Below are 288,358 nucleotides of genomic sequence, written 5' to 3'. Positions count from 1 at the left end.
GGACACGATGCTCACTCACTCCTTGTTTCCCTTTCACCATATGAAAGCACAGTTTGAAACAGAGACTGAGCCCTGACACTGAGCCACTGGAAATTTGATTTTAACTTCTAAGCTTCTAGAAGTATGAAAAGAATTTTTTATTACATATAAATTACCCAGTTTATGGTATTTTGTGATAGCAGTGGGGACAGTCATTTTGTGTTTCATATTACATCTTACCAGTCACACAATATGTGATTCCAGCATTTTATTAACAGTAACTAGCACTGACTACAGGTTCATGTTGCAACAGCACAATACTTCCATTGTCAAAATTTCCACCAATTTTGTTACTTCTTTGAATATCCATGGAAGGTTAGTTCCTTAATCACTTACTTCATTTGGAGTTGCATAATGGTGATTTTTTTTCATTAATTATTATTTGGTTATTTATTAGCCAAAATATTTTTTAAATAATAAATTTCTTTCCTCCAATTAAGTCAGGCTGTTTGGATGATGCAAAGTATAAATCATGCAGAAATTACAGAATAAATGCATATTCATGTTAGACACTCATTTTTAAGAGGAACAAGTTACTTCCAGTATTGTTCCAAGAGTGTCTTTACCACCTCACAATTTTCTCCCTTCATCCCTCTCTTCTTTCTCCATGTTATTAACTCACAGTACTGTTTTAGTGAGTTTCATGCAATTATCATTAATTGTCATTTCTTCAAGTTGCCCTTCCCTATTTGAAAAACATGAACTCTCTAATGTTGCTCTCTGTGTCCTTTTACACAAAAGAGAAAGGCTTGGTAGATATGGAATTGTTGACCGACTAGAATTCTCAGGACTCTAAAAATTTTCTGCCACATGGCTGAAATTTGTATTGCTTTTAATGGGAACAGTAAGGACTAGAACAGGGATGAGTACTGTCAATTATGTTGGTATTGTTATTATTTCTAGGAATTTGCATTGGACACAGCTAGGAAACAATAATTATTATTATACAATTATATGTTATAAATATTATCTAGGTGATTTTTTAAAATTTAATATTCCTTTAATTGACATAATATTTACATATAGTTAAGGGACACTTAATAAATACACAAAATTCTGCTTCTGGTGATTTGGCTGTCTATACCCCCAGGCTCATCTACTATAAAATATTTTTTTAAAAATTTTAGCCATCTCCATGAGCTGTTATGAATGTAAGGACTGAGGTCAAAAATAAATAAATGTTAAATTTGGCTTTATTCTGCAGAATTTTTTTTTAACCCAGTGAATTTTAGCATTAATTTTGCAAATGTACAGGGCTTGGAACAAGAATTAAATTTCAAAGCCTGGGTTAAAAGGCATAATTGAAGACTATGGTAAAGCTGATATACACCAAATATTGCACTTTATTTTCAGAGAATGAACAAGAAATATACTTCCCCAAACTAGATTAGTGCTATGGAACTGACCATAATGAAACTTTTCATAATGGATATTTAAAAAGGTACTCCTGAGAATTTAAATTTCAAATTTAAATTGATCATTAGAGATTTACAGCCTATAACACAGTTTGACAGCATGAATACATATTAATAGGTGCCCCAAAAAACCTTGGAGTGAAGAATCTGTAAAATATTGTAAATTCAGTGTTCCCAGATGGCAGAACTGCAAATTCTACTGGAAGAACTCTGTATCATCCTAGGCTCAACTATTTCCATAGGACATGTCCAAGTGGCATGAATGAGCAAAGTATATGCAAAAGTCACAATATGTATAAAAAGGTAATAAATCACTCGCAAGAACAAGTAAAAAAATATATACAACTGAGACATACCACTGTGCATGCATGCTTGTTGTGTACAATTTAAAATAGGTTATACAAATGTAAATTGCTTAGATTTAAACCTAACAAAATATATGCACAGTATCTTTGGAAATAAATATATGCTCAATATCTGTGGAAACGCTGTACAATGCTTTAGCAAAATATTTGAGACACCTAAATAAATGGAGAAAAATATTTTCACTGAAAAAAAATCAGATATTATAAAGATATCATTTTGCCCAGTTTAATCTGTAGATTCAATACTATTCCAATCAAAACCTAAATACATTTGGGAAGAATTTAGGAGTAAATTCTAAAACACATATGAAAATTCAAAATTCAAAAACTTAAGAAAAGTCAAGACAGTTTTCTAATTGAAGAAAAACATGACTGGACTTGACTTACTAAATACTGACACTCAATTTAAACTATAATAATGATATATATTATAAATTTATTTAAATATATTATATATTTGTAATTATATATTATAAATTTTAATAACAATTAAAAGTGTGATGCACTGTGAAATAAATATATAATACAACTGGACATAAATATAAACTTGATTTTTGACAGAGTTGACTCTGTAGGCCATTTCAAATAGAACTTTTCACTGAATGAAGTGTGATAATTGAATATCCATATTTTAGAAAAATATTTAACAGTATTTTTTAAGAAATATGTTATTTTTGATTGCATAGTCAAACGACCTGAAATATGCCTGGTAGATGAGAACAATTTTAACCTAAGAGATACATAGTTCATCCCATTTCCAGAGAGTAGGATGAACTTGGAAATAAATGTTAAATTTTATCCATTTGAGAAAAATAGAACTCATAGTTTCTTACTCTAAATGAAAGGAAAAAGTATAATCAAATAATTTGCATTGAGCCAGGGCAGTCATAGTGGCTTGTAATCTGAGTGGCTAGAGAGGCTGAGGCAGGAGGATCTAGAGTTCAAAGTCAGCCTCAGAAATTTAGTGAGACCCTGTCTCTAAATAAAATATTTTTAAAAAGGTTTATGGATGTGACTCAGTGGTTAAGCGTGCCTGGGTTCAATCTCTGGTATGATGATGATGATGATGATGATGATGATTAATAATAATAATAATAATAATTTAGATTGAAAATAAGAGAAACATCATAATCTCTTAATTCTTTATTTTTATTTATTTATTTATTTTTTGCTTTGAGACAGGGTCTTATTAAATTGCTTTGGGCCTCACTAAGTTGCGATCCTCCTACCTCAGCCTTCTGCGCCCCTGAGATCATAGGTGTGTGCCATCACGACCAGCTAATTTCTTCATTCTTAAAAAGAATAAGTCAGGAACCAGAAAAAGACTACAGTAGGACAATACATTTTGATTGGGGGTTTTCTGAATGTCAGGAAGATCCTGTCTACCTCAATGAAATATCCATAAGCTATTAAATCTCAGCTGTCAGAGAGAAATAACAGCTTGGTACATTAGAGATTTAAATAAATGGTGTAAAAACAAATGTGTAGAAGTTGATTTAAAAAAGTAAATTTAATATCATGGAAGATAGAAGGAATAGTGTTCATAATTTAGGTAAAATATTTCTTGTACTAAGTAATACCTATCTCAACCATGAGTGAATAAGAAATGGAATAGTTGAGTCAAAATTTTACTCAAATTTTAAATGTATAAGTCACTAATGAGTCAGCCGTCTCCACTCCTGAAAATGTACAGCCATAATAGTGAATAATTTGTTATGTCTAGAAATTTAATCCTCTCTCCCTGTTTCTCCCAATGCTTGCTATTTATAGATTTTTAATGCTTTTAATTGAAATTTACTTAGTAATTCTGAAATGCTACTTAAGCTTTCAATGTCTGTAAAGTCTATAAGAACATGTAATTAATATTCAATTATTAGAGCTAGAATAGATGTATTTTTTATAATAAAAATATGGTAATATTAAATATTATAGGCCAGGAATTTTGAGTTTTAAAAGTTTTAAAGTTTCAAAATAATAATATATATTTATAATTAATATAATATCCTACATAATGATTTTAAATTATTATAATAAACAACATAATATAAAATAATAAATAATATATAATAATAAGTACTTCATCCTTATGAAACCATTTTTTAAAGTTGGATATATTATTTTTAAGACACTATAGCTCAATGCATAAAATAAAAGCATAGATAAGTTTTCTCCTACCTTCTAATGCACTTGAACATTAATTAATCTCTAAATAAAAGTCAGTGCTTTAGTTTATATTTTACTTTGATTATTAGATCTCATCTTGAAAAATTAATATGCAAAAGAGAGAATACAACTTTAATATATTTTAATTCACATCTAAAATATAATCTCAGCTGAAAGTGATTTTCAGGATTTTAAAATCATTTTAATAACTCCTTTTTCATGAACCTAACCTTGGCAACAGCTGTTTATTAATGTCCCTTGGCAGAATAAAAATGAAACAGTCTGTCCAATAGTAACAATTCCTGAGCCCCATGGATCTGTAACATCTCAACTTCTGGAAAGCTCTCCTTGCCATTGAAGTTTTCATTATTCATCTAACTGTAGCACAAACCTATTTCTTACTTCTAGTTGGAGAACTAGTGAGCAAAAATATTTCAGGTCTCCCATGGATTACAAAGGAAATGCCTGTGCACTGTGCTCAGTATATTCTTTCCATTGTGAATACTAAGTTTCTATATGCCTGTATGTGCTTTTGGCCATTCTATATTTTAATATGATCTGTTTTCAGATTCAGAAAATCTGGAATTTCTTTCCACATCAATTATTCTTCTTTCAGAAATGAGGAGAGCCATTCCATTGGCATAGTGCCTGTGGGATGCCTATTTAAAGAATTTCACACATATTATAGCAAGCATATTTTTCCCCTTTTTATGGCTATTATTAAAGCTTATGCAATACTTGTTAAATCACTTAGCTCCTGACCCTCAAAACAACATGAAACCCTTGAATCATCAAGATCAAGTAGTCAGGAGTTTCTGAGATGGCTACACTAACTTAACCATAGCTGACTAAACCTCTTACTGAGAACAAGTAGAAAAGACACAAAGTTACAAAGACGGGGATTTGTTTGACATCACTGAAAGTTGCTGATAAATCAAAGAAGGTGATATATTGTGAAAAGCTTTATGGATGAGACATTTGCTGGAAAGAGACTGAGAAACCAGGTAGAAGGCCATAGTTCACACACACACACACACACACACACACACATACACACACACACATCCTACACACAGACCCCACACACACCACACAAACACCACACAAACACTTTGGTAAGCACTTAAGGTATTTAGGGAAAAGATGGTGGAATTGAGAGAGAAAAATTGGACTAAGATATCCTAAACTTAAAAGGCAAAGTCCAGGGAGACAAATAAAATTGGGTTTATGATTAATGACATTTCTCCTTCATGTATTTGTTCAAGTTTATGTCCAGAGAGAGTCTAAAATGTAGGAAGAAAGTAGAAACCATTTAACCACTGAGGTGTTTTTTAGTATCAAGTAAATAAAAAGTGACATTAGAAAGTGATCATAAAGAAGGATCCTCATAAATACCCTAGACTTTCAATTAGTACCTCCACAGAATAACACCCTAGGAACAGTGGAAAAACTGACCCATACAAAAATTGCAAGTCAGCATAATTATTTGTTTTTAGATCTTCTCCCTAATTCAGGTTCCTCACCAAAGGACAGAGTGAACCTTTTTGGAAATAATGCCACCATCTAGGTCTTTTACAATGTTTTCCTTAAAGATCACCCATTTTCAATGAGAAATAGACCTACAGGTCACTCAAGCTGATGGCCAAAGGTTTGATTAATACATGAATGTAATGTTAATAAAGTGAAAAGTCTAGATTTAAAAACCTCAATACTTATATATACTTAAAACAAGTAAATCTGTAATAATTTAAGTGCTACAATTAATTTTAACATTTGAGAAAGTAAAAGAGGGAATTAGTCAATGGAAATATAGATCTGTAGAAAATATTCAAGCTAAGGCACAGAGATAAAAGGAAGGAGAACAAGAAAGAAGGAAAGGAGAAGACCATAGGAGAACTATGAGACATTATAAAAGGAAAAAAAATAAACATCTATATAAATGACTAGAGCAGAACTTTCTTAACCCAATAGCAAATATCACATGTGTTATGAAATTTCAAAAGCTTTCTCTTGAGATCAGAAATAAGTGCTCATTATCATGATCATATTTATTCTATTCTTATACAGGAAGTCCTGGATACTTTAATAAAACAAGACAAAAGAATAAAAGGCATAAGTAGAGAAAAAAAGACTACAATAGTCATTATTAAAGATAATGAAATGTAGAAAATCCTAAATAATACATAGATAAAAAATTGAAACTAATATATTTAACAGAGTATATTCATATAGTCAATATACAAAAATCACTATGTATGTATTTATAGGGGTTAGAGAATAAAAAAACCGCCATTTATGATAAAAATTTTAAAAATGTAATATCTTAGGATAAATTTAATACTATACTATCTATATAAAAATCCACACAGAAACTACAAAATACTAAAAAACAGAGAAGACTTAAACAAGCTGGGATTATGCCATGCATTCAAAGATTTTATATTACAAAAAAATTTCTCCCAAAATTTATCAATAGAAAAACTTCCATTTCAATCAAAATGCCAGAAGATAATTTTTGCATGTTTACATATATAGATATTAACAAATTGACTGTAAAATTTATATGACAACTCAGAGTCAAAAAGAGCTAACCTTTTCCTGAAGTAGAATAAGGCTCAATGATACATATTACCAGCTATCTAGACCTATTTTAAACATAGTACACTCCTGCTGCAAGCAAGACAAATGGACCAGAATAGAGTTTAGAAACAAACAGATCTGCATTAAAGTCAGATGTTTTATACAAGAGTGCCAGGGCAATACAAAGGAGAGACAGGCAGCCTTTTCAATACCTGGCATTGATGCACTCCGCTATCCATATGGAAATTAAACAGACCTATCTCCAGTTTACACTACACACAAAAATCTACTTCTAATGGATTGCAAACCTAAAAGTAAAAAAGATACTAAATTTTTGTAATGTGTTAAAATTAAACAGTTTTTGACTGAAACAAACATTCTTTTACGGAACAAAAATACACTAACAAAAAAAATTTAATAAATTCAACCTTACTCAAATATTTCTAGTTGTTGAAAGATGTCATTAAAATACTCTAAAAACTAAGCCTCAGTGGAGAAGATATTGACAAATTGTCTACTTGACAAATGTTTGTGTTCAGAGTGAATGTAAAAACACTTCTAAAAAGCAACAAGGAAAAGGCAGACTCCCCTGCAATAGACTGAATGAAAAAAGATGACTGACATGAAGAAGATGATTTACATGAAAAAAAGATGATTGACATGAAAAAAGATGATTGACATGAAAAAAATGATATCCAAATATTCATTGAAAATATTTAAAAATTGCCTTTAATATCATTACTACAATGAGTCAGCACTAAGCACATATGAAAATGATTAGAATTTACAAGGATCATACCAACTGTTGGTACAAATTCAAACTACAGAGCTTTTTATACATTGTTGATGGATATACAGAGGGACAAAATCAGGCCAGAAATCTATTTGGCAATATTTATTAATACTAGACATATGAGTACCCTACAATTCTATTCTTAAGACATACACCAAACAAAACTACACAGGCACCACAAAACATATTCAAGGATGTTCCTAGAAGCATTATTTTAAAAAAGCCTCAAATTGGTTTAAAAATCTCAAATATGCATCAATATTTGGATTATTACATAATTTATAGTAAATTATTAAATAAATTATAGTCTATCTATGAATGGAATACTATACTATAGTAAAAAAGGACACGTTCATGTTATACTAATAAGAAGGGCAGAATCTAGAATGTTGATAAGTAAAATAAAATGTACAAAGTGTACATATAATCTGATTTATTGTACATAACGTATAAGAATGGGCAAAACCATTTTACAGTGACAGAAGTCAGAAGTATTAGTTTTGGTGGGGTCAACAATTATTGGGAAGTGATAGTAGTAAATCTGTAATAATTTAAGTGCTACAATTAATTTTAACATTTGAGAAAGTTACCACTTTGTAGTAATTTATCAGGCTGCATAATTATGATCTCTGCACTTTTCTGAATCTGTTACATTTCAGAAGAAGTTTACTGGATCCTATGTAATAAATCCATTTTGATGTCAATTTCTAGGAGAAAAGTAAGCAACTTAAAAAGAGCTTTACTTGACTATTACATTTTCTTAGAAGAAATAAGGACACCAATATAGTAAAAGTAGCATATATAATAAATATCTTAATAAAACTTAAAGGTCTATGTATTTTTAAAAACACATAATTAAAATGTGGCTAATTATTTAAACTTAATTTTGCTTTTCATTCTTATAATGATTTCAATTAGGTTTTGGGAAGAAAGATAATGATTAAACTACATTGAAAATTTAAAATAAAGAGTATTGGGTTTTGGTTAGTATTACGGCTTACATATAAGGTGTCCTCCCCCGCACCCCCCCAAAAAGTTCCTGGTAATACAGGAATATTCAGAAGTGAAATTATTAGATATGAGAAATGTAACCTAATCAGTCCATCTTAGTTTGAATGACTGGGTGGTAACTGTAGGCAGGAGGGGCATCCAGAGGAGGAGGGTCACTGAGGCATGCCCGGGAAGGTTACATCTTCCCTGTGGCCCCTTCCCCTCCACTTCTCTGCTTTCTGACTGCTGTGAGTTGAGCAGATTTCCTTTGCCATGTACGCTCCTCCCCCATGATGTGTGACCTCACTTAAGCCCCAGAACAATGAATTGGTCATCCACATTCTGAGACCTCAGAAACTGTGAATAAACTTTCCCACCTCTAAGTTGTTCTTTTCATGTATTTCGGTCATTGCAATGCAAAACGTGACTGAATCAGTGAGGCACACCAATGTAATGCAAACTATAATTTAAAAAGCAGAACACTTGTATTAAGCACCTGAATTTAAGGAAGGGTAGAGGACAACTTAACTTCTCAGGGTAAATCCAAAGAACACTACTGTATTTTCTCTATGTAAATTACAGTAGCCAGTATGTTAGTTGTATCTTTTGACAAGAACCCAATAAATTAATTTTACCAAAAATACCGGTCACCATATGGTCTTACCTACATATATAATATTAATTGTCAGACTTTCAGTCATCTTAGTCAAGGGTGACATTTCATTAATTCTTTCTAAAATCTTTGTTAATCACGTTCTATGTACCATGTCCTTTATTAGCCTCTGGGTAGATGAAGACTATAGACATCCCTACTTTGTGCTGCTTAGGGTCTGGAGGATGAAAGATAGGTAATGTCATGATCCTACAATAAACATATAATTTAAACTGAGATTTAAAGGATCTATAATTGTAATGAGCAAACTATTGAAAGAGACAGAGAGATTCAACTTAAGTTGGAGGACAGTCAAGGATGTTCTTGCTGAGGAATGAAATTAAGACAGAGAGCCAAAAGACGGAAAGGTCAATATTATTGTTTGTATTTGAAATTTCCCAGAGTCTCATGTGTTGAAGACTTGGTCTCCATGGTCGCCATGTTCAGAGGGGGAGTATTTGGAAATGATTGGATCCTGAGTGATGAGGGCTCTGTCCACTGGCTCAATCCATTGGTAACTGAATGGACTATGGGGAGATGGGAGAAAACTCTAGGCAGTGGGGTATGGATGGAGGAGCAGATCACTGAAGCTGGAAGGCCTTATCTTTTTTCCAAAATCCTTCCTCTTCTCTATTTTCCCTCCCTGCCCTCCCCTCTCTCTCCTTCTTCTTCTGTTGGCTGCCATGAGCTGAGCAGCTTTCCTCCTGTATACCCTCCCACCATGGTGTCCCATCCCACTACAGTCCCAAAGCAAAGGAGCCAGCCAACCATGGATTGAAGCCTCCGAAACGGTGAGCCCAAATGATTTTTTCATCCTCTGAGGTGTTTTTCTCAGGCATTTGTCACAGTGACACAAAGCTCACTAACAGAAGAAGGGGGTTCAGGCTGTTCTAGCAGAGTGCTGACAATGAAGGAGCCCTTGCCATAGGAAACCGAAGGACGAGCCATGTGGCAAGGGCACCGTGGCCCGGGGTCAGATGGTTCTTGATGAGAATGCTTATGAGTTTTTCTTCTAAGTGCCTTGGGAGGTCATTGAACGTTTCTAAGATGAAACATCTGTTAAAATTAAACTTTTAACTTTAAATAATTGACTAGCTGCTAAATGATGCGCAAGTTTGGTTGGAGAAACAAACAGCGGGCTTGGGGCTCCCAGTTAGGATCAGCGAGTAGCTCAGGCAAGCTGTGAAGGTGCCCTGCATGAACCTGAAGGAAGTGGTCAGATGTCAGCTGTACTTGGGGAAGTTGGATTCCTTGAGGTTCACTTTCATCCCTGGTGAATGAGAACAATAGCATATCTTTAAGATGCAGAAGGAGATAATTATAATTGTCATTTTAAATAAGGCACAAATTCTGCTTAACTGGGAAACGTTTGTATGCCATCTAAACTATCCAGGAGGCCGACTGCTTTCTTCTTCAGGAGTGAATAAAGGTGCACCTGGTTCCCCAAGATTCAAGGCCGTCACAGTGCTCCACATCACAAGTTGGTCGGCAACTCTGTCCCCAACAAGAGTTTCCTTTAACCTCGGGTCTCTGTGAAACAGAATGGCAGCTTATGTATCTATTTATTAAAATTCACGAGGATAAACGTATTCACCAGGAAGTACTGAGCCTCTACTGCGTGCCAGATGCTAGGCAAGGTTCTTTGTATATATTAAATATTATTATTCCTCTGTTTGTGATAAGCTGAGATTTAAGCACATTAACTAACATACTGAAAGCCACAGATGGTATTAAATTCTGTGTCTGTGTAATTCCAATGTCCATACTCTTTTTACAGTTTCTACCTATTTCCATGTTTAGGTATTTCCCTTTTTAGCCATTCATGCTCTGGCTGAGATTCATGTGACCTAGGGTAACCTGCTTCTTGCCTTGTAATCTTACCTAATGGCTAAATTACAGTCTTGCCTTCCAGTCTAATAGTCTCCTGGTACCATTTACCTGTCTGCTTCTAATTGCCTCTTACAACCCCTCCAAAAATAAAACATTTCTCAGTTTTATATATTTTAGATACCACAAACAAAATTTTGGCAGTATCTATACTATATTTTGAGCCTCATTTTGTTCTAGATTTATATTTTATATTCTTATTTCTCTGCATCTCTCACCAGAACAATGAATCGCTGGCTGTTTCTCCATGTCTCCATGGTCCTTATTGCATCTGATGGGGGAGGGGTACCCTGAAGTTATCTCACTTCTTTTACCCAACTAGGACACTTTCTCTAACAGTTGGACTATTGCTGTGTACATAAATCATTAGCCTAGTTTCTCTCTTTTAAAAGCATAAAACAAAAAATCTGTTGTACTACAATTTCTTAAGTGTTTACTGAGCATCCATTATGCAATAGAGATACTAGTACAAAGAATTTGGGTGCACAGTGGCCTAGGTGCATCATCCCAGCTACTTAGGAGGTTAAGGTAGGAAGATCACAAGTTCAAGACCAGCTTGGTCAATTTAATGAAACTTTGTCACAAATAAATAAAAAAATTAAAAGCAGTTTTAAAAGAAAGGGTTGGAGATTGTGCTCAGTGGTAGAACACTTGCTCAGCATATGCAAGGCCCTGGGTTCACTCTCCACTATTGCAAATAAAATTAAGACATCACAGTTCCTTTTCTCTGGTGCCTGAATCTATGTATTTTTTCAAAATAGAAGCTCTATATTTATTGAAAAAAATTGAGTTGAAATTATGCCATAGGGAAGGAATTTTATCCAAGTACCAATTAAAAAAATATTTAAAAGAGAAAAAATAACTTTAATTTGAAAATAGTTTTCAATTAAATTAGTCAAAATATTAAAACAATCTGTTTTAAAAAATAGCCCCAATTAATATTGATGTATTTTAGGAACCAGTGAGTGGCACTTGAAGTAGCCTATCTGTACTTCAGTGTGTTTTGCTGATGTTTTCAAGCTTCATCCCAAATCTTGGATTTGATTAGAAACATCAGGCTACCGTAAGTTAGAAGAGCAAACACATTCTTTGCTGGAAACTTAAGGGAGTGTCTCCAGCCCCAGTTAGGTCAGCCAAGAGCTAAAGGGAGGAGAAGGAACGGAGCAAGAATCAGATTTATTAAACCATATTGTATGCATTTAAAAAGCATATTTTATGTTATTTCTTCTAGGTAGAAAGAAGAAAAACCTGGTAACAATTTACACTGATGTTTAGACCCACCCCCTGGGGTGTTTATCAATTTGAGGTAATAATGAAAGTATCAAGGTTTTAGTTATTTTACAAAGTTTTGTGAGTATAATTTTTTTTTAATTTAGGACTATAACATGGTTCTTAGATTCTTTATTTCTATACAACCTGGGTTCCAGCTTCATGTCCAGCCACTATAAATTCAGGGTATTGACCTGAGTGCCCAAATATCCCTGCTCCAAGATCCCTTTGTTTACCTGCAAGAATAATTGTGAGCATGAGTCAATTTGAATTATAATTTTCTCCTGGGGCACAGGAGAGCTGGGACTTGATGGCCAAAGCTAAATCTGGCAGATGGACATATACCGTATTTCTCAGAGGTCATCTCCAGAAAGGTGCTGACATTGGTAAATACTAGACAACAACATCTACCACCTTTCTACCCTTACAAAACAAATAAGGGGCTCATTGTTTTCCACGTTCCGCCCATTTACAGTGTTTAATAAACAATTCCTTAAGAGGAAAACTATTACAGGAATTATTGAAACTGTTCTTTAATGTCTGCTTGGGTCACTGAGCCAGAATTGTACAGCCCATCCAGTTTCCCAAAGTCCTATACTCTTGGTTCCCAGTACATTTTCTTTCTTTCTTTCTTTTTTTTTTTAAGAGAGGTGGGGGGGGAGAGAGAGAGAGAGAGAGAGAGAGAGAGAGAGAGAGAGAGAGAGAGAGAGAGAATTTTTTAATATTTATTTTTCAGTTTTTCGGTGGACACAACATCTTTATTTTATTTTTTTAAATTTTTATGTGGTGTTGAGGATCGAATCTAGCAGCCCGCGCATGCCAGGCGAGCGCGTTACCGCTTGAGCCACATCCCCAGCTCTCCCAGTACATTTTCAAGGCCTTTGCTGTCAAGTATCAACCGGTAGAGTTGGAAATATGCCTCTCCTGAGTAGGTTTAGAGGAGTACCTTTGGATCTTGAAATGGAAAAGTGGCATTTCTTCTCTAATGAAATGAGAAAGCAGCACTCCCAGGGAACACTCAGACTGGTAAATAGGAAGGATGCTAAATGAAAGTTGCTTTGGATTCAAAAGGTTATAACCCTGAGCAGATCTCTTAAATTATGGACAAAGCCCCTATCTCCTAACATTGAAATATGATGCCAAGGCAGCTGGGTTAGAATTGGAATTTTTCATGAACCTACACTTGGACCTCCTTTAGTCTGCCAGCTGTCCCTGTCCCTGCACCTGGTCCACCATACTGATCCTTTCCTTTGAGTTTTCTCTTAGAAGTCCTTTTCTTGCTCCAGGCAATTGGACTCCACAGAAATAAAAACCAGTCCATGAAAATATTAGAATATGTTTGTGCTACAGCAGCTATAATAGTTCAAATCATTTATGCAGGAGGACTGCATAAATTAATGGATATAGATAACTCAAAGCAGGGTGGCGTATGACCTAGTTCCATTTACTAGAGGACAATAGTGTAGATGTCATGGTCAGAGTTGAAAAGGTTTGGTTGCAGCAATAGATACAAGCCATGTTCTAAGCTGAATAATAAGGAAGGTGATCTGCTCAGATGTGTGGCTGCCAAGATATGATACCTTGATAAGGCAGCCAAAAAATAAAATATTTTGGTAAGCAATCCCCTAGAGACATAGGATAAGATGTCACAATGTCAGGTGAAAATTTTGAAGTGTGGTTATTATAGAAAGTATAAATGTAAGACTGCTTTGATCTACCTGACCAAGATGTCCAGGAATCCAACAAAAACTTTCAGATTCCTTGACCCACGACTTAATAGATACTGGTTTTAAAAAGTGCCTCTTTAGGTTTTTTTGTTTTTTTTTTTTTTATCTTTTTATACATTTATGTTTCCCTTCTTTTTTTAGCAAAAGGTCACTCTACTTTTTTGATAAAGACAATCATTTCCATGAAGTAATCAGAGACAGATGTAAAAGAACCTCCCATAGAATACTGAACAGAAAAAAAAAATAAATATATGTCTCCAGGGTTTTAGGATCCACTAGGAAGAAGCAGGCTGTCTGACTACCTTCATACTCAGTGGCCTCACTGGGTGTTTTCTCAATCAGAGGAAATAATGTGGGTAAAACACTGAGATGTGGGATACCGTCAAAAGCTCAGTGTTGGTGCTATGGGGAGCAGGGTGTTCCACAAGGGACCATATGTCACATGCTTGGTCATCACTGTGGCAATGTTAGGAACCTTTAAGAGGTAGAACCTAATGCGAGATAATTAGGTCATTGAGGGTGCTGTTCTCTGAAGGACTTATATCTCACCAGATTAGATTCTAATTAGTTTTTGCAAGACGATTCATTAAAACAAGAACAACAAAAATGACTTGCCCCTCTCAGCACTCTGTCTTCCTGTCTCACCATTAGATCTTTTCCTCTTATATACTCTTCAGCTCTGATGTCATCCACCATTGATAACCCAGCCTATGAGACCCCATCAGAGGCCCATAAACAGGTTTGCCCAATCTTGAACTTTCAGCCTCTAAAAATGTGAGCTAAATAAACCCTCTTTGCTTTATAAAGAATTTAACCTTGGGCATTTTGTTATAGCAATGGAAAATGATTAATATAATTGTCAGTATTATTTGTATCTTAAGATTGTCATCAAAAATTTGAACTAATGAACATTCAATACCGTGGCAGCTACTGTCGTTGTTTACTAATACACCTTACTAAAGAAACAAATCTAGTCAATACTCAATTCTTTATGCTAAACTGATCATGGCTAATAAGTAGATTGGAAAAATCTCCACAAGTTGTCACCTTTCTGTGCTGCCTTTCCCTGTAATTTGGAGTGATTATTCACTCTCTTGCAGGGTTTGGCCATGTAATTTGTTTTAAGCAATGGGACGGTGGCGAACAAGCAAATGTTTACACTTTAACTGAGGCTTGTCCTTTCTTACTGCTTATGGAACTCTGCAACAACCATGTGAGTAAGCCTGGCCTAGCCTGCTGGATGAAGAGGAAACAATGACCTTGTCATCACTGTTGCTTCAGCCCTGTACCAGCAATTCATAGGACTGCAAGTGGAACCATTCCAGATGAGCCAGTCCCTGTCAATCCCCAGGTGACTGCTGATGCATGATGTTCACCAGCTGAGACTTTTGGAAGAGCCATTCACTAAATCCAGCCTGTATTATAGCCTGATGTTCTGTGAGCTAAATAAGTACTTCTTGATGTTTCAAACCACTAAATTTGGGATGGTGTACCAATCCCCAAAGTTAACAGATGCAAATGAAAATGAAATCCTAATTGAAACTGTAGTATAACTGGGGTAGAAAGTAGAAATTTGGCAATTATTTTATTCATAAGATGTCATAAACATGGTGATGAATTCAGATCTATATTCTGATCAGCATTATCTACTTTGGTGTTGCACAAGACTGTGTCATATGCAATTATTAATACACAGGTGATTGCTCATTCCTGGAGTTATTTAAGGTCATCTGGCTTTGTATTCTGTCTTATTTTTGAAGCAGGCAGAAGCAGGGCTTACTGTAAATTAAGAACTGAAAACTATTAGCTTCCAAGTCCCAACAAGATTTTATCTGGCAAAATGGTCAGCCCTATTCTTAAAGCGACTAGAAAAAAAAATTGTCATAGGAAATCCTGCCAGTCTGGGGGAATAGATGCTTTTCAGTATGACAGTCTCAATCCTGGGCATAGGGTGGGTCATCTTCCTTTGTATATATCCACATTTTAAAAGAATTGTTATAGACTCTAAAATGTTGGCTTCCACATGATAGTAACATTGAAATTGATAAGTTGTTTTTTATTGAATAAGCCAACACTGCCGGCTTTTCTAATCTCTTACATATTTGAAGAGAGTCAATCATCATATCTTTCTAGGCAAGTGGGGGATGCTTTTTCTATGTTGAAATAAAGAATTCTGTCCATAATACCTATTTTTGTTTTTTAAAATGAAACAGAGTAGCACCTATTTCAACTAATTCATATCAATCTGGTAAAAGTTTGAATCATATAATTTTATTCTAAAACGTCAATTACACACAATAAAAGCCTAATACAAAAATTAACTCTTAAGCATTTCTAATTATTACCTAATGAAAATAACTACAAAATCATGTACCTTTGCAGAACATTTTTAAATGACTTTCTGTTTTAGTTTCCATTGTGGGAAAATATTTCTTCAGAAGACCAAAGACACTACCTGAAGTAGTCTGTAGTACTAAACATATTCTAAAATCATACAACACAATATGGATGATAAAACAGGTATTTCACTGTCCTAAAATTTTTAATAATTCTTTGTATTTTCACTATACCTATAAGAATACCTTCTTGTGGCTCAAAACATTTGTTTATTAAATATAGTTACATGTATTTGTTAAGCATAGAAATAGAACAGATTCTATCTGACCTGGGAGCTGCATGACTTAGGAACTGCTTGGCTGCGGGAATTGCAATTGTCAGTTGGTCAGAATATATTTACCATCTGTTATCTTCTGTGTTTCTGCTTGGCACTGCCCCTTGGAACATTCATAATGTAGCATTAAAATTCTCTTCCAGTTGTGATCTGCCCAAGTCAGTGTTTTTCCAACTATTGCAATACATATCTGTTAAGCCCGTCCTTCATACTTAACACAGCTTTGTCTGACTGGGGATGAAACCCTTGGTCAGGGTGGTTTGTACATAGTAGAAAACATGCCTATGGCAGATGGACAGGTGGGACCATTGTTACTATTAAATTTAAATTAGAAAAAAAATGATAGAAAAATTTTTAAACAATGTTGAAAAAGAACAGTTTGGGGACCAGTTTTCCATTTGCTGAGTTATGAAGTATGAATGTGTACTAATAATAGCAGCCAAAGTCTTAATCAATAAAACTAATGTAAGTGTTCCATGAATTCAGTGGACTCTTTCTATTTACTTATCACCATGGATATTTTCATTAATAGTCATGTTGATATTTCAATAACATTGCCTAAGGGAAGAATTCCAAGAAGTGTCCAGAACAACTGACAGAAGTTTCCCTTTGTAACTCAGTATGAACCATCTTCTGTGGACTCCACCATATGCTGATTCTATTTTTGATATTCTTTTTTAGGGTTTCCTCTAATACCACTTTCATTCATAGTTCAAAAATATTTCCTTAAGTCATATTTAGAACCCAAACATAATATAAATAGACATACAAAGCCTTGAAGCCATATTTCCTATTGTTTCTTCTTTTACCCAGAGAGTACTACAAGAAGATTGAACTAACACTAAAGTCATAGTTGATAAAAATTCATAATTTTTATTCACTCAAAGTAAAATTAACCCAGTTATTTGGGTGCCATAGTTGATATTGAAATCATAGCTAACTTTATGATTCTGTGTTGTGAAATTATGTCAACTGTGAGAACAGTAAAAATCATTGCACTGATTATACTCTTCTTTACCTATTTCTGAGACATACTTTCAACTGCAAAATACACAATAAAGTAGAACATGAAAAGTTAATGTTTTTCAATGATACCAAGTGGGAAAAGAGTAATTATTTGAAGGATGTTGTGTGTGTGTGTGTGTGTGTGTGTATTCAAATGATATTAAAATTGGAAATATTTCAGAGACTATGTGTGTTTCTCTGTTTAATCACATATCTATAACTAGAGTCCCTGGAGTCAAATCCAAGTACTGGCATTTGCTGGTTGTGTGACTTTGGGAAAGTATCTTCATTTTTCTGAAATAAAGATCCTCATAGGTCAGATGAGAGTTACCGCTGACTTACCTCCTTGGCTTTTCTAGATGGTTCAGTGTGAAGTGGACAGAAAGTGCATGCAGCTTCAGCTTTCAAAATCTGTAAATATCCAGGGGATGGAAGCCCTGAGATGACTCAGGCATTGTGCTGCATTCCACTTTCACATGCATTATGGTTTGGATGTAAGGTGTCCTCCAAGAGCTCACATGTGAGACAATGCAGGGAAGGTTCAGAGCAGAAATGATTGGGTTGTGAGAGTCTTAACCCAACAGTGAATTAATCCCCTTATTAAGATTAACTGAGTGGTAACTGAAGAGGTAGGATGTGGCTGGAGGAAGTGGGTCTTTGGAGGCATAGCTTTGGTGTATATATTTGTATCTGGCCAGTGGCGTCTCTCTCTCTGCTTCTTAATTACCATGATGTGAACTGCTTTCCTCAGCTGCACTCTTCTGCCACGATGTTCAGCCTCATCTCAATCTTGAGGAATGGAGCCAGCCTTCAATGGACTAAGACCTCTGAAAACATGAGCCCTCAAATAAACTTTGCTCCTCTACAGTGGTTCTGGTCAGATCTATTAGTCACAGCACCGAAAAGGTTGACTAAAACAACATGTTTCTCGTCCATTTTCTCTGCTTCCACAAATCACCTAAAGGATACTTTATTCACTAGTATTACCTGGTTTTTCTTGGTATACTGTTTCCTTTCCTGCAATGTTTTTCCAGTATCTTTATATGCTCACTCAACAGGGTTAAAAGAGGTCAGTCCTTAATCATATTGTATGAAATGACCAAATTCACATATTGTGTTCTATTCTGTAGCTCATGTACTGCAGTTTTCTAAAACACTTAGCTAAATATTAATCTTATTATCATTTATTAACTCATTTATTGTCTGTTTCCTTCATTTTACTCACCCTGAGTTTCCTGCATTTTAAATAAAACCTATAGAAGTGATGCTCTATGAATATTTGTAGAATAACTGAATGAATATATGTTACATCCCCTTTTTGATTCCTTAGCCCCAGATCATATATTTTCTATATTTTACACCTTTACCACATCTCCATCTTGTATGGACATTTAGACTGGGCTAATGGAAAATTTCATTATCAGTGTCCTTAACATGAAAGGAATTATATTATATTGCAATATATTATATTTTTGAAAGTGAATAGAATACAGAGATTTGTTTAAACTTCTTCAATAAATTATAACAGAGATGTTGACATGCAAAACAGAATTCATTCAAAATTACTTAAACACCTACCCTATTTTATTAGTGTTGGATATTGGGACCTCAGCTAAATTCAGAGAATCCCATGTTCCCAGTGCCTACCAGACTTGTAAAACATGGTAGTACTACCTGGGAAAATTGTGATAAATCAGAAATGCAAAGTTTTTATCATCACACATAAAGAGTTTAGAGGGGGAAGATAGAGAAATTGTAAATGTAAATAAAATCCCAAAGTGCCATGAAGAAGTAGGAGAACTGTGAGAACATAAAGGTGGTAATCCTAAGATCCTAAACCATGAGAAGATGCTTCCCTGCGGAAGCAAAGCTTATCCCTATTCCTGAAGGATAAGTAGGAGGAGCCAGGTTGTTCTTCACCTGTGCCCATGGTCAGATCTGACACACCAAGACTAGTGGCAGCTGTTTTCAGCAGGGGCCCTGAGCACTAATTGGGCTGATTTGGAGCACAAATGACTGAGAACATGGAGTGGGTGGGGGAGAAAAGACTTCATTCCCATATGGTAACTCTGGTGCCTAGCAATGTCCTTGTAAAAAAATCCTGGAAAATTGCCAGTGACCAGGTGCCTCCCCTTAGGACATCGCCTGGCAGTGTCATTAGCAAGAAGGCTGGAGTAAAAGAAACTGGGAAACATATATGGACTTCCAGAAATAACTGGCTGACATTTCCAGACACTGCACATTAGGAGGGAGAGTGCTGTCTTGCCATTACTAGGGAGCCTGTGGAACTTGGACATTAATATTAATGAGTCCCCATCTGAACCCACAGGCTGATAATCCTGACAGATATTGTCGGTAACTTGCTATAACAAAGAGGATATGAATTTTGTCACTATTTAACTTGGAACGCCCCTTCATACAGAAAGACAAGGAACACACCTGATCTTAGGGATGCTTTTGAACATCTGGTTGCTTTACGACTTCTCAGCCCTTTTCCCTCTGGAGAGCACCCATCTCAGACCAGTTTCATTTTACCTGTGGAGCAGCACCACAATACAGGTCCCTCTGGATGGTTTTCAATTCAGGGGTTCAGGTAGCATTTTCACAGCTCCTAAGTTACAAGGATTATGAACCCCCTTTTCAAACCAATTCTGGGCTGCTGCTTTTCTTCCCGGCTCTCACCTCCGGCCAAGCAATAAAAACACCTGAAACACTCCTATCCTATCACATACAGTTTGGTTTTGCTGAAGTATTGTATTTCCAGATGAATTGCTAATCAAAATTACCCCTAGAATATGATTTTAATCATATGTTAATGCACTACAATCTATGAAACATGTATGCTTTTGCCTTTCACGTAGGTTTGGTAGCCCATTCTGTCTTTATAAAGACAGATCGAAGTTTCCCTGTCACGATAACACGAGGATAATGTACAAAACAAAGACTGGTTGTCATAATTGGCAGCAAGGACTGTGCTCTTCAATGGGTTCAGTCATTTAATTAATATTTATCGAGAGCCCAGACGGAGCTTGGCAGCCTAGGAAGTGCCAGCCACTCCCACCCTCTCAGCCTTTCTGCCATCTGCTGTGCATGTGGATAGCAGGCAACCAGCCACCTTGGGAAATGTGTACAAGGGTCCTCTCCACTGCTTCCATTTCCCTGATTGCCTCTGGTTTCTCACACAGCTTCAGCATTTCTCATGAATGATACTCAAAGAATATGACTCCAGAGTTCTAAATGTGCTTCAGCCACAGGGTAGTTGGGTGTTGAGGTTTCCCTTCCCTTGGTAGTCTAATGAATCCTTCATATAATAGAAATGGTTTGCATGCTTCTAATGATTTTTTAAATCAACCAGGAAATAGTTTTCGCACAGAATCTTGGCCATCAGGGCATACATAGAAAAAAATATTCAGTATGAAGACATAGTTCTTAACCTGGCATATATATATATGAAATATAAAAACCTATACATTTCGTCTTTTCAAGTTTTATGAGAAGTCAGAGAGTCCTGCTCTAAATCAAGTCTCTGGCATGGCTCCCGTCCTGATTGTTCTCTTGCTGATCACACATTCCCCCGTACAGGAACAGGAGTCTTGCGGTGTACAGTCCACAGTACTGTGAGTCCTGCAATGCCCACCTCCTCTAATGAGCAGCACACCAGTGAATTGCCAGAGATTTCCACTGCCTAAGTAATGGTACTCTGACTCCTTGATTTTCTCTCACCTGTCAGGAAATGAAGTGTTGAATAAGGTTTTTAACCCTGGTGGGTTCAAACTCTGGAACCCTGAGTTAGAGCCAGTCTGCTACACTGAAGGCTTTCTGCATCACACTGAGATTGTGCCCACAGTTCTGACACAGCCTTGGGATTGTCTGCTGGTGGAGACCTGCGGTTCTCCCCTCCCCACGGTAGGCACACTTTGCCTTCTTGCTTGATGGAGTAGTCTTCAAGAGTGTGCCACAGTGGCCATGCCAAAGTCCTCCTTAGTGTTAGTATGATGAATCATGCTTAATGGTAAATTTCTGTTATGTTTTAGATGTGAGGTGTTCCCCAAAATCTCACATGTGTGACAATGTGAGAGGGTTCAGAGGGGAAATGATCAGGCTGTGAGTCTTAACCCAATCAGTGAGTCAATCACCTGATGGGATTAACTGGTGGTGGCTCAGGACAGGTGGGATGTGGCTGGAGGAGGTGGGGCACAGGGGGCATCACTTTGGGGTATATATTTGTATCTGGCAAATGGAGATCTCTCTCTCTCTCTCTCTCTCTCTCTCTCTCTCTCTCTCTCTCTCTCTCTCTCTCCCCCCTTTCTGATGATCATGTGAGCTGCTTCATTCCGCCATACTCTTCCTCCGTGATATTCAGCCTTACCTTGAGCTCTGAGGAATGGAGCCTGCTGTCTATGGGCTAAGATCTCTGAAACTGTGTCTTCCAATAAGTTTTTCCTCCTCTACAGTTGTTCTGGTTGGGTCCATTAGTTGCAGCAGTGAAAAAGCTGACTAAAACAATTTGCTTGTGGACTTCATGGTAATTTTTCACATAGGAGAGGATATGAACGGATTACCTATTGGAGCCAACTGGATGCAATATATCTGACTCTAAGCTCCAAAGAGGGAGGAGCTTCTGAAATGTAATGAACAAAATATTGAGTGCAATGCAATTTCTATTTTCACTCTTAGGGTTTCACCTTCAACCTCTTTCAAGACTGCCGTGAGTTAGATGCTGTGGCACACACCCATAATCCCAGCAACTTGAGAGGCTGAGACACAAGGATTGCAAGTTTGAGGCTGGTCTCAACAATTTAGCAAGCCCTATCTCAAAATAAAAACTAAAAATAACTGGGGATGTAACTCAGTGACAGAGCACCCCTGGGTTTGATCCCCAGCCCCAAACAAACAAACAAACAAACAAACAAAAACTGCTGTGAACTAAATCATGACACTGATGAGGTAGGTAACGAACAGTGGGTAGACTTCTTTCATGAGAAAGGAAACCCCAGAAAATTCTATCTATATATTTTCTGCCACTACTAGTGAATGCTATTTTAGGCTGCTCAATCATTTGAATCACCCTATATTCTGTAGAAAGAAAGTTTTCCTAACCCAAATCAGTCTTGCCTGGATTTCTAGGAACCCACGTAATTGGTTTTTATTTTATTCCATTTCCTTCCATAGCATCTTTCTTGGGAATTATACCCTACAGGAACAAGTAAAAGAAGTTTTCACTAGAACTTCAAATTTTCATTAATCAACTAAATGGTAACATTTATTTTACTACTGTCAATTCCTGTGAATAATTGCTCAGAAGCATTACTCTCTGTGTGTGTATGTGTGTTGTGGGAGGATAATGGCTTAAACAGTTTCTTAAAACAGAAAAAGTACTTAACAGTAAAAACTAAAGTTCTCTCAAACATTGTAAATATTTTGAGAGAAACAATTATTTAAGAAAGTTATCCTAGTAATATCAAATAATCACTTTGATGACTAATTTAAATGTATAAATTATTGTAAGATGTTTATAGAGGTCTTAATCCCCAAATCTCAAAATTAACTCATACATTTTGAAATTAGTATAAAATATCTGTATTTCTATAAATTTTATCAAGAATCATTGCAAATATGCAAACTATTAGAAGCTGTACTAAAAATGGTAAATTAAATAAACTGCTTCCCACCAGCTCTTCTCTTTAGCTTGACTATGTCTTATAAAATGAAATTTTTATACATAGGAAAAATTAATTCTGTATAATCAGTTTGGATAACTTAAGGGCATCCTATAGCTGACTGGACTAGATCCCTATTTCCCAGCATAGGTGTTTTACCCGCCAAGGAATATTTAGGAACTTCAGAAGGTATTTTTAGTCACACTGGAGACATGCTTCTGGCTTCAGTGACCAGTTTTCAGGACTACACCTAAACATCCTAAAATTCATGGGACCAAGGTTGTAGACCCCTGGAATAAATAAACTTTAAGGTAAAGTCTGAATTTGATGGTATTTTTATGCTGATAAGTTTGTCTACATCATATGTCATCTAAAAGAAAGATAGCTTTATATACATGATATACAGAATGTGTTTAACATTTAGACACAAAGTGGTTTCAAAGATGAATTTTTAAGTTTATTAAGCAAATATCCTAGGATTCCTTAGTCCTTATGCAGGGTTTTTATTCCATACTCAATTTGAGAAATTATGAATTCCACATCACTTTGCACACTCTGGTTTTGTCCCTTACCAATACAACTTTGTTCCTAGCACTGCACACACTTCTTCATGAATTGGAAACATCTGAACAATTCAGGAACTCTCTTTTTAGAATATAAATTATTTTACCAAGCTTTCAAATTGTATTAAATAAATTGAAAATATGTATATACAAAAGCACATAAACAAAGAGAGAGGAAGAAATGACCTTGAGACATGTGGCCTGGATTACTGGAACTAAGTGATCTAGAACATAATATTCATAAATAATATTATTTTGCAAAAGAACCTAAAGCAAATGTGATCTTTGAATGAGAGAAGAATGTCCTTTGTTTGAAGGTAGATTACACAACAACTTTGAAGAGGAACTTTCCACTGATACTTTAAAATGTCCAAAGATTCACAACAGTATTATCTCGTGATTACTGTTAAGATTATGATCTAATAGAAGTTTTCATTGATGCCAAAAAAATAATAATTATTAACTAGCTGTACTGAGTTATTTCTTACTTTGGCTCTTTTGAATCATTTTACTTCTTTCCCTGTTGAAAAAACTCAGTTAATTCATAAAATATACTGCAAGAATTTGGAAAAATTTAGTCATGGAAGAAGAGTGCTGAACAATGTGACACATACACACACACAAAGTTTTAAATTTCGTTTTGATAATTATTCTTTCAGTATTCCCAAGAAGTTTGGGAAATATATGGTTAAACACACATAAATACAAATGTGCGTACGTTCATGTATATTTGACTGGCACAGGCACATGTTTGTTTTCCTGAATATTTCTTCCTTAAACTTTTAATATTGGTGTCAGATACTAACTTGTAAAATTAAAAATATCAATTCAAAGATTATATTTGCTGAATACAAATTCAATTGTGACTTTTTAAAAGGACTAAAACAAAGAACTACGTGCAACTTAAGTTAGATGTCCAAATGAATCAAGGATCAAGAAATGAAAAAGTACTGTCCAATATTGTCCAATGTTTTTCACATCTTGACTTTTTGTTAAATGCATACACACACACACACACACACACACACACACACCCATTGTAGTAGCTCTATATGTAAATATATAAATTGGCTTGGAGTTCATGTATGTGTGTGTATTTGTGTGTGTGTGTGTATATATATATATATATATATATATATATATATATATATATATATATATATATATGAAATTACTTCCCAAATTCCCTGTTCTGGGTTCTAGGTTGACCTTAGATTCCCATTTTTGATGAACCCTTTCCCTGTAGACTGATCAATAGAGCTACTTAAAGAAGAAATGGTGGCAGGAGAGTCCAAGGTTACAGAACCTAAAAATATAAAAGTATTTAAGTTGCCTAGGCTTGCTCAATATATGTAAAACAAAAATATTTCATTATCTCAGGTACCTGAGACACAGAAAATTATGATCTGCATTACATTAAGAATTTGCAGCTAGTTAAAGTTACATTAATTGTGATATATTATCAAAGAATAATAAAGGTGTCCAGTTTTATAAATAACATGTTTTTAACTTCATAAATTTTATTCTTAATGGAATTTATCAGTGTATGCAAATTGTGAAATCATAACATTGATTAGAATTTCAGTTTATATTTTAGAAATAGTTGTTATATCTTCTGATGAATATATATAATAATTTATAAAACTAGCCAGTAATTGATGAGATCAGCACGTTTTTAGGAGTTAACTTATCTCTGTAGAGGCAGTCTATTTTCAAAATTTGTATAATTTTGAAATTCCATACATTTTAAAATATTTCAAAAGCTTGTCAGTAATAATAGTAATTTTGGTTGAGAATATTCACATGCATTTATTTAAGAAAATAGTTTTCACTTATTTCTTAAACCAATTAGGAATCTAAGAAATTAGGTTGTTGAGAGAGAAAATAAACACAGGATATTTCTTTTACTATGTTTATTTACTACTGTTAATATAACCATTATTAGTAATTTAAAACAGATGTTTTCCCAGATTTTATTGATTATTTAGCATTTTTTTTACTTTTCCTTTCACAGCACAATTTTATTTCTTGGGTTTTACATTTGTATGGTATCATAAACCACTGAAGAATCAGTTTGTGAAGCAAAGCAGAGCCACAATCTACACCCCGCCCAATAAAGGAATTTTTAATATTATGGCTTTAAAGAGCTTAATGCTTGACTTTGTCATCACTTTGCATTGTTGATATATAATATTTGAAATGTTATTCTTTTGAAGAGCTTTAAGGAGCCATCAAGAATAATGTATACACATCAGTATCCAGCATCCTCTAGAAAACGTGGCTGCTGTCTCAATTCCTTTTTTCCCTTCATCTTCAAAAACACACGAGGGAAAAACTTAGAAATTCGTAAACTATCCGGTGTTGTAACTTGAAATGGGCAAGCAATGGTGGTAATTGAACCATATTAGAAAGAAAATAGAACCCAAATAAGTAACTGTAAGCAATAAAGTCCCAAATTGTTTTGGCTTCCTTATTCATAGACAATTCAAAAATAAATAAATAAATAAATTATCCCTTAATGGGGCAAAGAACAGTGAGAATTCAGGAAATATTGGAAGCATTCCATTTCCAAAATATTTCAGTTGTAAGACAAATGGATTCATTGTTCTCTAATAGTTGCTTGGGATAAGAGTAAAACTCGTAATGGGCAACCAAAGCTAACTGGTGAGAAGGGAAGCCTGTGTTCATATGTTTGTTTGTTTCAGGTTTGGTTTGTTTGTTTCAACTAACCTGGTCTGAAAGTTAATGTCCCTTAAGAAGAAGGAGGGAGCCTGTGGAGGATGTGCCCTTGATTCCAGAGAAACTCCATTGCCATCGCCTTTATAGATCCTAATGGAAGGATCCAAAACAATCATTCGGAAAAGAAATTACAGATTTTTCAAAAAGTGGTCAACACAAATCCAAAAAAAGTTTTCCAATCCCACTGTCAGGGATTTCACTGTGGAGATGTCAAGAATATGAGAACTGTTTCCACATGACTGGATGGCAAATAGACCTACACAGAAACAAAGAAAACCTCAGTGGTGAGTGGAAAAGAAACTGTTGCTTGTCTGCCTTAAACTGGATTTCATTAATGTGCAGATCAAATCCACATGCAGTCGTATGACTTTCAAGTATCTCATTTTGTTAACACAAGATCTTCCATTGTACTTCAGTGAGAGATCCAATGGCTTTAGGACAAATATTATAGACCTTAGAGTTCTATAACTTTAAGACTCCCTCAAAAGAATTCACAGAATGTTAGATAAAATAACAGTGGGGTTCTACAACATCTCATATCTCCTTGTGTATCTCTGCATTTCTTTGAGCAATTTTCTACATATTTTATGCACATTTAATCATACTGTGTATCTACTTGTTATTTCTTGCTAAATAATTTTTTATATCCTTCATATCCATGAGGAAAATACTTTTTACTAGTTTTTAAATGATGGCTTGTGATTAAGGTTGTAATATTAAGATTAAAGAAACACCTGTTCTTCCAAAGCTTACCTACCCACTTTTGTCCCATGCTTGTGTTCATCTTACTCAAAAAAAATTTTTTTTCTGCAAATATTTTTTCTTTGTCCTATTTAATAAATTTATATATCATGATTAGATGATTCCTAGTATATAGATAGGCCTTAAAACCAGGCCCTTAAAAATAAACTTTGGTCTTGAACAAAAATTCCCAGTAACTCCTCCCAGGGCAGTCTAGTTTCACTTTGCTGATTCACTTTATAACCTTCCATTTTCTTCTCAATTAAATCTGAACTTGCTTTTGTTCTATCACCTCTCTGTGATGACTCAGATAAAGGTCATTAAAATTTTCCATATTGAGGAAAATTGCAATTTCTTTCTTCTTCAAACTCTCAGCAGAATTAAAGACAAAACAAAAATAAAAAAGCAAAACAAAACAGAAACAAAAAATCGTGCTAATGATTTAAAATCCATTCTCTCTTGCCAATTAGCTTTCTCCATGCCCCTTTCCTCCACAGAGCAATTACAGTGATCTTTAAAAGCATCAATGAGATTATTGATCACTTCCTTTTAAAAAGACTATTCAATGGCTTGACTTAGAAATTAACATAAAATCTGCTGGGGCTGTGGCTCAGGGGTAGCACACTTGCCTGGCATGTGTGAGGCACTGGGTTAAATTCTCAGCACTGCATATAAATAAATAAAATAAAGGTGTATCAACAACTAAAAAATTTTTTTAAAGACAATAAATTAAAATAAAATCCTAAACCTTTGGCACAGTCCATTCTCTGAAGCACCATCCCCTAATCCTGGTTGACTCAGCCTCCCTGTCGCTAAAAGCTGGATTTCCTGGTGCCCCCCCCACACACACACATTGTGGCAACTTGTGGTTGAGCCCCTTGTCACTACAATGTCCAGTGATCACCCTATCACACACACAAAGTCTCTGGTACCTCCAGCAGCTGCCTAAAAAGGAACAAGAAAGGGAGAGGGAAATAAAATGTGACAAATGCCAATGAGAGAATGTGGAAGTTGCTGAGAGATACATTTTGCCTTCTATTGACCATATGGCCCCAGCAAGACCTACTTCCTGTCTGAGCAGTAGCTTAGCAAAGCGTTGCTTGAATTTGCTTTTACTCCTTTCCTATCTGGTTTCCCATTTTCTCTCACATTTCAGTACCCTGAAATTACACTCTCCCTAATATGTTATTAGTATGTAAGCTCATCTCAGGATCTGTTTTCTAGGCAAACCATTTTCTGAAAGTAGGCAAGATCTACATGATCAACTGCAGCCTACCTATTCTCTCTCTCATTTCCCACCAATTTTCTCTGAGTCCCTTACACACTAGGTATATTGGCTAAATCCAGTTATGAAGCTCTCCTCTTCCTCTGTATCTCTATTCCTACATCTTCATATAGCATGACTAGTATGTATGTATGTATCACCATGTATGTCTCAGTTCAAATATGAGTTCTTCAAAGAGTCATTCCCACCTGCTGCACCTAAAGAAGCCCCTTTTGTATTCAGCTCTCTGTATCCCATTTTACTTTTCCATCACTTTATCATCGTCTTGCATGATATTCTTTACTTGATAATTTTTTATTATCTTATTTTTCCATGAAAATAACACCTTCTAAGAGCAAAGACCATTGTGAGTCTTGAGAGCCTCTTTCTACCTGCCACATAATAGGCACTCTGTTTTTATTAGCTAGTAAACAAAAAAAATTTGTTCTTAATAAATATGCATGATTTTGACTACATATTTAACTACAAATACATATGATTATGTATACATAAGCAAAATAGCCAACTAGAACAGATAAATGCATGCTTTAAATAATTTAGTCAGTTATATATACTTCTTATCCATCTATAATGAGTTTTTAAATTTGTTTTTAAAAAATGATAAAATAGTAAGTAAAATCTATGAGAAATATTCTTCTTGCACCCCCCCCCCCACCCCAGCTTTAGGTATCTTTGGTGATAAACTATGACTTTATATATTGGCTATGATCACTGTGGTGTTAAGGTAATAGATCTCTATAAAAAAGTGTTTAGGTCCACAATGAAATATTTCAGCACAAAATCTGAGGCTTTCATATAAATAGATTGAATTTGCTATTGCTATTTTGAAGTAGCCATAATATCTTTCTAGCAGGAAGATCTCAGATTTTGTAAAAAAAAAAACTCATTAATTGTTGGCATATGGGAAATCATCAAAAATAATAGAAGTATCTTAATGAGTAGATTGCAGTAGATGTAAATGTAATATAAGGAAATTACCTATCATGGCAATTGTTTTGTAAATAAATTATACAGAGATATCTATCAACATGCAGCATCTTAGAATACTCTGGCCTTTGTGTTTCTGTATTTTTTCTGCTTTTCCCTGAAGTACAGGCATACTACTGTCATAAAAGAGATTTAAACACAGATCTGCAAGTTTAAAACTCACCAGCTGAATACTTCAAAGAAATTCCGTATTTTTTTTTCTTTGCAACCAGTAACCAGAAATCCCAAGGTAAATTATATGAGTCATCTTGAGATAGGAATTGTTCCTTTTGTAAAGTGCCTTATAGTTTGCTAAATTCATTTAATATGTAATTTAGTATCCACAGAGTCCTAAAAAAGGATGCATGATTTATTGGGCTTGGAAACCAAATAAAGATATAAAAGTTACATAAGGACCATATTTAGGAATATTTTCTTAATATAAATATTGGAAGATTCACTACATATATAAATATTTTGAAAAAAAAGGGATAGAACATTTTATCAAGTGAGGGTTTCAAATTGATTGGCAGCAGTAAGAGTGGATGAAGAATACTCTTAGAAATGTGATGTCCTGGAATACTCAGGAGAAGAGCAAAAAAACTTTTTCTAGTTCTTCATAAATGAAATTGATAATGTGCCTTCCCTGTGGGAGCTGGCATTGACATCTGTTTCTAAGTACTTCTTTATGCATCTAAGATGTAAGTAAACCTATGAAAAAATTTTTGTTTTGTCTCTGGTGATTATTTAACAATAATTGTATGACTTTTAAAAGCTTATTTTTAAAACGAAAATGTGCTTATAGTAAAGTAATTTGATAGAACTTAAAACAAATGACAATGTTTACCCAGGAAGTGATATGAACTAATACAAAACTTGGTAGAATTGATGTTTAATGAATGTTCAAATAAATGTTTCTCTTGTCAAAGGGAAAACATGTACTTCATCTGAGATTCCCCATTAGCAAATATAAAAATGTCTTTAATTATTATTGGGCTTGGGGAAAGAGTGTAGATGAAATTCTGAAGTCTGATTTGTTAAGATCATGTAAAAGATAGGGCAGTAAAATGAATCACTCTATTTAGTTTAGCTAAATGATCTTTCCTATGCTTGGACTCTGTCATCTTCATTGGTTCAGTTTTAAGCCTATTTTGTATTTATGAGTTTAATATTTGTTAACAATACATGTGGATATCAGAACGATGACATTCTGACAGAATTTCAGATATTTAATAAACATAGCCAAATGTAAAAGGTTGGAAGTTTCCAACCTTTTAAGGCTGGTTAACACCATCATTTAATTTTAAATAGAAGGAATCAAAATTCTCCTCCACCAATAGTGGGATATATTATACCTGATCCCACCTAAGGTTCTTATGATTCTTCTAATCATAGTTTATGCTCCTTCCTTACTTTGCCTGAAATAGTCTTGGCAGCCTGTACTTTTTTAATGTGATGTAGGTCCTGTCATAGAGTATTGTCTCATATTTCTCAAGTCACATTTGCACAAGAATTATTTGTGTGTATGGTAAGAGCATAACAAGAGATCTAGCCTTTTAGCAACCTCTGTGTGTACAGTGTGCTACTGTTGACTCCTCAACCCCTCCAGGCACTTCAGGTCCTCAAGTAATGCCATTCTGTTTTATGAACAGCCTTAAGAAAGTTCCCAATTCATCCTATCATTATTATGAAGAGAGAGTAGCTTGTTAGATCAATCTTAACATAGTTCTGCCTTGTGACTAAACATGGCTCATAGAAACTGTGCTCAAGAAAAGACGGCTTCCCTCCCTGAAGAACTATCATCCACCATTTTTTTAACCACTACACTCACAAACATCTCCATATCATTGGTGTTTGTGAGATAAATTTTAGTTCAAATAAAAGATGAACCAAGAATGCCCCTGTAGAATAAACACTATGTTCTAAAAGAGAAGACTATTTGTTTATAAAATTCAGAGTCAATATGTTTTCTCAGGTCACATCACCACTAAAGTTAAACTATCTAGAAAAGTGAATGTTTACAAGCAATCCAAAGATCCATTTATTCCGTCCTCTACCGCTGCCTCCGTTCCTCCAAATAGTGGTTAGACATAGAAGAGCTTTTCAGTGCTTTTTGGTCTGAAACTGTGTTGGCAGTTTTTGTTCCTTGCCTTGTTTCAAAATTCAGCTCACTTGTTTATTTTTTTCTTATTTATCATGCCCATATGTTTAAAAAGTTCCAGACCTGGGATCTGGCAGAAATTTCTAAAACAACATTCAGGAGTAATATTACTAGGAGATGCTCTTAGATTTAGAGTCTATGGGATGTGTGGTTTGTCTTTTAATCTCAGTGTGTTCTCTGAGTAATCTGGCACCATTATGAATCCCTTAGGGAAAGCAGTGATAGAATTTAAAGATGAAAAACATATCATGTGTAGATATATACTTATATAAGTATATGTGAATATGCATCCTTTGGTCTTGTTAACATATTACTGCATGAGCATAATTCTTATTTTAAAAATTTTGAATATGGACTAACAAAATGAAGGCAGAAAAAAAATATTCTTTTGAGGACAAGAAAATTTAAAGACAAACTGGAAATATCCATACATATCTTTAATATATTTTTTTCTATTTTATAAATCCCAATTAATGTATTACATTTCAAGCTATTTACTATTCTCAATCATTAAGCTCATTACATTCAATGAAACTGAAGTATTTATTTCAGTTTGTCATATTGACAATTGCAATGTGTTCTCCATAAAACCAAATTTGCAGTCTGTATTTGTGTAAGTTAAAACTTTTTGTAAAATAGCATTCTTGTACATAGGGTCAAGGTCAAAAATCACATAATTGTCTCAATAGATGCAGAAAAAGCATTTCCATTTATGTTTAAAACACTAGAAAAAATAGGGTTAGAAGGAACTTATCTCAACATTGTAAAGGCTATATATGACAAACACAAGACCAACATTATACTGAATGGAGAAAAAAAATGAATGCATTTCCTCTAAAATAGGAAGAGACAAGGATGCTCACTTTCACCACTCCTATTCAACACAGTTCTTGAAACCTTAGCCAGAGTAATTATGTAAGAAAAGGAAATTAAAATGATACAAATAAGAAAAGAAGAACTCAAATTATCTCAGATGATTCATGATTCTATATGTAGAAGACTCCAAAAAATTCCACCAGAAGATTTCTAGAGTTCATAAATTAATTCAACAAATTAGCGGGAAATAAGATGAACACTCAAATCAATTGTGTTCCTATATTCCAAGAATGCATCTGCTGAAAAAGAAATTAGGAAAACTATTCTGTTTACAATAGCGTCAATAAATAAACAAAATACTTAGGAATCAAGCTAACAAAAAATATGAAGGATCTCTACAATGATCACCTACAACACTAAAGACAGAAATGAAAGAAGATGCTTGAAGATGGAAAGACCTCCCACATTCTTGGATAGACAGAATTAATATTGACAAATGGCCATAATACTGAAAGCACTCTATAGATAAAATGCAAATAAAATTCCAATGATATTTTTCACAGAAATAGAAAGAGCAGTTATAAAAATTACTAGAAAAAAATATGAGGTCCAGAATAGCCAAAGGAATTCTTAGTGAAAAAAAAGTGAAGCAGGAGGCATCAAAATACCAGACATCAAATTATATTACAGAGATATAATAACAGAAAGAGTGTGACACTGGCACCAAAGCACCGATGAGAAACAACTGACTAGAATAGAAGACACAGAGACAAGCCCACAAAATATAGTTACCTGATACCAGGTGAAGATGAAAAAAACACATTGAAGAAAAGTGTTTTTTTAACAAATAATTCTGGGAAAATGGAATTTAACCCCTATCTCTCACAGGGCACAAAAGTCAATTCAAAGTGCATTAAAGACTTAGAAATTAGACCAGAAACCCTGCAACTTCTAGGAGAAAATGTAGGCCCATTCTACAACACATTGGCATAACAAGAGTCCTAAAGTGCAAGAAATAAAATCTAAAAATGGACAAGTGAGATGGCATCAAATTAAAAAGCTTCTACATAGCAAAGGAAACAAAAGCATGAAGAGAGAGCCTACAGAATGGAAGATCTTTGCCACCCACTCCTCAGATAGGGCTTTAATATTTAGAAAATACAAAAAACCTTATCTCACACACACACACACACACACACACACATCAATAAATTGGCAAAAGAAATAAACAGACACTTTACAAAAGAAGATATACAAAAGATCAAGAAATATATTTTTAAATGTTTAGTGATTAGGGAAATGCAAATCAAAACTACATTGAGATTTCATCTCACTCCAATCAAAATGGCAATTATCAAGAATACAACTAATAATAAATGTTAGTGAGGATATGGGAGAAAAGGTACAGTCATACATTATTGGTAGAACTGAAAATTAGTGGAACCACTCTGAAAAGCACTATGGAGATTTCTCAAAAAAACTAGGAATGGGACCACAATATGACCCAGGTATACCACTCCTGGGTATATATATCCACAAGATTTAAAATCTGCATATTACAGTGATATAGCCACATCAATGTTTATGGCAACAAAATTCACAATATCCAAGCAATGGACTCAACCTCGGTGCCCTTCAACAAATGAGTAAATGAATAAAAAAAATGTGGCATATACACACAATGAAATAATATCAGCCATAAAGAAGAATGGCATTGTGGCATTTGCCAAAAAATGGGTGAAACTAGAGACTATCAGGCTAAGTGAAATAACCTAGGCCTCAAAAGTCAAAGGTCAAATATTTTCTCTGATATATGTATTTCTCTGAAGCTAATCCAAAGTAAGGGGTAAAAAATTAATACATAAATAAATAAAGGGATAAAAGAAGAAGAAATTTCATCAACATAGAAGAAAGCTTAGTAGAGTACACAAAAGGGATTGGGGAGGAGAAAGATGGGACAGGAAAAGAGAACAGTGAAATGAATCTGATACAATTGCATGCATAGATGTGGCAAAGTGGGCCCAGCATTGGGTGTATCCACAGGCACTAATAAAAAGTAAAAAGTAAAATAAAATTTAAAAAGGCAAACTGTAAATAGATTGAAGAGGGACTGGTGGAATGCAGGAAGGGGAGCGGGGAATGAAGGGAGTGCTGGGAACTGAATTAGAGGGGATTGTGTGCCATCATTTTGTGGTAATGTCAGGGTGACTCCTAAGATTATATATAAATTAAAAAAAGAATACATTTAACAAATTTCAGAAGTAACATTCTTAAAGAAAATCCAGTTGGTATATTTATTTTGTGGTGGAGCGAAGCGCAGTGAGTGCAGGTGGAGTCAGGTGGCTTGGTTCTGGTCCTGATCTTGGTTCTCACTGGGTCTAACCATTCCAACTTGGACAAAAGTGATAAAATATTTCCCATCTCAATTTCAATTACTATAAATTAAAAGAAAACAAATGATATGTTTCATTGTGATTACAAGGGCTAGGTTTAAGGTGACAACTGGCTGACTTCTGTTTCCCAATCCCTGCCCCCCTTTTCAGTGTCTTTTTCCTTCTCTCTCTTCACTTGTTTTCCCTTAACTTTCCTCTCACATTAGGCATATCATACCCTCTTCTGAGCCTGTATTTAACAAAATCATTAGCTTCACAATATTTCTCTCAGAAATATTTTACCCAGACTTGTTTCTCTAATTCATCTTTTTTTCACATTATTTATATTAAAAGAAGTGATTAACTGACTCATAAAAGTATATAAACAATTATGTGCTGCCCTTTGGTATGTTTTTTTTGAAAACTGAAAAATTAAAATTTCATTTTGGAAGTAAACTTAATTGATAAAAATATTGTTTCAGTAAAAAAAAATGTATTGGAATGCTCTGCTTCAAAAGCAAGTAAGAACATTATGCTGAATGGTCAATCTTTTTGGAAAGCAGCAATAGTTAAGTAGTTAGAAACACGTATAGGTGACACTCTTTAAAATTATATAATAAAATTTTCTATGTAATACCTACAGCTATCTATGTAACTGTGAATACGTGGACTTAATAACAAAATATTTCTTGGCTTTGTTCTGTAGTCATATCAGTATCATGGAAGTATAAATAAGAAAGCATGGACATATACAAAATAAATTTTAGTTATCAAGAATTTTACCAAAATCCCTAACACTAGTCAGGATCTGACATTAAAATCCAAACTCTGGTGTAGCACATGTTATGATATTATTCAAAAATCTGTTGACTAAATGGTCTACTGCAATGATTTTCCAAATTATTGTTAGCAGATTTTATTTCCTAAATACAATATTATAAGGAGAAACACTGAAGAACAAAATAAAACACAAAAAGGTCATCTCTTTCTAAAGTAGCAGTAGGGAGGAAGACGGATTCTCCATCATTCTTTGCATCTGTCTGTAGGCCATACATGGGGCCCACCAGGGTTTTAGGAATCCAGTTCCCAAATCACTTGTCAGTTTCAGGAATGTCATAGTGGCTTGAAAGTAACAATTTCAATTATACTTGGAAAAAATATATTAGACTCAAAAAATTAGTTAGCTGTTAAAAATATTGGAAAATGACACAAATCAGGCAGAAATTTGAGGTAAATTCACCTGATGTAATCTATGTGCATATTAATTTTATCCTGAGCTTTCCCTAGTGTACAAAGCGTTGGACAAAATCTACAGATTGAGTAGAAAACTGCAGTGTGGGATTGAGGTGGGATGTCAGAGGATAGACCTTGGGGTTACCAGATGGCTGGAAATTGAGAAGATAAATTCAAGAAAGGAGAGGGCCATAGACATGGAAGCCTATAAATTTGCACACAAATTTTCCTCATATGCTTGCTGGGTCCTTTAACTGTGCATAAACAGAGTGATTCCAAGAAACCTAGCAGAAAGCAAAAGCTGGAGGACAGAAATGTTGATGGGACCTTAATTAACTTATCACTGTAATAGAGTTAGAATTTGGAATGTAAAATCTGTCTTCTGTTTCCCAATCAGTAAGAGAGATTTCCGTTGACACCAAAGGCTCATGTCCTCACTAAATTCTGTGTTAGAACTAGCTACTCATCTTAAGACAAATTAGTCAATATAAGCCTCCTTGCTCTTCCTTGCCTAGTCCTTCCTGTGGGAAACAAAATGGGTTGATGGCCACATTTCCTCCTCATGCCCTCTTCTTCTGACTGACCCTCGTGCTTCTTTACTCCTGGCAGGGCATGCCCCTCCTCTTAAGGTGTGTAACATACTGCCTCTTCAACTGCAATCGTCTTCTGATGTGTCGGCTTCAACACTCCTGAATAGCAATGCACCTTACATTTGAAGAAGCAGCTTCTCCAGCATCTGGCTTCTACAATGCCAGCCACTTCTCCTGTAGCTGTTTTTTTTTTTTTTTTTTTTTTTTTGCAGAATACTGTGAACAGCAGCGTTCAGTGTCTAGTGGCTTCTCCAAAGACAGCCCATGCTAGTTTCATAGTGGAGTGATTACCCCAACTACTGAGAAGGTGATTTCTGGCAAGGTCTGAAGGACAGATTTCTTACAGGCTCCATTGGCAAAGCACAGCAACTTCTCTGTCCTTCAATGAGCCAAGGTTATTTCTTCTCCCAGAAGTCAGGGTCTCAGGCATATGGGCAGAGGTGATACTTTACATACACTTATTGCAGCCCTGGGGCTTTGACTGTCCCACATGTATTCCATTCCTGTATGCAATAGCTAGTCTTTCATGCTCACTAGCCAACCTTTTTTTTTTTTTTTAATCCTAATCCCCTATTATATTTAATAGTCCTTTATATTAAACTTTTCCTATGCAGATTACTCTGTGGTTTTATCTCCTAATTGGACTCAGACTCACACAATATTGAAAGACATTATTATAAAGGGACAAATGAATTTCCCATTTCCATATCCAGTAGGAATTTTACTTTTTATGAACATTGTTACTGGTTTTAAGTGCTCAGCAAATGCTTAGAAAGCACAGTTTTTCCCCTCATACTTAACATATGGCTTCACCTCTTAGTAATTATCTACCAATTGTCACAAGAGTAATAAAAATCAATCATCATTCAGCTTTTACTTATACAACTCTTGCTATTTCTTTTTATTAAAAATTATTGTGCACCCAATATCAAACTATATGTACATGTAGAAAAATAAACTCAAGACAAAAAAAAAAAAACACAAAATCCACATGAGTGACATGAGGGAGTTAGATATCTGAAGGAAAGTCACAATACTTCCATTAATGCAACTGCATCAAAGACTGCGGATAGACAAGCAAAAGGTTTTACTAAAGATTCTCATCACAAGGAAATATTTAATATTTTTCATGTTAACTTTGAGGTACTCTTTAGTTACTGCTAGACTGTGATGACCTGCTATCCACTGTTAACTGCAAGTTTGGCCTTCCAACATTTCATTCTAAAAACAGATAAGGAGGTCAATTCATTTATCAACCACCCTGGGGAGGATACATTTTGTTAGAGTCATTCTGATAAAGTCTAAATTAAAATTCAAATATCATGGACTTTCTCTATTATGACATGGAAATAAAACCATATAACTTTTTCTATTAATGTTTTTCCAACAATTGAGCACTGAGGATGCCCAGCATCTGTGAGTAATTGCTGTAAGGAAAAATATTTATTTTTAAAAATTTTATTTATTTTTGGCTTTATTTAGGTATACTTAACCAATAAGAACTGAATATATTCAAGATGTATTTTTCCCCCCAGGAAGAGACCAAAAGAACCAATGTTTTATTCAGTTTTTTCACTGCTGCCCGGACCAGCACAATTGTAGAGGAGAAAAGGTTTATTTGGGGGCTCCTTGTTTCAGAGATGTCACTCTAAGAACAGATGGCTCCACTCCTCAGGTCTCAAGGTGAGGCAGGACATCATGGAGGAAGAGTGTGGCAGAGGGAAGCAGCCCACATAATGATCAGAAAGCAGAGAGAAAGAGACTCTACTCTCCAGATACAAAATATATACCCACAGCCATGCCCCCAGTGAACCACTTCCTCCAGTCACAACCCGCCTTCCTCCAGTTACCATTCAGTTAATCCCATTGGGGATTAATTCACTGATACAATCCAATCATTTCTCCTCTGAACCTTCTTGCACTGCCTTACATGTGAGATTTGGGGACACCACATCTAAAACATAATATCCAACAGGCACAATTGGAAGAAGAAAAGTTTATTTTGGGGCTCAGGCTCATGGTTTCAGAGGTCTCAGCCCATAGATGACCAATTTTGTTACTCTGAATTCGAGGTGAAGTAGAACATCATAGTGGGAATGTGTGGTGGAAGAAAGTGGCTGAACAGGACACCAGGAAGCAGGGAGAGAGAGAGACTTCCCTCACCACAGACAAAATATACAAAGGCACACCCCTTCTCCAGCTGCACCCTACCACACAGCTAAGACATACCAGGGGATTAATGCACTAATTAAGTTAAGGGTCTCATAACTTAATTATTCTACTTCTAAACTTTCTTGCATTTTCTCTCACATGAGCTTTTGGAGGACACCTAGTATCTAAACCATAACAATGTACAACATGAAGTTTTGATATATGTATAAGTTGTGAGATAACTATCACAATCATGCTCATTAACACATCCATCATCTCACATATTTACCTTTTTTATGGTGAATATATAAAACATCTACTCTCTCAGCAAGTTTTATGTATGTTTTATATATATTATATATACACACATATACATATATGTGCATATTTAACTAGAGTTACCATACTGTAGATTAGTTTTAGAGCTAATTCCTTTTATAACTAAATGTTTACCCATTGACTTTCTTCTAATTTTTCTCCACCATTGATTCTGGGACCTAGAGCTATCATTCTTCTACTCCCTGCTCCTATGAATTCAACTTTTCAAGTAAATAAATAAATGAATATTTTTAATTTAAAAATTTAAAATAGAATTATTATATGATTCAGCGATCCTTCTGATGAACACAGATCCCAAAGATAAGTTAAAGAACTAATGTTCTTTAACATCCTCTTTCCTTTGGGAGATTTGTAATTACTTTCTGTTTAGAATTAGTGTTAACATTCTATAAATAAATTTTAAGATAAATATCAGGGATTAAACTTTATGAGTTTTATAATCTTCTTACATTATTTTTGTTTCTGTCTATTGTCCCGCTGATTTTGCCAGTAAAATCCTTTACATTAAAATACAAATAAAGGAGTTTATGTAAGCCCGATATATCAGAATCTGGAAAAACAGGTGTTGGATGACTCCAGGATTATTTCTCCATGTGTGAAACACTAAACCATTCAAATGCTTTGTTCATCAACCCAAGATGTCCCCCTCCTTACCACTGCCCCCATAACTATAAGATTTCTTTGTCATAGCTCAGAGCGTTCTGTTTTGGATCTCATGTGTGATAAAACCAACCAAAAAAAAAAAATTACTATAAAGGAAAGAGTTTGACAGATGGTAGTGGTGAAATAAATAGGCTTTGAAAATTTTGATTTCTACATTCCAATTCTAGATTTTCTTCTCACTAGGCTACAGAAGATCAGTTTCCCACATTGTGAAAGAAGAAATCTTACAAGGTCATATTATGAGAACCTATCGTTACTAATAGCAATGCCTTTTGAGAATTCTGAACATGTAATAACCACTTTCAACAGTATCTACCAAATACAATCTTTTACGATCTGATTGTTGAAAATGCAAATTTGTTGTAGTCCTATACATTCTACTCAGCCTTAAAAATACAACTAATGGAATATTCCAGCTCACAGATTTCCATTTTCTTAGCCAATCTTTAATATATTTTCTTTGTTTTCCATTTATGATGACTTTCTTGGCCAATATTTGATCATAATATCAAATAGTTATTAGTTCTTTGTTATTTTATGTGGATATCTCACAGTAACTAAGATCACACCCTTTCAGTACATTTTATCTCTGTGTATAAAGACCACCCACTGAGGTAATTAGGCAATTCTATTTTCCATCTCATTCTTTCTTCATGACTTCACCAAGCAACTCAGTTTACTGTCTGGATCCTGAGAATACAGAGCAAGGACAAGAATTTAAGATGATTACTAAGGAAGAAAAGAGGAGTGTAATTGGGAGAATAAAAGCAAAATATTTAGAGAATTTATGAGAGAAGCAGATAATTCATATCATTTGATTCATTCTCAGTGGGACTGGGCAGAACCCTTGAAAAAGAATAGGAAGTAGACTTGTGGTGGTTTCAAAGAAAGAGGAAGGGGGACCTAAGTGGTCTTTTCCATTTCTTACTGATGTGATTAAACAACTTGATCTTTGGCCTTCTTACCAACTTTGCTGAAGAAGAAACCAATTAGTGGCAATTAGGACGTTGGCTTTACCACATGGGACACCTGCTCTAGAAGCTAAACAGAGAATTGATTAACATCAAATATGTCAGCAGCTGTCAGGTGGTAACAATTTCCAGTCATTTCTAACCCAAGCTAGAAGCAAATCAGGGGCATAAGGGTAAAGTTACTCAAGAATCCATAGAGACATCACATTACCATTTCATAAACAGTTGGGTCACTTCTTTAGTTCCAGCATTTTAATTTAAAAACATTTGGTCATTTCTAGATTTTAGTTTATGGACTATTTATAAAAGAACTTTGTATTGCCCTTTATCAGGCATATCATGCAGTCTCCAAATATGAGTGGAAACAAGATACTTTTGAATTGTTATTTAAAATGCTTTACATAAACCAAATTGCATGACATCAAATGTGCCTTTGAACTGTTCCCAAGTGTTTATTGTGAATGCTTAACAACTGACAAATCATATATTCATAGTGGCCAATTAGCATTTTTTTTCTCTTCATAAAGCATTCCCCCTGCTTACAGCCTCTGTTTGGTTACCCTGTGCCCTGAAGATGATGAGAAGCCAGGGATTAGCCACAGGGCAGTTGTCCCCTCCATCTCTCTCTCCAGCCTCATCTCCTCCTACATTCCTTTTACTTTCTCTTTCCCACCAGGCTTCTCTTCTTTCAGTCTCTGAACCAGTCATGCTCTCTTTCACTGCAAGATCTTTAACCAGGTGTTCACTCTGCTAGAACACTTAGCCTGCCCTTCTAACACCTGCTCCTGTGTTAAACAATTAGCACCTGGTCCAGAATTGGGTGCAAGAGCACTCTCTAAGGAAGAGTTTGCCAAGGTTGGTGTCCAGGTCAATGTCCTCTTGCAGGGCCTCTTTTACCCCAAAGGATTCAATTGAGCCATTATGGATCATTGACTTTCTGCCCCACTGGAATCTAAGATCTGGCAAAGCAGGTGACAGGGTCTCTTTCATTCACCATTTTATATTTGTCACCAAAAACAGTGCATAACCACATATTTTGTTGGGAAAAAAAGAGAACAGGTTAATTACAAGGAAGTCAGTTATAGAACATTATTACAGAAATCAGGTACTCTATGTGAGTAAATTGCACTGGGGTCTGACATTTACAAAGCCATCATTTTAGATACATTTAGACCAATCTGACCAATTTCAATTTCTCTTACATTGTTTGGCTAATGTCTTTTCACTGTTATATTCTAGCAACTGTATTTCCTGTACTGTGAAATAAAAGTACAGTATGTTTGCAAAGTGCATCTCACAGGGAAGCAAAATCAATAAAACAATAATTACTTCTAAGATGAAATAACCATACACTCAAAAAAGAAAAAAAAAAGTCAGAGTAAATAAGCAGAATGCAAGAGGATATTATAATAAAACTCAAATCCCTCATTACTATTAAGAGTAACCAAAATTTTATTGAAATGGAGAAGAATCATATTTCCTAAAGCTTAAGGAAAACTGAACACTATGAGGAGAAGAAATGTGGACTAGATAGAATAAAGACTAGCACACATTGAAGAGTTTAGGAAATAGCATATCTGTGTGTGCGTGTTGTGTGAATTTCCTGCTGAGGTGTCCAGAGTTCATCAGGAAAGGAATGTGGAATCCTTGCATGGTTTTTGTTAAAGGGGTTGACATTATCAAATCATTTTTATAATCTAATCTAGAGAGAAGAGACAGAATTATTGGAGACATGGAGATCATATTTTATAATAATACCGGCAGAGATCCAGAACTATATGGCTTAGGATGGGAATGAACTTTAAGAGGGCAGATGCACAAGATATTTTAAAGAAAAAATTGTCAGAAATTGGTAATCTACATATAGTTAAAAGAGAACAAAAAGAGTCAAAGTAGTACATGTTCAAAGGCTTATTGAAAGGATAACATTTTTATAAAAACATCCAAAAGGAAAACGCTATTTGTCTTGGCCAACTTACTTATTTTCGTACTGTCTTCATGCTTTTAATTTTTGACTGTGCAAAACCTCACTGATATTCTTAGTACTGACACACAGGAATACAAGCATTTTTAAGGACAAAAATTGGTATTTTTATACTGGCATGATCTCCTTGAACACAGAATGATCTTCCTACAAACTAGTCTTACAAACCCAAATTGTTTCAAATTTTTGCTAGACAAGAATTCAACAACACGACATTTTCCAAGCTTGAATATTATCTTTATTTTTCCATGTGTTCCATTTATGAGGAGAAAAAAATTATAGAAAACAAGGAAAGTACATCTGTTAAAATATCTGCCAATTCACCAGCAAATTAAGTACTCTGTAATCATTTTTGCTTTTTTTATAACCCCACGTCAGCCATAAAAGTGGTGTACAATGTTTTTTAGTTGAATGGTGCTATAGTTTGAATGTTGAGCGAACCCCAAAATCCATTTGTTAAAGCTTTGGTCCCCAGTGTGAACTTGTTCTTAGATCACAGGGGCCATGCCCTCAAAAGGGATTGTGGGACCCACTCTCTTCCTTTATGTCTCTCTTTGCCTGGTGGCCCATTGTATTAGCAGCTTGCTCCTACTGTCATCCAGCACCCTCGTGAGAGACCCAAACCTATAGGGCTGCCCATCTTGGACTGAAACCTCCAGAACTGTGAATTAAATAAATATTTTATCTTTATTAGTAAATTTGCCTCAAGTATTTCATCATAGTCATATTAAGATGACTAATGGGAATGGCTTCAAAAATGTGAACTGAAGTCTTGGGGTATTAGGAAGGCTCCACAATCTATAATCAATCAATTAGAATTTAGTATTTTAAATATGTATTTTAACTATTTAAAAGATATAATAATGAAAAACACCCACAACAGATATGTTTTGTGTTAAACTGTGATCCTGTGGAATCAAACACACATTAACTTAATTGTTCAGAATTAACAGATCTTTTGCAGATCTACCATCTCTCTACATATACTTGAACTTCATGTTGATATGTCATCAATGCAGAAGATACAGTTCAGTAGTGTCACAATTTATTTCAAGTAAATGCATGCCTGGACATTTCTGTTCATGTAAAACTGGATAGGTGAGTGCTTGTATCAAGTTCAGTTGGCAAGACCCAGGTGTGTTCACTTAGCAGTTGTACACAGCAGATGTGTAAATGGAAAGATAAAAAGTGAGTGACGTGGATATTATCCCTAGTAAATTGGGGAGGGGGGCTTTTTTCTGATTTTATATTTTTGATAAGAATCATAAGCAGTACTTCACACTTTCTATCACTATCTAATTCTCCAAACTTTAACAGATTATTTTCTGATTACAATGTAAGCTGGAAAGAAGTCTTTCAACTACTCACCTGTGCCAAGTTGTGCCATACACAGTGTAGAAAAACACAAATGTAGAAATAATGCATATCATTTATGACTGTTTCCTAGCCCTTTGTTTCTGCTTTGAAAATCATCTCAAGACAACCAAAATTTTCTCATTGACATACATTAAAATAATAAAAATAATACATATGAATTGAGGTTCACCTATGATTTATTTTTAAAAGAGGATTTTGATGAAAAATAAAAAGAAAAACTGAAAGAGACTAATATTTGTGCAAGTTTCTGAGTAAATTCTTGAATTTAGAGTTTTATCTTAGAGTATAGACATGCTCAAAATTGGATATTTTTGATAAAGGGTCTGCAGTTCAATATTTACAGAGAGTTGAAGAACATGCACAGCCAAAGCAGAGGCTGTTTTACTCCTCATTGTTCACAATGAGTTGAAGTATCAGAACAGTTTAATACCTCTAGTGGATATTAATTCATTTTAGAATGTTCTAGAGTGTGTGAAATTAAGACTATGGAGCCACATTGCAGTTCCAGCACATTATAGTCAAGTGGTCTTAGGAAAGTAAATTAAGCACCCTGTGCCTTGGTTTTCTATCTGTGAGGCAGGATGATGGAAAGTTAAAAGTTATTTACAGAATGCTTAGAGGTTATAGGCAATTGGTAAATAAAAATCATCTTTCAGAGCTGGTTTTTAAAGGGATAAAACTATGTCATTAGATAAAAATTTGATTACAGATTTGTAGAACTACTGACATACTTTGTAGATACCATGTTTCCTTTTTCAAACTTTGAATAGAACCTACTTCTTCAAAATTATATTTGGACAACTTCAGAGAAATATCATATGATTTTCAAAGAGTTAAAATGATTTTATATGCCCCCTCAAACCCCACTCACAAAAGACCAGGTTTCACTGCTGGGCTTGTTTATGATAGACAGGTAAATTAATCAACATTCTGACATATTATTAAAATTTAATGTCCCATTGTGATGTCACATGAAATGAGCCTTTAGTTGCATATAGACAACAACCAGTAGAAGTAAACTACTGATCTAATATGTTTTTTCTATATTATAGAAAAGGCAAAGATACTAAAAAAAATGCAACAGCTTTTCTAAGGTCACAGAGATTGTGAGGAAAACACATGCACAAATCCAATTCCTAATCCTTGCTTTTGCCATTATTTGATGTTAACTTTTTAGCTCAACTCATGTCTTAATGCGACCATAAAGTTGTAGAATTCTGGAGCGTTATTTATGAAAGTTACATGATTTTAGAAAATTTCACAAATTCTCCATGTTTTTCCATTGGTGGGGAACCTGTTCCTAATTATGTGTCATACATTAATTTTTCCAGTATTTAATCTATATAAAAAAATCATATGAGGAAGGTAAAAGAACAATGAGTTGCTTTAGTTTTTATTTTTTATTTTTTGTAGATAATGACATCAAGGTGACAATGGAGCAGGCAACTTCTAGCTGCATTCCCAAGGAGTGCTGTTTCAGAGCACATGCACCACAAACATCCTAATAGTTTCATCCAAAGTTTGATTCTAGAGCTTCATTTGCATTTCCTTAGCTCTTGTAAAATGTCTCCTATATTCTGAAATGTTATGTCAACAGCCCTTTCTATTGTGTGAATAACATTGGTGGCCAACCACATGGTTATGAAGATACCAGTTCAAATTGGTCAATTAACTTTCTAATCTACAAGTTCCACTTAGGCATTATATTTCTCTCAGGGGCAATCAACACTACAAGATTTCATTAAGCAGTTCAGACACATGTTGACTTATTAAATTTTAAAACAGTAAGATATTTATTCTTTGGTTTCATAATGGAAACCCCTGAGTTATTTCCCAAAACTGTTAACAATGTGATTTCAAGCCATATGTTACATTTTGCTACCATTCGTGATTAAAAAAGAATGTCTTAATTCTTTAACATTTCCTACCTCGGATTTGTAGTAAACAACTTTTTCCACACAAGCTTGCATAGCATTTTAATTTGTTTTTATTATTGTCTTCTTTGGAATTTTTAGTTATGACTCAAGTCACATTCTGACCAGTTGTTTCCTGGAAGTCATCTGCATATGGTTTAAGGCAAAATAATTGGATTCATAAATATTCCTGTTATACCAAACTTGTCATTCATGTGTAACCATTTAAAAGAAAATTGATTTTTTTTTCTTACGATCACACTTTGAGAGTTTGAGGTAGGTACATAGGTCAATTATTTAAACAGAATTTCTTCTTTATAGACTTAAATTTTAATCTATTTTCAAAATTCCATTCATTTGTAAACTGATCACTTTTTTACTTATAGAAATATTTTATAACCATATTTACTATTAACCCAGATAATTTTAAGATATTAGATTTTTTACTCTGTTGATGAAATTCTAATTAATAATATTTTTAAAAATATGATTAGAAGCAAGAATACCCAAATTCTTCAAAGGTACAATCAGGTTATTTGCATAAAGTACACAATAGGGTAAACATCATTTTACCAGTCATATATATATACAAAATATATATATATGTTATGTATATATATAATGCATTTACTGTGTTTATACTATAACACAGAACTACAGGAAATAAAAATGGCCCAACCTTTGAAATGTACATGATCTAACAGAACAGATCAATTATTTATTAAATAAGTAAACAATAAATATCGAATATTTTATAATAAGTCTTTTAATTAAAGCTATATAAAACACTAAATAATAAGTAGAAGGTAAGAAAGTATTCAGAATGAGCTTAATTTGTAGAGCCAAAATATACCACATGGGTGGCTTGTTAGAGAGAATTTGAGTAGAAAGGAAGAGAAAAACTATGCTTATAGAGTAAGACATGAAGCCAATCAATGAAGAACTGAAAACAAGACCATTTAGGAAGTGATACTACAAGGCGACCAGCAGTGCAGAATTCTGGCAGTAGTCCTGAAGTACTATGGACTGCTTCTCCTCTGATGTGGATTTGCATATTCTCTTCATTCATATTCTCTCCTTTTCTGACTTGTTTTTCTCTCTGTAATTCCTTGGCAAGCCTTCCTGCCTCCAAATGCAAGTCAAGAAGGACCTTTTCCATGAAAGCCTCTCTGTCCCATCCTGAAGACATTGGGATCTGTGCCCCTTAAATGCTAAATGATTCTAATTAGAAACGTGGCCCTAAACTTCTAGATCTGGGCTACACACTGGAATCACCTGGGGAATTTTAAAAATATTGATGCCTAGACCCCACCCCATCAGAAGCTCAGCAAGGATACAGTGTGGGTATTCAGGAAGACGGACAAAGAGATGAGGAGGGCAGGGTGGAGGACAAACCAAAAAGTATAATACCAAATGATTTTAAAGTAAGCAAAGTTTAATAACCACTGGTATGTTTTCATAGAAGTGATATAGATAGATAGATAGATAGATAGATAGATAGATAGATAGATAGATAGATAGATAGATAGAGATTTATACAACAGAAACCCTTTTTCCTCAAGGTTGGTTGGAAACCTGAATTGTGTGGTAGAAGCAGAGGCTTTGCTATGAGACAAACAGCTGGAACTGTAACTCAACTCCCTGAATTACTAAACGTGTGCATTTTGGCAAATAATTTAATCTCCATAAGCTTCAGCTTTCTCACAAATTTATTGAAATGAGTAAATGAGATGCAATATACATAAACCTTAACAAGGAATTCAAGAGAGGCTTCATAGAGAAAGTGAAACTTGAGCTGTATTCCTAAGTTGCTGTCAATATTGTACATGGCAATTAGGGGACACACACAAAACCCCCTTTATTTGAACTAAGTAATTAGAGTTACACATAAGTTGATGTGCATCATTTCTTGGAAATTCATAAAAAGTAATAATCAAATAAGAATGAATGCAGTTGTGTTTGGGATTGTTAAATATACTGGGTATCTATTATTAAAGAACATGGGATATGATTTTATGCTGAAGTGTATATTTTCATTTTGAAAATAAATATGCGGAAGGTTGACTGGTCCTAAGGGGAGTGTTCTCTTTCATCTGGGATATTATTTTCCTTGAATCACAGGTGGGGAATTATTCACCATTATTCAAACAATTACAGATTACTTCCCTCTGAAATCAGGACAAAGGCAAGTATGTCTAGTCTTAGGATGTTAATATACATCAGAAGCAGAAAATATAATAGGATAAAAAATAATGTAAACCAAACAAAATTAGTAAGAGGTTTAAATACAGAGAATTTATATTTTCATTATTTGTAGATTATCTAGAAAAAACAAAGGAATCAACTTTAAATCTTTAAGATGAAAAAGAAAATTTGGTAAATTGGACAAAAGTAAATATATTACATAAATAGCCAGCACTAAAGTGTTAGGAAGATCATTAGGAAAAGTCTCATTTTGCATTAGAATCTAAATATATGTACAATGTTTTAGAGTAACTTTAACAAGAAACGTACAGAATAGATAGACACATGTAATCAGAAAAAGATATACCAAGTCACTGAACGGAAAGATTGATTTTGTAAAGCTGTTCATTTTCTTGATGAGTACATAGATTGAATGTGTTTCCAGTCACTACCTCAATCGACAATATTTTAGTCATTTGAGCAAATATTTTTAAGTTATTTAAGTTAAAAGCAAAAATAAATGAAAAATAAGGATTCGTTTAGCTATGAAAAAAACTTATAAAATTACAATAATTAAATCACCAAGGGATTAGGGGGAAAACAACATATAGATAAATAGATCATATATAATTAGTCCTAAAATAGACCTTAAAATATACAGGAAAAATACATAATAAAAGATGTCTCACAGGTCAATAATCAGAGCACTTATTCTTCAACAGTTAATAAAGAAAAAAATAAAAATTACATGTATTAAAATAATTACATTTAAAATGAAATCACAAAATAATGAGGAAAAATACAGCTAAATATTTAACTGATACTAGTAAAAACATTTTTCTTTTGACAATTCTGTTTTAGGCTCAGATCCATTTGAAAATTAGAGAGTAGTTATATGGTCTGTCTCTGGAGGAGAAAGGGAAACATGCACATGCATAGAAAATCCTGGATATAATTACAGAGGATTCATAAAAATGGGAAGAGTGTTAAGATAGAAGTATTAAGTCTCATACCATTGTTATTAGTCCATCTTCAGAAAAAAATTATTTTAATCATCCCATTGGATCCTTAAACTGAATCCTGCTAAGATTTGAAGAAAATAGAAGCAGCAAAAGTTGGTGGGGGGTAGGCATCAGAAATAGTTTCAGTGAAGTAATTAAATTACTGTCTTCAACCATGTTCTCTAAAATGATTCAAAAATTGGTAAGAGGACAACTGTATGAGATCTGGAGAGAAAGAGATGTCTGTCTATAGGCTTGCAATGCTGCTTCACTTCTTGAGTAAGTAACTTCTTTGATTCCTTCTGATTTGTGTGGAAACAGCATTTTCTTTGGAAGACATCCCCTGACTTCCCCTAATTTTATGCAATGACTCTAATATGAACATGTTCCCCAAAAGTTCATGTGCTGAAAGCGTGGTCCCTCACATGACTATATTGAGAGGTGGAGAAATCATTGAGACAGGGTCTAGTGGAAGATAATTAGGTTATTGGGGGTTTCCCCCTTAGAAAGAGATTATTGTAGCTCTGCTGGGACATCTGTTAGTTCCCATGAGAGTGGGTTGTTTTATAAAGAGAAAGCTTGGCCCTAAATCTCTCCAGTTTCTGGTCTTACCACATGACCTCTATTGCACATGCCCCAGCTATTGTGATGCTCACCTCCATGATGCAGAATGGAAGCCAAGCAGATGCCTAACCTTGAACTTTTAGCCTCCAAAACTATGAACTAAATAAACTTCTTTTCTCTATACTGTACTATCATGACCTTCATAATGATAATTCAGTTTTCCTGAACTAGGGCAGTGAGTCAGATTAGAAATATCAAAGGCATGAGAAATTTAAGAAATGAAGAGAAGACACAGAAATAAGTGAAAATCAGGTCACAGTGGGATGATCCAGCTCTGATGGAGAGTGGATCTAACAAAAAAAAAAAAAATGGAACCCAAGCACTTTATTTAAATGTGTGGGAACACCAGTGGGATTCAGCGTGAAGAACTTCTTGGAAAGAACCAGGTGAAGACGACAAAACCAACTTGGCTTGGGTTTAGCAAGATAAGGCTCACCTCCTCTTTCAGGTTGCTGCATTTGAACCTAGAGCTGTCTGAGCCAAGCTGATTATGCAGGGCGTGCGCATAATCTGAGCAGTCTTGAATTGGTGGAATTTCTAACTTCTCAGGAAAGCAATCCCCGCCTTGAGATGGCTCAAAGAAACCCATAATTCTTTCACCCCAACACTGTAACAAGCATCATTCATTTTGTTATAGCAAAAGAAACTGAACTAGTATACTATGTTAATCCCTATATTATTTATTCCTGCTTTATATTTATAAAATAAATATTATTGTTTATTTTATAATTCTTGTAATTATAAAATAAACTTACATTTATTTTCTAATGCCTCTCTTTTTCATAATAATGAATAGAGTTTTAAGGATAAGAAATATATTTTTTCTCTTAAATCCTTCTCTAGAGTCTATTCCATACCCAGTACATTCCAAAAATAGGCATTGAATAAATAGGAAGGCATAGAAAATGAATTGACATTTTCATAATTTTCTGTAGTTTTATTTTAGCAATCCAAATTAGCTCAACTGCTAAACTATACATTGATTCTTGATAATTAAATAGAAATCAATTTCATAATGGAAAAAATTCTAAGATCATATTAAATGCCTACAATGTAGATATTACATCTTTTTTGTCATTGAAATAATACGTTTAATAAATTTTTATACATTATTATATGTAGCCTTGCTCCCTTTTATGATTCTTTATGCTATGTTGTATGAACTGAGTGCCAAGCCATAGGATCTCCTGGTTCTATCCTGAGCTTAATCACCTGGGCAGGACTGGATTAACAGATCTACAAAGTCAAAAAAAGTTCTGTGATAGGTGCTGTGGAATTTGAGGATAAGGTTACAAATGCCTTAGGCATGCTCTGGAAATTCTTGATAATAATGCACCATAATCAAAACAGGAAAGGTAGAACCAGTTAAAGGAGACTTTGAAATATAATAGTGTCAAAATTCTAATAATCTACTATATTATCAAACTGTTTCTTCAATTGTTTCTCTTCTTCATTATATGTGTTCCAAGAAATAATCTCCACAAAGTCCTCTAAAACTATTCCTATAAAAATACTGTTTGATAAATATAATTTTATTACTGTTTTCCCCCTAGGTAGGTAAAACTAGATTTAACAATATTTCTATAGCATTTTCAGTGGTATGAATGAAGTAATTATCAAATGAGAATGTTAGTTTCCATATCTAGTCTAGCTATGAGTGAATGAAAAACTTAGATCTCCAAAAATTAACATAATAATTAGCTAACTGTTCAAGCCAAACACTTATAACCAAGTGAAAATATCTAACAATCAATTTATGAGCATTTGGTTGTATGTCATCATTTTCTACATATTATACATATTAAAATATAACTATTTTTTTATTTTGACTTTCATAAAATGTAGCTTTAGTAGTAATGTCTAGAAAGTCAAGTGAAAGCATTTCATTTTACCTTCTTACTCCTACTTAAAAATAATAATAATAGTAATAATAATAATAATAATAATTGTTGACCAGTTGACCAGAACTGTTAGCAAAACAAGTTTCTAGCATGTATAAGAAGGGACAGAATTTCAATGAAATAAATGCTGCAAGAATTTAGAGAATAGCATTTTAGAAAGTAAAATATATAAAGTTGTTTTATATATACTATATTAATTGTCAATGTGTGATTTATTTCTTTTGGGTTCAGATTTGTTGTATTTTCTGAATGTATATTAGATCACTCAAACACTGCTTAAGAGTGTGCAAGGGTTGAATAAGAACAATCTTAAAAAATTACTGAGTGCAATGATAAATGGAGTAATATTCTATTTAAACTCTGGTCATAAACAAGGATTCTTTTGATGGGTGTTGATAAGCTACCTGTTAAAAACAAAACAAAAACTTACAAATTCACTATGTAAATCAATATGGAGTTTCTGCAAAAAACTAGGAATGGAACCAATATATGACCCAGCTATACCAATCCTCATTATTGATACAAAGGAACTAATGTCCACATAGTATAGCCATATATGCCTACTCATGTTCTGGCAGTGTAATTCATGATGATAAAACTGTGGAACCAGCCTAGGTGTCTGTCAACAGATGAATAGACAAAAAAAAAAAAATGGTATTTATATACAATGGAGTTTTACTTAGCTATGAAAAAGAATGAAATGATGCTATTTGCAGAAAAAAAAAAGATGGAAATGGAAACATCATTTTTTTCAATAAGGAAGACTTAGAAATTCAAGGGTCAAGGTTCATATGTTTTCTTTCATATGTGAAAGCTAGAGAGAACAAAGAGAGGAAATGATCTTATGAAAATAGAGGGAAAATTAGTAGTATAGAGGAAGGGAATTAGGAAAAGAAGAAGTTAAGGAAAAGGGGAGTGAAATTGACTAAATTATGCTATGTGAATGTACAAATATATCATAATAAATTCTGTTATCATGTATAATTATTATGCATCAATAAATAATTTAAACAAACAAAATACTCGAATTGTACTACAGTCTTACATCATGGACAACTTTACCTGCTGGTAAACCAACAAAGAGTTTACCCAAATTTCTGAATATTAGCATCCAGTAACACAGAACATGAACCATCCTTACCCTAAACTCACTGGTTTGTCTTTTTTTAAAAAAAGACACACACACACCCACCCACACACACACACACACACACCACAAATGCACCATTTACCATTACCATTACTTTGATAAAAAAATGCATTCAGGGAAATCCAGATGGACAAGAGCCCTTGTCCACAATGATTGCTTAAAATCACTTCTGCTGTGGTCTAATATATTCGATTTCAATAACTCAAAATGTGTGCTGTTGCATGTTTAAGAACCAGGGAGGAGAGAGCCATGTTTTGTAGCATATCCTCCCACCATGGCTGACTTAAAGCTGTCAATGTGCTATCAAAAAGGAGAGCTGGAAAAATATGCTCAATAATAGCTAGTATTTTCGTATAGAAAGGCAATAAATTTTGATAGTCTCAAAAGCATAAACTAAGGTGATATGTAGCAAAATCATTAAGAAGTAATAAGTTTGGGACATTTATCATCTTTATTTTTAACATAATTAATTTAGTTGTAAATTTGTATAATTTAATTTCGAATAATTTCTCTGTTCAAAGAACCAGCTTTCAAAACTAAAAATTAAACCATCATTTCTATAAGATCAGTACAAACCTGCTCCACATGCCAGTAACTCTCACTGCCCACACACCTCACTGCCAATTATATGACAGTAATGAAGAACTGGGAATCAGAAAGTAAAATGAGACCTCACACACACACAGACTTCAGAGTGTCACTGCATGAATCTGCCAAAGTTGTACCCAAGGTCACCATCAGGATGTCTCATGACAGTTTCTTATCCCTGTCTGTAAACAATAGCAGCACCAAACCTGTGATCATCTATCATATTAGGCCCAGCCATGTCATCAAGTTAAATCCTGAAGTAATGATACTGGATTTAGGAATAGGGATGCAGGCCAGGACCCAGCACATCAGACACATTCTGCTCTCTCTTTTCTCTCACTTTCCTGAAAATACCTCCTGTGAACACAGCCTGAAATTCAGAATGCTAAATGCTCCCATAATTGGCCACAGCTAATTGGGAACAATTGACAGTTTCTCAAGTAAGATTTTGCTCTGATCCAAGTACTATGATAAGCTTATAAAATAGATATTCTAATTTAATCTCATAACTTTTTTAAATGAAAATCTCAAATCTCTATTTTTAATAAAAAGAAAGCAGCTTAGAGACATCATTCAACTAGTCAGGATTCACAGGTAGTAAAAGGCAGAGTGAGTTGAATGGTAATTGGGTACTAAGCACTCTTTTAGTTGCTTTATATGTGTTAATTTAATTCTTATGATTTCTAGATACTAATTAGCATGTTTCCTCAATTCTATTACCTGTTTCATAAAACCCTTGATTTGAGAATAGCACTTAAGGAAAAATATGTAATATGTGTCATATTGATTATACTCTGCATAACAAATTAAAGAACATTTAAAATTAAAAACTTATATCTCAGGACCAAGGAAACATGATGTACTGAACCTTTTTGTTAAGGAGGAAATCAAAGGAAGAAAAATCCAAATGAGGAAGTACAAGATGTAAAGGACAATGTAGAACTAAAATTCTAAATAATTTGAAAGACTGCATAGTTTCTCAAAGTTCCTGAGTACAATCCTGGAAGGTTTTGATACTGCCACTAAATGGGGGATTTTACATATGGCTTGGGTAGCAGAATGTTTTTACTGGGAATTAGAGATAAAGAGAAACTGAACCATTTATTATTAGGCGGATAAGGCTAAGTTTCAGGTTATTGAAGAAACTTCCTTATCCTAGATTTGTAAACCTAGGGTCAAAAGAACAAAGATGCGTTCCTTGTGGTGTCACTTAAAAGAGGTCCTCTAGACTTAGAAGAGGTTTATCTTCTTAAGTAACATGTCTCTCACATTTCACTGTACCTGTTGCACATGGAGGGAGGGGAAGGATAGAGCCTGTATGTGGGGCCATTCAGAGAAATTATTCTGAAAGTCAGCCTGCTGCTTCAGATTCTGCAAGCACACACAGATTTGTTCCCAAGTGGACAATCGGGCCAGGTGTTCTACACGTTGCTCTAAAATTAAGGAAAAGAAGGCAGTCTTGACTTTATTGTCTTTGTCCCTCCCCCTGGTCTGTTTCCATCTGTCTTGTCTCTTTATGTGGACACACCCAGGGGAATGGAGTGGGAAAAGGCAGTCAAAAAAAACAGGACATAATATGCTAATGACAAGGCAACCCAGGAAGCCAGAAGAGCTCCTATCAGTCCTCCAACTTCTCAAACATTTAAGATCCTTGAAGCTAGGTGAGTTGAAAGAAATTTTCTCAAGGATCATCTTGTAAATAACTTTTATGATTTAATCTATTAATTTACAAAAGACAAATAATATCACCATTAGCAATAGTATGGAGTGGCAGAAAAGCAATTGCACAAGATCTATTGCATGCCCTTTAAACATAAGAAACCATCTTCTATACTAGTCTATTTTTAAATCACATGTCACAAGTTATATAGATATATGAAAGTCTGTAAATTGAATTAATCTGTTTTGGAAAATTAATACAGTTAAGTTGATGGATGAAAAATTGAAACAGTGTGAATAATAATATTATTTAATGGTAATAGAGAATAATGATATTAATTCAAAATTAAAATTTAAAAACAAATTTAATTGTAGAATTGAAATTAATCAGAAAAAATAATGAAAGTGACTGTTTTTAGACTAAGTGGAAATCCTCCACAGAATCAATCCTTCCTTCTTTCTTCTCTTTCTCTTTTTTAATGGAATAAATTTACACTGTGTTATTGTGTATAAGTATACCAGTAGACCATTTGTATTAGGTCTTTTTTTCATCATATTTATTTTTCCATATTTTTTGGCACATTATCATTATATGATTTGTTGTTACTTATTAACACATGCACACAATATAACAATATAATTTTGCCAATATAACTCCCCAGTGTGTTAGGTCTTAAAACTGGCTATTCCTTATAAAAATAAATACAGTCATTAAATATTGAAATGAACCCATCAATAAAAATTTTCATTTTACTATGCTCTATACATTCAAAATAATTTTATTACATGTAACTGCAACTGATCAATAGACTCAAAATTATTGCTTTTTCAATCCAGAATTCATAATAATTATCCTGAATATAAATTACAACATATTCCTCTTTTCACCAAAACCTTAATGTTATGGCCTTAATTGTTTGAACCTGACCTTAATTGTTTGAATCTGGCATGGCTTTAAGTTAGCACTCCTGTTATGAGAGTTGGAAATTCATCTATACTAAAACAAAAGGAATTTTTTTTGATAGTATAATTTCATGAGTTTTCTATTGCCACTGTTACAAATTCTCAGTTAGTGAAGTAAAATAATTCTGCAGTTCAGAATATCAAAGCATGTTCGATTGGGAAATATGGACTGAAATGCATTCCTCCCCAAATTCGTAAGTGGAAGACCAACTCGCAATGTGACTATATTTGGTGATGGGGTCTAAAAGGAGACATTAAGTGTTAAATTTAGTTAATGAAGGTAAAGTCTTGATATGATAGAACTGGTGCCCTTACATAAAGAGGAGGAGGCACTAGAGCTCCCCTCTCTACCCCTTTCATGCACACAGAAGAAAGGCCACATGAGGAGGTAGCAAAAACGTGGCCATCTGTAAGCCAGGAAGCAAGGCTTCCCCAGACATTAACCTAATGTACCCCAATCTTGGACTTGGAGCCTCCAGAACGATGGGAACTTCTTTCATCATCTACAAAGTCAGCAAATGTGTGTTAAGTCCTCTTAACGTGTCATTAGTTCAACCTACTCTTCTGCCTCCCTCTCCCACACTGAGGTAATGATCCTGGAATTTTACCTGAATTAAATGGGGAATCCAGGATGACCTCCCTATTTTGAGGTCAGCAGATTGGCAACCCCAATTGTATCTTCATCATCGTTGCCATGTATCTTAACATATTCACAGGTTCTATGAAGTAGGATGTGGTTATCTTGAGGGCAAGAAGGGGTTTATTCTGCCCAATACAATGACCAAACTACAAAAAAAAAAAAAAAAAGTCAAGGAGGTAGCTGCCCTTCACTTCAACTTAAAAAAAAAAAAAATGCTAGGGAGGAATTTTTATTAGCCTGGCAAGGACCACATGCCCATTCTGTGGTAAGGTTGGAATTGAGAGCCAGGCAATGTATCATAATTCAGCCCCAAAGAAAGCTACATATTTGGAATGGGATGTGGAACTGGTCTTTGAAAGAAGAGACGGCTTTTCTCAGAAGGAGGGAAGGCACCAGAAGAGCCAAACACTGGTTGTCCGGTGCTTTTCTATCTACCCTGTGACTTTCTTTGTGGCACTCGGTACTATAGACACACCCTAATACTAGTTGCTCCTCTTTTCATACAACCCTTCATGTCTTTCTTTTCTCAGAAAGCCTATAGAAATTTACATTCTTCAAAATACACTCAAATGCTAATTCTTCTAGGAGAGAAGTGAATTTCTGGAACAACCCAGCTTTCCAAAATTCAAGTTACTTACTGCTTTATGAAAGTTTAACAGTTATGTCCTGATGTTGAGAGTAAATGCCTTCCTTTTCCATTGCTTGTGTGTTTCAGACACTCTCTTAACTCCTGACTTGGGAAAACTCATTTGGCTCTGCCCTATTCTTGTGCTATCCTGTTTGAAGAATTACACCAAATGCTTTCCAAAAGTCCAGTGCATTTGACTTCATTGTGGAGAGATTTATGAATGCCAAGTTTACTTTCCAGTTCAAATCTCTTTCCTTGTGCCACTAATAGACAATAATGACAGTGCCAACCTCCAGGCAGCTGACTTCTTTCTGCAAAGGAAAATTCAATCTTCAAAGGGCATTCTTTTATTAGAAAGGAACTGGTTGAGTGGAAAATTAGATTTTTACTAAGAATGATTTTTCTAAAATAAATAATTAAATTCCAACATAAAAATCCAAAAGAGAATAACCTGAGATATGTTTCATTACATTACTTTTGTGTAAAATTCAATTCTTCTTAGATGTGCATATCAATATCAGTCCACTACTCTAGCAGGGAATTCTAAAATCAACACATTATATGATCTCAGGAAAAAGTGTCATTTCACTGTAAGAAGGCAAATGAAAAAGCTAACTCACATTTCTAGGCAAATAAGATTATTTATGAAGCAGATATATGCCAAAACAAAATCAATTAAAATTATGTGAAGACAATAGGGAACATCAAAATGGTGACATTTAGCTCAGAAGGTTTATTTTCAGCTCAGGGATGAATTGCCTTTATCTACTATCCAGGCTCCACTTTTTAACCTTTTTAATTCTTTTAATAATCATAGGTCCTCATGATTACATTACCGGTATGGAAAAGCTCCCGTCAATGCAGTAATATTCAGAAGTGAAATGATTGGATTGCGAGAGTTGTAACCTAATCAGCTCATCCTAGTTTGAATGCACTGGCTGGGTGGTGTAAGTGTAGGCAGGTGAGGCATGGCTGGAGGAGGTAGGTCACTGGGTACATCTTCCCTGTGGGCCCCATCCTTCCCCACTCCGCGTCCCCACTTCCTAACCTCAACATTAGCAGAAGAGTTTTCTGCCACTGGGCCTTTCCCCCATCATGTGCTTCCTCATTTGGGCTCAGAGCAATGGAGTCGGCTGCCTATAAACTGTGACCTCTGAAACCATGAACCCCAAATAAACTTTCCCTCCTCTAAGCTGTTCTTGTCAGATACTTTGGTCACAATAATGCAAAAGCTAACAAAAATAATTATATTTCTTATAACACAATGCTGGGTTAGGAATAATTTACCAGAACATGTTTTTGCTTTCACAGGAAAAAAAAAAATGTACTAAAGTACCACACATCCATTTTAGATTTTATAGTATTTGGACCAATATTAGTTTTACATTTATTAGATCTCTATGAACAACTTGTTTTTTACTTCACTTAAATTTCATGAGTGAGATAAAAGACTTTTGTTGGACCTTGGCAATATTTGTTTTGCCAAGATATTTTCTGTCTTTTGCAAAATTTTTCGTAAACGTACTTTCTCTTCTTAAAGTGCTACATGCTAACTAATGCAGCTGCTTAACTTCTTCACACTCACCTTTAGTGTGATTGAGGGATACTCCCTCCTCTATTATCCTTTTCAATGCTGAAGTTCCTCAGGGTTCTCCCCTACACTATCTTTCTATATTATCCCATGTTTTTTCCTAGGCTTTACTATCTTCTCCAGTAGTTTACTTTCACCTATGTGTGGAGGACTCTGAAAAAGAAATTTCAGTCCTATAAATGTCATCTGAGCTCCACAATGTGACCATTTGGCTGCTGGAGAGCTCCACCTCATATACTGTAGCTGTCTTCAGAAATGAAAATAGGCTCTCCTCATAGGCCCTTCCTGCACCCCATTGGCAGGGGGTGGCTTCAGCATCTACTGAGTTACTTACACCAGAGAGTGGGTGATGGTCCTTGATACTTCACTCCTCCTTAAATATTACATACTGTTTATATCAATATAACTGAAATATTTTCATGTCTCACATGCTAACTGGACTTCACACATCAACATCACCAAGTTGTGATATTTCAGCCAGAAAAATCTGATGAAATCAATGATCTTTTAAAAAACATTTCCTCTTAAAATGAAAAAAAAAGTGACTACTTTTGCTCTTAGAATAAAACTTAAAATCTCAAAAACAACCTACAAAAATCTAACTTCTTCCTGAATGTCTCCCCTCATCTTCATATGTCTTTTTTTCCAAATTTCAGCTTTCCAACCACTCTTCACAGGCCTGAATTTATTCTGATCACACAATCACAGAACAGTAGCACAGGCTATTCCCTAAGCCTAGAATTCTCTGTCATTCCCTTCTCACTTGAGTAACTCCTATCATCATCATAACATGACTTATCTATCTGTCCTAGTAGAAAATTTGCTAGGGGCCAATATCTAGATGATATGATTTTATTCTACGTTCTCTTCACCCCAAGTCTCAGAGTACATTTGAATGATTCACCAATTTTTTGTACTTCATGTTTTTGCATTGTATTATTTTTTGTTTTGTTTTGTTTTGTTTTCCCTTGCCTTCAGAAAGGATTGCATCTATCTATGGTGTCACCTTTACCTGCCACAATATTTTACACAAAAGAGATCATGAATAAACATTTTTAATGGAAAGTGGCTTGAGAGGGACAATGGGTACCTCCAGAAAATCCCTCCAGAAAGTGCTGTTGATCCATTATTGATGACTGCAGAAGTGAGGACAGGGACCCGGCCATGAGTACAAGGACAACAACACACTGCCTAGAGGGTGAGAGGCTCTGAGGGGGCGGTTTCTACAGCACTGGAAATCTGCAATGGGAGAGCTATTGGAGCACTTAACTAAGAAGGTATTTTAGAAGTCAACGGCAGTGTGGTATCTTGAAAAAGATAATTAGGAAACAGTGATATGGATCACTTTTCTCATCTGAAGGAAAAATTGTCCATTCTTAGACTTTGATTTTGGTACAGAAGGGACTATTAATAAAATAGGAACTAAAAGAAGATTTTTTCTGTATTGTCTGTATTTGAAATTCTCCAAAACCACTTTTGTGTTTTATTAATTTGCTCCTTTTTTTTTTTCTTTTTCTGATGATTGTTTTTCTCAATAGGCAGCAGCAATTTTTCTTGAAAGTTTTCCTGGGACAAACAGAGAATATTAGTTGGAAAGAAAGAATATAGTATTTGTAGAACCTAACAAGTACATTTCATATATAAATCATTGTTATTTATGAAGCCAGCAAATGTTTGTTTAGCAATTCTTTGGAATCATTTTCTTTAACTATTAAAAGTCAGCAAACATTTGTTCACTGACTGTCTATCACCAGGTGATATGTACTCTGGAGTTGGGCCATAGTTCCTCCTCTTAAAAAGGATAATTGTTTTCCATATTTTTTCCCAATATTAATAAGTACTTAGAAACTATCCCTCTCTGATAGCCCCCTGAGCCAGTCCATTAACCACTATTTGCTCGTAGGAAGGAAGTGGTTCTATCTAAGGCTAAGTGCCAAGAATTTTGCATTCCATTCCATTCATTGCTTCTGTTACTGATTTATTGAGTAATATTAAGTAGCAATTCTGCAAACTTCCCCTTTGTCCTTCAGAGCATGGCAATGTAATGTGGAAATTCCAGTAATGTGGGCATAGCCTGGGGCATGACTAAAAAATAGGTGGAGATCAGAAACATATCTCTAGTATGTCTCTGGAATGTCCCTAGAGATGGCTCATTATTGAGTAGCTGAGCAGGGACATGACTCAGCCAGTTTCTGCAACTGGCTGTCTGGGTCAGCTAGGAGAATGCTGGTAAGAGTAGCAGATCAGCCAGTTGTTTGCTAACTGTAGAAAAGTGAGCCTGTTAGAATTGGAACTTTTAAACAATTGTATTAAAAAAAAACTGATTTGATTTTTTGTCAGTACTACAATATTAAGAAAAGTTACAGTCTTTCATCTGCTTGCAATAACTTTCTTAAACATGGTCAATGCATTTGAAGTATATCGAGAACAGTTATTTAATCAGTGGACATTAGAATTCCTCTTCAGATGGATTCTTTAGAAAAACATCTTGATATTAGAAGTTTATAAACTAAGGAAGCTTCTGTTGACTAAGAGTTGTATGAATTGTTTTTAAAGAAATTAACACTAAACTGGAGATAGTGGGAAGGAGAAGAAAAAGAGAGAACAGAAAAGTACCTAAGCAACAGAGTGAGGGAAGGAGGCTGGAAGTCTATTAAACAGGGACATCTAAGAAATAACACATACCGGTAGTGTAAATTTTCCTTGCAAAATGATAACTGCATGCAGATAGATATGTCATGTGTATTGGGGTTTTAGTAGTTTGATATTTGCTTTTGGATGATATTCACAGTCTGTGATATGAAGAAATTTGAAAATTTTTCTGCCCATTACACATCATTGTGTTATTCATGCCTCCTTTTATGATAGAAACTGGGCAATTAAAGCCAACTACAATCACCCTATTTAACTTTATTGGGCAATAGTTGCATGATACCCAGTTGTGGGAATTTGTGTCAAGACTCATGGGACAATTGCTTTATGGCCCTAAAATAAGACTGTGATTGTCTTTGGTCTGTCCTTACTGCCAGCTCCTCATATACTCCTTATTACAATGAATTCATATTTATGAATGTGAACATACTTAAGTTTCTAACGGCAAAGTTAAATTTAAACTTCTATGAAGGTACCAGCTGTCCCTAAGTGAGATAATTGTCATTTCCCTCAGGCCAAAAATTCCAGTTCAACTTAAGACAGGACTTGAAACATACATACCCTAGAAGCCAATTTTGACTCACAGAGCTCTCTTCAGAGTGTCAATTTCCACACACATGAGTGCTCGTTTTTTTTTTCTTTTGATATAAGTCCCCAATGAGACTGTCCAGAACTCTGGTTCCCAGGGCCATGGTTCATATTCAGCTTAAGTGTCCCTGGTCTGTCAGCGAGAACCTATACAACTGGCTACAACAGTGAAAGCAGAGCAAATGGCAGATTTCATAGTGGAGGTAACTCGTTACCTGAGATGCCTATAATGGACCCTACAGGAGCACTTCATAGATTTGTTTTTAAGCATTTCTGTGGGTGAGCAGTATTTAAGGTTTCTGTGAGTATTCTATATTCTACCCCTTAACACTGACAGAAGACTGTGAACATCAACTCCCTTTCTTCTGATTGGGTTAATTATAAGGCAGAACATATAGTTCAGAGCTCCTTCTGGAATCAGGCTGTTACCTTCTGCCTGAGACTGTACCAACACCATTGTTTGTCTTCCTCCTTTTCACTCTTCTCCCTCCTCCAGCTTCCTAAGCAGTGTCCCCTAAAGACACTTCCTTAATAAACCTGTGTCTTTGGTAGAGAGTCAACTAAGGCTGAGTCTAACCAAAACAAAGGGAGTGGTGAGTAAAAGAGGAGAGACAATTTGGAAAGAAAGGCATGTTCTGTAAGCAGAAGAGAGAGTCAAGAAACAAAATACTGTATAGTCAAGGACCACAGTACATGGAGCTTTCATTATGGGTGCTGAAACATAGTGCTTAAAACAAATGCTTGAACTCATTCTCACTGAGAATAAAATTCCAGTTTTGCTTCTTTATAGCTATGTAACCTTGGCAAACTCTTTTATTCTGTAAACCTCTACATTTCCATCTATAGATTGAATCTAAGATGCTAACCTTCAGGAATACTTACAAATATGGAAAGAAGCTTTATATCTAAAGATATTTATTGCAATATGATTTAGATATACAACTTTGGGTGATTTTGTCCCTAAAAGATTTTTGTCCATATTGGAAAATGGTTTTGTTTTAACATCTCAGAGATGGCAAAGTTACTGGGTACCATTTCATAAAAGCTAAAGATAATGCTACACATCTTACAATGCCAAGGACAGCTTCCTATCACCCCCAATCTGCTCCAAAATGTCAGTAGTATACAGTTGAGAAACTTGAAGAGCACCAAAAAGTTGAAAACAAATATTTCAAAAAAATAGAAAAAGAGAATGATTAAATAAATTATAATTCATCTTCTAAAAATATAATAGGCTATAACTGAAAATAAATTATTTTGTTAAATTTTTATTAACAGCTATGGTGAGATTATAGTGCTGAGGGTCTGTAAATTTTGTGTGAAAACATTTATCGATGCAAGTCATATTTTTTGTTACTCCATGTGAGGTATTGGACTTAGAATATTAGAGCAGTGAAGGAGATAAATGTACTGCTCTCATGAAATGTACATTCCAATGGGAAGAAAGGAAAATAGAAGATAGATGATATAAATAGATAAACAGAAACTACTCTCTGAAGACCTGATATCTCATCTGAGATCTATTACTGGAAGGTGTGAACTATGTTAGGATGGAGGGCAGAACATTCCCAGGCAGAGGAAACTATCAAATAGAGACCTTAGAGTGAGAACAAGCTTGGCATTTTGAAGAGCAGAAATATAAAGAACCAAGGAAAAGTAAGATTAGCAATACAAACTGTAGAGAATGATAGACTTGCATTTGAATGCCTGCTCTGTGAGACACAAAGTAAGATGTGTCTTAGACTGTGTCCTCAAAATTGTTTTGAAGTTTTTAGTTGAAAATAATAAAGTTTCTCAGGATCACAGTGGAAATGAAATTGGGTAATTTATGTAACATGTTAAGTGTTATGCCTTTTCATACCAAGTCCTTAACCAGCAGTTTTAATTCAATAATAAAATCGAAATGAAAAATGTGCATGTAGTATATAAGCTGGAATTTAAAAGGATATTTACATACACTTCATATAATATATGAAGCCTGAGTAATATTACACATGGTACAGGAGTTAAAGAAAGGGTTAGATGGTCCTAATGTCCTTTGATCTTATAAATGTTAGGACTCTATGAATTCTTGCACAATGTTAATTGAGAAATATCTGTGCATATATCTATTCATTTGTCAGTTCTTTGTACCAATGAAGAATGAATATATGAATCACTGAATTATGGAGTATAGTGGACACAAAATGATGATGGAAAGAGCCCTAGACAGAGGTTCTCTCTTAGACTCTGCCACAATATAAATTTTATTACTGTAACAATTCACTCTGAGTCTCTGTTTCTATAGATACAATGAATAGATTAGAAATATGATCTCAAAACCCCCTTCTAATTCTAGGATTTTAAATATTGAAAATAATTTAGGAATGAAAGAAAATTTGACCAGATTTTAGCTTGATGAAGTATAAATGTGTTTAGACGTGAATAATGGTTTCTCTTCAGAAGAAAATTAAAGAAATATTCAATATTAAGAGAAATGTCTATTTATAATTTGTATAAATATTAATTATCACCACCAAAATATAATGATTACAAACCATCTGCCTTTATGCATTTGTTTTTAATTTGACTTTTACTTTATATACAGAAATAAAGATGGCCAGGTGTTTATAATAAGTAGTTCAAAGAGACCAGCCAGTCACATAAGGAAACTCTATAAATACCTCCAGTGGAGAAAGACAAGGGACCTCGAACTCACTGAAATGACCATACATTAGGCAGAGGCCATTCCTGACATTGGAAGTGGAATCATATGGAGTGTTTAGTTCAAATGCACTTATGCAAAATTGGCTCACCAATGTTTTTTATGTCATAATTAAAAGTAACTATCCAGTCTCGTCACTAATTCATAACATGAGTTACAGTGATTTACAAATACTGTTTCACTACATAACAAAACAAATGGAAGGTAAGTTAGTACCAGCTTCTTTGTTTCACACAACTTAACTGAATAAAGGACATGGGCCTAATACATACAAGTAAGATAAGGTCAGGGTCAGGATCCACTTAAAATCCATTAAAATGTCATTGAAGTGGCTGGTCCTCTCTACATGAAAAGGTAATTATACTGTCTGGTGATAAAGAAAAATATTCTTAGGAGAGGATGTAGTGACACAGTCTTCAAGACTGGAGAGTGCATGAAAAAATTTACATGAAAATATTTAATACATAAATGTTTACTTGTTAATTATTTATTAATTTATTGAATAAAGGGGCAGAATATATAATGAAGCCCAATCCTGGCATTAAGTAGAAAGAATTATAGAAATAATTATGTGGATAAATCACAGGATATTCTTTCTAGTCATAGACCAAAACCATTTCTGTAAAAGTTATACAGAAAGACTTGAAAATGCTTAAAAATATATTGTTGGCTAATCGTAATATTTAGATTAATTTAAAATTATGAAAAAGAAACTCTAGCTGAGGGATATATGAAATTCAAACTATACTGTTCAGGAAGGGACGTCATTTTCTTTTTATTTAATTCTATAGCTGAGGAACAAGGGCCAGGAATTAGATGAGAGATGATAATTAATCTTTTCAATACCACACACAATGCATCTCATTTTTAGAATTGTCTATCTTCTCATATGGAGTGAACTCTTAGAACAGCCAGAATCCAATAAGCCAGGTCTTTGGGGAGCAGTTATATAAGCATTGTGTTTCTCATAGTGAGTAAATCTTCCCAGGGCCAAAAATTTTTTTTACCAATGTTGAGGTGAGACGGAGGAACAGCAGTTCAAAACAAAAAGTAGTAGGGGTAGAAAGGGGAGGAGAGACTTTACATTAAGTTGTACAAGGAACATTCGGATTTAAATTTTTTCCAACTTGACATTAATGTGGTGTTGAAGGGATTTGCAAAGATTATAAATTTGCAAAAACAAGGTGAGCAGAATGGGACTGGCCACGGGCTTTTAACTTTTCTAGAAGAGAGAAAGCAGATGGTGAAGTGGTCCTATTACAATGGGATAGGAAAATCAGTGACCTAGAGAACTGGCAGCTGGTGAGAGAGTCATTGTGTGCTGCCAAAGTACAGGAAGATCTAGGATTGGAAATCAGTTGCTGTAAAAGGTGGGAGATGAAGTGGTAGGTGGAATGATTGACCTTGCTCCATTTCCCACAACTGAATATGGAACACTTAGAAAACAACTTTTTGACTCTACAATCAAAATTTAATCTTTTATTGATAGCTGCATGTGTGGGTATAATCACCCAAAATAAAAGTATCTGTACTCTGATATTTAGGGAGCCAAATATTTAGCAATCCAGCCCTATGAGCTTATCTTAAAGCAAAGTCTTGCAGTTGCACACCAGAAAAACTCATAGTCATAAACCCACAAAAATGGATGACCCACTTCCACAGAACAGTTGAGGGACATCCCTAACATGAAAAAGCCAAAGTAAAAAATGACCCTGAGAAAGAGAAAACTCATAGAAGAGGAGAAAACATCTGCAAATATAGTAGTCATTAGGTGTTTAAAAAGAATATAAAATAATAGAAGGTTGTGACAAAGAAGTAATTGGACAATAAAAAAATATCTTTTAGAAATTTAGGATTCATCATTTCCAAAGTAGAAGACAAAGTAAAGAAAACATCTTTAAAAAATTATAATGCATGATACAGATAGAAGATCAATCATGGGATTATAGGTCTTAACATAAAACTAATAAAGAGTTCCAGAAAGTGGAAAGAAAGAATTTACAAGGAAAATAATTTAAAAGGAATTAGTAAGCACTAATTTCTGGGAGATATTGGTACTAGTCTACAGATTCAAAGGCCTAAGTGCTCAGCACAGGATGTAAAAAAAAAATACACATTTAGAAAATTATTTACTACTACAAAATTTCAGTACAAACAAAAAAGAATTTCTAAAAGAGTACAGCAAAGGAAATAATCAAGAAGGTGAAGAGAGAGTCTACAAAAGGGCTGAAAATCATTGCCAGCTACACTTCAGATAGGGCAGTAATCTTCAGAATAGAAAAAAGAACTCAAAAAACTTGACAGCAAAAACCAACCAACCAACAAACAAATAACCCAATCAATAAATGGGCAAAGGAACTGAACAGGCATTTCACAGAAGAAGAAATACAGCTGGTCAACAATTATACGAAAAAATGTTCAACATCACTAGCAATTAGAGAAATGCATATTAAAACTACACTGAGATTTCATCTCACTCCAGTCAGAGTGGCAATTATCAAGAATACAAGTAACAATGAGAGTTAGTGAGAATATGGGAAAAAAGGCTACACTCATACATTTTTGGTAGAACTGCAAATTGGTACAACCACTCTGGAAACCAGTATAAAGTTTCTTCTAAAAATTAGGAAAAGAAACATCATTTGACCCAGCTACCCAACTCCTCAGTATATATCCAAAAGATTTAAAATCAGCATACCCTTGTGACAAAGCCACATCAGTGTTTATAGCAGGTCAATTCATAATAGCTAAGCTATGGAGCCAACCTAGATGCCCTTCAACAGATGAATGGAAAATGATATTGTAGTATATATGCACAATGAAGTATTACTCAGCCATAAAGAAGAATGACTTTATGACAATTGCCAGTAAAGGGATGAATCTGAAGACTATCATGCTAAGTGAAATAAGTCAAACCTAAAAACCCAAGGATGTATGTTTTCACTAATATGGGGAAATATCAATATTAACCCACGATAAGTAGGGGAAGGGGAAAATAGAAGTTCAGTAGATAAGACAAAAGGTAATGAAGGAAAAGAAAGGGGGATAGGAAAAGGCAATGGAATAAATCCTATGTACATATACAATTATACCACAGTGAATCCCACAAACATGAAATCCTACAAGAATGGGTTCTGAATTAAAATAAGATATATTCTACACTTATATAATTATATCAAAATGGATTCTACTGTCATGTATAACTAAAAAGAAACAATAAAAAATAAAAGAGAGAGCTGATTGACTACAAAAGACTAATGATCAAACTAAAATCAGAATACTTAACAACAGATTTGGATGATGAAAGAGAATGCTACAGTGTCTTCAAATTTGACCAAACTTCATTCTGGACCATGTAGAAAGAACACTGGACTTGATAGTTGCTGTCATACAATTAATGCATCCTATTATAACTTAACACATAGCCATCCTTAGGAAGTTCCTTAGTATGTGTTAAAAAATCGGGAGGTAAACAAACAACAAAAAGAAGATAGACTCATGGAATACAGAAAAAATAGAGAATTAAATCCTGAAATATCACATAAAAATGTACCTAAGATTTATAATTAACCCAGATTGAAGCAAGAGAATTGAAGTTTAGAAAAGTGAATTATTTCAGAAGGAAAAAAATAAAAGATAATCACTGATTTTAACCCATTGACTTTAGTCTCTTTCAAACACCTTACAAAAACATCTAAAATAATGTTTAGTCAAATATCTTGGCACTGTGGCCCAGTCAAAATTTAACATCATATGTATATAACCTTTTCTGTATCTATCCACACATAGTTATATATTTGACAAATAATTTTATATTGATGTCTAATAAATATGTGTAATTCTACATTTTATTGAGAATTTTAAGAGATACACACCTTAGGAGAGTTTCACTGATAAATATAGAATTGAGAAATTTTAAATAATTTATTCAGAAAAGGTTGAAATTATCAAGGAAGAAAATGAAATAATCATTAACTATCAGTACATATTAGATATTTTGTAATTTTTAAAATTTAACTTAAGATACCCATTTCTGGGAAGAAACATTATCAATAACATTTAACAACTCAGGTGTGTGAAGTTCATAGAGAATACAGAATTCCTCCAATTGTTTCACAGAATGTTAATTTTTAACAGGTAGTATACAGCATTCATTCATATGGCTCCTATAATAAATTGCCATAAACTTGGGGGTCTAAAACAACAGAAATGTATTCTCTCTCAGTTCTTGGGTTAGGAGTTCAAAGTCAAGGTGTTATAAACCTTTAGAGGAGGCTCCTTAATTATTTGTTCTGGCTTCTGGTAGCCAGAGGTGTTCCTTGGTTGTGATGTCAGAACTCCTAACTCTGCCTCTGTCTTCACATGGCCTTCTTTTAAAGACTTCAGTCATGTTGGATTAAAGGTCTATCTATCTAATGACCATGTTTTAACTGAATTTTAGCTGCAAAGACCCTATGTCCAAATAAGGTCACATTCAGAGGTATAAGTGGGTTAGGACCTTCCTATAGTTTATCCAACAATAGAATTCCCCAAATAAAGTTCCACCTCAGAAGAGCTTATGTTCCCAATTTCCAAGTGAAAACAAATGATCACAGCATGAATTTCAGCAAATAAAACACAAGAAAACCAAAACTATAGGAAGGTCTTTCTAGAAGAGATTGGGATTCACTTCTATCAGATACATAAGGCTATTATTAATAGGAATGGTTTGACAATGACATTAATCTCTTGGAGATTTCAAATAAGAAATGCTTATTCAAATATATTGAATAGGTATATAAAGACCTACGCTTTGTGATTCTGCAACCTGTATACTCAGAAAAATGAGAAATTATACCCCATCTGATTCAAATGTTAAAAAAAAGAATGGGATCCTAATTAGAATAAATTATACTCCATGTATATATAATATGTGAGAATACAATCTACTATTATGTATATCTAAAAAGAACAAATAAAATTTTAAAAATATATAAAGACCTACTAAAAAAAAGTGAGTTAGGACTTCAAAATTCAATCCATAATTTCCCAAGTGATTCTGACATCATTCAGAGGGTCATGGATATTGTCAAAAACAGCATGGTCATGGTCTGCATGGGAAAAACAACCTAGAGGATGTAGCAGCACTGTATAATAATGACCAGCACCCCATCACTAGATTCCATATATTTACCTATAAAGGAATGAGAAGGGGTAAAGATTCTAAGCACAGAACTTTTGTCTTTCCTATGTTTCAGTCAGATTTATTTCCTTACCTAGTTTTCCTTTGACTTAAAGTTTTGTTTGAAGTTTGGGAGGATAGATACACTCAAAGTATAAGCTGTAAATTCAAGGAAGCTGTTTCTTGAAAAAATTTCTTAAGACGTGACACAAACATCTAATACAGCTCTCAATTAGAAAGTAACAGAAATAGGAAATAAAATATTTCTCTTCTATCTTTACCTCTCTTTGGCATCAAGAAGAAAAGTCTTGGATCCCTTAAAGGTATCAATATTTCAACATCAGGCTTAAAGAGTTTGTTTCAGAGGTGAGAGTGGGAGCAGAATAGCAGAAGAAAAAGGACAGAGTAGGTACCAGGGTAGCTGAATGTATTTATGTGCAAGAGTTTGTAGGAAGCCCTATTAAACACTGTCACAATAGGGAGAACTTGTTTGGGTTGGACAGGTATATACATAGGCAACTTCAACAAAATATGAAATATTACTGTGACCTGATAAATTGTTGTCATGCTTGAGGAAAGTATTTGTACACTTATGTGTATGTCAAGCTAAGGTTTTGCATCTTAATTTAATATGTATATTAAATATATGTGTAAATTAATATGTATATTCTGTATAAATATCACTTATACTTAAACACAATTCATACCCCAGGTATATAAAGAACATAAATCATGTGGAGAAACAATATATTGTGACCAAAGAGCTTATGCATACTCAAGAGACTTAAATTAAGTGGAAGCAAATAATGAAATGGTTCCCAATGTTGACGACTGTGGCATGTTAGAACTGTTCCAAAGTGGTCCATATGTACATAAATAGATAAAGGACAGCATCAGTGACTGGATATATAAATCTAATGCATACCATGAAAACAATGTCATGCCTTTAGTATACTTATATTGCAATATAATGACAATATATTTTAATAGTGTTTCTTATACTTTTTATCTCAAGGTAAGAATATTCATAAAAATCTTTAAGAGGGCACTTATTTATAGATATGTGTATGGGAATGTGAAGAGTGGGCTTTTAAAGGAAGAAGAATCGTTCATTTTGAAAAGGGATGGTCACTAGAAAAAATATTATCCATATAGTGATTATAAAAAAGACTTTTCTGGGGTCACAGGTACACATTTATACCTTTGAGGAACGAGTTGGAAAAATCCAACAGTAGCACTTGATTCTGTGGCCACAGAATAGTACTTCTTCAGGAAGCCTCCTTTTGTAAACCTTTTGTGTTTTCTATAAATTGGGAGGTCAAACCAATGTTTTCTTTCATAGTTGAAGTGGATTTTCTGTAAATCAATGCATATAACATATATTCTTTTTGTTGTTGTTGTGGCGGGGTACCCCCCACAACATTGAACCCAGTGGTACTTTTGAGACAGGATGTTACCAAGTTGCTCATGGCCTCATTAAGATGCTGAGGCTGGCTTTGAATTTGCAGTCCTCTTGCCTCAATTTCCCAATCTGCTGGGATTATAGGCATGAACCACCACACTGGGCTATAAGATGTTAACAGTAACAAAATGTTTAGTCTACCTATCAATATTCTAAAACTGAAAAACTTCTATTACTAATGATAGTTTTATAACTTGTCCTTCATTTAGACCACAGACTTTTCTTGCAAATTGATAAATCTTTTTTTAACTAAAGTTTGTTAGGGAACTTTTGGATAAATTAAAGAATACTTTTCTAAGAAAGTTTTTAAATTCATGATATTAATGCATTATCTAAGTTCATGTATATATGGGTTATTTCAAATAATATATACTTAAAGAAAAAAATGAGACTAAAATCTATAGAATAAATTAAAGTATAAAAATTACAACTAGTAGATAGAGAATTTAGTTCTCACAAGATTGTGTTCCTGCTACCGTAAATTAGAACTTAGCAGAAGAAAACTAGAATGAAACAAACCTAAAGTGAAACATGAAAAGAATCAAAATTATATTCAACTTGTGAAATAGATAACATGTTCCCTTTCTGTGCCAAGACTTGCTACTAGTTTTTAAATTTTATTTTATTTTTGTTTTTACCATGATAGAATTTTCATGGAATCTTGTTTAAAATTGTAAACAGAGAACTCAAATATAGTTTCTGTTTTTTATCTTAAAATTCTATTTTAAAACTAGAATTTAAAATTAACTCATATAGCTTGTTTCAATAAGGGTTGATTTTCAAGAATCAATGCAGTTAAATGTTCCTGTAGTTTTTACAAACTCAGAACAAAATTCAAATATACTCTGAAGGAGATAATACAAATGTAATTACCTTGGAAATAAAATTATGAATCTTGGAAAGGGATAACTTAAGAAAACTATATGAAATTTCTTATGTTGAGACATCACATCAGCAGTGACAACAAAAATTCTTTATTTAAGATTTTAAGGTCCGAAAAACATAATTGAAAGAAATGTTCAGTTTAATTGAGCAAGCGTCTATCCAGCAGTCATGATAGCCAAACGTTGGCTTTGCTGCCTCCTACAAAACATCTAAGAGGGCTGGGGATGTGGCTCAAGTGGTAGCGCGCTCGCCTGGCATGTGTGCGGCCCGGGTTCGATCCACATACAGACAAAGATGTTGTGTCTGCCAAATACTAAAAAATAAATATTAGAATTCTCTCTCACTCTTTCTTAAAAAAAAAAAAAAACCCCAAAAACATCTAAGATCTCTTTGTCCTGATCTGGAGCAACTGGGAGTCAAAACTGAAAACTTTTCACATAACTGTTACATTAAGTGATATGGTAGAGACACAAACAAACTTCTGTGAATAGATAAAGGAAAGAGATGTTAACACACAGTATAGTATTTAATTAGCCAATAAACCTAAAGATGCTTGTTTTAATTCACATTTTAAAATAAAACTAAAAATCAAACAATATCCAAAACATTTAGGTAGTAAGTTAGCAATTAGAGATTAAAATAAAAATCTACTTGACGCCAAAAATGATGTAGTTATGACTCTATTCAGAACACTCAGGACCTGATTAATTTTGCTTAGCATTATTTTTTAAAAAAGGAATGTTATTATTATTATTATTTAAAAAATTTTTTTTATACCTAAAGGACTTTAAAACAGCCTACTACAGGGACACAACCACATCAATGTTTATAGCAGCACAATTCACAATAGCTAAACTGTGGAGCCAACCTAGATGTCCTTCAGTGGATAAATGGATAAAAGCAAAATGTGGCATTTAAACACAATGGAATTTTACTCAGCATTTAAAAAGAACAAAATCATGGCATTTGCAGGTAAATGATGGCATTGTAGAAGATAATGCTAAGTGAAGTTAGCCAATCCCCCCAAAAAACAATGCCAAATGTTTTCTCTGATATAAGGAGGTTGACTCATAGTGGGGTAGGGAGGGAGAGCATGGGAGGATTAGATTAATTCTAGATAGGGAAGAGGGGTGGGAGGGAAATGGAGGGGGCAGGGGATTAGCAAGGATGGTGGAATGTGATGGGCATCATTATACAAAGTACATGTATGAAGACTTGAATTGGGTGTCAACATATTTTGTGTACAAACAGAGATATGAAAAATTGTGGTATATATGTGTATTAAGAATTGTAATGCAAAAAAAAAAAAAAACAAAGTACATGTATAAAGGCATGGATTGGCACGAACATACTTTATATACAGAGATACGAAAAATTGTGCTCTAAATGTGTAATAAGAATTGTAATGCATTCCACTGCTGTTGTGTATTTATAAAAAAAATAAATAAAATCAATAAAAGATTGAAAAAAAGTCTATTCATTACATCCTTTAAAAAAAGGATGCACTTGAGGGAGTCTTGATGAATAATAAAAAAGAATTTGCAATGGTGTGAGAGGAGGGGAGAGAGGATGTCTGAGGAAGCATGGAATTGTCAAATAATGGAAAAGAAAGACATACAGTGCAGTGTAAGGTGCCAGGAGAGGGAACCTGTGAAAGGGCATGAGCAGTTAACACAGACCCAGTAGTGAAATGAACCATATGAGTTGGGGAAAGCAGAACCTTTATCCTTCAATCAGTGAACAAAAGGCATTTTGAGTAACCTTGCTGACAATTTGCAGAACAAGTAATTTGTGACTTGAAATTTTAAAATCAGACCTGACATTCTCTAATAGTGATGAACTTCTTGTTTTTTAGGCTTGAATCCACTGTGCAAATTTATTTTTGAGTTGTCATTCATTACATTTTCCTAAGTAATAAACTAGAAATTTAAGGAAATAGAATCCACATATATAATGATGACGATAAAATAATTTATATAATTTTGTTTTATAACTGTGGTCTTTTTCCTGCTCAATGTATTATTGATTCTCTATTCCTTTCTACCTACATTGCTTGAATTCCTCCATCTCTAAGCCAAGGCTGTTCACTAATCATCTTAGTTCCAGCTATTGTAAAAGATAGAAAGAGAAATAGACACTGATTTTGTACTCAAGCTGTCTATTATTTTGTAGTTATAACACAATGTCTGCAATTGTATTTCAAATTTCAAAGATAATATGATAAGCATCTAACAAAAACAGAAAACCTTCAAAACCTAAGGAGTCTGAGAGGAAAGTAAAAGCCTCCACTCTCCTTTCCTATTTACTAGACTTTTTGTTAGATCAATACACCAAGGGTGACTGAAAGCCGGAAATACACGGATTTTGGCATAGGCAGACCTGAATTCATTGCTAAGGGCCCCAGGCAGGAAGATACCTTGAATTTCTGAACTGCTTCTCTTGTTTGCTTCATTGGGATACATGTATCTTCTTTTATAGGGCTCTTGGAGATTAAAAAAAACAATCTTTGTAAAATGCCCATTAATATTGTGGGACCTTTACATCTTACTGCCCCTTTTGGGTCAATCAGCCATGGACCTAACCCATTAAGAAAATATTTATTTAAAATGTACCCAAGGGGCTGGGGATGTGGCTCAAGCTGTAGCGCTCGCCTGGCATGCGTGCGGCCCGGGTTCAATCTTCAGCACCACATACAAACAAAGATGTTGTGTCCGCTGAAAACTAAAAAATAAATATTAAAAAATTCTCTCTCTCTCTCTCTTAAAAAAAAATAAAGTGTACCCAAGAGTTTTGTCAAGCTTATTAAGAAAAGGGAAACCGTATGTCCTTCTTTAGAGTTGTCAATTATCACTTAAAAAATGTACAGTATTAAGTATCATGACTAAAAATAAATCAAATAAATTCAATTCATGGTTCCTTCTTTTCTTGTGTCCTCCCCAGCCTCTTTATCTTCTGAAAATCAGAGAAAAGAGCTGAGTTTGTTACATGTTTTATAGTTTTTTTAATATATATTTTTACATGTATCTTCTAGGATCCATGAAATTCCTTATCTACACAATTTAATATTTCACTCTTTAGTTAACTATTTAAAATTCAAGAAGAGAAGAAAAATCATAAAATCTGAAAATCATAAGGAAAAGGCCTTTGACCATGCTAACAACTGTAGATGGGAGTCAATTAGCCATAACTAACAACCCTGCATTCATTACTCTAGCTGGTTATTATTTCTGAGCCTCCTTGCATCCACCTGACAATCTGAGGCATATACACAGCCCTCTCGTGCCTCTCCTGTGAAAATAGATACTAGAAAAGGGTTTTCACTACCAGGTGAAGAGAAAGAGAGTTTTAGATACAACAGATCCATAAAAGCAGTTGGTTTTTCTCAAAAGACTGTGACTGTGGGTGGTGTGCATATGTTCAACTGTGAAGCCTTATTTATTAAATAACTATGGGATACTTTGCAACTGTAGTTGTATATCATTAATCTCAAAGACATATTCTCCACCCTCACTGAGGTTTTCCACGAAATATTCTAATAAAGACAGAACAGATACAGAGTTTACATTTTACCCCTGCAATGATGACAGTGTGAATGATTGCAACACATATTCAATTTTTGTCATGCACATATAAAATTTTTGTTCTAAAGAAGCAAAATCACTAACTGACTTTTTTGAAAAAAAAAGTCTTTACTTTTCTACTTTATAAGTGAAATACTATGATATTTAAAACTGAAGGTAATATGCTCTTATTCTGGTTGAGTCTGAACATATTGCCATTTACTGTATTTAAGATGTTGAAAAGTGTGTAAAGGTATATTGAAGACTTAAAGTTTGAGTTTGGTAATATGCATTCACCTTTTTTTTCTTATTAAAAAGATATAACAAGGCACACAATAAGGAATATTTTTGTTGGTTAGTGCCCTTTTCTGGAGCAAACCACTGTCACTAGTTTATTTTGTTGACTGCCAAGAATCCTACAATTGGAGAAGCATAGAGCCTAGTGCATAGCAACAGAGAAGGAGATCAAAAGTCAGGGAAATAGATTAGCCATGGATTAAAAATTAAAGTAGAGATAACACTCATTCTTTTGAAAAACAAAGAATATTTTGATAGAAGCAATACCACAGCCTATCAGATAGCAATTCCACATATAGATTTCACACCAGACCCGTTTGACTGGCTTCGTCTCAAAGCTGTTAATGTAACCCAAGGAGAAGTAAGGGTGACATAAATAAAGTAAATGACCATTGAAAGCAAACACTTTCTAAAGATGCAGTGCTCTGAAGTATTTTAAGCTGGGTGTTTTCCCTAAAACATAATAATGAGGGCAAACTTTGCAATTAATAGCCTCTAAATTTAGGTGTGCTACTACTCCCGAATAGGCAAACAATAAGAATTCTCTTTCTGCCTAGTGTCCTTCTCCAGAGCAAACCAATGTCACTATTTTGTTGACTGCCAAGAACTTTACAATTAGAAATGCATAGAGCCTCATATGTAGCAACAGAGAAAGAGATACAAAGTCAGAGATATAGATTAGTGTCCACTTTCCCAGCCCAGCTTCCTCAATTAGTTCACATCATTTCCTGTCTAGTAAGACAGAGGTGAAGACCACAATCTAAAAACGGAGTACTGGCTACAATGCTTCTCAAATAAATCTGGTTTTGTCTAGGTGTTTTAGGCTTCTAAGCAATGTAGGACCAAAGAGGCAGAGATAAATCTTATTAGCGACACTAATGGCACTTTTAATATTTCACTCTATGGCTTAAATTTCAGGTAAGTATGAGCACTGATTGTGTCCTTGTGCCTGACTCTTTCTTGGCTAATGCCTATCAGTGTTTTTATGATTCATTTTGAGGTGTGGCCAACTGTAAATGTCTCAGGCCTAAGCAAATACCATTAAATCCCAGAAGCCCATTGAAAGAACGTTTATTCAGGCAAGATAGAGGAAATCTCAGCAAGAGTTTCATAGACTATGATTAAATCTAAACTATTTGTCTTAGACCTCAAAGCTTTGTGAGTATGTGTAAGAGACTGAACTAATTCTCTGGATTTTGGAAAACATGGTTTGGAATTAAACTACCTTGTAAATATACCATTTCACAAGCATTTGTCTTACATATCTTTATCTCAGTTCTTAGAAACTTAAAAATAAAATGTATAAAGAAATTTTGTATGTGGATTTGTAGATTAATTGGTGTCTCATGGCTTCACATTTCTAAATTGATAATTATATAAATTTGTTAATGCTCACACTCATATTTCTAACAATTCTTCATGCTTCTTATTTTTATAAATGCTAGCTCATAGATCAGTAGGAAGATAACAGTGGACAGTGTATAACCTAGATCTTAAATCAGTTGCAGACAGATTTCAGAGAAGACAGAATCGTGCTTATTTATATTTACATCTGGATTTTAATACTGTCAGATGTTTTGTGGGTTCAATCCAGTGTTATGCCAAGGGTCTGCTTACATTTTTATTGCATTTAATCATCCCCCAGATAATTTGTTACTATATAAATTATTTTTGAAAGAACATATTCATTGAATTGGAAATGTCTTTAAAAAACACAGATAACTTTGTCGTTAATATTATACTTGTAATATTATTTTTGAATTCTTAAGTTTACTTTTTTGAATGCTTAAACAGTTGGATTTTTAAAATGTCTTATTATGTATTGTATGATATTTGTATGTATTTACTTGGAACAGTATGGTGCCATGATTTTTAATACACTGTGGATAGGCTAAATTAAGCTAACAGAGCCATTGCTTCAAATACTTAAAAAAAATTTTGTGAGAACATTTAAAATTTACTCAGCCATATTGATATGTTCTGAACTCCATTATTGGCTATATTTACTATTCTGCACAATTGGTCTCATTATGGTCTGGATATGAGGTGTTTCCCCAAAGCTCTTATGTTAATGCAGGAATATTCAGAGGTCAAATGATTGTATTATGAGATCTGTAACCTAATCTGTAACCTAATAAGTCCATTCTAGTTTGGATGCACTAACTAACTGTAGGCAAGTAGGGGTTGGCAGGACCAGGAGGTGGATCCCTGGGAGTGTGCTATAGAAAGGTTCATCTTCTCTTCAGCCTCTTACTCCTTTTCTCTCTGCCTCCTGGTCTCCATGAATTGAGTAGTTTTTCCCCCACCACACCCTTCCATCATGATGTTCTGCCTCACCTCTGGTCCAGAGCAATGGAGCTGACTGTGGACTAAACCTCTGAAACCATGATTGAAAGTAAACTTTTCCTTCTCAAAGTTATTCTTGTCAGGTATTTTGGTCATAGTGACAAAATGTTGACTAACAGATCTAAAACAAACATCAGACCTATTCCTCCTGTTTAGCTGGAATTTTGTGTCTTTGACCTTCCTCTTCCTATATCCATTAATTCCTCTTCCCTCCCACCCTTCTGGTAACTACCATTCTACTACTTTCTTCTTTTATGAGTTCAATTCTTTTAGATTACATGTATAAGTGAGAACTACATATGGTATTTGTATTTTTGTATTAGTTCTATTTTACTTAGCATAATGTTTTCCCATTTCCATCCATGTTGGAACAAATGACAGAATTTTCTTGTCTTTAGAAGTTTGTATAGTAGTCCATTGTGTAGTAGAATACTATATAACACATTGTATAATATAATATTGCATATATACATGTGTGTGTGTCACATTTTCTTTATTCGTTCCTTCATGATTGACACTTAGGCTAATTCATAACTTGGCTATTGGAATAGTGCTGCACTGAACATGGAAATGCAGACATATTTTCAACAAAATGATTTCAAAATTTTCAGGTAAATATCCAGACGTGAGATTGCTAGATCATATGGTAATTCTATTTTTCAAAAAATTTTAAAGGACTACCCTTACTATGTTCCATAATGGTTTTACTAATTTACATTCTCACCAACAAGGCATACCTCCTGGGTATTACAGTTACCTTTTGTATTTGTGATAATAGCCATTCTAACAGGTGCGAGGTAATATTTCACTGTGGTTTTAATTTGAATTTCACTAAAGATTAGTTATGTATCTGTTTTCAAGTATCTGGTAGCCATTCATACATCTCATTTTGAGAAATACCTATTCAGATCCCTTGCCCATTTTTTAATCAGATTAAATGCATAGCTCAGAGACACTATAAGTTTGGTTCCAGATCACACAATAAAGTGAATATTGTAGCAAGGTGTAAACTTAAGTTTAAGGTCTTATTTGACTTGATCCCTTTGTTTCTCAACAGTAAGAGTCAGAAACATATTCCTGTGTACTGGACATAGAAAGGGGGTTTAGACACAAGAAAGATGTTTCTCAATCATCACATCCTCTTACCAAAGATTCCATTCAGCTGTCCCAGTGAGCAATTATGTGTAATCTCAGAGGTGTGTCCTATGATACAGTTTAAAGAACATAACGATTCTATTTCACTTTATAAAGAAAATTGTAAGGTATAAGGTGAATGAACTATATTCCACGTTCCCTCTATACAGCGACATCTACTGGATTAGCTCAAGGTGATTTTAAACAAGTGCTTGCTTATTTAATAGGGACCAAAGCTCTTTTCTGTGGATGCTGGAACATTCAGTTTATTGTGGTGGAGAAAAGTATTTTCACTTAACGTCAAACTCAGACCCAGACTTTAATGAGTATACCTGAAAGGAATGCTGGAAACATATTGCTGATGTCTAAAGACTTAAGCCTCAATCTTTTGGCTTATTTCAGAACAATCTTCCTCCACAAAATTGTGAAATCATTTCTCTTAGTTATGTTTCCGAGGTATCCTGGAGGAGAAGGTACTAGATATGAATCACTGTAGTAAGGTCAACAGAATTACTGCCTTCAGGACATTAAGGAAATGCAATAGGAAACGATGCCTGTTTTATTTATTTATTTAAAGGGGGCGGGGGCGATAGACTTCTTAGACAAGATTGTAGATTTATCTTGACTGGGTTTAGAAATTTTGCTGCAGGATAAGGACAAGACTCGTGCCCTTTTAAAATTACAATTCTTTCCCTTAAAAGGATGTAGTTATCCTTCTCTGGCAAAAAACTGCTTTGCACTTTGATATTTACAGCCAAGTAAAGCCTGTGTGCTTTCCAAGAGCAGCCGGTAACAAAAAACCTGGGAGCGCACTTTGCAAGTTGTTCACCCCACCGCAGTCTGCAAAAGAGAGTTGTTGGGCTGGTCCTCTAGCCTGCTCCAGCGCATTCCTGCATCTCCAGGGCTGCCGGTGCTCCGGGTCAGCCCCGCCCGGCCCGCCTTCGCTGCTCCCTGCCACCCTCTCGCGGGCGCGCTCTGGGTGGGGCCTCTCGGGCAGTGGAGATGCCGCCGAGTGCGCTGGGCCGGTGATGCGAGCCGGCTGGGCGGCGCGCCGGGGCAGCCCCAGCCGTGCGCCGCGTCGCTGTAATCGGACACCCGAGCGCTCGCCCCCTGCGCCCGGCCACTTTTCCATTCACTCGGAGGTGCTTGATTGAGCGACGCGGAGAAGGGCTCCGGGTGCCACGGCACTACAGGGTTGAGGATTCCTGTACAAAGAAACTCAGAGGACCTGGAAAAAAAAAAAAAAAGAATATCACGTTGGGACGCTCTAGAAATTAAGGTCTTCTGAGAAAAGGACTGGAGAGACTGGCGGATCCATTCCGGTTGTAAATTGGTGAGCGTTCCGTGCTGAGCTCTTCCAACCTCGGTAAGCTGGATTCATTATTTTCAGAATTTCAGATTTAGCAAAATCTAACTTTTGGGTCTGTGCATTGGCTTTTCATACATGAGTGTGCTGGAGTCCGAATATTTTGTTAAGAGCACGCGCGGTTTGTCAGAGAAACGTTACCCTCGCTGAGAGCCCGGCTTGAGTTGTTTCTTTAGGCTGTGACACCTGCGGGGAGTTTAAAGTTGAGTATTACAAAGCCTTCTAAGGCAAAACTGGTCGCGAGGACTTGAAAGAATTCTCCGGTTTTATTAGTTTGCAGTCAGTAGAAGTGAAAACACCAAGCAGCACGTCTTGAGTTGAAGGGAAGAAGTTGTAAGATACTTGGGGGAGGGGGCGCGGGGAGCAAGTCTAGGACACTGGGCTTTCACCTCTCATCACTAGGTGGAACTGAACTCACTTGTTCTGTAAAGTAGCTTCATTTGATTTGTCGTTGTTTCATTCTCGGTATTACTCTTTGCAATTTATGACATATGTTCCTTTGAGAGAAACATCCAGATTATATTCTGGTAATAGCAAAATGCAAAAAAAAAAAAAAGTGTAAGTATTATCAGCCTACTGAGGTTGGACATATTAAGAGCTCCCCCCTCCCTTTAAGTATAAAATCAACAGACCAAGGGGCAAATTACTAAAGGAAAGTCACCCATAAAATCAATTTTCTTCTAAGTTAATTTAGGGATGACAGGGTGAAGAGGTTGTGGAAGCAGGAAGAAACTGTTTCTTTTGAAAATTACCAACACAAACATCTCTAGGGTTTCCTCCATCTGTGTGGTAGAAGCATACATTTTATTCCTAACTCGTACAGCATATGCACCACCGTTGAAAGCAACTTATAATTTTTTTGTTTAAGTTTGCACATTTGGTTTAATTGTTTTTTTCTTTTCAATTTTAATAGCATTTCTTTAATGAAGAGAATTAATGACAGAAATTTCATTTTAAAAAGCCACATAATGTTTCAGATCAGCATTGTTGTTACCTGTATAAATGTGTTTCTAGATTAACCTGCCATGTCATTTATTGTATAATTATGATAGGTGTAAAATGATAGGTTTTCTCTTATGGTCCTGAGTATATTTTGCATATTATGGCCACTAGAGTGGTGATAGGTTTGTCCTAAAACATTACCTGATTTTCCCTGGTATTTAGACATTAGCTAAGAGTATGTATCAGTTTTATTGCTATAGTTTCAATCTGTAATACTTGTCTCCTTGATTTATCTTTTGGAATTCTGACAGCCCACTTTCTGGTTGATTTATTCAAAATGTGCCTTGGTGGATACGAGGCTCAATGGATTACTCACTGCTAGGTCATTGGTTTGTATTTGGCACCAGTCCATGGCTATCTCATCTGCATCATTTAACAGCTGCCTGGTCATCTGAATAAATTGGCAGATAATTGATTCAAGTGATTTTAGTAGACAAGGGTTGAGCACACATAAATTTATGTGTAGAAACACCATTTCAGATACAATTACTCCTAAAGAGCTAATGAGTAAGGGAATGAGTGGGTACATATGAATGTGGGATTTCTTTACTACTCTATGTATGGGAGAGGGAGTTTTCATCAGCAATACTTTATGGTATCACTCTCTAGTCACTGTAATAGAATGGAGTTTTAGAGAAGATCAGTTAAAACATTAGGGTTTCCTTTAAGAATCAGTAAGTTTTTCCTTTCTGCTTTGTTCTGCTTTGATGCTGGCATTATTTTGCTGGAAGATGAACCAATTCTCTTCTGGCAAGGACTTCCAGACACAAATAAATCTAAATTTTCCTTTCTGAGGAACAAAGTCACAGCACCTCCTACTGTTTGCATTACTATAGAAGTTCAGTAGCATGTTATTCGAATAGATTTTTCTGTCTGGGCTGCTAGATTTTTTTTCATAATCCTGAAATGTGAAATGAGACATAACAAACTCATTATCTCTCTTTTTAAAGGTATTTTCCCTTGGATATTAACTTGCAAATCTGAAGAAATGGCATTCCAGGCAATTTGCGTGTTGGTTGGAGTATTTATTTGTTCTATCTGTGTAAAAGGATCTTCCCAGCCCCAAGCAAGAGTTTATTTAACATTTGATGGTAAGACATTTGATAAAATTCATGGTTCAAATGTTATTTGAAGTCTTATTTTTCTTTCTTATCTATATTCATAAATTAAGAGACTAAAATATTTCTGAGCATTAATGTTTAATGTATTACTGGAGTGCTTTTTGGACAACCAGGTAATTTTAAATTATTGGCGGATAGACAAAAGTGTTCTGTTGAATTCAAGATAATGTTTACAAAAATACTTGAAGTATAGGAGACTGTATTTTCTTTTCTTTCTCTTAAATTTCTTCTGTGTTTCTTTGTGTGTATTCGGGGAGATGATGGAGAGCCCAAAGCCTAACATCTTTGATCTTACTATTCACCTGGACATGCTGAGAGAAATACTTCTTTTATGCTAATCCTAGAAAGAACTATATAGTTTCAATTATTAAAATATGTACCCAGTAAAATTTGGACAATAGCCTCAGAACTGGCTACTCCTTCTAATGTTCTAATTATGTTTCTTCTATTTCCATAAGGACTTCCTGAGGTTGACATAAAACTCTAGTTAATTGAAAATAACCTAAAATAATAGTGGAAATATGCCATTTGGGAGGGGGATGCCAGGGATTGAAATCAGGGGTAATTGACCACTGAGCCACATCCTCAACCTTTTTTTTGTATTTTATGTAGAGATAGGGTTAGCACCTTGCTTTTGCTGAGGCTGGCTTTGAACTCAAGGTCCTCTTGCCTCAGCCTCTTGAGCCACTGGGATTACAGGTGTATACCACCTTGCCTGGCAGAAATATGCTTTTGATGGCTGTTGTATACAAATGTCTCCAGAAACTTAGGGAAAAAGTGGACATTTCAGATTTTTATGTAGCAAAAAGGTCTAAGGCCCTCTGAGGGAATGGTTTCTCAAATGTGTGTATCATTTTAATGTATACAGTTCAAATGACAATCAGATTGACGATCTCAGTCAATCAAGGAACCTGTATTCACTGAACAGTTGGAATAAAAAAAGATGAGAGATGCCATCATGCTAGTCAGAATAATTTATATTTTATTATGTCTTTTAATTCTCTCTGCATGAACCTTAGTGTCATTGCATATATTTTTACTTTCATTTGATTAATGGTGCAATCTCAGACCTTGTTAAGTATCTCTGAAATTCCATGTTATCTTCAATTTCAAATAGCACTATGACTGACATTTAGTTAAATAGCTTCCCCCCCCCCACCCCTGCACTTTCTTTCTTTTAAGTGACCAAGTGCTTTCCCCAAGGTCATCCTAAGCACGGAAGGAGCCATATTTAGAACTTAGAATGTGTGAGCTTCTAATTGCTTCCTTAGACTACAAGTCAGGCATTCCTCTTAAACCCTAACTGTTCAGTTAAATTGTGAAGAATGGATTTAAAAGGCCCCCTGGAATGTCCTTTCCCCCCCTTAATTACTAAAGCATCTTACAGTCTGCTTACACTTTGTCTTCCAAGTTAAAAATTATAAAATATCTTATAAAATAAAAAAGAAAAGGCATTAATGAGCAATACCATTTCCCTTTATGTTTTATTCCTCTATTTTATAGGGAGACTGAGTGGTCTCATAGTTTAGGTGTCTAAACCTGCTGTTTTCCATCAAAACCAACCCTAATCTCTTAATGCAAACATCAGTAACAAGTTAGTCACTGAGATAATTCAGCAGGTCTGCATTTGATAATAATTAAAATTTATAGTTATAGAAGAAAATTAAGCAGTTAAATCTTTTAGAACCAAACTTCAATAGTATGTAGGACAGTGACTCTGTACTAAACAGTGCCTAGAAGTTAGGATGGACATTTTTTGGTATTGGGGATTGAACTCTGGGATGCTCTACCACCAAGTTATATCCCTGGTAATTTTTATTTTTTTTATTTTGAGACAGGCTTGGAGGCTGTCCTTGAAGTTGTGATCCTCCAGCCTTAGTCTCCCAAGTGGGGGTTGGGGAGATTACAAGCAGGTGCCACCACAGCCTGCTGGCATGTAGTATTTTAAAAGTCCATTCTATGGGGTGTGGTGATACAAACACGTAATCCCAACAACTCTGATAGCTAAGACAGGAGGATTATTGGTTTGAGGCCAGTCTGGGCAAATTAGTGAGAATGTCTCAAAATAAGAAATTAAAAAGAAAAGAAAAGAAGAAAGAAAGAAAGAAAGAAAAAATAAATGGCAGGGGATGTACTTCAGTTGTAAAAAGACCCTAGCTTCAATCTTCAGTACCAAAAGTAAAGTAAATGAAATAAAATAACTAAATGTCAAGTATTTCAAATGCCCTCAAAGTCAAAATAGGTTTTTGCAAAATAAGATTTCCTTTGATTTATAACTTATATAGAAAATGACATGATATGATAAGTTACTGACCTGAAAGTTCTGGTATTTTGTCTTTTCCAAGAGTATCATTAAAATACATAATTACAGAAGTAGAGTATTAGTTAACTTAAATGTTATTTAAAAAGTTATATCAACAGGGGGAATCATTTTAATAAATTCCCACAATGTCTAAATTACTAATTTAAGAAAAAAACCTCCTTAAGTGAACTACTATATATTAGGCAAGGTAGCAGAGGAAAAATACCTTGGGCAAACAGGGTTTTTCAAACATACAAATTTCAACCAACACTTCAAGATCATTTTCTTAAGAGACTTCATAGTAGACCTGCTTAAAGTTTTCATTAAACAAATAATGATTTGTCCTAATATCATACACAGCAAGCTTCTGTCTCCTCCAATATGGTTTATTATTGACATCAAAATACAGAGCTCTTGGCAGGGTTGATAGCTATGTGACTACACATTATTATTAAATATACATGCTATATAACTTTTAAACATTAAGCATTATTATTAAAGTATACATGCATATATAATTTTTAACATTTATATTACAAACTTAAATCACTGTTTTCTCTGCTCAAAACCAGAAATTAAAATATGTTTTTAAAAATTCAAATAATTTCCAGTTGTATCAGTCAATTGCAACACTTGTATCATTTCTGTGCATCTATATATCCTCTCAATTACCTTGCTACTGGGTCTTTTGTCTTTGTATCTTCTCTCTCCCTGTAACTTGGTCCTCTACCTTGATCTTTTTCTGTTTTTTCTGTTCAGTCTTGTCTTACTTGCAGGCCAAGTAAGTTTATAAAGGCATGAGAAATAAGAGGTTTCTTCTCTCATCCACATTCCATCCCTTCTTCTTTGGTGCATTGATGGGGTAATAACATTTGGGAAACAATGATTTACAGATTTGTCTTACCTATTGATCTATTAGGGGAGCAAGCAGATGTCCTCAGTTCTTTGTGAGAATATACTTCAGCTAATATTAATCAGTTACATTTGTGCTAGCTAAATCTTTCATGTCATTGTAACTTTTAATAGATACTTTGTAATTTTTAGAATTATCATTTTATGCCAAATAACTTTTTAAATGAATATAAGCTTCATCTCAATGCTTTTTGAATTGATTTTTTAAAGAAAAACTGCAGTAGATTTGCAGATTCATACTTCACAACATTATTGGCATTGATTTTTTACCAGAAAATTGTTAGAATCAAGAAGGATCATAAGAGAAGGCTCCCCATATTCAATTAGCAAATCTTTTTTTTACTTGATATTATCCTATGAAAAGTATTGTTTAAAAGGTCCCAACTGCATTCAGTAAAGGTTAAAGCATATATTATTTTATAATATCAGCAATAAGTATGATATAACTTGATAAAATATATCAATTTAAGAAAAGTTTCCTGAACTTCAAACAAATAAAGATATGATCTATATTTGAATCAATAAAAAATATGATTACTGAGGTAAGTATGATAGATATTCTTTCTAGTTTAAAATGGATTTAGTCTTCATAAAAATAGTAAGAATATTGTTTCATCTGGTAATTCATATTATCAATATAAGATATTCAATTTGTTGAAATGCTTATCCATAATAACTTCTTTATAGTCCTAGGATCCATAGTAATGTTTCTTTATTTCCTTTCTGATATTCGTAATTTGTATCTACACCCTTTTTGTTTTAATTAGTCTGCTGAGAGGTTTATTTATTTTATTGATATCTTTAATCAGCTTTTGTTTTTCTTCCATTTTCCTCCCAATGTTTTCTGTTTAATATGTTATTGATTTTGATTTATGCTCTAAAATTTATTATTATCTAACTTCTTCTTGCTTTGTGTTTAATATTCTTTTCTTTACAGAACATCTTAGAGTGGAAGCTTAGGTTGATTATTTTACGACTTTCCTCTTATAATCATTTGTGCTATAGATTTGCCTCAAAATACTGACTTAGCAGTCCACCACTAATTTTGGATAAAATGCATTTTTATTTCCACTTAGTTCAATTTTTCTTCTAATTGTTGTATTATTTATTCTTTTGCCTATTTGTTATTCAGAAATATATTGATAATTTACAAACATTTGTGTATATTTTATATATGTTACTAATTTCTGATTTAATTTCTTGCCAAAGAACACATACTTTGTTGCAATTATTTAAAATTTATTTAAACTTATTTCATGACACACAATATAGTCTATATTGAAAAACATATATATTCTGCTGTTACTGCATCAAGTGCTCTATTGGTGCACTAGTCAGTTAATAATGTTTCTGTATTCTTATTGTTTTCTATCTTCTTTCAATTACTGACAGAAGAGGCTGAATTTTACAACTATAATTATGAGTTTGTTTATTTATTTCTCCTTCAAGTTCTATCAACTTTTACATTATGTTTTTAAATTTCTGTTATTATATATTTAAATATTTAGAAGTATTAGGCCTCCTAATAAATTGACTACTTTTCTATTATTGAATATCCCTGACTATTGCTGGTAATGATCCTTAATCTAAATTGTATTTTGTGTGGATGTGATACTTTTCCCTTTAACTATAAAATGAAAAGTACCAGCAAAAATATAGTTATAATTAATTGGGAAAAAATGTCTTGAATTCTAAGATTTCTAAGATATTTTCATTAAAATATTAGGAAATATATTTAAATAGACATATTTTGTTATAAATCAATATATTACTAATAGGATGGGAGTATGGCATAATGAGAATAGCATGTACCTGAAATAAATATATCAGAGTTTCAATCCATGATTGCTTGCTAATTAACTGTGAATCTGTGTTGAGACCTCAAATATCCCTGACCACTTTAAAAAGAAACCTGGATCAAATGATCTCTAAGACCCCCTTCTTCCCCTGAAATTATATTTAAACTTGGTTTGTTTTATAAAGTCTTCTGTATAATATTCTTTAATGCTTTCAAGAATATTTTGGGTGAATGTTCTGGAAAGGAAAGACAAACGCAATTTTAATTGTTAATAAATTTTGGTGTCATATAGACCGATTTAAAATCATGGTTGTCTACTACTTTCTGGGTATGTTACATTGGGGGAGTTACTTAATTTCTCTAATCCAAAGGTTTATCATCTTAAAATAGGAATAGCACATAATTCATAGAACTGTTTTGAAAATTAATAAATTAAGTTTGTAAAGTATGGTCCATAATGTGTATTCTAATATAATATGTGAAGGCTTGCATTAAAGTTTAGTATCTGTAAATACTTCTAATTAGAAATATCATCTTCATTAGAACTATAATTACTCCCCTCCATTTAGCACAGAGACTGGTATTTGTTATTGTTCAATTACTATTTAATTAACATAAATTCTCACTTCCTTTACCACCACATCACCTCAACCAGCAGAAATGCCCCACTCACAACCATCCTGCAGGGAATTTTGATTGCTTTAAAACACCGATATCCATGAGACAGAATGCAAGAGATTCTCATTCTCTGTCATACGACTAGAACATAAATAGAATAAAGACAGAGATCTTTGCCACATTTTATGCAGTTGACTATAGATCCATGCCTTAGTAGATAGCTAGTGGTCAAAATTTTTTTAGTCTACCTAATTCCAAACTTTCCTAGTATAATACATTAAAGATTGCACATAATCTGGGAATTAAGTTCATATATTAATTCTTTTTTGTTAATTCTCAAACCTCCTTCTAATTTTTCTACGTCCTTGTCAATAAACATTTGGCCCCTGTGAATTTTAAAAGTTTTCTGCCAGAGTGTTCTGTGTGTTTTGATCAGAAGTCTTATTTTCTAGTACAAGAGGACAGAGGTCTCATATATGCTGAGACTACCATGGGGACCTGTTTGGTGGCCTGTTATGGATGTTGTCTTAATCCTTAATACTATTAGGCTGTCTTTTCCCTAAATACCTAGCATGTCTAGATATGTCTAAACATGCATTTATTTCCCCATCTGCATCATCTTTCTTGTGATTCTGACATTTTAAATATCTATCTTTTTATGATGAGTTCGAACTTAATGGGAACCCAGATTGTTTGGTTTGCTTCTTATTATTGTCATATGATTGTGCCTGGCCCCAAATTGTAGATACTAATTTGCCACTTTGGGGAGCAGTTAAGAGTAACATGAAACCTTGGAAAGAGGAACCATTTTATCATGATGATATGAATTATATCTGTATAAATATATCTGTAATTTAAAAAGTAAAATATAAATATATGCACATAAATATCAAGTATATGTTATATGCATATACCCAAATAAATGTTTGTAAAATAACTTATTTTTTCATGTCTAAACTGAGTAAACAGGAAATTATTTCAGGAATACTTGCTCCTTGGAATATTTTGTGCATGAAGAAATTAGTAGAATTTAAGTTCAGGATTTTAACTGGGGTCAAACATTTAGTTTAGTGAGCTAATGAATATGTTAATTATTAAGTTACCAAAACAACAAAACTTATTATTTGCTTACTTGTGTTTTAAGATTGGTTGACAACTGAAGTTTGGAAGTTGATTTATCCAAGATTACATAATAGCTCTCTCTTACCAAGGAAACAATTTAATTATGCGGATGTTTTGTCTCCTTACCATAAACATCTGAATTATCACATCTTATTTAAAAATAATGACAATCCTAATAAATCCTGGATTATCAGTTTTATTTGTGTACTTTTATATCTAGAAATGTAATATCAGTGATATCCTGAAATAGGTAGAATACAACTAAGGTGTCTTGATAATCTAATGGAATTTTTACCATTTGATGATCACTTCACTGAACAGGCAGAAATTTAACTCCATGTTTACATTTTATCTTATCTTAAAATTCTTAGTTATCAAAGTGTGTATAAAATGATTTAAATTTCTCATGAAGCTACAAAATCTCAAACACACATTCATTGGTAGTTTAAAAATTCCTGGCAGAAAAGTCAATTATATAAGATTGCTGTTAATTCTTGACCTGTGTTTATGATTACAGTAATGATACCCCATTATTAATATGCCCTGTACCTTCATTTAAGTCAATGATTAAGTTACTAAAACTCAAAATCAAACAGTTTGATGATTAAAAGATTAAAACTCTATGGAGATATTTCTATTATTATTATTTTAAAAATATTTATTTTTTAGTTGTAGTTGGACACAACACTTTTGTTTTATTTATTTATTTTTATGTGGTGCTGAGGATGGAACCCAGGGCCTCGCATGTGCTAGGTGAGCGCTCTACCGCTGAGCCACAACTCCGGCCCCTTTCTATTATTTTGATACAATATTTTTCTTGGTCAGTGTTAGCCATGGTTAAGTCTTACATTTACATGTGCATGACAGTGATTCAAAAACATAAAAGTGAGTATGAGTTTTGAATTGGGAAACAGGTATGTTACAAGTAGGGGCTGAAATAGCACAGGATTGTCAGGACTTTCATTCATTTACTTTCTTTTGTCATATTTTAATTCTGAATTTTCAGCTATACAAGTGTCAAAGTCTCCAGGTTCTCTATAGTATACAAATGAAAGACAATTTCATTTCAAAACAAAGAAGATAAAACATCTTTTATTTTTTAATATCTGCCTCATATGACAAGAAGCTTAGTTAATTAAATAACAAATAAAAGAAGCCCTGTGAACTGGTGAACTAAACTCAAAAGCCAAGGAATTGTTATCAGACAATAAACTCAAAATAATAAATTGCTTCTTTATGAACTTTAGTGGCATTAACATTACAAGGCACATTGGTTGAAAACAGTTTGTCTTGTGGTTGCCCAAGGGATAAAAATAAAGCCAATTGTTCTTGATTTCTCCATTAATCTTGGAGAATGCTCACCCTGGTTTTATTGAATCTCCTGAAATATTTAGTTCTCAGGAAAACTTGTCTTCTTGCAGTTTCTTTTAAGTCTCCATACAATGGTCTCAGTTAAATGTCACTTAAATATCTTGAACATAACCTACATGTTTTAATAAACCCAAATCAACAAGGGGTGCTATGTGAACAAAAAGCACTCTGTACTCTTCCTCTTGTGATTGTGTCAAAGAACTCACTAAGGGATTGATGAATGAAAGTGAGTTGGGCATTACCTAAAACATTCTAGGGGAGGACAATACTAGATTTGTGATGTAAAGTGACAAGTTAAAAAACTATTGTAACATGCAATTGCAACAGAAGGGGAAATAATTGCAAAGAAATGTAGCCTCTTGCCTTGAGACTATAAGAAAAGTACAAGTACATTGCCTTAATTAAGACTCTGGTAAGAAAAATTGAATAACATCTCTCTTTAATAAGCTTGAGTTGGAGGGGAGTAATTTTACTTTTGATATGGCAAAAAATGTCTTTTGAAAATATTAAAAAGAAATAAATTATGATATGCTGTGAATCTTTCATTAGAAAATTTTTAAAAGTTGGAAGCCCGTGTATTTTTCTGTTATTTAAACACAGTAACTCTTATTTAGATGAGTTTTCTCTAGCTGAATTTCCTACATGAGTTTTCTCAGCTTCTATTAACCTTGATTCTATTGCCAAATGATTATGTTATGATCTTCAATGCTTACAATTGGGATCAAAGGAATGTTTCAATGTTCTGAATTCCAAAGAGTGGTCTTATGTGCTATGATTATTCAGTCACCCAAACAAAGTAATTCCATGGAAAATTTTTTCATATTTCATTAAATTAACACAGATAAGTCTAAATACATATTCTAATTAGATCTAATTATTTACCAGATGAAGATGGTTCAAGGTATGATAGTTTTGTTTTAAATTTGTTCCAATATTGATGATATATGTTGATATGTTGTTCACATATATTTACAAAACTATATATCATATAACTTTTACTCATAGTTTTGTTTTGCAAAAATATACTGGAATCAAAATTGTGTATTTTTTCATTCTTTACAGGTATATGCCACTATTTTGTCTTCTGTATTTCTAAAATAACTTTGGTAACTTATTTATATTCATTGTAATTATCCCTGACATTAATGTCACATTTGTGGCAGGTACTACCCTAAATAGTTCACATTGTCTCATTTACTATTTTAACCACCTATTGATTGGGCAGTATTTTTACCCTCAGAATTTAGAGGCAGAAGTTAAATAACTTACTCGAAGCTGCAGAGATGGAAAGGGGCAGGTTTAAAACACAACCTGACTTCAGAGCTAGAACCATTTCTATAAACCCTGCTAGAATTAGTTTTTAAGATCCACAAAAATCACAATTAAAAGAAAATATTTGCTCCCAAAAGCATTCTGTAAACTCACTTTATTGTCTTCAAAGTGTCACAGCAGAGAGTAAAGTAGTGGTCACTAGAAGTTGGGAAGGGGGACAGGAGTTTGGATAAGTCATACACAGCTCCATGGGAGGAAGAAGTTCTGGTGTTCTGCAGTGCAGTGGGTCACTATGGTTCACAGTAAGTTATGAAGAAGTAGAAGTGGGAGAGAGGATTTTGAAGTATCCCAGTGCAAAGAAATGATAGGGGCTGGGGGTATAGCTCAGTAGTAGAGGATATGTGTTTGAGGCCTTGGATCCAAGCCCCAACATGAAAAACCAAAAAACAAAACAAAACAATAACAACAAAAAAAACCAACAATCAAACAGAAATGATAAAATGTTTAAGAATATGAAAATACTAACTTTGATATTTGATCATTACACATTATAAACATATATTCCATTATTATATTATACTCCATAAGTACATGCAATATTTATGTGCCATTTAAACAAAGAAATTAAAAAACATAAAAGAAACCAGAAAATAAAAGGAGAAAAAGTGTCACAGTCATAGTAGAGTTTCACTTTTCTCTTAGAACAATAAGCCTTCCTGAAAAATAAGAAATTAAAACTTGTCCTCAACTTTGTCCTAAATTCATCCTTCAACTTATGATTCATCACAAAGAGAATGAGGAGAATTGCCCTTCTGGAATATGTTTATTTTGTTGTAATAGGTGAGATTTCCTTTTATGGCCATGGGAGTAAATCTGAGCTCAGATGAAGGCTAACTATAGAAAAACGTATTATTCACTTTTCACTTTTCATCATTACACTATGCAAATTTATCATGGTGTATTTCCATACGTTCAACATAGCTTATGTTTTAAGAGGGAAAAAGGTGATTCAAGTGTTCTTTTTCGTGGATTGCATTTCAGCATTACCTAAATATAGCACTAAACATACTCAATTTTTCCATTTCCTAAACATCTTTTATATGAGGAGGTAGGAAAAAAAAACTATCATTTTGGTTTTAGTTCCATTACTGTGGGAAAAAAAAAGTAAAAGTATTAGGGAGGCTGGGGCTGGGGCTTAGGGGCTGGGGCTGTGGCTCAGTGGTAGAGTGCCTGTCTTGCACTTGTGAGGCACTGGGTTCAATCTCAGCATCACATAATGAAATAGAGGTATTGTGTCCATCTACAACTAAAAAAATAAAATAAATTAAAAAAAAAAGTATTGGGAAAACAACCTCCAAGTTTTGGGCAAATTCTAGCATTTCTTTGCCTTCTGCATTTTCAATTATGTCTTACTGAGGACCTCTGTTGTCAAAGAAAACAAAATTAAAAGCAATGAACAGAAAGGTGGAACATTTCTACTACAGAGCACAAGTCGACGAAGGGCACATAAAAAGCAGAGCTGAGTGCTGAGCCATGTGCTATTTTAGGGCAGCACTGGCCAGGAAACAATGTGCTGAGCTGTAAACGGTGGCAAGGTCTACATTTTCAGATCAGAAATCATCATTGCCAGCCTCCCTTCCCAGCCAGTGAGAAGTAACTACCTCTGCATGCTCAAGAGCAATACATTACATCTGAAGAGTGCTTTTTGCATTCTGAAGAATTTCCACATTATCTCATTTATCACAGAATACCTATGCACGGAGGTCTAGAGGGGCTCAAATCTTTGCTCAGGTCCCACAGCTTGATAGTGGCTGTGAAAACACTAGAATATGGAAATAGCTTAAGTGGAGGAAAATTTATTATTAGCAATACTTGTATAGAATCAGGGATACCTGCAAATGCATAGCACAAAACCTTAAGAAGTGCCAGGCCTAACTAATATGAGCATTAACAAACTTATGCTACTTTTCCAGAGTATATTTAACACTGTAGCTTTAACATAGTTTAAACATTTATATAAATTATGCCTTTTAGCAATAATTTAAGGATAATTTTACAGCAGATTTTGTCTACTTTTTTTTTTTTTTTTTTTTTAAATAGTGTAGGAGATTGAACCAGGGCCCTCTTGCATGGTATATAAGTGCTCTACTGGGCTACATCCCCAGCCTTCATATCAGATGTTAAATATGTTTTTCATAGCAAGAAAAATGCCCCTATATTCTCTTCTAAAAGATCAAGGCAGTACATTCATACCAAAAGTTCATATTTTTATTTTTTGTTCATCCATGCAAAATAATTGACATTCTTTTCTTGCTTTTCCAGTTATTGTAATCGAAAGTTAAGTTGATATTCTGCATATGTTAGAATTCCATTTACCCCTTAGTCAATCCCTAGAATATTCTACCCTTTTTATTTATAAGGATAGAATATTTAATTAGAAGGAAAGTAATCATTAGAATAATCTTTCATCTTGGTTTGAAGTGATATCAGCATAAGTTTTAAATATTCTTTCTTAATTTTAACATTGACTTGATAATAAAATTCTACATAGTTAATTCCTAAGTTACTAAATCACTTAAACTATTTTCTTTTAAAAATTATCATATACCAGACTATAAATATAGGATTGCTCTTATATTCTATCCTACATATAAAGTAATGGCCAGTGTGAAGTCTCTAGTCTATATGGAATTAATAGACCAACAAATTTAAAGCAATATAGTTTTGCAGACGCCAGTTTCTTTTCCTCTGAGGAGATGACCAGATGCTGATCTAGCAAACAAACAAACAAACAAACAAAAAAGTGTTAAAGAGTCACCTGCTAAACCAGGCATGGTGGTACAAGCCTGTAATCCCAGGAGCTCTGGAGGCTGAGGCAGGAGGATCACAAGTTCAAAGCCAGCCTCAGCAAAAGCGAGGTACTAAGCAACTCAGTGAGACCCTGAGTCTAAATAAAATACAAAATAGGGCTGGGAATGTGGCTTAGTGGTTGAGTGCCCCTGAGTTCAATGAGTTCAATGCCAGGTACCAAACAACAACCACCACAACAACAAAAGAAAATCACCTGCTAAGTTCTCTCACAAAAAACTTATTTCCTTAGTGTAAGTCATCACTTTCTAGAGAAAGAATGAATCATGGAGAAGGGATTATATCCTACAGGGATTAATATCCAGGTGTCATAAATACCTTGTGTACTTACAAATAATCTGTGAGTGAAAAATCCATTATATTTCAATACCATTTGGGTGTTTCCTGAGTGTATATTCTCTTGTAAATGCACAGGACAAAAGTAGATAATTCAGGAAAAAAAAAGTTGTCGTACTCCTGGTATCATTTTAATGTATTATTTATGTTTTATGGCCTACATTTATGAATGACCACAGATTTATAATAGTAAAATAATTGGAAATCTAGCTCAGCAAGCAGTTTAGCATTTACAATTTAATGTGGATGTGTAACCGATGTGATTCTGCAATCAGTATTTGGGGAAAAAATGGGAGTTCATAACCCACTTGAATCTAATGTATGAAATATGATATGTCAAGAGCGTTGTAATGTTTTGAATAACCAATAAAAAAAAAACAATTTAGCTGGGTAGGAACAGTTTAGTGGAGTGGGCTGAGGGTCAGGATTGGAGACTCCTGTGGCTTCTGTATGTAAGCCCCAACTCCCTTCCTTTGCTAGGGACTAGTGATGCAGAATGACTTGTTGAATACCCTGTAAGAGGGAGGGAACCTGTCCTCAGCACACATAACAGGAACATGGAGGGAGTGAATGAGGCCCATGAAAGGATAGATTGCCTCTCTGTGTTCTCCACACCTGCTTCTGCTTCAGCCAGTGTTAGTGTTAATAGAGTTTGTATCAATTACCAAGAGTGCCAGATTCCATGTCCCAATAATAGCATATGAAATAGAATCATTAATTATGTGCTTTTGTTTTCCAAAATCTTCATTTCACAAAAAATTGGACTAAAGAAGACTTTTTCTCTTTTGTCAGCAGACATTATTTGGTACCAATTGTTGAAAACAAAAGTAGTGTATGTAGCTGTACTACCAAATAATTTTTAAAAAACCAATTAAGCACCAACCTGGTACCTTACTCATTACTGAAATTTGAAAATAAGTACAACAGGTCTGAAGAGTTTAAGACAGCACTAACCAAATTGGAAATTGAGGGTGGAGAAAATCAAACACTCTGATAATCTTGAACTCACTTATTTGCATCAAGTAGAAGCAGTGTTATGGCCCTTATAAATGGCAGAACAATGATTCCAGCAGAACTGTAACTCTTGGCACTGGGACCTCTTGTTTAATGGAATAAGTGAATAGGAAAAAGTAATAATAAAGTTGACTTATATAAAAATACATAATATATGATTTTGAATTTCATTATGATATTGAGTTAAATATTGTGTGTGTGTATATCTACACACACATATACAAGCCATACAATATAATGAATTAAAATCCTTTTTATAAAGAAACTTAAGATGACTACGCATATAGAAGTTCTGATATGGTATGGTGAATGTTTGGGATCTCTTTTTACAAATTTTCCAACCTCTTGGATACATACTAGTTGTTATAATTCAAGCAAAAGCAACATTTCATGACTTAAATTATCTCTTTATTTGAAAAGAAGTAATTGATAATTTAATTTATGTCAATGGCCAGTCAGAACCATAACCACATTCTAAGCAACAGTTCTGTATTAACACCTAAAAGTTATAATAATGGAGTCAATGTGAAGAGATTGGAATCTCATTGCCATTGTATAGGGGATCTGAGTTTTAACAGAATAAGTCTTTATAAAAAATGTCTTTCTGGAATCAAAAGCTTCCAACTCTGTTGATCCATCCAGCCTGACTATTGCTCTATAAATTCAAGCACATAGGCTTTTTTTTTTCTTTTCTATGAATAGTAATACTCAGAACATTCCAAGGGACCAGACCATTAAAATGGAATAAAACAATGAGTTTATTATCATCACCAAAAGAGCATTTTGAATTTTATTAGAAAAAGCCAATTAAGATGTTATTTTCAAGCAAAGGGCTTGGCATGGCTTCAGAAAGTTCTTTTCTAGAGTCGGGCAGGGGTTTGGCTGGCACAGAGAACAGATCTTTAGTTTAGAGTTTTGACAGCTTTAATGCACATGCAACTGGGGATTTTTTTTTAAAGCTGATTCTCTTAAAAGCCAAGCTTCCTGCCACTGTTCAACGTAATTACCTCAATTCCCTTTTCCATTAGTACTTAAAACCTGCTGATAAGACTATAGTTTTAAAACCTTTGTGTGAAAATGTAATTATGCAAATTTTTGCAGGGGGACCTCATAATGCCTATGTTCTATGCAGCTGTATTTTTTTATTTTGTTATATAAAGTGGATAAACAGAATGATTTATGTGAGTATTGTATCCTTTGGCTATTCATTTATTGACAACTATGATGTAAGCAATTTTCTATCAGAGAAGTAAAAGAACATTCAGTAGCTTCATTTTGTTGAAGGAAAAAATAGTGCATGTAGCTATACTACCAAATAATTTAAAAATTCTGATTTCAGGTGAGAGCAAATAATTGTTTCCTTCTTATTAAATTTGTAACATCAATATTTCTTTTATACTGTATTTGTTTTCAACAATTTATCTTCATAGAGTCTTTTATAACCATACATAATTTGTTTACTTCATCTTAACATCTACCTGATAATTTTCTGTTACGGTTTTGAAACTTTTCTGCACATATAATTATTGCTGGATGTTTCAGATACCAAGTTAGAATTTAAAATGTAAAATATACTTACCCAGCACTTGAAATCCTTGCATTATTCTCCCCTTTCTGTGTGTGTGCATGTGTATGTATGTGTAGGTGTGTTTAATTCACATGAGAAAAATATCATCAAGCTTAGCCTGATACTATTCATGAAATTAGAAAAGCTTCAGAGCCCAGGTGCTGATGGAATGTTTAACAGTAATGGATTAGAGGTGACTGAGGGTTAAGATGTGTCATTTTGCGTGCTTTGGAAATTGATATTCTAAGTGTCATAAGCTCTTAGATGAAATTACCTCTAAAACAATCATCTTCGGTTTCTAAATTTTACAATAAATATTTGATATTAAGGCAGAACTTTAAAACCTTTTCTAATATTGCCTTGGGCTAAGAGAAATTAGATTTATAATAATTGAAGATAAATTTGCTGAAGTCTGTTAGCAGCATAGATGTTTTTAAGGTGTATAAATATCAGTATTAAGTTCCAACTATACAAGTTTCACTCATTTTAAAGTGGAACCTGGAAATCTGATTAGAATTGATTGTTGGAGAACTACAGATCAATATGAGAAAGCATTTTTGGCTCTTTTATAAAGAATCTTATGTCCCTATGTTTCATTCTTTTCCTCCCCATCCTCCTAGAGAGATACCATTTTATTCGAAAGACTAAATAATTGTATTCAATTCCATGGCAATTTTAGAATCTGCCTTATGCAGTGTTGCATGCTCCTTCTGTGGGTACCAAGAGGAGTGCAGCATGAATTCTGTTGTCAGTGTCCTTCTTGTGATAGTAAGCAGGATAAGACCAACACAGAGTAATTATCACACCAAGCAAACCCTATGTATGCTTAAAAGAGGTATAGACACATTTCAGAAAAGGACAGTTTTGAAAGAAAATTTATCTTAAATAAGTTTTTAATATTAGCTTTAAACTCATTGTAGGCATTAATCATTTTACTAGCAGGTATTGCAGTTTCATCTTGTTATAAACTAGATTGTGGGTAGATTAAATTGGAACACTAAGGATGAGGTTATTATATTTAACTAAGGGTTTCTAAGACTTTGAAGCAAATCAATTTTTCTGGGTTGTTTGTTTTGTTTTTAATGCAGAACTCTCATGGCTGCCTAACTGATCTATTGATAAGCAGGTTGACTCTTGTGTGGCTAAATTGACTTTAAATGCCCAGGACATTCAAAGTCCTTAACTGTCAATAGTGGTGGTAGGGACTGTTTTTATAGTGATTTCCATTAATCTATTTCCAATTTGCTCTTGCTCACCCCAACACACACACACACACTCTCTCTCACACACACACACACACACACACACACACACACACCCTGAAAGGCATGAAAGAGCCTATGTTAAATATCAGAAGTTCAGTACGACTTCATCATCAGAAATGTCTTTCTTGTCCAAGGACAAATTCCATGCCCAGAATATAAAAGTTTTTGTTTTTAGGGGCTTTCATTCTCATTAGCAGATTTGCACCCCATCGTGTGGTGACAAGCCTAGAAGTTAGAAGAAAATAAGACTTAAATGCAGTAGAGGAAGCATTCTGGAAATGACTGGTAAAGTTATACCTGAGATCTTAGGACAGTGATTCTCAATCTTGACTGCATATTAAAGTTTTGTGGAAGCTTCTAAAATTCCTGATACCAAGGTCTCACTCTGGACCAATTGGAAACATTCCTCAATGCAATTGTGTTGGGAGGTAGTATCAAATGAGAGGCATCTAGGCCATGAGGGCTGAGTAAAAGTATTAAGGTTGATGCTAAGGAGACTTGAGCTGTGAAGTAGTTCTCTTGGGCTCTTGTACATGTGCACTCCCTCTCCCAATCGCTTGCACACATGTGCCCCCCCCCCCCCTTCTGCCTTCCACAGTGGGATGATATAGCAAGAAGGGCTCACCAGATGCTGGCCCCTTAGTCTTTGACTTTCCAGCCTCTAGAACTGTGAGGAATTATATTTCTATTCCTAATATATTAGTCTAAGTATTCTGCTATAGTAGCACAAAATGGACAACAATAGTCAGAAAATACAAAAATAGGAGATCAAACCCTATCCAGGCACTCTGTTACAGGATCATAAGGTGGCCTTTCATAATATACTTTACCCTTCTTCTTAGCAAATTATCTTGGCTTAGGTTTCTGCCTTTGGCCTTACTGGTTTAGGTGTCTACTATGATCCTCCTACTACTATGTAGACAGGAGAGTCATGCATGAATGGCCCAATTCTGCTTTAGCAGACTATATACTATAGAAAGTAAAAGTCCATAGACCTCTAGATGATAGGCCGGGATTCCATTGAGGAATATTAGAAACTTCACTGGGAAATGGAAAGGATAAAAATACACTTTGTTATTATCAAGTATAAATAATTATATATTTATAATATCTTGGTGTGATATTGTACTGTCTTGATTAACACATTTTTTTTTTTTGTTTTAGACAAGTCAAAAAAGTTAAGTTTGAGTATGTAGCCAGTGGATATTTGTAATGTTAATGTGACCAATTTACTATGTGTGGTTTTTTTTAAGAAAAATAATATTTTTTCTACAGTTTGATGAGTTTATCTTTGTTTTAATATGAGCACATTTACATACTTTTATTAGATTATTAAACGTAGCTACATATTTATAACTGGAAAGATTGTAAAAAAAAACTGGGAAAGAGTTATGAAGAAAAAATAAATTAAGCAGTCATATGGGTAGGACAATTGAGTACCTTGGCTCTATGAAAACATCAGTGTTGGCTATAAATGACATGTCATTTTGTACTTTTTAAAATGTCAGTACTTTTAAAAATGTCATGAATTAAAATTTACATGGCCTTTGTCAAGGTCTTATGATGCATATAATGTCTTAAATTATAGAAAAAAAAGATAAAAATCCCTCTTACAATTTTTTTTTGTGTGTGTGTGGAAGGTACACATCTATTGCCTTATAATTAAAATATACCTAATGTGGGAAAAATGAGAAAAAGCATATTCTTAATTGGATGCAGATTAGGCAGGAGAAGAAAATCAAATAGCTACTTGATTAAATGAAAGAGCAGATAATATTTTAGGACTTCATATGTCTTTAGGATTGCAATCAGAGAAACAAAGATATTAATTCCAAGTTTCTACTTATAACTTTACCGATTGTTCTTTAATGGAAAGAGATGTTTCTTGCTTTGACAGAAATGGTTAGATTTATCATGCTACTATTATTTAGCACTTGGTGATAAGGCCTGGAATCTACATAGACAAAGTAAAGGAATTGACAAGTAAGAAATGCTTAAGATAACAGCCAAGAGTGAAATATCTATATCTGGCTTGGTAAGTTATGCAAAGCATTGTGTCTTAAAATGTAAATTTTACAACTGAGATTCTTCCCTGAATGGTACAATGAAATTGCTTTTCCAACTGGAAATTACTTCTGCACAATACTAAAATAGACAAGCTAGTAAACTATATAATCATGTAGTCAAAGATAGTTTTAATTTTTCACAGAACATTTCACTCACTTATTTGTGCTATAATATAGTTGACAGACCTAAATCTTCATCAATTCTGACTTGACAATTAGAAAAATTGCTCAACTTTGTTATAATTTTCATTTTCCTAACATTTTGGGAGTTCACCTACCAAAATTGGGGGCAGTAATTCCTTAGACCACCTTGTAAGCCCAAAAAATGATGACTCATTTCCCCACCCACTTACAACAGACTATTCAGCAAGGTGTACAAAATAAAGTATTCAAAAGCAATATTTTTCAATTTACCTTAAAGCCACACAGGCAATATATACAACAGCTTCTATTCTAGGCAACTCACATGAAAACACAAATTATGCATTTCCCATACTTCATTCTTTTCTCTATTTTATCTCAGCAGTAAAAAAGTGGGGGCAGGGGGAAGATTGTAGAATGAGATGAGCATCGCTACCTTAAGTACATGTGGGAAGACACGAATGGTATGACTCTACTTTGTGTACAACCAGAAATACGAAAAAGTGTGCTCTGTATTTGTAATATGAATTGTAATGCATTCTGCTGTCATATTTAACAAATTAAAATTTTAAAAATAAATAAAATAAACAGATGAAATAAAGGGGGGGAGTCAATGGAATAGTTATAGTGTAGGACAATAAACCAATCATGAAAGGAATGTATTTTGCATATTCATTTGTTACATTTTTAACACTTCTATGTAAAGAATGAATTGTAGAACATAGTGCCTGGCACTCCCACCCCTGTCTTTACTTTATTTAAACCCAAAAAGAAACAACTAATTCTGCTTAGCCCAACCTCTACCAGTTCAGGCAAATGCAGGGAGCCACAGTGAGGTGCAGGGAGGGATTGCATGGGCTTTAAAATCTTCTCTACCACTGACAATTGTCTCAATTCCCCTAAATTCATTTGCTAGACTATAAAATGAGAAAAATATTAGTTGTTCCTTAGTAATATCATTATGAATATTAAATAGGGTGATATATGAAAAGAATCCAGAGATTTCAGTTGATAATCTCTGTTTCTCATTTTTATTGAAAAGTCAGAGAATCTATCCAGGGCAATGGGGGCTGAGTAGGGCTGCCCCTTCTGGCCAGGTTCCCTTTCCTCATTTGTGTTTTGTGTCTGGAATCCTCAAATGTGGAGTTTTCTACTCTAGAGAAAAGCATGATGACAGACAAAGAAAATTAATTTCTACATAAAAAATAGTTCTTCAAGAATACTGATGTCTTGGTAACATTGAGAAAGAGAGAGAAAAAATAGAATAAGTAGGATGATTTTTTTTTTCAAAGAAAATACATTTAAAATCTATCCTAGATTCATGCAGGAATTTTTTTAAAGGAAAGAGATCCATACATAAGTATCCTGATTCTCAATATAATTTGATTATGGAAACCTGATCCCCATGTCATATGAGCTGTAGTACTAGTGTGATTTGGTTCTGCTTCTATTTTGTTAAATATTAATAGGTGGACATTGCTTAGTACAGATATATCTTGAGCATATGATAATTCTCATTCTATCATATTTGCTATGACATGTCTTTATTGCTGTTTCTATTATTATACTTGTAACTCAATGTATTAGATAAAAATTATTTCAAATTAAGTACTTTGTTTTTTTTTGTTTGTTTGTTTTGTTTTTAATTTGGGAACTTATTTAGAAAAAAAATAAATCTTCTGGAAATAGTTGATATAAATGACAGCTAAATTTTCTCTTGTTTCCTTCATAACAAGTGGCAACCATGAAGCATGATTTATATTCCATTTTATTAGAGGGCACAAAGAGTTTACCTTTAAATTGTACATCTGCAAATCTAATTCACTGTGTTTTTAAAAAGGAAAAACTATACTCTTCAAGTTTATAAAGGGCTAGATAGTTTCAGTATATGTTCATTAGAACCTATTTTTATTCTATACAATCTGACTATCCTAACCATTAATAATTATGTTACACAGTAGAGAAAAATTTTTAAAAAAATTACCTTCAAAGTTTATGGCTAAAAAAATGCAGCACAGTTGCTTATTTGTTTAAAGAAAAACTGTGAATGTAACCTTCTTCCTTATCTGAACATCTATTCAGTTCTTTGTTTTCCTATTATCAAATCTTGCAATTCATTAAACATCTTCACAACTGCCTCAGTACTCATTCTGTCTACCCACTTCTTTGTGTGTGAGCTCTCTTTTCTGTCTATGTTCCTGATCGTGTATATCTTTTTTATTGGTTTTTATTGATGCTACCATTGTCTTCTCTGGAGCACCCTGAGGGAGGCCAGAATGGACCAGGCTTGTAAGGGAGTGGGAAGAGTGTGGACTAAAGCTGACTTAATCAGTCCTTTTAAGACTAAACCTCTCCTGTGGTCCCTGTCCCCAACTGGTGACATCACTTAACCTCTAGAGAGCCACTTACTCCATAGGAGCAAGGGAAATGAATGTTGATGTTTTTATGAATTAAAAAAAAGGTTGTTTCTCATTTTTATGTCTAGTTCTAGTACCATTCTAATCTTTATTTTCTAATAGTTACTAAAAGGGAAATTAGAAAAAGAAGAATTGAAAAGAATTAGTACTTCCAGAACATGGGGGCTGGTGTTTTAGTCAAGTTGTGCAAGGTGCCTTGGGCACCCTGCCTGAGGCCCACACCTGATCACACAAGCCCCACCCCCTTGGCATACAGTCTCATCAGATTTCCTTTCTGGGGAGTTGAGACACAAGATAAGTGCATCACTAAAAGGTGAAGAAACTGAGACACACAGGGAGAAGCAGATACTGGAAACTATTAGTAGATTCTAAGAACAAGAAGAAGCCTTGATTCCAGAAGCCTTGACTCCAGAAGTAGTTGGAACACAAGGAAGAGAACTAAGATGCAGGCTCACTAAGTTTCAGGATGGTAAGAACTAGACTAGAGCCCATCTAGTGGCAAGAACTGCTGAAGGACCAAAACTTCTCAGAAGGGAGACTAGAGGTCCCATTTAGCTATTAGAACTTCTAATCTATTCTAGCTGAAGTACCAAGAAACTATTAGGCTGATTTACTAGACTGCAAAGATGACTCTTCTGTTTTCCTTTTGATCTTATTATATCTCTCTATCCTTGTTAAATGATACATATTTTATGGTATTTATATAGATATATAATATATATATATATATATATATATATATATATATATATATATAGAGAGAGAGAGAGAGAGAGAGAGAGAGAGAGAGAGAGTATGTGTGTGTGTGTATAAAACTTTTTTTCCAAAGGTAACCTGAGATATACCTGTTCTTAGTAGTAGGTTTAGTACTGAGGCCTAGTTAAATGGTAGCACATAGGAATAATGAAACAAGCAGGAACTTCTATAGTGCAAAATAACTATTGGCTTGATTTGATACAAATTATAATATTAAAATATTTACCAAGTAATCACTTTATGATCTTGATTTTATTGAGACTCCAAGCATTTTCACGTTCTCTACAGTTGGATCAAGTTACTATAGAATTACTCATTGAATCCCATATTTACAGTTGTAATGCTATTTAAAGGACAATGATTTACTTTTTTAGGAAAAGAAGAAATGAAGGAATTTTTGAAATCATTGTTATATGAATTAAAATACTATGGTTATGTCAAAAGTGTGGAGATATTATGAAGTACAGTTAATATGAAAAATTGCACAAATCTTACATTTACTTTCTTGCACTCTGCATTTTCTCTATTTCATAATATTTTGAAATCTATTATAAAAACATTAGAAAGCCTACAAATTTTATTCATATGCCTGAAGATTAGTCAGGTATTAAGAATGGATTGTGGAAGAAAACTTATGAAATAAGCACATTTAAAATAATTAATTTCTGTAGAACAAACTTTGCTTTACACAGTCCTAAATTGAATCATCACCTTGATTTTTTTTCAGATCACAGAGATGTTTTAAAGATAGAAAATGAGGTCACTGTTTGGAAGTTTAACAAGAGATTTCTTTTAGGCATTTTCTTCTATGTGTGTGTGTGTGTGTGTGTGTGTGTGTGTGTGTGTGTGTGTGTGTTTTAAGTCCATCATTGTTTCTACCTAGATAATTAATAGATTGCATGTATTGCAGAGGCCCTTTCATGTTTAAACTCCATAATCTCTGCAATTTTCTAATCATTCTGTGCTAATTGTGTAGTTTGATGTACATATTAGGAATCTGAATGTGTATTATATACCAGATATTAGAGTTTCTGAAGATTTTTAAGCACCTTTATAAAAGTTTGCCACTTTGTTAAGCCTGGAGTCAAGCAACATACTTTAAACATTAAAAGATCACTGTATCTGAATATTTAATGCAATGATTACAGCCCTGCATTGTCAGTTTATATAGAAGAAACTAACTAACGAGGCTATAAAAATCTGTTTTATTACAGTCTTTTACCAATGAAACAGCTGGAAAAACAGAGGTAGTCAGCTGGCTTCCATTTTGCATTGCTTTCTATCCTTTAAATTCAGATTTCCTCTTATTCATGACCACATGCTCACCACACACATACTCCTTGGCTTGTTACTTTAAACCACATAGAGATTAACCATCTTTAGTGAAGACCAGTTTAGGAAATTTTTTAACTAAAATAAATGACACTTGCAAAGAGAATATGGATGTGTGTGTGTGTGTGTGTGTGTGTGTGTGTGTGTGTGTGTGTGTTTTCATGTGCATAGTGTAGGGAAACTAAATAAATTAGGCGATTGTAGTTGAATGCCACTGGTGATTGGGACATGTTTTATGTTGTAGTCTTATTTATAACAGTTTAAATGTGGTAAAATACTAAGTAATATCCTGGTGGCCAGAAAGAATGTGTATCACTTTCCTATATTTAGAATCAGAATTTTATTGCCAAAATTAAAATTAGATGTCATTTAATCTGGCCCTTTTCTATTATAGCTGAAGGATGCCCAACAAAATTAAAAATCTTGGCCTCTGGGCAGGATAAGTAGCAGTTGGACATATTGGTTACTTGTCTATCCCTAGCATTACTCCATCCCCACTATTTTCTCTACCCAACTGCTGAAGAAGTAAATAGCAGGATTGGGAGCATACGGTGTGAAGATTGGTAAGAGATGAAGAGTAAGTCCAATCAGGATTCAAAAAGACATAAGAATGAAAGGTAAATTGAGATTTGTGAATTGAGGGCTAAAAACAAAGTTATCTGGTCTATTAAAATGCCCAGTGTTTGTAGGTAGAATTAAGACAGAAGGAAGAAAGAAAGCATGCATGATCACCTACTTCCAACACCCCAAGTGCTAATTACCCAGTGTCAGGAAGAATCTAAATACACCTAACTTGGAAGCACCCTCGTTAGAGAAATTTGTGCTTTTTTTTATAAAAAACATCTTTTCATGGAAACATGCATCCCTGAACTCTACATTTCTGAAAAATTGCCATAATCACTATGTGGGAAAAAATCTGAAAAACTATGTCTCGTAAAGTTTAATTCTAATGGGTGTGCATATTATTGAATGGCAATGTAAAGCTACTGTGCAACCATGAAGCACAGTTTATATTCCATTTTATTAGAGGGGCACAAATAATTTACCTTTAAATTGTACATCTGCAAATCTAATTCACTGTGTTTTTAAAAATATTCTGTACCAAAAGCTACCAACACATTTAAATAAGAAAAAATAGTATACTTTAATATACTTTATTATAAATCTGCTCTAATTAAAATTGTTTGATTGCTCTAATTAAAATTAAATCTTCTCTAATTAAAATGTATTCAGTAACTGATCTTCAGTACTTTGTATTTGCTGCCAAAGAGATGAATATTTATAGGTATATTTCTTAGTAAAAGCAAAAATAAGTTTATTTTGGGAGAGCTCGCTCAGCATTCATGTAGAACAAAGATTAAAGCTGAAGTGAGTTATAGAAATAGTATTTGAAATATAGAAATGACCTGAATTACTGTTCAGTCATGACACAGCATGAAAATTCTTGTAACTTTTTAAGATTTGTTTACATTTTTAAAATGCCTTTCTGTTTCATGATGGCTGAAGTGCAATTTAAGTTAATTTTTATCTGACAGGGTGATCTTTCTTTTGTTTTCCAATAATTATTTACATATCTTATAAATGTCCTTTATATGGTCCCTGAATTATTTATGTAATCTCAGCATCAATGAGTACCGAGAATGCCATCTAATGCAAAATATACATTAATACATATCAAAATGACACCTCTCAGCCTTTTAAGATATTTCCTTTAAATAAAATAAATTTAAAATTCTGATTGCACACCTACTGTGTGTAAGCCTTCTCTTCTATATTGAACAGAACATCAATGATCTATTTCTTACTTTCTAAGAACCTACAATCCCATAAGGAGTTGAAGAGAATAATAATACAATTGATGACACTATTAGAAAGTAGTGTTGATCGAGAGATGAGGAAAAACAAGAAGGAATTCAAAATCCGAATTGTTCCTAGACAAAGGCAGTTTAAGAGTACACAGCCAGAAAAGATGACAGAGAGCATCTGATAGAGCAAAGAGGTAGACATCAGGTTCCCCAACTTGTCATGTCTTGGGTCTAAGACATCATATGAGGGACTAGGACAATGTTGATTGTAGAAATTTGAATGCAGTGGGATTGGAGAAACCAGTGTGGCTAGTGTGTTGTCCAACTGATGATGCCTGTTGCCATGGCAATAGAGTTGGTTTGAGTTTAAGCTAAAACATCAGAATAAAAGGAGTGCTGGACAAGGAAACTACGGCAAACTTCCAAGAGGATAATGACTTTTAAAATAAGTAGAAATGCTTGATGTCACGTTTTCTCTCTCTTCCCCTTGAGTAGTCAGCTGATGAAGGAGTTGAGATCACAAGAGACTTCATGTGGCTAAAGCATAACATCAGGCTGCTCAGTCTTTTAACTACCACAATTCCTAGCTTCTGTCTTTTTTTTCCATGTAGACTAGGAAACAATCTTGAGAAACATCAGTGCCCTCTATTCCTTTAGAATGAACTCAACAGAAACAGTCTTTTCTTTTGTTAGAACAGTGAAAAATGGAGGAAACCCATCATACTCCAACCTTTAAGTGGAAAGTCAGTAGGAGTTTAGTTATTGACTTAAGTAGATGGATTGCAAAGTCTTATGCTGAATCTTTAGACATTTTTTTTTAAAAAAATACATATTAGACAATATGTTTTTGAAGAATCTATGTGTGTCTGTGTGTGAACTCAAAACAAATATTGATATGACTTTAATGTCTGCTAGGCACTCTACCTTCATTCTTTTGTTTTCAAAGCTTTTTAGTGTATCATTTTCCTATAATGTCTGACACCTACTTCTGTCTCCTTTATAGGCAATGTGCACACAACTATCATAGTTAGGTCTTGAATCATGAATTGAAAATAGTAGGGAATCATGTGAAAAGTAGAAAATACCATGACTATCTTTTAAATACTGTGTATATACCATTAAGAAAAGATTCTATACAACTGTAGAATGTGGAGGACCTTGGTATTAGGATAAATACAAACATATAGACTCATATTAGCTGTTACAGTAGAGAGTGATCTGTCTGTAAATACATATCAATGATATAGATCTCCCATTAAAGTATTAATGTGCATTCTACTTTTCACTATGAAAGAATACAGACTTTAAGCTAAGGCAAGTGTCAAACATTTTCTTTTTCAGGCTTTCCAGAAAGTCAGTATACTAAACATATTTTAGGTATCTTCTTAAAGAAGCAAAAATTATTTTTTTTTTCTAATTGATTTTTCTTATTAGAAGGACACAACTATTTCAAATGCATTTTGTATTCAAGAGTAAATATCTTAGCAATTTTTTAAATCTAGTTAGCCTGGAAAAACCATCTTCATTTGGGAAAGTCTCAGCTTGGAAAAATAATTTTTATTCAGGGAAGTATTAGCTTGGAAAAATAGTTTCACTAGGGAAATTATGACAACTGTATATAATCTGTGAAATGTATTTTAATTATAACAATGAAATCAGGAGTCTTTATGGTTTTTAACTTCTATTTTGATTATACCTATGAAATTCATCACAAAGACTCAAGAAAATAATTTGCATATTTCGTTTTCTTCTTCAAAGAAATTTGGTACCTTTTGAAAATAGTTTCTTAATTACTTGATCTATCCTTATATTATTTTATTTTACTTACCTTTTGCAGTACTGGGGATTGAACTCAAGACCTCACATAGGCTAAGCAAGCACTCTAACCTCTGAGCTACATGCCCAGCTCTATTTTATTATTTTAAAATTGAAAAGAATAAGTGTACAAAGGAAGGACATTGTATTTTCTTTCTTTTCTAAGCTTTTCTTGTTTTCTTTTTCTATTCCTCATTCTCATCCCTCCTTAAGTATTCCAAGTTATTTTAAGAATTTTGGGATTGATAAAGTTTGTTTGAATTTAAGGGGTTCTGGGGAAGATAAGCTGGTCATCTAAGACTTTTCTACTACTTCCTATCATGGGTAGGGATAGATAAAGTGGGAATGGAGTTGGACTTATGCAACAAATTTTGCACAGTCAACAGGGACACAAATCAGGAGTTTGAGTTCAAAAAAAGGATGCAAAAGGGAAAGTGATGGAAGAGCTTCCAAGTCTGGTGAGATTTTTCCTGTTTCACTCATGGACCATCTGGCAATTAACCAAGCATCACAAAATGCTGAGTGTGTCTGAACTGTCTATGAAAATCAGAAGGGTAGAACATGAAGCTTACCTCACATGGGACAGAAGAAAGTCAACTTCTTTGAACCAAGAAAAGAAAAAGAGAAACACACAGGAAATTAGATCTGTAATTCCTGGGAGAACTTTAATTGTTTTATGCTCTGGACTGTAAATAGTATATGTTAAGTCTAAATAATGCATGGAGTCCTTCAGTAGCATAGAGAATACCTGTATGTTTACTTCCCAAAGAAATGCTCAAAACCAATACTGCAAAGGTCATAAAATACTGACATTTTACCACTGTGATGCACACATTTGAGGTATAGGACATTTGGCCTGTTCTGATTTTTGGAAAAAGTGATAATATGATGCTAATATTAAGTGGCCTAAAACTGTATGTTTTGAAAACCCTTTACCAGAATACAGGCTTGCTCTGAAGAGCTCTTTCCCTGATACCAAGCTTTGGGTTCTTCTTTGGTATTTTTGGAACTTCATGAACTCTGGTTCATCATGTGCCAACCTAGTGGGGGAAAGTTCAGTCACCACTGAACATGTGTATTTCAGCTTTCAGACCAACAGATGTGAAAAGCAGAAAATATATATATATAATAAAATAACTCAGTCAAACCTCAAGTAAAAACCAACTTTCATTTTTGAGTCTTAGATTTGGTTGTTTAGAAGTTGTTTCTAAAGTTTATTTTACCAAGTACCCTTTCAAGATTTTAAGTTTTCTGAAATTATTTTCATTTTTCTATACACAATTTAAACCTTAGTATTAATCTTATTGAGTTTTAGGGGCTACATTGGAAAGGGTCTTGCTTGTAAAGGGAGAAATCTTTGGGAAGCCTTGGAGTCTTGAAAGACCATCATCTTCTTTTCAGAAAATATTTTGCTACAGAAGTCATAAAGAGATCAAAAATAGAAATAAGCATTCTTTCTTGCTTGCTTTTGAATGATAGTATTTTACCAGAAAGTGACATGATAACATTTTACCAGAAAATGACAGCAACAAATATTAAAGATAAATTGTATTGAAAATCTGATGGATTAAATTGGACAAGTGCCAGATTATCAAAGACAATAAACTTTTACCCAGTGTCAGTTATTTCAATATAGTAGACCTCTGAAAACGAATGGTTCTTAATGCACAGTTAATCAGATTCACTTCTGTATATTTCACTTAATCTTTCTAAGCATGACAATAAGAGACAACAAATAAAAAAAAATTCAAAACTGAATAATTTAACCACTATTTTCTCTTAAAAGTGCCAAAGGTACAATTTGAGTGACTGTTTGCCTAACCTAACTCCATCTGATTAACTCAACTGGATTAATTATTTGTGATTCTATTATTGTAAATTATCATAGATGAAAAAATTAAAATTATCTCTTATTAGCATGTTACAAATGAATCATTTTTCTCTTTTTACAGTATCTGATGTATCATCATTTCTATGATCATATTTACCCTTAGAATAACTACATGTCTACTCTTAAAACATAACATTCTATTTGGAAAAATATACAAATACTTTGAATAGTATTTATGTTACCTAAAATAATACATACTTTTACTAATAATCTATAATAAGTTTGTAACTATACCTCTTTGAGAAGAATATGTTTTAAAGATTAAAATAAATTACTATTTCAAACCTACATTATAGGGGTCTTAAAAAGTCTATCACAATAATACAAGAAAGAGGATAACTACACCTCTGTATAGATAGTAAATCATGTATAATAAGTAATTGTTTGCAGATAACATATAAATGTTATTGTGTGTAACAGAAATTATACAAGATTAGAAATATAAAGACTTGGATTCTAGTTTTAATTATACTACCTCTTATGTCCATAATTTTCACAAGCTTTTCTTAACATATCTAAATGAATAGAACTTTTGTCTTTGTAATGTAGAATTAAGAACATTTCAAATTAAAGAGAAATCAAAGTACTTTTTTGCTTTAAACTATAGGACAAAATGCAACATACTGTATGTATCTCCTTAATAGAATTTAATAAATGTTATGGTCATTGTGATCATAATATTTTAAATGTCTGTAATGTCTGTTCATATTCAAAACTAATTCAAAGATCTTTATAGTTTTGAAACTTAAAATAGAAATAGTGATATAGACAAAAATCAGCTACTTAAGAATGATGCCATAAATTTCCTCCTCCTCATCAATTACAATATAAACAGATATCCTGTGTACATCCCCTGCCCTCACGCTGAATCTCCTTGTCACATTAATTTTGTAAACTGAGTTCATTACAGTAATTTCCTATCAACCACAATTTTTTATTTTTAAGTTTCTTGGAGATCCTTTCAGGAATCTTGCCTGACTTTAAGTGGTTCAGGAAGAAAAAATGCCAGAAAATTTTTTTCCTAAAGATTTTATTTATTTTATAATACAAAAATCAATAAATCTTTAAAACATGTAATTAGAGACTTCTTCAGACAAGTAACTTTAATTTACATTTTTGTCCTCCCAACAATATTTTTTTATGTGGAATTCTAAGATAATATGAAGGATATTTTAAAAGCCTCCATATGAGATATGTTAAATATTAGAACAGTGCTTTGCAGAGTTGAATGTATTTAGAGGCTATTTAGATTTTTTTTCAGGACATAGAATTGCTAGTGTGTATTCAATCTCAGTTACATTTTTTACTCAGGGTGAGTAACTCTTTCAATTCGCTTAACAAATCTGTGTTATAATTAACTCTAAGAAACCCCAAACCTGTAACCAGCAACTCAATAACTGGCTCTACAGATTAAGATGATGGTCTTTAACACTCACCTCCAGGTTACTGTATTATTTAATACTATAATTTGTTAGACATACCGCAGTGCTTTGATTCAGGATTCAATTCACCCATTTAATCTTGGCTTAGGAAATTGAATCATCAATCTAATCTTTCTGCTTTATTCTAAATTTAATATATTTCTTGAGGGTAGAACCCCACTGAGAGGCATTTAAAAAACTGTTAATAAAATTTCAATGAGTCACTCTTTTCTCTTTTGGGATTTGTTTTCTCACATTATTGCTGTTAGACCAAATTGACTAATGATACTATTTGAAAGTGGTGAGTTTCATCTGCTTAGATATTTAAAAACCACCCATTTACAGCTTAATGAACTTTTTAAGTAAATATGTAAAAAAAATTCTGATTTACATGGCATAGCATACTGTGCTCTAAGTTTTGGATCTGCTCTGTAAAATAATAATGAGACATTAAAATAGAAATCTTTTCATGGAATATTTAATTTTATCTCCCTGGTAACTATACATTTTAGCCTAGAACTGATAGGCTGAGAATACATGTCATATTTAATTAATAAGCCAGTCAATAATTTTATACATATATGCATACTTTTCAAGATCCCAGTAGTCAATGTTGGAATGAGTGAAAAATTGATTGGTATTTGTTATTCAACAATACCCAAATTACTTTCTTACTGCTTTTATTTTAAGGAAGTGTTGACAGTGAAATTTTTAAATACATGCACAAATTTAATTATGATTTTCTAAGGACTAAAATAAAAACCGGTGACTTTTTATAACACAAGGTTGGTTTAATAAATTTTATATTACCTTTAACTAGTTACCTTTCAGATACCTGAATCCCTGCTCACCAGGCAACTTCTGATATCATTTGCAGTGAAAGAGCTTAAAAGTACAAGTCCCAATTAAGGGTTTAATATTCAATTTTTCATACTCAGACAAGCCTTCTTTTTCCATAAATGCACAGACATATAATTACATACTGCATATAAATATACATTTATTGAACATGTATCATGTGATAAGAACATTATCAGGTAATGGAAATAAACAGCTAAAAGTTTAAAAAGTTAACATGTGCAAGAGTGTAATTAATTTGTTGATTGGTCTTTACTTTTAGAATCTTCAGCATATGCATTCAGGAATGATTAGTGATGTCTTTATTTGAATTAGTTTGAATAATGTGAGCATGTTCTAGATTCAGTAGAATCTTAGGAAAAACACAGCTGCTCTAAAGTCTCAAGGGGTACAACTGAAACTAAAAATCAATATGTCATCAGCAGGTTTGTTGTAATAGATGCTTAGCACAGCAGGTTTGAATAAACTAATGGCACACTATGCAATGGCAAGACAGTTAGATTAAAGGACTGCACAGGCAGACTCACTGGCCCAGGGCAACAGAGAATACAAATAAATAATTGTAGCATGTTTTGAGGGGGCAAAGGGGAAGGTCCAGGATGGAATTTATAGATGCCTATACTGGGATATAGTATTGAAAACAGATTTTAAACATAACAAACTCACATGATTATAACAATCACTTTGAATTGATTCCTGTATTTATAACTCATAATATCAAAGAACTGTTAATTTTTTTACTTTAAACAATTGATTGCATTTTTTTATGAATTCACCAACATATCAGTTTTTTTTAGAATGAGGAAATATGCCTGAGATAATTCACCTAGGGATATCAAAGAGGGAAAAGTGGGGAGAAGAGCTATGTTCCAAAGGTCCAAAGACATAAAAAGACATTGTAATTCTATTTCAGACATCAGGTGATATTCCGCTTCAGAAACAATATATAAGGAAAAGTCCTGATTTGAAAAACTGTTACAACAGCTAATTTAGTCATAATAATGGTCTTCATTGTCTCATTTTAAAGAAAACTCATCATAAAACTGTTACTTATTATAAAAGTTTCCAGGTGAAATGATATTGTAATAAACACTGCTTTGATTTAACAGTGAAATTTTATGCTTTTACTTTGTGAGAATCAAGGTTTCCTTAAAAACCTTTTGTAAGGGTATGCATGCAGTTTGTATTTTTAAATACATAAGCTTGTCTTGATGTTTATTATTCTCCAGTTCTTTACATAGTTTTCCTATATAGTCAACACATTATTACAACCTGCTTTTTTGATGTGTCATCACATTCTTGTGACATCTAAGCAGAAATTTATGGTGTACATCAAAGCAGTAATAAACATATAAAGACATTCTTCCATCAAGAAACATAGACACTCTTTCTGTTGAACCTGTGGTTATAGCTTACATCTGGGTTACCTTGCATTAGTTTAGATTAAAAACAATGCCACCATTTGTGACAGGGTGGACTTATGTTCTCGCTTCAACACTCTCCCTTCAATGTTGGAGTTTTGCTCTGCTTGGCTTTCCTGTTGAGAGGGGTGGAAAATATTTACTGTTTCTTTTCACCATAGAATTGTCCATGCAGAAATCTGTAAAGCAGCTTTCATTCATTTACTCACCATACTACAACATAGTAATCTTTTGTTTTCCAATCAGATATTCTTACAGAATTGATCATGTTTTAAAAACTGGTTATTAGGACCTCAAATTTTGGTGGCAACTAGATTAAGAATAATTTTACAGTTAAAAGTACTCTCTGGTACAGTCAAAACTTTATCTTAATTTTCTTACTAAAGGACTTTATGATTTTTGGACTAATCTCAATCATCTTACCTATAAACTGTAGAAATTCAAATGTATAGTTTTATCTAAAATATTTCATGCTTTTTAAGAGAAACAATTTGATTAAATGTATACATATATATATTCCTACATATGAAATCAGGAATAAATTTCTTATGCTTCTAAGTATTTATGGCTATAAAATAAAAATAGACTTAGTAATAAAATTAAAATTCAAAACTAATGAAATTCAAACAACAAGTATTAAGGTGGCATAACAAATTCTTTTGTGGAAGTGAAATTTCTGCTTATAATGTAGCCATGATACTGACTTAAATCCTGGAAGTTAGAGAATAAACGACCCCTAGGATTCATTTATCACAATTCCTCACACTTAGTATGGACCTTAGAAACACTTCTTATAGAAAATAATGACTACTAAGTGAAAATGAAAGAAGAGTGATGATTCTAGCAGATTGTGGGCTAATTGATGGCATGAATGAATTGTTGACATCTCAGGCCTTTACCTCATGATTTAGAGATGTGCTTTGGTACTAAGAAGGACTACAGAGCCATGAATCCTTCCTTGTAAAGCTCCTATTGATACATGCCTTAGGGAAAACTGTGAGCATCTAGTTGTGCCCAGGGTGGGAGGAATAATAAGAAGCATGGGTGAGTCATAGGACAAGAACACAAAATGTCATTCCAAACAGAGGGTGGTGACCTCTATTATGCCTGAGTGTGCAAAAACTAAATTACGGAAGAAGTCTGTTCTCAGAAGGTCATGCAGTAAGGGCAAGATCCAATATTTTTCTCAGGAGGTTATGCCATTGAGAACACTGTTACATGGATTTGATAATTCAAGTGAGCTGCCTCTGATTCAATTTGAAATTATCCCAGATCAGGCAGAGACCCAGCATAGACCTTTTTAGACTTAGTCCTTTGTGATATAAGTCAGGGGGCATACCAAGATATGTTTCTTCTGTACTCTGACATTTAGAACAAGATATAAATTCCTATGTGTGATGGGATGTGCTTACCCAGAACCAACTTTTTCAAGCCCCTTTCCTTTCATTTGAAAGAGGCTATTGATTTGTTAGGGATAATATATGCTAATTTATGCATTTTGCATTCATTGATAAGTATAAAATGGCCATACAGAGCAACTTGTGGCATCTTTGCAAATATTCAAGAGAAATATATGAAATATTATAGTAAGTCATGAAAGAGCATTCAAGCCAATTTACTTGAAGGCAAAGGGAATTCTGGTTTCCTCAGCAAGTCTGATGTGCGTCATGGAATCCTCATTCTTTTCTCTCAGGTATATTTACCTTTAGTCCTTTTGTTACATAAATGGTTGAGATAAATGCCACTTCCTGGTAGGAGCCTCCTCTTTAGGACCTTTTCTTGAAAAAATAAAATAAAACCATAAGTGTATATCTCTTTTTATGTGGAAACCCTCCAAATTAAACACTTATGTCTAAAAGTTTTTCAGATAACCCTCAAAAAGTTCTATTGGATGCCTTTGCTATATTATAGGACTTAGACAAAAAAAAAAAAAAAGGAAAGAATATATCCAATTAAAACAAGGAAAGAACTCTTGAACTCAGCCATGCATACAAGAAAAATAAATTGTTTGAAGTGAGACATGAGGTAATCGTGACTCCTTAAGGGGGTAAGCCAATATTCATCTGGCCCCTAATGTGCCTGTTGAGCTAAAATGTTTCAGTGACATTAGTGCTTAACAAATCACCAAAGTGTTCAATGACTATGAGTCAATAGCTATAAGTGGCTTTTTGCATTCGATTGTATCTTAACAAACATGTAAATTATATGAAACATAGCTGGAAGTGTAAACTACCATATAAAATGCATGCTCTAAAAATCCCAGAGTGTATTTAGAGGTTTCATTCAATGCTGTATAGAGTAGTCCCACCCTTCTCTGCAGGAAAACTCCAGATGACTGCAGCCACTGATAGTCCTGGACCCCTACACAGGCTGTGTTTTCCCCCGTGTTTCCAGTAGCCTTGAAACTTAATACCAGAGTTAATCTGCCCTATGTTGTATTCTCAGGCGTTTTCTTAGCACCGTACTCTCTTGCTTTGGGGCCATTATGTTAAATCAGAGTTACTTGAACACAAGCACTGAGAAACCATGGCAGTTGATCTGATAGCCCTGGTGGCCACCGTTTTAGTCAGCTTTTCATCTCTGTGACCAAAAATTTCAAGGAAAACTACATGGAGGATCAGAAGTTCATTGTGACTCCCAGTTTCAGAGGTTCACTCCATGATCAACTGACTCTGTAGCTCTGGGCCCACGGTGAGGCAGAACATTATGTTGGAAAGGGATGGTGGAGGACAGCTGCTTAGGACATGGCACCAGAAAGCAGAGACAGCTCTGCTCACCAAAAGCAAAATATAAACCCAAAGCACACCCTGACTGATCTACTTCCTCCAGCCACACCCTACTTGTCCAGTGTTCCTGCTCAGATAATCCCTATTAATAGATTAATCCACTGATTAGGTTACACCTCTCATAACCTACTTATTTCACCTTTGGACATTCTTGCATTGTCTACACATGAGTTTTGAGGGATACCTCATATCTAAACCACAACTTAAACTATTAAGTGAATCATGGCAGGTAGTATATACAGAGCAAATATTTTGGGAAAGGGGTAGTTTATGTCCTGGGAAGGATGAAGTGGCACAATAAGTGATTTTGTGTCAATACTTAGAATAGGATGTGATTTAAAACTTGTGAATTGTTTATTTTTGGAATTTTCCAATTAATATTTTTAGACTGTATTTGACTACAGGTAATTAAAACCTCAGGATTTGAAATTGCATAAGGCGGGGCTATTTTACAGTAATTCAACATCCTTGCTACAGTCTAGCCTCCAAGAAAACAATATTCCTGAAGGTATATTATATTTCAGACCAATAAAGTGCCTCCCAGCAAATAAGGATTATAGACATGATTAACATATCCCATTTCATTAATTGAAATTATTTCAGGTTTGGGGAGGACCATTTTAGTTGTCAGATGCATACAGTATTAAATCAATGGCATTTTGGGAATGAGATGTAGTCATCTGTACTATCAAATACAATGATTGTGGTCTTTTATATATGATTGCAGTACATTTTATATTGCATGCATGAAATTTAAAAGGACATAGCCACTTCTTTTATGCCTAATATGTTTCAGTATACTTCAATATATTTTACTTTCTGGAACATTTTATCTCATTTAGATGTAATTAATTCCAGGACATTTATTATTATATTAGATCCAAAACATTCTATGTGTAATTTACTTCATGATTTTTTCCCAGTAAGTGGCATTTGTGTTCATATGTAGATACAGATCCATGCATGAATAGACATCTTCAGTCTTTATCTGTCTCAGCAAGCTTTCTCTGTCATGGCAAATTTTATATGGCTTGACATCTCCCCCTCATGCTGTCTTCATTTTAATGCACTGGCTGATTAGAGGTTTTTGGCCCTTCTAATTGATTCTCTCCACAAGGAAGAACATGAATCTAATTCTCTAACCTTATTTCAACTCCTGGCTGCTCCTCCTATGAATCCAATTGTAAATGCAGTTAATTGTTCCCATGATTACCAAGATAAACATCACATGTAGGAGAGGTTTAATTTTTTTTTCCACACTACAAAAGATAAGCTCAGGGAAAATGTAGCAATTGTAGCATTCAATTTCCTAATCAATTACACATGCAAAACCACTCTAGTGTTGCCAAAATTTATTCACTATTTCTTGCAAAAATTTTATAAAACTCCAAGTACACTCAGAGGAAGTATCAATTCTGTTTTCTTGGATGCTGGTGCTCTTCTGTTAGTGGTGGAATAAAAAGTGATCTCAACATAAAGCACATTTCAAAATTTTCTCATCTCTTCCAGGTGGCCTTTGAATGTATTTTAATGATGTAAGACTAGCTAGGAATATATAGACACGGAGCAAAACTTGAGATTCATTTTGAAGAATAAGCATGTTATTCTTGTTGCCTTCTTGGGTAAAGTGATTTAAAAACTTGAGTTTCTCTCTCTCTGTGTGTGTATGTGTGTGTGTGTGTGTGTGTGTGTGTGTGTGTGTGTGTACAGACACATGCATTTCCTTCCCTGGATAAGACAGATAACACCCAGGCATGATATTTTTTTGATACATCATTCTTTATGAGAGACATCATTGTATATCCTAGCAACCAAATTAAATTCGGTTGATTGTCAACAATTATACTCTTATAAGAAGGATGACTACTGAATATTTATAATGCAAAAGACTTCCCAAAAGGATCTTATAAGGTGTTCTCTCTGTAGTGTGACTGTTTATAAGTAGAGGAAAGGATAAAATATTAACTGCATGTTCTTCCAAATACACTGAAGGGCACAGATCTTTTGAAAACTTCCCATAAATTATACAACATGTATTTCTAAGGTAAGCAACCACTATGATTTTTTAACTTAGTAAATCAACATAAAATCATTCAAGATGATCCATTCACTTAACAAATGCTTATTATTTAGCATTGACTATGTGACAGATGCATTTATAGGGACTTGAAACATATGATTGAACAAACACTCCTACCATAGTATACCTTATATTTTTGTTGAAGGAGACAGATATATAAAACCCTTAAGTATGACAAATAAGTATGTATTTTTTTCAATATCTCATGCACTTATAAGTATTGTCCAAAAAAAAAAAAAAAAAAAAAAAGCCAGAGAGAAAGATAAAAGTGTTCAGCCTGGATGTGAAGGCAGGCTCCAATATTAAAATGGTAGTCAGGGTAGGCGTCTCTGAGACCATGAAGTTTGAGCAAAGAAGTGAAGGAGATGAGCAACAATTAAGAGGATATCTGTGGGCATCCAAACAATCAGAGGGAAGGCCCAAGGCCTTTCCTTACACAATTTAGGAGGAAAGGCAACATTAAAAGTAAGAGAGATAGTAGTGGAGGTGAAAGTCAGAGAGGTATTCAGTTCAAAGTGAGGGGGGCTGGGAGATGCAGCTCTCATTATGATGATGGGCACTTTGCACAGAAGAGACTTGGAAATTCTGTAGAATTCATGGAGAAGACTTAAAAGCTTTTTGGCTCAGTGTCACCTTGAATGAGGTTTGGCTGTGTATTCAAACTAAGTTTAAATACCACCTAAGCTCTTTGTGGTTTATCGTCTGTTATTCATACTCTATGTTGGTGCTTTACACTATGATTTTAACTCAAAAATACATGTACATGCGGGCACGTAAACCAAGACAGTGAGTAGCTAAATCGCATGAATAATTCAATGCATGGCCTGAAAGAGGTTCACAGGGTTGCATGTTTTGCAATCTGTGCTCCTTTACTTTGCAACCCTCTGTAGCATTTTGAGAAGACATTCAGATGTCTGCAATCTTTCCTATGAAAATAATTATGTGTCCTTTTTCCTAAGCTATTTGCTTCCTTGTGCCCTGGAATCTTGCATCTTTTATCTCTGGTGAAATCTCGTCCCATCTCTTATTGTCCCTCTCCCATATCTCCAAGAAATCTTGCTCAGTGACCATTTCTATTAATGCATGCTCAAATATCTTCCATTGTTTGAAAGTAAAAATTCCCTCCCAGGTCCAGTATTCTAACATGGCCTGTCTTCTCCTGTTTGTGGCCAAGGCCTCTGGACATATTTCCACAGTTGCTGTTAGCTGGTCTTCCCCTCTCCTACTTGTTGGCTTTTACTCCTCTGCAGTTGGTGTTCTTTCCTGTTACCTCACTGAAGGATTACAGGCCTCCTAACTAACCTAAGGATAATTTTCACTCTTTATCTGATTTGGTCTCTTTGTAATATTTAACACTATGGATCACTCCCCTCAAAAATATTCTTTAATGACAGTATTCCCTCACATAATTTCTTACCACTGTGATTTTCTAATCTTTACAATTGTGTCACTTTTGTGCCTTATCCTTATATATCAGCATCCCTAGGCTCACACTCCATGTTCTGGAAAACTCCATCTCCTGCCATGGCTTCTATCGTCATCTTTCTGCTATGATCTTTCCCAGATGTACCTCAGTCCAAGTCTCTCCTGAACCCAATGTTCTTATATACAACAGTCTACTCAGCACCTATATGTTCATTCAAGGCAAGGCAGACCCTCAGACTCAAGATGGGTAACTCTGAATGCCACTACTCCTCTCCAAAAACTCCTTCCTCTTCTTTATTCTGTGTCTAGTGCATGGCAGCTCTACATATTCCAATGTCCAAGTTAGGTATTCTGGTGCCACTTTTTTGTTTCCCTTTCACACTTACCAAATTCCTTTATACCTTATAATGTGGAACTTCCTAAATGACCTCAATGTCCCAATGTCATATTTTTTTTTGTGAAATTACATTCATTTTTATCCTATAGATTTCTGAAATAAAATAAATTCCATCATGAAAACAAATTTCATGTTAATGGAAGGGGCCCAAGTCATAAAAAAGTTAACTAAATTTAAATGAAAAAAATAAATTTTAAACTTGTCATTAAAAAACTCTAACTAAACGTGTGATTCAGGTTGAAAGAAATAATTTCACCTTGTGTGAGAACTCATGACACGGGATCTCTTGAGAGGAATTTTGCCTTTTTCAGCCATGTTGCTTCCAACTACATGGCATCCAATGTCACACATCATAAATTGTCTTTTATGTTTTAAAAGCAAATTTTGCAAAGAAATTTAAAGGTACAAAGTTCTTTGTTACAATTTTCATATTAGTGCAGAACAAAAGACCAGATAAGGAAACTATTTAGCTATATAATCACTGAATCCATGTAAACATGGATTTCAATTTTAAGAACTGAGAAAAAAAAAAAAAACAAGGTGAACTGACTCTTGTTCCATTTGTCAACTAATATGTATATTTAAATAGCATGTGCCTAAAATACTTTGTGAAATATCACTGTTATGAGTAGATACCATGAAAACATGGAGACAAGACCAGATGAGGGAGTAGATGGTAATTAGAATTACACTTCATGTTAATCTTTACAAGGATTAAAAAACAGCCTTTCAGTATACAAAGGAGAGTTTTTCTACCAAAGTGAAAGACCTTTGGGTTACAGGAGTTTGGTAGTTAAAGGACAATAAGGCAGAGCATTGAAAACCTGAAGTATTCAGAGAAAGGCAGGACTAACAAATGCCATATCTTGGCATACAAAGTAAATTAGGACACTTATTCAAATTATATGGGGGCCACTACAGAGAAATGTTGTCGTGTAATTAGGAGTGATTACACATGTTCCTGTGATTTTGTGCTTTATATTTTGTAACTATATATTATCAATATGTGTTCACAATTTTGGTATGATCTGTTTTAGAGATAATTCTAATTGCTTCAGACTTCACAAGGCTGGCTCAGAGGCAAAATATAGAATGTCAGGAAAGTAAACCACACCACTTATAGCTAACTGGTGGCCATCTAACCTGACAGATGGCGCCCTGCCTGTCTTCAGCAGCTCGTGGGACAGAGCTGAATGTCAACACCACTGGGATGTAATTATTGCAATCTCTTGAGTCCAGTTGGCATGGCACTAAAAGCAATTCCTGGGGAACTTCTGGATGCACTGCAATGATGTTAACAGCAAGGAAATTAGGGGTTGTGAGAGCAGTAGCATTTTTATTTTATTGACAACTATTTTCGCACAATGTTTTAAGAATAAGGACTTTGCAAGTGACAAATCACATAGTCAAAAGAAATTGAAAAAATTGTGGGATTTTTGTGTGGCCTAATTTAAATATTATCAAAGGGTTTTATTTATATTGTAGAGGAAGTTGGCAAATATTCTTAACCTTTAGAAAGCAATATCAATTATATTTTTCATAATACAAATAAGGTATCATTAAAATTTATTTAACATATAATACAACCCTGTAAAATTAGATATTAGCTCCAAAATACAAATGAGGCACAGAGTGGTTAGATATCAAGAGGTTATATAGAGGCTACCCCACAAAACAAGTGGTAGATTCAGGACCTAAACCAAGACCGTGTTTCCAGAGTCTGTCCTTCCATTTTCCCCTATGTTATCTTATTATACTTCTTTAAAATACTCAATTCACCTGTAGCATGATAGCACCAATAAAGATTAATGAGCTTCATACATAAAGCCAGATAAGGGGGGAAAAAACCCTAAAATTCTAAAGTTACTAAAGAATAATCACAAGGGAAATTAATATATAAATTGATTAATCATAAAGTTCTGCCCAGAAATGTATCTTTGAACACCACACATGCTGAGAATGTTGAAAACATTTTTAATTACCAAATAGTATTACACAAGAATGTCCATGTGTTCTCTAAGAGTGGCAAAGACTTTGTGAAAATGTCAGTTTCTTTTGGAATTTTGAATAATGGAGACAATTTCATTTGTATAAGGGAGGACAGTCATCTTTTAGCCATGCTTTCCATGATAGTGTTTATCACACACCTTGCAGTTAACAAGAACTGAACACTTGTGTGTATTATCTCATTTAATCATTGTGACATCTCCTGTGGGAGGTGCTATTTATTAAAACACCATTTTACAGCAGATGGAACTGGAGAGTTGTTAACTTGCCATGATCTTTTTAACAACACATAGATAAGGTAGTGATGGCTGTGAAAGAGGTTGCTTCTGATACATATGTAATTCTGGTTATTCTTCTGCCTGTCCTGACCAATCAACAAATATGGGGTAATGATATTCTGGAAAATGTGAGAAAAACTCCTATGGAAGGATCAGCACTGTAGAGAGCACAGCTGATTGCTGAGGTTGCTGTTGTGGGAGTTGTTAAAATGGTCAGTTCTGGAAGATAAGAGCAATAGAGACACCAGGTGCTTAAGGGATTTCCTATTTGATGAGATTACTCTAAATGTGGAAAGCCCTGAAACCATTGATTTTAAAATCTTAGCGTAAACAAGGTGTACAGTCAAAGCTTCAGGCAGGAAACTATGTTGCTTGGAGAGTGGGCATCTTCTGCAGGAGGAAAAGACTTTGAGGTAGATCTTGAGAATGAAATGGAGAAGGGAAGGGAAGGGTGATCGAGAGCAAGAGTATTTGGCATGGATTCTGCAGGAGCCAACCAAGCTCATGATGCATGATAGTGCAAGACAGACTGATGGATTGGTGAGCATATCTCCCCTGACAATCTATTTTCCACAAAACAACTGGAGCTCTTTTAAAAACATAAATGAGTGTACATTGCTCCTTTGCAATCGCAATTCATGGATTTCATATTCAAAACAAAAGCTAATGCTAGAAATACCCCTTCCTTGGGGGTCTCACATACAGCCCTTCTGTGGGGTGAGGAAAGCCACTTTAATGAGAGAGATAATCAAAACAAACAGCAAAGTAGAGCCTTCCTCTCATGCAATAGATGCCTGTTGTAGTTGCTCAATGGAGAAGTCAGCCTGATGTTCTAATCTGTGTAAGAGACTCCACTTACTTTGCAAAATCTCCATTTAAAAGATTGACTCAATCATCATCATCAACAAAATAGTAACTAAAAAAGCAGTACTGTACAAACTCAGTTCAAACTCCAAAGAAATTTGTAAGACAGATGTCCAGACCAGAACCACAGGTCACTAATGTATGACCTCTGTTCTGCACAGCCTGGCTCTGCCTGCTCTGTGGTCACAGTTCGTACAGCCCTTTACCTTGTTCACCACATTCTCACCCCAGTGTCCTCTCAGGTTCTCATATTTCTCAAGCTCTTCCCTACTTTAGGTCCTTTAAACTTCTTCTTTCTTATGCCTACAGTTAACTCCTCATTCTTCAAACCACAGTTCAGCTTTCGCTTTCTCAAGGAGATACTTCCCAATCCCTCATCCTATGTGAATGTACTCCTGTAGTCCCAGCCCCAATCCTTCATTTTCTTTTCTTCTACCTATGCTTCTCAAAGTGTTGTCTGGGGACTTCTGAAGGCCACCAAGGTACTTTCAAAGTATCTATGAGGTCAAAATTAATTTCATGACAAAAGTAAGATGTGGTTTTTTTTGTTGTTGTTGTTTGTTTGTTTGTTTGTTTTCAGTCTCTCTCTCTCCTTCTCTCATGCATAGGCAGTGGAGATTTCCAGAAGTTAAATGACAGGTGACATTGCAACAGATGAATGCAAAAGGAGTATGAGAATTTTACTGTCTTCTTCTAGGGCATAAATTAAGGAGATTTAAGAAAAATATAAAACACTTCCACTCTTCTCATTAATTGTTTTTTTTAAATTAAGTTTTAATAAAATTTTATTTATATTATAAATATTATCATCTTATGGTTATTTTAAATCAACTAAAATATTTGAAGTCTTTCCATTTTAATTTCTACTGTGGTACAAATTTAAAAAAAATCCATAGACCTAAGAAACAATATTATTGAAATACTATTTCTAAGACCACAAAGAGGTCTTGAGAGTAAACTTTTTAAGGACTGTTGTTTTGTAGATGTATATCAAACACTAAAATTGCTTCACTTACTTTCTTCTCTAAATTATAAGCATCATGAAAGCAGGACTTTTATGGTTTAGATATGAGGTATCCCCCCAAAAATAATGTGTGGGATAGTGCAAAAAGATTTAGAGGAGAAGTGACTGGGTTATGAGAGCCATAACTCAATCAGTGAATTAATCCCCTGATGGGATTAACTGAGTGGGAACCGAAGACTGGGAGGTTGTGGCTGCAGGAGGGGGATTATTGGGGAGTGTACCTTGGGGGTATATATTTTGTTTCTTGCAAGTAGAGCCTCTACTTTCTGATTATCATGTAAGCTACTTCTCTCTGCCACACTTTTCCTCCATGATGTTCAGACTCACCTCAAGTCCCAAGAAATGGAGCCAACAGTCTATTGACCAAGACCTCTGAAAGTGTGAGTCCCCAAATAAACTTTTCCTCCTCTAAAATTTCTCATGACAGGTCTTTCAGTTCCAGCAGCAAAATGCTGACTAAAACAAGGTCTTTTGTGGTATCACTACCAAGTAAGCACCCCTAGCACCTAGCAGTGCCTAAAGCATTAGCGGCACCAGTGCAAAGTTAGAAGTTGCTGATCAAGGTAGGAGTATCATGTATGAATGAAAGTTACATTGGGAAGGACACATTGGCACCAGCTCCATGGAACTCTGCATACAGGATGGTGAATGTGAAACTGTGCTCTCAGTGCAGAAAAGTTAAAGGTGCCTCAACAGGGAAGTAACAGGGTTAAAGTGGTGTGTGAGAAATGTTATTTTAAGTGAAAGTTAGATGAAGTCGATTTAAATTTTCCTTCCATCTCCTACCAACTTTTCAGTACACTTCCCTCTTGGCTTTCTGGGGAGGCAAAAATCTTTGAAACTTTTGTGTATTTCTCACAACTATAAATATGTATGTGCTAATGAATGAGGTCACATCAATTTAAATGGAACACTGACAGAAAATACAATTTAGCTCATTAGTCAACCATGACAAATTTATAGCCAGAAACTCATGTTGAATTTTATAGAGGAACATAAATTAAAGGTAGCCAAATCATGTTCAGAATGTGAGTATTGAAGTCTGAATGTACTCAGACAAAAATACATATGTTCCTTCAAGGCAGGCCCTTAAACTAAAGCAAAGAGGTATTGTAGCCATGCAGTGGTTTGAAGGGGAATGGGAGGGGTCTTTTTCTGTTCTGCCCAGGAGCACAAATGTCTAAAATCTACCATTAGAAATTCTTCAAAGTGACTCTTTCTGCTGTGCTCTTTTTTAAAAAATTAATTAATCAATTATTTTTTTGTGCCATGACAAAACAGTAAGAATTTGGGCTTTGGTGTCAAACTCATATGCTTAATTTTGTTTCTATGTTATATTAGCTGCATGATTTCAGGAACTCATTGGATATCTGTATGCTTCAGTACATGGGTTTGTAATATAGGGATATCTGTAGAGTTATAAGAATTAAATAACATACTAAAATTGCCAGGGATGGTGCAAATGTCTATACTCGCAGCCATCAGGGAGGCTGAGGCAGTAGGAGTGATTGAAAATTCAAGGTCAAACTCAGGAATTTAGCAAGGCCCTTGCCACCTTAGAGAGACTCTGCCTCAAAATTAAATAAATAAATAGGGCTGTTGATATAGCTCAGTGGTAAAGCACCTCTGGGTTCAATCCCCAGTATAAAAAAGAAAGGAAGGAAGGAAGGAAGGAAGGAAGGAAGGAAGGAAGGAAGGAAGGAAAGAAAGAAAGAAAATTAGAACTCTTTCTGATAATGGTATGTCTATATTAGGAGAACTACTTTTGCAATTAAATGGCCATGAGTACCTGATTAACTCATTTAGTATATCTGAGCTTTAATTACTTTATAAAAAAAAATAAGAGCACAAAAGAAATGTCTGACTTTAATTCAATTAAAAGGAGAAAATCTATTTAACAAATAGATGACTTTCATGAGTTCACATGGTCCTTGGTTTCAGGCAGTTCACAGTCCAACAGAGAAAGTACTAGTGTAGCATGATATACCACAAACTCTGCAGAGCATTCTAATAGAATCTTCAACATGGTGTTATGGTAGCATGGAGGAACAAATAATGTTTTTGACTTGTGGCATTAGAGAAGGCATGAAGAGAAAGCAGCTTTAGTTGGATTCTGAACCATTAGATGGGCACATTCATGTACTCAGGTGGGGAAAGGTAATTCCATGCATTGGAGAAAAGACACTGGATGAGCCTACTTGCATAGTGAGCGGGAATGAACAGAATGAGTTAGCAGAATGGAAACATAAGACAGGAAAAAAGGTCAGAGGGCACATGGACAGGATTTCTACTCTGCAAGAGAGTGAGAAGATAAAAATTTTTGAGTGTTAGAGTTTTGTTCTTCTGTTTTATAGATTTATAACTCTGTTAACAAGGAGCAGTAAGAGTTAGTAAGAAGAGAAAGCTATGTCTGAGAAAGTAACCAGGAAGAAGTACCTAAAGTTGGATCCTGACACAGGGAGTCCAAAGTTAGCACCCAGAGGATCCCAGGCCCTTTTTGGTTTGAGGGGAAAAAAGGAGTAAAGGTTTAAGGATGAATCCCAGAAATTGGACAGATGCTCTCAGGAAAAGGAGAAGCTGTTTGGGAAAGAAAATAACACACTTAGTAATAAAATTCCATGATTCTAAATACCAACAGGAGGAAAGCATATTAATCACCAGCATACTGGAGGTGCTCATGGCTATTTTGATTCACTTTGCTTTGGCCACAGAGCCAGGCATGGAGAGCATCAATAACTGTGAATCATTTTCCTTTAAGAAAAAGGCCAAGAAGAACATAGCAAATGGAAGTAAGACTACAAGAAAAATATCACCTATTGCATAATTTACTTGTTCTGTGTGAGGTTTTACAAGCCATAAATCTTAAAGGAACACCCACAATTTGTGTTTTTAACATTTAAGGACTGATCTATGAACAGTTAGGTTTAAATATCAAGCAATTTCTGCTTGTCTGGTAATGAGATGCTGATTTTCTTTGCAGCTAACAAATACACTTTCATTAACATTTTGCTAGCTAATTACCGTTAAGTATGAACATCAAATTCATATGTGATTACTTGCAGCACTACCAAATTGGTGTGTGTGGAAGAGGAGGAGGGAGATAGTCTAGTCTAGCTTATTCATCCAAATGACTAAAAATTACAGTACATTGGAATTTCAGGATTTTTATATAAAAATACACTATAGACAAAGTGCCACCATCCTCATCATAATTAAAATTCTAGTTACTCCTAAATTATTCCTTTAAAATTTGCAAGGCATATTAAACTTTTAAGTATACATTTAATTGAGTATTTAGGAATAGTAAATCATATTTTTAATGTCTATTTTGAAATCTACATTTTAATGTTACAATAAAAACTTTCCATTGACAAGAAAAGCTAATTATTAACTTAATGTGCACAATTCCCAATTTACAGATAAATTTGTGCCAGAATACTGTTGATTGTTTGTTGTGGTACCTGGTATATCTACAATAGCAAACTCTGTAACCACATAATCATCAGCTGTGGAGTCTTGCAATCTGCTACTTGTGGAATTTCTCCAGACATTGAACACCTCATCTCCTCCTATCCTAAATAAAAATTTTTGATTTAAATTTTATAAATAGTCTTTGCTTCCTGAGAAATGAAATTATATGTTTGTCAACTGGTTTCAAACATATGATTAATGAACTTATGAATTAAACAGTTCTATTTTAAAAGACAAGGGTGGGTGAGAATTAGGGAGGGAAGAAACATTTTCTGTTTTTTTTTTTTTTTTTTTTTTTTGTGTGTGTGTGTATGTGTTACTTCAGTGCTACCATTGCTGTTTTTCTTCACTGGGAGAAAGATGTGTAGTATTTGTTACACTAGAAGTCACAAATTTCTGCCTAGAGATCCGATTGACCTATAGATGTGCGCAGATTGACCTATATGGTGTTAAAGACAATGAGGCTGTTGTTGACATCTTAAATTGCAAGATTTCATAATGAGAAATAAATTGTCTATCATTAAATTTTGGAAATTATGGTAGTACAGATACTGCAGTAACTAAGAAATGTACGCCCCTTTTAGGTATATACTTTCTGATTATTTCGACAGTCCTCACTATTCTCTACCATTTTCTTGATGGTAAGACTAAAACTCAGTTTCTATTTATCAATTTGCATTATTTCTTGACTTGCATAACTTCTTTCCATTATGGTCTCGAAAGTTGTTTTAGTCAGCTTTTTTGCTGCTGTGATCAAAAGACCTGACAAGCACAACACAGAGGAGAAAACGTGTATTTGGCACTCACTGATTCAGTGGTCACATAGTTTTCAGTCCATAGACAGCGGATTCCAGTGGGTCTAGGCCCAAGGCAAAGTAGAACACCATGGTAGAAGGGTGCAGTGAGGAAAGTAGCTCAGGACATGGCAGTCAGGAAGCAGAGCAGATTATCATACACCAGGGATGAAGTATAAACCCAAAGGCATGACCCCAGTGACCCACCTCCTCCAACCACACCCACTTACCCTCAGTTAATCCATTCAAGTGAATTAAACCTTTGATTGACTAGGTTACCCCTCTCAGAACCTGATCATTTCACCACTAAACCTTCTTGCATTGTCTCACACTGAGCTTTTGGGAGACCCCTCACATCCAAACCATAGCAAAAGACATAGAGTGCTTTCCTTTCATGACTTTTTCCATAGGGAGAAGGTTAACTTGTGTGGGTGTGGGTATATGTGCACATATATACTCAACTCTCTTCTCAGAGTTATAATGCTACTCTGTATCTCATTTTCCTCCTGGCCTTAGCTTGACATACCTGCTGACTCTACTAGCAATTCACAGAATTTCATCAAATTCATGAGACAAGAAGACAGGCAAACATCGAAAGGTCAAGGACCTAACAATGTAGAATTACTCGAGGGCAGGGTTAGCCTCACAACATCATTATTCACTGGTGATTTTTACACTGTAATATTTTGAAATATTGGCACTTGGTTTAGTTTGTGAATCCCAGTAGTATCAAGAAATTTATCTTATGTTTCCAAAATAAGTATATTTTCTGTTTGTCTGAAAAGATGTATTTTTATTATTTTAAAGTGTTTTTCTATAACCATGAGTCATCCCATAATGGCATATTAAATTGGTGGTTTTGTTGCATGTTTCATATATTAAAAAACAAATGCTTTCCAAATAAGGATCCCCCAATGGGTATTCCAAGTTGATCCTTTCCATGCAATTCTGTCTTTACTTTGCTTATCTAAAACCTGCTCAACAGTCTTGGTTCACAAGCTCCATTCTTTTCTACAATTTTAGCCTCACACTGCTCTTTGCTTTTTTTTCTATGTCTATGTAGTCAGCAAATATGTCAGCTTTTAAGCTGTATAGGCTCAAGGACTTACTTCTGTGGGAAGTTTAATTCTTGTTTATTTTTTTCCACCAGAGAAATCTTAGAGCAAAACAGGAGAATGCAAAGGAATGTTCCATGTATTTTAAATGCCTCATATGTTGAGTGATTTTTTTTTAATTACCACTGACTTAAAAGAAGCACCAGGAAGGAGTTCCCTGAACACCAAGTTAATATTTGCTTCTCTGGAATGCCCAGACAGCTTTCAGTCAAAACAAACACCTTCTCCAGCTGCCCTGGCACCTTTCTGGAGCACTGATCTTAATTATGCACAGCCATCATCATGGAAATCACTGATAAACTGTGCTTGAACCAAGTGATATCACTACTTCTTAAGGAAACACAACTGTGGAAAAGAGGTGAAGTACAAACAGTTGTGTTAAAAATTTGATTCTAGTCCTCAGTTAAACCAGGGAACTTCTTAATATATATTTTTTCATTGTGCAAATAAATTTCTTTTAATATGAATTTTGACTCTAATTATGGAAAATATATTGGACTTCTCCAAAGACCATTTTCTCTTTAGTCTCAGGCCTGAATGTTGAAGATTGTTATATAATGACAAATAACTTTCCCTGGAATCAGTTTTCCTATATGCAAATTAAATCTATAGTCTGCATCACAGAGTTTTGTGCCAATTAATTGAGGAAACATATCTGAAAGCACATTGGGATCTTTAACCTTCTCTAATAATGAAAGTTATTTCATCCCAACTGTTACATAAATATTGGTAGAATGCTGCTTATTCAATATTTAAAACCTTGAATTGAACACTACACAGGATTTAAAAAAATGCATGTAGTATGTCCTCTGAATACATTTACAGTTGGTAACCACAATGTAAAGAATAATTCTCCTTACAGATAAGTACGATAAAAGAAGTATGAATTAAGTATTGTGGATGCTGGAAATAGATCAGGAATGCTTTTATTGCATACTGGTGACAGATATGTATCTTTGAAGACAGAAAAATGAATTTTGGGAAAGAATATTCCAGATAAAAGGGAAACAAAAAGCAGAAACATGGATATAGAAGGATTGTATTGTATTTATGCATAATAAATAGTTCAATTGGCCAGAGTGCAAGATAAATTTGGAGGTGTCTAGATGATGTGGCTACAGAGGTTAGTTAAGTATTATTGACTCCACGTGTTTATTTAATATATGTAGAAAGGAGTTTTTAATTTTTTTTTTTTTTTTTTGTGTGTGTGTGTGTGTGTGTTTCTGACACAGAATCATTCATTGCATTTAAAGGATCAGGATAGTTTAGATAGAATTTCATTTTACATATTTATTATTCCAGAGCACTAAGTGACTGTTTAAGACCAAAAAGCTAATTAATAACCAGGAGATTTAAAGAAGCTTTATGTTGGGAAGATTAGTATTGTCCCAAAGAGTGTATAAATGCCACAGATGACTAAAATAGGTTTGGGAGAGAGAGAGAGAGATTATTTGAATAGTCAAGTGATAGAGCTATTTAATATGTGATGTTGGATACAGACAAATCCAACATAGGGATGAGGGGAGAGCTATGAAAAATGCAGAAATGCAAGATATTAACCCGAAGTATCTTCCACCGCATCTGTAATAGAGGGAAGGAGACAAGACAGAGTGGGGTCAACATACACTGAGTTGGAGTTACACTTAGAAAAAGCAGATAGAGACATTTAGTAGGCATTTGGGAAAATGAAAAATTTGTACCTCAGGAAAGAAAAAGAATATAGGGTAATATATTTAGGAATCAACTACCTCTATGTGAATAAATGGAAATAAAACTTTTTTAATGTTACTGTAATATTTTGGAGGTTCTTTCTAAAGTGTTAAAAATTTTTTCCTCCAATAATGCATGCTAAATTTATTGACATATTTTTACTAATCACCGGGTAGTTGCGAATTACTTTAGCAACAACATAAGCACTCTGAAGAAACAGATACATTAGTTTACTCTACATTGTATTCACAGGGCCTAGTATAGTGGGTGGCAAATAATACACATTGAAGAATATTCTTCAAGAGCTTAAACATTGCTGTTTCAATAATAATCACATGCTGTACTTTTGAGATCAGCTTTCTAAAGGCTTTCAGTATTTAAATTTATAGCTATTTAATATGTGTGAACAGAGCTGGCTTTTGTTCTAAGTATAGCTTTTTATATGTCTGACTAAATGTATTGCTTTGTATGAAATATGGAATAGACATAAAATGAAGTAACTTCCAAAATTCGGATATTTTATTGAATATCCAAAGCAAATACCAGACTGTTGAAAATCTTACAATATGTGACATTCTATTAAGTGACAATTCTAACTGGAACTTTCACTATTACAAGTGACTGAATTATATTCTACTGTATATATAGTAAACTTTCAGAACTTTATATATATGATTGTTTTTTCTATCTCCATGTTTTTGCTTTTTAGACATTCTGAAAGTTTAGGGATAATGGATGGATTAAAGTATTTTAAAGAATCAAATATTTTGCTACCCATAGGAAAAGATAATTTTTTTTGTGTGTGTGTCCTATACTCAGAATCTGAACTATGGTGGTGTTGTCCAGAAACAAAATGGCAAAGGAATGTTCTACCTGGTACACTCTCATGTTCTCATGTTTGGTCACCTTGGTAAAGCTCTTTTGTTAAGTAAGGGAAAATCCTTATACAGTTATTTCAATCAGTATACCTTTGATTTAAAGTCACACATAAACCTATGTCAACGTTACAGACACTAAATAAGCCAACATTGATTAAACAAGAAATGTGCAAAGTATGCTTCAAAAGTACCTTCAGAGAGAAAGCACTCACCAAGCAGTAAGTCTCCCCAAATAGAATTTTTCAAGCCCCCAACACCTGTCTTCATGGTATTTTATTCAAAGAACCAAATAAGCAAACAAAGCTTTGTGTGGGTGGCCTGGTCTTCATGGTCCCTCCCACTTGATTGAATGCACTTGTCTGTTCTGTTTCTGCCACTGCAGGAAGAGTAATGGTGGTTGACCCTTGACCTCTGCGGTTTTGCTCAGGGTTTCTGCCAAATAAACTTAGATCTTGCTCTCTGATTGAGATCATTTTAACACTATCAAATGAAAGCAGGATAATGCCTGTGTCACACTCACTGTCAGGGTGGAGATCACACCATGCTGTCAGTTTTCTCTCCCACATTTGAGCAGTATTTCAGGATCACAGTTAGACCTTGTTATAGTTTGGATGTGAGATGTCCCCCAAAGCTCATGTGTGAGAATAGGCAAGAAAATTCAGAGAAGAAATGACTGGGTTGAGAGAGCCTTAACCTAATCAGTGAATTAATGCTCAGATAGGATTAACAGAGTGGTAACTGGAATAGGGGGGGTATTGGGGGCGTGGCTTTGTGGTATATATTTGTATCTGTTGAGTGGAACCTGTCTCTCTGCACCCAAATCACAAGTGAGTTTCTACCCTCTGCAGCATTCTTCCGCCAGGATATTTTACCTTACCTTGAGCCCCCAGGAGTGGAGCTGGCTGTCTGTGGACTAAGACCTCTGAAACCATGAGCCCTCAAATAAACTTTTCCTCTTCTACAATTGTTCTGGGGCATCTTTTAGTTACAGCAGCGGAATAGTTGACTAAAATAGACCCATTATATATCCAGAGTTTTAGTAGCAGAACTATGGTGCTTCCCTCTGAAAAAGTAGCTATAATAAGATGGTGATATATCTTTGGGACAAGAACAGTGTTATGTATTCTCAAAATCTTAATGAAGAAGTCAGAAAGTAGTTAGCCTTCTGGGGGAACTTCATAGTTCTGAGGGAATTCATAATATTTAAAAAATAATGTTATGATTATAAATGTGCATGGTGATAGTTATCATAATTTATCCAATAAAGAAAAGATGGTTAAATTTATCCTAGAAAATAGAAATATTGTTGAGGTGGTAAGTGGGATAAAAACACTAATCTGTATACACTTGCTAATCACAAAAATCGTTTTGGAAGAATTAAGATTTATTGGAATAAAAGCTTAATGGGTAGTTATGCAAAGACCTTTTTATATTTTACACTTACTAATTTAAAAAATTCTTTACCAAATTTAAATAAATTTGTAGCCCAAGAGGATGAGACATTCTTGAAACTCCATTATTTAAAAAACAACTTGTGCCTGGAAGACTTACAAAGGGACTCCTAAACCAAAACAGATGTGAGAGGTGTTACAAATTTCTAAATTTCAGTTCACTTCAGAAACATTTTCTGTGCCAGCCACTGCACTGGAGACTGAGCTATCATCACCAAATAAGGCCTCATGCCTTCTCTGGGAGAGGAGCTAGTACTCCATGGCTCCAAAAGAAGCTCAAGGAAGCTTGTCAGCAGGCTGTGGCAACAGTAGACTGCTAAGCTTGAAAATGTGGGCTCCCAAACAGTTGTTAACCTGGAACACACACACCAAAAAGCAAAGAAGCTCTGCATTAGGTTTCAATCTTCCTTTGATTCCTTATTCTCAACACTTTTAAATTTAATTCTTGTTGAAGAGAGCTACAGAGAGAGACCAAATTGCTGTCCTGACTTAGGCTCTCTGAAGCATTTTGAGCTTACTGAGTCCACTTGGAACTTGAAGCAAATCTTGAAATGAACTTAAAAACAGAACAGATCAGGTGTCCTCTCCGGGGAAATTTTGAGTGATTTTCCCAAACAATCCAAAACTCTAGAGAAGCACACCAAAACCCAGTAATACATTTGTTCTAAACATTGAAGGCAGTGATTTCTAAATCTATAAATAATAATGGGAAAAATACCTGTATGTCTAAACGAATAACTAAGATAAATGATTATTGTGCCTCATTTCTATTGTTAAAATGACTCCTTTTCCTATAAAGAATTTTTTTTCCTTGAGTTTTACTCACTTTTTTTTTTTTTTTTTTTTTTTTTTTTTTGGCTTTACACCTAAAAATTAAAGTATGATGTACTTTGCCTCAAGGGAGTTTTAGACAAAAGTTTCAAATGAAGGAAAAAGATCAAAGAGAAAAAGGAACTGAAAAATAAAAAGTTTTGTAGGTCTGAATGTTGTCATGAGGGAACAAATAATGCAACTCTGAGGAGCCCAAACCTCATCCTCTTTAAGGTTCCTTTCTGGGTTGTAGGGAAGTGGGAAGTTGCCTGTGGTTCATGCTTGCCCTATGTAAAGCTGGAACCAGTCTGGGCTGAAAGCATTTGATCTAATTCATCATAACAGGGCCTTGAGAGGGGACTTGAGAAAGGGTGGTCTCTAAGATATACCCAGTGGCTTCAGGATTTTAAGGGCTCAATCTGATGCAAATCAAGTTTTGGTTTATCTTAGGTTTTGCATTTCCTATGAAATTTTGTGCACCCCCATTTGATCAGGTGGGATTTGTAAACACTGACAGTTGGTGCCCATGATTTACTTTATTTAATGGGTTTTCCTCCTCTGTAAAATTAGGAACTTCCTCCTAAAAATTTCTGTGGTTTTATGAATTTACAACCTTAAACTCCAATCTTAAATAATCTCTAGAACTGCACTCTAGTTTGCTGTCCATTATTCACAGAGTGTTTCCCTGTGGAATCATCTAAACTAATCATCTACATAACTAAAAATCTGCCTCTGAGATTTCGAGTCTGGTCATTAGTCAAAGCAGATAGAAACCCTACAGGCAAACATTTGTTCTCTCATGATATAGATCAGTGGTTCTTAAACTTGCTTGAGCCTCAGTATTTTCTGAAATATTTATTAAAGCATACATTCTTGATCCCCACACAAAGAAATTGTTACTCAGTACTTTATAGGGGATCTGGATAGTTATCTTGTAAAACTTCCCTGGAAACCCCCTCAAAACAGTGACTTTTAGAAGTATGTGCCATTTGGGTAACAGATGACTAACTTCTTTTTGTCAGTATCCTAATGGCAGTAGGTATGGTTGAGTCTTTTAGGTAATCAAAGTATTAAGATAGAATTAAAGCAGTATCTTACAAAATATAGAAAAATTCTTCATATTATGTTTCCATATATAAACATTACAAATCTTTTGAAGAAAATAATTATCAGTCTATTTTTGAGTTTCTTGCTTTGCGAACAGAGAATATCCTTGCTAATATGTTAATTCATATTTAATAAGACATTAATAGATATTTCATGTAAATAAGGTACTGTGTGTCTTTTTAAGCCAAGTTTTGAGCTGGTGAAAGTTTTTGGTTTGTTCAGTTAAAAATAATTCTTTATGCTGTCTCCTACTGCTAATTCATCTCATCAAAATATTTCCCTCAAATGTATTGTTAGGTGATCAAGGGTCTAGAGAAAGGGAAAAACTGACTATACTATCTAAAAATAATTGTTAACAGATTTAAATGCTCCTAAGTATATGTTTATGAATTATTCCTGGATGGGGAGAAACCATGGCAACTAATATAAAAAATTAATCCTGGAAAGTGATGTCCCCAAATTAATACATCTGAAGCAAATATTTTTATTTAATGATAAACAATTCTGAGATAGCTTGGAAGAATTAGCAGTGATATGACTCTAATTTGTGTATAATCAAGGATATGAAAAATTGTGCTCTATATGTGTAATATGAATTGTAATGCATTCTGCTATCATATATAACATTAAAATTAAAAAAAAATTTTAAAGACTATATGGTACATGAAACTATTCTGAAAATTCAAATTACCTTCAGTCTACATTATCTGAAGCCATTATATGCTCTTCTCAGAGTGTTGTTCATGGTAGGAATTTGACTCTAACTTAAGAAATGAATACACTTGCATAACAAGTGAACATGAAGTTCAGGAAGCAGTGCAATGACAGGTGAGGTGGGGTGATGAGGGACTTTTCCCTTAGGATGCGTTGTGGATGGTATGTGTGAGGTTAGGTCTCAGTGCCTCCTCTTCCAATTACCGGTGGCATGTGGCTGTTAGTATGAAATAAGAGGGAGGAAGAGGGGAGGAAAGGGAGGATGGGGATAATATGGATTTTTGCTTCACACTCAATCCCGAGGACTAATTTTCATTCCAAAACATAGGGGAGGCAAATGGAATGGCCGTTTAGAACAACTCCTGGAACTTCAGCCATACTTGGTTGGCATGGAGGTAGGTCTTTCCTACCTCACCACCAAGAGCTCTAGACCCAAATGAAGGATCAGGTCCAGTTTCTTTTAGCCTGTGTCCTTCAGCAGCAGAGTCACATAGGGAAGGAGTTTTTTATCTAGAATCAGAAGTGTCAGTAAGAGAAACAACAATGTTGGTAACTTTTTTTTTTCCCCAGAGAAGAATTTATATTCACAATGCTTCTTTGTTTATTAATCCTTTAAATTCTAAGCCTAAATCTTTGAACATTTTTTTCTAGCATAAATTCCTCTTCTGACCATTTTTCCCCCAACCATTGCAGAATTGTGCGTCCTTTGCAAATCCCTGATACTGTTGTCACTGTTCTTGAGAACGCTGTGCAACAGACAAGAGTTGTGCCAACCTCTCTGCATTTGCTAATCTTCATTACAGCCAGGTTATCATTTTATTAGTTCATGACTGGCTTATATTCATGTTTGTTTTTTGTTCAAGGGTGAGTGCATTATCATACCTCAGAAATGGACATGCCTTATCTGCCCATACGTAGGAGAGAATGGGCAGAGAGCCACGGATGTCCTAAAAGTCAGCCTCCAAGGGGTCATTTCTAAAATTCAGAACTTTCCAGTCCATTGTTCTCCAACATCTTTATAAAATTAAGATGTTGGAGAACAATCTTATGAACAATCTTATGAACAATGTGTATTTATCAGCATATTCATAGTGAGCCTTTAAAGAAATACTGAAAGTAATTTAAAAACTACTCTATAAAATTTATTAACAATGTTTAATGGAAAATTTCCTTTGCCAATTTTTGGAAGACTTTTAAAAGCTGTGTTATCTGCATATACTTAATCTAGATATCCCCCTACGTGTGACCTCTTTCTAAGAAGCAAGAAATAAATAATGAGATAATGAGACTGCTAGATGCATGCCAAGTCTAGTTAAGAAAGAACATGTGTGATTAAAGAAGGTTTTATTCTTTTAAAGGGCTTCATGTTGAAGTAGAACCTAGGCATTAGAAAGATGTTATATTTCCCCAACTCAAATTAATATTACAACTGAATATTTTGAGTAAGTGGTTGAAATTGGAATCCTTTTCACTCACTACCCGTGGCCTTGTGTTTGGCTCATGTTGATTCCGCTTGTCCTCCAGCCATGTGATTAAGTGCAAGGACTGTGGCATCAGTCTTACCACGGAGACAGACCTGATTCTGCTGTGATGTGGCACATTATTGGAACATCAGGGCCCTAGTTTTCTCACCTTATATTAGGATAAAAATAATTATCTTGCATACCACAACCATCTATCAGCATTAGCCAAGGAGAGTTCCTATTTATGCCAATTGCTATGAAGTGATAAGTACTTGCTTCCCCCTTTCACACTTGAAAATGTCCCATTTTGAAGGATAAATTATAGTTTTTTGCTTATATAGTTATTATGAAAATTAAATGAGATGACCCATAATCATAGGAAAGGCTTAGAAAAATATTACTTATAAATATGAAATGCTTTTATTTCTTGTCTCTTATAATTCCAATATATAAAAATAGAAATGACATGGAAAATCCAAAAGAGCTTCCCAAGCCCCCTGCAGCAGACATAATAGACAGGGACATCTGAGAGATTCTCAAATGGCTCCAGAAAATCTGGTTATAACTCCATCTAAATACAGAAACAACTTTGTTCCATCAGTGGGTTCATGTTCCAGAAATTTCAAAACACTACATGTAATAAAATATAACAATAGAAATTAATGTTATTGGTAAAATACTTGTGTGTACATTAATCTTGATCTTTCAAGCACATATTTTAGGTCAAAATTAAGTTATGTATTAGTCATTGATTAAACTGGTTTTAATTGTTGGATTAAATACCTTTTATCCATAATGACATAAAAAAAGCAGAAGGCCACCACCTATTAATACACCTGCTATTCGACTGACATACATCATCAATATTACTCTGTTGATATGAAAATAAATGTGCTCATCTACTTAAGATGAGGTTACACACAAATAGTTCACTATAAATTGGAAATATTATAACTAAAAATGCACTTAATTCACTACTGAAAGTTGTAGCTTATAGCCCAACCTACATGTGCTCAGAAAGTACATGTTAGTCGGTACTTCGGCAAAATCATGTAACTCAGAACTACTTTATCATACTGTCCCCATATAATTTATTGAATACAGTACAGTACTGGTCATCTACCCTCATGATCATGTTCTTGACAAAGGTGTCCATATGCAGTTTTGTCATGTGTCACTATTTAGGAAAATATCAACATTCTAAATTCAAAGTACAGTTTCTGCTGAAGATGCATAGCTTTTGCACCATTGTAGAGTTGAAAAATTCTAAGTTGAACCTTCATAAGCTATGGGCATCTATACTGAAAAACCTCAGATAACTCTTTTAACACACAGGTCACCTTAACCTTATCCTAGACCAGGAGCCAACACCTAACATGTTGGTTCATTTCTGGCCCAGCAATGGGGCTCCAGAACTAAGCTTCTACCTAAGGCTATTACCTTTCCAATGGGCCATACCTATGCTGTTCTTTAGTAGCACCCTATAGTGGACTGCATGGGTAAATTCTAAAGCTTGGTCAGATAAAGGAGTACTGAGTCTCCCCTTTCACACACTTTCATAAGGTCCAATTTTGTACAGGTTACCTGGAGTCTTCTCTGAAGTTACCCTCAGGACAAGGAGGACAGATGGATGGAAATTATTATAATTATTTTTTAGTTGTAGGCTGACACAATACCTTTATTTTTATTTATTTTTTTTTTATGTAGTGCTGAGGATGGAACCCAGTGCCTCACCTGTGCTAAGTGAGTGCTCTACCACTGAGCCATAATCCCAGCCCCAAGATGGAAATTCTTGAATACTTTTTTTTGGGGGGGGGTCATTTTCCTTTCAGAGCATTTTGTTGGTGTACATATACATGTACATATATTTTTCAGGATAATTTTGATGTTTCACTTAAAACCATAAATTATAAATAAGAGCAAAATAATTTTTAAACTGTACAATGACCTAAGTTTTCATTATGAAGAGTATGACCATATCTGTTTCATTTTCGATGAAAGGATGCCAGAAATAAATCTCCTTGTATTTTGAAGAGGAGTTTGTGAATAACAAGTGACACCAGCTATGGTACTGAGGGGATAGATGGGCAAGCATTTCAAACCAGTAACATGAATAAGGTCAGGGACTAATCTGTCCTGTGTAACAATGCTGAGAAAAGCAGATACCCTTGTGTCTTGACTCTCCACAGGGACTTCTCTTAGGCACCCAGTAGGGGGCTATAACAAAAGTGTCCATCTGCATCTAACAAAACATGTCTTGAGTCTCCTAGTGCCAGAGTGATGATTGGACACTCCATTCTGGCAACGCTGCCCATTGTGTGGGCATTAGCTGCCTGAGTGGCTCTGCATGAGAGTAATAAACACAGGCATTTTAGAGAAGGCAAAGGGTTTCACAGGGGTGGGAAAACAACCCCCCAAAAAAATAAATCATTAATTATCTTCACTTCCTTCATATTTTGATGAAATTAAGACTAATAGTTTCACAGTTCTAAATTCAGATGTGTAAATATAACTGAAACGAACAGTATCTTCTTCAAGAAAATGTACCACATTTTAGGCATGTGTATTTCAGTTTGCATATCTAATAGGAGATTATATCAGACTATTTTTTTTTTATCATTTGGCATCTTTTGTGGCCATTTTGTCCATCACAGCCTGTCCTCCCTACAGTATAGATTCCAAATCTATACAAAGGCATCTTTCTTCTCCTCTGTGAGGTCTTCTTCACAGTAGCTGGTGCTCAGTTATTTCTCTGTCCTCAGAACTCATACAGATTCCTGTCAGCAGCTCTCTGTACTATGTTGAAGAAAGATATCCCCATTTTAACTCGTGGAACCTGTGAAATTCCTGGAATATAGCAAAATTGACTTTAGACATGCAAATACATTTTAGCTCTTAAGATGGAGAAATAACCCTGGATTACCAGGTGAGCCCTAAATACATTCACAAATGCCCTTATAAGAGTCTGAGGGCTGACCCAGAAAGGGAGGAAAATACAATGTGACCACACAGGAAAAGAATGGAGTAGGGTAGTCTAAGCCAAGAAATCAACAGAAGCTGGAAGGGCTAAGAAACAAATTCTCCCCTACAGCCTCCAGAGAGAATGCAGACCTCTCCTCTCAGTTTCAGCCCAGTGACACTGACTTGTACTTCTGGCTTCTAAAAGTGTGATAGAATAAGTCTCTGTGGTTTTAAGTCACCAAACTTGTGGTAATTTGTTACAGCAACCAAAGAAAACACATACGCATTGGCTCAGAAACTAAATCATCTACAGATTGAAATACTCCTTTTTTATAAAATATGATTTTCAACTAATCAAACATAGATACAGAAAATACAAAAATCTTCAGTATGTATGAGTTATCACATAAGTTAGCACAGAGACCATATTTGTGTAACTACTACTCAGGTTTAAAAATATATCCAGACCCCTATAAAATGACTATCCCTTCTCTTCTCTCTAAATGTCATCACTGTCATGATTTCTAAAACCATTGTTTGAGTCAACTTTTCATAAATGAGAAGACCAACATGGAAGAGAAGTTTATTTTGACTTATAGTTACAGAGGTCCAGTCCACGGTTGGCCGACTCCATAGCTCTAGACCTGAGGTGAGGCAGAACATCCTGGTGGAAGGGCTTGTCAGAGGAATGAGGCTCAGAACATGACCCTCAGGAAGCAGAGGGAGCTCCATTCACCAGGGACAGAATATAAACCCAAAGGCAGATCTCAGTGATATACCCTCTCTAGCTACACCCTATCTTCCTGCAGTTACCACTCAGTTAATCCATTTAAGTGGATTAATCCATGGAATATAGTTCTCATAATCTAATCATTTCACTTCTGAATCTTCTTGCATTGTCTCATGCATGAGTTTTTGGGGGACATCTCATATCTAAACCATATCAATGACAGAATAATTTTTCATGTTTCTGAAATTTATCTAAATGGAATTATATAGGATTTTTTTCATTTTGCTTAATATTTTTTTGAGATACTCATTGAAATTATTTTGTGAAGATGTAAGTTTATTCTGTTTTGTTACTAAGTAGTGATGTATAAAAACTACAATAATTTGTTTATCCAGTCTCCTGTCAATGGACATTCATGTAATTTCCAGTTTAGAGCTTTGATGAGTAAAACTGCTGTGAGCATTCTTGTACATATCCTTTTGGAATGTACTTATGAATTGGATTGTTGGGTCACATAGTATGCAAAGGTTTAAACTGATCAGGTAAAGCCAAACCTTTTCCTAAAGTGGGTATAGAATTTTTTGTTCCTTCCTGCAATATAAGAAATTTCATTTGTTTGATGCACTTAAAAAATGTTGAAACTCCACAACTTTTTATTGTTACTTAAAAACAGAAGTCTTAAGCTAGTCTGGTAGCTATTTGGTGGCATCTCATTGAAGTTTTAATTTATAATCTCTAATTACTAATGCATTTGAACACTTTTCCCAATGTTTGTTGGTCATTTAAATATCTGAAAAATATTCATTTCAAGTCATTGCACACTATATTTTAGTTTATCTTTTTCTTATTGATTTCTAAGTGTTTGTTATACTGTCTGCATCTGAGCCCTTTATAAGTTATATGTGTTTACAATTTTTTTTCCCATAGCTTAGATTGCTTTTCAAATAGCGGTGTTATTGCCCACATGGAAATTCCAAATTTTAATGTATTTCAACTCATTGGTGTTTTTTTTTCTTTTATGGTTTATAACTTTTTGTTCTATACACAAACTCTTCACCTATGCCAGGACCTTGAAGATGGTCTTCTATACACCTATTTTGTTGTACACATTTTCACATTTCAAACTATAACAGACTTGCTTTCCAAAAACGATGTACCCATTTATATTTGCAACAGCAGAGTACATCTTTTACTCTGTATCCTTACATATAGGGCTTATTTCATTTCTCTTTGAATATTTCCTATGAAAGAGTATATTATTTCTACTAAATTCATTGGAACCCACCTTTAAGAAAATGTATTTATAAATGTGGTTTTATTATGCACAACATAGAGATCACCATAAAATATCCTATATTCTATTCATTTAAAAATAGATGATCAAGGGCTTTAAAATCAGGAAAAATATTTAGTTAGTTCTGTTAATTTTTCTTTTTATATATTTACTTAGCAAAACATCATAGTTTATTCATTGCCACCACTATTAAAACAGCATTGTGACTTCTGTGATTTGAAATTCTAGGTGGAAAATTTTATTATAAATGACATAAAATGAAGGTTAAGTAGTCTTGTATTCTTTTTTTATTGTAGAATAGTAAATAAGATTACTGTAGAAGATTAGGTAATTATCTGCTGATTGTAGAATTAGGTAGACATACCAACAGCTAAATTTGGAAACTTAGCTGCAAAATGATGTTGTATATGACCTTCAAAATCTGAATTAAAAGGCAGTAAAATCTCTTGCATTAAGAAGCATGTGTTGCTGTGAGACACGTTGACAGAGTGTTGAAGTGGGTTTAGGAGCCATCTTATCATCTCCCACGTAAAGACTGTGCTCAGTCTCAAGAGAGGTCTTCCAGATTTAGAAAAAGAAGGAATTCCTTGATCTAGATTCCTCAAACAGTTACTTTAATAGACTCATCCTAAATTGAAAAAATGAAATGAAAATATGGGATGAAAAATGATTGTTTACTATAAAATGCACAGGCTGCATAAATCACACGTAAGAAAGAAACACTAAATGACAATGAGACAAAGGAAAGGATGGAGAGAAAGAATGCTTGGCATAAAGAAAAATTTGGACTCATAGCATTTTGCCTGTATTTTCTAAATATACTTAATAAGAGGAATGAAGAGTAGAAGTTCTTTGAAGAATATATTAAAAAACAATAAGAAGAATGGAACTAAAAAGTTCTTTTAGCACACCCCTGCCCCCCCCCAAGTTATGTTAAGAGAAGAACTATTTAGCAGGTTAGAACATGGCACCTCATCACCCGAGTGACCTTGAGTGCTACTCAATGTCTGTCTAGGTGCTGGAGGCATGCAGGTGTTACAGTTCATCATTTAATAATTTTTAAACCACTTGATTTTGTGCACAGTTATATAGTAGATAGAGAAAGGAATTGTTTACCTTTGCACTGTTTTTACAGAGATTTTAATCAAAAGAGTACAGGAGTTACCTTCATTTAAATGTTAGCTTAGGGTCTGGGGCTGTTGCTCAGTGGTATAGCGCTTGCCTCTCACATGTGAGGCACTGGTTTCCATCATCAGCACCACATAAAAATAAGGAAACAAAATAAAGGTATTGCTTCCATCTACAACTAAAAAGAAAAAAGAAAGTTAGCTTAATTGTGAGTCTAAAGAGGGAGAACATAGTCCTAGTCAATTCCAGAGAGAAATATTTCTTGAAATACATTTTATTTTGTTGTTCTTTACTTTAGTTACTTGTGCTAAATTTTATTTTGAATATCAAATTATAGAAAACTAGAAATGTGCAAATTTAGTTTTTTTTAAAGAGAGAGAGAAAGAGAGAAAGAGAGAGAGAGAGAGAATTTTAATATTTATTTTTTTAGTTTTCAGAGGACACAACATCTTTGTTTGTATGTGGTGCTGAGGATCGAACCGAGCGCGATACCGCTTGAGCCACATAGCCCCAGCAAATTTAGTTTTAATTGTATTTACTTGCTTAACTATTATTCAAAAGTCATGTAATTTCTTCTTAAACATCATGATTGATTGCATGAGTAGCAAAAGTGTATTGTGAATAAAATTTGAAAGAACTTGAAGTTTACTTTGGGGGAGAGTTTAAGAGTGGTTTAATAAATTCTTAAAATCAGAAAAAAATATAATACTAAAAGGATTTTATTGAACATTTAGGAAGGCCCCTTCATTCACAAATGCGGCTGAGATGATCCATTCACCAGTAAAAACCTGGTTATGAGAAAAGATTATTGTTGCCCTCTGCTGCACATTTCCTGTCTAGTATGGGCTTCCCACAATGCCATCTCACTTGCTTGTAGCCCCTTGACTCTCAAGCCTGCTGGCTCAGTAAGCCCTGCATAGACTTCTCAGCTCAGGAAGACTTATTGACACATCACAGGATGAACCCATTGTCTGTCCTTAGTGCGTAACAAGCAAAATGAGGATGCCTGATGAGTTTTGATTGATTACATTTAGAAAAAGAAAAATAAAGCTATTCTCTACCAATGCTATTCAGGTATGGTGATCCACATTGCTGGCAGAGAGGGCCATAGCTGTTCTCAGCCCACAGCACAGGTTACAGGATTTCTTCCCTGGTGAATGACAAATACTTGAAGTCAGGCAACCCTGACAAATGACCCTGTTTCTTCTGTTCTCTCCCCCTTTCCCAAATTGAATACAAAATTGAAGGCCTTTTCCAGGTCAATTTAAACAGTTTTCATTGAACCGGTGCAATCTTTCAATCCCTCTAGAATGTTCCATAGTTTTCTAAAATAAATAATACTTTAAAAAATAAAATTTTTAAGGAGTGCTCAGACTTGTGTGATGAATGAATCTGGTTGTGCCTAATGAGCTTTAGAAACGATGTGTACTGGGTGAATAGCAGGAGTTAAGGAGGGATATGTTATTATGGTAGAAGGACACAAAGAGATGCCGTTCACTGATGGTGAATAGAGCTCTAAGGATTTGCACAGGCAGTGTCGAAAGGTGCAATAGTGTGCTGGAAAAGGCAGTGGTTCTGTAGCCAAAAAGGCATCATTTCAATTTTCTTTTGTTAGCCACCTTTTATTGGACAACCTTGAGAAAGATGTCTGACCTCTCTGTGGAAGATAACTGTTATTTTTTTTCAAAGTGAGAATGACGATAACAGTATAACTGGAAGTGCTCTAATTTAATGTACTAATTTGTTTTATTCAAATAACCTAGTCACAAGAACAATATTATCACTAACCGTATTTTATAGGTACATACACTGAGACTCGGAAGACTTAAGTAACTTCTATATAACACAAGAAGGTGTTAAAGAGGGTTGTTTGAGTTGACACTATCATCCAAGGGTCCACATTCCGAACTATTCTATACCTTCTAGGACTGTACTGAAGATGAATGATAATTCGGAAAATAATATCATACAAATATTAGGTTCAATAGCATGATCAGTAGTATATGCATGATAATCAGGATTTTGCAGAAAAAAGTGTGGATCTTAGGAGAACTTAAATACTTTTTTAAAAGTAAAAAATAGTTGTAAAAGTCTAGTAATTGGCTAGTTCATGAACATTTAAAACACATTTGTATATAAATCCGAGTTCCTATAAACCAAATTAAGGAGAAAGCGTGTCTGTACATGTGTTGCAAATGTATTTGGGGCTTCAGTCCCTCTCTCCTGTTTCCATCGCAACATTTTGAGACTCTTCTCAGCTTGTTTTGTGGAAACAGGAAAATTTAGAATAGTGTAAATTATCACTAACCTTTGCAAAGCTTTGAGAAGAAAGATAATAATATCAGCAATCATCACAAAATTAACAAAATACCAAGGATTGGAGATGTAACTCAGTGTAAAGTACTCCTGAATTCATTTCCCAATACCAAAAAAAAAAAGAAAGAAAGAAAGAAAGAAAGAAAGAAAGAAAGAAAGAAAACCCTAGCTTTGCTCAGAGAAAAGTGAAGGAAGCCAGGTTCATTAGCTGAGTATATGCTCATCCTCCAGGAGAAATTGAAGAGCATGAACACTTGCCCTTACATTCAAAATTTGGAAAAGATTACCAAGAGTCATCTCCAGTTTTTTTTTAACCTATTTAGTGGAAAAAAATAATAAGACCTAGCAAATAGAATTATTTCCATGAACTGCTCTTAGAAAATATGTAGGTATTTCATATATTCCTGGTAGGAATTAGTGTAAGTGGAAAATAAAATAGTCTGGATGATGTTATGCAAAGTTGTTCTTACTGTTTTCATTCTCTTTTGTGTTAGAATTAAAACAATTATTTTTGTTAAAATTTTGAGATGCTATTTTTAATTGTAACACTGATTGTACTTTCATATTAATTAAACATTAATTCAGTAGATTTTAGTAAAAATTAAATCAGAGGTCTGGGGTTGTGACTCAGTGGTAGGGTACTTGGCTCCACGTGTGAGGCACTGAGTTTAATCCTCAGCACCACATAAAAATAAATAATTAAAATAAAGGTATTATCTACAACTAAAAAAAAAAATTCTCAGAAAACAACTATAAAGTTATGCCTTAGAGCTAGGGCATTGCACAAATAATACTGTTTAAGACTTAATTCTCATCTTGGCATGAAGACTACGAATTATGAATGATAGCTACAAACCTATAAGTGCTTCACGATTATTTTCTCATTCAATGAGCACAGTAGTCGGAAACAGGTATTATTATTTCCATCATTCAGGTGAGGACACTTAGGCACCAATAATGTAAGTAATTTTTGTAAAACCACATGAGTAGTCAGATACAGTGCCAAGATTTGACAATAGATCTGTCTTCAAAAGCCAGACATTGTTCTAGGAAAATGCATTAGGTTTAAGAGACAGAGAGAAAGAGAGAGAAATCCATTTTAATTATCTGTATGTTCTTGGTTAAATTGACTTTTGGATTTGAATCATACAGACTTAATTTTCCATTTGAATGTTAAAAGATAATCTTTGTTATTTTTTAATTCACTATAAGTAACAATGCTTGCAAAGGTTTAAAGGTAGGGAAGTACAACCTTTTTATGTCTCTTTGATGAAAGAAACCAAAGGTAAATACCTAACCATAAACCTGCTTATCCAGTCTTCTGGGTATATGGCATAATGTGGTTTGACTTAATCCCACTGAGTCATTTAAAATGCTTAATATGAAGTTCATCAAATAATACTACCTCAATAGGCACCCCTGTCATTTTGCCCAATAAAATATATTTTGCTTTTTGATATTCATGATTCAAAAGTGGCCCTAAGTGCATGAAAATAAATTTACTTCCATGTTAAAAATAGACCAAGAATCATTAATACTCAGATAAAAATTTTTGGTTTCTATGGTTTGCCACTTCCTCTCTTAAGTGTGCCTTATATTCACCAAAAGATCTTACTTGTACACTGAGACTTAGACAGTCATGGCTAATGATTATCTCATGAAGGCGGCCACATTTGGTAAAATAAATAAACTTTGAGTCCCATTTTCTGCTATTCTCCTTGAAGTACATGCAATAATGATAAATATTATGTTTCCAGAGCAAAAACAAAACAAAACAAAAATGTGCAACACTATTTTCTCTTCAAAGATTGAGTGATGCCACTACAGAATACCATCACATGAAATCTGAAAACGAATGGCCTCACGGTCTAGCAGGAAGAAAAGAGAAATGTCTTGCATATACATTGAAGAGCCATTGTGTTTATGATGAGCCTAGGGCTTTCAAAGCTGCAGGAAACATGGTTGGATTCTTTATGCTTCTCTTGAAAAGAATCAAAGGATTGCTCCATTACTATGTAGGAGCACACTCCCAAGGACTGTTTAAATCTCCTCTCTAGCAGCTGAATGCTGCAGAGTCACTGACCTTGTATTTTAGACTGTGTCAGGGGACAGAGATACAAGAAAAAAGGAGACAGGGGGATTTCTGCATTGAATGTCTGACGGATGTGTTTGAAGTGAAAGGAACATGCCTCTACTGTCATCTAGAGTTCTCCAACCTTGTTTCTTGTTTTCAAGCCAAATGCAATAACTTGTCTAAACAATGAGTCATACTGGGCTAAATAATATTTAGACAAAACATCTCTCTCTCTCTTTAGGAAAACATCTGTATATCTTGAGGTTCATAAAGTCTGGCTCCTTAAAAATTGAGATTTTATAGTGTACAGTTTATTATATTTTCTCTGTGCTCAAATGAAAATGGAGTTAAGAATGCATCAATTGAAAACATAGTTCAAGAATTTGGCTTGTGGGGGGAGCTGGACTGCTAAATTCCAAATTGTCTTGCTAAAAGTTGTGGGTGGCCTTTCATCATTCCAAGGGAATCTAGAGATAGAGAATTTTTGGCAATATGTGATTGTTTCCAGTTAGTAATTTGTATTTCCTCTTGCCTGTTTCAACATTTTGTTAGTTGCAATGCAACCCGACTCCTGTTTGAGAAAATATGTAAATCACAATGGTCCATAAAGAAAGTTTGCCCTGCTTGTTTCTTGATCAAAGAGTAATTATAATTCTTTAAACGGTAAGGACACCAAAATAATTCCTTAACGTTATCAGACTCTTACTTCTATTTGAATACAGCATGGAGAAGAATATTAATAAGTCAAATTTTTTTCTAGGACTTCTTTCTGTGTATGTGTGCATTTATTCAGACATTTAATACTTTAGGTATATAATTTTTTTATTCTACAATTCTTAATATTTTATCAAAGGAACTCTTTATTAGCTGAATGATCTTTAAAAAAAAACTTGCATGTGATTATGTCCTACACTTTCTCAAATTTCTTCATTGGCATCTCAAGTGACTTGGGAAAAATCCAAACATTTTGGTTTGACATTCAAGGAGTTTGCATCTTTTCATGTTGCTGTGACATTCAAGAAGTTTGTACGTAGTTTTGCATGTTGTTTGGCTCCTCACTTCTGCTCAGAAATCCCCACACAAATCTGCTTCTTTATCAGTTCCAAAAACTTCTGATCATCCTTTGAATCCTCTGCCTCAGGTTGCCAAACAAGCTCCTTCCACTCTATGTAAAATGCTTATGTCTTTATTAGCTCATTATTTACCCTTTAGGTCACAATTTACATCACACTTCCTCACAGCAGTTTTTTCTGACCCCTGATATAAGGCAGCTGCCCTGGTTGTCAAAATTTATCCTGTCTTCTAGTATAGTTTGTGCATTTATTACTGTGATTTTTAGTTTAATATTAACAGTGGCTCAACTAATATTTGTGGAATGAGGAGACAAATTCAAGCACTTCCCTCTAAGATTTCCTGGTTATGTCCAGTAAGTCTTCATCTTCCTTTTCCAGTGCTCCCCCGACTTCTGAAGGTATCTTCTTCTGCAGTGGTTTACGTATCTCCAATTTAGGCTGTCCTCTTGGAGTGAGAGACCAAAACTTTTCATCTTTTTACCAAGGCCCTGTCTCATATACCATATATGGAACGAGTGTGTAAATATAGGCCTCAGTAAGCATTCTTATTTTGTGTAGAGCCTGCTGCATTATATAAACACAAGCTTGATGTCATGGGGACCCATGTCATAAAGGATCAGAAAACTTTATGTGGGTAAGATGAACAAGAGATCTCACTCAGCACATGGGATCTCCTATTCTTCTTGCTGTAATTCTGAGTAGGAGTTCCATTGGAAGGCTTAGAGGTATAGAAGCAAGTCTTATTGAAGGCGTAGAAACTCTCTATATAAGATATATTTTGTGACAGAAAAGTGTTGAATTTTATTGTCAGAATCTTGCTTCTGTGGTTCCACTGTGGTCAGTTTGGGAGCTGGGAGTGGAGAATTGGGTCTAGTGTGTTTCTTCTTCCCTGAGGTTTTTCTGGCATGAAGCACCATGCTGCTTCTCCATCCCTGCCCACCACATCCATTGGTCTAAAGTATTGCCTGTCTAAATTTTTGTCTCACTACTTATGGACTTTGATATTTATGTTTCACAATATTTGACTACCAGTTTTATTTTATGAGAATGAACTTTTCATAATGGTTTTCATATTGAATATAGATTGCTTTTAAAATTAACAGCATAAGAAAATGTTTTTCATATCTGAAAGTTCCTACATAAACAATTGTAATAACAGCATAATATTATATTAAGTAGAGGTACACTCATTGACAGCAATTTCAACTGTGATTATATACTCCCACTCTCTTAACTGTTTTTAAAATTTTGCCTTTCTCTTATGTTTCCATGTTTTATTCACCACCTGAGACCCACTGTTCTGAGCATTTTGCCCCACAGCTGCTCCCCCAGAGGTGTCAAGAACTCTAGAAAGGAGGTGTCAAATGAAGTGCTTTATCCTCCACAAGTTTATCTCCCTTGTTTACATCTCAAGTGGACACTCAGAAACTGAGGCCTTCCTGACCTAGGAACACACTGAGGCTGACATCTCAGTGTATCCGTGATTTTTCCCCATGGTTTAGCAATAAATTCAGATCAGTTCTGCTTTCCAGAGGTACTTCCTGTCCTTTCAGTCTGTCACCTGAACTGTTCCCTAATCAAATATTCTTCCTACTCTGAGATAGAATGTGGCCCTTGCTTTCCAAGCAAGGAGTCATGAATGGCACCTAAAGTAGTTGAAATCTGCTTTTATTTTTTCCAAGTGAGCTTAAAAGAAGAAAAATTATAATTTAAGATTTTCTATCTTATTGAACCACACAACAGAAATGGAATCTGTCTTAGGTCGGATAATAAAAAATGAGGGTTTTTTGTTTTATCTTCATTTATCCAGAAAATGCACAGCAGCATTAATGTGGCTATATTTCTAAGATAAGTTTTTAAACACCACATTTTATTATAAAATGAAATATTCATTGCATTAACTAAATGGATATTCTATAGCAAGATATGTGGATGATGCTTGTAGCAGATAATATTTGCAAATAGTGAAAAAGCAATACTTTTTTTAGATAGTTTTATTGCTACAGGGAAAATTAGATATTGTTCTGGTTACTAAAGTCTTATTCTTTTTAAATTGAAGGTGAAGGACTTAAGGTACAGGAGTGGTGTAGATGGGGATATTGGGGAAAGTCCTGTACTGGCAAAAGATGAAAGTAGAATTTGAACCCCTGTAAACTAATCCCAAAGTGCCTCCCAACACCAAGACTTATACCCTACATTTTAAAAATTTGTTCTAATTAGTTATATATGACAGTGAAATGCATTTTGACCCATCATCCATAAGTGAAGTATAACTTCTTATTTGTCAGGTTATAAATGACGTAGAGTTACACAGATTATTTAATGATATATGCATTTAGGGTAATAATGTCCTTGTCATTCTACTATCATTCCTACCCAGTGCCCCATCCTTCCCTTTACTCCCCTCTGACTAGTCCAAATTACCTATATTCTTCACACTGACCTTATTGTGAATTAGCATATCAGAGAAAACATTCAACCTTTGATTCTTTGGGATTGGCTTATTTTGCTTAGCACACATAATTTTCTCTAGTTTCATTCATTTACCAGCAAATGCCATTGTTTCATTCTTCTTTAAGGCTGAGTAATATTTCATTGTCACACCCCACTTTTTATTAAAGATGTGTTTTTTTTAAATATCTTTATTTTTATTTATTTATTTCTTTTTATGTCATGCTAAGGATCAAACCCAGGGCCTCACGAGTACAAGGCAAGAGCTCTATCACTGAACTATAGCCCCAGCCCTCACACCCCACTTTTTAATCATGATAAATTCTTTCACAAAAGCACCTATGTTCTAAAATTTGATGTTTATTTTTTATCATTTTTTGATTAATGCTCGTATCTTTAATTCACCAAGATTAAAAGATCTTACAACTCAATATAGCAGGAAAAAAAGGTAGAATGTTATTGAAGAAAAAGCTTGGTCCCTTATTCAGAATCAGTTGTAACCTGAAAAGACAAAATGGATCTTAGCAAGTCATAGAGTGTCATCCCCATCCCCAGCTCATGGCATTTTGAACCAGTTTCAAATGGTCTACCAGGCAGTCATCCAGAGAAGAGAAAACCACAAAACAAACAAAAAAAAAATACATAAATATCAGCAGGTCTGAGAATTCACATAAAGGGTCAGGGATATTTTAATGAAGCAGCCCTATTTAAATTACAGTGAAACTGTTATTCTAGTTATGAGTAGGAGTTAGAAGAGAGGAAAAACCTTGTAAGAGGAATAACATATCGCAAGGCTCCGAGGAAGAAAGGGGCACAGCAAGTTATGAGATATGAAAAGAAGGGCAAGAATACAAAGAAAATACGCCAGCAGTGATGATTGACATTTCTAGTGAGGTCATCTTAAACCAGATCAGGCCAGGTCTTGAAGGATGTGTTAAAAGTTTGGATTTGATCCTAAAAGTAATAGAAAGTCATTCAAGACAGTTGAGAAGAGGCGACTTAAGAGTACAGTGACTATATAACTTAACATCCAAACCATGCATCTTTTGAGAATGAAAAGGGGCACTGTTGATTATTATGCCAGGAAAACAAGCATGAACTGGGGCCGTCTGGGGCAAACCAGAGCAAGACTTTGTCTTTATAAAGGCTCCTGTATGTTGGCTAATCTTCCCTCTGATGCAATGCCTGGGAAATACACCCGTGTTCGCCATGGCCTTTCTCTGGCTAGGTTCCCTGAATTGTGTCTCTCATTCCTTCTTTCATGTGTCTGACATTTTGCTTGCACTCAGCTAATCATGCCCATCTCTCAAGAAACATAGAAAAGCGGAACCTTTTATCTTCTGCGTGAACTAAGCCTGACCCACTTTTGTGCAGCCTCCTGGACCTTCTGGGATGGTGTGGTGAGCACAGTAGAGTGGCGCCCTGCTCAGCAAACCATCCTAGGATTTGATGGTTCTCAAGTTGTTTGCAGTGTGGTTTCCATCTCTCCCCAATGGGCAGTCTAGATTAGGGAGGCTGAGGAATTTCTTGGACTTTATTGGATATTGGACAAACTCATGTTCAGGGCAAGAACACAATAGAAACTCTACAAATAAGGAATGAGGTTGTCCATCTGATTAAAAAAGCAAGAATGTATCTGATGGAGTTCAGAGACTAAGAACTGACATTGCTTTGAATGGTGGATCTTACTGTGTGACTTTGTAAAGTTGCTTAAATACACTGAATTTTTGTTTCTTTGTATATGGAACTAGAAAAATATTAGGACTTAATGCAGATGCTTTGAATGACAATTAAATGAAATAAGTATATAAAGCACCCAGGACAGTAACTCCTGCTGGTGAGCCCATGGATATTGTTACTTGGGTTTATTAATTTTGAGCAAATGTGGTTTTAACAACATGCCTTCTGGACTCTGTTTACTTTAGAAATTAGGAGCTGTAGTTTCAGTCAGGTAAAGTTTCACTGCTCTTGTCTTTATCTGAAATTTTCCTAGATGGACAGGTGAAGTTCAGTTTCAAACCCAGTTGCAAAACCTTAAGCCTCAGGGAGAGGATGGTCATCTGAGCCCACTCTACTTAACATTCTTCTGAGATAAGACTTTCAGGAGAGGAAATTATCCTGTCAGTAGCACTATCTCTTAAGTAAAAGGTATCCCAAGGATTTACTTTGAAATCTGTAGTGTGCATTCTGCCTGAGGCAGAGTTAAGTTTATAATGGAGGGATGCTACACTGGGGTAGCCAAACAAAATAACAGAACATAAGTAGGACTTAAAATTGTCACAAGGTCATATCTTCATAGCTGTTTCCTCTATTTGAGCAAAATATCCAGCCTTTTGTGATAAGAACTCAATAAATATGTGTTGAATAAAAATCAATAGTGCATTATGAGCTTTAAGTATAATTAATAATTCATTATTGCATATATTTCTAAATGAGAGACTTTGGGGAAGTGGTTTTCAATCAAATGATTTTTTGCCTATTTTGGAATTTTATGAAAGACCAATAATAATGTATTCTGAGTTTATGAGCTCCCTTTCTATGTAGTCTAACAAATGTATATTATTCATAATAAAAGGGAACACTATAAATATGCCTCAATAAGATTACATTCCAAGGCACATGAATAAGATTCTTAAGGACTTAGTCACCTCAGGAATATTAAAATCTCTGGCTTAACAGAAACCAAAGGTTAGTTCTTTTGTGACTGGAAAGAAGTGTTATTTACAGATAAAAAAAATATTACTGTATATTGATTGTTTTGATTTTTAATGGCTATAGCAATACACTGACTATACTTAAGTAGACTCAGAAGTTTACAATGCTAGTGTTTATATTTTGGGGAATGCATTGTTCTAGTTTGGGTTAAATTCTCAAGTCTCACAGTGGCTTCCATTACAAAACAAAATCTATGTGGACACATGAACTTTAGGTGAGCATATTGTGCTGTAAAATTTCCCTCAGAAAACATTGGCATAGAAGGGATTGCAGTAATTTTCCATCATGGAGCTCTACAATAATGCAGAGTCCAGGACAGAAACATTCTCTTTTTTTTTTAATACTGTTTCCCAGGAGATTTTCCCAGGAACTTGGAGACCTATGTTGCCCTTTATGGGGCTGCATTTTCTAATCCGACTTCCTCTCAGCCAAGTCTCTTCTCAATCAGTTGAGCATGTCCTGAGAAACAACACAACCAGCTGTACCTCTGATGCTGTAAAAAAGGTTGACATCATTAAGATTAAAAGAAATGTAAGACAGTTCCATTCTTGGACTTGTTTAGATGAGGAACTAATAATTGTGATTTCTTTCTCTCCCTGGGGCCACACCATTATATCAGTCATTTAGTACAATGGTGGACAAGTAATTGAAACACTCATTTACAGAAGATGGATCTACATTGAATCAAAATGATAGATTCTTGGGTCATTCTTTTTATAGATAAAACTCTCATTGCTTTGAACTCATCTCTTTATTCTAAAAAAAAGAATAAAATGTAATTTCCTCAAGTCCCAAAATTTAATCATTGCTACTAACAGCAATTTAAATAGCATTTTAACAAAATAGCCTAGGCTCCTATCATGACAAGGGCACTTCTGAAGTAAATCTTCCTTGGTTAACAGCTGTCACACAGTAAATGAGATACAGATAATTAAATCTGAAAATGCTTTATGGCTCAGGAACATGAATTAAAAATCCTTGGACCAGAAATGTCTTTAAGTTGATGTGATTATTGCTCCCTCTGGTATTTGAATTAATGCAGAATATTGATTATTTTCTAATGAAACAGGTAAAGAAGAGAACTGCCATTGTTTGTTACTTGCAAACAAAAATCAATTGAGGCTATTTTCCTAGCTAATAACTCACTCTTGGCCCTACTTCAGTATGAATTAGGAAAAGAAAGAGAAAAGAAACCGAATATTTTGAAAAAAATAAATCTAAACTAAACGTTGAGATAAATTGTGCCTTTCTTTTATCTCCCCCCAATCTCGTATAAAATCATTTCATATCCTTCATTCTAAGTGTTTGTTGCAGCAACTCTTCCTTTCCTGTTTCTACTATATCTGGAGTTTATCAGCATCATGTCTTGACAATGAAAAGTCTCTTAGTCTATCAGTTCTCACACTAAAAAGTGATTCTGTATACTCAACTTATTCCCCTTAAGAATGTCTTATTTTATTATTGTACTCTCCTCAAGTAATTCAAGTAGATTCTCTCTTTTTCCTCTCTCATGTGAAGACTTGTTCTTACTTTGTTGGTTGAGTACGGATGCCTCGCCCCAAATCTCAAAGAGGTAACCTGTAGCATCACTATAACTAAGGTTCACTTAATGTGCACTACCAATTTAAACCTCCCTGCAACCCAGTGAGGCATGTTTATTATTATCCTTACTTTACAGATGAGGATGCTGGGATTCAGAGAGACATATAAGTACATATCAAAATAAAATAATAAAGCCAGGATTTAGACCCTTTCCAGTGGTGGGTCCCAGAGGCAAGAACTCAGTCATTTTATTGCTTTATTCTATTTATTTCACTGGAGAATTATTTATACAAAAGATACTAATTTGAATCTCTTCTGCTGCCCAAGCTATAACCTACTCAAAATGTTTGCACAATTGTGAATTACATTCCTTCAGTGAAAAGCAAGCTTGGTAAAACACTGGGAATTTAGACAGAATGAAGGCAATCTGGCCTTTGAGGGACACTTGCTTTGATCCGGAGTTCTGTACCATGTACTTGGCTCTTGGAAAGTTTTCCTATTAGCCTTAACCTCTGCTCTACCATGATCCCACCATTTTCCTGCATAATATCTATCCCTACCAACCATCTTTTTTGCTCTCCTCATAAAGAAACTGTCCCAGTTTCCTGGCCAGTGGCAACACCTGTTAGCTGTGTCACCATTCTGTCCATGATGTCTAATGAGTCTCAGAAACTGGAAGGTCAGCACACTCTCCTGTGCCCAGCAGCCCCAGTCTCATTTGCAAAGATCTATATCAATACCTGACTGTGTTTTGTTCTTGTCTCTCGTTGTGATTGTGCTTTTCAAGAGTCTTCTGAAAAAGTTTTTCTCAGTTATTTTCCCACATTAAAAATCACATCTTTTACTATTATATGAACTGTTTATCTGAGAATTAGGCTTTAATATTATGTGTTAATAATTTCATGGATGTGACTTCCTTAAATTAAAAAAAAAGCTAAATTGAAAACATATATTTATTTTACCTAAATATATTCTTTTTTTATATAAATGATGCAAACTTAACATGAATACTAATAACAGTAATATGAATTGTAATTTATTGAACACTTTTTCTTACTCATTAAAAATATTTACATGTATTATTTTAATTGATTTTCATGGGAATTCTAAGTTCCCAAGACACTGTTATTGTTACTTTTTACAAATAAGAAAATTGGTTACCTAACAGAGAAGTTAGGTAACTTGCTTAATATCAAAGGAAGTTGAGCACCACAGCCATTGATATCATTGGCTGAAACTACCTGGAGGAGATTATGGTAGACAGTCTGAACTGGTTTTCCAAGGAAACAGGTCAAATTTGTTACTTCTCTATCTTCTCATGTAAAATATATCTCACAGAATGTAGTTCTTGATGTATATAAGCATTAGTGTCATTTATTTTCACTTTGGTTTGTCAAACTATAGCCATATCAAAGTTTCTAGAAATCTGATTTGATTCTATACCTAAAAATTTAGAATCCGTTCATCATGGGAACAGTAATATCAAAAAGCAGTCTTGTTCTTAGACTTTCTCATTCTCTTAAGATCATAGTCAAAAGAATAACAACAACAAAAATTCTAAATCACTTGATAGAAAAGTCTTAAATTGTTCAAAGGAACATTTTGCCTGCAGACAAAATTGGGTCTGCTACAGTGGTTATTGACTGCTTTTATTGTCATAATACCTTCATTGTTCTTAAAGAACAGCTACTCAGGCACATATTTAATGTAAAAGACGTTACAAGAACATGAGTCACAGATCATTGAGATGCTTAAAATTATAAAGATTCAGATATTTAAAAAATGCATATTTTCCCTTGATACATTCATAGGTGTTATGTCATTTAAAATCATTGCCTCTTGAATAAGATATAATGAAAAAATAGATATATTTTCAAATTATTTATAGAAAAATATACTACTGACTAAAATTATGTTGAGGAAGTAAGCAAATTATTTAGAGTAGGACATGATTCTAAAATGCTGAATGTGTTACATATTAGAATAAAACATTTATAGAAAATAAGATATTCTCACTGACGTTGGTTTTGTTTTTTGTTCTACTACTGTACATTTCTCTGATTCATCTATTTTAACTATGTGGGAAGTTTTAAACAATAACATCCACTCAAAAAACAAACTTGAGATTATTGCAAACATGCATAATTTGAATCACATAGTATCACCGTAAACTTTAACACTGAATTGTTGATTTCTTTGTTTTTACTTCAGCATAAAGGCCATAATTTAAAATGTCATTGAAAGAGTCAAATTATGGAGCCAAGACATTCTAGTTTTACATGAGCTTTTTACTATTGCAGAACTCCGGGACACCAAGACCTCTGAGTACTTCAGCTTGTCCCACCACCCTTTAGACTACAGGATACTTCTAATGGATGAAGATCAGGACCGGATCTATGTGGGCAGCAAAGACCACATTCTCTCCTTGAATATTAACAATATAAGTCAAGAACCCTTGAGTGTAAGTTTGTCATTTTCATGAGGGCCATTTTGACCTTCTGGGTGCCTTTTTTTTTTTTCCTTTAAGAATTTCAAATATAATGAAAAATAATATGTATTTCTTTAGAATAATAGAAAACACTGGACACATGTTATATATATATATATATATATATATATATATATATATATATATATATATATATATAAAAGCAGTTTTTATATCATGCTCTGAAAATGTATGAGTTCAGTTCTCTCTGTCTAGATTCATAGTTTTTATTAAACAAAAATCTGGAGCTACATGAGAAAAATGCTCCCTGTGTTCACATATGTACACAGAGAAAAAGAGCCACATGGGGCATAGCATGAAAGAAATGGTCATTTTCAAGGAAGACCCACCTCATCAGATATATGTCATCCACACAGGATTTGAAAGGAACACCAGTATCCAGTACATAGTTATTTGAATAAGTGTGGCCTTTAGTCTCACAACAAAATAACTGAACTTCATTGGAGTAAAGAAATAAGGAAGATTAATTAAAGGAAAGAAAATTTTGCATTTATCATGTTAAATGAGCAACAAGCTAACAAATGAAAAAAAAAAAAAAAAAAAAAAAAAACCAAAACAAAACAGCAGTCATTACTGTTAGTCCTGACCCCAGACAAGACAATAGTATCTTAGAACACTAGTGCAGCATTTCAGAGACTCTCCTGCATTTTACCTGAGCTCTTTTAGCTGTTAAAGGAGGAAGGGGCCCTTTTAAGCAAATCTACTAGTTAGCTCTGTGGCTTACTAAAGATAATACTAAACTTAAGATAGTATATTGTGAATGCACAGTGATATAAGTAGTTGGAAAAGTATGCGATGAATGAAAATGAGCAAAATGTGTGTTGATTGTGTACCTCTATGTTAATAATGGCCTAATTTTAATATACAGTTAGTAAATGTGTATCATTATTAGGTGGCTTTTGTTAAAGATAAAAATTGATGAAAGAAACAGAAAGATAGTTGTTATAATTACATAATAATGAGTTCATAGGATGAAAGACAAAGGAATCTTAAAGCAAAAATATGAAAATACCTTAAGGAAATCAGTTAGCAAAAAGTCAATGAACTGCATTGAGCTGTCATATATCCAAGTAAGATTATGCAACCTATTTTCCTTTCTGAGCAGGTTTTCTGGCCAGCATCTGCAATCAAAGTTGAAGAGTGCAAAATGGCTGGCAAAGATCCTACAGTGAGTATTTTTTTTAAAAAGCAGCACATTACCTTAAATATTTGGTCTTGAGGTCCATGCACTTTAAGAGCAGACAAAAATGAGACAAAGAGTGTTGGAGTTTTAAATCCTTGGCTAGACACATGTTGAAAATGTAGATGTAAAGAGATTTGAATTCTTACACCATATGTAGTTTTGGAATTCCTGACTGGGTAAAACTTTCCTGCCTTGCTTTTATTATTTCATGTAGACACTTTTGATGATGGATTTCTATAATAACCCCTGTTCCAAGTGGATCCAGACTACAGAATTCTCAGCAGGCTGCTGAAGTAATGATAATGCAAGTGTCTGGAGCTGCTCCCAGATACCATGTGCACTTTTCCAAAGATTCTTGGTGATGAACCAGTGGTGAGCTGGCACATTCCAGAGATGTAAATCACCAGCGATGAATGGTACCTTTGTTGATTCAAAATAACTAGAAAAATCTTCTGGATAGTAGTATTGATAAATATTCTTCATGTTTCTTGTGCAAATTGTATTTCTTTAAGTGTTGTTCAATATAGAGTCAAGTAAGACATCTGTGTTGATTTCTATCAATGACTTATTATTAACACATTAAGTTATTCTTGAAAATTATAGAAGAAATGCATGAAGCCAATCTTTAATGTACAGAAGCCATGTAATGTTTATCAAGCACATATGTAATTTTATATTTTGGTCTCAAACATGAAAAATAACATGAGAGAACAAAGTATCCAAATTTCCCACTCCTGCAAATAAATTGGTGAAGAGATTCCTTCCTTCCTTTCTTCAATTATTTATTCAATAAATGCTGATTGAGCACCTGTTTTGTGTCTGGCATAGTGCCAGTTGGTGGAGACATAATTTGTGCAAAACCCAACACAATTCTGGCTTGAATTAGCTTTATTATCTTGTTGCAGAAGTCAACCTTAATCAAATGAGCATGAAAATACATAAGAAGTAGGGAATGAAATGGAAATATGGTGATTGGGTAAAACTAGACACATATCCAGGTCTGAGGTCATATCAAATGATAGCCCAAGTTAGTATCAAAAAGTCTTGAATAAGCACTTATTTTGCAGTTCAGGGAAGACATACAGATAGGAGTGACATCCATGCTCTGAGGTGGAGGAAGGAGTGTTCTGGAGCTTTATCAGGCTTGGCCAGTTGTTGAGAAAAGCCACTCAACTTCCATTGACTCTTAAGACAGTCACAGGTATAAAGATCCAAAAATGTCTGGTTCAATGGGGAGCTGTGGAAGACTCTGGAATGAAATCACCAAGTACACAAGGAATTTTATCAAGAGAGATTTACCAGGATTGAGTCAATTCTGGGTCAAAATTTTTCAATTCTATAATTAATCCAAAGAGAAGAATTTAAAAGAGGACAGAAGATATTTGCTGGGAAACATTTTCTATCCAAGGAATCTCCTGAACCATAAACTAGAGGAAAAAATGAAAAGATGTTTCCCATGCATGTGTATCTGATCATGTCTTGCCTTTTACCAAAGTACTATCCTGGACAATATAACTAAATTTGATTGTCCTTTCTGCAAGACAATTTATATTTTCCATTGATAAAAACTGCCAAAGGCTAAATATATAGACTATAGACATGTGGTATATTCTGTTTCCCAAAATTGCTGTTGACCTTCCATAGAATCTTAGCCAAATCGTTTGATTTCTTACTTCCTTTGGCAGAACAGATACCCTCTATTGTTTGCCTTAGTATAATTAAAAGTTATCAGATATAATTTTCAATACATATTTGCATTCTTCCATAGGTTTTTTTTTTTTTTTGCTATAGTATCATTAATGGATATCTTTAAATTCTTTCATATCACTAGTTACCGTACTAGTAAGAGCACTTTTTAAAGTCTCAGCTGGAAAGGTTTTGTTTGTAAACATAATATTGTTGAAGTATTCTAAAATATAGTTAAACAAATTCATTAAAATACATGTTCTGTGTAAAAGAGGAAGTCTAACAAATCCATCTCATTTTAGATGTGAAAGACCTACAAAGTCACCTTTAAATGAGTCACCAAAAAAAAAAAAAAGTAGTGGTAGAAAAATAATGAGAAATAAATCTTTGGACATTGTATAGAACAATCTATTTTTAGTACACTTTTCCATGAAGCCAAATATTTAAGGATGACATCACTATTGGAATACGTATCATTCAATAAACTAGTATTTCATTTTTTTAAAACACCGGAATTACAAAAGGACCATGTCAAGTAAAAGGTTCCACTCTAATCAAAATTTTGAAGTAGTAGAATAATAATGTATTAGTCTTTCTAATATACTAGAGGTGATGAGACATAATGCAAAGGTTACCAAATAATAGTACCTAATATTTAATAGGACAGGTCAGGCACTCTTAAGTGTTTTATTTTAATCCTCTTACCAATTTTACAGACTATATGTTATTGTCATCACCCACATTTTTAAGATACAGAAAGTAGACAACTAATAGAGTGAGGAACCTACCTAAAACTGCATCATGAGCAAGTGGGACACAGTGGGCATTGTGTTCTGACCTGACTATTCAACTCTAGGTATTGTACCCTTCACCACTAAAACACATCTCCCTTGCACCTCCCCCCTACCCTGGAGAAAGGGGTAAATGATAAGGTTACTCACACATGACAAAGAAAAATACAGTGCAACAGGGTTATTTTGGAAAGCTTTGATAGATTTGAGGGCAATCATGTTAGATCTTTGTAAACTTTTCCCCACCTTCAGTACATGCATGCATGAATCACCTGTCCTTCAAATATCTTCCTATCTTTTCAGCCTGGTACATATCTACTCATCCTTTCAAAACATAGTGTGCATGTCTCTTCTCTGGAGAGCCTTCTCTTACCACCAGAACTGGGCAAGAGGCCCAGCTCATGTGCCCATGGAACACTCTAGAACTAATTCTACTACATTTATAATTCTAAGTCTCCCCTCAATGATTGGAAATACTGTAGGGCCAATGTCATCATTCCTGGTGCTCAGATCTGTATCTAAGCACTTCTCCAAAGTTAAACAAGCTCTGAATAAACAGAGATGAAGCAGTTAAGCATGGAAATCTCTTTAAAGTGGTTTTCAGGGACTAGAGATAAGACATACTGAATAATGAGTTAATGAATGCTTTTAAATTAATAATATTTGTACCAGGGGCGGGGGTTGTGTCCCAGTGGTAGAATGCTTGCCTTGCATGTGTGAGGCACTGGGTCCAATCCTCAGCAACACAAAATTAAATAAATAAAATAAAGACATCGTGTCCATCTACAACTAAAAATTTTATTTAAAAAATAAATAATGTTTGTACCAAATTCATTAAGCACATATTTTAGGAATAAGTTTTTTTATAAAGTAATTTTTCTACTTTTAGATATATTAATTATCTACTAAGTAAGCAAAACTTTTAGATATATTAATCATCCACTAAGTGACCATAAAAGCCATATTATTGTAACAATTTAAAGAAAAAATAAAACAGAACCAAGCATCCCTTAATCCTTCAGACTTTTTAGATTGTATCCAATTTTAATTGAAGTTATGAAAAAATAATACTTTATTATGAGAAGAAAATATAATTAATTTGAAATTTGAAATCAGGTAATAAATATTATAATTCTATACTAACTAATGTTTAAAAAGAAAATTAATTACCACAGTGGAAATATAGCAAATTTTTGCCTCAGCTAAAAATAGTATAAACTACGTTCCATGTATTTCTCTTCACATGTATATTAGCTTTTCATCACTATAATTAAATACCTGACAGACGTTAACTTTATGAGGGAGAGATTTATTTAGCTTGTAGTTTTTGAGGCTTAAGGGCACAATGCTAGACTTGTCTTAGTTCTGATGATGGCCTTCTTGGTGGCAGAATTTGGAAGTGGCATGTGGCAGTACATGGCAAGAAACAAGGAGCACACAGATGTAGTATGCATGTGTGGTCTCTGTCCCACTTCTTATAAAGCTACCAGGTTTTAATCATGTTGTCTCCAGCCTAATGACCTTCTCTGAACTGTATCACTTTCCAAAAACCCCATTATAGTCAGATTAAGTTTTCATCTCTTAATACCATTAACATCTGACTTTGAGCATTAAAAACATAAATTTGGGGGTGGGTGCTGGGAACAAACTGTATTCAATCCATAGCTTCCAAAGGAGTCACATTCTCCATACTCTATTTATTTCTAAATGTTAACATTTTACTCATACTTTAAAGAACTTGAGCTTAAACAATAGCACATCTGTCAAACATATTCACTGTCCTAGGGTTTAATGAACGAACTAAGTAAATACTGTAGGAGATCACTGAAAAATTAAGCAGAATTATATACATTTATGTATATGTACATTATGTGCATACAGTGTCAAACTTTATTTATTAATTTTATGATACTATTTTCTTATGCCTATGAGCAGACAATACTAAATTGATGGGAAGCACATTTTCTTTGGGAATAACATTGTCAAAATTCATTGATTTATTCCCCAGACCCAAAAGGTGTAAACTTGGACGAAAAATATATAAGATCTTTTTTTTTAATTACATAGTATGAACCATGAAGAATCAATATTTTGCTTTTTAAAACATCTACTTTTTATATTAGTAAGCTAATATGTGTTCAATATAGAAATCTTTGAAAGCCTAGAAAAATACATAGAAAATAACATAAAATAGACCATCTCTTGTTTATTTTTTAACCTTGCAGAATTAACCTCTCTGTGTCTTGGTTTCCTTATCTGTAAAATGTGCTAACTTCATAGTGACTATCTTATTTGCTTAAGATGATTAATGAGCTAATATTTATACAGAGCTTAGAACAGAACGTAGCACACAGGAAATACTATATCACTGTGAAGTTAAATTACACTAATGAAACATAGTTATTCCTGACAATATAGGGAATATTCTCCCAGAATTTTCTTATATCCATGTATATAAGAAAATATACATGTGTATATAAAATAAAGTTGATAAAATAAATGGCCTGATATTTTTATAATGTTAGCTGCCTTACTTTTCATTAGCTTTACACCAAGAAAGATGATAAACAATGAAAAGAAAGCAGTATTTATGGTGTTTATTTCCTTTTTTGTTTGTTTGTCTGTTTCTGAGGTGCTTGGAATTAAATCCAAGGCCTTGAGTGTGCTAGGCAAGTGCTTTACCACCACCTTACATTTTCAGGCTTCTGCTAAACTCTCTAAGGCTTTATTCATTTCCCAAATCTGTCCCACTTTTCCACTATGGCCTGAACCTGTATTACCTCTGTGCAGGACAAATGTCTCATCCACTTCCCATAGTTTATATAGACAAGTAAAAAAAATGCAAATGAAACAAACCAATACTTGACAATTATGTATAATTATATGCCAGACATTAGTTCAACTGCTTTGTTAATACATTGCTCACAGAAAAAGATTAAGCTTGCCACTTTTATTAGCCTTCAGAAAGGCTAATCAACTGCTTTAAGTTCTAAAAGCAAGTAAAAGATGAAGCCAGGATTTGATCCCAGTCAGATGGTTCTGAGATCCACATACTTAAATTGACTCTTTCCTCTTAGCCCTTCTAGGTAAATCCAACATTTCATGCTTTTTTTTTTTTCTGTTCATGCTCTATTGTCTGTTATAATATTCTTTCTTTATATTTTTTCCCATCAAAATCTCTAGCTTATTCTGCCCAAATGACATCTGTACTCAAATCTTTATACCCAGTTCAGCAAAACCTATTTGGTTCTTCTGAAGTTTATTTTAAAAATTGTAACCCTATTATAGCATCAATAACAGCCTGATGTATTATCGCCTGCTTTATTTGAAAGCAGGAAATGGGTGTTTCATTCCACTGTTGCTAGCCCCATATTCAGTGTCTTGCATAGAATGAATTGAGTAAATATTTCTTGTATGGAATTGATACAGTGTTCTAGGTCGGAAATAATGTAGACAGAAGCAAAGGCAGCACAGTGGAAATGCAAAGTACCTATATAATGATTTCCGATCATTAACTCAACCAATTTGTTTTTCCTTTTTTGTTCTTGTGTGGGAAGGGTTGGGAAGCATAGTGAGTATCAGTGTAGGATTCTGTTCATGGGTAGAGTAAAACTGGATGGTTAAGAGTGGCCTTGGTTCAAGTCCCAGCTCAGTTACTTATTAAGCCAGAACACTTCATCTGTCTGTGACTCAATTAAATAGTTGCTAAAATGGAGTACTAAGATTCAGATCATATTTGTGAGAGTTAAAGTAGCCTACATCTAAGGATTAAATCTTGTGTAAATATAAATAGCACTTATAAAAGCCATAAAAATTCAGATAAATACTAATAACTATTATAATAGCAGCTATGTATTCTCACCCAAATACGAATTATAAATTGGCTAAGAATATAGGTTTCAATATTTGATATACATGTGTTTGAAGAACAATTTTATAGTTTCTACTTGTATGATCTCAGGCCAAATTAATTAAAAATCATTGGGGCTGGGGCTGTATGTAGCTCAGTGGCAGAGCACCAGCCTAGCATGTGTGAGGCACTGGGTTCAATTCTTAGCAGCATATAAAAATAAACAAGTAAAGGCATTCTGTCCATCTACAATCACAAAAAGAAATTGAAATTAAAATAAAATTTTAATTTAAAAAAGTCTTCCAAGTTTTATTATCCTAAAAGGGACTAAATTGGTATAAAAAATTTGAATGGATTCATGTAAAATGACTACATAACATTTAGTAAGTGTCCAATAAATATCAGTCATAAATATCAAACCTCCTGGGACATAAAAATGATAACATATATAAGATGATTATTTCTATGTCTATCACATAGTAAACTTTCAAAAATATTAGCTTTAATAAGTAGATGAAAAACTAGTCATAAAACAAGTATATTCTTTCATTTGAAATATACAAAGGCATTACTATTTCTTTTTTATAATACCAATGATTCATGAAAATAGATTATATATAAAACCCAAGATGAGACAGATATAGTTTGTTTTTAATAGGATTGAACTGAATTCATGTCTTACGGGAAAGTATTATATACAGAATCCCAAAGTGACTAAACTTGACTTGAATATTAAACATACATATGTTTGAAAATCGCATTAGAAGCACAAGACTCATTTTTCACAGATTTCCTTAATATAGACATATTATATACATTCCATACTTCATCTATACTTCATTCTCCAGGGAAACTTGCTATTATCTGTACTTATGTAATCAATTCCAAGGTACCTCTATAAACAGGTGTCAAGATACAGTAACACTGTATAGTTAACAAAAATTCTTAATGTCTTAACCTAAAAATAAATGTATGGTCTGATCTGTAAGGATTTATTTTCTTTGATGGTAGAGTTAATGATTGATTATTTAATATTAAAAATCTATAATAGAAACATCTGTATAAAATTACTACATATGAAAGACATATATATTTGCTGACAAGTAATAATGAATATAAGAGAAAAATGATGAAAAACTATGAAATAATATTGACTTTAAATTCAACTTCATAGTAAAATTTTGTTTTTCTTTTAGATATAAATAATAGGTTTGTGTTGTAAAAAATCAGGACCATACTTAAAAGAGAAAAACAGTAAGTTTGTTGTCTGACTACTCAGGGAAAACTACTGTTAACTTTTTTTGTATTTATTTATAAGTCTTTTATTTTAAAAAATCTGTCTATAATGATAAGATTATTTTCAATAATTTTTTTTGAGAGTAAAATGACTTTGTGAAGGGAACAGCATTCAATCCCAGGCTTTATTCATTTGTAATCAGCAAAGGATAGTGAGTCTAGAAAGTGTGGCATATGCAAAGCTTCATTTGGCCACAGAGAATCTATGGAATCCTGCAAGGTCACTGTCAATTTAAAATTAAAATAATTGTGTTATATTTCATTGAATGAATAAATGAAAGCCTTGCATTAGTTGAACTGGAAGCAAGTGAGAAAGGACTTTTTGGGGAGCGGAATGGAATATTTTAGGTGCCACAGTCTGGCTGGGCACAATTCAGGAGCCACTTGTCAAAAGAAACAAACTTTACTTTTAGAACCACACAAGCCAAACAAAACAGCTCCTCAGGAAAAAACCCTCAGAGCCCAACTGCCACAACTGGCTTCCCACAAGCCTCTCTCATCACCACAAGCCTCTCCACCTCCCACAATCCTCCTGCTCTTGAGGCCGATTGGCTGGGTCGCGTGGGCGGAGCCAAAAAAGTCCCCCAATGAGCAGCTCCGTGGCCTGAAAGGACAGGGAAACCGCCCAGTGAGCATCACCGCAGAGGAGCCAATCAGCTAGATGTTGCTGGGGCCGCTGTGAGCCAATCATCAGCTGGTAGTCTGAAAGTTTGCTGGGGCCCCTTCGGCTGTGGCTCTCAACATTAGGGGACCAAGGGTAGAGAGAATGATTATATTATCATTCATAGAAAGCAAAATGATTCCACCTTCTTATAGATTAGTGTAATCTGCCAATTGCAAAGGACAATAGTGTTTGTCATTTTGTTCTCACAATAATATGAAACCTGAATAAGAACAATTTCAATCAAAATGGGTTCATAGTGTGTGTTTAATGTTTTAAGGAAAAAAACTTTGCACATCCCTATTTCTTAACTTTCTCAGGTAAAAAGTAAGTTTATAATGTTTTGAAACATCAAAACATATGGTAAATCAGTATCAGAGGTAAAGTAGCACTTTAATGAGATAAATCAACAGACTAAACCTTGTTGTTATTTTATTATTTCCTCAAACATTTCCTGACATTAACAACAAAAAAAGTTTAAAAAGGTATACCAAAGCTTGTCTAAATTATACTTACTTTGCTCTGACATTTACAGATTTGACAGCATTTTTATATAAATTGCTAAAATTAGTAGAGATTTAAATAAAAATAGCAAAAACAGGTCATGTATGGCAACTTTGTTCATTCGAGTTCTACAAGTGTAGCGATCTTTGCCTGTGTTGTTCACTGAAAATGCCCCAAATTTTAGACTATAACTTGGCTCACAGTTGGTACTCAGCAAATATTAGGCAAGATATTGTTTTTGTAATATTTCTGTGATGGAAAAAATACTAACAAGATTGGTATATTAGCAATATACTAATACTATTTTACTAAAATAATTGAATGATGATGGGCTATATACTAACCAAAAAGTTAGACTATAACTTGATTTACTGTTGTTACTCAGTCAATATTAGTTGAGGTCCCATTTATGTAACATTTCTGTCCCTATTCCTAAGTCACTGCTTAATTTTTTTTGCAGGCACCAAATCTCAATATTTAATTTTGTATTTACACAATTTAAATGAGTATTTTTAAATTACCTTTATGTGTACACATAGTTTCTCAAAGATAAGGAACAATATATAGAAATTTGATGTCACCTTGTTACCTATCTTACTCCAGTCAGAATGGCAGGTTTTAAGAATACAAAAAAACAATAAGTGTTGTTGAAGATATGGGGAAAAAGGCACACTCATACATTGCTGAGGGGGGTGGCGGCGGTAACTGCAAAATGGTGCAGCCAATACAGAAAGCAGTATAGAGACTCCTTGGAAAACTGGGGATGGAACCACTTTTTGAACCAGCTATTTCACTCCTTGGTCTATACTAAAAGGACTTAAAAACAGCGTACTACAGGGACACAGCCACATCAATATTTATAACAGCACAATTCACAGTAGCTAAACTGTGGAACCAACCTAGATGCCCTTCAGTAGATGAATGGATAAAGAAAATGTGGTGTATATACACAGTGGAATATTACTCAGCAATAAAAGAGAATAAAACCATGGCATTTGCAGGTGAATGAATGAAGTCAGAGAATATAATGCTAAGTTAAGTTAGCCAATCCCAAAAAACCAAATGCCGAATGGTTTCTCTGATATAAGGAGCCTGATTCATAATTGGGCAGGGAGGTGGAACATGAGAGGATTAGATGAAATTTAGATAGGGCAAAGGGGTGGGGAGGGAAAGGGAGGGCACATGGTGGTAGAAAAGACGGTGGGAATGAGATGGGCATCATTTCCTAAGAACATGCATGAAGACCTGAATGGTGTGAATACACTTTGTATACAACTAGAGATACGAAAAATTGTGCTCTCTATGTGTTATATGAATTGTAATGCATTCTGCTGTCATATCTAACAAGTTTGAAGAGAAAAAGAAAGTGAATGCAGCTGGTAGACTTAACAGAAGTCACTGATTACTAAGTACATGTTTACCACTTCTTCCAGCATGGCTGTGGGAACTTTGTCCGTGTAATTCAGACGTTCAACCGCACTCATCTGTACGTCTGTGGCAGTGGCGCTTTCAGCCCAGTTTGCACTTACCTGAACAGAGGGAGGAGGTCAGAGGTAAGCTAGCATTAATGACGTTAGTGTGGCCCTCACAATATTTCTTAGTTTTGATGCTATTGTCAAAGATGTTTAAAGTGGTAATTTAGAGTAAAAGTTCAGAAATATTCATGTCCTTAAAGTAGTCTTATGCTTTTTAAAACACAAAGTATATTAAATTTTGTTTTTGTCTGCCAAGTTAGTTTAGGTATATAGTCTTTGGGCTACAACTTCAAAAAAAGAAAAATATATATGTATGTATATACATGTTTATATTTATTTCTAAATGTAAAAGCTATAGAAGACAAAAGGAAAAGGCAGAATTTCATGATTTCTTAAATGTAAAGCACTGAAAATACTTGCTCCAAGTTACAGAACATTATATTATAAACTTACTTTCTTAGATATATTTTAAATAATTTCTATTTATCATTCAAGTTCAGTAAATCTTTATGTGATATATATCTGTAAGATATGTATAAAGAAAGACGCCATATGTTTTTGAAGAAAAGAACTTATACATTAATAAATCATCCTGTAATTTAAGGCTAAAAGTGCTTTACACTAGACTGTGCTTGCCCTGTTCTTTCATTAGTTAAAATGACATGGGGCATTATGATATGGTGTTTGCTATACACTAGTCAAATACATTCCCACCATATAGTCAAATATCAAGCTGGTTGAACTTCAACATTGATATTTAAGACTGTGTTTATTATCTTAGTCAACAACTGTTGACTAAGAAGGCTATGGATTACACCAAAAGAATTTTTCTTTATTCTTTTACTCAAACACATTGCTTTATTTAATATTATTATTAAAAATGAATTCTTTCAAACTATCTTTATTTAGTTTAATTATGGAGCTTAAATTTTTTTAAAAATTCAGTTATTAAATAATGACTTAATTCAATTTTAGAGAGTACAATTATGAAAAAATTAGATATTCCTACTCATATACTTCATAAAGTATATTTTCTTTTAATAAGAATTAATCTACTTTAATACTAATAAAATTGAACAACAATCCTTCAGTATTCCCTTATTATTAAATTACCTTTTCAGATATGTGATTCACACATACATCTTTTTTTAAAAAGTCATTTAAAAACAACTGAATAATTGTAATTTAATCCCCAATAGAGACTTTTCCAAATATCATTCAAGATGCTATGAAATATTAAAATTCTTAAAGCAAAAATAAAGTTATGCATTATTGGAAGAATACGGTTGGCTGCATTGAGCTGGACATGAGGACCACATGCCTGTGATCAATTGATTAAATAAACTACTGCTCACACATCTGCAATCTGTCAGACACGCCTCGAAGTCCATGCAGTCACTGTACAAACCAATAACCCTGTAACAGTTTCAGAGCACAGATTTCAAATAAAATCATTTTCCATATACAAATTGTCTACTATACACTTCAAGTCTTAATTGGAAAGTCTGTTTAAAAAAATGGTCTACTCTGGAAAACCAGCATGAAATAAATTTTAATCACTTTGCTAAATATGAACTACCTTAGCTTTACTTCAAGACAGGCTTCCATGGGGGAAGCTTTTCCATGAATTAATTCAGTCTCTCAAGTAATATGTGAACACTTTGAGAGACTATTTAGGTATATAAAGAGTTAGGATTTTTAAGCTTTATATCTTTACCTTAACAATCACCTTTGCCTTATAATAATAGTCAAAAGGCTTACCATAGCATTGTTGGTATATAAGTACCATTGTTGGTATATAAGAACCAACAAAATGAGTAAAGTACTGCAAAACTTTATCAAACATTGGATGTATTTTTTTTCTCTGAGATGAAGGATCCCCTATCATAAAATTATCACATGATGAACAACATTGTATTTTGAGAAAATTCTCCTTCTCCTTCTTCATAGTTTGTTTTGTATTTTGTAATGACTGGGAGTAGAAACTATTGCTAATGCCCTGTGTTAATATTAAGATAGCACAATTTTCATGTATTCAGAACCAACTTGAAAAAGTTAGGTCTGCAGTTGTTAATCGTTCAGTTTTGCTTCAGAGCCATCAATCACCTTCCATTTCAGCTGCCCATCTTCACAGAAATTCATTGGTTCTAAGAGCATATTTTATGAGCCTACCTCAGTTTTGGATCCTTCCACAATTTCATTATAACTTCTCACTCTCCTATTATTTTCAGTCTGATTCAGAGCTCTCCTAGAATATTTCAACAGTGTTCATCCAAAGAGCCTAGAATCCTTGCTACATGGAGACCTAGCCATGGTTCTTCTCTTCTATCAGTTGTCCTTAATCCTATCTTCTGTTCCTGAAAAAAAGATAAAAAAGATAAAGCAACACAAGTAAGCCATGGTGTCTAACTAAGGAGTAAAACATGAAGAAAAAAAACAGCTATTAGTTAATTTGGCTGAAAATTTTTGAAATATTAACACATTTCATCTCTGGTTGATTTCATCAGATATTTCTATAACATCTCTTTCAATAATTTAATACCACTAAAGCTCATGCAGATACCTTTGACTGATCAACAGTTTCACAGGTGTCTAATATCACAGGCATCCTATTCCTGTGCTTGTTGAAACAGAACAATCGCCAAACTAGTTCATTCAGGCATCTTTCTATAGCTTTTCTCCTGTTTCAGAAGAAAAGTTGTGCACTTTCTTCATCAATAAAAGTTCTTTGATCAGTATTCTTCATTCACTGTTTCATATTTTCATTCCCTTTCCCCTTAATTTACTTTTTTTTGCAGTTTAAAAATAGGATTATGTTCCTTTTCCTTAAAATCATCAATTTTATTCAACACTGCCCTTTTCTCCCTTTTCTTCATTACAAAGCTTCTCAGACTTCTGGGCTGTATTTCCAGTTTTATGTTCCTGTTCTCCATATCTTTATTAAATATTTGCTAATATAACTTTCATTTCAAGTACACACATTAACAAAAAGTCTTTGATTAATGACCAAGATTCCTCAATGGCCAAATTGACTCTGTCAGTATGCCTTCTCCTGGACTAATCTATAATAAACTATTGGGAAAAAATAAATATATTATTCAACATATTTGTCAGTGTCTATGAGCATGGGATACTTTGTTATGCTTTCCTATTTTTCACTACCTATTTACATTCTGGCCCCATTTCTCTTATTGATTCAAAACACAAATGCTATTTAGTTAAAGAAAATGAATAAAAATAATGTCAGAATTTATAGGCTAACTTGAAGACATTGATTGGTCTTTCTCTTGTATCAAAGAAGTAACTGCACGAAATGGCATGAACTGGCAAAAAATAGCAGAAATGGCACGAACAGAATTCTGTTGTCATGTTACAAATTATTTAGGGTGTGAAGGGTGAGGTTGGAAGAAGTCTGGGGAGATTAGTTGATATAGAGAGTTGATGTAGCATGCCAAGAAAGAGATTATTCTATTCAGATGGTGGCAATGGAGACCAAGAGGCACAAATTACAGAGTAGTATAGGTGATGTGGGTAGAATTTGAATATGGAAAAGAAAATATATGATGATGGCAACTTTTTGTTGTTGTTGTTTTCAGCAGCTTTAATTGTTAGTTCCTATGAACTGAGGTAACAAACAGTGAAGAGACCAGATTGGGAGTAAAGATTATGGTCTGAGTTTGGTCTGTTGAGTCTGAGATGCCTCAGAAAGACCAATTAGAACTATGAAGTGTATAGGAGAATGTGAGGTTGATATAAAGATGTGTGAAAAAATGCTTTTTATAAGAGTAACTAGATACAATAAAAGCGTTAGTTTAATCAAGCAGAGAAGGTGTAGCATGAGAATGGCTGCATTGGAGACTTGAGGATCTACTAACTTTAATGGCCACATGGAGGAATATGGACTTGAAAACAAAACTTTAAAGAAGCCGGCAGACAAGAAGGGGAAGAAACAAGAATGTGTTGGTATAGGAAGAAAAATAAGTTATTTTAAAAAGATAGAAGTGGTCACCAATTTTGGAAACTATTGAGAACCCAAGTCAGATGAAGTTTGAAAAGTTTTGTTTCTTAATCCAAGTACTTGGGAGATGGGAGACCACTGAGCCCTCCAGACTAGTTCAGGCAATTGTATACTATGATTGTCATTGAAGATCACATCAAAAGTTGTTCCATAGAACAACTGAGGTTGGAACACAATGTAGGTAAATCGAGAAGAAGGTGAAAAATCAGAAACGTTGATGAGTATGTGTGTAATTCTTTGAAAAATAGGGTCCACATTTGTGATCCAGAGGAACCAAAGGGATAGTTTAGATAATAATATAAAGGATTCAGTTAATAAAACAAAAGTATATATTTCAAGGGGAAAAAAAAACAACAGAAAGAACATAAGAAAAATACAAGGTGACTCTGAAAATAAGATATAATTCAAAGCAAGGTTTGGTCTCAAAGTAAAACAAATAGTTCTTCTCATGTCTTAGTGGATATATTAGTGTAAATGGTACCTGAAAAATCTAATCAATTCCTCAGTGCCAACTCTTACTTATTACTGAAACCTGTCTCTGACTCTAAAACAAAATTAGCCTTTCTAAATTTTATTGTTTTTCCTTATATTTATAATTATTTCATTTGGAAAGCAGATGTAACTAGGAGACTGAAGTTGAATTCTGCCCCTGTAACTAATATGGCTGGGAAAGCAATCTTGTCATCATGTCTAGCATGAATCCATTAAAGAGAATCATGTTTTTAAGCTTAGAGTACTATGATTTCTTCTAAGCTTTATAATTTCCTGTTGCCTCCCGGATGTCCTACAGTATATCAAACTCACTTTAACAAAAATCAACTAGTTTTATTTTATTTAAGGAATCAAAACTTCAGGCTGTTTTTTATATTTTTTTAATCTTCTTGAATGATATCCAATTTCTAATTGATTGCCACACTCTGTTGATTATACAAATTCTTTACATCTCTACTGCTTTTACCATGACCATTGACACGTCAGATTATAGTCTAATTCTCAGACCTTTGCAAACTAAAATATTTTTCTTAATTCATTGTATATTCTATTTCCATTCTTCATACTGTTCAAGATGCTATCAAACCTTCTTGGATCAGAGTTTTGATCCTTTGTTTATCATATGCAAAAAGTAATAATAATGGGTCTCTCTTTCTTCAGAATAATTTTCAAAAACCTTAACTTAATAACTAAGGTCATTCATCATGCAGCCTACAAAAGTGAACTTTTTATTCCTTTGAATTCTAGTAGCTGCTTGTGCTAAATTTATATAAAAGAAAGATAAATTTTTGTACCTACCAGATGTCCCCCCTAAGCAAGGCTTCGCTGACATCCATATTTCATATTAAACCTATTGTCCCTTATTTCTTGTCTTTCCAACTTCCTTTATCAGCTTAATTTTCTTTTTGGGCACTGAATACCACCTCAAATACTCTATATTTTTCTTATATATATTTTTCTCTCTAATTTCTCTTTTCCTTATTCAGGATACTCTTGTCAGAATCTTTGATGGCAAAGTTTTGTGTATTTTGGTTATTGTATCTCCAATACAAGCATCTGGCAGAAGGGAGATGCTCAATACATTTTTGTTAAAAAAATGAATGTCTCCATGACCTATTTTAATTTTGTTATTAGTTAATTTGAATCTTATAAAGTGTTCTATAAAACAAAATTAAATGGCAATATAAAATTTTATTTTTTCTAAAAATTGTCTTGATAATTTTAGAAATACTTCAGTCCTTACCTACATTGTTCTTCTGTGGATAATTTTCTTCTTCTGGCTATAGTTCAACACATCTAGTCAAATTTATAATGATCCTTGATTTTCAAGTGATTTTTGGTGATGTTGATTTGAGGAGAATTCCTGCTTGGATCAGCTCTATGGGAAATGTAATAGGTTGCAAGCCAGACCTGCTGAGGTTAGCTTGTAATTTACAGATGGATTCTTTTTATAGGACAAGTAGGTCTTACTGTAGTAAATTGGGAAGGCATAAGCAACTGAGTAAAAAGCATATTGTTTTTAATGAGGCTTTGTTTTTCTAAAGAACAACTGTTTTGACTAAATAACTTGTTCTTATTATATCTCATTATTTTTATAATGTTATTATCATATTCTGTTTTATTTGCAACAAAGGACCAAGTTTTCATGATTGACTCCAAGTGTGAATCTGGAAAAGGACGATGCTCTTTCAACCCCAATGTGAACACTGTATCTGTTATGATCAGTAAGTAAAAAATAAAAGAAAGAGGGAAATAAAATAATAAAGAAGGCTAACATGATATTAACATTAACTCAAAATAGTTTTAATTTTTTCTTTACTTGTTTTTCTAGTTTAAGTATATCCTCTTTTTTGCATGTATTGGTAGTCCTTTTATAATAATTAAATATGGTATTTCTTTCAAATTAAAGGAGAACAAAGTACATTTGTTAGCCAAAGACATCTCTGTGAATTGGCTTAAAGATTACTAAGAGGAGTTGGTGGTTCTTTTTCCATTTTCTTACTTTTAAGAAAATGTCAGTTAAGAGTCGGTCCAATATTTGCCAATATATACAATGTCAACAGATTGTTTCTGAACATCCATCATTGGATGGCTTTCCGTGACCCACTTAAAAGACATTCTCTTCTGGTTAATTAAAACATTTTTATAATCTAAGATATGACAAATCTTAGATTTCAGTATGTGAATTGTATAAAAGATGACATTTCCTCTTTGTTTTCTTTATGTATTACCAGTAGTATTATTCCATCCTTTGATACTGCAACAGGTGAAAAAATAATTACTATGTTCAGATTTTGCTTGATTCATGTATTTAGGAAGCCCAGGTACACCCAGCACTGAGTGAAATGTAAGCTTGAAAGTAACCAGTAAATTAATTCCATATGGTCATTCAAACTGGGCAAGGAGAAGCCAAAAGTATATCAATGGGACAAAAGTTCAAAAGCTTTGAAACTATAACTCCCCGATTATGTCTGATGCAGAATATTTTCAGTTAAGTTTTCAAATATTATTTGATAATAGCAGTGTTTTGAAAAGTATTTTCTCCATTAGTATTGAAATTTTATTTACCTTTATCATACAAGATAAAAAATTATATGATGTGTATGATAGTAGTTTTATATATATATGTGTGTGTGTGTGTATGTGTGTGTGTGTTTGTGTGTGTTTGTGTGTGTAAATACATAGTTTTCATTTATTTTAAATTAAAGTCTATGAAAATATATTTCAAAGATCCATTAACATAGTAATAATTGGGTTTCATCTTATTGAATATTGTTTAGAATAAAAATGCTTAGAACATTGCATTATAACTTTTCTTGACAAAATATCATAAACCCTTTAATAGTTTTGCCCTAGGGAATTGGAATTGTTTACAAATGAGAGTTAGATTTTGGTCTTTTTGAATTTTCAAAGACATAGATTCTTCTACATTATCTTTGAAAATTTTTAACATTACAGTTTGTATTATCAAGAAAAGACATTAAATAACTTGCTTAACTAAAAATTGAAAATAAAAAATAAAATATAATTTTTATAATCTTGTATTTATCATTTTATTTGTCCATTTATTTGTTCCTCTAAAAATTTCCTCAATATTTCATTTTTATCATATTAAAGAGTTTTATTGTTTCCATTGAACTGCAGTGCACTAAATAATACAGACTGGCTAAAACACTTATTCATATTAAATGCCAAAAAACATCAAGAATTAGAATGAAAAGTGTCACAATTTAGGACATCACACTAGTAGTGAGTTCAATATTCTTTTGCAATTTTTATTTCTTGATATAGGACATCAGAGATGTCAGTTGTTATCTTTTATAGAACCTATGATTAAAAACCCATGAAGGAAAAAAACAAAAATCCATAAAGATTTTTAAATCAGAGATAAAATTAGAAGGCATAATGTATTTGGATAAAATCTAAAAGATACAAGTTTATCTTTACATAGAACCCTAAAAAGAAAATCTGAGAAAATAAAACAAAACAAAACAAAAACATAAAACCTTCCTCTTGGACAAAACTCCTTCCTAAGTGACATTAACTAAATATTTCTTAGTAATAAAATGATTAAAATTTTGCTAACCTATTATAATAACTGCAAATTTAAAACAAAAAGTATTGCCAACCAGACACATGAACTTATTTAGAGTTAGAGATATAACTATTAAAATGGTATATAATAGGATTAGATAAGCCTTACACCAACATTTGAGGGTCTTTTTCTTTTTTATCTTGAAGTATATATGGTAATCAGTAGCTGTGCTAATCAGTCTGTTGAACAGCAGGAATTTATAATCCAAGGTTTATGATTAATTGCTTATAACAAAAATGGGAAAGATATCTCAATTTAACAGTCAATCTATGTGTATATATGCATACAAATGTTCCTAGAATTTTAAATTGTTGAACTGCTCAAAAAGGCCTTCATGCACATTTTTGTTATCTCTATGTAATCTGTTTCCATGGATTCTGGGCTCCTACTAGGAAGGAGACCTGGGGAGTAAAAGCCCTGCCACACCAGCTTGCTCACTGGTAGGGGTCCATTTCATAACCTGGTGATCACATATTCCACACGTTCCACCCTCCATTCTATCTTTGTCCTATTAGTCTTGCTTATTACTGAACAGTGAGCTTAGAGTGCTTTAAATGTTCCAGTCCTGCTAAAATGATCACAATCTGAAGGTAGCCAAGAGAGTAATCCTAGAACATCAGTCAAAGAGCATCAGTCAAAGAACTGCTGCATGGCAGTTCAGTGGGATAGACTTCATAAAGGAGATTCTTTTAAAAATAGATTCTTAGCTACTGTTTTATACTCAAGGATTGCTTTGCTTCTTATTTCTTACCAGTGCAAGGTTGACTTCTCTTATTAGGATAAAAAGTAATATGGGTCTTCAAAACTAAGTTAAATGTGGTAGATTATACAAATTAGACATCTAAATAGACTATTAATAATAGTAAATAATTTTAATTTTTGAATGTATTTTCTTTCTTCTCACTATATTCTATTTTTTAATGACTGAATTATAATTGAAAAAAATGCTGTTTTTACTAGGAAACTTCCAGTCCTATAAGTCAAAATATACATTTTCAATGAATAAATCTTTTAATCATTAATATTATTTTGAAAATTTTAACATAGACCCATGCCATCAAGTAATAATAATAACAATTGTATTCAATGCATTTGGTAAAATCATATAATTTTTTAATATTCAAGGCAATTTTAAGATCATAATCCAGTTTTCATAATTTATAGATGAGAAGATTGAGAGTCAAGGTGTTAAATGATTCATCCCTCATTCCTAGTGTGTTAGTGGTTGCCAAAATTAGAAACCAAGTTTTCTGCTTTATTTTTACTTCTAGAAAAAAGTGGCTGGGCATGGTGGTGCATACCTGTCATCCCAATAACTCAGGAGGCCAAGGCAGGAAGATCAAAGGTTTAAAGTCAGCCTCAGCAACTTAGTGGAGCCCTAAGAACTTAGTGAAATCCTCTCTCTAAATAAAATATAAAAAGGGCTGGGGATGTGGCTCAGTGCTTAAGCACCCCTGGGTTCAATCCCTGGTACCAAAAAAAAAAAAAAAAAAGGAAAGCAATTAATTAAGCTATTTTTAAATAAATCTACTATTTCTGATACACATTATATAAATTTGTAATTAGTAAGATTAAGTAAAGACAGAAATTTTTATTTCATATAGGAAAAATTTATTTTAGATTTCAGTTTTTAAAAATGTATGTATACATACATTAATCATAAAGGCAATAATAAGAACAGATTAAAATTTACCATTTTTTTAATTCAAAAGACAATGGAAATCAATTAACCATCACAAACATTCTGTAATATTTTGAGATGCTCTACTGACAAACTCTCCTTGAATTTTAAGAAAGCTTCAAAAAATTTAGGTTTCTGTTGACACTGTTTTACCTTTTCATAGATGAGGAGCTTTTCTCAGGAATGTATATAGATTTCATGGGGACAGATGCTGCTATTTTTCGAAGTTTAACTAAGAGGAATGCAGTCAGAACCGATCAACACAATTCCAAATGGCTGAGTGGTAAGAAAACACCTTAAGCATTTTTTCCTCTGGTATCCTGCTTTAAACTAAGATTAATTCTGTGGACCTAGAAGAATAGTTATAAACTGAAATGTTAGGCCATGTCATGAGTAATCATAATTCTGTACTCTATGATTCAAAATATTTAGTATAAATATCCAGTTCCTTATCTTATTAACCATCATATAATTGTCACAGGAATATGAATAATTAAAAGCAACAGTGACACTCATCATACATGCCAATACCCAAGCATGTTCTCCAGCTATTGAATGGTAACTTATTACAATTAAATATGCTTTTTTGTTTCATCTGAATGCTTATTCATTTTAATAAATCCTAAAGTAAAAATCATCATAAATTAATGATATAATGGATAAGTTATATTCAGGAATTCTTCCTATTTGTTTTATGTTTAGAATCAAAAATTATAAAATTCATATTTTTTTCCAAATTTTACTAATATTTTATAGAAATCATAGATATGATAACAGTGATTCTCATTGTTCAGCTGTTTCCAATTCTTGAAGTCATATGGAGTTCACATAAAAAAATGTGCATTTGATTCTGTTATATGATTCCAATCAGTTGCTGTTGTTTAAAGGAGGAAGAAACCACTAAGACCTTTGTCATTTCCCCCTGAGGAAAATTTCTAGCTGACTCTAAATTTGTCTCTTCATTTAGCATTGCTCAGTGAAGCATGAATCACCACAGTTAAGCATCTTATTTCACTGATAGCACAAGAAAGCATTGATTGTTCACTTAATTCTTCAAATTATTCTTCCAGTACATCTGGAAATAGAGTATTCTAAAAGTTGTTTTGTTCTTGAAAAAAGAAACCCTGTATGTCTTCAAATGAATGTATTTTTTCCTTCAGAAGTTTCTCCTTCATTTCATTTGCTGTATTTTAAGAAAAATGTGTTTTTCAGAATTTGGAGACCCAAATCCTCATTCTACTTCAATGAGTTTGTGTTTATGTGCACTAGATTGAAAACTGCACTTTAAAAACAAACTTTTTTTTTTCAATAAAAGAACCCATCAGATTCCATCAGAAATAAATAGTAGAAAAGTTTTTCAATTTTCTAAACTTATTGGTGCACAAAGAAGTTGTGCATTTGCTGCATTTCTAAAGTGTATTGCAGACAGAAAAAAAATACTTTGAGCTATCATAGCTCTACTTTGTGGTACTTGACATTCCTGATGTGGTATGTAGAGTGAATATAAATACTGGTTTTTGAAATTTTGTCTGTGAACATTGAATTATTCTTCTGTACCAAAGATGGGTAAGGCATGTGCCTGTGGTCTCCTTGGAAGGAAAGTAGATGGGTTTTCATCATGAGTATATATAGTCTTTATATTTGTTTCCAGAACCCATGTTTGTGGATGCACATGTCATTCCTGATGGAACTGATCCAAATGATGCTAAGGTGTACTTCTTCTTCAAAGAAAAGCTGACTGACAATAACAGGAGCACAAAACAGATTCATTCCATGATTGCTAGAATTTGTCCTGTAAGTATTATTGTTTTAATTTGAAGAAAGTCTCCAAAATACGTAAATATTTTCCCAAAAGTTTATTTTCAAGTTTTAAAATCTACTTTTACAAATAAAATACTGAGAAAAGACATTTAATACTCTAAGTTTATTTGTGTGAGCCACAAGAGTTAAATATGCCCAGTTTCAGTAAACATCATCAGAGAAATATTTGGATTGTGGATTTATAGAAATGAACAGTTTTGACTAATTTTTGCATACCCATTCACTATATTAATATTCAAATAAATAGCTTAATAATCTATTTTAAAAGAAACAAAACAATTCTTATGAATAAAATTCAATTGAATCTCAACAAAAGTTATTATGGAACTGTCTATAATACTGAAAATCAAGAAATGCTTGAGCAAATGCAGTTCTAATTATGGAGTAAACAAAATGTTCTGTGCATCAACAGTATACATAGCACTCAAAAAAATCCATAATGTCCTCTCATTGAAATTTTATAGTATTACACTCATTTTTAGTAGTATCTTTTTGTGAAAAAAGTATTTCTCTAGTGTTAATTTATCTCCATATATTCTACTGATCAGGGCTCAGCTGTTTCTCAATCATTTGGAACAAGAGAGGAAAGCCAGAAGAAAAAGCAAAAGTCATTTAGATGCAGGAAAAAATGTCAGTAGTAGAAACTATTTGTGAATGGTCCAAATGTCGTTCCTGCTGCCTCAGTCAGAGAAATGTGTGTAGTCAAGCATCTGATAAAAACACTAAGTGATCATGCAGAAAAATGAAGGAGGGAAGACAGAATTATCTGGGACCATTTGAAATAAAGATACATCCGCTGTCTTAACTATAACAGAATTTCCAACCCTCAATGTGTACAATAAAGTTTGTTTATATCAAAGACAATAAGTTATCAAGAAAAGCCAAATTAAAATCATTCACTCTACATATATTTTATGAATATATAATTGTTAAAGTCAGGACATAAGTTTATTATTCTAATTTATTAATTTCTAGAAGATTCCATATTATAAGAGAATATAGACAAACTATAGCTATTCTATAAGGATATTCTAGATCTTAAATATTTTCCTTTATTAATGGACAAATATGGTTAACTTTACCATTGTTCAAATTATAATAAATCCTAAAGTAATCAGAGTTCATGTGGAATGTATAATGCACTTCATTATTTTCTGAAGAAATCTGAATTATGTTTCAAAATGATTTTAGAATGACACTGGTGGGCTTCGTAGCCTTGTCAACAAGTGGACCACCTTCTTAAAAGCGCGGTTGGTATGTTCAGTCACAGATGAAGATGGCCCAGAAACACACTTCGATGAATTAGGTAATTAGGTGTGAGATTGAACAATGTTTCTGACAGAGAACTTGTAAGGTTCATATATTTTAATAGCCTTTCAGGAAAGGGTGAATCTTCCATGGATCTTTTCAGCATAAATAAATGTGCCAATTTAAACCAATGATGTGGATAACATTCATAAATTTCTTTAAGTATTTTCTTAAGTATTTTCTTAATCTGGTTTACTCAAGGGCACTGCTGAAACATTTAGTTTTACAATATGTGAATGCATGTGTGTATATGTATAAATGTGGGGATGTACCTATATGATTTCTGTATAGGTAGTGATATGTTTTGGGTTTTGCAAATCAATATGTATTTCATGTATTAGAGAATCTGGTATTCTGATTTAAGATCAGTTTGATAGGAATACAGATACACATTTTTACAGTTGTAGCTCAATGGACAGAAAGAATTTGAATGAAAAGTGTAGAAAAGAAAAGAGTAGAAAATAGATTTGTGCTCACATCTTAGCTGGGCTGTTGACCTTGAGACCAAGTATCCCCAGCATGAGGAGGAGTATACTTTAAGGTCAAATAAAATCAACACTCTGATTCCTTTCTACCAAGGAACAGTTCTCTTTAAAAGAAGTAACTTGGTATGCATCTTAATGTTATTTTTAATAAGAGCCATTTTTAAATGACCTTTCTTTTGTCTTCACTAAAATGTAAACTCTGATTATTCTCATATTATGAGGCAGGTGATAAGATAAATAACAAACTCTATTACAATATAGAAAAATTCAGTGGTTCTAGTAGTTTTAAAACTGAAATAGTTGGGGCTGGGGATGTGGCTTAAGTGATAGCACGCTTGCCTGGCATGTGTGCGGCCCAGGTTCGATCCTCAGAACCACATACAAACAAAGATGTTGTGTCTGCCAAAAACTAAAAATAAATAAATAAATATTTTTTTAAAAAAAAAAAACACCTCAAAACTCATTTAGTTGATCATGCCAACAATATTTTCTGAATCAACTTTTCTATAAAAATATTCTAAGTATCATTTTGTGACGTAGTCTGGTCACTCATTATTTTCCCCCAAGTTATTTGCAAGTGTTCATGCTTCAGTGTTGTTCTTTTGACCAGAGCTAGACATTGTCAGCATTTATTCACATATAGAAAGGTTAGTGCTTATTAATTTATTTCTTGGAAAATTCTAAATTTATTATTAATTTAAAATAAATACATCTGTTTTTATATTCATCAGCAAGTATCATATTTGTAAAATTGTCACTAAATCCAAGCTTCATTGCAATTGATTATTAATTGGGATTTTCTATCAGAAATTTAATTTCATGTTATTACTGACTACTGTACTTTGATATGCATACCTTTCTCATATCTTTAATATATTTTAAATGTCTTATGGAGAAATATTTTGTTAAATAAAAATATCACAGTCAATTTTGACCATAAAATTTTATATTAAAAAGTCACTATGAGTGTTTTCATATTCTAATCTCTTACCCTGGGTTAAAAACAAATTAAGATTTGTAATATTTTTTAATTTAAATAACTAATATTTACACGTGGAAAAATAAGAATTCATACCCCATTTGAATCAAATGTATGATATGTCAAGATCATTGTATTGTCTTGAGCAACTAATAAAAAAAACTAATATTTAATCATTAAAGATGTTTAGAAAATTACAGAAGCTAAGAATCAACAAGAAGATTTCCTTAGCTTTTGCTACTTCAGGAACATTCATTGTTGATCTTTTCTTCTATTTTGGTATATAGTTTATGGCTTACATGGTTATAATCTATATTATATACCACTGTGTCTTTTTCCAGTTAATATTATTTTGTTAGCATGGTTTTCAGAGAGAGACTCAGTCTTCAGAAATCCCTTTAGTGTCTGTGTAACATTTAATTTACCACGTGTTTACCATTTAGTTATTTCCAAATTATAAAAAATGATCCAGGAATATCTTTCTTCATAGTACTTTTGATAGATGAAATTTTCTGTTTTTTTAAAAAATAATTGAAATGAAAACAATTAATATTTGGGAAATTTAAAAGAATGACATTTTCCTTTTTATAGAGGATGTGTTTCTGCTGGAAACTGATAATCCAAGGACAACACTAGTGTATGGCATTTTTACAACATCAAGGTAATTATTAAAAATTATATTTTGTGAGTTTAACACTAAATTTTATTGAACAGTATTGTTATTATGAAAGCATTCTTCTCTTCACCTTTTATGTTTCCATAGTATTTTGGATGCAGTCCTCCCATTTTATTTACTTTTTCCAGATTACCAAAACATGTTTGATCTAAACAAATATTTTCAAAATATTCTGTACAGAGTACTTGTAATGATCACAAGCTATCTTCTCAAAGAAATGAAAATATGAACAACATCGTAGAAATGAAGTATATAACATTACTTTATTTTTGAGAAAATAATCTCAACACTCATGATTCCAGTAAGAATTCTGGCATTGTTGTTGTAGGCAATGGATATATTTCTTACCTGGATGGTGGCCATAGTAACACAGGTGTTGATATAGGCCCAGAATCACCAAATTACATACATTAATTATGTGCAGTTTTTTTTTTTTTGTATCCAATTATACTTTAGTAAATCTGGGGAAAATTTGTCATTTCTATCAAAATAATTTTCTGCAACAATAGGGTGACAAATATTTAGAAAGTAACAAAAATGGAAACTGTTTTTATGTTAATATGACAGTTTTATATATTTCCAAATAGACTTAATGTTTCCTAGCTTCTTTGGGATGCCCATACCAGTTATTAAATATTTCAAGAGTTTCTCATATTCTCACTCTTTCCTGCACATATTTCTGTTTATTAACTTTAAACTAGAGATGTTACTTTGAATTCATCCTTATACTCCAGCTGCGACTACTTAACCAACGCAGGATGTGTGCGGTCCTTTTTATCAGAAGTCAAGTACAAAACAAAGATCTAATGGTTTTAACATTCTTTTTTTAAGAGGGTTAAATCATGGTATAAATTTTAAACTTCCATGAACTATTCAAAGGAAAAGAAAATTGCAAAAATATTGATTTTAAATCATTTATGTTTGCCTCCTAAGATGTCCAAAAACTATGTCCTTCAAGATATGCTTAAACTCTTTGTCAAGCAAAGAAGTAGTTTAACTCACTAAGAACTGAACAAAGAAAAGGATAACCAAATTCTTAAGAAATTTTAATTAGAGGAAGAACATTTCCCTAGGTATTTTTTTCCCTAATACTCAATAGCTCTAATATTGAATAACTCAAATTATCATTTTAGACTATTACTGCTACTGAATAATGATGTATCTTGTTTGTTTTCATGGGAACACAATACCTTTTCCACTGAGCATCTAATTTCAAATAAATATGTGAGTCAGAGAAGTGTTGGTTTCAGTCAATCTGCCATAGTAAGGATTCAAATAAATTTTAGGATATTTTTATTGACTAAAGAAAATTTAATAAATCTTTCTTAGATCCCCTTTTTTTGTGTGTGTGAATAGCAGGGAGAGTATAAATAATGACCAGTTAGGCTTTTTCAACTACTATTCAGGATAGCATGTGAGAACACTCTCACATTTAAATAATAATTCACATTAATATTTTTAAACAAAATTATTAGTACATTTTTTGGTGGTATTTAAAATAAACTAGTTAGAAGCTTATTTATCCTATTTTTCAGAAACAATGAGAACTTTTCATTAACTTATTAATATCCATTACTTCCATGGATAAATTAAATATTGTAATGCTTTATGTAACAATGCCTTATTTCAAAACAGTAGTTTTTCATCTTCACACATGTGCACCATAGTATTCAAATTTTCCATGAGGAATTATATCAACCTTTTATCACAAACTTTACCATTGTTTTCAAATTATAATACATTTTAAAAATAACGTGGACTCTTTCTGTTTTATTTTCAGCTCAGTTTTTAAAGGTTCAGCCGTATGTGTGTATCATTTATCTGATATACAGACTGTGTTTAATGGGCCTTTTGCCCACAAAGAAGGGCCCAATCATCAGCTGATTTCCTATCAGGGGAGAATTCCATACCCTCGCCCTGGAACTGTAAGTATCCAGGAAAGTTTCTTTGTCATCACGCATTAAAAAAATGAACAAGATCTGAATATCATGTTGACATTTACTAAATATAAGTATAGACTTAGGTATGCTCATTATAATTTTTCAGCTCAAGGATTCTCTGATTTGGGATTTAACTAATATGTCATATATGTTACAGAATGCTCTGTATATTTTTTGTAAGTGCTATTGCTAACAAGATCTCATTAAGATTTCAGAATAACTATGCAAGGCATACAGGAAAGAATTTTCATAATTATAATGGCATAGTAAATGTAACTTTGAAAGTGGTAACGTTTCAGTGGAAACCTAAGAATTTGAATGGTAATTGATTTTCACAACAGTTTCCTGTATTAAAAAAATCTCATCTGTTTCAATGAGGACTAACCATATGAGAATTAATTTAGAGATAACAGGGAGATATTTCAAATTTTAGGCAAGTATTTAATTAAAAATTATGTCTTATATTTTCCTTAGACAAAATGTTTGGTATGTATAAGCAGATAATTACAATACAGGTGAAACTATAATTCAAATAAAATGGTTATATAGTATAAAACAACATGCAAATTAGAACTTTTAACCATATTCAACTTTCTAATAAGAAATAACCTGTTTTTGAAGCATGTGGATGTTTCTGTATCATGCATTATTAATAATAGTAAGGGATACATTTAAGACAAATTTCTCCAATGGAGTTATAAACAGTGCATTTGCAGACCAGTATTGAACTTTTTTTCTGGGACTTGGTTAAAAAATTTCTACTGTTTGTTTTTCACCAGTGCTATAATTATGCTGCTTTCTAGAATATCAATTAGTGTCTCTATCTGTAACATGTCATATAGAACGTCATTTGAGAGATGTTATTCAGTTGACATTCAAGAGAAATATAATCTTCCAATATTTCTGCATTTCTTAGAATAATATTATAAATTTTAGGATGGGAAAGATTTAAATCAAAAAAGATAGCTAGCATACTATTTTGTTGACAAAACTTTTTTTTCTATTTACTTTAACCTGAAATTCCTTTAACAATATTCTTTCAGATATTCACCCCATGTAATTTTTATTTGTTGATCCACTTTATTTTTATGTTACTAGAGTGTATTTGTAATGTATAACTTACTCATTTATTTTCTCATTGTCTTAAATTATCCTACTGTAAGTTTTTTCTTTTCAATAGGAAAAATTATTCTCATACATTTAAGGAGACTATTTAAAATTAAGAGGCTTGAGTTTAGTTCCCTTTCCAGCATCTCAAAGAAAAAATCATTGATATGTATTTTATGTAGAATCATTAACTTTTAATTTGGGAAAATTATTAGAATTGCTGCTTATTTCTCAAAACATTACAATTTTAAAAGTCATAGTCATATTGGTAGCATCATATCATAGTATTCACAATATTCTTTTAAATTGTCTCTCCTTTATGCTCACAGCTCAAAAGAAGGTGAAAAAAAATTGTTTATTTTGTATAATGCAAGGAAAAGAAAGAACTGAGATAGCCACTTAAAGGTTCCTCAAGTTGGGGAGTTGGATAAATTAAAGATGACAAAAGAAAAGAGGAGGGGGGAGATGCTGAGCAACTTCCAAATCCCATTTCAAGTGAAAGGCTCCCATTATTCCATTCACAGTATTTCATGTATTTTCAGAAGGCTCACTGATACCATACTCAAGGACATATCATATTTTTGAAGTTACTTTAATCATAGCTTCATCTTAGTACAGACAATTAAGAGGTAGTTGTTACTGTATATACTTTAATCAATGACTCTTTTGAACATGTATATATGGGATTAGTAAAGGAGCAACTGATTTATAAACTCAAAAAATTTTATCTCCTCCACTAAAAACAACAACAATCAAAAAACAAAAACAAACAAACAAAGAAAAAAACATTAAAAACAAAAAAACCTTTGGAGAAACCCTGAAACCCTGGGAAAACCCAGCAAAACAGAAGAAAGATGGCTATGCTGGTGAAATCAGGATTTGAAGCTTCAGGTCCTCCTTTAGAGAGTTTTGGAGACACCTTGTATCCACTGCAAAGAACAGATTATGTCAAGTATTTTACCTTACCTGCATCTCTTCTTAGTTAAGAACATCACCATAGTAACTTGAGTTTAAATTTTGTTTTGTTTCTATTCTTTGCAGAACTGGAGATTGATCCTAGCAGCATTTTACTACTAAGCTGTATCCCCAGACCTTTTTATGCATTTTAAATTGTGAGACAGTGTCTTGCTAAATTGTTCAAGCTGGCCTTGAACTCAGATCTCCCAATTACTGCGATTACAGGCATGTACTGCCATGCCCAGCTTTATAGTAATAACTTGAAATTGGCCATGATGGGAGCATTTACACCATGGAAATTGGCAAATTCTACAAATCAGGGTTTTTGTGTTGTTTGTTTATTTGTTTGTTTTCCTGAAGAAAAGTCATCTCTGTCCTTACCTCTCATCAGGCTCTTTATCCACATGGAAACTTAAAACCTACCTTACCATAGGAATAGTGCTCTGGTTCATAATGAGAAAACCACTGTTGTCTGGAAGCAAACATTCTACATAATGTGCAAATAGATCAGCCCTTTTTAGTAAAACACAACAAACCAATGCTAAATTAGAAAGTTCTTCTAACAGTCACTCTGTTAATTTTTTCTAACCCCCCCCCCCTTTTTTAAGCTCTTCTCCATTCTGAAGCAGTGTAGAAAAGCCAGGGCTTAGTGACACACATCTGGAACAGACTCCATGAAAAAGGGAGTAGTCAATATGTCAGACATATTTCTATAATGTGGTTTCTTACATCTGGTGTTGAGACCAGAACAGCTCCTTTAAATCAAAAAATTGTCAGTTGAGTGATCCTGAGGGAATATAAAAGGCAGGGTGGAGGAGTGACCTCTGGCATTCCTCCTGGAAAAGCATCCTTCCCTCAAGACTTGGTCCCTCCACCCTTCACAGAGCAAAACACCATGAAGTCAGCTCTCTGACTCAGAGTGGCCAGGATCTGTCTCTTGCCTGGGCTTCCTGCTCATGTAGCCAGAAGACCTGCAGCCAAGTGCCCCAAAGCATTCCATCTCCTCTTGGGTTAAGAATGTTGCCTCTGAAGTCCTCCCAGCGAATGGTGGACTGTGATCATGGTACTTTATTTCCCGACACAGTAGTCTGGTTGCCGGGTCAACCCCATAAATATATGACTGTGTTCTTAGAGAAATGACACTGGCAGAAATCGTATACCCTCATTCTAATGCTCCCTGTAGGTGCTTCTTTTAAAGCAGAGCTGATAGTAGTGTTAGCAGAGGCCCAACCAGCAAGCTCAAGTCAGTAGGAGGAAGCCTGCCAATTTTGTCACAATGTTTTTCCATAAGTAATTCAAGTTTGTGGAAGAAACAAGACACCTTTGGTATGTTGCGAAGGGCAGCCAAAGACTGCAGGCTCTCTCCCTGGCCCAGCTTACATATTACTTTATTCTGTTGCAACATGTATAAACCTTCTGCAGAAGATAGTTTTTTGTATATACTGCATATCCTTTTAAAGCAGAACCCAATAAAAGTGTTCAATTTTAATATGTATTTATAAGTGTAGCAGAACCATCTGCTTGAGTGCCCCAGGAATTACATACAGTTCCCTAAATACTTCAACCTTTGTGTTCTCATCTCTAAACTTCTGCACTGACCTTGGCAGCCTGAAGTTCTCCACTGTTCTAAGTTCATTTAAAAAATATTGGCTCTTAAGTATATACAACAGTTGATCCTGAACTAAGCTCTGTTATTTATTTTGTATTTGTCTCATATTATTACTCTGTTTCTTAGTTGTAGTTTTGCTTTGAATTTGTTATTTGAGAATTTGTGTCTAGAAAGCAACAGCAATTTCTTACTAGCCGTCCCGTATTGAACATATCCAAATTCATTTTTTAATAGAAGATGTACAAAGAATGAACACACACACATATATTAATATGTAACTATATTATTAGAAAACTTTAATAGATGTGAAGTTTAGGAGAACATTGTGGAGAATCAGAAGGCACAGGAGTATAGGAAAGAATTAGGTAAGGACAACCATTATTGATACTTCCTTAACATGATTATTTATAGCATTTCATCTAAAACCTTAAGAACACTTAAAATGTCTTTACTGGAAAAAATGCTGCTTATCACTGCTGACAAACAGAAAGATAGAAAGAAGAACTGAATAAAAGAAAACACTTAAAAGAACAATTTAACCAAAATTGCTTACTGGCTATTTGTAGAGTAAAATAAACCTTCTGAAGAATGAGACACCAGCCTAATTAATGGATAAAGGGTTTTATTTTATGATAGACTATGGATGTTACATTAAGTGGAGGTTTCAACACATGTGTTCTATCATAAGATGAGGAGAACGTTAATCACATCTGATTTTTACTTGGGAGTGTTATACTGATTCAAATTTACCAGACAGTGTCCACAAAGGGTAATCTGTTTTTGTTCTCATCACCATTTGTGTCCATAATTTTACTACTTATCTGCACACTTTATGTGTGAATTAATGAAATAAATAAGTAGTATAAAAATTAATTCTTTTGTCAATTTAAAAATACACTCATGCTAGGAGACATTGTTCCTAAGAAAGAAGTTGATTGTGAATATTATACAACAAAAGTATCAAATGTAGGGGGAAGTAATTGAATGCGAAGTATGTATTTGATTTGATTATTTGGGGTTACCTTATTATATAACTGTGGTTTTAAGCAATCTTGACATAATTTGTATCTGAATTTCAATTATCTTTGAGTAAAGAGCAGATATCAGATACTGATAACTTAATATGCTCTTCATACACCAATCTGTACTAACTGGAAATGATCAAAACTGCCTAGTAATATATGCTAACTTTGGATCTTTCTGGAACTTACAAAGGAGAATGCTTGCAAATACTTATGGATATGTCTCAGCCTAGCAAGCCGTAATTAGTGGTGTTTTATGAAGGTCTGGAACCATTTAAATTTCCCATGCACTGTTCTTTCCATGTTTTCATTCAGTAAGCAATGTATCTCCCTTTTTCCACTTGGTGTGAAGAATGAGAGTAGAAGACACCCATAATTCCATACTGTAAAGAATTATGGAGCACATCTATCAGCTTAGAAAAACCTCTCATTAAATTCTTTGTCCTCATTTTGCCCTTAATTCTGGGGAATTTATAAATATGTCTATTTAAATATGATGCTTTTCCTTAAAAGAAAAACATATGAACTACAGAAAATGGAATAAGGAGCATGAGGCTTATTATTATTATTTGTGTCATTGTGTCTTCTTTGTTAAGTCATTTAATTTTTCTCTGAGTCTTTGTTCAAAAAAGAGAACTAGATTTACTGGTCCTAAAAAAAAAAAAAAGTTCTAGTAATGCCAGTTGGTCAAGTTAGTGTGAAAATTGTATCATGCTGATACTGACTAAATGAAGTGAGATCATACAAGTAATCTGATGATGTATTTGAAAATGCAAGTCTGTCTGGCAACACTGACCCAAAAGTACTAATGCCATTAGATAGCTATTAAGGGTTCAACCTAGAGGTTGTCATATTTTGTTTGAACCCCAAAGTTGTTTTCCTTTTTCATGGCGTCAACAATTAAAGATTTGGCAAATTTCACACAGAATTCTGCATTTCTATCGTCTGGTGCAACCTGGCAGCACTAGGCTTATGTTCCTGAATAGGAGTAAAAGCTGATCATAAGGGACCATAGCCACCTTTGGCTAAGGTGTAACTGTTCAGTTGGTAACAGCCCCCATTATATCCTGCAGTTTACTACTATGTTGTACCCATTGCTATTGATCAGGAAGCTTGCTTTCTTATTCCCCTTTTACTCCAAAACTCTGTAATGAGGATAGTGAAAACTACAACAGGAGTGCTATGCATTTCAAGAAAAAAAATGTCAAATATTTTTGTTTCTGTAAGTAGAAATATTGTCAAGCATTTAATAAGGTTAGGTAAATAAGGTCTATGTATGTTAAAATATCATATTCAATGGCAATGCTCATAAAACGTCACAGTCAGCTCCTAATTAATGAGGGAGTTTAAGTTTCAAGCTTCAGCAGCTCCCAGACTACTCTTAAGTTTGACCTTAGTTAATGTTACATTTAGGAAGCTTCTCCTCAGAAGCCCTTGTCAGGGTTCCTTTCCAGGACTGCCGAAGCTGTCCAGCAGTCTGTTTTTAGATCTCATTACTGCTTTCTGTCCAAATGGATGAAATGGATGCTCTGAATCTCTCTTCTCCTGGGTGGAGTTGAGAATCTGTTTCATATAGCACTTGTACCAAAATTGCAGGCTAGATAGAATGAATCATATAGTCCACTCATTCAACTCCTCTTGGTCAAATATCTGCTGTTACCACTATTGTTATAGGTCTGAGAGCAATGAACAATATAGATCCAGTTACTCTCAGCACACAGCTTACATTGGAGAGAGAGAAATGGATAATAGAGATACAAGCAGTTAATATGTAACATACTGTTAGGGAAAGAGTTTGAAGAAAAATAGGCTAAGGAGATTGATGGTAGAGATGGAGTGGGGGAGCTACTTTTGTGTGTCATCACCTTAAAGGAAGCAACTTTTGAACTGATAACTAAATGAGGCCACAGAGAAAGCCTTGGAACAGGCTGGAGAAAAGTATGACCAATGCAGAACAACAGCAGGAGCCAAAATCCGGGAGGGCAATCATGCTGGAAGTTCAGGTACAGCAAGAACTACAATAGGTGTGGCAGGCCCAGGCCAGGTCATGTAGGGGCTTGTAGGGCATTAAATGAACATGACTAGAGTCTTTTCTAGAGGAGAATTTCAGGTCTAATTTACCATATCGAACCTAAGTTCCAACTTCTGAGATCACCTCCTTTTAGGACTAGAGGTCAGATGGAACAAAACTCTTACATGTGAGTACTGATTGACTTTGATAATGGCCATCTAATTGATATTAACCAACAGAACCATTAGATTGTGTCCACAATTTTGGTTTTTATACCATGATAGTGTCAGGGTGAAAAATAAGAAACATAAAAATGACAGATCAAAACAGTAAATATTATGGCAACAGCTCCTCTCTGAAAACAAATAGGGTAGATATTGTGGACTTAGCTTCATTCAATGATCAAATTTAACACGTTGGATACTAATTTTCTGCAGATATATATCTATATCTATAGCTGTCTATATATATGTATATAATTTTATTTTCTCAGTGGATAGCAAATGCACTTTAAACAACTGGAGCTTTAAATGTTTTGAAAAAGAGATCTCAGTTATTACTAAAACAGAGTAACCATTTTTATTAACTTGGTTCTTTCTCTATATATTTTGTTTTGTTCTGTTTTAGTGCCCAGGAGGAGCATTTACGCCCAACATGCGAACCACCAAGGAGTTTCCTGATGATGTTGTCACTTTCATTCGGAACCATCCTCTGATGTACAATTCCATCTACCCAATCCACAGGCGGCCTTTGATTGTCCGCATAGGCACTGACTACAAGTATACGAAGATCGCTGTGGATCGAGTGAATGCTGCCGATGGTAGATACCATGTCCTGTTTCTTGGAACGGGTAAGTAATGGAGCTCAAGCCATACTTCAAGAGGTGTACAATAATAGAGGCAATAGATTAACACCATGGTACTAAAACTAGAAAGACTCCAGTGCTTACTTTTGTCTGGCCTTTAGTGAGGTATTTAATCTCTCTATGCCTTGGTTTCCACATCTGTAAGTGGAGCCAATGAAATGAAGTAACTTAAGAGAGTTGTGAGGAACTAAAAGAGTTGATATGTATAGCATCTAGGATATTTCCTAGCAATATTAAGGTGAAATGTAGAAGTAGTGAATTAGGGCAGGAAGAAATTTCAAGTGTGGATATGTATTCCTCTGAAGTAAAGCCAACTCTGTGACTTCTCAATCAGTAGGTAGGGTCATTTCCGAAAGGTACTAAGGATGATATGTAACATGGTTTATGCAATACTTGGAAGTGAATTTAACTCAGGCTTTTTTGAAAATATTAGTATTGTGATTTTATTTTTAATTTTTTATTTTTTATTTATATATGTCAACAGAACGCATTACAATTCTTATTATACATACAGAGCACAATTTTTCATATCTATGTATACACAGTACATTCACAACAATTCGTGTCCTCATACATGTACTTTGGATAATAATGATTACCACTTTCCACCATTATAAATAACCCCATGCCCCCTCCCTTCCCCTCCAACCCCTCTGCCCTATCTTGAGTTTGTCTATTCCTCCCATACTTCTGCTCCCTATACACTATGAATCGGCCTCCTTATATCAAAGAAAACATTCAGCATTTGGTTTTTTGGGATTGGCTAACTTCACTTAGCATTATTTTCTCTAAGTCTATCCATTTACCTGAAAATGCCATGATTTTATTCTCTTTTATTGCTGAGTAATATTCCACTGTGTATATATGCCATATTTTTTCATCCATTCATCTATTGAAGGGCATCTAGGTTAGTTTCACAGTTTAACTATTGTAAATTGTGCTGCTATAAATATTGATGTGGCTGTGTCCCTGTAGTATGCTGTTTTTAAGTCCCTTGGGTATAGACTGAGGAGAGGGATAGCTGGGTCAAATGGTGGTTCCATTCCCAATTTTCCAAGAGATCTCCATACTGCTTTTCATATTGGCTGCACCAATTTGCAGTCCCACCAGCTGTGTATGAGGGTACCTTTTTCCCCACATCCTTGCCAACACTTATTGTTGTTTGTATGCATAATAGCTGCCATTCTGACTGCAGTGAGATGAAATCTAAAGTGGTTTTTATTTGCATTTCTCTAATTACTAGTGATGATGAACCTTTTTCATGGTTTGTTGATTGACTGTACATCGTCTTCTGAGAAATGTCTCTTCAGGTCCTTGGCCCATTTATTGATTGGGATATTTGTTTTTTTGATTGTTAGCTTTTTGAGTTCTTTATATATCCTAGTGATTAGTGTTCTTTCTGATGTATGACGTATGATGTATGATGTATGATTTGCTCCCAAGATGTAGGCTCTCTATTCACCTCACAGATTGTTTCTTTTGCTGAGAAGAAACTGTTAATTTGAATCCATCCCATTTACGGATTCTTGATTTTAATTCTTGTGCTACAGGAATCTTATTAAGGAAGTTGGGGCCAATCCAACATGATGGAGATTAGGGCCTACTTTTTCTTCTATTAGACACAGGGTCTCTGGTTGTGTTCCTAAGTCCTTGATCCATTTTGAGTTTATTTTAGTGCATGCAGAGAGATAGGGGTTTAATTTCATTTTGTTGCATATGGATTTCTAGTTTTCCCAGCACCATTTGTTGAAGAGGCTATCTTTTCTCCAATGCATATTCTTGGCACCTTTGTCTAATATAAGATAATTGTAGTTTTGTGGGTTAGTCTCTGTGTCCTCTATTCTGTATCATTGGTCTACCAGTCTGTTTTGGTGCCAATATCATGCTGTTTTTGTTACTATTGCTCTGTAGTATAGTTTAAGGTCTGGTATAGTGATGCCACCTGCTTTACTTTTTCTGCTAAGGATTGCTTGTGATTTTAATACATCCACAAATTCTAATTTGTCAAATTAACAGGAGTGAAAGTACTATTGTTCAGAGATTTCACAGAGCAGTAAATGTTTTATAACAGTGACTTTCAAAGTGTGATCCTCACATTAGAAAAATCATGATAAATGAGAACTTTTTCAAAATACAAATTTTTAGGCCACACCTCAGTAATTCTAAGACTCAGCCATTCTGTATTTTAACAAACCCTGTGGTAATTCTGATGGACCCTATAGTTTGAGAACCACTACACAAAGGAAACAACCTCAGTTTGCTGGTCAGTCAGTGATTAAAAATATATTTCTATGCATGGCTTATTTTATTTTATGTGTCTTCTAGGTTCATCCATGTTGTCACAGATGATAGAATTTCACACATTTCTAATTACCTTATAGGCCAGGATAGAATTTCATCACCTGTCTTATTGTAATATTGGAACTATTTCAAGAAATATGCAAGTTTTTCTTCTAATTTAAGAAATTGATATAAAATGTATCTGTAAAAATCATTATAAAATATAGCAGCTATGGAAGATACATTCTGAAATTAAAAAATTAATTATCCAGGTGCAGTGACACACGTGTAATCCGACAGGGAGACTGAGGCAGGAGGATTGCAAGTTCAAGGCCAACTTCAGCAACCTAACCAGGCCCTAAGCAACTTAGCAAGACTCTGGCTCAAAAAATAAAAAGGACTGGGGACTTAACTCAGTCCCTAATAACAACAAAAAAAAAAAAGGATGACCTAGACTCTGACTTCAATTTTTAAATTTGGTTACTTTTTCTTGGATAAATTAAATTTTCAAAGTGTACTTAACTTATTCCATTCCTTTTCTATCACTTTTTATTCTTATACCTAAAATCCCAGATTTGAGTCTTTCATCCTCACATAATTTCAACTTGAAATTTCAGAAACCAAGAATCTTCTAAAATGTGCTTTTTGATGTCCTCTCTCATGCTTAATTATACCTGAGGTTTCATTGGTCCCCTCTTTGCTTGCTCAACAGCTAAGGAATAATTCCCCTTACCCAGACTACCGATGTCTCACTCTACTCTCAAGTTTTACTCCTACTACCCTGTCATCTCCAGGACCTTTGGTACCAATTAAATCCTTAATCACTTTATTCTCCACTGTATTCTACACTGAATCTTGGCTTAGAAACCTTGTACCATGATATAACATGAGATGTATATCTCATCTACTGCCATCTCTACCTGATTGCTGATTTTGTGTCTTGAATATTCTTATAATAAGAAAATGCAGTCTTCTAACCAATGTGATATCTCTCACCTCTTTGCATTGTTTGGCATTATAGAATCTCTCTTTGCCTATTGCTTAAGCCTTGTATTACTATGTAAATCCCAAATTTCCTGGCTGCGCCTTCCCCATTAGCTGGCTTCCTCCTTGCTCATACTTGTGTGTATATCCAGAGGTTGTGTCCATGGTCCTCTTCTTTTTATATATTCCTTGGCCATCTCATTTATTCATTTAGCTTCAATTATCTATTCTGTGCAAACAAATCCAAAATGTGTGTCATTAGTCCTTGCCATTTTCTAAGCTCAACATTTGAATTTACAATTTACTGGTAGATAACACACATTGTGTAACCCATTAACATTGCAAACATCATGCTTCGAACTCAATTTATCTTCTTCTAAGACTTTCTAATCAGCACTTAATCCATTCTCCCATTTTGGTATTCACAACTGCACATTCCTCTCAAGTTTCTCTCTCTCCTTGGTATATCTTTCTCTCTCTCTAGGTATATCACAGAACCTGATTAACTCAATAAATATTTGTCAAGATAAAATAGAAATCATAACTATATTCATCGTTACGTAGGAAATATAAGGAATTCATGAGTGCCCATGAAAGCTAATCTTGACTTGCATATAAGCTACATTCTTCAAAAATGTAGTCACCATGTAAATTGCTTTTAGACTCAGCTCAGTTCATCCAATATGGAGTTTGCAATTTTAAAAAATATTCTTTCCTGAAGCAAAGTGGTAATTGCATTTCACCTCTCCCTAATGTCTTGTATTACCTAGAAAAGAAGATTGTTTTCTTTTTTTTTTTCTTTTGAAGCCTGTCTTAAAGGTGGACTTTGATGCCACAGTTGGATTGCTTTTTTTTTCATAAAATCTACATAAAATATGTAGATTTCATGGATGGAATGTTGAAGCCTTTTAAATCTTCAGCAATGTTTATTCAAATAGAAGATAGTATGAAACATGCTTTTGCACAAATTCTTTGGCTTTTCTTACCACATAAGTTTCTGGCACCTTTATATAGACTTTTTAATGTTGGTATTTAAACATTTGTGTCACTTTAAAAAACAGTATTTAGGCATATGTTTTCAATTGTAGTGGGAAGCCATGCTAATGATTACTTGCAAAGCCTCATGAGTGTCTTGGGAATTTTATCCTAATAGGAAAGTGCGTGCCATGACAATGCCTCTGCCAACAGCATCTTTCTGAGAGATGGTAACTCACTTAACCATTGATCCTTTCCATATTGTCATATCAGACTGCACTCTAATTTTAAAACATTGATTTCAGTTAACCTGAAACTCTACCACAAAGTATATTGATATATAATATATGCTGCCCAAGTAGTTCTTGGTTTGCTGGTAAGATTTCTTCCAAAAAGAATTCTCTGTCCTTGCCTGTCACCAAAAGGGAAACTTTTAGTCTTTTCTGAAATGGCTTTTGGAAGAATCATAGATCATCATCCCAGGATTTCTTAGCTTTATGTATTTAAATGGAAGAATAAAGCATTTCTTGGGTGTTGCCAAATTCCCAAGAATAAGAGAGCCCTCCAGCTGTTATAAATAAATGATGATGCCCCAATATGGCCATAATGTAGGAAGCTTCTATTCCAACATCCCTTTTGTATTATCATGAGACATTCAGAAGAATTCTGTGAAAGCATCAGTAGTCAAGGAAGATGCCACAGGAAAAACTTGTGTGACAGTTCATTGGAATGTAAGTAGGATATAATGTAACCGTATGCAGTATGGATATTATGAATGATTTTGAAGCTCACACGGTTTCTGTGGTAGCATGGTGTTGTATAGGCTGGATGGCTGGTAAATGTTACAATTTGCTCAATACCCAATAACTGTGGCTGAGTCTGAGATGCTGGTAACCTGGATTTACACTCTCATCTGACTTCTCAGATTGTTTTCCATGTGCTGCCAGATGCCAAGCAAAAAAAAAAAAAAAAAAAAAAAAAAGTGAGTGGGGAAAAAGAAGGAAGGGAGGGAGCTTTGTTCCTTAACTCTTATGAATGGCATTGCCCATTCACTTACATAATTTCTGTGACTGCTTTTGTGCTACCATAGCAGAATTGGGTAGTTGCCACAAGAGACCTTTAGCCAGCAAAGCCTAAAATATACACTGCTTGGCCTGTACAGAAAAAAACTTTACTGACCTCTGTTTTGGTTGATAGTTGTAATATTTTATGAAAATAAACCTTCTTAAAGAAGCTATTTTCGAATATGTAGAGGTAACACAAGGATTCATAATGTTCGCAAAATAAACGTTTGTTGTTTTATCTTGAATTATTTTTTTTTTTTTGTTTTACCAAAATTCAAATTAGAAGCTAAAAATACTTAATTATTTTCTCACTCATTCCTGCTACTACTTCAAGAAAGATCACAGGTTGAAAATAAACCATTATTTATATATATATATATATATGTATGTATATATATATATATATATATATATATATATATATATATATATACATACATATATATATATATAATGCTTTATTTTATTCTGTAATATTTATTAAATTTCTTATTTTTCCTTTCATTCACTCTGCCTTTTCTTCTTTTTTTTTTTTTTATCTTTAGAAAGGGCTATAAAGCAGCAGGCAAGAGCTCTCATAGGATTAGCATTTCTATTTTAACTCTGCCACCTACTATTTAACATCCAAGCCATTTGTTCAGAGCAGACAGTATTGCACTGTCAAGAGGTTTTTGCCCATTTTCCTTTTGCTTCTGGAGTTATGAAAATATTTAAGCGTCTGGGTCAGGTTCAGACACATTCTGTCAAATTTATATATTTAGCACTATGTATGAATCAGAATGACATGTAGCTTTTGATGAAAGAGTGAGAATACTCTTGTGAATGAGTGTTAAAGGTTTAGGATGATTTAGTATTATTATGATTTTTTAATGTAGGGTCAACATGTATGGTATTCTGCCAAAATTCTTATATTGTATATGCTCTTTCAAGCTTCTTATTAGCTTCCGTTTAGCTGGGTGAAGATTAAGTTGGAACGCTGGCTCCAGTAAGCCTTTTGAAAGTGTGGAGTTTTGAAGTGTGTGCCACATATGTGACTAAAGCTTTAAAAAGCTTGCCTTGCAACATTAGAGGATAAGTAGCTTCCTAGTAACTTGTGGTTCTGGCAGTGCAGCTCTTAAAATGGCACAGCTAATGAACTGCAGAGCCAGGAATTCTGATTTTTAAAGAACTCCCTAAGATGCTCCACGTACAATTTGATAGCTAGAGTAGTTCATTTGAGTTTGGGGAAAATGATTTTATACACACACACACACACACACACACACACACAATTATGTATGTATATATACTGTCAGTTGGAACCTTTGCATGACTGTCAGTCTAAGGATGATGTCTAGATGTCCCCTTCAATTATGAGTAAGGGGAAAATCTCTTTTTAAGTCACTGGTTTTTAATAATATTGCAGGTAACTGCTTTCCAAAGCAGAATCTGGAAACTTCTGAGTTTACCATGGACTCTGGAGGGATTTTCACAGCAGGCAGCACTAGTGGAACAGAGTGAAATGATGGCTGAATTGACAGGAGAAAAATGATAAATCATGGTGTCATGACTGCTTGATCATGCAGAAGAGAAACAAAGAGGGATATGTGAAAAAAGAAAAAAAAAGAAGGAGGAGGTGGAGGAGGAGGAGAAGAAAGGAAGGTAGGAGGGAAAGAAGGAAAGAGAGAGCCCATAGAGTGAAAGCTAGTCCAGAGACAAATGTTCTCATTTAAATTTGACCTTAAAAACTTAATTTAATTAAGTATCTGATTACTCCCTGAAAAATTGTTTCAAAAAACAATTTTTTTTCCTTTTATGCCACTCCTCAGAGATCTTTTCTTTCAAGAACAGTAAAATCTCAACATGATGGTTTCATGAATTTTAGTATTCCCACACTGCTCAGATTATCCACTTAATTTTTTAGTATTCTGATAATGTAATAAAGTATACTTTTCAAGCTTTTGGCACGGGTACTATAATCATGCTAACTTTTGAGGTATAAGAATTATCTCTTCCAACACTTTGTAAGTACTCTACCAAGAGCTGTAAGAATGTGAGTGGGCTGGGTGGTGGGTGGTACAGGTGCTTATCTTCAATTCTGGAAAGACAGTATCTAGAGGAGTCCATCACTTAATAAGGATGATTTGAATAAATGAGTGAATGATTTGCACCTACTGTCCTCCACTGCATTCTGATAGAGTTAGGGTCACATTAGATATGTGATAAATAATACTGCTGGAATACAAATCAGTCCAATTTCACAGTTTAAACATTTATCCTCTTCATATACTACCTCACTTGCCATCACTGCTTTACAGGCTTTTCCATTAATGATTTTACTTCATTTCTGTTTCTCATTTTACAATGAAGAAACTGTTTATCACCTATGTCAAGATACACTTCTGATGTGGTGACGTGCACCATTCGCATTGGCCTTCCTTAGTTTGAGTGATACCGTTCACCTAACCCGTCTACATGTTGTCAACAAGTCTTGTATGTTAACAAACTGCATCTTGTAAGATTAAAGAGAAGATTTGGACAGATTTTGCCTTGAAACACACTAGAGAGGGGACTGAAGCTGGTAGGATGTGGCTGGAGGAGGTGAGTCATTGGGGGCATGAGTTTGGGTTTTTGTTTTGTGCGGTGAGGAAAGTCTCTCTCTCTCTCTCTCTCTCTCTCTCTCTCTCTCTCTCTCTCTCTCTCTCTCTCTCTCTCTCTGCTTCTTGGTGACATATTCCCAGCTGCTTTCCTCCATCGCACCTTTCTACTATGATGTTCTACCTCATCTTGAGCTCCAAGGAATGGATTCAGCTGTCTATAGACTGAGACCTCTGAAACCATAAACCCTCAAATAAACTTTTTCTCCTCTAATTGTTCTTGTTAGGCCTTTTGGTCACAGCAGTGAAAAAGCTAACTAAAACGGATGAATCACTGAGTTTGTGCACATTAAAATTTATCCTAAAAAGGGGCTTGAATCTGTGTCCAAAATTTCTTACATTTTCACCAAAACACACATAAAACTCTTTTGTCATGCCTCTGTTTATTTAGTTGATAGATTTGGAGGATTTCAGAAGATCCTGCAAGGACACAGTGCCTCTTAACAGGAGAGATGCAAAGATTTGCTCTGTGACATTGGCTCATTTTCTATACAATCACATATTTCTCTAGATGACTTCAGTACAACTACAGTGAAATCTCTTGCCTGTGTGTTGCCTCTATTTAACTCTGTATTCACATGAATGTAAGACAATTTTCTAGCCTGAAGAAACTAATTTATGAAGTCTATTGTCTGTGTGTCAAGAATAAATAGCCACACTATGTTTTTGTTCTTGATGTGCTGCCAAGTTTCCCTGAGGCTGACTTGGCAGCTTTTGTCCCTACAAGAAGAACTCTTAGCCTCCTGCACAGCCAGACCAGGCCTTCTCTGTGACTGCCCGTAGGAGGTCTATAGCTGTCAGTTGTACTCGTGGTTTATGTGAAAAGCCAGCTTTATTTTTTTTTTTTAATTGAACTGGGAAGAGTTCAAATTCTAGGAAATGGAAGGAAATGTTTCATTTTAGAATGTGAAATGTGTAAATTGGAACAAAAAGAAATTGGAGGTTTTGAGGTAAGTCTGTGGCATTAGAATCACATGCATTTTACATTTCATAGTTGAATGCTTATTTTTCTTGTTCATTAATGTGGTAACAGAATAACAACCCCTACCCCAGAATTTATTTTCTACCACCTAATTTTCTGAATCTGTAGACATGTTATTTCACTTGGCAAAAGGGACTTGCAAATATATATATGGTATTGACCTTGAGATAAGGAGATTTTCAGAATTGTCTGCATGTGCATCAAATCACATAATGTTTTGCAACCAAAGGGAGATGCGACATTGCAAAACATGTTAGAGAAATGGGACTTTGCTGGACTTGGAGATAGAGGAAGGGAATCAAAACCAAGGAAGTAGGTAGTCTTGAAACTGGAAAAGGCAAAGAAGCAAATTCTCCCCAGAATACCCAGAAAATTATGCAATCTCTCGAAACTTTGATGCAAATACACTGAGATCTGTGTTCGATTTCAAACTTGCATTGTTTGAAAACAAAATCGATGATAATCTGTTTAATACAACCAGCTTTTAAATTTTAGCTTGATTGATGTTTTCTAAAGAATTTTTAAAATAAAGATTAATCAATTATGTGTTTTAAAGGTTTGGTGAAAGCCTTTACTGATTAGTGCAAAATGTGATGTTTCTTTCATCTGTTTCACAATTAGAATGGAATATGATGGTTATGTGTCACAACCATGCTATTGATATTTCATTAGAGTTTATTGAGCCTCTTGGATGCCAGGGCTTATGAAATATAAAGATGAATCGCAATACCACTTTCCTGTATGGATCTTGTATCCAGTGAAGGAGACAAGTCAATCTGATTCAATAAGTGTCTATTGAGCCTTGGAGTGGCTGCCTGACATGTTTTAGACAGTTTTCTATTATTGCATAACAAATTGCCACATTATTATTAACTTGCAACCACACAGCTTTATCATATTGCAGTCTCCACAGATGTGGCTAAGCTGGCCTCTCTTTTCATAGTCTCACAGGTAGCAGTCTGTGTAGGCTAGGCTGCATTTCTTCCTGGAGTTCAGTGTCCTCCTCCAAACCCACATGGTTTTTGGCAAAATTCAGTTGTCACAGAAATGAGGCCCTTGGCTCCTTAAGACCACCCACAGTTCCCTTCCACATGGATGTATTCATTGGCGATTCAAAACTGACTGCTTCTTTAATGCTGGCAGAATTTCTTCCTTCAGTATGTTGATATGGGGTCTCACACAATGTGGAATAATTGTGGTATTGACATACCATCACCTTTTTTTTTTCTTTTTGGTATCTGGAATTAACCCAGGAGTGCTTAACCATTGAGTCACATCCCAAATCCATTTTTTTTTTTTTTTTTTTTTGCAGACAGGGCCTTGATAAGTTGTTGAGACTAGCCTTGAACTTGTGATCTTCCTATCTACACCTCCCAAGCTGCTGGGATTACAGGTGTTAGCCACTGCATTTGGCCACCTTGGCAATTTTTCTGTTGGTTGGAAGCAAGCCACATGTTCTACCTGCACACAAGAGGAGGAGTTATACAGGCTGTGACTCATTAGGGGCACTCTAGAGTATGACTGACAGTGCCCCCACACATTTTAAACAAACCAATTTGGCAATGATGTGGAGGATATATTAAATCAAAACAGGAAAGAAGACTTTTGTATGTCATAGGCATGAAACGATGAGTTCTGTGACAGGATATGGGAACAGAAAGTTGAGAGGGATTTTCTGGTTCAAGAACTATGTAGGAGGAGGAAAGTACCAAATGGTAGCAGATTCAATTGTGGCTTGATTTGTGAATGTACAGTTTTGTAAATAGGTAGAAATAAATGTCATTGGCTGATCAAGGTAATAGAAAATCGGCAAATAGATTTGGACAGTAATAAATTCCTATTTGAACGACACGCCTATGTGTCCTTTTATGTATCAAAGACTGAACTGATCACCTAAAATTCATCATTAACACCTCAAAACAACCCAGTGATATGAAATTATTATCCCTGTTTTACAGTTGTATAAACTAAGACTTTGAGACATTAAATTGCCTGCTTGGAACTGTGAAGCCATTGGAAATAAGTAATTAAATTCAAGCCGTACTCTGTCTCACATTGTGTTGAAGATTTGTTGGACTATCCAGTAGATAAGTCAAAGAGGGTGTCATTGCAGATACTCTTCAGCAGAGAGGGTGCTAGAGATCAGAGATACAACGAAGGTGATAGCTGAAACCCCTGGCAGTGCTGACCTCACACTAGGAGGCTAGGAAGAGATGGACTTAACCCTGAGAGCTCAGTTAAGGGAGAGAAAATGAAGAGTATTTTCCAAAAAGATGGACAGGGAATGATCATGAAAATAGTCAAAGAATAAAAGAAAGTAACTTCATGGTGACATTGAGAAAAGACAGTAGCAGGCAGCAAGAAGCAGCTGTCACGATCATCAGATGTGGCCTGATCCTATCTGAGTGTTCTTGTAACATGCTACTTTCCTCACTGTTCTGTACTCTGAGATACTAGTAACATTGAGAATCCCATTCCACATGGAAATAGAGATCCGAATAGACAGAAGTCAGAAGGTGCTAACTAAACTTCTAATAAACGGTGGGTTGGGAGATAGTCAGAAAGGGTAGATCATCTTTATCTGGGCACCCAGAAACATAGATGTTCCAGGATAATTTATGCAAGGGATTTAAACTTTGAAAACTAATGAAGAGAGGTCTGTTTTATCATAAAAATGGTTTGGGGAAATTGGTTAATCAGTGATCATATAATTCAATAATCTTGGATGAGTAATTCTTTCCCCAAACAGTGATGAATAAATAGAAAGTGTTACCCCAGTTTTGCATGTTTGGAAATTTAGTTGTAGTAGCTTGTATAGGATCAGGAAAGTCTTACAGAGTATACCTGCATTATTCAAGGTAAGTTGATTTGTTTAAAATGGAAAGCTAAATAAAAGCCTTGCTTAAGGCAGTGCAGTACAGAATCCTGAAATGTGTGCTATGTAGCTTTTATTAATTTATAAAATCCTGAAACATAAATTGTAGTGACTGCTTAGACTCTGAGGATTCTTTAGCAATATCAACAGGAAATAATTGTAATAACCTATAAGGTAATGGATTATCACTTGAGGTGCTACAATATCATAATGTTTTTCTTAATCCTCAGAGATAAAATGTTTCTAGAACCAGAAAACACAAATATACTAATTTTAAACTTATTAAGCACTTTGATGTGTTAGAATAAGTAGATATTTTAAAGAGGACAGACACCACAGTTAAATAAAAGAATAAGCTCAAGTTTTAAAAGGGGACATTTTTTTTCTGCTCCAGATGTTTTGGTTGTGCCTCAACTAAATCAAAACATAATTCAGCCACTCTTCATTATCTAATTACTAGGTAAGTAATATTATTGGTCTTCAGATTCTTTTTGCAACTTCATCATAGAAGTCTACTTTTCAGTTAACTGGCCTAAAAGTAGAACTGAAACTTTCCATTGCAGTAAGGGTTATAAGCTTGTTTGTGTTTACCTGTAGAATTCTAGGTCAACATGTACAAGCGTAGTATGTAATTAAAATTTTCAGAGATTCTATTCATAATGACCATTTCTAATTTTGGTTGGGATTTCTCGAAAACCATGTTAAATACAGAATTATTCGTTAGGATGAATTTTAATATTATTCTTTGGTAAACTGTAGGGCAAAATAGGGAGCATTTTGGTTTTGGCTAGAATATTATTCTCTATCATTTATCAGCTGTATAACTTTGAGCAAACATCTCTAAGCCTCCTTTCCCTATTTCCACCTATTTTACGGGCTTATTTTAAAAGGATAAATGAGATAAAGTCTGCAAAACTGAATGTACTGTTTAGTCATTAGTATGCATTTAATGGGTGCATAGAGGCATATCATGTATATTGTTCAATTAGTCAGCTTTTTCACTACTGTGACAAGAAGACCTGAGATGAACAATTTTAGAGGAAGTTAGTGTATTTGGGGGCTCAAGGTTTCAGTGGTTTCAGTCCATAGATGACCCACTCCATTGCTCTGGACCCCAAAGTGTGGTGGAAAATCATGGCAGAAGAATGTAGTGGAGGAAAGCGGCTCAGGAAATGGCACCAGGAAGCAGAGAGAGCTCCACTCACCAAAAAAAAAAAATAATAATAAAATATATATATATATATATATATATATATATATATATATCCCCCATTTACTAGATATAAATAATGAACAGAACATATAAATGCCTCTCCTTTCGTACAGCTCCTGTTCCTGTAGGAGGAAACAGGCAGTGAGCACTCTACATGTAATTAATTTACAATGTTGCCCAAATTTGAGTAGAAACTCTACTAAGAGAACCTGAAAGCATAAAAAGAAAAGAGAGAGAGAGAGAGAGAGAGAGAGAGAGAGAGAGAGAGAGAGAGAGAGAAATGAGGAAGGGAGAAAAGGAGGTAGGTAAGAGGAAGCAAGAGAACAGAGAGAACTTTAATGACAGATCATAGACCAATCTGGGGTAATTTTTGAAGGATTTCTTTTGTTTGTACATAATAAGTTAAAGTACAGCATTCATATAGAAGAAGAAGAAATGGTAAGAGGCAAAGAACAGGAATAAGGAAATACAATTTCATACCATGCAGAGTAAAATTAATTATATTTTCTGTAGTTTTAAGGAAGGATCACATAGGCTTTCTCCTTTAATCTTGAGCAGACTTATCAGGTATATAGGGCAAATACAATATCCATATTTTATACAGTAAGAAGAAAGATTACAGGCCACAAGTGTTATCAAGTTTATACCGTTTGCATCTCCAAAAAACAGGAGAAATGGCTATATGGATATCACTCATATATCTATTCAGCAACAATGTAGAAATTGCTTTTTACTTGAATGGTATTGAGCAATAGTGTTCTGTTCCTGAGTGCAAACTGCTAAAAGAACCATTACCATACATGGTCACCCACGTACCTGGAATTCAGCTCATAGGGAGCAATTCTAATTAGCAGTAGCCCTTGCAATGTAAGTGCTGTCAGGAAAATATAATTGTGGTTTCCTGGATTAGTAGTTTAAGCAACTTGGCTTTTGATGATTTATATGCTACATTCTTAAAAACAAGAACTTGATTTCAGTCTATAGATTGAATTATAACTATTCAATTGTTATTTTTCATTTTGCTGAAGTTGCATATACTTATTATAAAAAGGTAGATCGTAGATTTTCCTTAAAAAGAGGAAGAAAAACAATTGTAGTTTACATTTCCTCACTTGAAACCAGATGTTTTTCAGGATTTACAAGTTCTTGAATAAGAAAGGTAATGTGTGCCTCTACAAAATGCCTTTCAGAACCTTAGACCACACCTCTAACAACACACAGTACCATGGGGCTGTTTCAATAGTGAAACAACAACATCTTCAAAACCCAGTGAAATAAATAAGGATCATAAATAGCTTAAAGTCAGCATAGGTCAGGATGTATGACCAAATTAGTTCAAGTCAGGACAGGTTTTGCCACCAACCAAACTAATTAAAAAAAATTTTTTTTTGAGTTTTAGATCTATGGATAAAAGATATTGAATGTGCCCACATTAAAAATAGAGAGCTATTTCCTATTAATATGCAGGTACTATACTATAAATACTGATTTTTTAAAAAAAAAATATTCTGCAAGATATCACAAATACCTCAGCCTGTTTTTGCAGGGAGGTACTTTTATTTTGCTGTCACTTAAGATTGTTGGAAGTGTTTTTTGTGTGTGTTCGTTATATTAAAAGGAAATTTGTTGGTTTACAAAACTGAAAAACACAGTGGTTTGGTGAGTTTTAGAAGTGACTTCATAAGGGCTCCAGCTTCTTTCTTTGGAATTAGTCTCTGTCCTCTGTAGGAAGGAGTAGAGGACAGCTTTGTCCTTATGTCAGCTCTTATCATACTGGGAAATGTCTACAGCAATTTAAAAATGCATATTTGCAAACCAAACTGGAAAAGGGTCATATCTGGATCTTGTTGTTCCTTCTTACAGATCTGAGTTTCCATTTTGTACTATTTAGCTACAGACTAAGACACTCTTTCAAGTGTGGGAGGTCTGCAGGCAACACATTTTCATAGCTTTTATTAATCAAAAAAATGATTTTGTCCCCTTCATTTAGAAAGAGTATTTTCCATAGATATGGAATTTTGAGTCTACTTTTTTCTTTCAACATTCAAAAATATCATTTCACTATCATCTACCTACCATCATTCATTTTTTCTCACAAAATGTCACCACTAGTTATGTTCTTTCTTTCTATGACCTAGTATCTTTCCCCTTTCTATCTCCCACCCACTCTCTTTCTGACTCTTTCTCATTGATTTCAAGTTTTTTTTTCCTATTTTTTATTTTCATAAATTTAAATATACTGTGCCAAAGTTTAGCTCTTTTTATATTTGTTCAAATTTATTCTCAGTAAATTCTTCTGTAATGCATCTTTTTCATCAGATTAGGAACGTTTTCAGTCATTATTTCTTTCAATGTTTTTCTTCCCCAATTTCTCCCTAATCTCCTTTGAAACTCGAACTACATACCTGTGAGGCTATTTGATGATACCACAAAGACCAGAAGACTCTGTTCACTTAATCTTTTTTCCTTCTTATTCCAGTCAAATGAGTTCTTATTGATTTCATTGACATTTTCCCCTTTCAATGCCAATTTCCCAATTTGCTGTTTAGTTCACAGTTTTAACATGTTATCATGGGTATTTTTGGTTCCAAAATTTCTATTTTTAATTAAGTTTCTTTCTCTTAACTCATTAAGATTATATCTTCTTTTAGTTTTTAAGCAATTTTCTTTTAATTATTTAATCATACTTATAATAGCTTTTGCTGTTTTGCCAAACCAAAAATCTGGAATGTCTTCCTTATTTTTCTTGATGCTTGATCGCAACTTCCTTTTTTATGCATAATGCTTTTTTAATGAATGCTGGACATTAATAGATGAAACCTTGACTTTGGATTCTGTTTCCCTCTTCTGAATAATACTAATTCTTATTACAGCAAGCACTTTATTAGCTGGTCACCGTTATCTAGTTTGGTCTAATTTCACTCTTTATTAGAATGCATATGTTCAAAGTCACTCCAATTTTGCAGGATTCCAGTCCAAATTCTTTCTTTCCATGTTTTCTTACATCTTGGGTATAGGTTCTATTAAGAGAGGCCTGTACTGGGTCCTACTCTAGCATTTGACATTTACGCTTAAAGACTCATCCTTTCTTGTATCAGTTGGATGCCAAAAGTTCTAAAAGGGTGTTGATGGGATCTGAATGAGGCCAGAACTCCAACTTCACCCCACATTGCTTTCCCTGAAGAACTACTGAATATATAATTAATCTTTTCCCTTTACCCCATAGCAGGTACAATCTGTTAACACTTAGTGCTCTCAGCCTGCAAAAATATTGCCCCAAATAAGCCACAGACTCACAGGGTGTTTCCACATGGATTTTTGAAATCCCCTGCAGGACAGCAATCCCTCCCTCTCCCTGTCTCCTACCATGGAATTCATTTCCTTCTGCTGCTCCAAATTTTCATATCTACCTCCTGATCTCAGTGAGACCTTCATGCTGTACTTAGACCTTAGCTCTCTGAGCCTCTATTGGAATTATTCCCAGGCAGAAAGTCAGTGATCACGAGGATTGACTTGTAAGTACTCTTTCTTTTAGTCTTCCACTGCCTGCTACCTATTATCTAAAAAGAATTGCTGCATTCAGTTTGGGCAGTGTTACAGTTGCTTACTACAAGAAAGTATTCTAGTGTCAATGGCTCCATCACGGTCAATGGCCATATTGTCCTTTAGAAAGACTTTCCTTATGATATTTCTTTTTTCTTTTTTTCCTTTTTGGTACTGGGGATTAAACCCATAGTCATTTTACCACTGAGCCACATCCACAGCCCTTTTTTAAATTTTTTATTTTGAGATTTTTTGTGATAGGGTCTCACTATATTCTTTAAGGCCTCACTAGGTTGCGGCAGCTGTCTACAACTTGTGGACTTCGTGCCTCGGTTTCCTGAGTCACAGTGACTGTAGGCATATGTTATCATGCCCAACTTCCTTATGATATTTCTGTTGAAAGAAATTGAAATCTCTTTTCTTCTTAAATCAGTGTCAACAAACTATAGGGTTTATCATTCATTTTAATGTTTGCAGATTTAGCATTCCTTTTGTTATTTCATAAGTCATAGATGTATATTTATTCATATAATATGTACACTCTGATTTTCAAAATATCTGAAACTACTTTATTATAATTTTGATTTATTTTTTATATTGTTTATTACATTGCAAATAAATTACTTTATACATTCGAAAAATGTAATAATTAACAAAATTTATACAAAAAAAGAAAATAACAATTAACAAATTTATATTGAAACTACCAATTTGGTACCTTCCTCTTTGATAAATATACACATCTACCCCCCCCCCAAAAAAGAACTAGGTTTAAAATAATTATATATTTCTCAATATTTAAGCAGACATATGTTTTTCTGTGAAGCTTATTAATATGCAACTTTTCCAAAAATTCTAGTCTTTGATCTACCATGGGAATCAGCATCTGTATTTTTAGTAAGTTCTCTAGGTGACTTTGAGTGAGGTAATGTGAAAGCCACACTTGGAGAAACTATTTGTATAATTCAACATGGCTTGAGGTGCTAAGAAGTTAAGTGAAATTAATGGCATTAGCAAACGAACTTGAAAGTCACTGAATACTTTATTTTCCTTACAATGCAGAAAAGCATTTTAACCTTTCTAAAAAGATTCTGCAGCAAAGAAGCCTATTGAACTTATGTGAACCCAGTATTTTCAAATTTATATGACCCTACAAACTATAGCATCAATACACTTTGGAAGATGCTGATTAGATATCTTTTATTGGCCCTGCCTTTGGAGGACCTCTCCTGAAATAGAGACACTTAGGATGCCTTTGGTGACCAGCTGGGGCTCTAACTGCCCCAGGGCTGATGTAAAAGGTGTCAACATCAGAGCTCCTCAATTACCTATTCAAGGCTCCCTGTGTGAAACTTACTGAATGTTAAGAAATGGTAATAAATGGCCTCATTTAGAAACAGGAATGCATTTCTTTTGTAACAGGGGCAACAGGAGTAGAATTACCCCCTTACAAGTAGATTCAGTACGCTACTAAAAAAAAGATTCAGTTTTATTCTCAAATTTTAAAAATTACTATAAAAGCAATGTATCAGCAGTATGGTAACCTATCAAGCAAATGACAGCTATTTAGAAAGGATATGTTAACGCAAAATAAAACAGCCATTTGTTTAAATCTTATCATAAAAGCTAACTATGTAAGATATATCTGGTCATACTTCATACCTAAAGAGCTTTTATTCGCCAGAGATTTTGTCAGCTCTTTTTTTTTTTTTTAATCTTTAAAATGTTTATTTTAATAATTGAAATACCATAAAATTATAATAAAGGAAGAGTTGCACTTAACAAGTATGAATTATCTTTTACAATTCTTGGTTTAATTAATAAATACTAGAATTGATTATCTGATAAAACTGCTATTTGAAAGTCATACAATGGGCTAGCTACCTAGGATGGCATCTGGGGACACTATGGAAAAGAGAGAAAAATTAGGAAGTGTATGGCATCTTTACTGAAGTGAATAAGGCTGCTTCTCACCTAGTATAAATTAATATTAATTGCTAACTCCTAGAATTACATCTGGCTGCATAATTATAGGGCGGTGCAAAATGAAAATTCAGGGTCCTTTGTTAAAAAGGTATTAATACTTTCAAGGAGGCAAAAGTGCATTAAATCAAACATGTAGCTCTTCTGAGCACAGGAGCTTCTGTGACTGTGCAGGGCACACACCTGTGAGGCTAGTCTGGACTATAGAGCTTTGATAGGTCAGTCAATCTGAGAAAGGGACCAACTGGATCTGATTAAGGAGGCAGTGTTTTCCCAAATCCAAAGGCAAGCACAGTTTGGCCCATCAGTTTCCAGGGTAACCCTCCAAGGACTGTAGTTTAAATGCATCCCAGGAGATAGATATACAATGATTATTCAAATGACCTGCTGAGTAATGAGCTATGTTTGATCATTTGTTTGAGACAGCCAACACCTACTGTTCTGTAAATGCATGCTGATCTCTTGGAGACAGAGAAAAGTTGTAAGGATTATTACTCTAATCCCTTGTATTAAAAAGAAAGAAAGAAAGAAAAAAAAAAAAACCCTAGGTAGTATAAAATAAATAAGACAGAAAAGAAGCTTGTCCAGGGAATTTTCTCTAAATATTTAATGAAATTAAAATCACTAATGCAAATTGATAAGTCTACTATGCTATGTTTGTGGGAAAATGCACATGATGCAGATCACTTCTAGGATTCATTCTGCTTACTCACATATCAATGTTTTCATGTACTCAGGGATTTATTATCTGTATACTATAAATGAGGAAATTGAGGGTTAGTAAAAGAAAGTGACACCGGCAATGTCAAAAGCTTAGTAAGCAGAAGACTGGATCTAAAAAAAAATAGCTTGCAATTATGGAGGGTACAATACGTAGCATTAACATTTTAGGCAATTTCTGTATATTATTCATTTAATTAGGACTTCTTCAAATGAAAGTGAACACACATTTTATGAGTTGAAAATTCTTCCTTTTGGGACACCCAGAAAGCAGCCCTAGACTGAGTTAAATTTGTGCTAAAATGATGTCAGAAATTATTTCTTCTTCTTTCAGTTCTGCTTTCCTCTGCGTCACTAGTTTTCAAATGGCATCTCTTCATATAGTAGCAAGTGTGGCTTCACTTCCTCCAGATGTGCAGGGCTTTCAGTCTCTCCCATACAAAGAAACTCCCACTTACCTAATTCCCAGAAAGAGATACCCCTGAATTGTTTCTATGCCTAATTCTGTGTGAATTCCAGAGGCAAGGGTGTGTCTCCTGGAGCTCAAGGTGTTGTTGCCAAAAAAAGGAGACATGATTCTGGGAAGGCTCTAGCAACACATATAACAGATATCTGTTATTACCTACATTTTACACACAAGGCAAGCAAGGCTTCAGGAAAAAGGGACTTTGCTTCATTGTAACTATATTGTAGTCATGTGCTTTTCCCAAGTGGATGAGAGCAATATCCCAATTCTACAGAGCAATAAAAAAAGATTTATAGTTATGAGGACATCCAAGGAATACCATTCTCACCATCCCTGGAAGGAAGACATTTGGTGACTGTATTATCATCTTCAAACGAAAGGGTACAGAGATAGCTTTATGTAGACATTAGTAATGGAGAGTTTTATGGCCATACTGGAATGCATATCTCACAATGACTAACATTTTAATGGGAACACACTTACTACTCAAAAAACCATAAATTCTAGACTGTGAACTTGTGAGTTCTATGCTTGTTTATCTTTGTATCTATACTATCTGACTCACTTAAGGCATTCAATAATTTCTTGTTGAGTCAGTGAGTAAAAATGGATGGATGATAACTTAAGTCTACTTATGTTTTAGTAATGAATAATACAACCTAAGGATGTCATTAAAGTATTTTATATAGGGAATTCATCATTACAAGATAAAAACTATTCAAAATAACAGAAAAGAAATAAATAAAAGTGGTATTCTACCTTCTCTAACTTTTATTGTGAATGAGTCAAAAAGGGTTTTCATTATCTTTAAATAGCTCATTTTATAGTTTTTCTTTGCAAAATATTTTATGAATGGTATGAATATAGTATCTTTAATGTGACTCCTTCCAGAAGAAAATGATGACATATAAAATTTTATTCTCATAGTAAGTTAAACATTAAGTGAACAAAATTTAGCACTTGCTAATTCTTTTTTTCAGTGTTTTTTTTCTTTTTTTTAACTGACAAGCAAAAACTGTGTATATTTTTGATGTTCTGTATGATGTTTTGATATATGTATATATTATGAAATGGCAAATCAAGATAATCACTCAGTTCTTTTCAGCGCTGGTAGTTCTATCTTTGAAAACCATTGCAATTGGGATAAACTTTTTGGCAATTTTCTTTGAAACTATGCTTATACTCAGCTTCTATTCAATCTCTATCCAAGAAAGAAGTCATTGCTATCATGGAGAATGGTAGCAATCCTTATGAACAGCAGCAAGAGACCCTAAAACTCCTCTTTTTTAAAAGAATGTGACATTTATGATAACATGACCTGAAGCAAAGATCTTGTACCCCATCCCCAATAATTCATTCAAGAAGTATTCCACGGGGGGCTATATGTGCATACACGCATGCACAGTAGCAAACAAATCTTGATGTAGCTGTCACAATTCCATCTCTTTTTTTGATTAGTGTTTTTGTTTTGTTTTGCTTTTTTGGTATGTTGTATTCCCTTGATGTCTGCTCTGCTCATTGTAATGGATTGTTTATAGAAAGTGAGGAGTACTGCCAGCCACATTGGTCCATTTTCAGTTGTGATGTATCTCTGCACAGCACCTCCAAGTGCTTCTCCACTTCCAATACATTACTTATCTTCCTAAAATACAGGGACAATTCTAAGGCAGCTGCTCAATGAATCAGAAATTTCAGAGATTTCAAATTATTCCTGGTGCCTTCAAAGCTTTGCAAGTGTTGTTTTTTTAGTATAAACAGTGGATTTTAAACTATAGAATGAGCTTTTAAACTTCTAAGATCATGCACTCATATGATGAACCCTCACAGGTTTTAGATATTATTCTGGCAACCTCTTTCTGTCTCACTTTTTTCTGTGTAATCTTGTATTTTAGTAAGTTTTTATATTTTTAGTTTCCACCATTTTATTTTTTTTTTGGGGGGGGTACCAGGATTGAAATCAGGGGCACTCAGCCACTGAGCCACATCCTCAGCCCTATTTTGTGTTTTATTTAAAAGCAGGGTCTCACTGAGTTGCTTAGCACCTCACTGTTGCTGAGGCTGGGTTTGAACTCCTGCTTCAGTCTCCCAAGCCACTGGTATTAAAGGCATGCACCACCACACCCAGCTGTTTCCACCATTTTAATGTTGAGTTTTCTATTAAGATTTTTTTTTTTTTTAGTCTTTCAATAAAGTTCCTAAAGAATAGACTGTAAACATAAAATGGGATCTTTTGTGTCAGGGTGACTCTTGCCTGTGAACTAGAAGCCAATCTGAGATGGGAGATTTGAGATTTGTAGTATTAATCACTAAATGATTCTTAGTTATAAAGTATTATATTATTTAGTTCAACTCTTCTTATCAATATTTTTAACAGAATTAAAAAATGCTGCATTATCTGTTGATAATAATACATATCTATAAATCATGAATTCACAGTGATAATTTGAAAGAGTAATAACTTGATGTTTATGATGCAGCTCATTAATAGTTTTAATGGAAATATATTTTTACTTCACCACATTACTCTCAACTTTAATCTCACATGACTAAATCACAAACAGGTTTTTATAGAACTAAATTCACGTTCTTGGAAGTGTACCATATTAGTAGGTGTGTAAAACGTTTATGTGACTATATGGAATTATCTCAATTGTAAATTTTGATCTAAGTAACATTTTCTGTACCCATTACACTTATTTAGGCATCAGTGTTTTTGTCAGTCTCTAGGAAATGTGAGTAAATTTAGTATTTGCTTTAGGTTGTTTTGCCCATCTAGTTTCACAATTTCACCCGCATTTTAAAACATCGAAAATGTTTTTCCAAAAGATAAGTGAATTTGTGGAAACAGTATGATTATCCTATATGTAAGTATTCACACCTGAATAAAGCTGTAGTAACATTTCTATTTAGAACCTTAGTTTGAAACGTAAGTGAAGCATTTTACCACGTCTAAACATTCACAGCTACAGATCAAATGTGAATTTTCCAGTACTAGTAATTTATTACATAATAAATATAAGTATTTGTTTACAGAAATCTTTCTTTAGATAATGAAATCATTATGTGCCCTTACTAACAAAATGGCTTTAGCATCAATTTACAAGGTTACTTTGGAGAAGCAAGTAATATTCTTAAGGACCAAACTTAAAGTTATACATTATGTTTCAAAAATATATAGTTTGTTTAGAACTGTAGATTATAGTCATTTGGACATTCTTTCCTTCTGTCATAGTTTTGACTATACCCAATTATGTGCAGGATATAAGATATTCATACTAGTTCCTTTTGAATGTTATGTAATTTCAATTTAACTATATGAGATTTGGAATAAATTCCTTGTAGTTGCTCAACCTTCAATATATTTTTGATGACCAAGTACATAAATAATAAGTTCTAAGCCAGTAATCTTATGTCTATATGCCTTTCTTTCCCCTAAAAAAATATAACATCTCATTTTTTTTCTCTTTTTAATTTAGATCGGGGGACTGTGCAGAAGGTGGTGGTCCTTCCCGATAACACCTCCACCAGTGGCGAGCTCATTCTGGAAGAGCTGGAAGTCTTTAAGGTCTGATCATCACTTCTGTTAATCTCAGAATATGCAAAAAAAATGCAATTCTTTAATCTTACAGCCACTTGAGAGGAAAAAAATATTTGATAAAAGATCAAATAAATGAATGTCATAAATTTTTCAGGGTAGGAAAACATCAGATAAAATGAGAAATATAGAACAAATATTTTTGTGAAGTATTTTCTTACACTTCAAGTTATCTTAACATAGAAGGATTCCTTTTTTTCCCAGCTGTCATCACAACTGGAAGAATTTTGGTCATCATTATTTTTAAAAAATGAGTTCTTGTGGTCAAGGTCTACAAGGCTTGGCCATGAAAGAGCTTTTATCATTTTCTTCACAAGCCACTGAAACACAAATGCTTTCACATTATTGATTGTTAGATAAACTTTCTCATATTTTTGTGACCAGTAAGTTCAAGAAAAACTGCTTTTTCTCTTGTTTTATTGCTTTTAATTCAAATGTCACTCTTTTTTAAGCATTGTTATACTTTGCCTCTTAATACTTTATGTTCTATCATCTGAATTTGAAATTTTATTGTTTTATTCTAGCTTTCCTTGAATTTGGGATTTTAAAAACAGTAGAAGAATAATAAGACAAAAAAAAAAAAAAAAAAAAAAAGGAAAGGTACACGGGGGAAGTGTAGTTCCTTAAGATCTCACCTGGTTGAGGGAAAGGACCTTGTTCTGTTCTTTATCTTTGGACCTGGTTAGCCCTTTTCTCCTTATGGTACCAGTCATTGAAGTTAAAGTGGTCTTTCTTATCTACATTTGGAAAGGTGGGGAAATAACAGAAGGAGGATTCATTAGAATAGCAAAGCAACTGTGGAGTGGATTCATTCCTGCTGCAGACCTTTATTTCAGCTAAACTAACTAAGAAACAAGGGCTCAGGAAATCAAAAAGATCACAGTCAACCTATGACTGAGTAGAAGCAGCACTTCAGAAATCCCAGAAGCAAAATATTCCTAATCTAATGAATTGTTTGGCTGGGTTGAGTGAGTTTAGAAAGTCGTGACTCATTGGTACACATGCCCATGGTCACTGAAAATGCTGCATTATAAGTATATAAATGGTTAAGATATAATGCTTAGATTTTGCTAATGTTAAGTTTTGCTAATAAATTTTTTAAAAAAGAAATACAAAAAAAAAAAAAAGAATCAAGTGAAATGAAGATGTGAGAAACTCTGCCAGATTTCTCAGCATGTTATGAAATTTAGGGTTTAATGCCCGGCTCTTTGGCATTGGATTCTTCAGGGAACTATATTAAAATTGTACTCATAAAATAATATCACCTGTATCTGTTCAGTCTTTCCAAATTGATTGTTTCACTAGATTCACCCAAGTTGCATTATGTAGATAGTTTTGTCTTTTTGTCTCATACAATGCAGTAGAGACATCTTGACTAGCCAATATAATATAATGTACCCTACTCTGGAGTTTTCTGAAGATAACATAGATGCCATATTGTTGCACTTAATTTAAAATACTGAAATGTCTTGGATTTAATCAATAAATGTTAATTAAGTTTAACACAAACCCAAACATATCTGTATGGAAAAATCTTAAAGAAATGTGAGTGATTCTATCAAGTGAAGTACTTATGGTCTGTTATGTGAGTTATGCTGTTGTTATCATTAGGAAGAATAAACTCTCAGGGGAAAATCAGAATCAGTCAGAATGCATGTGGGGGACATCAGCCCAAGAGAGCCACTAAAACATGTTTGAACTTTCATACTGACACATGTGTCGGTGATTCATATGGCTAAATCAGGAGATGCAGTTACCAAATACAGTAGCTGTCATCAAAATGGTGTTCTTGTCACATTTTCTTGATGGAGGTAAAAATAATTGGGTTTTATGATATACCATTTGGGGTATGTAAAGAAATAATGTATTTAAATTGAAAAAACAAATCCTAAGTCTAACGGTCACACTGATATACTGCAGAAACATCAATGTAACTTTTAAAAACCTGGTACTTTGTTTTTATATGATGAAGAATCATAATCTTCTCTTTTATTTTTATTATTATTATTTTTAGAAGTAGAATTTGATGATTTTTTTATTAGTTACACATGACAGTACAATGATCTTGACATTTCGTACATTTGAATCAAATGGGGTATAGTTTCTCATTTTCTGATTGTACAGGTTGCAGAATCACATTGGGCATACAGTCACCTATATACATACAGCAATAATAATGTCTATTTTATTCTGCTGCCCTTCCTATCCCCTCTTCTCCTCCCCTCCCCTCCCATCATTTCTCTCTACCCAATCTAATGTGACACACTTTTTTTCCCCCTCACATCGTCATACATGTATTCTGTATAACAATGAGGGTCTCCTTCCATCTTCCGTGCAATTTCCCTTCTCCCTTCTTTTTCCTCCCACCTCTCTTCCCTATTTAGTGGTAATCTTCTTCTCATGTTCTTCCTTCCTATCCCATTTTGAGTCACCCCCCTTATATCAGAGAAGATATTCAGCATTTGTTTTTTTAGGGATTGACTAACTTCACTTAGCATAATCTGCTCTAATGCCATCCATTTCCCTTCAAATGCCATGATCTTGTTATTTTTTAGTGCTGAGTAATATTCCGTTGTGTATAAATGCCACATTTTTAAATCCATTCATCTATTGAAGGGCATCTAGGTTGGTGCCACAATCTAGCTATTGTGAATTGTGCTGCTATAAACATTGATGTGGCTGTGTCCCTGTAGTATGCTCTTTTTAGGTCTTTTGGGTATAGTCCAAGAAGGGGAATAGTTGGGTCAAATGGTGGTTCCATTCCCAGCTTTCCAAGGAATCTCCATATTGCTTTCCAAATTGGCTGCACCAATTTGCAGTCCCACCAGCAATGTACAAGTGTACCCTTTCCCCCATATCCTTGCCAGCATTTGTTGTTGTTTGACTTCATAATGGCTGCCATTCTTAATGGAGTGAGATGGTATCTTAGAGTAGTTTTAATTTGCATTTCTCTGATTGCTAGAGATGGTGAGCATTTTTTCATGTTTTTGTTGATTGATTTATATCTTCTTATGAGAAGTGTCTGTTCAGATCCTTGGCTCATTTGTTGATTGGGTTGTTTATTTTTTTGTTGTTTAACTTTTTGAGTTCTTTGTATACTCTAGACATTAGAGCTCTATCTGATGTGTGAGGGGTAAAAATTTGTTCCCAAGATGTAGGCTCCTTATTTACCTCACATATTATTTCTCTTGCTGAGAAAAAAACTTTTTAGTTTGAATTTGTCCCATTTGTTGATTCTTGGTTTTAACTCTTGTGCTATAGATGTCTTAGTAAGGAATTTGGGGCCTGCCCCCACGTGATGGAGAAGAGGGCCAACTTATTTTAATACTTTTTTTTAAAATTTAAACTTCTCCATATTTTCTGAAAATCAGTTTAGGTTCCCTAAGCTTAAGTTTAAGGTATGACTATTAGTAGTTGCCTACATGGCTATAAGCAGCAACCCTTTGTGGTATGTGTGTGTGTGTGTGTGTGTGTGTGTGTGTGTGTTTGTGTGTTTATAAAGGACAATCAAAGATTAATGCAATTGAGAGTTAAAGATGCCACTATTACTTTTTCTAACTGTAAATACTTGTAACTTCAGGAAGCACAAAAATTTGGGTTACTTTAGATTTTGAGAGCTTGCAACCATTTAACTTACCCAAATAAGTCTTTAAGATCTCCATCAGGTTATGAGAAATTTAAGTTTAAGTTTAAAAGGACTAATAATGTTTATTAAGTAGAGTTATGAATAGAGTCACTTTCAAAAGACTTACTATTTCAGAAAATTCTTATGTTCTTTCACTCATTCACACTTACCAAAAGAAACTCTTTGCTAACAACATTCCTTTGTTTTCAACAATGAGAATTAATTAGTATGGTTCAGCCTAATACATCTTTCCAAAACACTTGGCAGGTAAACAATAGTGTCTTATGCAGAGTACTATGGAGAAGTCAGATGAGGTGCACAGCCTCCCCACCCATGTACCCAGATCCAATTCATATGCGATGTTTCAAGATACACTTTTCTTGATTACTTTAAGTTTTTCAAACTTTTACTTTTTCTAATGCCTGTAATGATAAATGGGTTAGAATTACTATTTTTTTTTTTTTACAATTTAGGCATGTATTATATGACAAAGCCATTTCTAGTCCCAAAAGAGAATTGTACTTTATTGAAAAATATATACATGTAGTGAAAAACAATGAGATTTTGAGTTTTTATTTATGAAAAATTTAATATAAATGTGTTTTAAGGATCACATGAGAAACTAACATGATGTTTTCTATTCTTTTAGAATCATGTTCCCATAACAACAATGAAAATCTCATCCAAAAAGGTAAAAAACTAAATCAGTTGGTGTTATTTGCATACTAAGCTGTTTTGCCATTATGAAAAATATGTTGTATAATTCCTGAGAAACTAGTTTTACTATTAACAAAATAAATGATACAAGTTAAAGTATATCATAAAATCATCTTTATTTTGATGTGGAATTTAAAAGGGTTATTTTTATGGAAATTTACAATCTGTGATTGTAAGACTGAATTTGTTTATTTTTGTATAAAAGTTCATCAGAGCAGAACATATATACAGAAAGATAGTTCAACATTTTGTATATCTTATATTCTCAAATATTGCAGTGTGTAAAGCCAACTAAAATAAAAAATAATCTTTTTGAAGGAAGAACTTAGCATAATGTTTGGGCTACTATAATATCACAGCATTCTCAGGGGCTTGGAATGAGTAATCAATCTGCTTTTGAGTGCATACTCCTGTCACATGCTTGAAATGTGCAGAGCATTCTCTAAGGGTTATTTTTAAGGAAATATTATTTCCTAGGACTTATACATGTCTAAAAAAATTGAATGTCTCAAAATTAAGGTCTCAGGATTATAGGAAGAAACATTTGACTATGGTTATCAAAAATCTTCTAATTAATTTGTTTTTTCCTGCAGAGGCAAACATACATTGGTCTACATGTACAAAATACATACCTGTGTAGCACCCAGAATTGTTATTGTAAAAGTTCTAAGGGGGCAGAATAGTGTAGTCAGAATGGAATAAGTTTCAGAGTGGAGTTGTGATGCTTTGGAATCCCAAGCTGACTGTAAATTTTGGACAAATCAGTTAATTTCTCTGTCCTAGGTTTCTACATCTGTAAGGTAATGCCTTACTCCACAAAGGATTTGATTTATATAAATTGTCCAAAATAATGTGGGTCCTCAGCAAATGCTGTCAAAGCATACGACTTATTTTTCTTGGAATCCAGAATAAAGATTTTATGTGTTTGCACAACTGATTACATAATTTTAGTGGTCTTTGCCACATTTGGTCTGTTAGAGATGATGGAGTATTGTATAGTTAGTCTTTCATTCTTTTCACTTAACTAAACTTTATAAGAAAAAATAAATAAGGTATAAGGGAGCTAAAGATCTCATCTGTAAAAATGTTTGTGTGGTGCATAGCAAACATTTTCCCAAGTAACAAGAAGCCATTTGTCATTTTGCCTAATGTCCTAGGGTGCTGATCCCAAGTCAGAATTGTCTTTGAAGTCTGCAGGGAAGCCCTTTGTTTACAGCAATCTAATGCAAAGAGAAAATATAGAAGCAAAATTCAAAATGGATACAAAACCATTTGTGTGGCATCTCAGTCTTACATAAAATTACAGGTTTCAACTTACTTGTAGTTCTCATAGTACATTGGTTTCCAATGTCTTAAATTGTAGATATTGAAAACATCTCATTACAACAGTTAGATACAAGGCAGGCGTGCTTATTTGACTTTTTAGAATTCATTTGCATAACAGCTTACTGCATTATTTATTCAAGTGAGAAGACTGAAAATGTGAAGGACATTTTATATATGTTTAAATACCATGAATTTGCTACCTTTCCTGATAGTCATTCTATTTCATTATTCATTTTATGACATTATTTTCAATTATTTTTGTACTTCAAATAACAGAAAATAATTGGATTAATAAAAAGTGAATTATCTAGGATGAAACTATGTGCATTCGAATTTTCTTAGCTAAACTAGTGTGCTTTAAACATTTTAATGAAGCTGATACATTCACTATATAATTAATGTACTCAATAAACATTTGTTTCAAATGTTCCTGGACAGATGTTTATTGTTAAAATATCCAGTAACGTTCTTGTAATTTGAACATTTAAATGGCAATCAGTCAATTTTAGCACAATTTCAGAAAAATCAATCTATCTGAATAAAATAATTATATTAGATATAACAGAATGAGGTATAATTTAAATGATTTAGTAGAATTGAAAATTTATAGATGGGTAGTCTATTGATTTGTATTTTCCTGCAACTACAATTAATTAACATTCATTGAACACTTACAAGACACAAACTGTTCCAAACATTTTATGTGTTGGGAGCCCCTACAACATTTATCTCTTACAAAAACTATGGGCCAAGTGCTGGATTATCCCAATTTCAACAATAAGGAAACTAAGATTCAGAAAAGTTACACAGTGGGTTTGTGGCTGAGCTGAGATTGGGACCCAGGGAGTCTGCCCTACAGAACTTTTAGAGCCTGAAATACATTCAATTCTTAAAAGTATATGTGTATATGGGAGATGCTCCCTCACATCTACATCTCTTCAAGTTTCACCTTAGAGTTTCTGTGCTGACTTCAATTATATCCTATCAGTCATTTGGAAAAGAAGGAGTGTCACTTAGAGACTCTTTCCATCAACTTCTGAGAACATTCTTATGCACAGATAAAGGCATTGGAGTTGTACGCTCTTGACACCCCACAAATGAGGGAGGGTAAAATATTTATTCATGACTTCCCTGAGGTGAGGAAGGTCACTGGGTCATGCAGAAAGTCTAAGATATGTTTAAATATAAATGCTGACATTCTCCTAAATAATTTTAAAATAGTTTTAATGAGTACTATGGTACTTTCAAAGACATTTTTCTTCATTTCATCTAATATTTACTATCTGCTATTTTTCTTCTAAACTTAAAATGTCCTTTATTTTGTTTTATTTTCTGTTAAAGTACCCTTTCTTTTAAACTCAACATTTAAAAATTTTCGAAGTAATGTGTTGCCAGACTTGAAAAATGAGAATACTTCCTTGTGCTTTGCTGAGAGCATTCAGAGAAAAGAAAACACCGTAATTTAAATCTACAATATATTAGCTCACATCTGAGTGAACAATGAATCCCAATGTCTAAAATACATTACTGTTGTACATGGTGCTCTGAGCTTTTCTTTTTTAAGCAGGAAAGTGGTAATGCTATAGGCATATTAACATAAGAAAATTCTATTTATTTTGGCTTATAGCCTTGTGCGCTTTGCTTCTCACTTTTAGTCTGTTTCTAAATGAATGCAAGGGTTTCTGGGCATACATTATAATGTATTCCTGCTGAAAGTCTTTTAACTTCCACATCTGAAATAAATCACCATCATTCCTCTTACAGCAACAGTTGTATGTGAGCTCCAATGAAGGGATTTCCCAAGTGTCCTTGCATCGCTGCCACATCTATGGGACAGCCTGTGCTGACTGCTGTCTGGCAAGGGACCCCTACTGTGCCTGGGATGGCCACTCTTGCTCTAGATTCTACCCAACTGGGAAGCGGTAAGCACTTAACATTCAACTTAAAATCGATGTCACCAACAGTACAGAAGTGTTCCATGTTGTTAGAACCACTTGTATTGCTGTTTTCTTAAAAAAATGACACTAAGAACAGCAGCTATGTTCAGCACCACAAATAGTGTTTAAATGAAGAAAATCCCATGCTTTATAACTTGAGATTCTCCTTCAAAGCTCCTCTGCAAATGTCATCTCCCCAGCACCCATCAAATAGTTCAGAAAGTACTTATCTTTAATTTTAATTTTAATTTATATCTTCCTTTGTCCTATATGTTTCAGTATATCCTTTAATCCTAGGGTTTCCCTATGTTCCCTGATTACCTTAAAATCAAATGTTTGCTCTCTAAGAAACAGAAATTAATTGGATTAATGAAAAACATATATTATCAAAAATGAGACTAGCCATGTTCTTTAAGCTCCAAAACATTGTGCCAGCAAAGTACCCTGATTTGCTTTATAAACCTTGATAACCTTGCTCTTCCTCTTTGAGTAGTGAATGCATAACTACTGGTTAGATTAAGAGAGAAAAGCATTAGCAGATACCTTTAATCTGGGGAAGACATAAGCAGGAAACACTGCATCAATTTCCATCAAGTTGGAAGGACTACCAGTTGATAAATAGATAATATAACAAAGAACAAGCAGATTTCAGGACCAGCCAAGGTCACAGCTATTTTCAACCATCCTGTGATACGAATTCCAATAGATAATAGGGACAACACCTATAAAACTTAGGTCAGCAGAGGGAACAAATAACACCAATCCCAAATACCAGTGATCTTTTGAGTAAAGTGCAGGAGTGATGGTGTTTTATGACTGTAATTCCTTGTAACAAAATAAATTCCTATATGGATAGATTAAAATAACCCTATGGAAGTACTTTTATATATCAAGAGTAGTTTGCTCCTTTTCACTAGTTCAACAAATATTTATCAATATTTCTGTTGGTATTTTTCAAAATATTTTTCCAATATGTTTCTAGAAGTTGGGCATGTAACATGCAAAAAAAAAAAAAGCAACACAAAGATAAAAAATTTTTGAGTTCAGATATAAAATATTCCAAAGGGAGAAAACAGACAACAAATGAATAAATAAAAACTTCTAATCTATCAAATAAGAATAAAGTCTAAGTATTTTAAAAAGGCAGAAGGTAGGTAGAACATATGAGAAGCAGTGGTTTGGGACATTAGTGGGTAGCCAGGTAGGGTCTCACTGGGGTCATAGTCCTTGGACAAGACTTGAACACAGCGAGGACTGGCCCTGAGGCCTTATCTGAAAAACTAATGTTCCAGGAGTATACCGCGATTGTTAGAGGAACAGCACCAAAGCTAAGGAGATTACCCTGAAATGAGAAAAAGGAAGTAGGAAATGAGTCATGATACAAGATGATGAAGGACTTTATAAGTAGTTGAAAGGATTTCATTTATAATGAAACGTAAAATGGCAGGGTATTTGAACACATAATGATATTATTTGAATTATGGTTTATAAACTTCACTGGATGGGTTTGAATTGAATGGGAGCCCCGGGACAGGAAGAGATGGGGATGGGGAATGGGAGTGCCAGCTGGAAAATAGAAAGCTACTGTATTTACCCAGGTGCAATAGAATGATGCCTTGGATAGGAATGATAGAGGTAGAGCTGGTAAAATTGGTCTGACTTTATATCCTCAGAGAATCTGTAAATGTATTAGATATGGGAGGTTAGAAAATAAAGGAGTCAAAACAATTCAAGTTCTCAGAACTGAGCATAAGGACATATGTAGGTGTCATTTCCTGAGAAAGAGGAGACTATGAGAAGAGCAGGTTTGTGGGGAGAAAGATGCTATAAGTTAATGGTGTCCATCACACACTCAGGGGATGTTGAGTGGGTATTTAGAAACATGAATCTGGCACACAGTGGCCCAGCCTGGATCATTTGAGAGTTTTCTGTGTTTGAAAGCAGAGATATAAAGAGAAGGCCCACTCTTTAAACCACAGTCTGTCATATCTGTGTTCAAAGACTTTATGTTCCTCTGTCATTTTAGTACATATTCATTAAATCGGTAACTTCTTTTGATTTCTGAATCAAATTCCAGGACCTCATTATCAGGCAATCTTTTAAACTTAACTGGGCTGGAGAGATAGAACCTGGACACAAAATATGAGGGAAGCAAATTTCAAATATAATCCCAAATTAAAAAATGGCCACTTTTCTGTTGGTATTTTTCAATCATATATGCCTTGCACTCCCAAATATAATAGCAATGATATTTGAAACTTATCACCATAACTAAGTACTCAAAAGGCAACAAATTTCTCTTGGTAAGGAACTCTAATAATTGGCATCTTAAACTCCTGGAATGCAAATTTCAGTCTGTCTCTTTGGTGCTGAAGAAAGCTGAAGCATTGCCCTTTCCGAGGAAGATTGTTGTGAGGACTGTAAGTTGAATCTTACCATAGTCCTGCACATGTAATGTGAAGGAAATAGATCAGCACTTCTCTCCTGCAAAACCATTGGCTTTGACCAGCAACTGTTTTTATTTAGCAAACAAAATATTTCTCAAGTAAAATTTCACACCATGTATGGACTATAACTTCTGTTTCAGTTATTTTTTTTTTTTTGTAATTTAGAAATTTCTATGAAATATATTCATATATTCTTTCCCCTGTTTTAACCTGTTATTTTTCTGAGATGGATAAACACTGACTACAAATTGTCCTCCTACCATCACAAATTATGAACTCAATCATGTCTGTTTGAAAAGCAAAGAACTGAAGCTATCTTACATTCTTACTGTTACAGTATTATACTTGGTATTAAGCCATGTGTCATGGGATGAGAAAGCAATAATCACTTAAAGAACAATCTAGATCTCTCTAGCAGTGTCTTAATTCTATTATGAAGAGCCAGAAAATTTAATCAACATATTTATATTAACATTTTTTTGTCTAACCTCTAACATCTTAAATATTTGTGCATTTGTATCAAATATTTCACTTGAGTGTCTAATATTATTTATTCTGATTTCAGATATATCATTAGAAACTTTAAGATAAAATTACCAACTCAATCTTCAAGTAAATATCTTTTCTATACAAGAAGAGAATTATTTCATTATTTATCCAAATAAATTGACTATAATGACTCATGCCGATCACATCATATAAGTCAAGCCATGGTAGTGTTTTTCTGTTTGAAATTTGAAACTGTAAATTCAGATTATTCAGCTTGAGAGTTTATATACTCTCAATGAGTAACCCATTACATAGTGGTGATCACAGAACAATAAATTTAAAGATTGTGAATACCATTGTTTGTCTAGAAGACTAAAAATGACCAGGTCAGCCATAAGAACCTCCAGCAGTGTTCGTATGATACATACTTTCAAGTGGGCTGGTAGTAAATAATGTTGCAACTTCAAAATGTAGTAAATACAAAGCAGTAAAACTGCATATTAGTTATATTTATTGCCATAAGAGTTCCTAACACTACCATTATTTTGTGTGTATGTCTATATAGAAATATAAAATCGTAGAAGGAATGTGAACCCTTTTTGAGAAAGGAATACTTTAATGATACAAAAGTATATATATTTCTATAAAGAGATGTATACAATATGTTAAGTACATAAAATATTAACTATTTCTGTAATCTTAAAATGAGATGTTACATTATTAATGACTTTGAGATGAATTTTGCTTTGTAATTTTAATAACTACTCTGATTTTAATATTTCTGTTCATCTTGCTGAGTATTTTAATTTACTTTTGAAGATAAAAATGTTAATAAAGATTAACATATAACCCCATTAAGTGATATTCACATTCATGCATAATTTTCATCAGTGTCAGGAAGCATTCACACATTTAAAAAGTACCCTTTCTTCTTACTTATGGCAATGTTCTTACCCACGATGCCTTGCTCAGGAGATTTCAGTTGTTATATTTTTCTTTTTACAATGTGTAATACAATTGAAACTAGAATACTCAGCGAATCTAAGAATCATGAAATTAAATAATTAGAATGCAAGTAACTTAAAACTTTTAAATAGCAACAATTTATGAAGACAATAGCTAAATTTTTAAAATGCTTGAATGAGTAACATGTAACTACTTAATGCAAAGAGTGAACTTTGGATTCTGGATAAACTTTTAAAAAAATCCATAAAGGATATTTTGGGAACACCTAGGAAATTTCAGTATACAATGTGCATTAGATGATGCTAAATAAATTTTGATATTTTTAGTATTCTAATGCTCCACATGGAGATTACTTAGAAGATATGTGCTAAATTATGTGAAAGTGTAACATGCTACAATTTATTTTCTATATGTTTTCATATATGTGCATACACAACATATGTTCGTATATCAGAGAGAATAAAATGGATGTGGCAAATACAATAATATGTGAATCTAGGCATCTGAGTATTCATATTATCAGGGTTTTTTTGGTACAACTGAAATTTTTCAAAATCAAAAAGTTGAGAGAGAGTCTTAGTAAATAAAAAATGTTATTTACTTTGTTTATGTTTTATTGCCATATCACCTGTTTGAGAAAAGTTTTAATATATCTTAAAAGTGTTGACCTTTGTGAGAAAAGTATATTCTGCCCTTCATAAAAGGAAAATATCAGTGAGTTTATGCCTTGAAGGAAACATTTTAGAAAATTTTGAATGAATGACCCTAAAATAAAAGTTTATATGCTCAATTATGAAACCTAGTATTAATCCAGATAATGCATATAAAAGAAAACCCATAGCCATTCCACCACAAATGGTAGATGGGGAGGGATAGAATTTATTTAGATTGAAAAGTAAGGATTAGCACTCATCCAATCATTGATGTATTAAATGAGACATGTCAGATACCTGCATCAGCTAATCAAGCATTTTTAATAAAATCAAAAGTTTGTAAAATAAAAATGAAATGTTTAGAACGTGGTACAATTGCAAAGATAATTTTAAGTCACTTTTAACACATTTCTGCATCTACAGGAGGAGCCGAAGGCAAGATGTGAGACATGGAAATCCACTGACTCAATGCAGAGGATTTAACCTAAAAGGTATTTAAAGTGAACAATGGTCAAACTTGGTAAATAAATCAGTATTTCACATCATATTTCAGTAAGGGGAACAATGCATTAGGTCCAGGCCTTTCATTTTAAGGAAAGTCAGTTCCTATCCATGACAGCAGTTGTTACAGTGTCAGAACAGTGGCAGTGGAGGTGCTGGTAAACACTGAGGATGACTTGTATCAGAACCTGAGTTTAGTACTTATCTTACTCAGTGTTCAAAAACTATACCAAAGTAGAATCTATTGTTATCCCTGCTTTATGAAGATTCTGTTCATGTTTCAACTACCACATGATTATGTTAAATGCTTTGCCTAATTTAATACTTTTATTAAAAGTGAAAAAGACACTATAACCCATGTTTTAGAATTGAGTAAAACAAAGGAATAGAGAGATAGAGTAACTTGTTTCAATAGAGGTGAAGTCAGGATTTTACTCCTGTTCCTCTGATTCCAAGGACCATGTTTTCAGCCATTGCATTTAACTGGAGCCACACTATATTTTCTGCCCTTTTCCTGTGCTCTTAAATTTTCTCCATCCCATACTGAATATGAGTTTTGGGGAGGGACAAGCCTAGTTTTAGTATGGCCTCATAACTCACAGCCACAGTTTGCTCAGCTGAGAACAAACAAACTGACAACAATGTTGTGATAAGAAAGCGTGCAAAGTGATGTTAAGTACGACCTTGGTGTAGGTTATTTCCTGAGCAAACCTTGATTCCCTCACCAACATAGCCTTGATTAACTTTTCTCTCTTTTTCTTGACATTGAACAGAATTGGTAAACACTGTATACTTGTTTGCCTGTTAAATGATTATCATCACCTCTGTTGGCTGCCATATTTAATCACAATTTTTCAGAGATCAATATTGAAAAGTGTGCTCCAAATTCTGTTGCGTTTTTTCTTTTCTTTTTGCTCTTCAGCATATAGAAATGCAGCTGAAATTGTTCAGTACGGAGTAAAAAATAACACCACTTTCCTTGAGTGTGCCCCCAAGTCTCCGCAGGCATCTATCAAGTGGTTGCTACAGAAAGACAAAGACAGGAGGAAAGAGGTGAGTAATGCAGCCCAGCAGCAATCAATCAGGGCTTTGCAAGGAACATTAAATCAGCATCCCTCAGTGAGATGCAGATCAAGTGAAAAAGGAAAGACATATGAGCATCTTTTTATGTCATCTGGATGACAAGTGCCACCTTCTTTAAAATCTTTTGTCCTTAGAATTGATAGATTAATTAGAAAACCTGTCTTTCTGCCTGCCCACCTCTCTAACACAGTGACTGAAACAAGAGCTTGGACACTAAGACAGTGGTGTTGATGCGAGGAAGCATTTTTAAAAGAAGCAAAATGTGTTCAAATCCAAAAGCCAAGTTCTCACACAAATGCACCTTTGTATGACTCACAAGATAAAAAAAGGGCTTTAAAAATAGTTCAATATTCCTCAACAATGAATTACACCAAACTATAACCTATGGTAAAGAGCACTTTTCTTTTCTGCAGTAATGTTTCCATCGATTTATTATTCATAACTCTTGTGATTCACTCAGGCGATATATGAAATCATTGTTTATGAGACCCATTTCCTTTATTTAGTGATATGGGAAAAAAGTTCAAATTTTCAAATAAAAGGACACTTACTATAACATTTCACTGATTGAAAAGAACTGTTTTAAAATAGAGGCATTGTAAAATGGCATACAGTGATATATTGTAAACAATGAATTCTGTAATACTGATGTCATGTTGTTCTGACAAATGAAAAGAAGAAAAAAATGTATGTACATAAAAGCTTAGGGTAGTCTAAATTTTACCATTGTTAGTGCACCAAAAAGTCTGATGGAGCCAAGAGGAGAATGGAGGCTCCTATACTGGTGCGTATTCTTCTGTTGTGGGCAAATTTACTTGTACATATGAAGTTAATTAAGGCTATGTAAAATGTATGTCCTCACAAGCTATAAAACAGGTATTGCATCTATTTTACTGAAATGCTAGTATCCATACAGGCATATACTTTGCAGTTTTCAGACTTCCATATCCAAAAGAGCTATGAGTAGCTTAGTGAATTCTGTATCCTGTGTTACTGGAATATTAAACATAGACCAGTGACCACTTACATAAGAGGACATTTAATTATATGAAGATGCTCTAGATGTACTTAAGAGATCCTGCTTGCCCTGGAATTCTATAATAATTACAACTTTTTAAAATTAAAAATTATTTTGAGGTCTATTTTTTTTGCTGTAAAATGTGTCATCTAATAAGTCTTAGGATTTCTATAGTCTAATTAATATTAAATTATTTTGAATGAATATGGGAGTATAATCATAATTGCCTTGCAAAGTATCCTGGGTTAGAAAGCACATGTGTAATGATGATTACCATATAGAAAGAGTTCATAGGCTAGGGCATGAACAGTCCTTCCAGAAAATGTCCTTATGAACATATACAAATTAGGTAACTAATTTTCAAACAAGTATTACCTAAAATGAATAAAAGATTTTATTTTATTTAATAAAAAGTTCAATAGAATATTATACAAGTAAATATAATTTCTATGATTTAAAATCAATGTGTGAATATATATTTAATAGTACATTTAATATATACCACAGAAATTAATGATAAAATTTAAAATGAAATGTATGGTTTTAATTTATTTTATTTCAGAATGCTCAAGAATGTGGACTGAACTATTACTATTTTGTTTTATCTTTTAATTGCAAAGCAAGAATAGAATAATTTAAGATTTTGATAAAACGTAATCAATTTAATTAATAATTTAATAATCAGGAAACCATTCATAATTTAAGCAGAGCCTAGTTCTACATATTTCTAATTTAAATAAACCCTTAAGAACTTATTAAATTATTCTGATTCTTACTATTTCAGGCAACATATGCTTATATCTCACACTACTGATGTATAAAAATTGAACTCTTTTCAAGTAACAGAAATGATAAAAGCCCAAGAAGCAAAATTCTACTAGTTTATATTGAAAAGCATAAAATGAGAACCAAACATCTTCTTCCACTTTAATGCTTATTTCTACTTTTCAGAGTATAAAAGGTTATAAAGAGTAATAGATTCACCCATTATATTATATATTCCTCCAAATATGCTCTGTAGCCTAAAGTACACACACACACACACACACACACACACACACACACACACACACTTCAATGTCAATACATGTGGAGCTACCCTGGTTTTTGTTTGTTTTTTTACTGAAGAATATTTCATTGTGTGAATATATCTGAGTCATCTACTAGTTAGGTTATGTTTTGTTTTTCTTATCAAAAGTAATACATAAACAAATATATGCATATTTGTGAGAATATAGTTTCTAGATAAATCTCAAGAAAATAAATTGCTGCAATAAATATTATGGGCAGGTTTTATGGATATTATCATATTGGCCTCAAGAAACGTTTTTCAATTTTGCACATATAAGAAAGACTTTCTTTTCTTTTCATTAATTCTCAAATACATATCATCATTGTAAATCATTATTGAGGCACAATTAAACTTCAAAACGTAATTAATGTCGAAAATTAGTTTCGGTATCTCTTTGTAACGATTCTCTTTTCTATCTCCATTCTATTTCTATTGTCCACCTTTCATTACTACACTTTTACTTTAGTGATGGTTACATTTTATCCAAAACTATCAGTCTTTGGTTTAAACCTCATTAATAATAAAATATCTATTTTAACAGAATTTTATCATTTAGAAAAATATTTCTCATACATTACCTCTTTGATTTTGGTCAGATTTTTTTTCCCCTTAGGGAAAGAACATTCCACAGTACATATGGCAAGTAACATCTTAAAAACATAAACATAAAAATGGTAGATTTTTATGTCTTCATTGATGGAGAACACTATAGTTGGAACTCTATAAAGAACATAGATTTCAAGCATTTGGCTGATATTTGGTTATTTATCATTTTGCAGCCTAAGCCTAGACAATAATTAAATATTAACCCATTGATTTTTATTGCCTTTCCTTCCAAAGTAAATCTACCTGGAAGATACTTCCAGTTTATTATTAGATATCCAATAGGTAGGAAATTGCAAAAGGCAGTGTAAATGTTCAAAATTCTGGTTTTGCTTATGTATTTTTCTATCTAGAACACTGATTCATTGACAAAAGAAAAAGAATCACTTCATTTTTTTAGTGGCTTCATAATTTTACAAGTAAGTGAGTGTGTCAGTAAAAATGGAAGAAAAGAATTCTATGAAATTAATACTTTTAATTATCTATGAACTTCATTTTTATAATGTTGTCAGTGATACAGATACCAAAAGCAACCATAATTCTGTACTTGAATGTGATAAAACTATTTCTATCCAAAGGTAATGTACTTTATTTTTTCAAGATGGATAATACCTTCACCCTCTCTTTAACAGGTTGAGTACTTCTATGACAAGATCTATTATGCAAAAAAGACAAGGGAACTGATCACAAATTTGTATTTACTGAGAAGGAAGCTAATTTGTACACAATGTTTTTGCCAAATTTGTGAAAGTCAATGTTTTTTTTTATGTCAGGCATATCATTTTAGAATATATAGTCTTCAGTGTGTTTGAACTTTCCTGTGTTTTTTCTCTTAGGTTAAGCTGAATGAGCGTATTATAGCCACTCCACAAGGACTCCTGATCCGCTCTGTTCAAGATTCTGACCAAGGATTGTATCACTGCATTGCAACAGAAAACAGCTTCAAGCAGACCATAGCCAAGATCAACTTCAAAGTTTTAGATTCAGAAATGGTGGCTGTTGTGACAGACAAGTGGTCACCGTGGACCTGGGCCAGCTCTGTGAGGGCTTTACCTTTCCACCCAAAGGACATCATGGGTGCATTCAGCCACTCAGAAATGCAGATGATCAATCAGTACTGCAAAGACACTCGACAGCAACATCAACAGGGAGAAGAATCACAAAAATTGAGAGGGGACTATGGCAAGTTAAAGGCTCTCATCAATAGCCGAAAAAGTAGAAACAGGAGAAATCAGTTGCCAGAGTCGTAATGTATTCATACGTGGGGCTTATGCTTCTAGTAACAAATGCTCTGTCTTCAATGATCAAATTTTGAGCAAAGAATCTTGTTCTTTACCCATGAAAAATTCCCGAGAAAAGGTGATTATTCACTCCTAGAGTGACTTTTACATGAACTGAAATGAGCATGCATTTCCTGTATGATATTGACTAGCAGTAGACATGTCATGGTTCTCATGGTGCATATAAATATTTAACTTAACCCAGATTTTATTTATATCTTTATTCATCTTTTATTCAAAATCAATGCGGTAGCTACAGAAGTAGAATTGTTACATCCCTCAATTGAATGAGGGTAGTAACACTGGTATTTCTTCCCTACTTTGGGGGTTTAGATTTCTGATTGGCAATGATTTTACATATGAAAATAAATTCCAGTTCACAACTTTCACATAGGTAAAGTCATGTAAATGCATGTGACATGACAGAATGCCATCGGAAGAAATGTAAGATAGATAATGTACAGGGAAGAGGGCATCTAAGCATTATTTAAAAACATGAGTGATTCATAAAGAGAAAACGATGAGTTTATGCTTCCAGTGAAATTACTATTTTTTTTTTAAGATAGTAAAATTTGTCAGTTGCTGATACTTGTCATTGATCTTGGTTCTTTTGTTTCAGAAAGCTAAAGTGAATAATCTATACCCTAAAGATCTTTGATGGAGTTAGAGCAATGGAACATGTAGGTTTATATTGTTGTCATCTTCCAGACAAAAGTTGTTTGGAAGTTATTTAAGTTATTATAGACTTAAATATGATCTTACATTATTTAATTGATTACTATTTTTGTTCTAATTTTCTTATCTGTGTGGCAAATTAAACAATATAAAAAGAAAACATTTTGAAGTATCAAACTTCTCCATGGGGGGTGTAAACCATCAAAAAGGAAAACAAAATAAAGTAGAAATTTTAATGTTATCATGAAGAATTTATAACAAATGGGCTAATTTTCAATTTCAATCATCAAGTTCTGTGATTTATTCTCTTTTTAAAAAAATCTCACATCATACTGATTTTTCAGTCACACCCTATCTTTTATATTCATATGTGTGTTGTGGAGAGGTGCTCATTATGTCAAAAAAGGAAAAAGAGTATAACGTAAACAAAATTAACATTCTTTAAGAAGATCCAAGATTTCTGTCTTCATTCATATTATTTTATTTTTATTTCAAATATTCTTTTAAATAAATGTTAATACATATATTCAGTGGCCTTTAAAGGTAATCCTACAAGCTTTTAATGAATAATTATGTTCTAATTGTATGTTTGGATAGTTTCATTAGAATAATTTAAAATGATTTTCTTCAAATTAAAAATTAGATGGGAGAATCATAAGAAATTCCTCATGTTCTCATATTCCTTTAACAAACACAGCTATTTTACCTTTTCATTTCATTTACTTTTAAGATATTTTTTTATGTTACGAGGTAAAAGCAAGAATCATAACAAATACCTACTCAGAATCTACTATAAAAGTTTTATTTGTATTTAACAATTCATGAAGAAGCTAATTAAGGCCATTTTGAATATTGAGGAAAACTTTAAGAACTAAGATCAGGGCTGGTGGGTATAGCTCAGTTGTACCACATGCTTTGCATGAGCAGAGCCCTAGATTCAGTCCCAGCGCCACCACTGCCACCAAAAAATATTGTTCAAAAGAGCATGGTCATTGATCTAAGAATATCTTTATTAATTAAGTGTTGGTATATTTTGATATTCTAAAAGGGGGCCTCTAAGTGGCAAAAATAACCATCAAAATGTACAACATAAATGACATCCAACTTCATTCATTTTTAAAGCTCTTCTCCCAAATGTGTGTGATTCTTAAATAACCTCTAAAGCAGTTTATTATGCAGATGGCTTGCCTGCTGAAAAGGTTTATATTTATTTTTTTCCACTCCGCACCCAAATAGCAGCACATGTCAATGTAAGGTCAACACCATCCTCTCTTCAGTGTCTTCTATGTACAGAATTAAAGCAGAATTGTTCTCAAATTATAGTTTCTCCTGCTTCACAGAGGCCCAAACTTATACACAATATGGTATTTAGTTTTATAATATTATTTGTACTATTTAATACCTTCTATTGTGACCATTACTAAATTGTATATACTTTTATTACTTTTAAAAATATGGAAATTCTTCTTGAACAAAGCTCTGCCAAATGTAAAGAAAATTTTCTTTCTCAAAAATAGTGTTAATGTATACTGAATACTGGTGGTTGATTGGTTTTATATGGTGTAGTTTGGTAATTCAATAATTTAGTATTTTTTTCCATTTGTATTATATATAAAATTTCCTAGAAATGCACTTTTCTTTTTTCAAATTGTAGGTTTGTGAATAGATTTTAGCATGATGAATCTGTCCTCACAGTGAATGTGCATTATGTGTAAGAAAACAAAATGTAGTTATCACATTAAAGTTTAATTGGACATGAAAGAAATCATTTGCTTGGCAAAATAAAACACATTGAATTCCCCCATGGATGTCTTTAGCTTTTCTTTTTAAATATAGACTTAAATTATTTTTAGCATATTAAAATTTACTGAAATTTTATTATTTTTTAAAGATTTATTTATTAACATCCATTTTTGTGAAAGTAATATACATACATACTTTAAAATTTAGGGATTCTAAGCCATACACGTAAATCTCTTCTTGCACCACTAGCCCTCCTTCAAGTCTGAGCTGTAAAGAATCCAATGTCATCAGTTTTCTGTGTAAATTTCAAAATATTTTATACATATGTAAACAGATACATAATTTTCCCTCATATTGTACATTAAATGATGTATTCAGACAGTTTTTCAGAGTATGTTGTGTTTACATTTAAATATATGTATATTTTCATTTAGTTTAGGAGTGAATAGATAGACTACCTGGAATTGAATCCAAACTCACTGTTACTTTAGGAAAGTTTTAAAATTTCTTTCTGCCTTAGTATATTACATGAGTTCATACCTGTAAAGTGTTGGGAGAGAAGATGACATATAGTAAGTAGTCAATAATGTCATAATATTTCCTGTTTTAGTTGCATCTTGCTAGTACAGGAAGGAATCTTTCAGTTCAATTCTGTAAGTTGAATGCCTATGACCCAGGCAGAGAACCTGTAATCAGAGGTCAGGTAACAACTTAGCAGATACAATTAGCCTTTTTCAACCATGAGTAAGCTGGGGACTCTGTTGACATATTTGAATAACAACCATCATAACTTTCTTCTGTCTACCTCTGGGGTTTCATTCTGTATTAATGTGAGTAAAGAAAAAGAAATAATAATTAAAGTTGTCTCAATAGATCTTTCAATCTGATATTTCTGAATTATTCTTTAATTGCTTATTTCTCAGCATCTCCCTTGCCTATATTTCAAGTTAACCTTAATTTCAAAATAATCTATGAATTTTTAGAACTTTAATGTATTTCGGATGCTTTATACCTCTGATCTAAGTGAAAAATGTTAAGGAAAAAAAATGGCAATTTCCTATATCAATTCTGCTAGCTAAAGTCAAGAGAGGCTTCAAGTTTGTTTTGCAGTCTAGTTAAGTCTGTTAAAAAGCTTAAGCCTAAACAGGAAATAAGCAGAAATGTCTATTTAACCAGACCTTCATAGAATTCTGTGCATAATGGCAAAGCTGTAGAAAAAAAAAAATTTCCCTTAGAAGTTTATTCTACCATCCTTTTAACTGACAAGTTTTTGCACAAGAATAAAAACCCCAATGCAAAATGAAAATAAATCCCAACAATTTCTAAGTACAATGCCAACTGAGTAAAGTTCATTGTCAAAGAATTATTTTCTTAAGGGATTTCTGGAATATGTTGCAATTTTTATGTTTCTGCAACAATGTTACCTTCATAGTGCAAAGGTAGCAGAAGAATTAGAAGAAAAAGCTCCAAGATAAAAAAAAATAAAAATTTAAAAAATAAGAAAAAAAAGAAAAAGAAAAAATGTAATCTTCCTTCTAGTGACTCTATGTCTATTCACCTCATAAAATTCTCCTTCCCACATTTTTTGAATTGTTTATTTCTCAGGGCTATTACGTTGCCATGTTTGAGTGTTACTTACAGAAAAGGCTATTAAAGAATGACATTATAACAAACACATTAAAACTGTTTACTCTATGTAAGCTTACCTCACAACCCCTAAGAACAAAAGCTTCTATTCCATAAGTGTTTTTTATCCTCTGAGTTATTCATACAAAAAAAAAGTCATCCAAATATTTCATGAGATCAAAACCTAAATTATTTCTGCAAGGCAAAATGGATATATGATGATATTATTATGAAAATAAAAGTCATCCCTATTGTTTCTTTGGATATCATTCAAAATACATATGACCCTTGGCTCATGAGATTAATTTCCTTCCTTCATACTATAATTCTGACATTTTTACATATGGAAAAGAAGTTAACTATCTTAATTTTTATTTCTATTGATTTTGGAAGCAAATTATAATCATCTTTATTTCTCTATGATATCCTGGGTAGGTAAACAAAAAAATAGATACTGAAATATCTTCTTTTGAATTAATGTGAACTGGCAATTGTTGTAAGCTGTGGTTTGACATTGACAATCAGTTTGTCTCACATATAAGAAAAGTGAGCCATAGAAAGGAGATGCTACCTATACTATGCCATATGCCTGGGACACCTATTGTCACACTTAAGATGCTTTTATGTATATGTGTATGAGTGCATCCATGGATTATACACCATAAATTCTTCTACTTATTGGTTGTTCCAAAACAAATCCTATTTTCTGCTTCAAGTTCCCATTTTAGCTTCCTCACTAATAAATAATATAACCTGTATATGTTACTTAAACCTTCTTTATAAATTGTTGCTTTTTCTAAAATTTGAAGTATAATATCTATTTCATGAAGTAGTTGTGAGAATTAATTTATTGAGTTGAGTTCATATACTGTATGCTATTGTTTTTCAGTCAGGAGGGTGAAATCATTTGCTTCATTTGACCTTTGTCCTTCTTTTACTTCAGATACATCTAAATAGCTAATGCCATCTATCTATATTGGCATCTGGGTGATATCATTTTTATATTTAACTTTGCCATCAGTTCACATGTGACCTCTCAGCTGTTTCTTGTTCCTGTTGCAAAGTCTGGTTCAGGGCAGGTGTGCTTTCTACTACAAACCAACACACTTTAGGTGAACAGGGATTTACTGCTATTCTTGTACATTCTGGAAAATGACTGGAGCACCCTCCTCCCTAAATGACTGGGGCTGGGGTGATTGTGTGTGTGTGTGTGTGTGTGTGTGTGTGTGTGTGTGTGTGTGTATCTGTCTGTCTGTCCTTTTGAAATCCTGAATCTTCCCTGGATACAAACCTGGAAGTAAGTTAGAAATATAGGACCCACAAGTTCCTGTATGTTCATCATCCCCACCCCAAACAAGACAAATCTATACCCATGCTCTATGGAGAAAGAATTACTCATCAAATGTAATCCATGAGTTTCAGCAGTGGCTTTCAACTTTTGTCACTGAAGTATCTACAAGAGTATTTTTGAAAAGTTTGTAACCCCTAACTCAGTTTTAAGTTAACATGTAATTTTTTTTATCATACAATCGTGTAGTTGCAAATGATGTGATCCCAGTATATAAACTTTGACATTTTAAGATAGAAGTTACATCACTTTTCTAATGACAGCAATGGAATCAAAATATTATACAAAATTTTGTACCTATAATAGTTTTAAATAGCAAAGAACATGTTCTTTTTTTTATTTTTATTTTTATTTTTTTTTATTGGTTGTTCAAAACATTACAAAGCTCATGATACATCTTAAAACAGAAATTTAATATTATTCCCACTTTTCCTATTTATTTTTCTCTATCTATCTACTCCAATTTTCATCCTAACATAATAAATTTCATAAAATTTGTTATAGATTTCTATAACACACCTCTACAGTAAAATATGTATATCATTTAATTCATATTTCAAATATCTTATGGCAATACGGTGCTAAGAATTACCAGTCCTCTTTTAGATTAAATTAAACTAATAAGTTATAACAGTTTGACCAAAGAATATAACTATCTTCCAAATCTTAAAAATCATTAAATACAGAAAAAAAGTGAATCTTAAATGAAAATGTATGCAATGAGAAGGATGGAGCTTCTTTTTATACCATTAATTAAATTACCTGTGGATGAGTGTCAATTGAGAAAATGAAACAAAATTCAAAAATGTTCTTCCTAGTTTTTGCAGATACGAAAACAGTGACCAAAAATGCCTACCTAATTAGACAAAAATGGGAGGAGTTTCACTATATTGCCATGGTTCAAATATTTAAATATTCTTTAATGACTATATCTTACATCATTACCATCAAATTTTTATTTTAATTAATGAGTCAACAGTGTGATTAGTTTCCCTTATCATTTAATTTAAGGATTTGCAAATCGCCATCGTTCTTCTCAATATTTGTACCTATACTTTCAGTATACAGTGGGATCTCTGGTAAATTAGATTTTTGTCTCTGTGACCAAGATACCTGACCAGAACAACTTAGAAGAGGAAAAAAAGCTTATTTGGGCTCATGGTTTTAGAGATTTAGTCCATGGTTGCCTGAAACCATTGCTCCAGGCCTGAAGTGAGGCAGAATATCATACAAAAGGGTTTGGTGGAGGAGCACTGCTCAGTTTACGGAAACTAAGAAGTGCGGCGGGGAGAGAAAGAGAGAGAGAGATGTGTGTCAGAGACAAAATATAAAACCCAGAGGCATGCCCCCAGTGACCTACCTCCTCTATGCATGGCCTACCTGCCTACCTTTACCACCCAGTTAGTCCATTCTAATTATTAATCCATCAAGTGGATCCATCCACTGATTAGATTATAATTTTCATAATCTAACTTTTATCTCTGAACATTTGTGCATTAACACAGAAACAGTTGGGGGATGCCTGATGAATAAACCATAACATCTGGCTCCAGGAGCCATCTCCATGATCTTTTCAAGATAACCCTCTGTTTCTTCTACTTAAACAGACTCACAACCACTAATTGCTGATGTGGCTGACCTTGCTACTTAACATCTCTTTGCCTATTAGATTCCTTATCTGAATTGTCAGAATAATGTTGATCATCTTATAAGGTTGTAATGTTTATATATAAAGTGCTTCTAACAATCTTGCCAGATGTTTATTATTTACTCAATTAGTGCTATCATTCCATTCCCGAATAAAACCCCTTAGCTGCTTTCAAAAGTTCCAAGGACAGCTAGCTATTTTTGTTTTATTATTGCTCTGATTTCCTTATCCCACTGACACTGGCCAATAGATGGTCTGATAATCAGTATTAGGTCACGCACCTTAAGGGGCTTCATTTTTCACTCTAAACTTCTTTCCTCCCAAACCAAGAGCAGTTTCCTTATACATTGCTTCCTCTAATTGAGTTCTTTCTGCATTCACTTGGCAACCTTGGAGTTACTAAGAGATTACTTCCCCTGGAGCTTAAATCTTCTAAAATTTTGGCTGTCATCCTCAGTATTAGGAACTTGACTTTTCATAACATTTTTTAATATCCTATTTCACAGCCTCCTGTCCATTCTCTTTGCAGCTCCATGGGTATGGTCCATGGAATCTGAATTCATTCTGGCAGAGAATCTTGATATCATGCTAGGAACTTCACATCATCTGCAGTTACAGAACCAAGGGAACTTCAACCAACATCCTCACAAAAATAACCATTGTGGAGCATTTTTTGTTAATAGTTCTATGTGAAGTTATACACCATATATAACTGCTTCCTTCAAGGAATGTTCTGAAGTAAATACTATTAGCCTATTTTATCAATGGCAAAACTGAGGGTCTGATGCTTTTAGAGACTTGCTCCCAATTAAATGACTTCCAAAAAGCCCCAAAGTGTGAAAGATTAATAGTCTGGCTTCAATCTTTAAGTACCTTCCAAATTTTAGTAGCTAGCCTCCTTCAGGAATGTCCATTTGGAAAGTAAGATCATTCCGATAGATTGCAAATATAGCAGATTTTCTCATATACTTTATAGGAGCCTAGGTTGCATCAGGCCGTGAAGTCAGAATACCAGGTCTTTTCTTTCAAGCTAACTATTTTCTAACCTTTCAGTTCTGAGATTATCACAATACCAACATCATGGGGCTACTCTCAGGATTATCTGAGACGGTTTGTAAAATATGCTGAGAACTTACCTGTCGTAAAATGGTTATTAGATAAATGTTGGATATTTTTATTACTATGACTCTGATGCTGGACATGGTATTTATTCATTATTTCACGAATATTTACTGAGTGCTTGCTAGGTAGCAAGCAGTACTTTAGGAATGAAGGTCATAGTGGGGAACAGAACAAAGTCTCTTTGTGTAGTATACTATCTAGAAAGTCTGAATTCTACAAGGGAATAAAGAAAGCATGTGTAATATATTGGACTGAAATAAGTGCTATGAGAAAAGTTCAAGGCTGGAGAGAGAACCATGCATAAATCAGGGAAAGGGGCATTCTAGGAAAACAAGAAGTTTCAAAAAGGCTCTAAGCAGAACAATTCTGGTTGATTTTTAAAAATGAGAAGAAAATCCATGTGACTAGATATATATATGAGAGAGCAGAAGACAGGTGTGAGACAGGACCCTAAAGGAAGAGAAACCAAGGTACTTGGGTCCTGGTGACCATGGTGAGAAGTTTAGGTCTGCTTCTAAGCATTACAAAGCCACTGAACTGACCTAAGTGACTTCCATTCAATGCAACACATTTCTGGCTGGATTTTGGAGGTTCTTTTAAGAGGAAGAAGAAAAACAAAGAAAATAGAAAGACCAGCTGGGAATCCAAAACTGATTGTAGATTTGTGTTGACTTTCATTCATCCAGAGGTATTGCAACTTAAAATAGATCCCTCTTGGAAGATACTTCTAAAATAAGGATAAGGGTTGATAGGAGCCATATTCATCCCCCAAAGTAAGGAAGGATTAGAGTAGGTAAGGGGTGGTTTTGATCCAGAGGGAAAATGGAACACCAAAAGAGGGAAAAAAGACAGCACTGGAGGTAGTCCTGGAATTGTAATATACAGGAGCTGTCAGGAAGGATTTGGCTTCAATATCAGGAACAAAACAGCCATGGATGGAAATTCAAGGATGGTAAAAAACAATGCTTGTGGATGCTTTAAGACAAGCTGGGGTAATATGGACAATGGCCCTGAATGAGGTAGGATGCAGTCACCTCTGTGGATGAGAGATCTCAATAAATAACTTGCTGAAGGTGTAATGCAAGAGAATTAAGAGACCAACTAATGCAGAGCCCAGCTTCTTAATGGCCCTGTTACTTAATCCTAATTTTATTTCCTGGGGAAATGATGCACTTTGATAATGTGTTTAGAAACAAGCTGTCTGAGTGAACCAGGAAGATTTAAAGGATGGAGTTCATGATGAAATCTCCTTTGTTAGAAGGGAGGAATTCATAACTCAGTTTATATGAGAACTCAACATTTAATTAGGACACGGGGTTAGAACTGAAGCAATGATTCGAGGATGTTACAGCTTCCCACAATGAATTCCGCACCCTAGATCCCTGGTTTGCTCTACCATATAAAATAAGGGAAACTTTCTAGAAAGATGATCTCTAAACATGAAGCCTTGAGATGGTCTCACCAGCAAGAGGCACTAAAGATTTAAAAATGGAGGTGAATTTAGTCTGTTTATCATGAAAGGAATAATTATGGATACTGTGGATAAAAATGCAAAAATGAATTTGAGGAAAAGAAAGGGGAAAGAAAGGGCAGATTCATGTCTTCACCTTTTCTGAAGGAGCTTCAACTCCACTCTCCCTGCCACTGCCACCACAAAGACAAAAACACAGGTCACAAGAAAATATTGACAACAGGGAACTGCAGAGGGAGGGCACAATATATGCTGAAATTGTCCACACTTGTTTTTCTAACTGGTCAGACAGAAGCCATGAAAACCTTTTACAGACAGTCTTATGATAATTTTATTAAGGGAATAAAATGCATAGCTCTGAGAAGTCTTCAACTTCTCGTGTGCCTTTTTGCTTGTCCCACATTGTCTGGTGCATACTACATTGTAGCATTCGCCCTGTTTATTACATATCATTTATTATGTTTGTCTCTTGCCAGCTAGAGTATTGACTTCATATCTCAGTCAATTTTTATTCCTAGTACTTAGCACAGTAGTAGTCACATAATAGGGGATAAATTGCTTAATAAGCATGTGTTGAATTGCTTTGGTGGTCTTCCTTTGTTGAAAGTATATAATGAATTCTTATAGACACTAATATCTAAAGAATAGAATATCACAAACACTGTATTAGTCAGGGTTCTCTAGAGGAACAGAAGCAACAGGAGATTATGTGTGTGTGTGTGTGTTTGTGTGTTTGAGGGTGTGTGTCTGTGGACACATATATATGTATATATGATTAAAAAGGGATGTATTAGATTGGTTCACATAGCCAGAAGTCAGATTGTCAGTCCCATAATGGTTATCTACAGGTTGGAGAGCTAGAGGAACCAGTAGCCGTTCTGTCCAAGAAGTTGGAGTGATCTCCAATCAAGATGCCTCCGTAGTCCAGCTCTGGAGCCCTGGAAACTCCCTGGACAGTCACTGGAAGAATGTACTTTGGAATAGTAAAGGAGCTAGAGTCAGGTGTCCTCAGGCAATCACAGCAGTAATGAGGAACCCGTTCAAAAAGAATCAAGCTTGCATCTGCTTTTTCTTCCTTGTTCTTCCAACTTTTTGTTCCATCCAAGCCTCCAACCTATTAAACTGTGCTGTCCACACTTAGGATGAGTCTCCAACTCATTTTGCTAATCATCCCTAGAAACACCCTCATTAAGACATCCTCTTAATCTTAGGCATCTCTTAATTCAATTATGTTGACAATTCAGATTAACCAAAACAAATACTGTACACTGTAACATGTATTTCAGAACATGACCAGTTATCAGCTTGAAAATCTATAGAATTTTCCTTAGGGTAAGAGGAATACTCACAACATTTATCAAGTGAACAATTAGAATTCTCCCGTAGACTTCTATATTGAGATCAGAGTTTTGAGATGAAACTGGACTCCCTATTTCTGGGGGCAGTTGAGACGAGTTTTTCCACTTCTGCTGGAGGGTAGGGTCAGCCAAAGATTGCAGGCCTCTGCAGCTGAGGAAAATAACAGTTATTAATGGTGGGCTGTGACTTTTAGTGTTGTAGCAGACCTCAGCAGCTCACCATCAATGCCTCCTTCTTTCCTGGAAAAGAATGAAATCCACAGATCAAGATGAATGAGTGTAAGAGTAGGATATTTTGAAGAATAGAACCAGGAACATAACTCTTGCAGTACAAGAGGGGGAATGATAGCAAGTTTTCTGCAACCTAGTGTGCTGGTCTTAGGGTTTATCTAGCACTTAGTTCACTACTATTGGTCTAAACTTATAGTAAATTAAGGTTTGAAAGAAGTATCCATACTATTGGCTCAAACTTATGCTAATTAGGTTTTGGAAATGTACTGATGTTATTTGTCCAAATTTATGCTAATTAGGTCTAGAAACCTACTAATGCTAGTGGTCAACTCTCCAGTCCTGACTTCCATTCAGATCTATCCCACTGCTATTTTCTTGCTGGAGACCACAAAGCAGAAGATTGAGGTCATTGCATCATGTGTGGCTACAATACTGCATAGAGTGGGCTTCTGCAGCAGTCCTCTGGTACCATGCCCAAGCCTGGCAGGTCAGTGCACCTTGGCTTGCAGCACCTCAGAACAGCTACACCTGCATGATGGGCTCCACATGCCATGGGCTGTGCTTGCCAGGCATGTTCTCCAACCCACCTGGGCTGCCACTCCTCTGCCTCTTCTCAGCAGGGACCAGTAGGTTGGCTAGGTAGCTTGGCAGCTGGGGAGCTATTAATGAGGAGCTATGTCAATATGAAACGGGCATCACCATCTTTATTCTCCAAGGGAAGCTAAGACAAATATAAAATATTTCATAATATGAGATTTAAACAACAGTGAAATAATTTAATTTGTATCACAAGGACAGCAAGAGGATATTATTTAAAAATCAACTTTGTTTTTTGGTGTGCTATTTAAGTCCTATATATTGTCTAGTCTATTACTCATAATGATACTTATTTGGTAGACATTATATGGATTTTATAGATAGAAAAATAAGCTCAGTGGTTCAATAGGAAGCACGATGCTGGACTAGTATTGAAAATTCACATCTACTTTGTTGTCCTGTTATCACCCAAGTATTAAGAGTTGAGAGAACAGACACTTCACTATAGTTAACAGGAAGACTTTATTTTGCAACAGGAGCTTAGAATGGACTGTGTAGTTTAGAATTCAGATGGATTAATGTGGAGGAAGAAGGACTTCTCTATGATTTTAGGGATGTGAGACATTACTACTCTAAAGAGTATCCCCTAATTCATTCCAAATTTGATATTAGGGAATAGCAGAGATCAAGTTAGATACATGTGTATGTTAGTGGAGTAAACAATGAAATAAATATGGTCTGCCATTGCCTTTTGAGAAAGGTTGCTCACTGTAAGATGACTTGAGCATTTTCTGTATTTAAGGGAGGAAAAAATGAGAGGCAAACATTTACAATGATTGATTGATTTGAGTGATGCCCAAAGGAATCTGAACATATAAATACAATTTGGATTCAAAAAAGTTAAAGGAGTAAAAGAACAACTATCATACACTTGTTTTAACAGAGTTATGGCATCTGTTTTGAGGTCTGATAAGTTATTTGAAACTGAATTGTGCACCATCACTTTTGGCCTAGTAAAAGTTTCCCTTCCTCTGTGGGACTTTGCAACATGGTCCACTTGTTCCTCATCTCACTCACTGAAAATCAACACACTCTACAGCTGCTGTCAATAATAAACATAACCATGAATACCAGAGGCAAATAAGCTCTTCCTTTTGTGCATGTTGTCTTTAAAATAGCCAATCCACACACCGGTGGGAAATCCTAGGCAATCATTGCCTGGAGGTCTTAATAAAGGCATGGCGTCACAGAGCCTCTCTCACTCTCAGTTGGTTGGTTGAGCCAACAACAACCACAAGACTTCCTATTAGTGCTGTTGGCACCGTCATGTCTGAAACCCGTAAGTAATACGTTCCTAATAGTTCGTTCATTTTGATTCTTCTTGTTCATTATGTCTCATCTGACTGACACATTCAAACTGAAATTAACTTTTTCCTGGTCAGGGATCTCCTATCAGAGTGGCTATTTAGGCTTATGGACACTCTCAGGAGAGAGGCCTCAAGACTAAATTAGAAAAAAAAAAAAAAAAAAGAGCAAAAACAGAAGTCACAGTTATGGTGAGGGTGTATTGAGGGCTTATATTTTACCAATAATTCAGTATACACATTAAGACTAAGCTTTTATAGTGGGTGTGTGTGGAAGCCACTTGCTATTTAGATTTTGGTAAACTGAATTAATATTGAATGCATTTGAATATTGCAAATATTATGCTTTGAGGATTTTATAAAAGAATAGCAAAAATAATAATGAAAATAAAACTAACATTAATGGAAGATTACTAATTTCAGGGAATGTGGCTTATATATATATATTATCTCATTTATTTCTCATGTTCAAACCTAGGAAGTAGGTACTATCATTATTTACCTTTTAGAGATGAGGAAGCTGATGCTTAATATTAAGAAACAATATTAGCAAGAGAGTAGTAGAATGTTCTGAACTATGATGCTCTATTTTATTATAAAGAGCCAAACATGAATGTTCTATGAGTCTTGGGTGAGCCTTAATGCTGCTAATAATTTTTAGTAGTAAATACTAATGTAATATATAAGAACTTTAAGCTTTGTCTTCCTATTTTCGGATATTTGTATCTATAGACAATATGATTTTATCACATAAGAATAGCATCGAACCACAGCATAGGAAATATCTCAGAACATTAATTTACCACAAGAAAATTAAAGATGAAGTCTAGATTTAAAATATTAACTAAATATGGTTGTACTTATAATATCTGTATAAATTTTAGCTGAGGAAATATTTTAAAATATTTAATGCATGGTTTAAGAATTACAAAAACCTAAAGCAAGAGAACATATTGAAATAACTGGAACTAGAGAACAACTTGTTTTTAGTTAAGTGGTTCTTACAGATCACAGTATTCTGGGGTAAAAAGTGTTGAGGACAGGTGGAAAGAACAGGGTGGTCCCAGGAGTTGTCAAACACAGCCATTTCACAGATGATAAAGCTGAGACACATAAAGAGGTCACACATTTTGTAGCCAAGTCAGGTCTTCTGTATCTCAAAGTACTACTTTTTCCGTATACATAAGTGAGCTGGAGATATGGTTATGTAGTGCAGAAAAGTACACTCAAGGCCAAAATCATTCTTTTTTCCTGTCAGCATCACATAAGTAAGAGCTTGAATTTCTGGAATTCCAGTTCATGGCCTGGCAGCTGTTCAGTTGTCCTGTGTAACTAGGCCAGATTTTTTTGGTCAGTCTCTTTTGGCTTTGCTCAGCTAAACATGGCCTCAGTCTGAAGCAGGGCCAAAATGAAAGGAGAATATACTTTTCCTCAATCCACATTTTCCACTTGGTGAAGAAATGAAGAGCTTCACCTTTGGGGTCACAGTGACAATATTCTCTAAAATTTTCATTATTAGAGAATTGTCATATCAGCATCATCTTTTTAAATAGATGCAAGGAATGAAACAGGCAGTTACAGGTGTAGGGAATAGAAAAATCATCTTGAAAAAAATAGTCATTAAGCCATCCCAAATTGGTCTGTGGTTGTCTCCTCTTTATAGAGAAGTCGGCAATATTAGGTGCCGCAGTCTGGCTGGGCACAAAATCACGAGCCACTCAAGGAGGAACAAACTTTATTTTTTGAAACTGCCACCAATGCTCCATACGCGTCCGGGAAGATTGCCGATGGACCCAATCCCAAGATGAAGTTCCTCCTCTGGAATTCCCTCCTACCGCACTTCCCCAACCAATGGGAACTCAGCAGGCCGAGGTGGACAGCAGGAGTCCAATATCCATATGAATGCAAATCTTAACATAATCATATCATCTCAACCAAAATGCCATGCATCATATTACTTGGCTGTGGCTCTTAACAATTAGGTACTGGCAAATTAGTGGATTTCCCTTTGGCCTAACCTATCATCATCTCCTGCCAGTCCCTTTTCTTCCTATCTTGTTTTTTGTGTATATCTCAATTATAGCACTACTCAAACTTGAATGCTTATATGGATTACCTCTGATCCTTTTGTTAAAAAGAAGATTCCCATTCAGCAGGTCTGGGGTTTCTGTGGAGGTTCTGCAATTCTCACAAGCTCTCAGCAGATGCCCAGGTCACTTTTTCCTGCAGAACTAATTTTGAGTAGCAGGGCTCTCTTTTACTTTATAATTGATGATTGAGAGGATTGAAGGTAAATGTTGGAGGAAGGGAAGAAAGGATTCTTTTCTTTCCCCTTTTCTCACCATCCTTCATGGTAAAGCCAGTTTTCCATTTCTCTGACAAACACATAGTTTTCAATTGGGACAATTGAGGCAGACTCTAAGAATATGCAATTCATCTTTCAATATTATTTCTTGCCTCTTGGAGGGATCTTATAGAGAAAATCTCTCCAAGAAGCTTAATTTTCCTTATTTTTCATAGCAATCACTCACTAAATCAATGATTTTTATGCTTATTTTAAGGACAAGAAAGTAAAAATTGTGTTCTCTGAATTGAATTAGGAGAGTTAGGACCAGTGGTGAACTGGCAATGCTTTAACAACTGGCTTGCCAAAGGGAGGAAAAAGCCTTCATATGCAGTATTTGCCCATTTCCATGGTGTAAATACTACATCATGACCAAGGACAAGCTATATGATATGAGGTAGCATAGAAGACTAGTAGACAGTCACATAATTTGCCTTTAGATCCAGCAGGGACTACAAGAGGCTCCACATAGAGACTGAAGCTACAAGAATGATGACATAACCCAAGAAAAATTAGAGGGGGAAAATGTTGAAGATCCTATCATCTTTTAAACTTTGAATCTATATCAAGATTCCCATTTCATTTATTTTTATCTCATTGTTAATTTTGGATTTGTTCCCCAGACATTAGATCATAAGTCCATTCTAAATGTCTTTGTTCCTTTATTTTTGTAGTAAATTATTTTTAAAAATAGAAGTTGAATTTCAAATGGAAAGGAGTGTAAAAGACTCCATTAAAACTATTTTTGAAGAAGACAGCACAACTTCAAAAATAAGAGGACTAATAGAGTAAATGTCAGTGGTGATCTTCTGTGATATTTTTAGGAACCAAGAGTATTTCTTAAATTATAGATATTCTGAGCCAATTCCTCTACTTCTGAAGTAATTTTATCTGAAGTTGTGAAATAGACGTGAAGCAACCTTCAAATCTTAGGGTAGAAGAAAACTGAACAACAGAATCCTGAGCTAGGAAACAAGGAGTAACCAACCATTTCTTATGAATGGGGATTGAATGTAGACAAAGAAGCTGAACCCAGGGAGCAGGGCCCTCTCCCTTGGAACTATGATGGGGGCTGAAGAGGCAGTCATGTAAGGGTTTCTCTTCACATAAGTTTGTGAATTAGAACAAAGAATCCAGTGGCTGTGAAACAGAAGTACTGAACAAAGTAGCATTTAACTGTAACACTGATATATGTGAAAATACAGAGCAGAAACAGAAAGCTGCTGGGTGGCACAATTTTAAAATTAAAGTACAACATTATAAAACTTTTTGACCTTGTATTGAATGGTCGACTTTTCAGTGGTCTACTTTTTGTAGGTTTTCTACCTGCACTCTCCCCTACATGGTAATTACTACCTTATTTTATGTAGCTTCTTAAGTATTGTGAATTGGCCAGTTTAATGGAAGGTTTAGCTGGAAACATAAAAAGATCTGAAGGATCAATTTAATAATATACTGGATGGTTTTGTCATCACATCCAAACGCCAGCATAAGCAAATGTTATTTTAGAATGCTGAAGTTTAGTTTTGAATGACTGACCATCTTCCACACTCTGCATGCACTTCATTGGCCAGCACAGCAGGGCAAAATTGGAAAACTAAGGTATGTGATACTGCTTAAAAGCAGGATTATTTGCTCTTCTGTCATCCTAATGCTGTACTTAGAAACATACAGATTTGTGTATTTTACACCCACTTCTTCAATAACAGTTATTCAGAGGTGTAGGCTTAGATCGTTCTTAAGATAAGCAAATAAAATATTTTTTTAGCTAATGGATGGATAATGATGCCATCAGTTTTATCACTTTTGCAAATTCATCTTCAGACACTGTATTCAGATTACCTTCGAATGTGCATTTAAGTATCAGATACCACCTAGATGTCAGAAGGAGAAAAATTAGACCAATTTTGGCAGTCTGGAGGAAAGATGTTGTCAGAGGTCATCAACAAGTCTGACAAAACAGTGGTCATTAACATTGTCTGTCAGCACCTCCATTTGGAAGTAATTTGGATATTTGCAGTGACCCCGTCAGTTCTGATTGGCTGGGCAGTGACCTTGACCAGGGTGAAACCTGTTCAGTGTAGCTCATACAATGCACTGTAGGTGGAATTCAGGATGACAGATGGCAGTGGGGTCAGGAAAGAGGAACTTGTCCATCACTGCTATTGAAGATGAAACTACTCAACAGTATAATTCAACGGGCACAGGGGTTGTGGTTTGCATATGCCACAAGAGAATTGTTCAATTTCCTTTATTTTTAAAGAAATGTTAGTCCCACGATCCCAGACTAACAAATATGTGGATAGAGCATAGGTGTTGGAGTTTAGCAGTAGACTAGATATTTTAAAAGCCAATGTCTTAAAACTTATCTGGCTATGTCTTTAACATGGATAAACTTCAGATCAAAAACTTGTTGCTCTGATATTTTTCTTTGTTCTTAATAGCAAATTGGGTTAATTTCCTGGTGGGGTTATTATCTTACTCTTATGGACATATCCCTTCCTTTTCTCTTTTTCTCTCACACCACAGAAACAATATGAAATATATTTGATTGCATATTATACCTTCTAAGTGCTGGACTAATAAGACTATTAAAGTAGTTAATATATTCTGTGAATAATTAACCTGTGGTAAAACAACATGGATCTACTGTTGCAGTTTTGGAAGCATTTATTTTTATATAAATAAAACCAGGAATGGAAAGGATATTGAATTACATAACATAGAATTTGGATTCTGGATCCTGAGTCTCAGTAGTTTGAGATATTAATTTGTTGAGGACCTGATAGAAGTATATGTAACCCCTAATGGTAGTATAGGTATTAAAAGATGAATTAATAACAAAATACACAAAAGTTAAATTATTATGGAATTTTTTTTAGATAGATAGATAGATAGAGAGAGAGAGAGAGAGAGAGAGAGAGAGAGAGAAAATTTTTAATATTTATTTTTTAGTTTTCGGCGGACACAACATCTTTGTTTGCATGTGGTGCTGAGGATCGAACCCCGGCCGCACGCATGCCAGGCGAGCGCGCTACCGCTTGAGCCACATACCCAGCCCTATTATGGAATTTTAAACAGTTTAGAATTTCTACAGAATAGAACTTTCTCTCTATTGACTGCTGAACTAGGAGTTTCTCAATTTTTGTCTTTGATATCCTGGAAACGGTTTTGTACCAAATAGGAGAGGAGGAAATGGGAGAATAGAGGAAAAGAAAAGTAAGAGAAAAGAGAAAAAATTAAAAATTATCAAATCAGCTATAACCCAAAAGAATGAAAAGCAACAAGTGAATTGATTTTTTTTTCTTACTGACAATGAAAACTTGCAGGATATTGACAGAGGATAGTTAAATTGATGTTTCTGACTTGTGGATTACTCTACTCATTTTCCACATTTAGCATTTAGATGAGCCTCAGATGTTTAGGACAAGATAATAAGAACTCACAGAACTGTATTTAGTAATTACACATCATGATTTTTTCCAATTTTGTTTAAAAAAGGGAATTTGCTGCAAAGCAAAATACTACCCAGCTCATCCAAACCCCAACATAAACCTTTATGTACTAGTTATTTAATTTTTTATTTGATCATTTTATCCATAACTGATAGCATCATCCAAATGGCTTTTAGGGTAATACATCATCTTCTCTGAAACACTTTGCCTAACTGAATTTGAGATACCTCCCATTTAGGCAGAGCAGCTTTTATACAAATTGCCTCAGCCCCACTCATTCCAGTTCTATTTATACCACCTATTTTAATGTGCATATTGTCATGACCCACAGAAAGTGCATTAAGTAATTAAGACACCAACCACATAGTGTCATTTGCTGTAACTGAATCTGTGGACTCAATCAGTAACCACCTGAAAGTGCTTTAGGCTGCAAGATTAGGGCACAATCTGCTGAGTCAATGGGGAGATCCAAATGGGAACATGTTAGTTTCTGACATCATCATGCAATTTTCAGTTCCATTTTAATTAGTTATAAAACATAGTATAAGCCTCATTGCCAAACCCTCTAAGACAAAGTCCTCCTTTCCTTGGAAAATCAAGATGGAGCTAAATAAAGATAAAAAGCAAATATCCAATTGAGTAGAAGAAAAACCTCAATCTTACCTGCCTTTCTAAGGCACATTTTATCTCCAAACAGGAACTGAATCCTGTGTTTGCTGTATGCTTTCTTATCTGCAAACTAAAACAAAATAACCATATTTAAAGTATAAATACCACTATAAACACAGTTCATTTTATTCAAATTTTTATAGTTCCATTGGTGAGAGGGCTTCACAGCTGATGTTTGCTAGATTGTCAGTTGTTTGGTTAAAAGTTTGTCCTACCCATCCAGGCAACGGTCACTGCTTAGGAATCAGATGACCACACCAGAGCTACATACTATGTAGATCATATAATTTGTTTTGGATCGTTTTCCTTCCAGATGCTAAAATCTGCTGTATTTATTAAGATTTGGCTTAAGCCCTGATTCACTCTGGAGTTCAACTAAAGCAGATTAATTGAATGGGACCCATACCAACACATATGTCTCCTTGAATCTCAAAGTGATTTAAAGTTTTGATGGCAGTTAGTGACCACTAGATAGATCTGCAGCGGTGTTTTCATCCTAGAAGAAAACCTGAGGTGAATACTTCCCAGATGGCTTTTTCAGACAGAGGTTTCTTGCAAAAGAAGAAAAGAACACTCTAACAGTTAAATTCCAAAGAGTAGCTCATATTAAAGATTTTTTTTCTTTTTCTTTGAGGAACACATTCAGAGGGGTCTTTTCAAACTCCACAGGGTGCTTTAGGAATATGTTTGGAATGTAAACACATACTTGAGTTGCCCAGCTGCCACCTGGCTTAGAGTGTCACCTTTCATAGAATTTAAAAATTTTAAATCAAAAAGGAGTCTTGATGATCATTGGTCTGAGACTGTCCATTGCTTGACAGAAAAGAAATTTGGACAAAGCTAAGTTAAGTAATGCACTCACATGAGCTTGATTTCCATCCAAGCATCCACATTCCCGCCCATTGAGCACACCAGGCACAGGTGCAGTGGAGCTGGGTGGCCCTTACTGGTGACATTCCCTCTCCAAGGCTTTTTATTCACTTCTCCTTCCCCTTTCACTTCTGTTTCTTTCTCTTCTTTCCCCAGCATTTTTTTTTTTTCAATCTCTTTTTAAAACCACCTCCCTATCCTAGCAGTAATCATGGCTTGCTGGGAAAAAAAGTAATCTACTGAACAATACCTGCATGATTTCTGATTTCTCTTAAGTTTCCTCTGAGAATACTTAGTGACTATAGCATTTGTCTGAAAAACATAATGCCTTATGGTATTTGGGGCTTTATTGTTATATGCTTTATTTTATGCATTTATGTAGAGGAAAAGACATCACTATTTTGAATTCTTTATAGTTCCTAGTATGATGTTTGGCTTTCTGATTTAAAAGGCTGTTTTTCTATCTCCATCATTTAAATCAGTGGTTTTGATGAAATTGTGTCTGATTACTCAAATGTTTGCTTAAAACATCTAATTAGGATCATTGTAAAGAAGTTTAATCTGTTTATGCGTGGGTGTATATACACAGTCATGTATGTGACATATATCTTATGTCTTTATACATGATATTTTGTCTTTATATATCTATCTTTGTCCATCTATATGTATCTATACATATGCATATAACTTAAAATGCAGATTTACCTATGTACCGTGTGTGGTAGGAATTTTTTTTTTTTAAAGATTTCTTAGTAGAATTTTTTTTTAAAGAGAGAGTGAGAGAGGTGGGGAGAGAGAGAGAGAGAGAGAATTTTAATATATATATATTTTTTTAGTTATCGGCAGACACAACATCTTTGTTTTGTATGTGGTGCTGAGTATCGAACCGGGCCCCACGCATGCCAGGTGAGCGTGCTACCCCTTGAGCCACATCCCCAGCCCTGTGTGGTAGGAATTTTAAATGTTCTATTTCTTAGCAAGGTGAAATCTAGGTATTTAATTTGGGTTTCTTAAGATTTTTTTCTTCCTTTTTTTTCTTTTTTCTTTTTCTTTTTTTTCTTTTTTTTTTTTTTATTTTGCACCCAGGGGCTTTTAACCATAGAGCATTGAACCATATCCCCAGTCCTTGTTATTTATGTTTTATTTGAGATGGGTTCTCACTAAATTACTTAGAGCCCCACTAAGTTGATGAGGCTGACTTTGAACTCATGATACTTCCTGCTTCAGCCTCCAGAGCCACTGGGATTAGAGGTATGTGCTACCATGGCCAGCCAGGCTTCTTAAGGTTTTAAGGTATCTATTTGTCAGTTATGATTAACTTCTTATTCCAAGTTAGAAGTTGACTCAGATATTTTATTCATTCTTTGTTTCTACCACATGTGCACACATACACCCACAACAGTTGAAGTGCAAATGTGCAAAAGAAGAAGCTCATTTAAATCATACAAGCTTATTCACCTATCTGCAACCTTATATATGCAGACTTGTGTTGTAGTCACAATACAATGACTGTTGGGAGATCCCATTAGAATTACAAAAATGTGCCAGAGAGGTCGCACATTTCTGTGATCCCAGAGACTAGAGAGGCTGAGGTAGGAGGACTCCAAGTACAAAGCCAGATTCAGCAATGTGGCAAGGCCCTAAGTAACTTAGTACCATATCTCAAAGTTTAAAAAAAAAAATTAAAAAAATGGACTGGGGAGTGTGGCTTAGTGGTTAAGCACCCCTTGGTGCTTAACCAAAAAAAAAAAATACAACAATATAAAAATGTGTTACCATCTTTATCATCATCCATAATGGAGTCTATAAATCAAGAAAATGAGTATATCCCAAGATAGCAAAAGACGTTTTGAGACAGTAGCATAAAAAATACACAGTAGAACACAGATGGGTCCATGTAGAATGCAAATTTGACTGACAGAAGGCCCAGTGTCCCAGCTCAGAATGAAGATGGAGGTGTGATGCAGAGACCACTGGGAAAGGGGCACAGGGTACCTCGGCACAAGGTGCTATGGCTCATGCTGATAGAAGTGCCTGAAAGACACAGCAAGGGAGCAAAGGGAGCTGAGTTGGGTAATTGCCACTGCTGACTAAGTGGGTCACAGGGATATAAAAGGCCAACCCATTGCAAATCGGATGACATTTTGTTTTGTATAACCACAGAAATATTGGGAGTGAACTGTTAGTGAGTCCAAATATGATAAGATAAATTAAATATTGTTTACTTTGTTCTGTTTTATTTTTCTCCCTTCTTCCCAGGCCATGATGCTTCCTTGGCTCCTGGGCAATTTGTGTAACTTGATTAAAAATTAAATTGCTTTGGAAAAGTTAGCCCTGAGATTTAGTTTTCTGGATCCTTAATGATTTGAGTGGATCACTCTGGGGAATCACAAGAAAGCAATGACAGGAAAGAAGGAAATAGGAAGTGAGACTTTGGGGAGGGAGGTTTCCTGGTCTTAGAGCAGTATGGACACTTCCTAAACCCCTGAGGGGATAGCAGGTACCTAGTACGTGGCCATGGTAAGGCTTTTGGACATCAAGACCCTGGCTGCCCTGAGTATGTGATTGACAGGAGCAGCTTATTTTGAAAGAACCCCAGGATGGCCCGACAGGGTCATCCACACTGACCCCTACCTTAGTAGCTCTCAGATTCCTGTGCAGTCACAATAGAAGTGAGAAATACCAGGCTGATATTCCCCAAATTGTCCTGGTTATTTGAAAATTACTTTTAAAACATTTTTGTATTAATGAATTACACATAATTTTCTTGTGTTACTTTTATTCCTTCAATTTAATAGTGATGTATCTTCTCTTTTTTTTTCTTGTTTGACTCTAAACCATAACCTACAGTGCTAGGTAGATCTGTGCTTGAGTGAATTACAGCATGCTGTCACACTGAGTTACTGGCAATATAAAGGATTGGGAAAATAAATTATCTTAGTGAGATTTCAACATGACAAACTGTTTCAGGTAGAGCTGCATCAAAAAATATGAAGATGAACTGGAAAGTGTATTTTCAAATAAAAGAGATCCTTCCAATAAAAAAAAAAATGCAGTCCTACTTTAAAGAAAAATGGAAAGGAGTACTCAAAGTTATCAAAAGAGAGTTGGAAGAAATAAAATAAAGGTATAAAAATAACTTTTAAAAAGTATGCTTAAAATTTAGGTTTATTCTATTTTTATTATTTTCTATTATACATAAATATATGCTATATATGTTATTTCTATAACATTATATATAATTCTATATATATTATTTCTATTAATATATAAATATATGCTACTTGTGTTTATATTAGGATTTCTGTCAAAATTTCTTCATTGTATTACTACAATTTATGTTCTTGCTTTGGTCAAAATCTGGAGAGTAAACTGTCTTTTATGACACATGAATTGGAGACCTTTCAGTTCTCATCTTTGCTATTGTACCCTCCACATTTAGAAGGAAGAGATTGGACTCCTAGATTTCAGAATTGCTGATCCCCTGGTCAATTTGAAGCAACAGCTGTTTCAAGGCACACTCTTTTATATATATACCACTGCCTCTTATAGTTCTATAACTCAGTACCAGGACCTCAAACCCGGAAAGGGAAATGCCTATCTGTCCAGAGAGCACAGTTCCTCATACACGTGACATAGACGAACACCCTCAGAATGATCTTTTAAAGTTAATGTGATGCCCTTAAGGATAAAATCATATTCTTATTTCTATGAATTCAAAGCACTTTCACATAGAGAGAAGATAATTCAATATGTTGTTTCAGGACACAATACAATACTCAGAGATGGAAGTGGCAGGTTCCTCCCTTGACTTGTCTCCCTGGCCCTGCATCCTCTTCTACAAGAATGACATTAGACTCTTTTCTCCTTTCTTGTTTCCAAAAGATGAATCATTCTCAGATATATCATTGGAAGCAGAGGACTCACCATGATCTCATTTGTACTTTCAACATTTCTTGAGGCATCAGTTGATTCTTGAAATACACAGAAAAGAAAAAAACTGATCACTATGTGAACAAGATCACCTTTTCTGTTTTGTTGTTCTAAAGGAAACTGCACCTGCTTACACATATGTTTTTCCAAATTTCCTATTCATATGGACTCTCGAGTGAATGTTAATCAGCTAAAGTGCTAGGCAATGTCAAGGAGATTATTAAGATTTCATTACTTTCAATCTGGATAAAAAAAATGTAAATTGAAATTGATGTTAGCAAGTTTAGCTGATGACCCATAACCTAATTCAGTCAATCAAACATTCTCTTTTACTAAGTCCATAAGAGTACCAGTGCAAAATGAGGGTGATAGTCCTTCTCAGTCTTAGAGTTAAAGCAAATGAAAATGATCAGCAATTTGATAGATCATGCATATGCATGACTTGTTTGAGCCTGTCAGTAATGATGTCCTGAAGGGGTACTTTTCCTAACCACATACTGTGGAACACTGAGTCCTATGAAGCTCCAGCATGAAATGCTGCCTTTGCATTCCTGTCTTAAGTCTGCATGCTACATTGCTGAAGAATTCTGCAATAAAGCAACCTGTTTAATTTTGTGTACCTTTTTAGCTTAGCTCAGAGTTATTCTCATAGTCTGCTACCCTCCTTTTTCTTTTTTTTTTTTTTCCATTTTCTTTGAATAAATACCATTAACAGTCTTTGGGAATAGTACCCTGAGATCATGTATTGAAGAACATTGCTTTTGATAATTTAAATTTCAGTCATGTCCAAAGCACAATAGGTCTTGCCACATGAGAAAGTTTCTTTATTACTTGAAAATTCTTTTAGCTCACTTTTTAACCCTATGACAATTTAAAAAGTTGTTTTTTTTTTTTTTTTTTTTTTTTTGAGTTTCATTTGTCAGTATTATCCTCATTGATCAGTGGATAAAATAAAGAAAAAAATGGGAGTGACCCAGTATGACAGAATGTAACCAATTGAGAAATTCTATCCAGGCCCAGTGGCGTGTGCCTATAATCCCAGAGATTCGGAAAGCCGCAGGAAGATCCAAGTATGAGGTCAGCCTAGATAATTCAGTGAGACACCATCTTAAAATAATTAAAAAAAAAAAAAAAAAAAAAAAGGTGTGCAGGGGGCTGGAGATGTAGCTCAGAGGTTAGAGGTACAATGCTCTTATGTTCAATGCCCAACAACAACAAAAAGAAAAAAAAAAAAAAGAATTCTAAATCCTAGCTGTGTGCAGAAGGCTTAGGGATTTAAGACCTGGTCAGTTGTCATGATGGACACACTTTGGCCCATTGTATTCCTAAGTGTAGAGGAGCTGAAAGCCTGGTCAGTCCAACCCAGATGTTAATCCCAGTTGGCAATGGGAGATATCCAGGAATTCCTGGCCTGACTCCCGATTCTGTAAGTCCATCAGCCAGATGCAAGACCTTTGGGGAATAGTCACTCAGAACCATGATGAAGAGGTTGGCAGGATCCCATGTGAGTCAGGGGAGAAAGGGTTTAGGTGGGCGTGCCTGACAATGAGGTGTGTGTGTGTGTGCTGAATACACCACAGGGGAACATGCAGAGCAGAGCCAAAGGATGTCCCAGAGACCAAGGATTCAAGCCGAGTCAGTTATGCACACAAGAGGACAGTTAGATTTCAGAGAAAATGCAATTGTAAACCAGAGCAACTTGGTAATAATAAACGTGAATTTATAACAGCCATGACAGCAGCATTTTTCACACTTTGAGCATTTGGAAATGTTTGCAATTGGCATGAATATAGTTGCTCTGAGCAGAAATCACTGTGTTTGGTTCAGTTATTGAACTTGTATTCTTATAATACTTCCTATATTATTATCTTCTCTTTTGGCATGCAGTTAGAAAACTCCTGGTTCTAATTATTCAATGTTATGTAGGCTTTTGTTGTTACGGAGTAAATTAAAATCAAAAAACTTTACTGATAAATTACTGTATGCAACATACATGCCAGAAAACACCAGAGATACCAATGTGGAAAGAACTCTGTCCTCCAGAAGTTTATCCTCAGTTAACTGCAATTTGGATGTGATTTACGCAAACTGAGATATTCAAATGATTCACTGTAGCAAATATTTTAATTTTTTTTCATAAAACTATGCATGTTTAAGGTCTACAATATGATGTTTTCAAATAATATACATAGTACAATGATTACAAGTTAGGCAAATTAACATATCATTTCATTAGGTAGTACTTTTTTGTTGATGTGAAAATACTTGAAAACCATGGTTAGTAAATTCCCATTAAATAATTAACTATAATTATCAAGTTGTATCTTTGATACCTAGAGTTATTCATCCTGTATTGCTGAAACTTTGTAATTTTGACTAATATCTTCCTGTTTTTCTCACATTCTTACCTCTAGTAAAAACTATTTTACCCTGTGTTTCCACATATTCAATTTTTAAGACTGCAAGTGTAAGTAAAATCATGCAGTATCTGTTCTGTGTCTGACTTATTCACTTATCATAATATTCTGAAGACTCATTCTTGTTCTTTCAAATGGCAAGAGCTCCTTTTTGAAGGCTGCATGATGTTCCTTTGTATAATTCACCTGCCACAAAACCCCAGGTTGTTTCCTGTGGTGACTATTATAAATAATTCTGCACAGATTACCTGTTTGAGGTGCTAGTTTCATATCTGTTTGTACGTACCTAGATGGGGGATTAATTGATTAGGTGGCATTATTTTTTTTAATTCAAAATAAATTTCTTTTTTAATTGATACATAAGACAAAACTTGTGGAGTGCAGTGATGTGGCACAGAGTATTTGACTTGTGTCTGGGTGCACTTGCAATTGCTGGGAACTTTCTGTGAAAAAGTATGGCCCAATTGCTATGGGCTCCCTATATTTGAGGGCTCTATAAAAAGCACAGAAACTGTGTCAGTCTTGGCTTAGATTTCAGACACCAGTTCCTGGGGATAGAGGATACTAGGCATAGCAAGATAACCACAATGTTTCACCAGTACCCTAACCTCCAAGTCGGCCTGCTTAGTAGATACATTGGGAAATGGACTCCCTGGGTGCTGCAGGAAGCTCCTATCATTGCAACAAAATAGCTACAAAAATGTTTCTAGTTCTGTAACTTTCTAATTTACAAAGAAGAATGCCTCTGTAGCCTTTAACTTCCTGATTGTGAGACCCTATATAATAAATGTACATAGGCAGCTCTGGGTCACTGCTTCTCCACCTGAGATCAGTGTCCCACCTGATCCCAATCTTCCTCTCTAATGTTAGTGTCTTTCTTAGCTCCCCATTGCTCCTTGCCAGTTTTCTGAATTAACAGCTGTTCAGGTCATGGCAAAAACTTATACATATTTATGGGGCACCATGTGATGTTTCAATAGGTGTACACATTATAGAATGTTTAATTCAGGTTAAACATCTCTCTCTCTTCAAATAGTCTTAATTTCTTTGTGATGAACACATTCAAAATCCTTTCTTGTAGCTTTTTGAGATATACACCACATTACTATTATCTACAGTCACTCTACTGTTCAATAACACACTGGAACTTCTTAGTCCAATGAAACTGTAACATTTTTCTGTCAACTTCTGTGAGGTCAGTTTTTCTAGCCTACCTTTTAAAGTCAGTGCTCCTCAGGTTTCTGTCTAAACTGCTTTATATGTTTTACTTTATACATCCCCCTGGATTATTTTATTTCAGTCCATAGCTTCAATTATATCTTGCTCTCACTGTCTTGAGTTGTACTTCTATATGTACTTGAAAAAAAAAAATCACCACTTTTGAAGCTGACATATCACTTTATACCCTGAAAGCCAAACCTACTTCCATGTTGTCTTTCAGTGATCAGCATCATCCATTCATCAGTTTGCCCCACCCACTATGTAATAATGCTCTACATTTCATGAATTCATCAGCATATCCTATCAACTTGAATATAATTTATTTTCATTTAAAATGTCACTATCTTAATTCAGTCACTAATGTCTTCCACTAACATCCTTCAAACAATTCTCTACACTATGGCAAGAATAATCTTTCTAAAATGCTATCTGGCAATGTCATTTTCTCCTTTCTGTCTAAAATCCTCCCCTTTGTCCTGAAGAAGTGCCTTTTGGCCTGACTCCTGGAATTCTTCCTAGCTCACCTGCTGTTTACCTCTTCAGTCTCATTCTTGCCAATATAGCTTGCACTTGACTGCTGTCATATGATGACCTTGGTTTTGTCCTTTTATAACTCTCCTTCTGGTCAATATTTTGGTATGATTTTAATTCCACTTAGAATTCACCCTGCTTTGATTTCATTGATAATTCCTGATTTTACAGTTTCTCAGACTAATTACACAGAGATTTCTGTCCCTGCCCCAATTAGAGCAGATAGCAATGTGTTACAATTTCCTGTTTATATGCTTACTAAATGGAAAGCTCCTTGGATTGACCTTCTTCACAACTGAGTAACCAAAGGAACCATTCACCATCCTAAGAATAAAAGGGAACAATTTTCACACATTCTTTTGGCTCCACTATGCCTCTAGGGCAGTTTATTTTCTACTTCTGTTACACTGACTTCTCATATCCAAACTTCAAGCAATACAATTTTTGTTGAGTAAAATTATCCAACTTGAGCCTCAAAGTAAAAAATAGATAAAATGTAACCATTGTTCAGATTTTACTTGATGGCCTGAGATAAATTTAATATAGTATATTTCCATAGATTACGTGAAAAAAAATTGAAAGTGTTGAAGCCTTAAAAAAACACTGGGATGAAACCTCTAAATGTCCTTTAAAAATTGATAGAGCAAAATCAATAAGCAAATGTATTTGTTATCACACCCATAGGAGAACACCTCTGCTTTTGTTAGAAAATCTAAAAAAGAGTTCTTATACGGGGGACATTTTCTTTCTTCTTTTGTAAAATAATTGTGATTAATAAAATGTACAAATAGAAGTGTCTCTTTGGCATTTTAGCTTGAAATAATAGATCATATTACTAACTCATAAATGTCTGAAGCTTGAAAAAAAAACATTAACAAATCTTATGTATATTTGAAGTGTAGACCATTATGTTATGGGATACACACAGAGAGTAAAATGGTTAGTTACACTATTGAAACAAGTTCACATATTCATCTCACATTGTTACTTTTTTTGGGGTGAGAACAGTTAAATTCTACTCCTTTAGCAAAAATATAGAATACAGTATTAACTATATCCTCACATTGCACATGAGCTCTCTGGACTGTCCATTCTACAGTCTGCTACTTTATATACTTTGATAGATATCTCCCTGTTTTCTTCCATCCCACCCATGGTAACCACTGTTGAAAAAAAAATGTTTTGGAACATAGCAATGGAAACTATATACACAGATTATTACCTACTGGATTATATTATCTCTTAATATACTCAAATTAGCCATTTATCTTCTTTATTATTGTTCCTTTTATGATTGTTTTATCTCACTAATTAGAAAATTACTTCCTTGAAATTTTCCTTATACTTTTCATTTCTCCCACAGCAAATAGAATAGTTCCAGATACACAGCAGCTATATTCAGCAAATAAGCTTTGATTAATTGAGTACATTTGGAAGCTCTCTTCTGTTTAATGTTTGCAGTGTTCATCACCATCTGTAATTCTCCTGAATCAATGTGATATAATTACATGAAAACAGCTGCTGCTCTGATAATCCTGCTCTGATCATCCCTGAACATATATATATATATATATATATATATATATACTCTCTCTCTCTATATATATATATATATATATATTCTCTCTCTCTCTCCCTCCCCCCCCCTCTCTCCCTCCCCCTCCCCCTCTCTCTCTATCTCCCTCTCTCCCTCTCTCTCCCCCCTTCATCTCTCTGCCTATCTGACTCCAATCTCTCTGTCACCCCCTTGTCTGCCCACCTTTGTGCCCCCCATTTGCTATTTCTCTGTCTTTTCTCTCTCTCCCCAAACCCCTCTGTCTCTGTCTGGTCTCTCGTCTCACCCTGCCCCACACTCAATTAGTTACTGAAGATTGGGAGGGTGAAAATATTTTATTTAGATAGGATATACTCCTTCCACATCTGGAGCTGTCCTTATGTTCTCTCTATCCACAGGTCTATTCTTTAGGAATAGCATGTGTTTAGGTTTTCAATGTTTACTTATTATTTCAGCACATTTTAATAACTTCTGTATTGTCTGCCTTCAGAGACTCAGAAAGAATACAAACAATTGTAGTTTTCACGATACTCTTTTTAAATTAATTTTTTAAAAATTTATATATGGCAGAGAAATGCATTACAATTCTTATTACACATATTTTGTTGCATATGAGCACAATTTTTCATATCTCTGGTTGTATACAAAGTATATTCACACCACTTTGTGTCTTCATACATGTACTTTGGATAATAATGTCCATCACATTTCCACCTTTGTTTCTAACCCCATACCCCTTCCCTTCCCCTCCTACTCCTCTGCCCTGCTAAAGTTTGTCTATTCCTCCCATGTTCCCCCTCCCTACCCCACTATGAATCAGCCTCCTTATATCAGAGAAAACATTGAGCATTTGTTTTTGTTTTTTTCAGAGACTAACCCACAAAATTACAATTATGTTAAATTAGACAAAAGCGCCAAAAATATACATTGGAGAAAAGATAGCCTCTTCAATAAATGGTGCTGGGAAAACTGGAAATCCATATGTAACAAAATGATACTAAACCCCTATCTCTCACCATGTACAAAACTCAACTCAAAATGGATCAAGGACCTAGAAATAAAACCAGAGACCCTGCATCTCATAAAAGAAAAAGTAGGCCCTGATTTCCATCATGTGAGATTAGGCCCCAATTCTTCTCCTTTGGCACAGAATTAAAATCAAGAATCAATAAATGGGATGGAATCAAACTAAAAAGTTTCTTCTCAACAAAAGAAACAATCTGTGAGGTGAATAGAGAGCCTGCATTATGGGGGCAAATCTTTACCCCCTCACACATCAGGTAGAGCACTAATCTCTAGAGTATATAAAGAACTCAAAAAGCTAAGCACCAAAAAACCAAATAACCCATTCAATAAATGGGCCAAGGACCTGAACTGACACTTCTCCGAAGAGGACATACAATCAATCAACAATCAACAAATATATGAAAAAAAAGTTTATCATCTCTAGCAATTAGAGAAATGCAAATCAAAACCACTCTAAGATTTCAATTCACTCCAGTCAGAATGGCAGCTATTATGAACACAATTATAGTTTTATATAATAGATGCCATATTAAAGTGAAATAAATGATTTAGGCCACATCTAGGAGGAATAGCTATTTTGCACCTGACTGAAAGACTCAGGGAAGGGTGGGACAAAAGAATTTTTTTTTCAGCAGAAATAATGGGAAAACTCCAAAACAAAAAACAAACAAAAAAATCATCCTCTGTTCTGTTTTTTTTTCTGTTAATATATCGATATACCAACTATACCAAATATAGTACAATATATCAAACTGTAGAAAATAGAGTACAACAGCATCTATCATTTTCTCTCACGACTTTGGTAGGGACTGACCTAGGGTGTCTGTTTATGAAGTGAAGGTCTCTGCCTCCCCCGAAGTCATATGTTGAAAACCTAAGCCCTAGTTGTGGTGGCGTGTGGAGATGAGGCCTGTGGGAGGTCATTAGGTTTAGATGAAGTAAAAATATGTAGGATCCTGGTCTGATGGAGTTGTGTCCCTCACTACAGGAGAAACCAGGAGAGTCCTCACTAGAACTTGACCATGATAGCATTCTAACCTCAGGTTTACAGCTAGAAATCAAGGTGAAGCCACTGGATCTATAGTGCTTTGTCATGGCAGCCCCACTGTGTTGAATAATGCAGGCCTCTATTGTTCTAGAAAGAGGAGATGAGAGTCATTTCAAAAGCTTCCTCACTCACACATTGAAGTGGGGGGAGAAGAATCAAATAATTCGAAATCAAAGATGTTGGGGCTCCATGGTCATTTCTCTGTCTCACTGTTTTCTCCAACATGGTGGATTCAGGGTAGCCATGCTGGTTACATAGTGACCAAAGGGACATGTTTTAAGGTAGAGACAAACCAAGCAAATACTTTATTACCTTTATAACTTGCCTGAGTCAGCCAAGCAGATCACTTCTGCCAGGTTCTAGTAGAAAACAGTAAGTTCAACCCATATTTTAGGGAGAAAGACTGGGACTCCACCTCTTGACTAAAGAAATATAAAAATAGATCTATCTATGTGCATTTATATAGTGCTGGTTGCAAACAGGAGGGAAAAGAAGCAGATTTAGTAAGAATAATGGTGGGGAACTGGTCACAAAACATTTGAATTAAATCCAACCTAGTCTCACAATGTACTTTATGCCAATATATTCAGTTGAGTGAATTTTTACTCCTTATCTTGCTTTGACAGATCCTCCAACCCCAGGAAGAGTCCATCTTTTGGCTCCCTTACTGTCTCCCTTCTCCTAGGTTTTGTCTGCTTGCTTCTTCTCAATCTGTGACAGTTCATTTTCCTTAAATATATCATCACACTCACTCACCAAGTCCTGGCTTTTGTCTTCTACATATTGCTCAATCTATTCACTCCTCTCCATCTTATGATTCTTTTAGTTCATGCCATATCACCATCTCTATCACTCAACATTTATTTCCTGAAGACCTGCTATGTAATATATTGAAACTGGGAGTTATATCAATTTACAATACAGACAAAATTGCCCATCGTCTTTGAGCTGCAGTGAAGAGAAAAACAGACTCCTATTTCCTTTCCCCAGGGGAATGAGGTTATTGATAGGTTTATATGTATTTGCTACCTGACCCTCTCCACATTATGCTATCTCTGTAAATCCCTCTGCTTCCCCTCATTCTGGAGTTGCTCAAGTAGAAAAGCCTTTCGTAACCTATCAGCACCTCTAGTTAGGAAGATCTGTCCTTGCCACTTTCAATTTGAGGCTTTCAATTATAATTACTATTTGTTTTCTCTGTATGAAATGTTCTAATTATGGGGTTTTGTGTCAGTTGCAGGCCATATGGGCCTTTATTTGTACCCCACTTGCTCCTGATCTGGAGAGTAGACATTTAACTTTGAGATGTGCTCCTAAAGTCAACTTTATATACTTACGTAGCATGCATTTCAAGTCAACTCATTCCAACATAATCTCTCAGTTTTTTACAACCTTGTGTGGTCATTTGTCTCCATTTGAAGAGTTCCTTATTTTTCCTCTCATGGGAGGCAGGTAGTGAACAAGAGTTCACTACCTGCCTAAGGGAACAAGAGTCCTCATAATACACAGCAGTAGATTCAGCAGGCTGTTTTTCCCAGGGTAGGGTAAGTTGATGTCCAGAAGATTCTGGGAACCAAGAATGGACACAAGCCAGATAGGTGAAGGCTGTGGAATGAATCCTAGTGCTCAAGGTCAGTGAGGGTGTACTAGGCTGGGGTGTTGATGAAGGAGGGTTTGCCTGGACTGAGGCCCTTAGTCCCACCATCTCAGTCAAGAACCGTGATCAACACCTTGTAGCACTTAAGAGTTCACAAAGCAATTTTCCAAACAAACTCACCGTAGAGCTTTATGAGATCTTATCCACAATGTATGGGTGAGAAGATGAAATTCAAAGTTAGATAACTTACATAAGATAGCTTCCTTATTAAGTGTCAAAAATAATAGCTGGACCCAAGTTCTTTGTATGTTTTTCCCCCCTGCTATAGCATATAATTTATCCTTTATAGATATAGACATACTACGAGTTCAATTAAAGAATGTTTAGGAAGTGTTAATATACATTTCAACATTTTAAACTAGTGACAGGAATTAAATGAAAAGTCAGATATACATATCAAAGTCAGAGACTGAGTCTTTCAATAAAATCACTTTTTCCTCCCATTTTTCCTTCTCTTCATATCTTCTGTTTAACATTGGGTTTCATATGCCATCTAGTGTACATTTCTCAAATTACATGTAAAAACAATCCTGCATTGTTTTCCAGTGTTTCTGAAATAAGTCATCATCTGCACTTCACCTTTTTAAGCACGTTTATGCACAGACTTTTTTTTTAATCTCCCAAAGTAAGAAATGTCCAGCCATTTTAGTTATAGTTCTTGACTATTTTTCCTTTCTTTTTTAAATCTCCCTCATAAAATAAAGTAAAATTCTTTTGGCTGAAAAATTCTGACCCTAATACATCATTATTTAGCAGTAAAATTCACTGACTTTAAAATAACCAGTACTTTTTCTCTGTTCCCTGTATCTAACTCTCCCTAACTTTCTTTTGGAGCATCCCTGTGCAACAGTGAATTACTAGAAGGCCAGAATTACATGAAAAATCAACATGAGATGATACATCATATACATCATCATAAGAAGGTTTAAAAACCAATGGAAATAATAGTTGAACCTGTGGAAAAATGATGCACCTAGAGGCATTTTTAAATCTCAGTGAATTATCTTATAAAATCTCATCTTGCCTTCACAACAGTTCTGCAAAGCCATTAGAGCAGGTATATTTTCATTATTTGCCACTAAATGAACAGGAAGAGAGATGATCAGTGACTTGATCGGTCTCACAAAGATGAGAAGAGGTAGGAAATGAATTAGAACTTTTCCTGGTGAGGCCTGCAGACCAGCACCATGGGGATCACAAGGGAGACTGTGAGATTCCAGATCTTTGTCTGTATGCTAGCCCTGTGGAGTCAGAATCTGCACTCTGATCAGATCCCAAGTGATTCCATGTCTGCTAACAGTCTGAGAAGAACCTGTCTAGCCCATGGATCACTTATGAGATCAAGATGCATTCCTAAGGGATCCCAGTCAGCCTGTGGTCTTTCAGCAGGGTTTGAATTAGTTTTTAAAAAAATTGGAACAAAAACTCAAATATGAAAAAAACATTATTTCATATAAGAGAAACATTTTCAAAGTAATCAAATCTTTTCAAATATTTAAAACATTAAAGTAATTCATTTGAATTATTTTGAATTCAGATTTCATTGGAATTATTCTGAAAATATTTGTGTTCCTAGAGCAACAATACCATTTTTCTTGATTGGGGAAACCACATGTCTGTAACAGAATGTTATAACCAACCCAACATTTTTTTTTTTTTTACTTTAGAATTTTCAAGCTAAAAGTATTTATTTTAACTCTATTTTTTCAATTTATATATGAAGCAAATGAAGTTCACTCAAAAAGTCATTGGCAACGGGACTAAATTTGAAGCTTTGCTGATCTTCCTCCATCTCCTTCCCTTCCCACATGTGAATTTATGTCTGGAAGAATATATCATTGCAAAGCTTATTCTGTAGGACACTAGTATTGTGAGTTTCATTATAAAAATGCATTTGAGAAATATTGTATGATATAGCTCCTTATTGAATCTCAGGAGAGTCTCAAGTGAGAAGACCTTCTATAAAGAATGACTTTAACTTTTTAACTCAGTTTACCAAGTATTTTTGCTGAGCTTCGTTTCTGATGTATTCTTCTGTCATACTTTTTAAAGGAAATTGTATTATATACATTTAGGGTATACAACTTGATGTTATGGGTTACACATAGTAAAAAGATCATTATAAACAAATTAACATATTCACTATTTCTTACAGTTATCCTTTATTATTTAATTTATGAAAAAGAACAGCTAAAATCTATTCAGCATGAATTCTACATACTGTGTAATTCTGTTCTCTATAATTCTCATATTGTACATTAGATGCCTAGACGTGCTCATCCTACATTTCTGCTACTTTGTATTCTTTCATCTAGTTCTCTCTGTTACCTGTGACACTGGTAACCACTACTTTGCTAAAAGGTTATCTCTGTATATTTGAATACATTTTAGATTCCACATATAAGTGAAATGATACAATATTTTCCTTTGGCTCATTGCACTTCAGATTGTCCTGTAGGCTTATCTATGCTGTAGCAAAATAGAAAAATCTTATTCTTTTTTAGGTCCAAATGACACTTTATTGTATATACACACTGTAGTTTCTTTATTTATTGACAAGTTATTTCTATATCTTGGATGATGTGAAAAATGCTGAAATGAACATGAGCTCATAGATATCTTTACAAGAGCATGATTTAATTTTCTTGGGTATGCACCTAGAAAATGGATAATTTGGTCATGTGGTAGTGTTATTTTTAATTTATTTAGAAACCTTCATACTGTTTTCTGTAATGGCTACATTTTCACTGATGCTTCACTAAAGTTCCTGTTTTTCCACACTCATGAACATGTGCTCTCCTTTTACTTTTTGGTAACAGTCATCCTAATGGTGAAAGGCATCTTATTGGGGTTTGAGTCACATTTCCCTGATGATCAATGGTGTCCAGCACCATTTCTGGGTGGTCATGTCAGAAGTGTATATTCAAGTCATTTGTACAATTCTTTTTCAGTGTTTTTCCACTGTTGAATTATGTGAGACCTTTATCAATTTTGGATATTAACCCCTTTGCAGATACATAGTTGGCAAATATGTTTTCCCAATCTAGTATTGCTATTTCTATTTTACTTATTTATTTATTGTTGACAGTTTATTTGCACAAAAGCTTTTTTTTTTTTTTTTTTTTTGCAGGGGGATATTGGGGAATCTATCCCAGGGCCTCACATATGCTAGGAACATGCTTTACCCCTGAGCTCCTACCCCTTTTCATTTTGTTTTGAGACAGGACTTTGATAAGTTGCCCAGGCTGCTGCTTCAGTTTCTGGAGTAGCTAGGCATCACATCTGGCCATCACCTCTTCTAAATTTTCAAAATGTCTTTCATAGGGTAACAATTTAATTAAGATGGGCCAGAGGGTGCTGGTTGGGTTTGGTTCCAGATAGGTACAGTGATGTAGTCTCTGTGCAGTTTTTTGCTGTACACAACATTGGTGATGACTGCAGGTGCCTCTCTGGTCTAGGCTATAGGAATGTGTAGAAGTGACAGTGGCTGTGTATGATATTAGAGCTAATGCTTTAGGGATTCTCTTTGTTCTCTCTCATAGTGGGGAATCTCAGCTGAGGTAATGTCTCTCTTTTTTTGTTGTTCTTCTAAGTAGTTATACATGAGAGTAGAATACATTTTGACACATCATACATAAATGGAGTGTAACTTGTCCTTCGTCTGGTTGTACATGATGTAGAGGTTACACAGGTTATATAATCATATATGCACAAAGGATAATAATGTCTGATTCATTCTACTATCATTGCTACCACCTCCCCTCCCTTCACTCTCCTCTATTTTTTCCAAAATACCACTATTCATCTCCCTTCTCCCTATTGTGAATTAGCATCTGCATATCAGAGAAAACATTCAGTCATTGTTTCTTTGGGATTGGCTTATTTTGATTAACATAATATTCTCCAGTTCCATCAATTTACTAGTAAATGCCGTCATTTCATTCTTATTTAAAGTTGAGTAACATTGCATTGTGTGTATATATCACAATTTCTTTATCCATTCATCTAGTTTGGTTCCATAATTTAGCTATTGTGAATTGAGCTGCTATAAACATTGATGTGGCTGTGTCACTGTGGTATGTTGATTTTAAGTCCTTTGGGTATATAGCAAGGAGTGGGATAACTGGATCAAATGGTGATTCCATTCAGGATTTCTTAAGAATCTCCATATTGCTTCCTGGAGTGGTTCTATCAATTTGCAGTTCCACCAGCAATGTGTGAATGTACTTTTTTCCCCCACATTGAGGTAATGTCTCTTGATGTTGGGTCTGACATGGCTCACAGACAGCTACCATGGGGGAACAAGGATTCTGGAAATAGTTGGTTTAAGTAGCTATGCCCAGACAGAAGTTCTGTAGCATCTGGAGCTTCCAAAGCAGATTCATACTCCATGGCATGAGTGGGTATGGTTCTTCTACAAATCCAGAGTGTGTTGCATGAAGGCACACCCCAGAAGCCTGAGTCTGAGAACTTGGGTGTAGCTGTGGTTATCACCTAGGGCAGGGCACAGCTCTGGTTTTACATAGGCTATCTGTAGCTCCAAACACAACCTGTATTTTTTTTTTTTTATATTTGGGGGGATTATGTAATATTCAAAACATGGTTTTAGAATATACTTTACACAGTCTAACTTAACAGAGTTTCCATGACATAACCTGAAGCAGGAGAGAATCAGCAAGATGGCTGACAAGAAGCTCACAGTATGCTTCTCTCTCTCCAAAAAAACAAAATAAAACAAAAACAAAAACAAAAAAACCCATGGTCAAACAACTACGTTTTTGACAAAAATAACAGCATACCAGAGAACAGCAAAGAAGCAACAGAAATCCCATAGACTGCAGAAACAAGGCTACAGCTGTGGTATGCTGATTTTAAGTCTATGAAAGTCTACCCGAACCCACCTCCCCATCAGGTGTTCAGAGGCTCTGTGAATTGTGCTAATTCACAAGTGGGAGAGGGGTAAATAGTGGTATTTTGGACTAAATAGAGGAGAGTGAAGGGAAGGAAGGTGGTAGGAATGATAATAGAATGAATCAGAAATTATTATCCTATGTACATATATGATTACATCACCTGTACATCATGTACAACCAGATGAACGAGAAGTTACATTCCATTTATGTATGGATCCATGAAAGCATCCCTGGGCTCTAAGGCAAAGCACAATGTCAATTTATAACCTAGAATTAATAGGCAAGATGGATATTCAGGGAGTGAGGTACTATGCAATAGTGTCCCTGAACCTTAGGTGATGGGATATGGCAATAGCTCAGGCTCTGCAAGGCCAAATGCAGCAATGTAAGATGCTAGTATTGCTTGAGCTTATGGGATATGGAGCAACACAGTACTGACTCTACTACCTGGAGAGGTGGAGTGCCTCAGCAACTAGGACTTTGAAGAGCTAGGCTAGCTGCAGGAAGGTCAGATACTGTAGCTACTCAACATACAGTGCAAGGTGACACAGCTTGTCCAAGTCTCTGATCCCTGGGATGTAAGATGTCATGTATGCTTGACCCCAAAAGTCATGGCTTTGGGGTTAGCAGAGCCTCTTAATCCCTGATGGGGAGGTGGGTGCAGGTGTTACTGAGTCAGCCATGGTGCTGGGAGGTACGTGGTGCTCAGGTTTGCCAGGGCCTAGAGCCTCTGAGAGTGATATACTTTCTCACTTGTGCATGGGGATATGAATGTTCCATCCTGTTCCAGGATACCTGAGGTTCCTGGAGGGCAAGCTGCTGCCTCTGCTGTGGTGCAGAGTTGGGGTTGCTGTACTAGGTCAAGGGTACAGATCCTGGGCTGGGGGTACATCTCTTCAGCTCAGCCTTGGAGGGCAGGTGTATCAAGGCTGGGATGGGGTCCCTGTGGTAGCTTGGCACTAGGGCATAGGGTGTGGCAGCATCTTTGCCTGGGGGTGGTACACCATGTGAGCATGGTACAAAGTACACCGAGTCTCAGGGATAGATGCTGTGGCTTTTTGTCCCTGTAGTAGCAGTGATTCTGGTCCCTTGGTGGCACAAAGCAGTAGCAGCATGGTCCTTGGCAGGGTGGAAGGGCCTGGTTCCTTCTGTGGGGCAGCTCAGTGTGTGACACCAGAAGCTCCCTCAGTGGGCTCTGAGCCTGTGAGGGCTGCTGGGGGCCCTCTTGCCTGCATTTCCAGCAGGGAGAACCCTTCCTGGTTCTGAGGTGACCCTGGCTGCCCTGGTGGGAAGGCAGAGGAAGGTATTTCTTTGTCTTTCTGTGTGGTAGCCTTGTTTCTGCAGTCTGTGGGATTTCTGTTGCTTCTTTACTGTTCTCTGGTATGCTGTCTGTTATTTTTGTCAAAATATAGTTGGTTGTTTGACCATGGGGGTTTTTGTTTTTGTTTTGTTTTGTTTTTTGGAGAGGGAGAAACATATCAGGCATCTTGCCGATTCTCTCCTGCTCTGGGATATGTTCTGGAGACTTTGTTAAGTTAGACTATGGTAAAGTGTATTCTAAAACCATGTTGTGAATATTATATAATCCCCCCAAATATTAAAAAAAATATATATATACAGGTTGTGTTTAGAGCTACAGATACCCTATGTAAAACCTGTGTTAATAAATTTCCTCCAGGCAGAGAAAGTTCTGCCTTTTCTTTTCTTTTTTCTTTTAATAAGGTATCAGAGCTTGAACCTAAACACTTAAACACTGAGCCATATCCCAACCCTTTTTTTATTTTTTATTTTGAGACAGGGCCTCATTAAGTCTCTTAAGGCCTCACCAAGTTGCTGAGGTTAGCTTTGAACTTGTGAATTCCTGCCTCAGCCTCTGGAGATGCTGGGATTATAGGCATGTGGCACCACAGCTGGCCATTTTCTGCTTTTAAGATTCATGTAACTAGATTTGGCATACCTGAATAATCCTTGATAATCCCCCTATTTTAAGACCTGTAAACTTAATGACACCCACGAAGTCCCTTGGCCATGTAACAACATATTGACAGTTTCTAGGTGTTACAACAAAAAAACATGGGAGATGGTTCTGTTTAACATAGTGCTAAACCCTTACAGATGTCTTCCTTGACTACCAATATGATGAAACTGCTCAGCCAAGTATAATTTAATTCCTTGGGCATACCTTTTTGTGTTACTTGTATCACATAGCATAAAGTAATCTCAGTGAGACTCAAAAACTGTGAGCTGATGATCCTGGAATAATGTTTAAGACATAATAGGTGGTGAATAAGTATTTGTTTGAATTTTGTTTAAACCATTAGGTATCCCAAACCCATTTTTCATAAAATTCAGAAGACAGTGTCTAAATGAGACACCTAACATTTCTTTGAATAAAATCATTTCAATGTTCTTACATATACACTTATATGTATATACATATATATGTGTCTCTACATATATGATTGTATATACACATGTATGATTTGTATTTGTGCAAAAAGTCTATATATACATCCCATTTTTCTGCTTTAAAATTTTATGTATACCACAGGAAACTTTTGCTATGATGCAGAAGTTGAAGTTCAGATGTATTTTCCCTTATTGTATTATCCAATTTTTCTAGATATGCTTAATCCTTCTCTCACATAGTAGCAAATTGAGAAGTACAAAAATTTTCCTCTATTCTGGCACTTCCCAAATTGGAATTATGTAAGTCACTAGTCCAAATGGCTAATAGTGGAGGGAAGGGAGACACACATTCCATTCTTAAGTTTAGAAACACTGCATTAAAATAATGATGTCTAGAACATTCATCATGCCTACATATCTACATATCCAGTGACTCTCCAGCAGAGCTATTTAGTTTGTAACATTTCCCAAATATTGCAGAACAGACCCCCCCCCAACAAAGTATCTATTATGATGTCTCTGAGTTAGTGTTGTAAGGGATACTGTTTATAAGATATTCTAATTCTCAAATATCAGGAGCTTACTCCAAAATCTTCTTGGTATAACATGGAGTACTTAATGTGTACTCCTTTCTATCCCGGGTGCCTTACAATCATATAGCTATTTTACAGTGATTGAAAAGACAGGTCAGGAAACAAATTATGAAAAGCAAGCAAAATAGCAACAAACAACAGTGTGTTTTTTTAAATGTGTTCTGTATTTCTAAGTGATCATTCATCTATGTTCACAAAACTTTGGTAAACACCAAACACCAATTTTCCTTCTTAGATTTACAGCACGTTAAAGGCTCTAAGATGGCTTCCAAGAAGAAATCAGTCTTATAGGTTGTTTACTGAATTTATCAAACTTTTTGTGATACTGGTAGAAAAGGGGTGGGGAGGCACCAACTACCAAAAGACTGCTGAAAGAACTTACTTAACATTCTGTTTTTTTTTCTGGTATATGACATTTATAATATATTTAGTAAGCCTATTGAATACTTTATATTTTCATGCTGAATATATTGTGTTCTTAATCTCAATATAGGAACCCTAGTGTTGTGCAGGAAGTTTTCTGATGTAATGGTATTCTCCAAATAATACTCCCAGGACCTATCCCAGAGGTCTTGGAACAGAATATCTCAAAGAACAGTTCAAGAATTTCAAACAAAATAATTTATTAATCAATTTAAAATATACAGAAGCTAGAGCAAAGAGGATTAGGTTTACAAACTCTGACAGGGTGCAAGCAGGGTAGAAATGCCACTTTATGTGAATCCTGAGGCAAGTACTTTTCATGTTATCTCTTTCTTTGGTGCATGGGCCACCTCTTCTAAAGGTGAGGAGCTTAAGACTATATAGGGTTTGAGCAAGGGAGTCCAAAATACAGAAGGTGACTGTTATCAAAATTGACTCCAACTAGGGAGACATAGGGACAAGCACACCTGTCCACAACTGTAGAGAAGCATGACCTTTCATACTTGCTGTTGTTTTTTGCCTGTTGCCAACATGGGATATCTATATAATGCACATACACAGTTTATCAAGCATATGGAGTGACTATGTATATTTGGTATTCCATTTCTTCCTATTTTCAACAAACGTTCCACTTGGTATTTAACATTACCATAGCTAATTCCTGCCACACTTGGTTTCGTCCCTCCTTCATTTTCTTTATCAAGAGGACCAAAGACCACTTACTTCCAATCCTTCTCCCAGCATTGTAGGCCCATCTTTCCACAAATGCCATAGTCTTTAACTGAAGAGACTGAGGATAGAATGAGGGCAGGAAAATGGCTACCAACCAGGTACATGAAGCCTCTTAATAGGGGACAGAAAACATAATGCAGCAAAGTAAAAGTTTACATTGTGGCCACAGGTTATTTGCAGGAGAAATTTCCAAATCCAAATGACACTACTGTGCATTTAGCTGTTACTGAGGTGATGCCCCTGTGGTCTAATTGTACTGGCTAAACACATTGCTTGTGTGCTACCTATAGGGCTGAGATGGGCTGGCAAGGCAGGAAAGAGTAAAGGGGAATACCTAAATTATCAGCCAGTACAGATATAATTTTACAGGATCATAGAACTATTATTTTAAATGATTTTCAAGATATCAGTGAGGAAACATGCAACATAAACATACATAGATGTTTCAAATAAGGTCCAGAAAAGAGAAAGTTTTAGTTCTGCTCCCTAGTTGATAGCAAGAGATGAAGGTATTTCATACTTTCTTAAAATGTGTACTTCCATTGCAGATGATACCTATAGAAGTCACCAATAACTAAGTTATTTTCTTTAATTCATTGGAGGTAGTATATTAAACTACCCACCACTTACTTCCAAATTTTCTCCCAGTTTTGTAGGCCTATCCTTCTACCAATGCCATAGTCCTCAACTGTGTACACTGGATTAGGGCAGGAGAAGAGCTATCAACATAGAGTCCTCTCTGCCAACTATCTCTCTACCCTGGCCTCCTTCAGTCTTATGTGATTGTGTAGTCATTTTTCACCACAGAGAAGTCCATTTATGTCCTTGTCTTTATCTCCTTTGTTCTCTATCCCCCAGTCTACTGCAGATACTCAGCAAGCATACAATGTAGCCCAATTTTTGCCCATAGTTGAAAATATTATTATATTCAATATAATCAATATAACACATAAAAGAGATTCTAAAAATTCCCTTAAATCAGGTGGATAGTTTCCATTTCAGAAAAATTCTAAGGAATATCCCAAAATGTTGTATCTTTCTTGTCTCTGTCTCCTAGTTTATATGCAGCAAACATGAGTATTTATCATGGATATTGTCAAGCAGATCAAATAGCATGTTTCAGCAAATTCAGGGAATATAAAGTTAGAACCACTCTCTCTACTCTGCTATATAGATTAGTTTTATTACTGTCTGAAAATATCATTTTACAAGCTCAACAGGGCAAATGGCAAAACAGGGAAATATTTATAGCAATGTATTCAAGTCTGATGGATTTCCTTTCAACTCGGTATGCTTATACAGCTTTGATCTCTTATGTCCTTCTGATAATAAATCAAACTAATAGTAACAACAGGTCAAATAAAATGCTTACAGCAAGTCCAGCTTCAACATGATTTCAGTCATGTTTTTCAGACTGTTCTGTGTATGAATCATGTGTGCATTACATTAAAATGCAAATTCTGATTTGGTCAGTGTGAGGTAAGGCCCGAGATTCTTCTGATAGTTTTAACAAGCTCTCAGATTATATTGGGGCTAGATCAGAATTCAGATATGTAAAGCAGCAAGATTATAAAACATTTACACTTGCTCCAGCTTTGTCACAATTCCCCTTCATAAGTATGTGAAATAGAGCATTTATGAAATGTGTAGACAAAGGGTAACAGTGTCTTCAAACAGTTAAGAGAAAATATGAGCAATATGTAAATAACTCATTGTTATAATTCTATATTACCTTTTATTTATATTCATATAAAATATAAGTCTTAAACACATAAAAAGACAAATCATTTTTACAAATATTAATTTTTACAAATATTTTAAAATGCAGCTGCTTTTAAGCCACAAGAGGAAAAGGAGGATTCCTATATGTATTTGATGTAAATATAAAACATAACTCATTTTTATGTTATTAGCTAACTTCACTGTAAATAACTTTGGAAAACAAAAAAACCTTAGGTAATTCTTTTGGTATATACAGAATAAGTATATACATATAATAGTGTTTGTGATTAGAGTTCAAAATCCATTCAGAATAGTAGTTAGGACAAAAGAGGTAGTTAAAGAAAGAATAGTCACAGTATCATGAATATGATACAGAACAATTGAACTATCAGTTTGAAATACACCTAAAATTCCAGCCAGAAAGATAATTGTTGTATAGTTCAGATATTGATAAACTGGCTTGAAAGATGTTTAAACATGTAAACATCTTAACCTAAATATTTAGCTTTTAAACAGAGTGAGTTTTCAGAAATAACCAATATGTGCAAAGCTATAATTGTTCCTGCAATGATCTCCCTTTTTCCCCTTTTCATCCCTAGAGAACCAAAAGCTATATTCAGTACTCTATTTCTTCATATACCTGTAAGCAGCCACATGAATTAACCCATTATCCAAAGCTGTTGATTCTATAGTTTGTTAGCTCATCTGCAGTTCTGTAGGGTTTCAAACTTAAGTTATAAACAATTGTTATAGATTTTGGAATAAACATAGTTTGAAATAAAAATTACCTCTTTATCAAAAGGTGTAAATTTTCTGTGGAATAAAGAAAGCATGTTCATTCACTGATGAACCATGACAAATCTACAAACATTTACCCTCTCTGAACATCATTTACTTTCTCCAAAGTAAAACAAAAAAGTCACACATTTAACATATCCCTAAAATTGTTTGACTCCCACCACAAGCATTTACATGTGTGCACACACAGTTCAAACACCCACTTTTTTTATTTTAAAAATTTACAAATGAAACTATTTCTTGTATACAATATGATGCATTGGAATATATATGTTATATATGCACATATATGAATATATAAATATACACTATAAAAACTTTAACTATGGAGAAATCTAGTTAAATTATATAACTGTTTGCAGATTTATATTTTGGTGAGAAAACTAGAAAAATGCTGAGTAGATTAGAATATTTTATATAATTCTTAATTACAGTCACCATGTTGAACACCAGATTTCTAGAAATTATTCTAACTACACCTTATATTCTTTGACCAACATCTCAACACCCCAGCTCTTGGTAAACACATTCTACTCATTATTTCTTCAGCATGTGCTTTTTAAGAATTCACATGTCAGTGAGCTCATGCTCTATTTTTCTTTCCCTGCCTGGTTATTTTACTTAGTGTTAATGCACATGACAGATTTTCCTTAGTTTTTTATGAGTGCAATAATTCTGCTGCATATATGTTCAACATTTTCTTTATACATTTATCAGTTGATGGACACTTAGCTTCTTTCCATTATTAGCTATTGAGAATAGTGCTGCGATGAACTGGAGAAGGCAAATATCTCTGACATACAGATTTCTTTTGTATGTACACTTTGTAGTGAGTTTGCTGAATCTTATGGTATTTCTATTTTTTAATCTTCTGAGGACCTCTAATACTATTTTTCATAATGATTGGACTAATTGACCTCCTCACTAATACTGTGCAAGGATCAGGCCAGTTTTCTTTTCTCCGCATTCTCATCAAAACTGTTTTTTTTTTGTTGTTGTTGTTGTTTTTTGATAATAGCCTTTGGGGGCAGGTGTTTTTCCTTCTATAACTAACTGAAAATTTTTCATCATAAAAGATGTTGAATTTGGTCATTCTTCTATAATTATAGAAATGATTATATGGTTTTTCTCCTTCATTGTGTTAATGTAACATATATGTTTACTATTTTGTGTGGTTGAAACTTCCTTGAATTTCTGATTAATCCCACTTGATCATAGTGAATGACTGTTTCAATGTGCTCTTCAATTTAATTTATTAGCATTTTTTGAGGATTCTTGTATCTATGTTCATCAGTGATATTGACCTGTAGTTTACTTCATATGTCCTTTCTCATTTGGGTATCAGTATTATGTTAGTTTCATAAAATGAATTTAGAAGTATTTGCTTCAATTTTTTGGAAGATTTGAATAGAATTTGTATTGGTTATTTAAATGTTTATGTGGCATTGAACAGAAAATCCTGGTCCTTTGGCTTTGGAAAATTTATAATAATTTTTATGGGAAATTTGTCTTTATATAATACATGTCAAGGATTTTATACATTCCTACTAGGTCTTCAAAAAATTTTAATACAATATCTTTTTTTGTTTATTTTTATGTGGTGCTGGGGTCGGAACCCAGGGCCTCACGCATATGAGGCAACCACTCTACCAATGAGCTACAACCCCAGCCCAAGGTCTTCAAATTTGTTAGTGAAAAATTATTCATAAGTCTCTTAATGACCCTTTGCATTTTTGTGCTATTATTTGTAAATTGTTTTCTAATTTAGACATTCTCTCTATTTCTTACACTAAATTTAAATATGTTGATTATTCTTTACCTTTACAAAAAAGCCAACTGTTCATCTTGTTTGTTTCTATTTTCTAGACTTTGATTTTATTTATTTATGCTCCTTTATTATATCATTCCCTTGGATTTAGGTTTAGTTCTTTGTATTTCTAGTTTAAGGTACAACTTTAGGTTGTTTGAATTCTCTCTTCCCTTGGATATATATAAATGTCCCTCTTAGAACTGTTTTTGCTGTGTCCCATCAGTAGGGATATGCTGTGTTGACACTTTGCTGCAAGAAATTTAATTTCCTTTTAAATTTTTTGACCTCTTGATTGTTCAGCAGCATGTTTAATGTCTACATATTTGTGAATTTTCTGAACTTCTTTCTATTATTGGATTCTTATTTTATCCCACTGTGGCTACAAATAATATTAGCTATGGGTTTGCCATATATGGGTTTTATTGTATTGAAGTATAATGGTTTTCTACTTAATTTGTTGAGACTTTTAACCATCTTGATATGATATTTCTATCTTAAATTTGTTTTAAGGCCTAAAATTATTTTTTTTAAAGAATGTTCCTTAAAGTGTTTTCTACAGCTCTTGGTTGGTTGGTTACATATGTGTTTGATCCATAGCATAATGTAAGTACAATTTCTCCGTTTACTTTCTCTCTTGATGATCTGGCTATTGATGAAAGTCAGATCTTGAAGTCTTTTGCTATTGTTTTATTTTAGCCAATTTCTCCCTTCAGATCTATTAGTATTTGCTTTTGCTTTTTATATTTAAGTGCTTTTAAGTGCTTTGATGCTGGGTGCATATCTATTTACTAAGGTTTTTTTTTTTTTTAGAGAGAGAGAATTTTTTAAATTTATTTTTTAGTTTTTGGCGGACACAACATCTTTGTTTGTATGTGGTGCTCAGGATCGAACCCGGGCCGCACCCATGCCAGGCAAGTGTGCTACGGCTTGAGCCACAATTTACTAAGTTTAATTGCTCTTGTCGATTTGATCTACTTATCATTATATGATGACCTTTTAAATTTTTTATAGCTTTGGACTTAAAGACTGTTTTGTTTTAGTGTAGATAATCTTGCTCTCCTTTAGTTTCCCTTTGCATGGAGAATCTCTTTCTTTTTCTTCCCTTTCAGTATGTCTGTATTCTTATATGGGAAACGAGTATCTGATATGTAGCAGATAGTTGGGTCTTAGTTTTGCATCTATTTAGGTCTCCTCTTTTGACTGGAAAATTTAATTTATTCATATTCAAGGTTGTTATTAATAGGTAAGGGCATATTACTTCCATTTATTAATTTTTGTCAAGTTTTTTATACATCTTTTTTTCCTCTCTTTTTGCTTGATTTTTCTCTAGTGGTGCTGTTTTATTTTTTTGTGTGTACATTTATTAGAGTTTTTTGCTTAGTGGTTACCATGAGGCTTATAGAAAAAAATCATATAATAGGTTATTTTAAGCTGAAACCAACTTAACTTTGATTGCAAAAACAACAGCACCACTTATTTTACTCCATTACCACCTAAACACTTAAATTTTTGATCACCATTTCTTTTTTATTACATATCCTTATCAAACAAATCACTGAGTAATTTTGTCTTTTAACATTCATACTACAGACATATGATTCACACTTGTGTTAGACTGTGTTGAGTTTGACTATATTACCAGTGAGTTTTATACTTTTAGATGTTTTTGTGTTACTATTAGCATTCTTTTTTTTCCTACCTTGAAGACTTTCTTTGAATATTTTTTTAGAAAAAAAATTATTTTGGTGATGAATTCCCTCACTTTTGTTTGTTCAGGAAAGTTTTTGTCCTTCATTTTTGAAGGAGAGCTTTGCTAGATATAGTGTTCATGTTTGGCAGATTTTTTGTTTGTTGTTTGATATTTTTTGTTTGTTTGTTTTCAGAAATTTGAATATATCATTCCACTCTCTGCTGTCAAGTACGGTTTCTCCTAAGAGTTCTGTGGCTATATGGTTTTGGCAGTACCTTATATGTTTGTTTGTTTTTTCCTTGCATCTTTCAGGTTGTATTTGTTTTTTTGACAGTTTTAATATAATATGCCTCATATTATAATATGCTTATGTAAATTGAATCTCATTGGGTGCTTAGGACCTTTCTGTACTTAGATATTATGACTAGTCTTGGAAAAAATTCTTCCATTATTTCTTTAAATAATTGCTTTATTCCTTTAATTTTCTCTTCTAGTTTGACTTGAATATTTGCTCTTTGGTTGCTGTCCTACAAACATCATATCCTTTGTTCAATCTTTTCATTCTGTTTTTCTTCTCTACTGCATAACAATTGTCCATAGATATGTGTGGCTTGGTTCAAGGAGTCCGATATATATCAAAATGTATAGATATTCAGGTTCATTGTATGAAATGGTATAGTCTTTGCATTTAACTTGCACTCATCCTCTGGTGTATTTTATAATATATCTACATTATTTATAATGCCCAATGCAATGTAAATGCTATGTAAATTGGCATGTCTATACATGTTTGAAATAGGAACATTTTTTTCCCAAGTATGTTTTTAAAACACTTCTTCACTCTAAAGCTGTTATTTTTTAATAAGAGTATTATATTTATTCACAACATTTGGGATCCTTTTGATATAAGTATACATACAAGAAATTTGATTTCAATCCCCGTTTCTACTTTCCGTCACACCTCCTTGCCCCCTTTTTTTCTTTTCTACAGATCTTCCTTTCAATCCTTTATTTTTCATTGGTACTTTCTACAAATATGGAAATAGATATTACCCTTAGTGCATTTATTTATATATGTATATAACATAGTTCAATTAGATTCATTCCATATTTCTTTCTCTTCCTCCTCCCTCTCATTCTCCTATTTCTAATCCACTAATCTTTCCTATATCTTTATGATATCTGATCTCCTTCCCCACTGTGCTCTTTCCCTTATTTTGCTTTAGCTACTCCATATGAGAGAAAACTCTTGATTTTTCTGAGTCTGGTTGATTTCACTTAGTATGATTTCTCTCCATTTCATCCATTGACTGGCAAATGCTATTCATTTTTTATAACTGAGTAAAACTCAATTATGTATATATACACCACATTTTCTTGATTTATTCATCTTCTGATGGGCATCTGGGCTCATTCCATAATTTTGCTTTGGGGAATTGTGCTTCTGTATACATTATAGTGACTGTATTGCTACAGAAGGCCAATTTTAGTTCTTCTGGATAAATACTGAGGAATGGAATATTTGGGTCATATGATAATTCCATTTCAAAAT

The 288,358-nt window shown here is 34.2% G+C and overlaps 1 protein-coding gene across 1 annotated transcript; it reads left to right on the top strand.

The window, feature by feature from the left end:
- Positions 1–80,866: 80,866 nt before the first annotated feature.
- Positions 80,867–240,534, top strand: Sema3c (semaphorin 3C). The gene is made up of 18 exons (XM_076835128.2): positions 80,867–81,164; positions 83,117–83,257; positions 160,614–160,774; positions 161,928–161,990; positions 172,227–172,346; positions 178,412–178,502; positions 182,218–182,337; positions 183,706–183,848; positions 185,067–185,181; positions 187,239–187,308; positions 189,104–189,248; positions 196,597–196,819; positions 220,032–220,120; positions 224,425–224,466; positions 227,583–227,740; positions 232,734–232,801; positions 233,734–233,864; positions 237,424–240,534. Exons 2-18 carry the CDS (start codon positions 83,155–83,157, stop codon positions 237,835–237,837), a joined length of 2,256 nt encoding a protein of 751 aa, XP_076691243.2. The 5' UTR covers positions 80,867–81,164; positions 83,117–83,154; the 3' UTR covers positions 237,838–240,534.
- Positions 240,535–288,358: the final 47,824 nt, after the last annotated feature.

Source organism: Callospermophilus lateralis, chromosome 1 (genome assembly GCF_048772815.1).
Source record: "Callospermophilus lateralis isolate mCalLat2 chromosome 1, mCalLat2.hap1, whole genome shotgun sequence".
Taxonomy (NCBI): Eukaryota; Metazoa; Chordata; class Mammalia; order Rodentia; family Sciuridae; genus Callospermophilus; species Callospermophilus lateralis.
The sequence above is the reverse complement of the archived record's forward strand: the minus strand, read 5'-3'. Positions and strand labels throughout refer to the sequence as shown.

What these genes read in the sequence shown, in the direction of transcription:
- Sema3c (XM_076835128.2), top strand. Translation starts at nt 83,155, where the DNA reads ATGGCATTCCAGGCAATTTGCGTGTTGGTTGGAGTATTTATTTGTTCT. An exon ending in TAAGTCAAGAACCCTTGAGT is followed by an intron (nt 160,775 to 161,927) that starts GTAAGTTTGTCA and finishes CTTTCTGAGCAG; the next exon opens with GTTTTCTGGCCAGCATCTGC. An exon ending in GGCATTTTTACAACATCAAG is followed by an intron (nt 187,309 to 189,103) that starts GTAATTATTAAA and finishes TTTTATTTTCAG; the next exon opens with CTCAGTTTTTAAAGGTTCAG.